We start from the raw sequence: 208,966 nt of genomic DNA, 5'->3' as shown, positions 1-208,966 counted from the left end.
CAAGCGGACGTCTGAGAATTTACTTGGAGTTGTGGGCTCAGCTAGGTGATCTCTTTCATATCTGCCCAGTGTTCTCCCCTGTTTTCCTAAATCAGTTTAATGCTGCATTCTTCCTCTTTTGAAAATACTCTTCTAATAAATTCATTCATTCAAAAAATATCTTCCAAGTTCTTAACTATGTACCTGTATGGTCCTTGATACTAGAGATACAGACCTTGCCCTCAGAAGTTTAAAGCCTAGTAGGAAGATAGACATTTGAAAAATTAAACAAGTTTGTACATGCAATTGTGATAAGCATCCCTAAGAAACAGTTGGGGATGTTTCAGAGTTTATGAAAGAGGCTAAATCTAATCAGAGATGAGGAGGGAGTCAGGAAAGGGTTCCCTGAAGAAGTGACAGCGCTAGAGCTGAGTCTAAAAGGTGAATAGGAGTTGCTAGTCAAAGAATGAAGAGTCTCAGGCAGGAGAAGAGATTGAAAGAAGCTTGGTGAGATCAAACAACAGTAGGGCAGTGTGACTGGAGCAAAGGGAACACCGTGTGAGAGGAGGTTGCAGATACAGGCAGCAACCAGATGGTACGAGGTCTTACGAGCAACTCAATGAGGATTTTGGATTGTATCCTAGATACAACAGGAACATTTGAAGGGCTGGGAGCAGAGAAAATGACAATCAGAATTTTAGTCTTTAAAAAATATATTTTTTAATTGCTGGGGAGAGGTGGGGATAATGGCGTATGTTGAGACAGAACTTAAAATTTATGGCTTAGACTAGGATTCAGGGCATGGAAATGTGGATGGAACTGAAATTGAAGAGGCAAAATTTGTTGAATGTCGGCAGCGAGGAGAGGGAAATGTAGATGATATGACGACCAGTGAAGGGAGGTACCATTCACTGCGCACTAGTTATCACTGACTGGAGGAGGAACACTTGTAAGAGGATGACTATGAGTTTAACTTTGGAAGAACTGAATTTGAGATGCCTATTAGATACTCAGGTGGAGATTCCTAGTAAGCTGTTTGACACATGGGTCTGGAGGCCAGAGAGGGTTGGGCTGTGGGAAAATAGGAGAGTCATTAGCTTATGGATAGTATTCAAAGTCACGAGAATGTAAGTCCCTTCTCCCAAAGACCAGACTCACAATCATTGAAATTATATGAAAAATATCTACCTCAAGGGGGAAAAAAATGATGTAGATGATAGAGGCTCCGTTCATCCCTCTGGCAACCAAATTAAAGTTGTGACAGAAACAAGGAGCAAAGAGCAAGGAAAAATCACCTGGGATCTAGATGAACAAGCCCTACAACTAGGGGCAAATCTAAGAAATCACCCTACAACGGCAGAAGGTAGGATGGGGCGAGGATGTGAGGCTGCCAGTCCTGAGCGGCTGAGTGGGACAGAGGCTACAGCAACAGCAGATGTTTCTTAAAGGGGCCATGCCCAGAAGCGGACTTCAACAGCGATGGACCTGCTCACTCTAAGCACCAGTGCTGGTTCGGCTGTGCACAGGGGGTGCCAGGGACTTACAGGGAGACGTTGTTGAAGTGAGGGCTGAGGGGAGACTCACTATGTACAGAAGTGCCGTTGGTATCCATTGTTCTTCTGTTGAGCCCTCCCCGCTCCCAGTGCACAGACACAGCACCACCATAGCTGTGACATCATCAAACTGGATAACAGAGGTCACTCCACCTAGAGGATTCCCTGAAACATCGCCTTCCCCACTTTGTGGCTTCACCCAAGCCACATCCTGGTGTATCCTCGGCAAGTCAGGTGCTCCTTGCTGAGCAGCAACTAGACTCACAATGGAGGCAGCTGGCCATGGTTTCTGGTGTGGCCTTTTGAGGCAACTATAAGCAGAGCATCTGTGGATTGCTTGCTAAATCTTAATAGGTGGCCCTAAATGAACAGAGGCTTGGGCTAAATTTGGCCTACAGCTGAACACTTCTCAGGACTGTGCCACTGGACGCCTACTACATAAATCCATACTAATAAGACCAGAAGACTTAGGAGGTTTGCTTAGTACATAGAAACAGACACGGAAAGGCAGCCGGAATGGGAAGACGAAGAAACAGAAACCATATGAGAGAACAGAACAGAGATCCAGAAATAATAGAGTCAAGCAATCTAACAGATGCAGAGTTTAAAACACTGGTTATAAAGATGCTCAATGAACTTTTGGGAAGTGTAGATAAATTCAGGGAGAATTTCAACAAAGAGATAAAAAACATAGAAATGGAAATGGAAATTATAGAAAGGAACCAGTCTGAAATGAAGAACACATTATCTGAGATGAGAAGTATATTAAATAGAATAAACAAAGTGAATAAAAAAGAGGATCAAATGACCTATCTAGAGGATGGAAAAGCCAAGGACACTCAATCGGAATGTCGAGAAAAAAGAAGCTAAGGCAATAATGGTAATTTAAGAAGTCAATGGGACATTATTAAAGGTAAAAATAGTCTACGGCCATGCCACCCTGCACGTGCCCAATCTCATCTGATCTCAGAAGCTAAGCAGGGTTGGGCCTGATTATCACTTGGATCAGAGACCATCTAGGAATACCAGGTGCCATAGGCTTAAAAAAAAAAAAAAAAGGTAAAAATATCCATCTCATTGGTGTACCAGAAGGAAAACAAGATGTTAAACAGCTATTTGAAGAAATAATAATGAAAAACTTTCCTAACCTGGTGAAGGAAATAGACATACAACCCTAGGAAGCTTAGAGAATCCCAAAAATCAGGAATCCAAAGAGGCCCACACTGAGACATATCACAATTAAAATGCCAAAGGTTAAATACAAAGAGAGAATCTTAAAAGCAGCAAGAGAAAAGCTGATAGATACCTATAAGGGAGCACCCATAAGACTGGCAGCTGATTCCTCAAAAGAAACTATGCAGGACAGAAAGGCTTGGTACAAAATATTCGACATGATGAAGACCCAGGGTCTACAACCAAGAATATTTTATCCAGCAAAGCTATCATTTAGAGTTGAAGGACAGATAAAGAGCTTCCCAGACAAAAGTAAGCTAAAGGAATTTATCACCGCCAAGCCAGAATTACAGGAAATGTTGGCGGGACTTCTTCAAGAAGAAAAAACACATATCAAAAACAGGAATAAAGAATAGTAACAACTACATTTCTATCAATAAGTACCTCAAACGGAAACGAATGAAGTGCTCCAACTAAAAGATAGAGTGGCTGAATGGATAAGAAAACAAGACACCTACATGCTGCCTACAAGAGACTCATTTCAGATTATAAGACAGACAAAGATGGAAAGAAAAAGGGATGGAAAAAGATATTGCCTTGATGACCTAGAAGGTATTTAAGTCAGACAGAGAAAGATAAATACCATATGATTTCAAGTATATGTGGAATCTAAGGAATAAAAAGAACAAACCAATCAAAAATAGACTCATAAATACAGTGGACGATTTGGTGACAGAGGGGAGAGGGGTTGGGGGACTGGGAGAATAGGGTGAAGGGTTTAAGAAGTACAAATTAGTAGTCAATGGATGGTCATGGAGATAGGGAGTATGGCATAGGAATGCAATTAGCATTAATATGTTGGTTAGGTGGAGGGCCAGGGGAGGGAGGGAGTAATTAGGGGGATCATTTTATGAACTATATAGATGTCTAACCAATGTACTATATACTTGAAACTAATTTAAATAAATAATTTAAATAAATATATATATATATCGTTCCTCTCATTAAAACAAACTAGGTGTCAATCTAGATGCACGGAAACAATGAGCTGGCTGAATAAAATGTGCAGTCTAGCCATGCAATGGAATACTATTCCGCCATCAAAAGGAATAAAGCACTGATCCATGCTGCAACATGAACCTTAGAACAATATGCTAAGTGAAAGCAGCCAGTCACTGTTGTAGCTGTCAGCCCCCGACAGACACACGGACCACCAGAACGCAATGAGTTATAGGAAACACACTCTTTATTCAGCCAGCTGGGTCTGCCAGGGGTATGCAGACCCCAAATTAAGCAGCTCCAAAATGTAGAGGTACAGGATTTTTAAGCCCTAAACCCCATTATTTATTCTGTCTGAACATAAAAGTCTATTTTTCTTCTATTTACTGTCAACCCACAGGTCGGCTGTGCAAGCAGGGGGTATAGAAGCAGAAAGCTTATTGTTAGAATGTTATGTTCCTATGGGTGACAGCGTATGTTCCCATGGGCGATAGCCGAGCAGTAATTTTCCAGCCAGCACATCACAAAAGGCCTTATATTGTATATTCACTTCAACTGAAATGTCCAGAAGACAAATCCAAAAGTCCACCACTGGCTGTCTGGGGCTTGTGACCTATCTGGGGGAGAGGGGAGTGAGTACTTCTTTTTGAGGTGATAAAAATGTTTGTGATGATAGTTATACGATGCTTCAAATATTCACTGATGTGACTGAAGAAGGGAGTCTGTAATAAATCTGACAAGTTCAGTGACCAAAAGTAACCTCACAGGGTGATCTGATCATAATTTCCTAACTGGGCAGGTCATGGTGGGTAGTCACGCCCCAGGCATAAAACTTCTTTAGTAAAAGGGTCATCATTGTCTCACGCCAGCCCATTGTTTCTGTGCACCTAGATTAATACACCTTTGGAATACCAGGAGGAATCTTCTCTTCAGACAGCCCCTCATCTTGTTAACAATCCTGCAATCTAATAATGAAGATTTCCATGTCTTGTTTTCGCCTACCTTCACATAATCTTCCTTAGATTCCCTCCTTAATTTCAAATGTGTGAAAGGAAACTGCAAACTACCATTCTCCTGAGCATTGTAACCACACATCAACTTTATTTCTTTAGAATGCATCTTGCTTTAATCCAAGCTGGCTTTGTTTAGCCTGATAGAACTATGACCCACATGCACTCTTTCTACCAGATCCTCCTACCTGTACCTACACTGTATGTCCACTCCTTTTAATTATTAAGCCTTCAGGACATTAGGTTCAGGTCTGTCCATTATTACCAAGATACGATAACCAAATCTCAGACCAGAATAAGGTTTTAGTCAAACTAACACCTTGACCTCACTTATGTTTCAGCTCTGGACTCATTAAAGCAAATGGCCCTGTGGACCACATTCCCTTGAAACCAGGCAGAATGACTCCATGATTACCTGCCCCCTACCTTAGACCCCACCAATCAGTAGAGTCCACGACCCCAACTCCTGTGGTAACCATGACTAATGATTTTTCCCTTATATAACCTAGCTAGCCATCTAGGAGCAAGGTTTTTGAAAGCACTAGATTGCCTGTGTCTCCAGGCTTGATGCCAATTCCTTAAATAAATCTTTACTTTCTCTGCTGCAATCTCTGTTGGGGTCTTGTTTAGCTTAGATGCATGCAAGCAAACAGACCCCTTTGAGTCTTGGAAACAGCACTGGGCTCCTGCTTCCCAGCCCGTCAGCTTGGCTCAAATAGATTTATAAACATTCTCTACAGGTTTGGACATTTATTGTCAACATTAAAAAACTTTAAATCATTGAATTGTATAGCAGTCCATGCCTAAACTACTCCAGCCACCCAACGGCGTGGAAGATACTGTGATAGCGGAAGCATAACTAGGGTGGAAAATCCCCTCAACTCTGAAGACAAAGAGAAAGAGCAGTTCAGAATCCCCAGCCTTCTCACTCAATAGCCTGAAAGATCCAGGCACCTGGTAGAAAAGAAAGATTACCCCATGGCACCACCTGCACATACAGAAGAACTCTGAGAAATTCTTCTCCACTCAGAAGCCAATGGATCTTACCTTTTCTCCCTCTCCTAGAGAACTTCAATTCACCCGCCAGCTGAGGTGGGGGGTCTGAATTGCCCCAGGTTGGCTGGTGCAGCCTTGGGGTGTGAGGTAGCCCTCACTGTATGATGCTGCCCTGGCCTCCCAGCCTTCTACGACCAAACGCCATCCGAACTCATCCCAGGAGGAGAGAATACAGGTCAGACTCTGCCCCAGGCTCCCAACAGGACGCCAACAGGGCCTATCCCACCCCTCAGCTTTAGAGCCACAAGAGACGTGGCAGGAGTGTCTGGTGGTGGAGTGTCTTTGTGCGCATGTGCGATCCCACCCAGGTACGAGGAGAGAGGAGGGAGAGAAGACCTGGGTCGGGGAGGGGGCAGAGCCTCAGCGGAATGGGAAGAAACAGAGTGGGCGTTCGCACCTGAGGACCTTAGGGTATAAGAGTAATGAGCAGCGAAGCCTCCCTGCCCTCTCCAGGGACACCCCAATTCTGTCCCTGCCACCACTGGTTTCCGGTTCTCTCTAGAGCATCTGAATCCCTGTCTACTCCTATTTACTAGCCTCTCTCCTCTCCATGTAAGTGGTCATCTATACTCTGCCAGTCGGACTAGCCTACCCTGGCCAGGCCCACGTAAGTTTCCGCAACTCTGAATTACCCTACCAGCCCTACAAGGAGCTCCCTCCCCCACATGCCAGGCCCTCCTTCCTTGCGGTAGCAGCCCAGAGACCAGGGAGCCGGGGTCATTTTGGCTGGTCCTCCCTCTCATATTCGAGCGTTACATAGCTTTCTTTACTGTAGTTCTGTGATTTGGGGCCTAACCTAAGTCCGAGTGCCTTACTATTTATTTTCCCTAGAGGGACTATTCTTGAGAAGGAATGATGGCCAGCTCAAGTGTAGGGGTCCATTCTTCCAGGATAGTTTCTGCTGGCCAAAGAAAGCTAGGGGTTCAGCAATCCCTCTGTGGTCACTGGGCACCAGAAGCAGCCGTCCCTGACGTCTTGATCTCGGCCCTGAGTGGTGGGTGCGCTGCCTTGACAAGGTGCCCCAGAGCCTACACTTGTGGGGAAAGTTCAGCCTCATCTTCACTGTCAGATATCGCTCAGGATGGTTCTCTGACCATGTCCTGGGACAAAGCCACACTCCCTTGAAGCAGCTTTTCCAGGATGAGACCAAGAGGAAGAATGAGTGAGTATGCCCAGTGGAGAGGGCTCATTGCACTTGTATTCATTACGTTTTCACTGGAATACACTTTCCCTCGAGGAGGAGGAAGGGAAGTCAGCAAATGACCACAGACATTTCCCCCCATGAGTTCAGCACACATCGATGGAGCTCTTGTGTAGTCCCAGCCACTGCGCTAGGTTCTGAGACTACAGCCATGAACAAAATAAAGTCCTGCTCTCGTGGAGCTGACACTATGATGGGAAAGAAAGCAGAAGAAAAAAATGCCAAAATAGTTTCAGAGAGTTACAGTTGCAATGAAAAGAGTAAAAGTATGACTTGATGAAACATGACTTGATGGAGTAGATGGAATGGAGCAATTCTTTAGACAGGGCGTCCAGAGAAAGCTTCTGAGAAAGTGACATTTTGAGCTGAAATCTGTCAAGAACGGGCTAGGTCATGAAAGACTTTATAAATTTTGTATATCTATAGTTGTTAAGAGACCAGAGGGATCATTGAGTCTAGTGTTTCCTAGCTCTGATTATCTTTTAAATAGACAAATGATTATAATGTTAGTTGTGGACCCTAGGCATAAGGGAGAAGGGAAGAGGAACTGAGCCATAAGAACTATTGCCTCAGAGGAAGAAGTGGTAAGGGGAGCAGATAAGTTTAACCTCCTCTTTTTACAGATAAGCAACCAGAGATCCAGAGAAGCTAAGTAACTAGTCTGAAGTCACGCAAGTAAATAGTGGCAGAGTCAGGACTAGAACGCAGATCTCCTGGCTGCTAGTCCACATTCAGAAGATATTCTGGGGTAGGAAACAGACCCAAAGTCTGAGCCCAGGCCTTGAATTCAAGCTTCTGTCTGTCCAAGTCTTGTGTTGAGATCTCTTGAAGAAGTCACTGTGGTAATCTCTGGCTTTATTCTCTCCCTACTAGTTAGGATCATGATATTCTAGTAAATAGATCTATCAGTTTACTATGCAGGACTACTATCTAGTTAAGGTTAAAGCAGATTAACCTTCCAAACAATCGGTCCTCCTTTCCCTTAAATAGTGAATTGTCACTTTAAGTAGAGGTATCTTAAGAGGTTTATATATGTAGGAATATTTATTAAGCATAGACTAAGTGCCAAGCACTGAGGATACAGTGGTGAGCCCATACAAAAACAATCTCTGTCATCTTGAAGCTTAAAGTCAGGGGTTAGAGATATATAACCCCACAAACAGCTGTAAAATTATAATAGTGACAGGTTAGTTACTCAGGGGATGGGAGTTTGATCTGGTTAGGGAGATCTGGATACACTTCCTTGAGGGAGTGACACTTGAGATGGGATCTGAAAGAGAAGTGGAGTTATGTAGGGAGAGTCGGGGAGAGAAGGGGGTTCCAGTCTGAGGCAATGGCATGGGCAACCTCCGTGTGGCACCAGGGAGCATGGCAAGTACAAGAAGGCTACAGTAGCTGGAGCACAGAGAGCAAAAGGAACTTTCAGTTTCCAAGAAAGGCAAACCAGGTATTAAGATAAACACTTTAGTTGATAAACATTTAGTTGAAAACAAAAGTGCTAGATATGTCCTGGGAATAGCCGTAAGGCGCTGACAAGACAGAAGCACAACGAGAACAAAAAGTCCTGCACCAAAGCCACTTGTATATTAAGATGCTATATTTTGGATATATTGGGTTAAGTAAAATATATTATTAAAGTGGACTTCGGCTGTGCCTGTATATATTTTTTAATGTGGCTACTTAATTTTGTTTAATTATATAAGTGGCTCACATATTTTCACAAGAGCATGCTGGCATAAATTTTAAGAATTCAATTCAGAACATATGCGATGTTCTAAGCAATAGAAGGAATTTGTCACTTTTTTTAAAAAAAAGTAAAAATTAGCTTTCAGTAGTACTGATCATTCTGTCCATAATCAGTTTCCCCAGAATGGCTGACAACCCCAACAGAATCTTCCACAGGAAGTAAGAGCAAACCAAAACCTGTGACGAAAATTTCTTCTCTTTCTTTTTAATATTACAGTTGAGAGATAAGCGTGGCTCAGGGCCAAAATTTATCTTCTGTATTTCTGCATTTGCCACCAATCTGTTGACCCCCTTGCCCATCCGTTCTCAGCATCAGTTAAGCAGCCCCTCTTCGATAAGCCTTCCACAGTTTGGGCATAGCCCGCTGTCCTTTGGGAAGGCCTTTCCATCCACCTTCTTTGGCTTCTATTAGTTGCAGCCCATTTTCTCGTCACACAGAAAAGAGTAGCCAGAAACAAATCCTGTCCCTGTGGTCCCCTTCAATCCAAATCATTCTTTAGCTCCTGGTGCATTGTACCATATCTGACTATTGACCGTTTCCAGAGCTTTTGTGAGATCCTTGTTCTAGCTCAATCTACTGACCTCTGCCTTGAATTTTTCTTCTTTTCTTTAACCATTCAGCATCATTGGTCATGGTGGATTCAGGAATGCCAGAGAATAAGAGTTTCTTGAATCTCCAACCTCATCTCTGCCGAGTGATATTCCAAGGTTTAAACCAACACCCGACATCTTCTGCCATACAAATCCCCTCCCTCCCTTGCCTGCCAACTCCCATGGAACCCACAGCCTGCGGAGGAGAGCAGTCCCATCCCTCAAAGGACCCTAAAGTGTCCAAGGGCGAGGAAAGCCCAGGACTGGAGTTTGCTGAGATCCAAGGTGGCAGGCTGCCTGGCACCCCTGCCACCTGCTCCCTTTCTCCCCAGAGGCTCCTTCTCCAAGACACCCTCCAGGATGCACAGCAGGGCGTGAAAGCTACTAAGCAATGGCAGGGCCCAAGTTGTGACGTTCCCCAGCTTTAACTGAACTTGGTCAGTCACAGGCCTGGGTAAAGACTGGCCCTTACAGACGTGATGAACCACCTGTCTTCTGAAAAGCACTCTATCTCCACAGGGGAGGAAACTCATTCTTTCCCTGTCCCAACTACTGCAATCCTTTGTAAATTGGTTCCTGGGCCAAAAAAAAAAAAAAAAAAAAAAAAAAATTAGGCCAAGGACATCTTAGAACTGAGTTTCTCAAACATGGCTGCCCATTGGAAACCCTTGGGAGCGTGCAAATTCCAGGGCCCAGGCATTAGCCCAGACCAGCTCGGAACCTCTGGAGGTAGAACTAGGCACTGTCATTTTTAATGCTCCACAGGTGATTCTGGTGAGTGGCCAGGGTTGAGAACTACTGGCTGGTGAATCCACAGATCCTAGATCATACTTGAATTTATTCTTCTCAGACATAGCTCATTTTTCTAATGTATTATTTAATTTAAAATTACATTTTGCTTCTATTCAAATCTTGTCATCAACTTTCCTTTGCCAGCAGAAAGCAGCAGAAAGAAACAGACTATATAGGAAGAGACAGATCCTGAAACATTTAAGTGTTGGAGCACTGTCCCAGTTTTCTGGGGGCGTCTGTAGAGCCCAGAAACTATGCATTTCTTTCTCTGTTGTCGTAGGTGGTTTGTGCTTGTTTTGTTTTTTAATCTAGGCCACTACAAATATTTATAAGGGAGCACAATCTAGCTAATAGTAATCAGTAAATTCAAGTTCTGAGGCCGTCCCTCATGTGCAGTTGTGGAAATGGCTCGAATCTTTCTGCAAGGCCCTCTGAGTCCTCGATAAGCCCCAGTGCACTTTTGGGCAAGAATGGTTGACATCATGAGGGAACGTGACTCTCTGAAAGAAAGTAAAGATGGCCTCATTCATTGTTTTAAAGCCTGTCAGTGATAATAACAGCTACTATTTATTGGGTGCTCCTTATATGTCAGATACCACACACCACCAGATACGTACACTATCTCATTTATTCTCAGCAGCCACGTAAAGTAGAGATGTGAAAATCGAGGCTCAGAGAGGTTTAGTGACTTGCCTGAGGTTGCAGTGACTTAATGATGGAAGCGGGATTCTTATCTCTTTGGGCTGAGGCCAAAGATCCAGTTCCACTACTCGTACTGACCCAACCCCAGGGATTTCTGTTCTTCTAGGTAGGACCCTTTGGCTTCTGGCTCCCCCACTTCCCACCTTGGCTTCATTTCTATGAAAAGCAAGATGATTCAATTGTGTGTTAATGAGTCTTCTGCAGCAGCAGAAAGTGAGAGGTGGCTGTGATAACATGTTAGAAAGTCTGTTTCCCCATTCTGGGCTGAGAGTCTAGGCCAGTACACTGAAAGGGCTGTCTGGTCAGGCCAAAGTATATCTTGATGTGGCCTCTGTGTTCCCTGGGGTGGGGACACTCTTCCTGAACCTCCTTCTCACTCCAGTTTCCAGGGAGCAGAACAGAACCCCCTCCTGGGTTGTGGCCCCCAGGACTGTTTGTTATGAGGACATAGAGTAGGTCCTCATAGCTGTGAGGGAGGAAGTGTCACCCCCAAAAGCACATTGGACTTCCCATCCCTTGAAGTCTAGTTTTTGGTGTGTGCAGTGGACCCTATGTCCACTGGGAGCTGAGCGTCTCTGAGTCTCTAGGCTTCCCCCTATCCTGGCCCAGGGCTTTCTAGGAAACACCTGATGTTGGGCCTGTGACCTGAGCCCTGTGACCTGGGCCCTGCTCCAGTGAGTTCCCAGAGAGGAGGAAACTGCCATTTCAGGAGCGCCTTCTCTCTGCTGCTCTGTGCTCACAGGGAAAGGAAGCCGGCCACCCACAACTTGTGCTGCTCTTCAAGGGGCTGCACTGTTTTTCTTAAAATGGAAATCAGTGCAAATGAGCTTAAATGAAACAGAATTAAGGCTGGCAGTTTGTTTGGCAGCTTCTGGCAAACAGATAAAGGAGATGGAAAGGCCAAGTGAACAAAGAAGATGGAGTCCAGGTATGGGGGCAGTGAGGCACCCAGGCCTCGGGGCAGGACCAGAGAAGAGAGTGAAACATCAGCCTTAGGGCGGAGGAGGCCTGAGCAGCAGCAGCTGGCACTGTAGGCTGGGCCCTGCCACCAGGGAATTTCAGCTCAATTCCATTCAAATTGAGCGCCTACCAAGCAGCACAGGCACCGAGGACACAGCAGTGAACAAGACACCTAGGCGCTGAGCTCAGGCAGCTGACGTCTAGGGGGATGGGACAACAGGGGGAGAACATAAGATTCCAGTTACCGGCGATAGCTGAGAGAGCAGCTAGAACAGGGCGATGTGCATAGGTGCGTGTGAACTCCTTAGAATGGATAGTAGGGGGGCCTCTGTGAACGAGGGGACACTGGGGATGCTCATTAAGGACCAACGCCTCCTTTCTCCCTTCCTATGGGAAGGAAATATCAGTACTGCGCTATCAGACAATAGAAAGTTCCATTTTCATCAAGTGAAACAATACTTCCGGGGCAGTAGCACAGCCTGGGGAGTCCACAACTAAACCTTACTTGCAGGTGAGGGGGTGTGGCTCACAGGGACACAACAGCAGAGGAAATTCTCTACTGTCAGCCTGGAGGAAAGGGCAAGGTCTACCATTTCCTGAGCAATTGCTGTGTTGCTCACATGTAACTTATCTTTAGAACGGTTCCCTTTGGGAATTTTTGACATCTACAGGAAAATTGTAAAGATAGAACAGAAAGCTCCTGTAGGCCTCTGCCCAGCCTCTGTGGTTAGCATCTCATGTAAACACTGCATTTGTCAAAACTAAGGAATGCACAGTGGCACAATGCTGGGAACTAAATGCTGTAGACTGAATGTGTGTCCCCCCAAATTCACCATTGAGACCTAACCCCCAAGGTGATAGTGTTAGGAGATGGGGCCTTTGGGAGATGATTAGGTCATGAGGGTGGAGCCCTCATGAATAAGATGTGTCCTTATAAAGAGACCCTAGAGAGCTCTCTTCTGCCATGTGAGGACGTACTGAAACGGCCACCTGTGAACAAGGAAATGGGCCCTCGCCAGACACAGAATCTATCGGTGCTTTGATCTTGAAATTTTCAGCCTCCAGAACTATGAGAAACATATTTGTTAAGCACCTAGTTTATGGTGTGTTTGTTCTAGCAGCTTGAACAACTAAGACACTAAACTATGGAAAGAAATTTGGATTTCACCCTACTTACCTTTTTTTAATCCTCCAATAACTCTGGCCAAACTGAAGTTCTGAGAGGTTGTGACTCAAGTAAGACAGCAGTGCAAGTAAGTGTGGCATCAATTTGTTACAATTACGGCTCACAGTTCCTACCAGTGTGACTACAGCAGCGTCTGCTCTGGGCCAGCCTCTCTTGGCTGTGACTGCATTGGCCCAGCTCTCTACATTTGCAGGGCAGTTCACGCTGCAACTTCAATTCTCTGATGGGACCAAGAAAAGAAGTTGCTTTTCAGCTTTTTTCTTGCTATGAAGATGGGAACGATGACTTTCAAACCCTTTACATGTTGGAGATGAAACTGGAAGTTGCTTTTCCCTTGGTTTTTTGTTTTTTCAAAAATGCTGTCAAGGAATGAGGGCTGAGATGGCAGAATGGCTGTGAATACCCACTTGGCCTTTCAGGAAAGTGTGCAGGGAAGCCAACTCCAAGAAGGAAGGCCCAGGGCTGAACCAATGACCCTTGCTCCTCGGAACCAGGAGTTTGCTCCTTGCCTTTGCTGCCTTATTCTAGTGTCATCTCTCATTTGGCCTGGGCTCCCTCCTTGCTCCAGACTCTACCTTACAGTCCACCTGGATCCCACCCTCATGGACCTTTCTGTAACACAGACCTAACTGTTGTCTCTCCCTGCTCAAAAACTGCCCCCTGCTCAAAAACCCTGCACCCAGAGAATAAGTACAGGTTGCTCTGTGTAGCAGTCAGATCCTCGTGGCTTACCCTAACCTGCCCTCTGCTGCCCACCTCCCCCTACTCCTGCACCATGTTGGGGTGTCAGGTATCAGCTCTCTGACCTTGGGCAAGCTACTCACTTCTCTGTGCTTCACAGTCCTCAGCTTTAAAACAGATTAATAAATAGGACTAGCTCTTAGGGAGAGAGGCCCTAGTGAAGAATGCTCAGAAAGTGCTGGTTCAGCCCGGCTTCATTCCATCCACACCCCTGGCATGGACAGGGATGTTAGCTCTGCTCCATGGAGGAGGCAGCTGAGGTGCTGAGGAAGCGATGGAGCCATCTGCTTCTTTCCCTTGCCAGCCACTGCCCAGCCCTCTCCCACACTCCTGGAGTAGCCCAGCAGAGTCCCGGCTGGAGAATGAAGGGGGCTGCATCAGACCTGGTCTGGGGTGCCTACAAGCGCCTCATTGATGGAGGTGGTGGCAGTGGCCACAGGACGTGCCGGGCATGGGGGTTGGAGTGGTGCCCCTGCCCAGGCTGAGTCAGTGGATCCTGCTTTGCTTCTGCTCATTCCATCCCCCATGCAGATGGAAAGAACTCCCTATTTTTTAGGTCTTGCTATGTGCCAGGGGAGTACAGAGCCAAGGGCTTTGATGTCACATCCATTCCCACCAACTCCAAAAGGCTGGAGTTACGCTTCTGTGTTGCAGAAGTCTGAAGCCCAGCAGACTGGCATACAGAAAGTACACCAGCCTCCTCTCCTGGGCCTCAAGTTGAGAAAGCAACACCCTTGCACTGTAATTGCAGCCTGTTCACCCCTCACTGTGGTGTGAGGCTGAATCACTGGGCGAGGTCCATTTAGGATCACAAGGACCCTCTGTTATATGTCTAAACAGTTACGTACAGCCTGAACCTTCACTCCACTCATCTCTGCTTAAATTTCTTGGCGCATGCTTAGCTTGCACAGTGTGCAGCTGTTCACAGAGGCTCTGGGAACATTCTCAGAGGAGGGATCTTCTGGGAGCAGAGCTACTGAATCCACCCCCTTGAACTCTGCGACCACAGTCTCTTTCTCCAGCATTTCAGGTGTCCTATTAACTGTTAAACAAACCAGTTTTAACTGGTTCCTAGTCTCCTCTTCTACCCTAAACCTTTGGAAAAAATGATCTACCTTGCAAGACCTCTGGCCTCTCACTCTCATTGGCCCTGGGCTTTCCTCCTGGATCCCCCTTCTCTCCTGGGCTCCCTTCCCTCACCAGTCCTTGGCACTGGGTGATCACAGGTAATCTGCCCTCAGGGCAGAATTCCCCTACTGCCCATCTTCTTACTCTCACCTCAGAAACATGGTCCTCCCTTCTCCAGCCATGACTGAGTCATTGCTTGAATCCTGCTAGCCCCAAGGCCTGGCCTACAGATCTGTTTCTGTCGCTCTCAGTGAGGCAGGATGAGGCCCCCCACCCAGAGCCTGGTGGTGGTTGGACTGCCCAGGGGTGCTGAAGCCCGGAGCGCTGAGGGTGGTAGCAGGGACCTGATGCCTTGGGCTTCTCTCTCCACTCGAGCTTCCCCTGCCCTCATCATCCCAGCTCTGCCCCAACTCCTTGCTAGCTTATAACTAAGAGAAGTGTCATCTTTTGCCTCATCCCTTACCCCTCAGCCACAGATGACAAACTGGTGGTCCGCACACATTTTGTTTGGTGAACTTGAAGAATTGCCATACCTTTTTCAAGTTTCAATTAGTTGCTATCATTTAATAATTAATTGATTTCACTTAAGAATCCAGAATTCTAGTTTCTTTTGAAAAATCAGAATATCCGGCAACACGAGGCCCCTTTCTGCACAGTGAAGACCAGCTTTGCTGCTCTCAGCTGTTCCCTTTCTGGGGCTCACACTCTGGTTTCTGCAGTTAAACCCTCCCAGTTGCCCTGGCCGCCTATGTCAGTGGCCTGACCTCTAAACCGTTATCTGCATGAGGTGGTCCAGAAGAAGGGATAAAAGCCTGCAGGTCCCAGCAGGTAAAGGAGGGCAGAGCAGGGCAAACAGAAGAGTGGAGAGGCCCCGTTGGGAGCCACATACCAGCCTCTCTCCATCACTGTTTATTGTTAACAGTGTCCCGGACACCCTGTGTGTCCTGTCCTGCCTGGTGCAAGCCTGCTCTGGCGGCCGGGCTGCTGCAAACACACGGCCTGCTGTCCGCTGCTTCATTCTACTGGAGCTGGGCCCTGGCTCTGAGGCTCTGTCCAGGGCCTGAGTAGCAGTGCAGCCTGTAGGTACTGGCTTCCTTACTGTCCGGCCAACTCAGCCAAATGTGCACCAGGGGGTGGCAGTCTTGTCGCAGTCCAACATGATGTTGAGAACAGTGCAGGGGGCCCCGCCCACAGACAGTGCTGTCCGGGAATCCACGCGGTACTTCACAGTGTTCAGGCCCCCCTCCCGGTCCACCTTGAATTGCTCCTGGGGAGACAAGGAGGAGAGAGTATGACCTCAGGGCTTTGTGGATGCCAGCTGTCCACTGATGTCCCAGGACCTTGTCATCAGAGGTCCTGTGACCCCGCTGAAGAGAGGGAGTAAAGCTCAGAGCCATGAAGGCTCTCGCCCATGGCTATGCCCCCTGTAAGCAGGGAAGCAGGTATTTTTCACTTGACTAATATGGCTCCTAGGGAAAAGGCTACCGGAGGAGTGGGGACTCCTGCGACCCAGGTCTGCCTAGAATTCCCACACTTTCAGCTGAGTCCCCCATAACCCAGTGCCCAGGTGCCCATGGCAGCCACCAAATAGGGCGGGGTATCTAAGCAGAATGCCACCGACTGAGCTGGGCCAAGCAGGGGAGGACAGAGCCATTTGGCCTCAAGGAGAACTTAGGCCTATTGGTTTCCCATGTCACCACCCAATCAGAGGACCGGCCAGTACCTGTTTTTGAGCTGCGATGCGCTTCTGGTCCCTCTTCCTCCAGGCCGGGTCATGAAGGTGGCGAAATGTCTTATACCCAGTTGTGATTCCCGAAGGGCGGAATAGCTAAGGAGAACAAACCAAGCTGGTTCAGGGTGCCCTCGTGGAGCCCTGGCCCTCACACTAGTCCCCTGGGGTCCCGCTGCCTGCCACAGGCCACAGGCAAGGGCTTGTACTCCCATTCTGCAGAAGAGGTATACTAGTGGAGTAGGGCTGGGATCAAAACCACAGTGCCATCTCCAAGCCCCAGGAACATCATCTGAGGGTAGAGAAGAGCCTCAGGGAGGCCATGATGGCGGCAGTGGGGCCCGGGGTGTTACCTGGAGCCCGGCTCCTCTGATGCGCCGGTAGAACTCGTCGTCCTCACGGCCCCAGCCCCAGAAGCGGTTGGACATCCCGTTGCACTGACACAGAGACAGGCGGCATCACTTGCCCCACCTGCCCAGGGCATTCTCTAGTCTCCCACCACTCGGAGTACCCACCCCAAGCTGGACCAGGCCCCCTGGCCTGGCAGTTAGAAACAGACACTTAGATGCTTACAGTCCCCACCCCTGCAGTACAGGGATGGTCAGCACATCCCCGTCCCTTTGCCTGTCCTAATGAGGCTGCACTTGTGTGAGATACTAGTTTTTCAAAATATCTGATCAGCAGGAGGGGACCTCTCTAGAGAGCCGCTGATGAGCGGACATGCCAGCTCTTGCTCGACTTCTGCCTCCCTACTTCCCCTGGGGTGGCTCTGCCCTGGTCTCTTCTTCTTTGCGGGAGAGTGACAGCTGGGCTCTATGGTAGACACTGATTTTTGTCACCAGGCTCAGGGCTTCATTACATAAACCTGGCTTCAGCCTTGTAAGGAACAGGAGATCCAGGTGAAGCCCCTCGGTTCTTCCCATCCCACCCTCCGCCATAGCGACTGACTCAGGGATGGGCCCGGGACCCAAGTCAGGCCAACCAAGAGCCAGTGTGATGCAGCTCGGGGATTCTTGCTGGCTGGTGGGCAAGAAACTCCCTCTGCCACTGGATGTGGACCTAGATGGACAAGGATTGCAACTATAACACCACCCTTCACCCTGAATGTCTAGAGGGAAATCCACCCTGAAGGCAGAAATGAGACATGGAAAGAGAAATGGTGTCCTGGTGACACTGTCTGAGAGGCTGGGCAAGCCACATCTGAAGCCAGACACCCCTCTCAGCTGTGCCAGACTTTCCCGCTTTGAGACCCAATGAACCCCCACTTCTCTGAAGTCAGTGTGTAGCGAGGTTTCTGTTACTGTGGCTGAATCCTCCCTGACCGACCTGTTAGTCCCCCTCCTCTCCTGTCTCCACTGCTCCTGGGTTTCCCTGCTGAGCCCCAAACCGCCATACCCCCTGCCAGTGCCCCCACCCAGCGGGGCACTCTCTGGCTCAGCGGAGCAGGCTGGCCAGGCCTCACCAGCTGGTAGTGCTGCTTGGAGAGCAGCAGGATGCCGCCAACGTAGGTCTGGTAGTGGTAGAGCGGGTGGAGCTCCGGGGAGGCCACATGGAAGGGCCCCGCCTCAGGGAAGCCGTAGTCCAGCTCCGTGTTGAGAGGGAGCAGGTCCACGTCGTGCATGGCGATGTAGTCCGTGCTGTTGCCACTCTCCAGGAAGCCCACGTTGATGAGGGCTGCCCGATTGAACCTGTGTGGGGCAGCCAAGACTGGGCAGGGTACGGGCAGCCAGCTGGCTCTCCCTCAAACTCTGCCTAAGAGCCTATCCTCACAGCACCCACCTCTGTGCCTACACTGCCCTCCAGGCCAACACTGACCTCACCATGGGGCTGCCCAGCTGCATGCCTGCTCCTATACACATCACACAAATGTTTACTCAGCACCTACTATGTGCCAGAAAGTGTTCAGAGCACAGGAGAGACAGCAGTGAGAATTCAAAGCCTGCCCTCAAGGAGCTGATGTTCTAATAAGAAGAGCCAAAAACAAACAAGTAGATCTGTAACAAGGCAGACAGTGCTAAGTGCCCTGGAGAAAAGTAAAGCAGGGTGAGGAGGTAGGCAGTTGTTCTTTTAGATAGGCAGACAGAGGGCCAGGTGACGTGTGAGCAGAAACCTGAAGGCCCAAAGGAATGAGCTGATAGAAATAGCAGGGAGGGGGCTCCAGGCAGAGGAGAGAGAGCACTTGCCAAGGCCTGAGGCAGGACAGACACCAATGTGGCCAGATAGAGGGAATGACAGGGAAGTAGGGGATGTGGTGAGAGGTGACAGATCCCTGATGGGCTTGGGCTTGGCCCTGGATGAGATGGGGAGCCACTGGAGGACTTAGAGCAGAAGCATGATGGGTTGTGACTTAGGATGTAAGGAGTGTTAAGATACTGGAGGGCCAAGGTGGAAGCAAGGAGATGAGCCGAGAGACTATTATAACAATTTAGGCAAGAGATAATGATTTAGCTCAGGGAGGTGGCAGTGGATACATTGAGAATTGGGCAGATTCTAGACAGACTCTGCTGATAGACTGGACATGTTGTGTGAGGCAGAAAGGAGGGGAGGATGACTCCAAAGCTTTTGGCCTGAGCAGCTGGAAGTGCGCAGTTGCCACTTCCTGAAATGGGGAAGGGGGCAGAGAAGCAGGTCTGGAGGGGGTAGGAATTCAGAAATTCAGTTTTGATCATGTTAAGCAAATGGAGGGCGGTGCAGGGAGCTGGACGTGCGGGTCTGGAGTTCAGGAGAGCAGGTGGGCCAGGAACACAGCCTCTGGGGCCACCAGGGCAGAGAAAGCCTTAATGCCCTGAGCCTGGACAAGATCCCCCAGGGAGCGACTGTAGCTAGCAAGGGGATGCCCAAGAAGGAGCCCCAGAGAGCACTGAGACTGAGAGAACAGGGAGATGAGGCAGAACCTGCAAAGGAGACAGGGAGGGCAGCCAGTGAAGGAGGAGGTGACCGGGAGAGTGTTGCTCAGAAGTTAGATAAAGGTGTCTGAGGAAGAAAAGGCCTACAGGACGAAAGTGATCAACAAGGTGGGCTCTTCAGTGAAGTTGCTGAGAGCTCTTTTAGTGGCATGATGTGGGTAAACACCTGCGTGGAAGAGGTTGGAGAAAGTGAGAGAAGAGAAAGTTTTGTTTAAAGGGGAGCAGAGAAATGAGGTGATAGCTGCGGGCGATGTGAGACCAAGGGGGTCTTTTTTTTCTTTTTAGATGGGAGCTACTTCAACACGTTGTATGCAGATGCAAATGCTCCAGGAGGGAAGAAAAACCTGATCATGCAAGAGAGAAAGGGACGCACAATTGGAGTGATGTAGGATGTGGGAAAGGGACCCAGTGGCTGGAAGAGCTGGCCCTGGTGGAGGTGGGACAGGGTGTCCATAGGACCCTGCACAGAAGGTGGAATGTGGATCCAGGGGGTGAGGACATGGGAAAATTCTCTTCCAGTTGGTTTTGTTTTCTCAAATAGGAAGCAAAGTCACTAGCTAAGGGAGAATGGGGAGGAGAGGGAACAGGCAGCAGCTGGAGGACTCCGAGAGCCTTCCTGGGCCAGGATTCACTGTCCTCAGCCACACGCAGCACCCCAGTACAGGTATGGAGCAGACAGTGAGGTTTCATCAAGCAGAAGTCTTGCCAGGCAGAAATGGCCAAGGGTGCTGAGGTGTATGCGGGGGAGTGATTTTAACGACGAACCATGAAATCCAAGTTAGGTCAGGAGGAAGTGAGGAGGAGGAAGGTGGGCAGAGAAAACTGGGAGCATCAGAGACTAAAGGGACTGGTGGGGTCCAAGAACTGTCAGAGTCTGTCTCCAGTGAGAGTGGGTTGGAGGGAAAGGTCGGCATGGAGCATAAGATGCTCCAACTGTGATCATGGAGAGAAGTTTTGGGGAAGGGCAAGGATTTCAGGATAATGCCAGATTGTGAACAAGTTTCGAGCCGTGGTGTTGACCCTCCCTTTCCCTAACCCGACAGCCAATCCACCAGCAAGCCCTGTCTATGCTTCCTCCAGCCCTTCTGCCATGCTAGCTGGGCCCCCTTGTCTCAAGTGCCTACAGTAACCACCCACAGTTCCTCCACGTGTCCTGGTATAATCTACTCCACATAAACAGCCATGGGGACCTTTTTAAAACAGAAATCAGAATAGGGGCTTCCCCAGGCCCAAACTCTCCCCAAAGATTCCCACTACTCCCCATGAGAAGGGTCTACTGCCTCCTAACCTCTTGTCTGAGACCCACCAGATATTGAACTGCTGCCAGGAAAGGGAGCAGGCTCCGAAGGGCCTGGGCAAGGAGAGGCCCTCAGAGAGGGACAGCTGGTCAAGTGGCCCCTACCTGAAATGGTCCACCTGGTTGAGGACATAGATGTGGTGTGGGATCTTCTTCCTGCTCAGGAAGCGATGCATGTGGGGCACAAAGACCAGGAGCTCCTCGAAGCGCTCACGGAAGGGCACCAACACTGCCAGGCGGTGGGGCCCCCACGACGGGTCTTCTTCCCAGTGCTCAGGGGGTGGCTCTGGGGGGCAGGTCCGGGGTGGGCCTGAGGTCTCTTGCCCTTGTCCCCTGGCTGCCCGAGCCATGTCACCAGAGCAGCTGAGCTGCAGCCAGAGCAGGGAGAAGAAGCCCAGTAAGAGACAGGCAACGAAGAGGTGGAAGACGGAGCATTTCCGGGGGAGGCTGCCAGGGAGCAACCTGGACCTGCGACAAGAGCAGGGACAGGTCAGAGGGACAGGACTGAGCCAGGGCTCTGTGCCGTCCCCTTCTCATGCTTCCCCACAAGTAGGACACACATGACTGTTACGCCCCAAGTGCCTGGGAATTAGTGCAGAAGCAACTTTAATGCTTTTGCTCATGCTGCTACTGTGCATCAGAATCCTGCTTACTATTCTAGGCCTGGCCCACTTCCAGGTCACAGAACTTTCTGCGTGAGTCAGACCATGAGGATAGGGACAAGGCTCCTTGTCTCTCCCACTTGTCCCTCCCCAGGACAGTGGCTCCTGTCCTGAGCTGATGGCAGGAGCCCCGCCTTAAAGATCCCACCTACTGCCTTCCACACCTGCTCCCCTGCAGGTTCACCACCAGCTGAAATGTTGGCTTTGTCCTGCTTCTCACACCAGAAAGCTCCCCAAGACCAGGACCTATGCTAGCATCAGTCCCCAGGTAAAAAAAATAAAAATTTTCATTTATTCTGTCTGGGAAGATCAAATCAGCCCCTAAACCATGGCAAGACCCAAACTGACAGTGGCAGGTCACTGAACGAGTCTCAAAGCTTCAGTTCTAAAGGCAGCACATGTGACAAGAAATGAGAGATGGACAAGGGAAAGGACAAGAGTTGGGACCAGCACCCAGGTTCATTTCAGAAACTGGGAAGACAGCTGGCTATCTTAGACATGTGGGTAGTGCTGGGAGAAACTGCCCTGAAGGTTAGAAAGTACAAAGAAACAGGTGGAATTCACTTGGTTTCTCTGTCTCTCTGAGGAAGGTAGAAGAGGAACTGAAGAATCCAAATAAGAGAAGCTTCCTCTGTACTTCCTGCCCACCCCTCCACCCCCCAAGCAATCTGCCAAGCAATCTACTTTATAACCTCTAAGAGCCACCAGCTAGCTGCCAGGCTTATAATTCTACTTCCTAAGTGCCCCTTGGCCCTTCCTCACCCACTGCCTCTCTTTTAGCTCAGGTCTCATCTGGTTCTTGCCCGGCTCAGAACCCTTCAATCTCATGAATGAGCCCATTCTGTTTATAAGATAACAGCCAAATTCCTTGGCCTGACAGTCAAACCTCCCTGTGACCTGACCCCATCTCCAGTTGCCCCCTACCAACCATGTGCTACAGTTTGGGCAACTCTGAGCTTCTCCGCTCACTATATTCCTTCCTGCTCCAGCCTTCACACAGCTTGTTGCTTCTGCCTAAAATGCTCCTTATTTATCCTTCAGGGTCAAATTCCAATGTCATGGCCATCACTGCCCACCTCCCCACATGCACACAAAATGAGATACCTGAGCCCTCTTTTGTGTTTCCATGGTATCTGGTACTGCCCTCTTTGGAAGACTCGAGTTTTGTGATCACCTGTGCTTCTGTTTGTCTTCCCTACTGGTAATCAGACTCCTATCTGTGGCCTCAGCACAGGTCACACAGCAGAGGGAGTGCTAGGTGAGTTAGAGGAAGGGTGCAAACAGTCAGGGCACACTTTAAGTCACACCGAATCCTGCCTATCTCTAGCAGCACAACAGCCAGTCTGGAAGCCAGCAGCCCTGAAGCCAGGCCCAGGTCCCAAACACGGCAGAGAGAGGGCCGGGTTGGACACCTTCTCAGAGGCCTTCTGACTTACCCCCCATTGTCCTGTGGTGGGGGTTTCCGCTGGAGAGGAGCAGAGCCCAATTCTGCCAGTTGCCTGGGGAGGCTGGAACCTCTACACATTCTCCCTCCAGAACCTTTCTGGGGGTGGGGTGGAGACCGGGGAGATAGACATGGGGAACTACCCCACCTTCAGGGGAAGAAACAGTGACCATTATCCAAGGGTATGGCATGAATTGGGCATTCCATGAACCTTCAAGTTCTGCTCCCTGTCTCACTGTTCCTTCCTACCAGGATCACATCCCATGGGCACTCATATCCTACGCTCTAAGGGCCCAAATCTGGCGTAGACAACTGAATTTAGAGTGGAGTCCCAATTCTTCAGGACAGTGGACACTGAGAATAGTTGCTCATGGTGCCACCTGGTGGCAAACTCCAGATCTGCAGTCCCAGCGGTTCCCAGGCCCAGGCCACCCTGCTGAGGGGTGGACCAGATGAGGTTTTGTCTCCATCAATCTGTGCCCAAAGCTAGAAAAGGGAAGATTCAAACCCAGCAGGCTGGCTCCAGAACCAGTACTCTTTAAAGTGCTATATTAGCCTACATTTGTTGTGTGGATCTTTGTACCCCTGTGTTAAAAGCAAGAATTAACATTAGTAACTTTTTCTAGGAACACAGTTATGTCCCAAAGGTTTATGGAAAGGAACTAGGAAATGGAGATTTTCTTCCTTTACCTTTCCTTTCTTCTCTATCAAATCTCTGTGATACAAAGTTTGAACACTCAACTGCTCTGGTTACAGCACCTCCAAACTGCAAAGATAACTGAAAGATATGTCTGTGTCAGCCACAATGTCAAGAGTTTTACATATATTATCTCCTTTAATCCTTATACAGCCCTGCAGAGTAGTTATTATGATCTCTGTTTCAGAGATGGAAAAGCCAAGGACAGAAAGATTAAGTGACTTGTTTCTGGTCACATGGCTATTAAAGAGGATTTTTGCCCAGGACTGACTCCACAGTTCAGGCTTTCTTTCTATTATATCCCTGTCTTCTTACTTCAATACCAACTCTGAAAAATCCCCAAAGGTAAAGAATTGTGCCCACTACATTCCAGAATCTTTTGACACCTGGCAAACTTCATAGATGTAAAAGGCATGAGGTGTGATTCACAGGGTAGAGACCCACTATGAGTTTTAGGTAAGAAGAGTTGGGAGGCACATCTCAAGACTGAAGTGTCCTCTCAAATGCTGGCAGCCAAATAACTCCCTCACTCCAATTCTGCTTTAGTGAGAAATATTAGCCAAGGTCTGGGCCAAGTCCACACCTAACACATGAAGAAGGCCCCATTCAGTTACAGTTATACCGGAAATGCACTAGTGTTATGCCTGAGGAGTGCCTATTAAGTGCCAGGCAGTGGCCAGACAGGCAGAAAAGACAGAGCTTCTGTCTGGTATGTTCTTTTGGGCGGCCAGCAAAGGAAAGGGAAGCACGAGGGAGGGGAGGGTCAAAGCCCACATGGATGTTACAGAGAGGCAGAGACCAGAGGAACAGAAGAAGATCCTGAGAGGGACAGACAGAAAGACAGAGATCCACTAAGAGAGGTCAACGGAGTCGGAGACCCGCACAAAGATAGAAGCCAGTGGAGAAACAGAGACCTATGAAAGACAGCGACTTGCAAAGAGAGGGACAGAAACTCACAAAGGAAGTCAACGGAGAAATAGAGATCCGCGGGTGACGGAGACCTGCGGAGTGACGGACACTGTTAGAGAAAGACACACATAGAGACACACAGCCAAATACAGCGACCGCGAGTGACCCAGTAGGAAAACCACAGACCCTCAGAGTGCCCCACAGAGGCTGAGACGCGACTGCCTCGGGCTCCTAAATTCCGGGCGGCGGCCGGAAAAGATCAGCACCCAGGAGGACCGGGCCCGGGCCAGCCGCTGCCGCTCACCTGCCGTCCTCCCAGGGCAGCTGCACCGCTTTCCTCCGGGAGGGGAACATCGCGGGGGGAGGCGGCGGCACATGGGGTTCGAGCTCCCAGCCGGGCGGGCCCGGCCTCGCCGGCCTACGCGGCGCCTCCGCCTCCTGCCCCGCCCAGGCTCATCCGCCCCGCCCCTCGGTCCTTCTGGTCCTCCGCTCCGGCCGTGACGTCTGCTCCCGGGAGCTGCGACGTCAAAGGTTCCGTGTGCCAGTAACACGTGAGCGCTACTCTTGACTAACTTTCCTTCCCGCTTAACATCCCGAGAAACTGAGGCCCCAGGGGGGTGCTCAAGTCGCTGGGCTGGGACTGAACTTAGACTCTAGATTTACAAACCCGCGCCCTGGAACAATTTGCATCTTCCTCCTCTTCCCAAGAGAAGTCAGGGAGCGTCTGGGCAGACCTGCTGTCAACCCAGGCGCATTATTCCTCCGTAACAAGCTTAGAAGAGAACAAAGCCAAGCTCAGGGCTCAGTCTTAGGTTCAACTGACACCCCAAGGGGTAGTTAGGAGCCAGGCACTAAAGACAGATTGACTGTATTCGAAAACCGACTCTGCCAATTCAGGTGTTTGGGGACAAAGTGCAATCTCTCTGCATCTATATTCACACGTGATTATAAATGGTTTCTCATCTACATGGTTGTTGTGAGGATCAAAGGAGAAAATGCACTTGGTACAACTGTAGGCCCAACAGTCAAAGCTATATAAATGACAGCTATCATCCAGGAGCTGGGTACTTTGGTGGAGTTCAGGTGAGAACTGAAAAAAGGAATACTGTAAGGAGATTGAGTTCCCATTATTTCCCCTGTCCCTGTTGGAACTGAGCCCCCGCTAGGCCAGCTTCCTACCTTGGAAAAGAGCAACAGAATTATTAGACTTGATTTCCTCTGCTCTTCCAGGCAAATTCCAAGTTTTCAAATAAATAGCTAATATCAAGTTTTTACTACATGCAGTCATTGTCCTAAATTCTTTACTGTTATCTGATTCAATTCTTGAGTATTGTGCTTATTATGCCCACTGTAAAGATGAGGGAACTGAGGCACAGAGACAATTCAGCACGTAAGACCAGGTAGTTTGGTTGCACAACCAACAGTCTCAACTATGCTGCTTCTAAGAGGACTATGGACCTATGGGCAGGAAATAAATCATTCCCAGCAGCCTCCTTTCTCCCTGAAACACAACAGCACTCAACCTGGCAGTCCCCTTCCTGCTGAACTCTCCCAGGGCACTGTACCCTATACCAGAACCTTGGCAAATCCAGCTTAGGTTTGGCTGGTAACAAAGGTGAAGCTGACCCTTTGCAAAGACCAGTTAAGGTCAATGATGGAAGCAGGGAGGTGGGACTGTGACCAGGAGGGCACAAGCCCATCTAAAGGGGACAGCTACTGTTCAGTAGAGCTGACTGTTGTTAGGATGATGGCCCACCAGCGTCAGACCCAATTTATCTCAAGAAATCAGATTTCACATAAAAATCCAAATTAACTAATTTTAAACTGATATTAAGTCATGTTTGATAATAAGTACCCTTGATATTATGGTATGAGAATGGCACATTACCTCTGTGGTCTTCCTTGCAAAAACCCAGAACCCCAGTCCAATCATAAGAAAAACAGCAAATTCCAATTGAAGGAAATTCTACAAAATACCTGACCAGTACTCCTGGAAACTGTCAAGGTAATAAAAACAATGAAAGTCTGAGAAAATGTCATGCCCAAGAGAAGCCCAAGGAGACAACTAATTGTAATGTGGTATCATAGATGGGATCCTAGAACAGAAAAAGGCATTAAGTAACGACTAAGGAAATCTGCATAAAGTACACTATTTAGTTTAAAATAATGTGTTGCTATCGGTTCATTAATATTTAACAAATGTACCATAGTAAGGCATGGCATTAATAGGGGAAACTATCATCACAATTTTCTTTTAATTCTAAGTTTATTTTTTCCTAAATGTGGAGGTCTAGGTGGTAATGAGCTCAGATTACATACCCTCAGCTGATCAAGTAGTCTCCCAAATTCTCTCCTAGTTCCTTTCTCACTCACTGTTGGACCAACCTTCCTCTAATTTATATTCAGGGGATTCTCTTACTCAAAACTTTGAACAGTGGGTAATGTACAAATCTCTTACCTGGGGCTCAAGGCCCTTTTCATTTAACCAACTTCCCTTCCCAGCCTTCTCGCAACTCCTCCCCAATTCCAGCTGAAACAATGCCCATCCATCTCCAGACTAGCTGTTTGCCTGATTTCCCCAACCACCCCTGCCCTGCTTCCTTTAATCAGAATCCTTCCTCCTTCAAGGTCCTTGCTGAAATCCCATGCTACTGGTTGAGACCATCAGTATCCTCACCCCTACCAGTCGAGGGATTTGTCCTTCCCACAACAGCATTTCTGTTCAATGCATTCTAACCTAAGCAGGCACTTCCTGGCGGCACAACAATGCTACTGAACCCACCTACTCTGGAAAGGCAGGGAGGGTACTTTATTATGAGGGAGCTGGTGCAGAGGAAATGGTGTGGATTTGAGCACCAACCCCACAATTTACTTGATAATTTTGGGCAAAACCAGCACCCCCTACCACAGGAGGTATGGAGAAGATGGAGAATGAAGGTCATAGGTGGGTACTCATTTTGGAATGTGAAGTGCTTTGCCCAGTGAAAGAACCGATATTTCCTGAAGCAGCTCAGTGTTATGTGCAGATAGAGTGACTTTACACTGGACAAGAAGTCTATTTTTTTTTTAATTGGGAAACCAACGTAAAAAGCTAGGCTTATTGAAAATGATATCAGTAACTAAGACTCTGCAGGCCACATCCCCAGGCAGCACCGAGACCTCTGTTCTGTGACCCCAGTCCTTCAAGCCCCTCAAAGGACAACCATGTGTAGAACCTGGGGTCAACCTTAGGGCCACTTTTCCACACTGCAGCCCTCCACCCCACCCTCAAATGACACACCCCCTGGATCAGCGGGCTGGGTCAAGACCCCAGCAGGGAACGGTAAGGTTCCCAAGGTGGCAGGGAATCAAAGTTACAATGTAACTGCTCAAAATCCCAAGTCAGCAAAGGAAGACAAAAGCCTGGCTTGCCCACCCGCTCCCCTCTCCCAGCCAACCCAATCAACAGCCTCGCATCCCTGATCAGTAACACTGTGATTCTGAGGTGCCAAAGGGGGTCCCAGTGGCTTCACCAGCCCCTAGGAAATTACTGCAAAGGGCTAAAGCCCAGGGGAGAGGACAGGCACTCGTCCCACCACCTGCTCAGTATTAGCCATCCAAGCTGCTGCCCTCAGCTTGTGCCTGGGGTGCCTGTGGCCCCTCTCCCCTCCAGAACATTCATGGCTGAAAACCAGTCCTCTTGCCAGAGAGAAATCAGTTCCAGGAAGCCCTTTCTCCCCCAGCCTTGGAGGAAGGATGGCTAAACCAGCTTCTTGGCTTCAAAGAAGCTCTTGAGATGTCGCATCTGCCAGACGCCGATGGCTACGAGGATGAGGGTCTGCAAAATGGACCACCACAGCACCCTCTGGTTGGTGCTCTCGCTGGTCTGACGGAAGCGCTCCTCTCGCCACTGCAGGGGAGAGAATAAAAGAAGAGCCTGAGCTGGCTGGGCCTACTTGGGACCATTAGAATCGCTGAGTTCCCTCCCAGGGCCAGCCAGCTTTGCCCCGGTTCCAGTCAAGTGCCTGCAAAGAGCCATCCAGCACAGGGACTCTCTTCATCCTCGTATGCCAGATGACATCAGGCAACCTAAGTCTGTTTGCTCATCTGTCAAGTACAGCCCTCACCTGGTCCTATGGTGGTACCTGGGGGACAGGTAAAGCAGTTGCAGTATCATCATCAGACAGAGCTGTCCTGGAGCACTCGGGAGTAGACTTGCTCTCAGCCCTCTGCCCAGGTCTCCCAAATTGTTCCTTGAAGATTGTGGCACAGGTTGCAAACTGGTGGCGTAGGGGCTAGATCTGGCCCATGCATGTATTTTGTTTGACTCATACTGTTTTGCCAACATTTAAAACCCAGAAAATTTTCACATAAAAACCTGAACCCCTAGCTCCTCTTCCAACCCAGGACTAGCTAGCATTTCTGCAAGGCTATCCTCAGCTGAAAATAGCAGCTATTCCTGTTTAAATAAGTCACTATCCTACCAATCCTTATAGTCGTAGGTCCATTCACAGTACCCGCCTGGCTCCTGGGCACAGGTGAGGTTGAAACCCCTGGTCCTGGGAGCCCCTACAGTCATGGATATAGTATTCAAGTGCTGTTATCAATTCCTGCTGTCACTTTGTATAACTGTGTGACTTAGGGCGATACCAGCCTCTTAAGAGACTGTCTCCATAATCACCAAGTAAAGTTAGTAACAGCCATCCCACCTTTTAGACTTACAAAGTAGCAAAAACAGATATGTCTTTGGGTTTCATAATGACGCTGACACACAACTCCTGGCTGAGCCAGCGGGCAGCTTCTGGGAAGAAGCCCACCGCTCCTGACCTTACCACTCACCCGCTGGTAGTTCTGCTCTTTCTGGATCTGCTCCACTTGCTCCACCAGCTGTCGCACTCGTAGCTGCAACTCACTTAACTTGTCTTTGGCAGCAATTTCTGCATAATCATTGGCATGTTCACCCACCTGGATGTCCAAATGAACTCTCTGGAAAAAGATTAGGAGTACAAAGGGAATCAGGCAGCCCTGTTCAGTCTTCCTGCCAAGGGCTGACAGCTGGTCCCCCCATTTTCCTTCATTTGTTTAGTTAGCCAACACTGATGAAGCTTCCTCAGTGTCCGGCCCTATGGGGCTCTCAGCACACAGGAAAGAATAAACCCTGGCTGATGCTCTGACCAAGGAATGTACAAAGAGCTCAGCAACCATGCCATGATGTTTACTAGAAACCCAGTCTTATTAGGAGACACAAATCCAACATATTCATCGTAAACCCACAGTACCACCAGTCCCCAGTTCTGACCAGGCACTACAGGGTAAAAGCTATGAGTCCCACATGAGTCCACTTACCAGCATGCCTCCAGCAAAGAGGGAGAACTTGGTGGAATTGGAGTGAAGACAGATCTGGTGCTCGCCAGGGGTATGGGATGTGAAAGTAAACCTGCCCTCAGAGCCATACTGTCGGGCTAGGATGACCTGGAGAAAAGGGGCTTCAGTAAGCGTTATGGTGGAGACTGGGCTAGATGGTGCTTAAGGCTCTAAGTGCCTCTAAGTTGAAAAAAAGAGCCTTGGGCATCCCACAACACTAAAAGGTCCAAAGGTACTCAGCAGCAGTTACCATCAGCTTGTCTGAGAACTATCTGGAATAGGGGTGCAGAGTCTGACATTAGGTTGGCATGTGACCACTTGTGGGGTGAGTTTTCCTTTATTCACAGCCCATGCCCTTTCCATTATTTTTGTGTAATTCTTTTTTAAAGTGAAAGGTAACAGCATATGGGTTTGGGAGGTTTTTTGGTCCTAATATCCTTATTTGTCAAAATTTAAAGCTGCCCATTCTTTTTAGAAAGCATCTTGCTCTGAAATCCTAGTCTAGATGTCACAGCTTTAAAACCGGCACAATTCTTTTATTTTCCAGCACCACAATTAACCCACCCATTACACCTATAAAATAGATGAATTTTCATTTCAAACACCAAGAAAAAAGCTCAGGGAAGGTAACTGGTTTGGCGAAGTCATGCGGCCTCAGTAATAAGTTGAGAGGAGCAGCCAACACTCCAACAGCTTAAGTTAGGCCTGGAGTGAACTCCTGGGATCTTCCCACAACACCAACTGTTTTGGGGGGGTTTTGTTTGTTTGTTTTTTAGCAATTCAACAGATGTGGAAACTAGGAGGGGAAGTACCAGCGTTTGATTGGTCTGGCGCTGAAGTCCAGAGCCGAGAGCTCAGCGGGGTTAAGGGGTCGACTCACCTTGTCTTCTGGGTCTTTCACCTCCACGAACATGCCAAGCCCGGGGGTGGCCGGCTGATACTCCTCCCGCTGCTTGTCATACAGCTGCGTCCGGTAGTTTCCTGGAGGTAAGCGAGACGAACCCAGATCAGAGGAGCGCGAGGTGCTCCGCGTTCGCGGCCGCCAAGACAGGGCGAGGCTAGCTGCTTCCGGCTCTGCAGCTTTGCTGATTCTCCCGCACCCCGCGCCCCAAGACTACGGTCTTCTTCCCAACTCTCCCCCTCCCCCCGCACCTATAACCATAGTCTCGTCCGGAATCTCCTCAATAAAGCACTTCTTCTCAGTCTCCCCGATGTGAAAGTAGAGAGCGCCTCCGCGGGCCGCAAACCACAGAAGCAGCAGAAGAGCCCGAACCAACCGATCCAGCCCCGCTCCGGACCAGGGGCCGACAACCCGTACCACCTGCTCTGCAGCCATCTTGTCCTACTAGCCCGCGCAGTCGCAGCCAACCGCGCCACGTAGCCTTGCAGCCGCCGCCGCGGGGCCTGCCGGGACAGCGAGTTCCGCTGCGGGGTGCGGGTGTGGGTACTGCAAGTGGGTACTACAAATCCCGGGATGCCCCATGGCCGTGGCGCGGCGGTGCCTGATTGGGGCGCGGCTTCAACCGGGGTCCCCAAAATTTAACAGACCTTTTGGTTGACCCTCGTTGCAGGCTGGCGACTGGTAGTAATTATAAGCTTCTTACAGATGATGAAAGTTTGTTTAAGGTCGCGGAACGATTTATGAGTAGAGACATGATTCGAACCTAGGATCCCTGACTTTCCTCGGCATAGCATCCGCCATTCTGGGTTGACTTTTGTTAAAAATTTAACTTTGAAAAAAATAAATGATAGAAACAACAGTCGAATTTATCTTCAAAATCTTTTCGAAAGAAAAAAAAGAAAAGCCATGGTCTTCCTTTACCACTTCCTTTACCACCCCCTTCCCCTCTCCTTCCCGTTGTACCCCCAGCCTATATCACGCTAAAATCTGGTGTATATGGTCCCAGGCACCCCACCGTCACCATTGCATACTCCTCCACAAGGGCTTTGCTGCAGTCTCCAGGCCGTAATGGGTCGTCGCTGGATCGGGATTTGGCGTAGGTTAACGGCTACTGGGATTCTTGGGGCGGAGGCGCCCCGTTTTGAAGAGCTTTTCACTAAGCTCTAAGTGTGAGATCAGCAGAGGTCTAGGTCTGCCGTTCATGTCCTTCCTGAATTTTACCCAAATTTCAGTGTATTTTGGCAGCTCTTCTTCAGTTAGTTTATTATTGTGCTACCTCAAGTTTTCATAGAAGTTGGAATTTTCTTTCTACTCTTGTTTCATTCGGCCCTAAGGAGAGAAGTTTAATAGGAATGTGTTCACATTTCCCATAATCAGGAAGTCTATCTCATTTTTCTGAACAGTAACAATACTCCATTATATGAATGTATCTTATTTTTTTAACCATTCCTTTGACGAAAGTGCTTACTATTTCCCCCTAATTATTTGCTCTTACAAAAAACTAGTGCAATAAAAATTCTTGTTGATAAGAGATCACAAAATCGCCTTCCCAAAAACTTTGTACCAATTTACAGTCCCACCAGCAGTGTGTTGGAGTGTTTACCACACCCTGGTGAAATGTTCCTAACCGTTTTAATCTTTGCAAAATCAGAGGATGAACATTTGTTTTTCACTATTATAATTTTTACCCCTCCTCAGAAACAGAACATCTTTTGATAGTCACTTGTTTTCTTCTATGAACTGCTGGTTGTGTTTTTCTTAGTGCTGTGATAACTACATACTATTACTGCTGATGTAACCACTATTCAGATTAACAAATGATTACAAAATTAATAAATAATAACATTTAATCATATTTCGGGTATTTTTAAATTAAACTTTTTACATTGAGAAAATTATAAGTTCACATGCAGTTGTAAGGAATAATGCAGAGAGACTCAGTTTACCCATTACTCAGTTTCCCCCAATTGTAACATCTTGCACAAGTATAATACAATATCACAACCAGGATATACATTAATATAGGCAAGATACAGAACATCACCAGGCGGATCCCTCATGTTGTCCTATTATAGTTACACCACTTCCCTACCTTCCCAGCCCCTCCATAACCCCAGACAGCCAGTAATCCGTTTCCCACTACTATAACTTTGCCATTTCAAGAATGTTACATAAATGGAATCATACAGTATGTAATCTTTTGAGATTGGCTTTTTTCACTCAGCATAATTTTCTTGAGATTTATTCAGCTTGTTGCATATTTCAGTAGTTAGTTGCCTTCCATAGTAAAAAATAACCATTATACACCACTTATAAAGATATAATTTTGTAATATCAACAACTGAAAAGGGTGAGAAAAGAGCTTTGAAAAGAGGATAATTTTTTAAAATATTTTATTGAAGTTAAACTAGTATACATTCAAATTAGAGTGTTATAATTTTAGGATGTTAGATGTAATTCCCACTGTAACTACAAAGGAAATAGCTAAAGACTTTACACAATAGGAAATGAGAAAGGAATTTAAATGTTTAAGTACAAAAAGTTAATTAAATGTAAAAGAAGACAATAAATGAAGGAGATGAGGGACAAAAAAGCTTTGAGGCAAATAGAAAACAAATAGCAAAATGACAGACGTCCCTCTTTATCAATAATCACTTTAAATGAAATGGATTAAATTCTCCAATCAAAAGACAAAGATTGGTGGAATGAATAAAAAGAAAACATGATCTAATTATATGTTGTCTACAAGAGATTTACTTTAGATCCAAAGACACAAACAGATTCGAAAGTAAAGGAATGGAAAAGGTTATTCCATGTAAAGAATAACTTACTAATATCAGAAAAAATAGACTTTAAATAAAAAATGTTACAAGAGACAAAAGATATTGTTTTCATAAAAGGTTCATATAGCAGGAAGATAAAACAATTATAAACATATACATACCCAATAACAGACATACATAAAACACTAACAAGAATACACCTTCTCCTCCAGTGCATATAGATGAAATACTAGGTATATATTTGGAAATTAATCTCATTATATTTTAAAAGATATCATACAAAGTATCTTTTCTGTCAGCAATGAGATAAAGTTAGAAATAAATAACAAAAGGAAAATTGGAAGATTCACAAATTTGTGGAAATTAAGCAATAGATGTTTTTGGCAATTAGAGCTATCCATTTATTTATTTAACCACTCTGGCTTGAGCACATACTTCATGCCAAGGCCTATGTGTGGTGTTAAAAATATGTTGGTGATTCAAAAACAGACATTCTCTAGCCACATGAAGTTAACAGTCTAGCAAAGGGGGGCTGTATGATTGTAATTACATACTTTTTTTCTTTTAAACAACATATTTTTAAACAGCAAATGGATCAAGAAGAAATCACAAGAGATCTCTAAGAAGATACTTAGAGATGAATGATGATGAAAACACAATGTACCAAAATTTATGGGACACAGAGAAAGCAGTGTCAAGGGGTAAACTTATAGCTATAAATGCTTATATTTACAAACTGGAAAGATCTCAAATCAAGAACCTCACTTTACAACATAAAGAACTAGAAAAAGAAGACAAAACAAACCCAAAGCTATTAGATAGGACAAGGGTCTTGAGGTCTGAGTAATTCTTACTAAATGCTATTAATATTAACAAACAATTTTTTCAGTGCCTTTTTCCACCCACCTATTCAACCAGACAACTCAGGACAGCCTCTACATCCCAGAGCCCACTGAAATTATTCAAACTAGCCAATCCTAAACCTGATTACCTTGCCTCACCATTCCTTTCCAGGAAAGCAACAATAAAGGCTTTTACACATGCTTTCCCCTTATTCCCTATGTCTCCTGACAGACCCTGGAGACATTCCCCATGTGCCCTTGCATGTCATGGTACAGCACTCCTCTTGGGAACTGTGAGTAACAAAAGAGTTTTTCAATGCCAATCATCTTCTGATCTGTTGGTCTCACCATACTTAAATAATAAAACCTACATTTTAAAACAGAGGGAGAGGAGAGAGGTGGGAGTTGGTGTAAGAGGACAGGAAGAAAAAAGGGGGGAAGAAGGGAGAGAAAGGGAAAATAAGTAGAGGACGTCCTTGTCACTCTCTGCATTTATCATCTTTCCCCTCTCTCCTTCCTCCACCTTGGCCTCCCCATCATGTCCTCTCCCTTGCCCTTCCCCCAAATTTTATCTTATCCTAGACAATGAATGGTCTTTGAATCTGAAGAATGAGGCCTCCCATATGCACAAAAGATGGAGAGAAAGTCTCCTTTCAGGGGCAGGAGCAGTTGCAGGTTAGGGAACTTGACAGAGAGGGCAGTGATTAACAGAGACGATCTGAGAAATCTTCACCCCATGTCCAGGTTCATCTATAAGACCCCAGGTATGAGAGGAGAGGATTTGCCCTTGGGAGCTGAGCCAAGAGAAGTGTCCAAATGTCTCTGCCAAGTCTATGCATTTCTTTACCTGTCTAGAAGAGATATTGGGAAGACACTGGAGATCTTTGAAGAGGCTGCGAACACTTACTGTGGGAAAGTGTAATGGCATTTTGGCTAGAGTAGAGCTGAGACTTAGGTGAGCTGGTATGCGGCATTTGGCCACATTGACCCTAGCTATCCTCTGAGTTCTGGAATCAATGGCTTCCTGACTCTCAGGTACTGAAGCACAACTCAACCATTTCCCTTGATTTTCCCTACCTGTGGGAACCCCCAGAGTGCAGGAAGACAGTCAGACCAAGACTTTGGTTAGGGTTCAGTCAGACACAGACCTGTAGAGTGAACTGCCCAAAGCCCAGGAGGAATGAACACAATGGGATCACTAAGAAAACGCACCAGGAGTAGGATTCTGTCAGAGGGACCAGTGTGAGCCTCGGGGATGGTGGTGCTGGTGGTGGTGGTGGTGGTAGAGAAACAGGTCGAGTAGTTGGTTCCAGGTTCAGCAAGACATTGTTTTTGATGTTTCTGTATTCAGCACATGCACCCCCTCCAGTGCCTAGATGTACTGAGACAGAGAGCACCGGGGAAAGAACTCTCATAGGAAATCTCTTAGTAGAAATGGTCACAAGGAATAGAAGGTATTTTTCCATGGGCCAAAAGGAAAATGAGTGTAGAGGCCAGTGGCCTAGAGGAAGGGACAGCGGCATGGTGGTATCCTGAGGATGGTGTGAAGGTCACCAGTAGACTGAAAGAATCCCCCCAACACCAGAGCAGAATTGCACGTAGCAGCTCTGATTTCATGTGTAGACCATTCTATCCCTGATGTGTTCCCACCCTCACCCTCCCCAGCTCATGGTGCCTAATGAGAATAATCAGGAGGGGACATCACAAGAAAAGCCAGGAATATATATGAAGATGCTGGCTGTTCCTATAATTATGACTCACCATTACTCTTCTTTCTCTCCTTCCTCCTTCATCCTTGATTTCTTCCTTCCTCTTGTCTCTCTCTCTTTTTTCCTCCATCTTCTCTTTCTTTTTCCTCTCTCTCCCCCCTTTTCCTTCCATATTCTCTTTCTTCTTTATCTCTTTCCTTCTCCTCTCTTCCTTTCTCTAACCAAACATCCATTTCACATTCATGTTGTTTCTAGTTCTTTCCTGGGCTTTGGTGAGCACAGAGATAAATATATGGCAGGAACCTGTATCTTTTTCTCTTCCAGCTATCAGCCCTTGAGTAACTTGTTTGTGAACAGACATTACAATTCAATGTGGCTAACACCATGATAGAGAGATGTACAAGGCTTCAAGGGGCCCAGGGGAGGAAACACCTAAAAGAGTTCTGCTGGTCTGGAGCCTGAAAAGAATGAGTAAGAATTAGGCAGTTGGAGGAGGGAGCAGGCATGGGTGAGGAGGGCTTCCCTTGGAAAGGGCATAGCCTTTTTCAGTCTGAGGTCTTGGGAGAAGCACAGATGAGGAAAGTAGATGTAGCTTCCCAGTGTCTCATTTGAATCTCACAGATGGTATACAAATTTAACGGTCTCAGTAGCCAGTGTGGAATGAGATTTCTGCTAAGTGGGAGGATCCCAGAATGGCGGACTTACTGCTTTCATATTCTCAGTCCTATCGTTCGTCAGAAACAGGTTGTTCTTTCATCAGCACAATACATCTGCTACTTGAGAAGCCACATCCTCCATCCTAATGTCTGGGTCTAGGCCTTGAATCTTGCTATGAAGTCACTGGTGCACTCCTCAGATGCATGTAGCTGCTGGGTGTAAGAATTTTCCACTAGTGTTTCTTTAGGGGATTTCTGTGGCAGTCTGACTACTGAGCCCCTGCCATGGAACAGTGCTACTCACAGTGGAGTCTGTGGCCAGTGCAGTCCTGGTCCATGAGTGCTTGTTATAGGTCTGCAGTGAGGTAAGTACAGAAATTAAGTGTTTAGGAACTAGAATAGAAATTTAACATTGATGTAACATCCAAGCACAGGATAACTTTTAATTTTCTACTGTATTTTACAGAAGTATCGGTTCATGAGGGATTGGAAGTTTTATTAAAAACAAAACAAAACCGGTTCTTTACTACAGGTGGTGGCACTGGCCTAGAAGGCAGTCATGTTTCAGGACCGTGGACAGCACCCCACTCTGCCTTCCAAACAAGATTATCACCTCTCTACCTCTGTCCCCAGCTCTGGCAAATGCCTCTGGTCACTCTCAAAACCAATAGATGCTTATAAGCTCTTGTCTTAACTTCTTTTTCTAAAGAGTATGACTTTTGTTAACATCTGCATCTTTCATTTTTGTTTAAAAATGATTCCCATTGAAGGAATAAAAAATGTTCCCTGGGATTATAAACAAACCACACCACTAAAATTAGGAGACACTTCCTGGTAGCTAAAACATATTATTAACCTTAAAACACTGTATTGACATTACTCTTTTGCTTTTCAATAGGCTGTCAGAGGGCAAGAGATGGGTCTTATTCATTTTCAGTCCAACATATATCATAAGGCGTGGCTCAGAGTTTGCATGAGCAAATGCCTGACACTTATCAGTTGGAGGACCTTGGGCATGTTATTACTCAACTCCTCTTTGCTGCTGTTTCCCCAGCTGTTAAATTGGAATAACATTAGAGTCTACTTGCAGGTTTTTTAAATGATTAATTCAGTTAATACACTTAAAAGTGCTTAGAACAGTGCCTGGCTCAGAATAATAAAGGGTATTATTATCATCATTAAATGCAGCTGAATTGGTTTAATGAGCATCCATTATCACCAGGAACTAGGAGGTGGAGGACTTTATCCTGTCACCTAGGTAAGGCCACAGCTTTCTATTGACATATTGGAGTCTACACTGCTCAACCCAGGGCACCAGGAGCTTTGGAAGTCTTGAGATTTGCTTCTCTTGGGTCCCCATCTTGTCATGTTGGCCCACTCTCCAACTCCTTTCAGTTGTGCACCCCCTTCCCTTTTCCAGTTGCATTCTTCACACCTTCTTGCACCCTCAGGCTCACCCGCATCTCTTCTTTTTGGTCTCTAGCGAAGAAGGAAACACACTGGATAAAGGGCCCCACCTATGCAAGTGGGCCTGGCGGGTCCTGCCCGTCAGTGTTCCAGCCCCACTTACTTCCTCCCTCCACGTTCCCCTAGTCCCTTAACTGATCTACTGTCTGTGATAAACTCCTAGGTCCCTCTACTTAAATTGTTCTTGCCCCTCCCCCCCGTGCCCATTCTCAGGGAGATTTTTAACCATCCTTCAAGGAGCAATTCAAATTCGCCTTTTCCATGAAAGCCTCCACATTTCTTCCTCCTCTTCTGGAATGATTACTTCTGCCCCTAAAACCTATAGGGCTTCTCTGCATTTCTCATTCCGTCTTACCGTGCCACCCCCATCAATTCTAAGCTTCTCCAGATTCAGGTCCAGGTCATAAACTTTCCCCCATCCCCACCCTCTCAGCACCTATCTCATGCGGCTGGCCGGCAAGTTGCAGAGAGCAAGCCCCCTTCCCTCAGTTACTCCATCAGCAAAATGGGGCTAACAGCATCCGCGCTTCCCTGGGTTCCCGCACGGATTAAGCGAGGTGAGGCGGGCAAAGCTCACCAGAGAGCTGCACTGTGAGGTGGGAGCTCGCCTAGCCCTTCGGCAGTGGCGGGGATGGGGTTGGGGGGGTGGAAGTGGAACGCTGCAGAGACTCGGCTGCGCGCGACCTGCCGGGAGTTGTAGTCCGCGCGGAGTTCTCAGTCTGCGTTGGCCCAGCGCGGAGGCCACCGGGAAGGTGGCGGGGGGCCTGGGGGCGCGGCGCAGGCCCGGGGCGGGGACCGGACCGAGCTCCGCGGCTCGGAGTAGTCCTGCCGCTGCTGCTGGGGCAGTTGCTGGCGCTGATGAACGGCGGGAGCGCGTTCTACCTCGAGGTCCTCGGGCTGGAGAAGTGCTTCATTCAGGAGATGCCCGATGGCATCGTGGTCATAGGTGCAGACACAGCCAGTCGCGCGGCCTTGCCCGCCCCACACTTGGAGTCCTGAGAGCGGGTGGGGGCGAGGTGCCGCAGCATCAGCTCAAATCCACCCCCCTCCGCCAAGGGTGGTCGTAGGTGGGAAATGGGTGGACAGGAGTCTGACCAAAGCATCCTTCCCCTTCCCATGCTGGATCTGTGGTCAGGCCCCAAACTCAGACGCCGGGATCTTCCTGAACCTCCCCCCGCCCCGCCCCCGATCCCCATGGTTTCGGGAGGTCCTGGGTGGGCCTTCGGTGGTGGTTGTGAATGGGATGCGTCCCGGCTACCTCTCCATTAAGTAATTACAAGACCAAGTTCTACGACTCCGCTACGGAAAAGTACCAGCCCTCCCCGCAGTGGATCAATTTGTTCGTGTTTGTGAAAGACCCCAAGAACAAGGTGAGGCAAGTCTTGACCCTCTTCAGTCCCCCAGCCTCCAGCGTCAATGCCTAGCCCTCCCTGGTCCTCCATTTTTCAGAGGGCCAATATCTTCACAAGAAAGCTCAGGGAGGGCTGTGCTGTTTGCCAACTGTATTGTATGTTGGCAATTCTGGAACTTTGCCCCTCAAACTGATACCATTTCCCCCACACCCTCATCTCTGGCCTGGCCTGTGGGGGCCTGGATTGGGATAGCCCCAGAGTTCCTCTCCTGGAAGCAGGTTCCTGGCCATCTGTGCTCACTAGAGACTGCTTCCTCTAGAACCTTCTGACCCATCAGCACGGCCCTCAGGGCAGCTTCACCGTCACCTCCCAGTCTCCTGAAGAGCACCGGATCTGTCTGCACCTTGACTCCACCCGCTTCTCCCTCTCCTATGATGGCAAGCTGCTGAGTGTAGCAGGCAGGTGAAAGGGGCACAGAGGGCGGTGCCAGTTTTGGAAGGCTGAGGCTTAACATAAAGTAAGCATGCAGAGAACATCTCCTGACGAGTGAGAGTGGGACCAGGAGGAAGCCTCTCTGACTGAAAATCCCCCCAGCTCCTGTCACCCCTAGGATAAAGACCAAACTTTGTACTGTAAAACTCCAAGCTATTCAGCATCCGAGGGCTCCACTGTCACCTCCCCACAACACAGAACTTCTAGGAGCTGCCTGTTTCAAACACTGGGTCACACCTGTTTCTCTGCCCATGTTGTCTTGAGCATGGAACTCCACTCAGGCAGTGTCCTGATCTGGTGATTTGGCACCCCAGTCAGTGAATACAAGAAACTGAACTGCCATTGTCAGGCCCAGACTGGGGTTTCTGTCAGGTGCATGGAGCTGAGTTCTCTGACCCCCATCCTTGGCTCCCCGGTCCCCAGGCTATTTAGGTGGACATGAAGTTGGATGAACACATCAATATTATGCAGAATTTGCAGCCAAAGACAAGCTGGCCCAGCTGCATCTGTGTGTGCAGCAGCTGGTGGAACAAGTGGAGCAGATCCAGAAGGAGCAGGAATACCAGAGGGCAAGGGGCTGGGCTGGCCCCATTGGGACAGGGGATGCATAACCTCCCAAGGAGTGGCTCTTCCAGTTCCTTCCTTGGGGTGGGGAGGATTCAATCCTAGCCAGGCACCTTCTCCATTCTCCCCACCCCACAGTGGCAAGAAGAGCGCTTCTGGCAGACCAGCAAGAACACCTCCCGGCGAGTGCTGTGGTGGTTCATTCTATAGACCATCATCCTTGTAGACACTGGCATCTGGCAGATGTGACACCTCAAGAGCTTCTTTAAAGCCAAGAAGCTGGTTTAGATGGGCCACAAAGACCAGAGACCTAGCCCCTACTCATTCCCCTGCTGCTGATGGGCAGTGACCTTGCCTGGCCTGTCTCTTGGTGCCCTTCACCCCTCCCAACCCTATAAGGCTTACTTATTACTGGCAGGAGGACAGAGGACCCCTTTGAACTGGTTTCTCAACCAGCTCTGGGGAGAGGATTGGCTTCCACCCGGAGACACTTGGGTGGGGGGAGCTGTAGTCTCCTTTATAGATTTGTGATGCTGAGCAGGAGTTGGTGAGAGTATCCCCAACCTCCATGTTAAACAGGATGCATGAACAATCTTAGGATGGAGAAATAGGGTGAATGTAAATGATCACTGCAGACTTTCTGACCGTAACATTTATTGCTTCCTACTTTGTAATTCATTCTGATGTTACATGTGTCCAGTCAAATGATAACATTTGAGGCCCTACATGCATTGGTAGGGGACAGATCCCAAACAGATGAGTTTTAGGGAGCTTGTACCCCAAAAGCCTTAGCAATATGTGGAGCCCTTTCTAGAAAAGTCCAATTTTGAACCTGAGTGCAGGTGGTGATCCTGTGCACCTGACACCTTCTCTGTCTCTCTCTCTCTCTCTCTGTCTCTCTCTCTCATCCTGGGCTCAGGTCAAGTTCATGTGCTATCTCATTCCAGTCACCTGAACTGCTGGGTTCTTCCAGAAGATTAGATGGTCACCTCTATCTTCCTGCTATTTTTTTAGTAAACCTGTATCTCTCTTTATGATGTTGGTTCATTTTTTCAGGAGATGCTTGTTCTTATAGGAACCCCAAGTCACTGTTTCCATCATCGTCAGCATCTCCTGTCACAGTCTCTGCATGTGCATGCATGTGTGTGTAGATGACCAGGCATCCATGCTCCCATTGCTTCTGCCTGATGTAGCTTATGTTTTACCAGCCCCATGCTCATTGCCCTGTTGGAGTATAATCCTTTCTCATGTGAATTTGACATTTTCTTTTATAGGGAAATTCACTGGTTGGCACTGTCAACAAAATCAAGTCTAAATTGTCAAGGCCAAGGATGTCAATAAAGGGAGACTCCGTGAGGAAGGGCAGCTGTAATGACCCTGGCTTTTGACCCCTGAAACAGATGCACACTCTCTTGGGATACTTTTGAGGGATAACTCCAAGCCTCAGGGGCACTGCTCACTTGTGGGTCTGGCCACAATTGGCCTCTGAAAGTATGAGACATACCGAAGTCTGGGGAGAAGGGAGGGACCACTGGAGCATAACCTCTGACAAGGGAATGTGACCTTAGGGTCTATTTCCCTCACCTGAAACTGGGAGTGGAGGTGCTCTGCTGCAGGGGAAGCAGAGTGACCTAGATGGGCACATTCCATCCCACAGAACCTGTAGCGTGACACCAAATGAAGCAGAACATGAACAAGATGTAAGGGTGATACATGCTTCTGAGGAGGGTGTAACTAAGGGTAACATGACAGGAGTCTTGGCCTCATTCACATGATCAGAGAAGGCTGCTTATTAGTTAGTTTGTTTGTTTGTTATTTTAATGCCTACAACACCTGGTATTCCTAGGTGGTCTCCCATCCAAGTACTAACCAAGCCCAACCTTGCTTAGCTTCTGAGATCAGTCGAAATCAGGTGCATTCAGGGTGACATGGCCATAGACAAGGCTGCTTTTTAGAACTGAGATTCATGGTAGACATTAGCTGGGGGATGAGTGTTCCGGCCAGAGGTAATATACAGATGCCATAGAGCAATAAAAAATATGGTAATTTGGGGAAACAGAAAGAAGGCCACTATGTCAAAATCTGCACTCCAGAGAGACTACCTCCAGCCAGCCTTCCAAATTATGATTTCCTGTCCAGACTTATCCCTTCCTCAGAGATTAACCCCAGAATGACCATCCTTTTCAGGGAGACACTGTCCTCTATTCACAGGGCTGGGACCTTATTCTAACACTTTGGTAGGGAAACAGGTCACAAAAGAGCAACAGTGAAGCCATGGGAGTCCCTAGCGTCAGTCTGCCCATCTATTTCCACATGGGCCCTTCACAGTCACTGTGAAGGAAAAGGCACATGACCCATTTTAGAGGCAAGCCAGTTAATATGGGGTGAGCCATTCTAAAACCTGGCCAGTTCGACTCGTTCCTTGGCGTTCTGTTATCTGCCACAGTCACATTTCCACAAACAGAGGACAGACCCCATACAAAGAATCCTGATTTTAAAGAGCTGGCAGAATAGATAAGAAGAGCAGTAGTTTCTTGTGGCTGCCATAACAACTTACCACAAACTTGGTGAATTAAAATAACAGAAATTTATTCTCTCATCATTCCGGAGGCCATAAGTACAAGATCAAGGTATCAGCAAGGCTACACTCCTTCCAAAGGCTCTTGGAGAAAATCTTTCCTTCCTTTTCCAGCTTCTGGTGGCTCCAGGCACTCCTTGTTTTGTGTCTACATCACTTGGATCTCTGCCTCCATTTTTTCCTCTTTTGTCTCTGCCTTCTGTATCTTATAAGGACACTTTTCATTTGGGTTTAAGACAAACCAGGTAATCCAGGATGATCTCATCTCCAGGTCTTTAAATTAGCTATATTGGCAAAGACCCTTTTTCCAAATAAGGGCATATTTACAGAATCTAGGGGTTATGGCATGAACATATCTTTTGGGAGGTGGGGTACCATTTAACCCACAGTAGAGAGCAAGGGTACCAAGTGACTTAACAAATAGGGTAATTATAGCTCTCAGAATTCAGGATGGGGAGAGACTCAGATGGATGGATGGATGGATGGATGGATGGATGGATGGATGGATGGATGGGAAGGAAGGAAAAAGATGTCACAGAAGACTTTATAAGGGAGATGATACTTGAGTAAAACATCGAAGGATGGGGGGGTTGAATATGAAGAATGGGAAAAATAAAGTCTGTAGAAATGCAAATGTATAAAGGATTTTAATATAATTCAACACTCATGAATTATATAACATTGGTAAGATAGAGGCTTTGAAAAAGAAAAGGATCAAGGAAAATAAGTTGTATTTTATAGGATGAAGCCAGAAGGGATGGTAGATCAAACAACGAATGGAAGTGAATATACTTACTACAAGTTGGACAACTACAAGAAAGCTATAATCAGAGGCTGCAGACTGGTGACCTGCAGTGTGTTTGTTTATCCTGCACAGTTTTAAAACAGTTTTAAATTAGTTACCAACAGTAACAGGGCCACAGTTCCTACAGTATAAATTTAAGGAAGTACTGGATAGGTAAATTGGTTGCAACGGTTGACATGAATGACAAAATGATTGTGTGCATATCCAGGAGGCATGATGAAGATTATGAGGAAGGAGTGAGTCTTTCTCCCTGTAGAATACTGTCTCAGACAATCACTCATGCGTGAGAGAGCCTTTGTGGAAGTTCAAGTTTCCAGAGAAGAAGTTCCAGCACATGATTGGAACAAAATATATATATGTGTGTGTGTGTCTGAACACATTAGTGAGGGAAAAAAGAACAGTTTGACCTGTATCATCTGTCCCCCAAGGCAGCACAGCTCAGTGCCAAGAAATCACTTTCTAGGCTTGTGATTTCTCTGGTGGGATAAAGTGAGAGCATGTAAGTGAGCGCCTGGCTTCCCTAGTAGTGTAGAATTTTGCCAAAGAGGCCCATTTTTTTTTTTTTGTCCCATCCGGAATGACTTGGGGAGAGGCTTGGAGAGCAGCAGATAGGTCTCTCAGAAGTCATCAGTGTGACATGAATCCTACTAACTATATCACAAACTTATTAAGAAGCCTGCCCATGAGCTACTGGGACACTTTGCCTGTGGATCCCCCACAGGTACCACTACTGCTCTGAGTGCCTCACCTATACACACTGCTACCCTGTGGCTAACTTCCTAATGGTAGAGAGAGAAAGTTTTGGTAGACAGTTAGTGAGCATGTGCAGAAAGCTGGCCTAAATCTGCCATCCAGGGAGAGACCATAAACTTGAGCTTTAGTTCACACTTGGAAAAGCAAAAGAGAGGCTATCAGCATCTGGCCTGGTACATTGCAGGATTGAGAGAAGGCATAAGAGCTTAAGAATTCTACTATATGATGGAGTAAGAAGTGCGGAGTAGGCATTCCATAGAAGGTCTGAGAAAGCTTCAGAACCCCTAGCAGGGCTGATGGAAGGTAATTTTTTCCTGAAGTCAAAGAGTAAAGACTAGAAGAGGTGACACTTCAAATGTGAGGACAGCAACCCAAGACTTCAAAGAACATGAAAAATAAGGAATATATGACACCACCAAAGGATCATAATAATCTGGTAACCGATGCCAAGACATGGAGATCTGTGATTTACCCAACAAAGAAGTCAAAATATTAGTTTTAAGGAATCTCAATGAGCTACAAGAAAACATAGAAAGGTCATTGAACCAAGTCAGGAAAACAATACGTAAACGAAATGAGAAGTTCAACCAAGAGAAAGAAATCATGAAAAAGAGCAAAATCAAAATTCTGGAATGAAAGAATACAATGAATGAAATGAAAAATATAATAGAGAGCATCAACATCAGAATGGATCAATCAGAAGAATCTGAATTAGATCACAGGATCTTTAAAAGTGTCCATTCAGAGGAGAACAGATTAAAAAGAATGAAAAAGAGTGAATAAAGCCTATGTGACCTATGGAATAATATCAAAAGAAATCATTGTTTATGTGCAAAAAAAAAAATCTTTTATATGAATTATTGGATTCTCAGAAGGGGAAGAGAGGAAAAGAGGATAGAAAGCTTAAGACTAAGAAAGAGTGAAAATTTAAATCAGTAATAAAAGAGAATTACAACTGATACCACAGAAATACAGAGGATCATAAGAAACTATAAAAAAAATTATATGCCCCCCAATAGATTATCTAGTAGAAATGGATAAATTCCCCAAAACAAGCAACCTAACAAGACTGAATTATGAAAAAATAGGAAATTCGAACAGACCAATAATGAGTTAGGGGATTGAATAGTAATTGAAAACTTCCCAACAAAGAAAGCCCAGAACCAGATGGTTTCCATGGTGAATTCTACCATTTAGAGAAGAATTAACATCAATTGCTCTAAAACTCTCCCAAAACTTGAGGAGGAGGAAACACTTCCAAACTTATTTTATAAGGCCAGCATCACCTTAATACAAAAGCCAGATATGGAAAAAACTACAGACCAGTATCCCTGATGAATATAGGTGCAAAAGTTCTCAATCAGATATTAACAAATTGAATTCAAAATAACATTAAAAGGAACATACACTGTGATCAAGTAGGATTTATCCCTGGAATACAAAGATGGTTCAATAATAAATGTGATGTAAATTAATAGACTTAAATATGAGACTTGTATGATCATCTCAATAGATGCAGAAAAGGCATTTGGCAAAAAAACAACATCCTTTCATGATAAAAGAGCTCAATACATTGAATATAGAAAGAATATACCTCAACATAATAAAAGCCATAGAGGACAAGCCTACAGCTAACATTATACCCAACAGTGAAAGGTTGAAAGCTTTTTCTCTAAGATTAGTAACAAGACAGGGGTACCCCCTTTTACCACTCCTATTCAACATAGTACTGGAAGTCTTAGTTGGACCTATTAGGCAAGAAAAAGAAATAAAAGGCATCCAAATTGGAAAGGAAAAAGTAAAATTGTCTGTTTGCAGATGATTTGATCTTACATATAGAAAATGCTAAAGACTCCACCAAAAAAAACTGTTAGAACTAATGAATGATTTCAGTAAAATTGCAGAATGCAAACTCTACATGCTTAAATCAGTTGTGTTTCTATACACAAACAATCCCACTCACAATCATATCAAAAACAATAAAATTCTTTGGAATAAATTTAACCAAAGAGGTAAAAGGTCTGTACACTGAAAACTATAAGACTTTTATGAAATAAACTGAGGAAGACACAAATAAATGGAAAAATATCCCAAGTTTATGGATCAAAATAGTTTTGTTAAAATATTCATATAACCTAAAGCTATCTATAGATTCAATACAATGTCTATCAAAATTCTAGTGGCATTTTTCACAGAAAAAGAAAATCCTAAAATTCACATGACACCACAAAGAACCTGTATAATCAAAACAATTCTGAGAAAAAAGAACAAAGCTGGAGGCATCACACTTCCTGATTTCAAACCGTAGTTCAAAGCTATAGTAATCAAAAAAGTGTGGTACTGGCATAGATACATAGACTAATGGAACATAATTGAGAGCCCAGATATAAATATTCACATTTAGAGTCAACTAATATTTGACAAGAGAGCCAAGAATACTTAATAGGAAAAAGATAGTTTCTTCAGTGAATGGTAATGGGAACACTGAATAATCACAACAGAAGAACGAAACTGGACCCCTATCTTTCAACATCGCAAAAATTAACTTGAATCCAATTAAAGATTTAAACATAAGACCTAAAACTATAAAAAGCCTAGGAAAAAAAATAGGGGAACAGCTCCCTGACATTGGTCTTGATGAGAGTTTTTTAGATATGATACCAAAAGCACATGCAACAAAGACAAAGGTAAATAAGTAAGACTACATTAAGTTAAAAATCTCCTGCACAGCAAAAGAAAGAATCGACAAAAATGCAAAGGCAAAATGAAAAGGAATGGGAAAAAGTAGTCACAAATCATATATCTGATAAGGGGTAAATATGCAAAAAATATAAGGAATTCATACAACTCAATAGCAAAAAAAAAAAAAAAAAACCCACAAGATGATTTAAAATTGGGTAGAGGAACTGAATAGACATTTTCCAAAGAAGACAAACAAATGTCCACAACATCACTAATCATCGGGGAAATGAAAATCAAAAGCACAATGAGATAGCACCTCACACCTGTTAAAATGGCTATTATCAGAAAGAAAAGAGATAATGAGTGTTGGAGAGGGTGTGGAGAAAAGAGATTTCTTTGTGTACTGTTGGTGGGAATGTAAATTGGTGCAGCCACTATTTAAAACAGCTTGGAGATGTCTCAGAAAATAAAAAATAGAATTGTCATATTATCCAGTAATTCCCCTTCTGAGTACATATTTGAAGAGAATGAAATTACTATCTTGAAGAGATATCTGCACCCCTGTTTTCATTGCAACATTATTTACAATTCAGGCCTATCTCATATTATTGCACTTTGCTTTACAGACTTTGTGTGATAATGATGTGTCATCGTAGGTTCATCAACTATAACAAACACACTCTGCTTTGGGATGTTGAAAATGGCCGAGGCCATGCATATGGGAGGACAAAGCATTATAGAAACTTTTTGCACTTTCTGCTCAATATTGCTGTGAACCTAAACTGTCTCTAAAAAATAAAATGTGTTTTAAAAGAACACCCTTTACAATGGTTACTAATGAAAAACAGGAAACAAGTATCAGCAAGGATGTGGAGAAATTGGAACCCCTGTGCACTGTTTGTGGACATGTAAAATGGTATGACACTATAGAAAATAGTATGGTGGTTCCTCAAAAACTATAATTATAATTACCATATGATCTGGCAATCCTATTACTAGGTCTATATCAAAAAGTACTGGAAGCAGAATCTCAAAAAGATATTTACATAATCATGTTCATGACAGCATTATTCACCTCGGCCAAGAGATGAAAGCAACCCAAGTATCCATTAAGGAATTAACAGATTAATAAAATGTGGCATCTATGTACAATGGAATATTACTCAGTATTGAAAAGGAAGGAAATCATGGCAGAAGTAGCAGCAAAGAAGGTGATGAGGGCCAAGCCTCAGCTACCCAAGGGCACTCCAGCAGGACCTCTGCTAATACAGTGGGGATGTGGCAGCAACAACAGACAGAGGAAATTGGGTACTTCTGAAGATTCTTCAAGCTTCCCAGGGTCCTATCCTGCAAACACCTACACCAAGACTGGCTAGGGTAACTGAGTGGTGAACCTGCCACAGGAAAGAGGACAATCTTGGGATGGTGAGTAGAGCTCCAAGCCAATTAAAAGGAACGTTAAAAGAGTATAACTTTTTTTCGTGTGGGAATCTAAGCTGTTCCTGTCAGCATGATGTTATCCATGTAGTACAGTGGTCCCCAACCTTTTTGGTACCAGGGACCGGTGCTCCTATGAGAATCTAATGCCCAATGATCTGAAATGAAGCTGAGGCTGTGACGCTAGCACTGGAGAGCAGCTGCAAATAAAGATGAAGCTTTGCTCACGTGCCCAGTGCTCACCCCCTGATGTGTGACCTGTGGCCTGGTGGTTGGGGACCCCTGATATAGTAGACCAGTGTGATGTCCTACAGGTCAAGGTCACTATGTACTATATTGCTGCCCAGAGCCAGGAATGGATACATCCTATGGCAGCATGAGGTCAGGTGTGAACTCCAGCCCCTAAGAGATCATTCACTCATTGTTGGCTATAGGCCTTCAAGGCTCGCTTGCTGCAAGGATGTGCCTCTTTCTTATGACCCTGAAGGTGCCCCTTCCTTCTTTTCAAGGTGAACAACGTATCTAAATTTCGTATAATACTTTGTTTGGAATAGGGGTCCTCTTCTCTTCCCTTCTGTCTTGGTAACCCAAGGATGTTTGAGACAGCATCCCTGTGGTAGCTGGCCTCCAAAATGGCTCCTAATGATCTTCCTTTACTGCTCTCCGTTGTCCCATGTGGTCCCTTCTCACACTGAACAGTGTTGACCTGTGTAACCAATAGGATGTTGCAGAAACAGCAACATATGACTTCCTAGGCTGGGTCACAGAGGCCTTGCGCTTTCACCTTGCTCTCACTTGGATCATTCACCTGAGGAAAGCCAGTTATCATGCCACCAGGGCACTCCAGCAGCCCTGCGGAGAGGCCCATGTGGTGAGGAACTGAGGCCTCCTGCCAACAGCCATGTGAGTGAGCCATCTTGGCGGGGAGCCCCTCCGGCACCATCACAGCCTTCAGATGATGCTGCCCCAGGGACATCTCGACTGCACCTCGTGAGAGACCCTGGCCAGAACCACTCAGCTAAGCTGCTCCCAAATTCTTGACCGACAGAAACTAAGATTTTAAATGTCTAATTTTGTTTTAAGCTGCTATGTTTTGGTGTGATTTCTCACTAAAACAGTCTTTCTCCCCCACCCCCTATCCCCAGTTAACTACCTTTGAGAAGCCACCTTCTTTCTTACCTTCTTCCAGACTGACCCCACCCCCCAACCCCTACCCTGGTCATGGGTACTATGGACGTGAACAGTACAGGATCCCTACGCCCCACAGATTCGGGTCACTGGGTGTGGGCTCTAGGCCCACTGGAGGTCCTATCCCTTGCTGACCACTACAGCTCTCATCCCTTGGCCCCACTTTAAGCCACGAGATATCAGTGGAACCAGGGAGTGAAGGAATGGGTGCCACTAGCAGACTCCATGTCTATATTCTGTCCTAATTTCAATGATTTCCTGAACAACTCTATCATCTCCAGAGTGTGAGTGTGACCCTTCCTAATTTCCAGTGATACAGAAGAATTTTTCCTGTTATTTCAGTTTGGCTATTTCAGTGGGAAACTGGGGAAGGGCTTAAGTCAAAAGCACAGACACGGAATGCCACTTTGGAAAGGGAAACTACTAAAACCCTGAGTTCCAACATTATCACACCTATTAGAAAAGTCACTCTCAGGCAGTGGGTGGCAGAGGGCTGGAAGGGACAAACCTGGAGTCAGAGTGTCCTGTGATGGAGCTAATATTGGCCAACAGAGGAGATGACTTCATGGTTGTGATGATGTCATCGCATTTCCAAGACAAATAGTTTATAAGCTGACTTCTGACGGGGCCCCTGCATTAGTTATGAGAACATTTCAAGATGCCCTGGTCTTTAACCCCCTCTTGGCCAGGGCATTGTTGAGGAGCTCTTGTTCACTATTGTTAACTACTGTCTTACTGATATACCACATAAACAGTTAATTAACACATTTTGTTTTATATGTATTAAATACTGTATTCTTACAATAAAGTAAGCTAGAGAAAATAAAATGTTATTAAGAAAATCATAAGACACATTTACAGAACTTATTGAAAAAAATCCACATATAATTGGACCCACATAGTACAAATCTGTGTTGTTCAAGGGTCAACTCTATACCTTTCTCTTGTTAATCTGTTCTATGTCAATTTAGTTCTCAGGTCCAGCCAGAAATCCTAAGAGGACAGAGGTAAAGTTTTGCCTCCCTGTGGTGCTAAGGTCTCAATTTACATCTCACAGTCCCAAGAGACAATGATTTTATCTTCATTTTCTAGATGATGAGACTGAGTCCCAGAGAAATCAAGGACTTTCCTAAGGCCAGAAAGGGGCAAAATTTAGATTGCAATCTAAGTCAGCCTGACTCCCAAGCCTTTCCACCACCATGCACAGATGGCTTCAAAGAAGAAGAGACCCTTGGACTGGCCCTTAAATGATCAGTACCAGTTTATTGGACCTAGGACGGGTAAGGGAGAGAATGCAAACAGTGTTGAATGCATCGAAGTTGTAAGTTGGGGCTGAAACCCAGATCAAGGGAGAGAGAGGTAGGGAAAGAGGCTGCTGCAGGCAAGGGCCAGCTCATGAAGGACCCTAAATACCAGGACTGGTAACTTGGAACTTATCCTGTAGGTGGGAGCCTCCTGGATCATCCTCAGCAGGGATGACATGGTCAGACTTGGTCTTTGAGGACAATTTGGGACAGGATGGGGCTATATTGGAGCAGAATTTCTAAACATCACCATAGATCAGAATCACCTGGGCTACTTGCAAAAAACCCACCTGGAACCCAATTTCAAAGTGTCTAATTCAGCAGGGCTGAAAAGAGGCCCAGTGATCGGCATTTTAACAAGTTTCCCAAGTGATTCTGATGCAGGTGATCATTTGAAGAAACACCAGTAATCCAGAGGGAGAGAAGCAGCAAGGAGAATAATTAGGAGACAGTTGCCAGAGACAAATGATCAGTCCTGAAGCCAATGATGGCAAAGAAAATGGAAACCGCCTAACTACTATGACAGGATAATGTTTTCATAATGTTATTCTTTGTTTTTCTTTTTTCTAGTAATTTACCCCTACCCTCTTACAAATAACTAGTTCATTCTGTGCTCATTGCCACTCAGGGGTTGGATGTGGCAGGGAAGAAAACAAAATAAGGAATATTTTGGGTATGATGTGTTGAATTTGTTTCAAATAATACACGGATTGGGGGTGGGAGTGGGTAGAGGTTATAGACGAATCAAGATTCACCGTGAGTTGATAACTAACTATGGAAGCTGAGTGATGGCTGCATGGGATTCATGACAGAATTCTTTCTACATTTGTCTGTTTTTAAGTTTTATTTAAAAAGGATTTTTAAAAAGTTTTTCTAAATTTGATTTCAAAATGGGAAAAGTAGAGAAGTCTCAGACATAACTGAAAAGTTGCAAGAAACTTCATGAGGAAGAGGAAGGATGGGGAGACTTGGCCCAGGCGAAGGGATGCCATAGGTAGGACCCTTCTGCACCTGGGAGAGAGAATAACTCGCCTGACCAGTGTATTGGGGGGAAATACAGAACATGCTCCACTTAGCTATGCCCTTTCTCCTCTTAGGATTTGCCTGTCTGCAAGGGGTACACACCTGCTGACCCCCAAACTCTGGGAGAGAGGCCCACCCAGTTAAACACTGCTGGGTGGGTTCAGTTAGCTATAAGCCCACACTGAGCAAATGCTCTGACCTGGCTTTTGTCAGTAACAAGGTAATAATCCTGCCTCTGCCTGCCTCTCCTTTGTTTCACTTTCCAGTACATTTAGAACATTAGTCAAGAAGACAGTGCTCCAGAAACCCCACAAATGAAGACTTCTGGGGTCTGGTGAAAAGGAAGGAAGGGAAGGAGGGTGGAGGGAAGTGATGAGAACACAGAGAGGAGCCCTGGAAAGAGCTAAGAATCCAAGAGAGAGGAAAACGTTGTCCTAGGGAGCAGCAAAACCTGGCCTGGAGATGGCTCCAAGATGCGTCTAGGCACAAAGGACCTTAATGATCTCAGTAAGATTCCTACAGGCCAGAGTGGCAGGAGGTGGGACGAGAGCTGTGGTCTCTAGCAGACATGTGAAAACAGTCAGGTCTCATGAGCAACCAGTGGGGACCAATGGCATCTCTGGGAATGCCTGTGTGCATGGATAACCTTGAGAACATGACCCTTACACACACACACACACACACACACACACACACACACACACAATGAGAGGCTCTGGGCCTTAAATAACCCCAGGCAAGGGGTAAAACCCTCAATTAGTTGAGATTAAGTTTCTGCCATTCCAGCAGATTGAGAATTCAAAACAGAAATTAAGTTGAGTTATAGAAAACTTTAATTATATTTCTTGCACTGGTGAATTTATGAACAGAGATTCCTTCTTGCTGGAGTAAATATTTTGGAGGTAGAATGAACAAGAGTTGGAGGTCAGATAGATGATGGGGTGGTGTGAAAGAGGAAGTTTCTCCTCCCTTTCAGAGTTCCGTTTCCCGAACACCACGGGCAAGTTCAGATTCTTCAACACTGTCTGCCAAGTTTCCATTCCTTCCCCTGATGGTCTTCTCTCATGGCCCAGTTAATTAATGATTAGGAGCAATTACCAGTTACTCTAATAAAGCAATCTACTTTACTAGCAATTTTCTATTTATTTCCCAGAAAACATAGCTGTTAAAATTGCACAGTTCAGTCTGTGGACAATGGCTGGCATAGCAGCAGTCTGCAGGGCCTGGAAGAATTCAGTCAGGCAAAGTCCAACACACTTGTCTCCAGGGTGCCTCATGTGGCTCTCCCTGTTTCATGCCTCCCATATGCCCAGGCTCCATCACCCTCATGAAAAATCCAATTCTCACCCTTGGGCTTCAAACTCTTTCACCCTGGACTCCATCTGTCCTCCTCTCCAACCTTATTTCCTCTCCTCTAAACACCTTCTCCCTCTCTGGGGAAGTGCAGAAAGTCTGCCCCAAGCTCTCTGGCCCAAAAGTGCAAGGTCATTCTCAAGTTTAGAGGGTGGAGGCTTGAAGGAAAGGGCAGCAGAATTGGTTACCTCTCTCAGAAAGTACTAAGAAAGTCTTGAGTTAGGCAAAGGCCCAACTTTAGGACACAAAGAGAGGAAGGGGCTCTGATCTGCCTTCCTCTGGTGAAGCTAGTTCTTCCCACAAACTGGTCCAGGATGAAAGTGGTGAGCAGGGTGGAGCTGCTCAGTAACTGCAGGAAGGGTGGCTGAAGCGCATGTATGTGCGGCCCCTGGGTATCCAACATTCAGCTGGGCGATTGAGAAACTATGCTGAGATAGTAACCTAGTGTGCATTGCCCTTATAATGTCTCCTTTCCTCCCCATGCAAGCAATTACAGGCATACCCCAGAGATATCGTGGGTTCCACTCCAGACCCCACAACAGAGAAAGTCATAGTCTTTTTGCTGGTGGGGGGTCTTGTCTTCAGTGTGTAAAAACCACAACATCTGTGAAGCACAATAAAACGAGGCATGCTTATAGTTAGTTCTGCACCTGTTGCTTGGGGTGGGAGTGGAAAGTATATCACAGGGTGGAAAGCAGGAGAACTGGTGAACCATCCTGGATTCTGAGTTCCAAGCCCAAGGCCTTACAGGACTGAGGGTTCAGGTCAGTGGCCTTCCAACTTTTGCTTGCATGTTCCATGAAAGCAATTTAAAAACTACACATCCTCACACGCAGCTATGGAAATTGTAGCACCCAGTCCAAAATGAACACTTGGGCCCCTTGCACAATCATTATTAAGAATTTCAAGAAGGCAATGACAGGACGTTAAACCAAACTAGAATCCTTCTGAGGGCAGAGCTCTGTGTGGCTGTGCAGGTTGCTCCTCCATGAAGCCAGCCCTGCTCTCACACATTTTTAAGTTACCATAAAAATATATATATATATAATATTTTAATGCTTATAGTTAGTTCTGCACCTGTTGCTTGGGGTGGGAGTGGAAAGTATATCACAGGGTGGAAAGCAGGAGAACTGGTGAACCATATTATATATATATAAATTCAAACAATTGCAAAAGATGCGATTTCAGTGCATCGTACATTGTATACTTGCTTTAACTGTATTTTCTTCCAGTTCTCAGAGTAGCATAGTAAGCACATTTAAGGTATGAGAAAATGTTTACCATGATCACTCATCAACATCAAATGGAAAATCAAACTGTGGTACTTCCATGAAATGGAGGACTACTCAGCAGTGAGGAGGAATGAGTTACGGCTACATGCTACAACATGGATGAATCTCCAAATATTTATGCTGAGGAAAAGAAGTCAGGTAAAACAGAGTACAGACCATAAGAAAATGCAAAATATTCTCGAAGACAGAAAGCAGATCAGTGGTGGCCTGGGAGGAGGGAAAGGAGTGTGAGGAAGGATTACGGAAAGGTAGAGCCACGTGGCTGGAATCTCATCAACAAAATGGGAGTGAAAATGACGTATAGTCATTTCTAGGCATTGCTCATAGAAACAACCCACACAACCCTCACTCTGTCTTCTTTCCCAGCTGCCAGCTGAATGAAGAGAACCTAGATGGGGACCGAACCATAAGATAGAGGGGAACTGGGTCCCTGAATGCATGCAGCAAAGTCCCTTTGACTGGCATTGGGCTGTGACATGAACAAGAACAAAACTATTATGGTATTGAAGCTGACATGTTGGGATTGTTTATTACGGTGGTTAGCCAACCTTGAGTAATACATAGTCCAATGTAATCTCCCTGCCAGAAAGAGCTGGCTGTTCTCCTCAAAGTCAGGTTCCACCCAGGGCTTGGGCTGATTCTTTAAGGCTGCAAATTTGGCTTAGCTCCTACCAGGGGAAGACCAGTTTTCTCAGAAACCATCAAGCAAGCCCTGAAGTGGCTGGGGAAGGGGACTACCTCAGAATCACAGGAAGAGCTGTACTGCCCACAAGGCTTTAAGGGGTTCTTCCGTGGGAAGTCCTTTTGATGAATATTTCTCTGGGACACAGATAACCTTATGCTCTGAAGCCATTCTGAGAAATATGTCCGCATTTGTCTTCTTCAAAGTTTCCTGTCACTAAGCCTTTATTCTGTTTTCTTCAAGCCTCTGACCAACACATTCAACCGTTATGCAACGCCTAGCATTCGGCGTGTCTTTACTTCGGGGCCTCTGGGAACACTTCCCTTTCCTAAGGCCCTTAGGCCAGGGGTCCCCAACTCCCGGGCTATGGACCAGTACCAGTCTGTAGCCTGTTATGAACGGGGCTACACAGCAGGAAGTGAGCAGCAGGCCAGCAAGCAAAGCTTCATCTGTACTTGCAGCTGCTCCCCAGCCTCAGCATCACCTCGGATCATCAAGTATTAGATTCTCACAGGAGCACCGGTCCATGATGCCAAGAAGGTTGAGGACCACTACCTTAGGCCATCTCAGAGGAAGGCTGGAACACCCCAGCAACCCACTTCTGGCTAGAGCCAGCTGTAAACCGGGCTTTAGATTTTTCTCCCTCAGTTCAACTCAATATTGAAGGCATACAATGTACTTATGCCTTAGAGCTTGCTTGGACCCAGGCTATATATGTCCTTTCCTCTTGATGATGGAGTGCTGCTGGCCACCCTGATTTTATGGCTGGGTAGATCAGTTAACATGGTACCTCAGATCACAGGGTCACCTGCTATGCCATGGTCAGGCATCCAATTTCACTAGACCCTTGCCAGGGACTGTTTCTCAAAAGGAAAACTACTTGGTGTAGGAGAACGTAACTTTGTTTGGGAAATCCAGTATAAAGGCCAAAGGCAGAATTACTTACTCCGCAGCCTGATCCAGTTAGAAAACCCTCCCTCCTTATATGGTCCACCCTAAAGTTGGCAGCTTTCAAGTGACTCAGTAACAAGTAAAAATAATAACTAAATATGGTCTATTTTACCACCCAAGTCTAAAGAAGCCCACCAAGTACTATATCTCTTTCTTAGTAGTAGAGTGTATGGTATATGGCAGCTTGTCTTTCATTTTGTAAAGACTATCTCAACCAACCCCAGACCCCTAGTTCACTGAGTAGATAGGCCCCTGTGTTTTCATGGAATCTATGATCCGCTCTCTGGCACACACATCATGGTCACCAAGTCATCTAACGTATCTGCTACTTCCTGTTCTCAAGGCCCATCAGGATGATGCCATCAGTGTCACGGATTAGCCTGATATCCATAGCAGTGGTGAGATAGTTAAAAAAAAAAAATTCCTGTAAACTAAGTATGTCCAGAGAGTGACATACCTCTGAAGCAAGACTGTGAAGTTTTCCTGCTTCCCCTGTTAGAGGAACACGAACTACTCCTGAGGTTTGGTACAGAAGACCATGGGTTAGACCTACATTGTCTATGAGAGGCCAATAACTGTGCCGATCTACTCTAAGGATGACCACTCTGAAAAGTCGGGGTCCCTACCAGAATAAGTTTATCATAATGCTCTCTCATTCTTTAAGACCATCTATCTTCTCTGTTGATGTGTGAATGGATAAAGCAAATATGGTATATACATATGTATTTATACATAAAGGAATATATATAGTATGTATGTAAATACATATAGGAATATATGTAAAGCATATATAAATATATACAACAGAATAGTATGCCTTTAAAAAAGGAAATCCTGCCATTTGTGACAACATGGATAAAACTGGAGGACATTTTGTGAAGCGAAATTAGCCAGTCACAGAAAGACAAATGTTGCATGACCTTACTCTATGTGGAATACTTAAAAAAAAAGTTGAACTCACAGTAACAGAGAGCAGAATGGTGGTTATCAGAGGCTAGAGTGTTGGGGGGAAGGAGGAGATTAAAAAAAGGAAAGTTGAATTTTATTACCAATGTCACCCTAATAAATTTAATTAAAAAAATAAAAGTAGAATGGTGGTTCCCAGGGACTTGGGTATAGGGGAGAATGGAGAATTATTATTTAATGGGTACAGAGTGCTAGTCAGTTTTGCAAGATGAAAGGAGTACTGGGGAACGATGGTGGCTATGGTTGTGCAACCATATGAATGTACTTAATACCACTTAACTGTACACTTAAAACATTTAAGATAGTAAGTTTTATGTTATGCATATTTTACAATAAAAAATATATGGAAAAAATACCATCTCTTTTTTATTCTACCAAACTGAAGAAGTAATGGTGATATAGTGGGAATCACTCTGAATCTTTCAAGTCTTTAATAGCGGCACTAATCTCTATGATGAGATGAAGTATTAATGTTTGTTTATGTTCTTGGCAGTTCTGGAGAACTCCAGGGCCTTCCATTAACCCTTCCTCTCAAAATAGCCCTTGCTCTGTGGGTTAGGCTAATGTTACCACTCAGTCCCTGTTGATGACATCAATGGCAACTCTACATATAACCACCATGTAATTTCAGGGTACCGCACTCAAAACTTTTATTTATTTATCATTTATTTAGGCGAGGCAACCCTTGGTTGACCTCACAGATTGCAAGTACCTTGTCAGTTTACAATCCCTCGTTCTTTATTTTTTATACCTACAGTACCTGGTCTTCCTATGTAGTCATCCATCCAAATACTAACCAGGCCCGACCCTGCTTAGCTTCCGAGATCAGAGCAATTCAGCTTGTTCAGGGCTGCATGTCCACAGACTAAAACTTTTAAATAAAAATTTGTACCATGTGCATGTGTTACAGGTATTGAAAAAAGAAGGGGAGAAAATCCCATTTTTAACAATTAAATGCATAATTATTACATTTTTAAAAAATGTTCCTTTGTGTACCACTCAAAACCTTCTCCAGCACAAACCACTTTTTTGGAAACACTGACCTAGTGCGTGCCCGTTATCTCATCTTTATCACACTGGATGTAACTGTTTAAGTGTCCACTTTCCCCCACCAGACGGGGTGGGGGGACAAGGAGGCGGGGGAAGAAGAGTCTGAGTCCTGCTGTCCCAAGCACCGATCCCTGTACTCCCAGGGGACCATACACTGCAAATAAAGAACTAGACGATCCCTTCGTCCCTCTCAGCTCAGGCAGTGCACAAGCCCACGAATTCTAGCTGGATGACATTGAGCAATCATTTCGCCTTTTGTAGCCTCGATTTCCTCCACTGCTAAATGGGAACGATCGTACCCAACTCTCTGTGTGGGTGCGAGGAGTCAGGTGATGGGTGTGAAAGTACTGTAGCACTAAATTAATTCACGCATCCATTTAACAGGCAGTGACTAAGCGCCCAGGTCCGTGCAGCTCAGTTACCACAGCGGATACCCTCTTCTTGCGCAGGTGGCTTGCCTCGCGTCGCGGGACCGCGAGGGCGTCTCCCCACCTGTTCTTTCTCCCACATGACTCCGGGTGGTGACCTTATTCAAAATGGCGCAGACAGCTTCGGGGGCTAGTGCGGCGGCGCGGACTCCGCGTGCCCTCTGACCTGCTGGCAGCGGCGGAGGGGGAGCCGGGCGCCGCCATATTGGCTGTTGTCCTGCGAGGGGAGCGGCGGCGGCGGTGGCGGCGGCTGAGCGAGTGGAGCGAGGGAGCGGCGCAAGCAGCAGCATGACTCGGAGGCGGAGCAGGCCGAGCGGCGGCGCGGGCCGGCGCGAGCGGGCGCGGGCCGCGGGGCCGCAGAAGCCTCAGGCGCCTGAGCCCCCGCCGCCGCCAAGCCTGGAAGCGGGAGCGGGTGCAGAGCCCCCGGAGGCGCCGGCGGAGCCAGACCGCGATGGTCCCAGGGAGGAGAATGAGTCCAAGCTGATGCCCGGCCCGCAGGTAGGAGCGAGCGAAGCGAGTCTGGTTGCTCGGGCGCTTTCGCCTTCCCAGAGCGGGGCCGGGACGGGCTTGGGGATGGACCATCTCCCCCTTCAGGGCCGGGGCAGGAGTGGTGGCTGGACCCCTCTCTCCGAAGCCGAGATTCAGGCGGTCCTGGTCTCCTGAGACCAGACTGCCTGACCCTTCCTGCCGCCTCCGGGCTAGAACATAGGCTGCACCCACACTGGGATCGGACAGTGATCCCGAGGCCACAGCTCAGACCTCTGTCCTTCAGCTTCCCCAGGCCCACCTGCTCCCCCACCCACTCACCCAGGGGCCATCTCGGGGCACTGGGGCCTGGAAGGCTGCAGCCTCTTCCCTCTCTCCCCCGGGAGCAGCTCCACCCCTTCCCCTCACTGCCTGCAGCCACTGCCCCCTCAGCAGCTGTGTCCCCAACACATGTCTCCTGGGGCCTCCCTCCTCTCCCTGCCCAGCGCAGCACTTGAAGCAGACAGCCAGGCTGCTATCTAATGGGACTCCTGCACTGAGGTGGAAACCCAGCAGAGCCTGCTCTTTCTCTCCGTTGTACCCCTGATCCACAAGGCTCCCGCCTCTTCCCTCACATCCCTGGGTTTGGCGAATCCTGGTGAGAGTGAGCAGTAGGAGGATTCACCAAAGCTTCCAGCTTGTCTCCTGGAAGGTCACTTTCTTTTGAGCAAAGGAGAAAATGGGAGGTACCCTGCCAGTGTTCGCAGAGAAGCCCGGGTGGCATGAGCCACAGTTGCTCTGGGAGGGTTCTGGCACCTGGGGCTGGGTGGCTCACCCTAAGCTTGCTCTGACAAAAGAGTTTTGAGTTGGTCTTTTGGCTGGGCCTGCCAAGGAAGGCAGGCTCCTGCAGGAGTCTTGGAGGGTCGGATGCGGCGCCGGATGAGACTGAGGCGTGGCGGAAGATGCGTTTGGCTCTGCAGACACTGCATCGGGCAGCAGGGGACTCTGGGAGGCTGGTGCAGCCAGAAGGCATGGCTCTTGACAGCCTTCTAGTAGAATCTCTGGAATTGTGCATGTGAGTGGGGATGCCATTTGGGGTACCATTCCCAGAAAGCCTTCCCTCACCTCCCCAGTTGTGTGAGGTGCCCCCTCTGTGCCCACAGCCCCCTGTGCTCCTCTCTGGTTTCACTCCCCATTCTGTGATGAAACATTCTGTTGATGTCTGTTCCCACACTGGACTGTGAACTCCACAGGGGCACAGTCTTATGTCATCTCTCTCTGGTTCTCCACGCCTAGACCTGGGCCTTGCTCACATCAAGTAGAAATAACTAGGTGAATGAGAGAGAGATGAATCTCTTGAGAACCTGTGCTTATAGTAACCCAGTTTATACTGGTCTCCTTTGTGTCTCATCACAGTAAGTTTTTAATTAATGAAAATGACACTTGTTCCCCACTTTCACTCCCACCCCCTATCCTGGGCTGAGACTGGTTCCAAAGGATTGACTCCACAGCTTGGACCCCACTCTCACCTGGTCTGACTTCTGACCCTGAAGCTACTTCCCCTTCTAGCTTTTGTTCCCTTCTCTGGGATCCCTTGGGAGTGCTGTTATCCAGAAGGGGAGAATGGGGGAGGGGACAGCCAGGGAGCTGTTGTTTTCTCCCCTTCTCATTTATAGCATACAGTACTTTAGGGTCCCCTGCCACTTAGCTAGCCTGAAATATTCATGGCCAGAAAGTTTGGATTGGTGGCTCAATCATTTAGTTTTTATTTAGGATGCATCTTTCCTAAGAGCTATAAGCCTCAGTAACACAGTGCATTCCGACCATGTCTTACCTACTCCACGGCTTGATCTGCCATTTCATTCATTTATTCATGCCAGGCACTTTCCATAACTTACCTCTAATCTTCTCCGCCACCCCTGTATTTTCAGCATTTAGCACAAATGTGATGAGTTACCTGTTGATGTCATTGTTGGTCTGCTTTGCCACATAAACTCTGAGCATGCAGGAACCACGTCAGTCAACGTTATACCCCACGCCTGGTGATTAATGTGTTAACGAATGAAGGATGTAAATACCATTACCCCATTTTTCAGATGAAGAAACAAACTGAGAACAAATAAACATTTACCCAGTAACTCCCCCACTGTAGGTCTCAGCGTGCCCCCCGCCCCCAAGACACTTTGGTGTCCTGTGGGAGATTTAACACAGCATTTTTTTTACTGTAGCCACAAAGAGGGGAAACAGATGACAAACTCTTTTGTGATTGTGCCTCAATTTTTTGCTGGGGAAAGGGGGTATGGATGCCAGAACTAGGCTTCTATGCCCTAGTGAAAAGTACCTACTGAAAGGGTCAGTCATTGCTCTGCCCACAGGGGCGCCTTTAGTGAGGCTCTCTGGCTCCCACCACCACTTACAACCCTGTTTTATGTATACAGAGTGGGTAAGTAAGGTGAAACAGTGTCCCATGCTGAGCTGAAACCAGAGACAGCAAATCGGACCATTTCCCATCCACAGACAGATCCTAATGCCTCAGTCACACATTGTTTTGTTTCTGTTTTAGTTTAGATTTGAACCAATATTTTAAATTCAAAAGGCTACCCACAAAACTGGATTTGTGCCATCTCTTAAAACTCTAAAAGTCTGGTGCTTCTGGGCCCACATCTGTGAGGCGGTAATCTGCACTCTGAGTGGTGTCTGTTCCTTTTGCATATGAAGGAACCCTGATCTGTGTCAGGCCCTGGGCTAGCTGGGGATACAGAATTGAATCATGAATTAGACATGGTCCCTTCCTACAAGGGGCCTATGGTCTAGAGAATACGTGTATAGCAATGGCAGTAAGGCTAGAAAAGCATTGCTTCCTCTGAGTTAAAGTTAACAGGCTACTCACTTTGATTCCATCAATTCCCTTTCGCTCATTTGCATAACCTGTACACGGTTAAACGTAATACTTTGAATTTAATTGGGATCCCAAAAGGCATTACTTTGGATTGTTTCAGGCCCCTAAACTACATCAGTCTACTCAAAAACCCAAATCCTCGTCTACTTTACAAGAAGACAGTTACTGCTTTATTAGCAAAGGAGAAAAAACTTAAAAAGCAGTTGAAGGAGGCAGTTGGAAATAGCGTTCAGTGTTACAGACTTGGGCTGAACTCCAAGCTCAGGCTCCTCCTAGCTTTGTGACTCTGGGTATGCTCCTCCCCTCTCTAAGCCTCTTTGGCAACTTCACAAGAGAATGTGGAGCAACCTACATAGCACATAGTATCTTGATGCTCCTCACACAAGAATAGGAGTCAGGTTGTGTGTGTGGTAGGAGGTGTGCCAGATGGCTATCCAAACCCTGAGTGTTCTCACCTGCCAGCTCTGCTGGCTGTTTTTAGATCTCCCTTGGATTGCTCAGCTTGTAATTCAGGTGCATGCCCAGTAAGCCCCCAGGAGACTTGCTAGAGTGTAAACCAGCAATTGGTGGGGGTTGAGCTGCCCTTCCCATCTCTGATCTCCCTACAGCATCCCCAGGGACTACGCCCAGCCTAGTTTAAAGGGACTCTAGAGACGTGGTTCCCCCATTGCTCAGAGTTAAACCTGCTCTCTCAAGGGACTGGAGTAGATGATCAGTCAATATCTTTGTTAAAACCATCTCATGTTTGACCCACTCAGCAAGCATTACAACCTCTGTGCCAGAGCCTTTATTCAAGGCACACAGATGAGTGAGATAGTCCCTATACTCAGAGATCTCTCCCTTTAAATCACAATCCACCTAGTCTGGGTACTTTCAGTGAAAGTAGAAGGAAATGATACTAAGGGGGATCCTTTTGGTGGATCTTCTTTATAAGCCAGTAGAGATTCACTATGTAGAAATGCCAAAAGGCCTTTGAAGAGGAGGACTTACCTGCCAAGATTTTTAAATTTTTAATTTTAAAACATCCCAGAGCTATAAACTTAATACCTGATATCAGATAGATTATTAAAGATCCTAACACCTTTACTTACTGAACCTAGAATTTGTGAGAGTGGGGTTATGTTTTAATTCATTTCCGAGGTATTTATTGCGCACGGTCTTAAGTGCTCAAAAAATGACTTGTTAAATTAAATTATAAAAGAAGTAAGTTAGGTTTGTACCACTTTGTTCTTACCTGCCCTTTCTGCTGGGCCAGGCTGATAGTCTTTCATTCATTTAGGCCCATTGCACACACCATGCCTAGTCTTCCTCTTTTCCGACCTGGGAGTTCCTTTCTTCTGCAGGCACTAATGGACACCTGATCTGTGCCAGGCCCTGGGCTAGCTGGGGATGTAGAAATAAATCAGACATGGTCCCTGCCCACAGGGGCTCATGGTCTAGAGAACACATATATAGTAATGGCAGTGAGGCTAGAAGAGCATCACTTCCTCTGAGTTAAGGTTCACACCCAGATCCTAGTACCGGTCTTTGAAAGTGTTTCAGCCCTTTTGTTTTCTCACATATAAAATGCCAGTGATGCCTGGCTCACATTAGGGTTTGGCCAGTATTGTATGTCAAGCTCTGAACACAAGTGATAGCTATGATTACAGATGCTTGGTGCTGAAGGTGCATGGATATGACAGTCTAGAAAAGGTTTTTCAGGGTGGCTTCAAGGGTGAATTGAAGTTCCTCCAGATGACAAGGTATGAGAAAGTGTCTAAACAGAGAAAACAGTATGGACAGAGACCCAGAGGCAAGATGTGCCCAACTCATGGGAGAGTGCTAAGAGGTCAGGCTGAAGAGGTTAGCAGGGTTCTTAAAAACTACAGCAAGAAGTCTGGGCTTTATCCTGTAGGCAATGAGGAACCAATGAAAGGTTTCAAGTGGGAAAGTGGATGTGATATGCTTCAATAAATTCTCTGATCCGTGGAAGGAAGTAACTCTCAGTGGGAGAGCCACTGTGATTGCTTGATTCCACTCTTCCCTCACCCCAGCCTAGCCAATCAGAAGCTCCCATGTGCTTTGCTGGACCCTGTCCCAGACCTACAGAATTGGAGCCTATTGTTCAATTGCCCCAGGTGATTCTGAGGGACTGTATGGAACTGCCAAATTGAAACTGCCATGAGAATGTTTGCCTAGGCCTAGGATATTCTTCAAAGAATGGAGCTTCCCAGAGGGAGGCTTTTCTATAACCAGGAATAGAAACAGTGCTAGTTTTAAAAAAACAAAAACAAACTTTCCCCAGGTCCCCTGTTATTGCCCTATTAATGATATTCTCCAACTGTTAATCTTCCTTTGTGTATCAGATCACTAACCTGTGCCTACCTCGTGCTGCCACCTCTGCCGAACGAAGGAGATGCAGTGAATCATGGGACATAGGCCTTACCCTTAAAAAGCTTACCATTTTGTGGAGAAGTTAGATTTCAACAACTAGTACTCAGAAGACATGTAAAGAAGTGTTAGGACATTCCAGAGCAAAGCATGGTTCACTCTGCCTGCAGACTTAGGAGAGTGAAATACCCAAACCGATCCCGAAAACGAAGGGAACAGCACGAGTGAAGGCATGAGTGCTTTATGTATTTGAGGAAAGGAAGGATTAATGGTTCTTTGTGGCAGGATGCGCAGAGCAGAAAAGTACTGAGGGGGCAGCGTACTTATATCCTAGGAAAGGCCCCACGTGTGCACCTTTCAGTTCTGTGCCCAAGCTACAGCCCCATAGGCCATCTCTCCTTTATTCCCTATGCAAGGCTCTTAGCTCTCCAGCTCCCTTTGTGGTTCTTCTCTGTTCTGAAATGAATAAATATAGAGAAACTAAGGCAGAAAGAAGGGGCTTGAGACACTGAATGTTCTTTTTAGAAAGTTGTAGCCAAAGAAGGTGGACTGGGGGGTTCAAAGGGGCCTTGAAGGTCTCCTGTCTAGTCTTCTGTCCTGTGCTTCAAGTAATAACTTTGGATTGGGCAAGTCTCACTTAGTAAGTTTCCCTGTCATTTTTTCCAGGACAGAAGAGGAAAGAAACTAACGGGTATTGAGCACCTACTGTGTGCCAGGCCCAGGCCAGGTACTTTACATAATTTATTTCCTTCTGTCCTCACAACTCTGCGAAGTATGATTTTATTCTGATTTCATAAATGAGGAAATTGAGGCTCAAAGAAACTGAGTAATAATTTAAAATATTGAAAATGGCAGAACTGGGATTTGAACTAACAACAGTCTGTCTCCAAGGTTCATACTCTTCTACCCATGAGATATCTGTGCTGGGGTTATACAGTAGTAGGTAATACAGTTTGCCTGAGGTTCTAGGTCAGTAAGCAGCAGCTTAGGCCTTCCTGTGGCTGATGACACCCAGGAAGCAGGTTAGACAGATGAGTTAGCCTTGAAGGGGTGGAAGGCCACTGGGGTCTGAGAGATTCCCTGCCCTCTCGATCAGCTTGTATAAGAGCACATTCTCCACAAACTGGCTTTATGGTATGAAACAACTGTCCTGTCTCCTGGGAGGACCTGAGCCAACAACCTGGGTGGGCGTTTGGTTGAAAGTTCCAGGGCACTGAGATGCAGTTATATCAGCCCCCTGAGAATTAACTGTAGCTCTGATTGCCAACATTAGAATAGTCTGAAATTCTTAGCACGGATGCCTTCTCTTCAGTGGCCCGAAGTGATACAGTCATGCCTTTAGCATAGCATGTCGAGAAAGGGCTGGTTCAGCTGTGTTTTCGATTCCTTTGTGTAGAGCAGCTGAGACGTCAGCCAGATGGGCTTTAAGCATTCGTTCATTTATTCAGTGAATGCCTGCTCCGTGCCAGGTGGGAGCCAAGCCTAGGTTCCTGGACACACTTAAATAATGAAGGTGCATTCCCTGCCCTCAGAGAGCACTCATTCTGCTGGGGTTGGGGACAGACAGAGACTGTGCCTATGGCACAGTGTAATAGATACAATACTAACAGAATTCATTCTACGTAGCCTGGTCCCGCAAAAGCTTTATTCCCTTTAACCAGGATCTTAGGGGTGAGGAGGAATTTGCCAAGGACTAGAGCTGAGGTGCTGTAGTTTGAAAAGGCAAGGGATATCTGAGAAACAGTTTGACTAGAGCCTGAGGTTCTCAGGTGGCAGTGGAGCACAGAGAGGTCAGTTGTAGTCAAGTCATGAATGCAAGGGGCCAGAGTGCCACAGAGGTACAGTAGTGCGCTCAACCAGAAAGGAGCCTAGAAGTCAAAGCGAGACTAAGGTAGGAAAGAGGAGCCGAAGGGAGATTATCAAACTGGCTAGGCACACGGGAGGGCACACACTGGGCTTACACTAGGCAGAGAAGCCCAGTGTCCTGATTGGTGGTTTTTCATTTCTGTACTTTGTGTATTAATTGTAATTGTGTATTATTTTAATTGGAGCTTCTGCCCGATTCTCTAAAACATGTATGAGGCATCCTGGTAGTTTTGGAACATTGATAACCCAGGGCATGAACCTGCCTGGTTTAAGGACGTGTCCTTGAGACAGGAACTTCGTATGATTGGATGTTTGTCTCAGCAGCTAGCACAATGGTTGGCACCAAGTAGGGGCTGTGAGAATGTTTGTCGAATGAGGGAATGATTGAGTGACTAGAAAGTGAGTGGTGATAACTGGGCTGATGAGTTTTTCCAGGCTGGGAACTCATTATTTCTCTGCTTCTGGAAGGGAATTTTTAGCTGCTACTATTGTTCTCTGCCTGCCTTGGTGACAGGGCGTTGGGTGCCTTGAGAGTAGAGTGCCGTGATGGACCGTTTCAGAATAGAATTTGGAAGCTATTGCAGGGCTGCTGGTTAGATACCGCATGTGTCTCCGGGGAACCCTCTACAAACATACCTAAACTCTTGGGAGTGTAAGGAATCCATGAGAGGAACAGGAGCAGGTTCAGTGCTAGAAATCAGATCTAGCTTCTGAGCAGCCCTTAACAGCTGTCTGGTCTGGTGATTTGGATTATACACCAGCAGTTCCTAAATTGTGGACAGAAAGGCTGAGGGGGGAATTTATTCATGCCCCCAAAGAGCTATCCAGATATGCTGTGGACTATATCATTGTTTATCACCATTGATTGTTGCGCACCCACTGGGTGACAGGCACCATTAGATGCTTTATATCAGCAGTTCTCAAACTATTTGGTCTTGAGGGCCCTTTTACATTCCTGAAAATTATTAAGAACCCAAAAGAGCTAGCATTGGTTATATCTATTGATATCTACCAAATTAAGTGTTAAAGCTAAGAAAGTTTAAAAACATTTAGTTACAAATTCATTTTAGAATAACAATGTTAAACCTATCACATTAATGTAATTTTTAATGAAAAATAACCATTTTTCCAAAACAAACAAAAATGAGTGAGAAGAACAGTCTTGTTTTCATTTTTGCCAATTTTTTTTTTTTTTAATGTCTGGGGTAATACAAAAAAAGCTGGATTCTTATATATGCTTCTGTAGTAAGTTTGTTATAATATCTTGTTTTGGTTGATGTATATCAAAAAATACAGCCTCACACAGATACCTAATTGGAAAAAGGAGTATTTTAGTAGCATTTCCAGATGATTGTTGATGTTCTTTGCAATATGGAATCTGAGACCGTGTCAGTTAAGTCTTTTTACTCATTTACATTGAAATCTGTTAGTCTGTCTAGCACTTAGGATTTTTAACCAATGTATGAATCTTTAACATCATGCTTTGATCATTTGGAAAATAAGCCCACCGAGTTACACAGACCCTCCAGATATTTTCCCATTTCATTTTATAATATCAAAAGATAACATTTATTGATATCACCACCAATTGCATCTGAAAAGTCTTTAAGTATTAGGAAGTTGTCAAGCTCGTGGTGGTAGATACAGGTTTTCCAAAATGCTCAGTTTCACTCAAAAGTTTAAATTTTATCATTGGCCACAAATAAATTGTTTTCCTTGAAGAACTGACAGGCTTTTTTTTTTTTTTTAATGTCTGTCAGTACCCAAGTCCAAATAATCATAGCTTGTTGGCCATTCTTTCAAGTGAAAAGTGTGTTCCATGAAAAACATAGCTTCCTCTTTCTTTGATTTTATCTCTTTTTATCCAGGAAAAACTAAAATGCCTAACATAATACTTCTGAGACAAAGACATTAAAGTCTGGGACCTGGTCAGGTGAGGGAGCAGAGATACTGGTTTTAATGGTTGCACATGCCAGCCTCCTAGGATGAGAGTGGCGACAGTCTAGGGCTCACCTGGCTCCTTGACTGCCCCGGGGATGTGTGTGCTACAGTATGGATCCCCTGTGCGAGTAACCCCATGCTCTCCAAATATTCTGGTTTTGCTCAGAGCATGAAGCAGAATTATCTTGGAGCTCGTTTGAGCAAATCCCAACTCAAGAGAACCCCTAGAACCTTTCCTTCCTCTTCCCCCGTCTTTTGCCTAAGTCTAGACCTGTATCTGGAGAGGCTCTGAAATTTAAAATGAGGTGAGAAGGAATAATTAGCTGCTGCCCAGGACTGTTGGGCTTAAGAATCAGCTCCATTCGCCTTTGTGATGAAGAAAAATGGTTTAGTCAAAAGCCTGGGTTGACTTTAGGGCATAAAGAAAGGGTCACAGTTGCCAGGAATTTGGGAAATGGCAGGAGACTGCAGTTAAAGGGAACTCTGAACCAAAAGCCTGTCTCTGCCAAAGCAAAAACGTGAAGAAACAATGGTAGTACTGACTGAATGTAATATCTCCAGGGTTTGGGATTCTCACCACTCTCTGGCATTTAGAGATGAAAATGTCAGAGAAAAAAGTCCCCAGGCTCCACCAGACATTGTACCCAGGCACAGGCACCAAGACTGAGGGTTAAGACAGCTTTGCAGGTTGCCCCCAGAACTACCTGGGCCTGGAAAGAACTCAAGTATACCAAACTCAGGACAGTGGATAAGCTAGTTGCTAGACTTATTAAGGATAGAACAACCAAAGGGCCTAGATAATAGATTGAGTGCCTACTGCATGGATCCCTTGAGCTAAGCTTTGCATCTCTAATATCACTTAATCCTCTGGGCATCCTTATGCAATGTAGGTGGTATTGTCCCCGCTTCAGTTAGGAGTTAATTAGCTTCCCAGGACCTGTGTTTCTTCCTTTAACTGGAAAGACAGCCTGTCCTGTAAATTCACTTGCACTGATGGCTAATCTCATTTATTATGTGTACCAGTTGGGCTCTAGGGAGGGTCACAGTATTTCCATGAACAGAGGCATCTCACTGTAATCTCCAAGGAATACAGCCTTCCACTCTTCCACACTTGAGATTGGAACCATTCAGGTGGAGGTCCAGGTGGGGAGATGGCCTTTCTTTGTGGGAATCAATAATTTCAGGCACTATCTCACCAACCTGCCTGCCAACTGTATTGCCATGGGGACGCTTGACAAATCTGACTTAGCCTCTATGTGTCCAGCTGAGCCTAGGCCCTGTGCTCTACACTATGAGGGAGCCAGACAAGAATCGGAGCTGGTGCTTGCCTTCTGGGAGCACATCTCATAGAAGGAAAAGAAGATATGGACAAATAGATTAAGTGGAAAGTACCAATGCTGCAATCAAGGCACAGTGTGCTGTGTGATATGGGAAGAGACGTGCAGAACAGCAGGAGTCTAGGAGAGCTTGGGTGAGGTTGGATTTAAGCTGGACCTTTAAGCCTCACCTAGCTCCTATTGGTAAACGCGGGAAGGAAGGAGGTTTTAAGCGGAAGATTCCCTTTAGCAAAGGTGTGAGATAGGAGAGTACAAAGAGTGTTTGGGGAACTCAAGGAATGACTTCATGGAGTTGAGGGCAAAGATTAAGATGCCTAACAAGTCGCCATAGATTCATTGTATGTGAGAGATTCGTGCATTCTTATAAAATACAGTGACCATATTTTCTATATTTTCTACCCTAGTCCTGATTTTAAATACTGTTTTCTATCACTCCCATCCGGTTCATACTTAGTACCATATGTTGAGCAACATATTATGGGCCTGGCCCTGGAGTAGGTGTTTTGTTACACTTAATGCTCACAAGATGATCCTACAAGATAGGACTTAATCCCGTTTTACAGACAAGGAGACAGAAGTAAAACTTGCTGGGCATCAGCTAGTACGTGATGGAGACCCAAAATTAATGCCAAGGCTGGCGTTTCCACCACACTCCAGTGCCTCCCACACGTCCTCTGACACACTGATCACACATTTAATGTATAAAAATTCTGTTTGCTTTTAAAAGAAAATAGAAAAAAACCCTTCTTATATATTGCCACATACTGTATATTATACAGTTGAATTCTTGGTTGTACCTAAAAAAACATATATGCTATACTTCATAGACAATATAAAGAATTTAAAGAGTAATTTTACTTGTATAAGATTTTCATCTTATGTAATAATTTTAGAACCTAACACCCAAATGAAATGAACATCTATTATAGTACAATTATATGTCCAGGTGTTTGCCTTAAGACTCTGGTCACCATCATTATGGGGAAATGGATGTGGGTGTTGCCCCCCCCCCCCCCCGCGCAGTTACTATGGCACCTTGTAGCTATGGAAAGTTTCCTAGGTAACTTGGCAGAAAGGCCTTCTTTGCCTTGACTTCTCTGACCATCATCCTTCCCCATTCACCTTCCACCCTTTCCATGAGAGACTCACTACCAGTGGGTTCTACTAGACTGTATCCTTTTGCAGTTAACACTGAGCAGCTGCCTTGCTCACTAAAATGTTTCCTTGGCAGAGACTATTGAGGCTTTAGTATCTCATATGAGTTCCACATGTAAGGTTTCTCTCTTTCTGATAGTCGTCCAAGGTCCTTATACTCCCCAAATGTTTCTTATGTTCTTGGTACTACTGTTTGGTTCCTTTCTTTTCCTAGAAATCAGGGACCCAGGTCAGTGTAATTGTAACATTACAGATTTAAGGATACTCTGATGCCAACTCATTGTGAGAAGGTGATTTTATTTGATAAAGATGATGGCATTTTATTGATAGAATGAGGATGATACTCATTATTCCTCTGCTTAGGCCTGCAAACACCTTTACCTAGTAGTGGGTAAGTGTGGAAGGTATACCAGTTAACTGTTGCATGTAACACACCACCTCAAAACTTAGTTGTTTAAAACAACACCGTTCATCACTTCTCACAAGTCTATGGGTTGACTGGGTTTTTCTGCCGATAGGGACCAGCTTGGTTGATCTTGGCTGGGCTCACTCATGCATCTGATCTGCCAACCAATCAGCTAGAATTAACTCTGTTTTCTCCACACGTTTCTCACGTCCCTCCAGCAGCTAGCCTGGTCATGTTTGTGGCATGACAGAGGTACAAGAGCCAGCAAGCTCAGCCATGCAAGGAAGCAATAGAAATACACACTTTTCACACTTACGACAGCAGCACATTTGCTAACATAATATGGGCCAAAGAAAGTGACATGACCAAGGCCAGTATCAAACTGAGAGGGGACTACAAAGTTGCAGAATGTAGGAAAGCTTTAGTTGGGGTCATTAAATGCAATCAGTCTCCCAATCAGTAGCCCTCAATGTGAAAGAAAACCTGTAGACTTACATTTCTAGGTCAGGTGTGTCCTAGAAGGAAAAAGCAGTCCAAGTAAGAATTGCTGTGTATTGGGACTATGCTATGGGCATGCACTGGGCTAGGCACCTTCCCTGTTTATGTGCCAAGCCTCATAACAGCTCTGCAACGTGGGTAGGAAATCAGAGCTTGGGAAGTTAAATAACTTGCTCAAGGTCATCCAGCTAATATGTGGTCAGACAGGGATTAGAGTGCAGGTCAGTACGACCCCCAAAGCCCAGGTTCTTTTCATCACACCTTTTGCCTCTCAGAAGTACCAGGGTCTGCCTTACCTTCCCTCCAGCTCAGTTTTCAGTTGAGTTGACGCCTTTTGAGTAGTAATCCAAACCCCTCCTCCAAAGCTGCTGTGATCCCAGGAGAATGAACAGCTCTTCAGGAAGCCCACACTCCTCCCACTCAGCATTAACTGAAGCGCTCTTTCCTCTCAGACAGGGATGGGTCTGTGAGCCACACAGACACCCCGAGGATTGTGGCCTCTCCGGACACATCCGAGGAGGAAGGGCCCTTTTTCTTCTCTTTAACTTTCAAGATTTGGGACCATTGGGGCATTCAGGCATTTGGGCATGAGCTTTGGAGTCAGCCTCACTGGGGTTTAAATCCTAGTTCACTCACTCACTAGCTCTGTAACCTTGGGCAACTCATTTAACTTTTAAAATCTGTTTCTTCATCTAAAAAAAATGGGAATAATCACACCTAGTTTGCAGAGCTGTTACAAGGACTAAAATTATGTATATAAAGTGCCTAACCCAGTATGTGGCATATAATAAGTGACATTACTAGTATTGTTAGTATTATCTCTAAGCAGAGCCTTCCCCTCCTGGGAAACCCCGTTTCTGTCTGTTGGACAGGTTCCCCCCACCTCCAGCCAGTCTGTGCAGACCTGTTGCCTGCTGTGTCATCGGGAACGCAAAGGCTGGGAAGAAGGTCCTTCCCAAAATGGACTGGTGTTGCAGGGTGAGAAGCTGCCCCCTGACTTCATGCCAAAGCTCGTCAAGAATCTCCTAGGCGAAATGCCTCTGTGGGTCTGCCAGAGTTGCCGAAGGAGCATGGAGGAAGATGAAAGGCAGACAGGTCGAGAGCACGCAGTGGCGGTAGGTAACCACTGGGAAGGGTCCCTGAGCACAGGTAGGTGGTCTGCCCAGAGACGTCACACTGTTGAGCTGTTCCTTCCCTGTCCTCAGGTGGCTCTCCTTGGGTGGCCCCTATTCCCAGGTGCTGAGAGACTGCTGGGCTGTACCCACACAGCGTTAGCAGCTTGGGTTCACATGTAGGGGAAGAAGAGAGGCTTCAGGCAGCCCACTGGCCCCTGAGGAGAGTTTGTGTACAGTGTGAGGGCCAGCTCGTAGATATTGGTAGATGGAGACCCTGTCCCTTCTATGTGACCGAGCTGCCTTCAGCTCTGTGGTAACTTGAAAGCCAACGAGTGTGATGTAGAGGACAGAGGTTGGTTTGAGGGTCTGCAGCATGTCTCAGAAAACCTGCAGGAGGTTAGGAACCAGCTAGTCTGCGTCTCCTGAATCACGGCAGTCACAACATCCTTGTTTCTCATCCCCTCCAGCCCCTCTTTTTCCCAGAGTCAGTTCAGCTTCAGGACTCTTGATTTAAAGACCCTTCTCTCCTCTGCAGCTCTCAGGACGCCCTACAGGCCCATAGTTGACAGGCAGTCTCACCTCCCTCCCTTCAAGACTCCCCCCACCCCCCACAGTGTCTCTCATCAGTGCCCACACACTTCACCTCACCTCAGCAGCATAGCCCTTCCCGGTAGGGGCCTGGGGAGGAAGCACTCCTGGCTAAGCTTAAGCAGCATTGGGTCAGCTCTGATGCTTGCTGTTGTGTCATAAGGCCTTTTTCTAACCCCTTCTCCAGATCTCCTTGTCACACACATCTTGCAAATCACAGTCTTGTGGGGGTGACTCTCATTCCTCTTCATCCTCCTCTTCATCGTCCTCGTCTTCGTCCTGCCATGGGAACTCAGGGGACTGGGATCCCAGCTCATTCCTGTCAGCACATAAGCTCTCGGGCCTCTGGAACTCCCCACACTCCAGCGGAGCCGTGCCGGGCAGCTCGCTCGGGAGTCCTCCTGCCATCCCCGGTGAGTCTCAGGACTCAGAGAGATCTGTGTCTATAAATGTGGACGTTGTGTTTTCCTAACCACTTTGCTCAAATAAACTGGAAGATCAGTTATTAAGTGGAAGTAGAGCTGTTCTGGCAGAAGCAGGGAGAAACCCCATTCTCCAGGACTCTGAAGTTACAAACTACTGCCATCTTTGGCTCTGGCAGCTGTTCCCACTGGATCTGGGAAAGGACCTGGTGAGTGCTGGCTAAATAGAAAGTGGAGTCTGGGAGGGCCCTTAAGGGAGTTAGGACTTAGCTCGTCTAACACTTGACCCCTCCAGCACCACAGAAGACCTTCCTAGGGTGGGTATTAAAAGGGTGCACTTCCGGAAATCCACAAGAAGTTGGCAGTGCAAGCTGTCTTGACTGTTAGCCCATTTTGCAGCTGTCTGAGCCTTCTTTAGACCCTGAGGTAACCCTTAGAGACTCGAGGAGAAATCAGGAGTTACCAGTGTAGTGTGTAAACATGGAACTTCTGTCTACTTCTGAGTGGAGGGCTGAGCGCCTCAGAGCGGTGCCGCCCCAGAACCGTGCAAGTTGAGCAGTACCTAGTTCCAATTGTTGTGATGCATAAACCCCAGAGTTGTGAAAGCCTTTTCCCACTTCTCTGAACTTCACGACCACCAGAGTCTGGCTTCCCCTAGCTGCCCCAGCCTTCTTGGCCCAGATGCAGAACCTCTTCCTGCTGTTGTGCCTGCTGCTCTGCTGGCTTCTGCAGCCCTGCCCTGGGCCTGAGGAATGCCTAAGCCAGCAGACCCTAGAGCAACCCTGACAGAATGCGTTTCCCCTCTTGTACCACTGTTGAGAGGTGTGCTCTTCCTTGGGGCTGGCATTCCTGGTACCTCCTCCCTCAGGCCTGGGCTCCTCCAGCTTGTCCAGCCAAGCCGCTGCCTGCAGAGAAACCCCTAGCCCAAGATGGCACTGCTGGACATTCCCCAAAGCTCATGGGTCCACTGCTGAGAGGCTGTGTCCAGACTGGTCTCTCTGGTCACAGAAAGCAGGAGGCAGGGGCAGCGGGCACTCAGGCCTGCTTTCCTGGAGTCTTGGCTCCCGCTCCAACACCTTATTCCCCATCTGCCCACAGGTGAGGTTTTCCCCATCTTGGAGCACCACCGGCACACAGACCTCACTGCTCCACCCAACAGCCCCACTGGCCACCACCCCCAGCCAGCATCGCTGATCCCCTCTCACCCTGGATCCTTTGGCTCAGCACCTCACCCGCACCTGTTGCCTAGCACCCCAGCAGCGCCTTTCCCTGCCCAGGCTTCGGAATGCCCTGTGGCTGCTGCCGCCGCCCCCCACTCCCCAGGGGCATGTCAGAGCTCCCACCTGCCCTCCACCAGCATGCCGCTCCTGAAGATGCCTCCACCTTTCTCGGGGTGCGGCCACCCCTGTAGTGGGCACTGCAGCGGGCCCTGTGGCGGGCCCTGCAGCGGGCCTCTGCTCCCAGCACCAAGCTCACAGCAGCTCCCGAGCACTCACAGGTAAGCTGGGGGGCGGCCTGAAGGGCAGACTGCCTGCCGACTTGGGCTTAGAGTTTTGGAATACTTTGCAAAGGATACCTTTGAGTTGGAAATTAAAGGGTAGATTCTTTATGGGTTTTTTGTTTGTTTGATTTTCAATTATAAAGACAATGTGTTTATTATTTTTTAAAAACTTGGAAAAACTTAGAAATGTGTAAAGAAAAAAATTTCCTTATACCCTAAGGATAAATTTCTAATGCTACAGTAGTTTTTCGTCCCGACATTTCTGTATGTAACATAACTAAGTCCCTGTTCTATATATTTTTTTTGTGTAGTTATTTTTTAACATTATACCAATATGATCATTTCCCCAGTTAAATTCTTCAAAAAACTTTTGATTGGCCACATAATGTCTTATTGTATAGCTCTAGCATAATTTATCATTCCTCCATTCTTAGACATTTAGGCATTTCCAGTTTTTAACCATTATTAATAAGGCTTATAAGTATCCTTGCACCCAAATCTGTTTTTGAGTTAGGAGTTATGTCTTTAGAGTCCTGAAAGTCACTCTTGGTACTGAGAAAGGTTGTATTAAAATGTATTTGAAAGATAAGAGTTCTTTGGAGAAGGTAGATATATATTTTTGTATTATAAATCAGATTTATGTTTGTTATGCATTTATATTTTTCAATCCTAAAATCCTACCACCCCGGTATCACCACTCTTAGCAGTTTTCCCTTGGTGTCTCCCTTGCACGGCGTTGGTGGCCGAGTCTCTCCCACGCAGTGCTGGTGCTATCTGTTTGGTTTTTCATTGCTTGGTCTCACTTGGCATTGTGAGGATCTTGTGTGGTCTCCTGAGCCGCGGCTTCGCAGGCTGAAGGATGCTCGCCGCAGTCCACTTTGCTCTTCTCCCCTTGTTGAACATTTAATTGTTCCAGCATTTGAACGTTATAAATAATGTGTAAAGGTGTTTTTGCCTACAGCTTTTTTCATTTGGAGGTTTTTCTCCTTGGAATAGATCTCTCAGAAAGAAAAAAGTTCTTGGTTTAAAGCAGGGCTTCCCAACTCCTAGGTACCAGTACTGGTCTGTGGCCTGTTAGGAACCAGACCACACAGCAGGAGGTGAGCAGCTGGTGAGTGGGCAAAGTTTCATCTGTATTTATTTGCAGCCGCTCCCCAGCGCTAGCGTCACCACCTAGCTCCACCTCAGATCGTCAGGCATTAGGTTCTCATGGGAGCTCCAGTGTCAAAAAGGTTGGAGGCTACTGGTTTAAAGGATGTCAGGATGTCTTTTTGTTGTTGTTGTTGTTTGTTTTGCTTTTTGAGAAAGGTTCTTAATACACATTGAAAAGTTGCTTCCCAGAGTGCTCTCCAAAATGACATAGCACCATTATTAGGGTGCTGGTCTCCATATTCTCAGGTGCACCAGCATTTTAATTTTGTTAGTGTAGTTGATGAAAGAGTGGTCAGTTTGGATTAAGCTTCTACAAGCATCACTGGGAGTGGTTCCTGCCCCACCTTTTCTGCCCTATACCCCATGCGGGACCTGCCCTGGAGCTGAGCCTCCACCCAGCCTCTTCTCCACCCTTCCACTGGGCTCCCACTGCCAAGGGACTTGGGATCCAAGCTCTGGTACTTCTGCTTCGATTCTGAGAACTTGCAGGCCTGTCTGTTCCTCACCGGGGAAAAGTCTATATTATGAGAAGCCGCCATGCTTCCTGAAGTCGTCAGAGCAGTACAGGGGGAGAGCGTGAACTCCACCCACAGACCTGGCTGAGTCCGACCACTCCTTGAGCAAAGCACTGAGTTACTCTGAGCCTGTCTCCTCCGCTGCACAGTGGCAATAGCGACACGATTTTGGAGGCCATGGGAGATGCTTAAAAATCTTTTACTGAATACAGCACCCAGCACAAACAGGAGCACTTAGAGTCTGTGTCCCACCAGGCACGTTTGCTTTCCGAACCTCAACGCCCCACAGCTAAGGCTACTCCGGACACTGGTGCAGACTCAGGCCTAGGGCCCTAGAATGAAAGGAGACTGACCCTGCTGACCTTTGGATTCTCCAAGGGAGCCATTAACCCACTAATCTGTTCAGACACCTACTTACTGAGCACCTGCTGTGCGAAAGGTGGTTATGTTCCACACTAAGACCTAAAAATAGAAGCGACATGGTACCTGCCTTTGGAGGGCTCATGGTTGCTCTGAGACAAATGGACAAACAGATCATTGCAATAAAGTGTGGTGGATAGTAGGATAGAGTTGTGCATGGTGCCCTCAGAGTCCGGGAGGATCACACGGTGTGGGCCGGGGAGGCATGGGGGACAGTGAGGATGTTGGCCCTGTCCTGTGAGAGGCCCTGATGAGGCCTGGCCCCTTAGCTCTTGTGAGATGGGGCTGCGGAAGGCCCGTGGGACGACATGGGCTGCTTCCTGGCTTGCATTGGGTCCTGCACCTGCCCTCTCTTACCTTTGGGCCTGTCTTTCTTCCTTATCAGCAGAGACTCTGGGTGCAAGGGACACAAGTTCCCACACAGTGGCCCGGCCTGCCCGCTGCCCCAGCCCTGCGAGGCAGATGAGGGTCTGGGCGAGGAAGAAGACAGCAGCTCAGAGCGCAGCTCCTGCACGTCATCCTCCGCCCACCAGAGAGATGGCAAGTTCTGTGACTGCTGCTACTGTGAGTTCTTCGGCCACAGTGCGGTGAGTGAGCCTGCGGGCAGCGAGGGCTGGGGGCCAGCCATGGGGGCCCAAGGCGCGCCCACTTGCCCCTCGCTCTAGGGACCACGCTGGGGCCCTGTGAATCCTCGCACCTGCGTCCGCTCACTTGACCCTCACAGCACACTCATGAGGTAGGGGTTTAACATTTTGCTACCTTTGCTCTTTTCATGGTTTCTCTTAAGATTGACTTTTTTTCCTTAGGCAAAAGGAAAGGAAATGGCAGAGAGAAAGCTATGATTCTGATGAGTATGTGTACGTGTGTAATCACAGAGAAGTGAACGCTTGTGCGTGATGAAGGCAGAGTGGCAGCAGAGGCTCTCGGTCCCCAGGTGTGAGAGCCAGCCAAGAGACAGGCCGGGAGCATAGATGGCAACAGGAAAGAGGCTCAGAGCAGAATACATGCTGTCTCTGGACAGGGGGAGGAAGCTGTTCAGAAAGCTCCCAAGGTGAAGAGGAAAGGGCCGCTGGCTAGGGGAGAGCAGTTGAGGATGGAAGAAATGAACATAGTTCCATTGCTGGTCACCTTTGAGCTAGGGATTATCCTCACTTTAGAGATGACTAAATTGAGGCTCACAAGACTCAGTGACCTGCCCAAGGTCATACAGCTTCTAAGTGATGAAGCCTGGCTCCCAAGCCAGTGTGCTCCCAACACTGTCACGTGCCTCCCACCCCACACCCACCACTGCCTGGGCTCCAGCCTGGCTGAGGGTGAAGCCATTTGGCCTCTGTGGCTCTGGGAGAAAGAACAGTTGTCTCGCTTCTCACCACATGTTTGGTGCTAGCGGGTGGGAATGCCACGGGCTTCCCAGGGCTGGGGAGTAATGTCAGCACCTCCCCCTCCCCCAGCCACCCGCTGCCCCGACGAGTCGGAATTATACCGAGATCCGGGAGAAGCTCCGTTCAAGGCTGACCAGGCGGAAAGAGGAGCTGCCCATGAAGGGGGGCGCCCTGGGCGGGATCCCTGGGGAGCCTGCCGTGGACCACCGAGATGTGGATGAGCTGCTGGAATTCATCAACAGCACGGAACCCAAAGTCCCCAACAGCGCCAGGGCCGCCAAACGGGCCCGGCACAAGCTGAAAAAGAAGGTGGGTGTGGGGGGGAGCCAAGCTCTACCACCTCTTCTCCCCGAGGAGTCCTTCGCTCCAACCCCAGGACTTCTGGGTCATGACTGGTGCTGGCTGCCCAAAGGCCTTGCTGTGTGGCTCACTACTCTGGGAAGGTCTCAATGAGTTTGTGAGGCATCAAGGTCAGGGAGACTGATGCTCAATGAATGGAGGACAAACGACTCCTGGCCTCAGAAGCCGCTTGCTGGATTCCTCCAAGCCCAGGATGTGAAGCTTCAGTCAGTCAGTCATTTACTCATTCAGCAAACATTTTTGCAAATACTAGGAGCCAAAGCATGTTACAGTTAAGTTCTCACCCTGGAGAAACTCGGTCCAGTAGAGACTGACCCAAACTGGATGAGCACTTTAGTGTGTGACAACTACTGGCATGAGGGAAGACCCCCATCCTGCCTGGGCGTGCAAATAACTATACCAAGAGGCTGACTCAGGAGTTGGGTCACAGGGAGTGAATACAAATTCATGATGGAGGACCCTCCCGGCAGTACTGTAGGCTGGGCTCACACAAGAGGCAGGACAGATGGTGGAGGTGATGGAGGGCCTTGTAGGCCCTGCAGGAAAGCTTTGACTTGATCCTGCAGCTAAGAGGGAGTCACTGGAGAGCTTTAATCGAAGAATGCACTTGGTCAGATCTGTATTTTGAGATTACTATGTGGCAACAGGGAGGGTAGGCTGGCAGGTGACGCTCCAGGAAAGCTGAAGGCCAGGGTAGAGATGCTTCATGGTGGGGCCACAGCAGGAGAGGTGGATTTTCAGAGGAAGGAGAGTGACAGGCATTGGTGATCTCGTTACAGGACAGGGAGATGCAGGAGTTAGGGTTGTCTCCCAGGTGTTTGCTTGGGTGACTGGCAGGATGGCGTGCCTTTCACTGAGCAAGGATGGGGTTGGCAGAAGATGGGAATTCATCTGGGACACATTGACTCAGAGGTTCTCACGAGACATCCAAGTGGAGATGGAGGTGTGGGGCAGGGAGTTGCCAGCATGGAGTTGTAATTGAAGCCATGGGAATGACCCATCCCGTCGGCTGAGGGAGCGCATCCCCGAGGGCTAAGGAGAGACTCCCGTGAGCCCTTTCCAGGCAGCCCCGATGCCAGGCTAACCCCAGAGCTTGATGGCTCGTCCCCTGCCTCCTCATTACCACTTCACCTGCCTGCCCCAAGCTGCATCTGCGCAGTGCTGCAGTCAGGAACCCAGCAGCCAATGAGATCGGGTTTGACAACCAGCTAGCTCCAGGTCCTGGGTGGTCAAACAGCCCTGGTGCTCTTGAAAGCAGCAGTGGTTCTCCATCTTTTTCCAGCCCACAGGATAACCAGGACCTTTGCCCTGCAGCAGTGAGCCAAGGGGTCCCACCGCTGCCTTCAGAAAGCAGTTGGCACTTTCTTCGTCTCATCCAATGTTGCCTTGGTGTCCGGTAGGCAGCAGCGGTTTCTTTGGCCTTTCCTGGGCTCTTGAGGCAGTTACGTCCCAGCAAGTGTGCTTTGCAGTTCCCAGGCCTGGTGTGCTTTTCATAACTCTTTCTCCTTCACCAGTAGTGCTCTCTTCCCCCCTCCTTTCCCACCCCTTTTTCCTCCTGATAATTTCCTCTGGGCTCAGCTTAGATGTCTCCTTTTTTGCAGACTTGCTCGGGTAACTTCTACCCCTACACTCCTGCTGCACCTGTTACATCTCTCTAGTCTGCCATTTTACACACTGCTCACTCATTCAGAAACCTGCTCCCCAGCTGCTGTCTGCCCAGCCCAGTCTAGAGGCCAGGATACAGTGGAAGCAGGCAGTTGCAACGTCATATGAGAGGTGATCATGGTCATCATCTGTTTCTACATCAGCCTCCTCCCATGTCCCTCAACCTGAGCTTGCAGTCTAGCTGTTCACCAAAACCCCAGCTTCCCCTGGGAGTCACACAATGGAGACTGTTGGTTCTTTCCCACCTTGGGAAACGAAAAAAAGCGAGTATCCTTATTCTGCTCCCTTATACGTTCCCAGACCATGACTCTCCCCTTCACGGGCTAACCCCTGCTGCTTTGGAACTGACTGTTGGCTCTCTCATCTGCAACCTTCTGGCCACTCTTTATCCACTGAAGACCGTCACCTTCCCCTTTCTCCTCTTCCCGGGCCAGGTGAGATCCCTTGACCATCATTTACTCACTTCTTACCAATATTCTCAATTCCATGCCCCATTGCCCTTCCGTCAACGTCTACTCAGAAAAGCTGCAGCCCTGGGTTCGATCCCAACCTGCCCCTCCCCCCAGATCCGAGGAAAGCACTGACGCTGTGGCACCAGGCCACAGGGTCACACTGCCTTGCAGGCCTCTGCAGCTCCCTAGTGTTCTTGCTCGTCACCACTTCATCACAGCCCCTTTGTCGGGCCTCTCACTTCCAGGTTTTCCCACCCCACCCCCACCTCATTTTTTGTCAAATAATCTTACTTCCTGTCCCAGCAAGACCAGTGGACAAGCACTCTCTCAACCACCCCTCCTGCAGACTTTCTTGTCATGAGGGACGAGTTACCCCATTCCTAAGGCCCACGCAGTCCTTTGCCATCTCTTCAGGCTCACACCAACTTCCTGTCCTGTGGCTGCAGCCTCTCCCCTGGGCTGTTTCTCATCAGCATTCCATTGCCTGGTACTCTCTTTTTTGAAAGCAAACTATTCCTTGAGCATACAACCCTCCATCTCACCCCCCCCCCCGTCTCTTTTCTCTCATCACAGCCAAATTCTTGAATACTGTTTTTTCCCTGCTTCACTGTCTTTACTTCTGTACACTCACTACACCACCACACCCTACCCCTACCGAGAGCCACCCGTGATTTCTTTGTTGCTAAATTCAAATCTATTCTCCTGGGCCGTCTTCTTTATCCACTAGGTGACATCTCCCATTTGTGTTTGTTCTCCTTTCTAGACATTGTGTACTTTGGTTCCTCAGCCTTCAGTCGGGCAACAGAGAAAGGACAGTGGGAGTGCTGGGGTCTGCCCATCGCTCACCTTCCTCTCTGCCCTCTTCTCTGTCTCCTTCGTGAGTACCTCTTCTTCTGCTCCCCCCTCTCCAACCCTCCCCCCAAGGACATCTCCCTGGGCAAGAGGAGCCATCTAGATACTGTTTCCTCTTGGTTGGGTATGGCTACCTGTTTCCTCCATGCACGTCACACCGACGTCCGCTACTGCCACTGGGCACCTCCTCACAACGTCCCACGGGTACTCAAATCAGCACATCCAAAACTGAGCTTGTTGTCTTTCTCCAAAGAGGCCTGCTTCTCCTCCTCCATTGTCTATCTCGTTGGATGCACCACCATCCGCCCAGTTGTCTGAACCAGAACCCAGGCATCACCCTGGGAGGAATGTGTCACGGTGATTGGGAGCAGCGGGCCTTGGACTTGGACTTCAGTTTGAAACCTGGCTCTGCCACACTTGCTGTATGACCTTGGGCCAATCACTTAACCACCAAGCCTCAGTTTCTTCATCCATAAAATGAGAATAACAGTAGAACATAACTCAGATTGTTGCGAGAATGCAATGGAGTGATGCACAGAAAGGTTCGGCAGAGTGAGTGCTCATTCCGACTGGCTGCTAGAGCAGCATAGTGGGTGTCAGGTTGTTTGTGTGACTCATCTCAATCTCTATCCCCACCCATCACCAAGAGTCCTGGCCGCCCTACCTCCCCAAATAGCTCAAACCGTCCACTTCTCTCCACCCAACAGCCACTACTTTAAAAGCCTTCAGTGGCTGCACATTGCCCTCAAGATCAAGCCCAGCCTGGAGCACGACCTGCAGAGCTCTTCAGGACCCAGCCCCTACGTAGCTCACCAGCTTCCTCTAAGTCTGTCCCTTCTGGCTTTCCTACCCACCCCACCTCCCCAAAAGAAATCTTGGCTCCTGTAGTATCTCTGAGTGGTTTGCATCCCATAAAGATATTGTGCTTTTCCATTTTCCAACCTTTCCACTTGCTCTTCCTTCTGTCTGGAAAATGCTTCTCTCTTTCACCAGGATAGTCCCCCTCAGCCGTCATACCCAGGGAGATACCGCCTCTGGGAAGCACTCCCTGGTGGCTGAGTCTGGGTTCCCAGAGCAACCCGTGCTTGCTCCTCTGTAGCTCTTGTCATTGTCACTCAGAATTAAACAGCTTGTTTGCACGTTCTCTGCCCAGCAGACGAGTCAGCAAGCAGAAACTGTGTCTCCTGCACAGCTGAGCTCTCAACACCCAGCCCAGTGCCTCAGAGTCAGTGTTCAAGAAGTGATTGTCAGACGGGATTGAAAAACATAGGAACTTCTGCAGATTACAGCTGGTGTGCTGTCCCAACTCTGCCACTTACTAGCTGTGTAACCTTGGGCCACTTCCTTTTTCTTTCTGAAGTTGAGTCCTCATCTGTAAATTAAGAATAATGATGCAGCAAGGGCAGTTGTGAGGATTAAATGAAACAAAATGTGGGAATACCAAGCTCATAATACCCGAAGAAAAGGTGTGTTTCTGTGCTTTCCCTTTTTCATTACCAAATTGTATGTGGTTCCACATCACTCCCTCTGCACCAGCAGTTTACAGACATCTTTGTATAGCAGCAGAATTCTCTTCTGCAAATGAAGTCTTCCATGGAACTCAGTTTCTAACAAAGCAATGCATTCTGATGCAGGGGAGGAATGAAGAGAAGGGCCTTCCAGTCTTTTGTGCATCCCCTCGGCCTCAGAGCTCGGCCCATGACCTTGAATTTCACAGCACACAGCTGGAAATACTGATCCAGACTGAGCTGCTCTCTCACCTGAGCACCGCAGTGCCAAGGTCTAGCCTTACTTGCGCCCAGGGAAAAGAGTCCACCTTCTCAGGTGTCCTTATAGCAACCCTATGAGGTATATAGGTAGGTCCTTTTTCTCCCAAATTTACAAATGAGGATAGTAATGTTCAGAGAATAAGTGATAAGTCCAAGGTCCTAGTCAGTTTTGGAGCCAGTGTTCAAAAAAGATGAGACTAAATTAAACACATGCCCGCTTTAAGTTGTCTCTGAGGTGGTGGCAAGTCCTCTTTTCTCTCCCCATTTTCCTTTTCCTATTTCTCTCCCTTCATCCCCAAATCAGCTAGAAGTATGTAGGGGGGCGGAAGTCATCTAGCCCCTGGCACCACACCACCTCCTTCCCATAGGCCTTTGATATCTGTCTCCTGTCTCCTCAAAAGGCCTTCTTGGCCAATTGATGCTTGAGGTTGGACAGAAGGATGGGTGACTCAGCCCACAGACTTTCCTTTTTGTCCTCTAGTTGTGGCTCTGTCCACACGGATTGGCGGGGCCCGGCCTCACATGGGCCAAGGGGCTGCTTTTACATCTTGCCCTGGGGGCCCATGTGGCTGTCATTGTATGCCGTGGGGCACAGTTTAGCCATGGCCTTGATTACTTGAGGCCAGTTGAGAAATGAGTGGCATGCCTATGGGAACTTTACCTTCTTCAGTGGCACCCATACATAGCATCGGGAGAGCACATACATTCCCAGCCACCCAGAGAAGTCTCAGCTCCATATCTTCCTTCCTAAATGGCCTGCACGATGACACGGCTTTTCCCCTGCTACCTGCAGAATTGGAGAGAAGGGCTCTGTAGCAACCATCTTTCTCACGTGCATCCTTGCTTTGGTCTTCACTCCAGTGTTGTCCCTATTTTGCAGATGAGTCCACTGCAACTCAGCAAATAGCTGGATTGGTCAAGCTCAAGCCTGGGAGGCAAGATTCAATTAGCCCTGTTCTTGCCCCTTCGAGCTCACCTTCATAGGCACTAGGACTGACACTGGGGCTCTGCACGACCATGCTGGAAAAACCTCCACCCCCAGGACATATACTTGTCTGGTTGCACTTCTTCACTCTTGCAGGGTGGGCAAGCAGGCCAGGATCCTGAGGCCCTGCCTCCAACCAGTTATGGCAAAGCTGGGCCCCACGCTGGTGTGTCAGATGTCACATCGTACCTGGCAGGTGCCAGGCCCCTGCTGAAACTGCCTCTTGTATTGCAGGAAAAGGAGAAGGCCCAGTTGGCAGCAGAAGCTCTAAAGCAGGTAAATCGCGGTGTGTCCGGAAACCGGGAGCAGAGGCCTGCCAGGGAGAAGCTTTTGGAGTGGCCGGACCAGGAGCTGGATCGGGTCAGCAGTTTCCTGAGTGGCCGTCTACGCGAGATCAAGAACACCGTCAAGGACTCCCTCCGCACTGGCTTCAGTGCACGTGAGCTCAGCACCGACGGCAACGGCTTCTCCAGCAAAGGGGCTGTTGAGCCAGAGCCCCAGAGCCTACCCCCCTTGAACCTCAATGGCCCCTCAGAGCATCGTCCTGACATCAACCTGGACCTGTCTCCTTTGACTTTGGGCTCCCCTCAGAACCACACATTACAAGCTCCAGGCGAGCCAGCCCCACCATGGGCAGAAATGCAAGGCCCCCACCCACCATGGACAGAGGCGAGGGGCCCCCCTCCTGGTATTAACCCTGAGAATGGGCTAGTGAGGAGACTCAACACTGTACCCAACCTGTCCCGGGTGATCTGGGTCAAGACACCCAAGCCAGGCAACACCAGCTCTGAGGAACCAAGCCCAAAGGAAGTCCCCAGTTGCAAGGAGGAGCTGCCTGAATCTGTGGCCTCAGGTGGGAAGCCGCGGAAAGGCAAAAGACAGGGCAGTCAGGCCAAGAAGAGTGAGGCAAGCCCAGCTCCCCGACCCTTGGCAAGCCTGGAGGCTCCTAGTGTCAAGGGCCAGACCCCCAGCCCCAAGCAACTAGCCAAGGCCCCAGAGCCTCCCAAAGTGGGCAGCTGTGCGGAGGCTGGAGAAGGGAGCCGGGGGAGTCGGCCAGGACCAGGCTGGGCTGGCAGCCCCAAAGGTGACAAGGAGAAGGGCAGCTCATGGCGAAGCTGGCCAGGTGAGGCCAAAGCACAGCCTTCAGAGCAGGAGTCTGTGCAGCACCCGGGCCCAGCAAGGCCACAGAGCTTGCCACAGGCCAAGGGCCGCAGCCGCCGCAGCCGCAACAAGCAGGAGAAGTCGGCCTCTTCCTTGGGTGAGTGCAACAGGAACAGTGGCTGACCCCTGCCCCCAGGCAGGCCATGGGGTGGAGGGCAGTCCTCGTGTGTGGGCAGCACTGACCCAGAGGCCTGGCTGTGAGCACTGAGCCCCCCTGGCTGTGTCTTCCTAGACGATGTGTTCCTGCCCAAGGACACGGATGGGGTGGAGATGGATGAGACTGACCGGGAGGTGGAGTACTTCAAGAGGTAGGTGTGGGCGCCTGTCGCCCTGTCCACACCCAGGCTCAGGACGGCCTCTCCCTCAGCCCTGCACCCTTGAAGCAAGGGCCTCTCCAGCCCCCCAGGCTCTCTCACCAGCCTGTCTGCTGGAACTTAGGGAGTCACTTGGCAGATCGGGGCATCTGGGACGGTGCAAGGGACCAGGCGAAGGAGGCATATCAGATCCCAAGAACCAGGGCTTTTTCCAGCCTCACTCACTTTGTCTATTCACTTGTACTTCATCTGCTCTGCCTGGACTGAGCTCTGGGGCAGAAGCAAACCAAACAGTCCAGATGAGGATAGAACATAAACTTCCAGTCCAGGACTATTAAGGAAGTAAGGGGTGGGCCTGGAAAAGGGACTGCAGAGCAAGCTGAAGAATGGGAGCAGCCAGGGGAGCCCTCCCAGAAGAGTTGGTAACCAGGCTGAAACTTGATTAAGAATGAGTGGTCCAGGCAAAACCAACAGAGTATTCATGACAGTGGGGTCAGCACATAGAAGGGTATAATGGTGAAAGAATTATCATTCTTGGAACAGAAGGGGGCCCAGTATAGCTAGAGGGAAATACAGGGTAAGAAGGGGGCTGAATCCCAAGACGGTGTCACTGTCTTTATACACTGGTCCCTGGGCTTGTGGGTGCTTTGGCCAGGAAGCCCCCCCAGCTAGCACAGCTCCCTTACCTGCTAGACTCCAACACCCAGGAGCCGGAGGGGTTGTGCACAGTTGCCTTGGCTTCTTTAGTGATCGGGACACATGGGTCTAAGAGAGGAGTCCAGGAAGCAGGGGGGATCTCTGATTGTGCTTCTCCTGTGTACTCCCTTCCCCAAACCTGACAGGTTCTGTTTGGATTCTGCAAAGCAAACACGTCAGAAAGTTGCTGTGAATTGGACCAATTTCAGCCTCAAGAAAACTGCTTCCAGCACAGCTCAGTGAGGTATTAGAGACCCCCAAGCGTTATGTTCATTCCCTCCCTCCTAGCTCCTGTGCTCTGAGGCATAGAGAGTTGGGTGGGCTGAGGCTTGGCAGCCCTGCCCCCTGTCACACCTCCACAGTGACAGCCCAGCAAGCTATGCTGTCCAAAGGAACAAGCCCCATCTCTTCTCTTCCTGCGACCATTTATCCCTAGGCCATTTATCTCTCCCTCTGGGCCAGGCCCTCTTCTCCCTTCCTGCATTGCCACCCCCTGGGGTATCTCCATCAGACCTCCACTTCCGCTGCCCGCTGCCTCCCCAAGTACCCAGTGGGCCCAGAGGGCTACTCCCACCCCTGACATTATCAACCTCAGAGTTGAATCTCACTTGCCGGGCCTGGCTCCTCCATGCAGGCTACCAGGGCCAGCCCCAAGGGATCAGCATGGGCAGCCAAGCTAGACCAAGGCCTTGGAGGTCACTTAGGCCTAGTGGAGTTGGGGGACACTCTCCTCAAACAGGGTAGGTTCCATGAGAAAACTAATAGTGGCGCTGCCTCCTGGAAGAAGAGGCCTGGCCACCAGCTCTGCTGTGGCCTCCCCCTTCTGGCCACGTTGCACAGGTCATGTTGTCTGAAATGTTGATCTGTCAGATGATGATCTGGACTGAGAACAGAAGAATGGAGAAGGTGATGGGCTGAAAACCATAGTATAGAGGAAGAAAGGTAGCTGGCGGACCAGCTCTGGTGCTGGGCTTGGGGCCCAATGGAGGTGCAGTACCAGATCTCAACCCTGTGTCTCTGGGGTTAGGCCTTTCTGGCAACCACATAGCTACCCTAAGGCAGGCTGGGACCGGTGAGAGGAGGAGAAGCTGAATCCATAGATACTCCAGGAGGGTGTCCTCACTGTCCCCCTCCCCCTCCCTGGGCCAGGGAGGCAGACTTCCTGGATCCTTGGCTGAGTCTCCTTGTCCCTCTTTGGGTCAGGATTCCCCACCCTTGATGCTGGCCTCAGCTCCTTAGGGGCAGCCTTCAGGGCTGGGCTGCCTGTCACCAGAGCCAGAACTCGCTTCAGACTTGCCTCAATCCATTAGTGTGAGGGACTGGGCTCCCTGATCCTTCGTCAAACTGAGATGTCCACACACCCAAGAGCTGCTGCCGGGGTCAAGGCGCCCTCCTGCCTCTCTTCTCCACCTCCACCGGAACCAGGAATGATTGGGTACCCCAAGCACTTCCATCTGCTGCCCCTTGTGAGGGAAAAAGAGGTGCACCTCCTGCAGACCCAGTGCCCCCATCATCAGCCATCTCCCACTCTTTGGCTGACCTCTTTCCCAAGACAGAACTGTTCCCTCCCCCAAGCTCCTTGACCTTCTCTACTGTCTTAAGATTAGAGCCCCAAGTATGAGAGAAAACGGATCTAGCGCAGACTTGGGACCCAGCCTGGGCTGTGTACCTGGAGCCTGAGGCAGGAGTCTGAGCACAGGGGGGCCTCTCCACAGCCTGTCACCAGGAGGACACATGCCAGAGGCTGGGCTCTTCTTCTACCCTAGCCTGGGTGAAGATGTGCTGCTTCAGGGGCCCATGAGCTTCTTAGGGATGGTCCCACATGCCTTGAGATCTAGGTTACTATTGACAGAAGAACAGGACTGAGCTGTTTCCTGGAAGTGTCTTAACTCTCATCCCCTGTTGGAGGTGATGGAGTGTTTTTGGTACAGGGAGCAAAAGTAGAAGACTGCCATTCCTGCCTCCACAGAGATGCAGGGCGACCCAGAGGCAGCCTGGGGAGGCCGTGCTCACTACATGGCCACGCTCTTGTTTTCTCAGCCGCTGCCAGGTCCAGCTTCTTCAGGATGTCCGACTGCCAGCTGAAGGTCTACAGTTTCTTCCTCCTCCACATCCCTACTCACCTGCCCAAGACCCTCCCAGCTCCCCACCATCCTAGACCGACCAAAAGCTGAGTGGATGCCATGCCGGTCTGGGGCCCCTCAGGACCGCCACAGAGCCGCCTCCTGGTGCTACGTAGCCTCCACACTCAGAGCCTGGGGGCTGGGCTGGCCTGTGGGCTGGGGGATGATGGTACTGCTGGCCCAACACTGCTTTCTGTTTGGTTTTTTGTTTCTGTTTTTGTTTTTTTAATTCTTTACTTTTGATACTGTGAAGATCTTTCCTGGGAAAGATAAAGCAACATTTGGACACAGAGTTGGTGTGTTTCCTGTGTGGGGTGGGTCAGAGCTAGGTAAGCGATGTAATTAGAAGCATGGGGTCTACCTTAGTCACCAACCTTGTTAAACACATACTGCGTATTAATAGTTTGTCATTGTTTCCTCTTAATTTTTGCACCAGTTCTATGTGAGACTCATCCCATTTTATATTTGAGGAAACTAAAGTTAAGACAGGAAAGTGATTTGAGGGAGCTGGGTCTGGCTGACTAAGGTTAGAGCACAGGCCTGGATAACTGCTACCTCTGCCCCTTCCTCTTATTGGGAGGGGAACAGCCCCTTCCCCATGCTGTGTCTCTTTCCCTTTCTGTAAGACGGATGAGTTGGAGGGATGGGACTTGGTCTCTGGGAACCTGACATGAGAAGGGGCCTGGGGAATGGTTGAGGCCTTTGTGGACTGTGCACCTGTAGCCTGGGTGTGTGGGGTTGTCAGGGGATGTGGGAGGTAAATGCAATTTTTATCAATTGGATCTCACTTTCCAATGGGAATGAGACATGTAGCTTAAGTACTTGAGAGTTAAGAGGATAACCCTTCCATAAAGTAAAGCAAACTACCTCTTCCTCCTCCCTGCTTTGCAAATTCAGATTTTAATATGATAGGTTTCTAAAAATCCCTCATACACATGTTTGGCCCAACTTCTTGACCCCAATGTTGTTTTCTCCACTAAAACCAACTCTTAACTTGAGCTCATGTAGGGAGCAATGGAGGCAATGGCCAGTCACTTAAGAGCAGGATCAGAAAACGCTCCCTCCTCCCTCCCCTCCACACCATGGGCTGGCAGTCAATGCCAGCTTCCTCTTCCAAAGTGAAATAGCATTACCCACAGGCTCATGATTCCTGGAGCTTGTCTTTCCCAGTCCCCGAGGAACTGTGGACACTCTCCTGTGGACCCTTTGTCTGTGTATTTGCCACCTGTGTTCCTCTTACCCTCCAACTCTTGCTCTAGGCAGCTGTCCTGCAGCTCAATTGGCACAGCTATCTAAAATTCTGCATCATTTGAAAATTGCAGGTCTGATTCAAGCAGCCTCTTTTTTACAGAGGACTTCTGTGAGCGGCATTCAGGGCCCTCGCTGCCTGGCCCCTGCTTCCAGCATTGACTCCAAACACACCTACAACACAGTTTCTAGCTAGGCTTGGCACCCTCAGATCTCCCGACTCCGTACTTCCCTAATTCCAGATTATGCGTCCTTCATGAATTCCTGTTTATCCTTCACATCTCAGTTAAGAGGCCACTTTTACTAAGATCAGTTAGTCCTGCCTTGTCTGTCTTTTGATACTTCTCTTTAACTTCAAGACGGGTTCTATTTCTGGCTTCTCAACTAGCCTGTAATCTCACAAGCCAGGTTTGTGTCTTGCTCATCTTTATCTACTTCAGCACTACACCGTGCGCAGCACACATATTAAACACATGAAAAAGGAAAGGATAGCACTGACCCATCACTCCTCTCTGACAAAGCTCTGCATAGTCGGCCCAATCTACTTCACCGATCCTTGCTCTGGCTACCCCCACGCCACATGGGTCAAGTGATCTCTTTATTACTTGGGAACCTGTGCACTTGCATTCCTGCAGAACCCTCTATCAAGAAGTCCTTTCCTTTCCACTCCCTGTCTAAGATTCCAGACTTTCCTGAAAGCTCAGATCCAGTGTCTCCTCGAAGCCACCCGTGGTTCCCCAGGCAGCGAGGCACTCTGAGCTCTATTACAGCGTTTACAATAACAATCGGTTACTCACATATATACAGGCCTTCAATTAAAAACCACCGTCATCAGTATTTTGTTTACCCCTCACCACTCTGAACATAGGTGTTGTCACACAGATGAGGACACCAGTCAGAGTATCAGTTCCTGAGTCATTTATTCCGCCAGCTTCACCCTTCCGTCGCGGCGAGGCGGGGCCACAGCCGGCCCTGTCCCTGAGTTTTCTGACCACCAGAGAGCGCAATGTCCGCAGGTGGGGCGCGCCGGGTTACATCATGTTGGTATCATGCTCCGGACAGCTGGCGGGATCCTCGGTCTTCATTCCGAGCGCCTGCCCTACCACCAGGCTTGGTTTGAGCCCTCAGCTTACGTTCCAAATCCTCCAGCATCCCACAATGCTTTGCCCGCCGCTTTCGCTCTTAGCCCCGGCAACAGCTGCACAACCACATGCAGCATTGAAGCCAAATCGCAGGACAGCGGCTTAGGAGGAAGTTTGTCCCTCGGCGCGATCCGGCACTCGGAGTTCGTTGCTAGGCGCCGACGCCCGCTTCTTCGCATTTGATTGGATTTCACTCAGGTGAGGCGGGGTTTTGCCGGGGCGCGCATGCGTGCATCAAAGGATGGAGGAGTCGGAACCCGAGCGCAAGGTGGGAGCGAAGTTGGGGTCTTTGCAGTTGGCAACCGCGTGAAGGCGGGGGAGTCCGGGCATGACCTGTGTGTCTCTGCAGCGGGCTCGCACTGACGAGGCGACTGCTATAGGAAGCCGCTCTGAGGCGGAGGATGAAGACGACGAGGACTACGTGCCCTACGTACCGTTGCGGCAGCGCCGACAGCTGCTGGTGAGGGCCAGGGATCGGGGAAGAAATGAGGGCGGTGGTAGGGGATTTTCAGTGGGATGGAGGGTGACCCCCGGTCTCCAGGTTGAGGCATCAGTCCACGGGAGCGTGGCTTCCAGGCACACGAGGGCCTGGCGACCTGATCTGAAAGGTAGGGCAGCTCGGCCCTTGGTGCGCAGGACCCTCTTCCAAAAGCCAGGATCCTAACGCAGCCCCTGGTTGCGATGCCCTACTCTGTGTTGGGCGTGGCTCTGAGGGGCGCTGGTGGAACCTCAGCTCCAGAAGCTGCTGCAGCGCAGGCGCAAGGGAGCTGCAGAGGAGGAGCAGCAAGACAGCGGCAGTGAGCCCCGGGGAGATGAGGATGACATCCTGCTGGGCCCTCAGTCCAACGTCAGCCTCCTGGATCAGCACCAGCACCTCAAAGAGAAGGCGGAAGGTGGGCTCAGCAGCAACAAGAGATTCAGCTCAGTACACTGCTTTGATGTCTTCGTGATATCAGCTGCTTGTTTTTCTCAGCCCGCAAGGAGTCTGCCAAGGAGAAGCAGTTGAAGGAAGAAGAGAAGATCCTGGAGAGTGTGGCGGAGGGCCGAGGTATATGGTTGTAGCCTGGACAGGGAGGAGGTGGGCTGAGACTCTCACCCCCCAGGCATGTTATTTCTCAAGGAGGCTGGCCTCTGGGAAGCGAAAGCCAACCCTGAGCCACACCTTTCTCCTCAGCCTTGATGTCAGTGAAGGAAATGGCCAAGGGAATCACATACGACGATCCAATCAAAACCAGGTACTTTTTTCCAGTCTGCGGAAAGGCAGTCACCCTTAACTTGGGATGGGATGTGACTCAGACTGGGAGAGACACCCCAAAGCCAGCTGTGCCCAGAGCCTGTCTTGACCCTGGCTACTCACAGTTGGACACCACCCTGTTACGTCCTGAACATGTCTGAAGAGCGTCATGAGCGGGTACGGAAGAAGTACCACATCCTGGTGGAAGGAGATGGTATCCCGCCACCCATCAAAAGCTTCAAGGAAATGAAATTTCCTGCAGGTACCTGGGAACTGAGAGAGGTGCCACATTTTGTTAGTCAAACATCTGCAAGGTTGTGCCTGAGCTCACCAGCCGTGGCAAGCCAGTGGGGATGGAGGAATTGAGGAAGGTTTTCTTTGGATTCCTTTTTCAGGTGTCCCAGCTGTATATATTCACTCTTTCTGTCATTAGAGACCTTCAGGGAAAAAGTGATGTTGCCCTTAGGCCTAGGTGCCTCCATGTAGCCTAGGGGACTTGAGCAAGTCTCTCTGTCTCCTTCTGGGCCTTAGTTTCATTATCTGTAACTTGGGGAGGATGGTGCCAATTTTACAGGTGTGGGGCCTGATAAAGTACCTGTGAGACACAAGGATGATGCCAGGGTTGTTTTCCACAGCCATCCTGAGAGGCCTGAAGAAGAAAGGCATCCATCACCCAACGCCAATTCAAATCCAGGGCATCCCTACCATGTAAGTGTACCTGGGGGCCCTGAGAAGGGCAGTGACAGGCAGGAGCAGTCGCTAGATGTCCTTGGAGAGAAGCAGTCCCCATATTCTACTGAACCTGACTCATGCCTGTTCTCTCCCAACAGCCTTTCTGGCCGTGACATGATAGGCATTGCTTTCACGGGTTCAGGCAAAACGCTGGTGTTCACTTTGCCGGTTATCATGTTCTGCCTGGAACAGGAGAAGAGGTTACCTTTCTCTAAGCGCGAAGGGCCCTATGGACTCATTATCTGCCCCTCGGTAAGATAGGCTGGCCTGGTTGGCAGGGCACCAATGAGACTGCTTTCTGGTACCAACCCCTGCCCCTGTACCTGCAGCGAGAGCTGGCCCGGCAAACCCACAGCATCCTGGAGTATTACTGCCGTTTGCTACAGGAGGACAGCTCGCCACTCCTGCGCTGCGCACTCTGCATTGGGGGCATGTCTGTCAAAGAGCAGATGGAGACCATCCGGCAGTGAGCATAGGCACCCCCTCCCTTGGGCCTCCCTCAAAGCCTCTAGATAAGCTGCAGGACCCTTCATTTTAGTTACTTTGCATATTTGCAGAAGCTTCCTGTAGGCCTAGCCCTTGAAGATCCCGTCTAATGGGGAGGTCGGTTGGGGTAGGACAGGGAGAGGAATGTGGTAAGGGACCGTAGGGGCACAGCAGATGGAATGGGGGCATTTGGGAGGTTAGAAGGTTAGGGCATTCCAGGCAGAAGGCACAGAGGGGGACCCAGGGTGTCTTGGAAGGCCAGGGTAATTCAGTGTGTGATCCAGCAAAGAGGCTAGGCACTAGGGCAGGACTGGGCCTGTGTCCTTGCCACACAGTGCTGTCCCCAGCAGATATCACTAGCCATCTAGGATCACAGACTAGCCTTAGCCCCTGTTTGAGAGGCGTTCTTAATCTCAGGGAAGATGCAGACATGGAACAGTTGAATTCGGCGTACCAGGAAAGTGATCCCATGAAGGCCTACAGAGTGAGCTGGGGAAGCACAGGAGGTTCAGGATAGCCCCCTCCTGGGGATAACAGGAGTGACCTGGAAGAAGGGAAGAGGGTTTGCCAGGCAGAGGTGACCGCATGGCTAGGGAGACCTCTGGAGCACTTCATCGGTCAAGATGATTCTAGCTCTCTCCAAGAGATATGTGCTATACATAGAGCAAGGTTGTGGGCATGATGAGGAGAGGACAGGTGAGGAGAATCAGGAAGGTGGCCAGAGGGTAGAACGAGGCACAGTCCCTCATTGGGCTGAGCACGTGGCCCTGATCTCAAGATCTCTCCTTGGTCCCCAGTGGTGTGCACATGATGGTTGCCACCCCTGGGCGCCTCATGGATCTGCTGCAAAAGAAGATGGTCAGCCTAGATATCTGTCGCTACCTGGCTCTGGATGAGGCTGACCGCATGATCGACATGGGCTTCGAGGGTGACATTCGCACCATCTTCTCCTACTTCAAGGTGCCCACCTGTGCCTGGCTAGGGCATTCCTGCCACCCTTTATCAACTGTGGAGGTCCCTGAGGCCCTGTGCTGCCCACTCACTGTCCCAGCCTCCCCAGTTCCCACATGCCCTCAGCCCTAGTCCTCTTCTTCTGCAGGGCCAACGGCAGACCCTGCTCTTCAGTGCCACCATGCCTAAGAAGATACAGAATTTTGCCAAGAGTGCCCTGGTAAAGCCTGTCACCATCAATGTGGGGCGCGCCGGGGCCGCCAGCCTGGATGTCATCCAGGTAGGCAAGTCCCCCTGGTGAACAGTCTCACCTGTGAGGGCTGGGTCTGGCAAGGCTCCCCTGAAGCTAATTGGAACATTGGGCTTTCATTCAAAGCTCTGGCCTTTAGCAAGAAACATTCTTAAGGTGCCCAGCTCTTGGTAGCAAAAGGCTGCTGGTCACCTCCCAGCCAGGATTAGGTGGTCTCACCTCTGTGGCAGGACCATGACTGGTGAACCTGCTCTCAGAATCACTAGATCTGGTTCCTCTGATGGCAGGAAGTGGAATATGTAAAGGAGGAGGCCAAGATGGTGTACCTGCTCGAGTGCCTGCAAAAGACGCCCCCACCCGTGAGTGCAGCCAACCAGGCTAGCCCAGACCAGGGGAGAGGGCAGTAGTGGCAGCACACTGGCGAGTGCTGGGGCCATCTGGACAGAGGCAGCCCCCATGACTAGACTTGGCCTTCCCTGACAGGTGCTCATCTTTGCAGAGAAGAAGGCAGATGTGGATGCCATCCATGAGTATCTGCTGCTCAAAGGGGTCGAGGCTGTGGCCATTCATGGTGGCAAAGGTCAGGGTGGCACATGTACAGGCATGGACCCTGCTGCCTTTGCAGCCCCTCACCTAACCCGTTTCCCTACCTGGCTGGCTTGCTACTATTCCCCAGACTCCTGCTGTCACTCTAACAGCTCCTGCCTGACCCTCCCCAGACCAGGAGGAACGGACCAAGGCCATTGAGGCGTTCCGGGAGGGGAAGAAGGATGTCCTAGTGGCCACAGATGTAGCCTCCAAGGGCCTGGACTTCCCTGCCATCCAGCATGTCATCAATTACGACATGCCTGAGGAGATCGAGAACTATGGTGGGAGTTTGGGGGGAGCTTTGGGGATCAGGGTGGGGTGCAGGCTAGGCCCCAGCCCTGGGCAGTGGGCCAGAAGCTGTTCCCTCTCTCTGCAGTGCACAGAATTGGCCGTACTGGGCGCTCAGGAAATACAGGCATCGCCACCACCTTCATCAACAAGGCCTGTGGTGAGTCTATCACCAGGGCCACCTCAGCTATCTCCCAGGTCCTCCAGGTCCTGGTCGCAGGGTCTGGGGTGGAACCTAATGGTCCCCACTGTCCTAACAGATGAGTCGGTGCTGATGGACCTCAAAGCCCTACTGTTGGAGGCCAAGCAGAAGGTGCCACCTGTGCTGCAAGTACTACATTGCGGGGACGAGTCCATGCTGGACATCGGAGGTGACTACCGAATGGGAGACACTAGTCCAGTGCGGGTCATGACAGAATACTATAAAACAAGTCCACTCTGCACATCAGTGGACCAGGGAGGCCTGATTGGGAGGCTAAGATCTGGGGTGTGGAGTCTGGCCCCGTTTCCATACTGACCCCTCTTCCCCTATGCCTCATGTCCCCAGAAGAACGTGGCTGTGCCTTCTGCGGGGGCCTGGGCCATCGGATCACCGACTGCCCCAAACTCGAGGCCATGCAGACCAAGCAGGTCAGCAACATTGGCCGCAAGGACTACCTGGCTCACAGCTCCATGGACTTCTAGCTGCCTGTTGTCCCTCCTCCTCTCCAAGAAGCCTCAGTCCTTGGGTTCTGGTTGCCTCCCACACACCATTCCCTGGACAAGAAGTCTGCATTCTCGGCCTAGCTGGCCTGGGCTGGGCCAGGCCGTGCCTGGCTGCCTGCTCCCTATGCCCCCAGAATTAATATTTTTGCTCTCCTTTACTCCAGCTGCCATTAAAGCACAAGCCTCCGTGGTCTCCACCCCAGACATGCCTCTTCATTTCACTTTGTCTGCCCCCTGCCTTCTACACCCTCATCCACTGACCTCCAGAGCCCTTCTGAGATGGGGCCTGGGCGTCTCCATCACTCAATTATAGAAGGAACAGCCTAGCTGGGGCTCCCTTTGGGCCAGTCAAATTTGTGACTGGGAGGGACTACATTGGTATACCACATTGGTCAAATTTTTGGGTTTCTGGCTGTCATAATCTCCATCCCTGCCCCAGCCCCACTCTCCCTGTCAGTTGTGTGAAGCTCGGGGCTTTTCCCAGGGCGCCTTGGGAGATGACTTCCTGCCTCACACCCCCTGCCCACTTGGCAGTCTATGCAGGCCTTCAGTAGGGAACCCTTCACTCTATTTGCTGAGAAGCAGCAGGTGCCACAAGACTGCCACTCAGGCCATAAGCACTCCCTGGCATGCTCTGTGCCCAGCTCTCTGCTGGGCAGCTCACAGGTTGAGTGGCAGAGAGAGATCAGACTTGAACATGGGCAGCAGTCATGACAGTGTTGGCAAGTAGACCAGGCTTTCAATATCTGGCAAAGGGTAGGCAGAGGACCAGGACTTATGGCGGCTTCTCTGTGCCCAGTATTTCATGTGCATGCTTTTCCCAGCAGGACGACAGTTGCTCAAGCCATGTTTGTCACTTGGTATGTGGCCTTGGGCAAGTTACTTAATGTTTCTGAGCCTCAATTTCCTCATCATTGAAATGGCAGTGAGAATGCAGAGGGCTTGGTATGTGGGGCTGGAGCTTGGGGCTGCCTGGCCATAATGGACACAACACCGGGTACAGAAGGCCCTTGGAAAAGATTTCTGCCCAAGAAACAACACACCCCATATATGACCCCCAAACTGTATTCCTCAACCCGTTTACACAATCCTTCCCAGGAGTGGCATTGAATGAATGACATGAGGCTGTCCCTAGAATTCGATCCACACACACAGCCCCAATACCTCCGGCAAGGCAAGGCACAAAAAAACAGGTTCTCAACAAGAAGCAAAGCTTAAAAAAGAGTATTAGAACTCTCCAGGGACCCAGTGGGGGCATTCCACCGGCACTCAACTTGGCCAGGGCTGCACAGTGAGGACTAGGGCACACTGCTGGGGTCTTTGTTCTCTCAGACAGCCTGGGTGGTCAGGGGAGGCCTCCCAGAGGAAAGAGCAGCCTGCGCCCAGAGGAGCACAATGGTGAGGGAGGCTCTGGAGGGGCTGGGCTGGGGAGAGGTGACCCCAGGACAAGGCACCTTGACTGCTGGGCTGAGGAGCCCAGGCTGGACTCTAGGGCAGTGGGGAGTCAGGAGACATTTAAAAAGGGGAGAGAGAGGTGGGTCCAGGTAGGGCAGTGGTTCAAAAGAGAGATGTGCAGGCTGGCAGTGGATGGAGTCGGGGAAGATAGAGCGAATGAATATCAGAAATATTCCGAGATAAGGACCAGACAACTCGCCAGGGTTCTGAATGGGAAAGCAAGAAGTTTGCAGGCCTTGCTAGAGAAGGTCCTGAGGCAGGGTTAGAGGAGGCCCCAGGGTGTACAGCTGGCCCCTGGAAGGGACAGGGGAGGGGTCAGAGCCTACTATTAGGGAGCCAGCCTGGGAGTCAGACACTCACACCCAGCTGACTCAGGCACAGGCATGGGTCATTTGTCCTCAGGTGGTCCAAGACCCCTGCCAGGCACTTTGGCCAGCAGGAGCCCTGAGGAAGAAATATCCGATGCCCCCACCCCCTATTTTAACTCCTTCACTGAAGACCGTGCACCCCTCCCCCAGCCATGTAGCTGCCTCTCTGGACAGAGGGAGGGGAAGTGGCCAGAAGGGGAAGTGTGAGTTCCCCTCAGCCTGTCACCAGTCTCCTCAGGCCCTCAGAGTGGTGGCCCTGGGGCCCACAGCAGCCATGGAACCTCTGGAGACCCCCGTCAAGGATGGCATCCTCTACCAGCAGCATGTCAAGTTCGGCAAGGTGGGGACCTGCTGCCAGGCAGCTGCCTAAGATAATCGGTGGGCCTCCGTCCCAGCCTCAGATAGCCCACCCGGACCTGGGAGAATGGGATTGGGATTGGTAGTGGGGGATCCAACCCAGATGTGGGGGTAAGACAGAGCCTTGTCCTCAGCCTGAGAGGGTGGGCTGAGCCTGAGTGGGTCTTGGCGAGACCCTGCCCCATTTACAGATGGGGGAGCCAAGAGACAGGAGGGTCTAAGAACCCACGCCTTGGGGCAGGGCAAATGTGGGAGGCTGGCTGATCCAACAGCCTTCCACCTTCCAAAGGGCCGGGGGCTGAGCCGGAGGAGCCCCCAGAGGAGGAGCCCCACCCCGCAGAAGAAGGCTCGGCTCCTCCTAGCCTGTCATGGGACATATTGTGTGTGGGGTTCACCTCTCCTCAGGCAGCAGGCCCTACACCCCCTGCAGCTCAGCTGCAGCTGCTGCCCAGGCAGATAAACGGTCTGTTTCCTTTGCTTGACACTATTTGCATGTTTCCTTCCTTGCCATCATGAAAGTGAGGTCTCCCTCCCACCCTTCCTTGTTCCGTGGCCCCAGTGACTTTTTCGGGGGGGCGAGGAAAGGGGCACCAGCATAACACCAGAGTCAGGTGGCCTGTTCCAGTCTCTCGATACTTTACAGGCATAATCCAGTAGAAGCCTCAACCTCTCCTTTTCATGGCCTTTTGTGAGACGAAGACACTAGTGTTTATGGGGGTACCAGTGAGGAAAGCATGGGGGCAGATTTGAATCCAGGGCTGACTGACCCTAAGCATAGACTCTTTCACCTGTGGGGCCAGCTGGCTGTGGCAAGGCCTCCTTCTCTGAGGCCTTGAGGACTTAGATGAGGCAGAGGGCAACCTGGGTGGCTAGGAGCATTTGCTGAGTAGCTTGTCCTGAGCTGAGCTGCAGGGAAGGTCTTCACCTCAGTCTTCATCTTCCCCAGAAATCCTGGCGGAAGGTGTGGGGTCTGCTGTATGCAGGAGGCCCATCAGGTGTGGCACGGCTGGAGAGCTGGGAGGTCCGGGATGGTGGCCTGGGACCAGCGGGTGACAGGTCTGCAGGTCCTGGCCGACGGGGAGAGCGCCGGGTCATCCGCCTGGCTGACTGTGTGTCCGTGCTGCCGGCTGATGGTGAGAGCTGCCCCAGGGACACTGGTGCCTTCCTGCTCACCACCACCGAGCGAAGCCACCTGCTGGCTGCACAGCATCGCCAGGCATGGATGGGCTCCATCTGCCAGTTGGCCTTCCCGGTAAGCACAGGGTGGGTGGGCAGGGCCTCTAGGGGCTGGCCTGGGGGGACTGTTTCACCACCACCTTATTAATTCCATGCTCATTCACATCCTGTAACTAAGCAAATACCTGCCAAGTAAACAGCACAAAAGCCACAGAACAAATCTCAGATGGCCATACATGCTATGGAGAAAATGAAAGGCTGGGGTGGGACCAGGAGTGGACCAGGGGACATTAAACAGGATGGCCCAGGAGGGCCTCTCAGGAAGGGACAGCAGGCTTTAGTCTTCAAGGACAACTCACTAGTCAAACATCTGAGGAGATAGTATTCCAGATACTAAGTTCTAAGGTGTGTCCTGAACAGAAGGAACAGCATAGGCAAAGGCCTTGAGGCAGGGGGAAGGTTGATGTGTTCAAGCTGACAGAGAGCAAACAGTGTGGCTGGAGAGCAAGGAGTGGGAGGGCCCAGGAGAGGGAGAGTTCAGTGAGAGCTAGCTGAAACCGCCTTGGGCCACTGGTGGAGTTTGGGGTTTTATTCTGAGTGAGAGGAGAAGCTTTCAGGGAGTTGAGTCAGAGACAGAGTTTTAAAGCTTCACGGGGTCTGTGATGGACCAAAAAGAAATGGGTCTGGTTCCTCAAAGCATGAAATACAGAGTTACTATATGACCCAGCAATTCCCAAGAGAATTGAAACAGATATTCAAACAAAACTTGTATGAGAATATTCAGAGCAACAGTATTCCCGGTAGCCTAAAGGTGTAATCTGTTCATAGGATGGAATATTACTTGATTACAAAAAGGAATAATGTAATGTAGCATTGACACATGCTACACTGTGATGAACCCCGAAAACATTATGCTAAGTGATGAAACCAGACACAAAATGCCACCTGTTACGTGATTCTATTTACATGAAATACTCAAGATCGGTACTCTCTATAGTGACCAGTAGCAGGCTAGTGTCCCCAGAGGGGAGCAGGGAATGGGGCTTGAGTGCCGTTTTGATGCGGAGTGATGAAAAGTTCTGGAAGTAGATAAAGGCGAAGGTTGCACAGCCTTGTGACTTTACTAAAAGCCATTGAATATACGTTAAAATGGTTAAAATTGTAAAATTTTTTATTGTGTATTTAAATGTTTTTAATTTAAAATTGTTTTAATTTTAAAAATTAAAAAGAAAAAAGAAAAGGAAATGAACAGAAGCAAGGAGATCAGTGAGGAACCCCTTGCGTTTGCCCCTGGCTGTGCTACCCTGGGCCAAGGTGGTCTTGGTGGAGGTGCTGAGTGTCAGAGCCCCAAAGATGGGAGGGGATGAGGAGTGGGAAGGGGTGAGGTGGAGTCAGAGGCCTGGGGCAGAAGTGAGTGGCCAGTTCTGTCGTCTTAACCCTGAAGTTTCGGCCCCTTCACTGCTCTAAGCTATGGCGGACACATGGGTTGATCTGGTCCCTGGCCTAGTACTAGGGCAAGGTGGCCATCCTGGTATGTGCCTCTGCTTTATGGCTCTCAGCATGCTCCAGGGGAAGCAGAGGAGATTGCAGAGGGGATACAGGCTCAGAGAGATGCCCAGGGTCACGCAGTGTTGTCAGGGACAGAGCTGGGACTAGTGCACTTGCTTGTTGCAGCATCCTGGATGATATCTTTCCCTATGAAAAGGATGCAGGAAGAAGAGCGGGGGTGACTCTAACCTTTCACCTTGGCCCATTCTTCAGGGTACAGGGGAGAGCTCCTCTGGAGCAGGGGAGGCAGAAGCTCCCAAGCGGGGCCTGGTCCCCATGGAGGAGAATTCCATCTACTCCTCCTGGCAAGAAGGTGAGTCAGGGAGGTGCAGGGGCAGCCTTAGGGCCACCACACCCAGGGCTGTGACCTCTGGGAGACCCATGGTGGCTGTGCCCTCTGCTTGCAGTGGGGGAGTTTCCGGTGGTGGCACAGAGGACCGAGGCTGCAGCCCGCTGCCAGCTGAAGGGGCCCTACGTCCTGCTGCTAGGCCAAGATGCCATCAAGCTAAGCGAGCCCGCCAGCCAACAGGCCCTCTACACCTGGCCCTACCACTTCCTGCGCAAGTTCGGCTCTGACAAGGTGAGGTGCTGGGCCTGCAGGGAGTGGGGTAGCAGGTGGCCTCTTGACTGCTGACCCACCCATGTCACCTGTGCCCAGGGTGTGTTCTCCTTCGAAGCCGGCCGCCGCTGTGACTCAGGCGAGGGCCTCTTTGCCTTCAGCAGCCCCCGAGCCCGAGACCTGTGCGGGATCGTGGCTGCTGCCATTGCCCGCCAGCGGGAACGGCTGCCTGAACTGGTGGGGCCTCGGCCCTGCCCACTTCCACGGGCCACCTCCCTTCCCTCCTTGGACCCTCCTGGGGAGCTTCGGGAGGTACCCCCAGGGCCCGAGCCACCCAGCTCCCAGAGGGCGCACCTGGTAGAGGCTGGGCCGCAGAGCCTGCCCCCTCTGCCGACCGAGTCTGGGCTGTACGCAGCTGTGTTCAAGCGGGCCAGCGGGCCCCCAGGCACTGCTGAGCACCTCTATGAGAACCTGTGTGCACTGGAGGCTGGCCACGCACCGCCCGACCTCAGGGGCCCTGTGCAGGAGGGCCCCAGCAGCCGTAGCCCGCCAGCCAGCCCCATCTACCACAACAGCGACGACCTGGCCTGGCCAAGCCCAGCCCATGACACCAGCCTGGAGGCCCAGTACCGACGGCTGCTGGAGCTGGAGCTGGGCGACAACGATGAAGAGTCTGGGGGCTCCGCCCGGCCTGGTACTCATACGGGCTTCAAGGCCAAGCTGGTGACACTTCTGAGCCGTGAGCGGAAGAAAGGCCCAGCCCCCTGCGATAGGCCCTGAGCACCTGGTGTGCCTTAGCATGGGACAGGAGGGCGGGCAAACAATGGACATCTGGGGACACACCCCTGCATCCACTCTGGCCTTCGGGGACACAGCAGGTGCCCCTCAGGAGACTTGCTGGCCCCCTAGTGTGTAGTGTATAAGTCTGCTGAGAATAAAGCCTCCAGCTCTCGTCTTGGTCCTGCCTTGTGGCCCACAGCCCGTACCTCTTCACTTCAGCTCCTGACAGTGCACTTGGGGTTCACACAGGTACACAAACCCTCCTGCACATGTGTTGCAACAAACATCAATGCCCTCTGCTGGTTCTGGGGACATGGATGACCTGGACCTGACCTCTACTACCAGTGGGCTCAAATCCACTCCAGCAGGCAGGCAAGATGCAGATAATATGGCTCCATGTGCAGCAGAAATGAGTCAGATAGTCAGGCAGAGGAAGAGTGAGGCTCATTTGTGGGAGGGGCGCCCTCTAGAAGGATGGAGTGTGAAGGGCAGGCAGGGCTGCACTGGGCCGGCAGGGAGCCCCAGAGCTTTCCAGGACAAGGGTGGTCATGGTAGTCCAGAGCCCAAGGGAAGAGTATGTACACAAAGACTCCAAAGGCTTGATGTGGAATTGGTGGCTGAATATGAGAGGACTGATGGTCCTGCAATGAGCTTGAAAGGACAATCAGACTGGGAAGGAGCAGTGCAGAGGCCAAATTTGGGGCCCAAACTACTGACTGGGGAGCCTGAGCTGGGGAGGAGGGGGGGTAGGTGGAAGGGACTTCAAAGACTTGTGCACCCAAAACCCCTGCTCCCTGCTGAGACGAATAGCTATGCAGATGCTCTGGGGAACCCTCGGTGTCAGGTTCCTCAACTATCAAGGCTAAAGATCAAATTACACACCTGGCATGCACTCATTCATTTTCTACAGCGTGTTTTATCACCTGCCTTGGGGACATGGCAAGTTCGAGGAGCCTACCTCCCAGAGGGAGATAAGCAAGTCTCATGAAGACTTTAATGCTTGCCTTACTGTCCTCCCCTCATTCTACTCTTGTCACCATCTCTGGTGCCTCCATGTACACAAACATCATGCCTATGAGGACCTAACCTCCTGGCTCCTTGGCGACAACTCTGCCTCAGCTGCCCACACCCTTGGCACATCCTGGACCTCATCTTCATGACAGTGACACTCTATTGCCTCTTCACAGTGACACAATTTTATTTCCAAGCATCTGCCTCTGGCCCCCTCCTCCTCTCCTTCCGGCCTACTTCCTCTAGCATAGCACATATGGTGCCTCCCCAGCTGCCAGAAACTACACTGACCTTTTTCTCACTGTCTGTACAACTGCTGTCCACGATTCCGTCCTTGTCTCACTTAGATTCTGCACTCTACCAATGGAGTCACCCCCCTACACACATTCCTTTCTCTTTCCATCTTATTTGTCCACCAAAGCCCTTGCTTTGAGCAGACCCAGCCCTCCTCTGTGCCTGGCAGCTGCCCATGGCCAGAGAAATTCACGTAACCAGGCGGATTGTGTTCTTTTTACTAGTACCATCTCAAACTTCACACAGGCAGGCTCTCCATGCTCCCCAGAGATCCTGCATCTCAGAGTCACTGCTTTTCTCCTCCTCAAGACCTTCACCCTTCTCTGCTCCATCCCTGCCCATCCTTACCTTGCAGAGATCCTGTCAAATAGTAACTGACAGAGAACAACCTCCACTGCCCTCCACCTCACCTGCAAGCACTCCTGTATCACCTTCTCCCTGACCTACATCGGAAGTAGTGTCTGTTCCCCAGACATTCGTGCTGACCCCAGCTCCTCTGGCCTTCTTACAGCTAGCTTGGCAAACGGAGCTGTCCCCTCTATCCCCAATCCATTAATTCCATTGTTACATCATCATTTCCAGCCAGATCAACAAACTCTGTACAGTCACATCTTTATTTTATTTATTTTATTTTTCTTACTATTATTATTTATGCCTACAGTACTACAGTACCATCCAAGTACTAACCAGGCCCACCCCTGCTTAGCTGAGATCAGACATCGGGCTTATTCAGGGTGGCATGGCCGTAGACCATGGACCGTGGTTTCGCTGGGGCACGAACCCAGGACCTTCTGCATGTAAAGCAGACATGCTAACGCTACACTATGGAACCATGTTCATAAAGTCACGTCTTTAAAAGAAATCTTCCCTTGACCTCAAATTCTCCTTCGGCACCTCCCCACTTCTCTGTTCCTCTTCACATAGAAAGTTCTCAAAAGAGTTGTTGATTACTCTCATTTCCACTTTGTCCCCTTCCATTCTCCCTTCACTAATTCCAGTCTCCCAGTCGTACTCACTATGCCATTCCATTGCTCTTATTGGGATCAGCAACCTCCCTGTTCCCCCAAACAAAAGTAACTCAGATTCCCTTTGAGCCTGGACTCTTCTGACTTCTCAGCAGCACACATCTCTCCTTGACATGACACATTATCTTTCTTGGTTTCCTGCCTCTTCTGCCTGAGTTCCATTTGGGACTCTTGGCTTCAGACACAGTATGGTTCAACCCTGGCTGCACACAGAATCACCTGGGAGCCTTTAAAAACTGCCCAGCCTGGCCCCACACCCAGGGACTGGGGCTTCAATCTAGCAGGGCCATTTCTTCAATTCCCCAGTGATTGCAGTGTGTGTCCAGGGTTGAGACTCATGGCCCTAAGTGAGCCAATCCTGTCTCCACGTCTCACAGACCAAAGGCACATCTTCAGCTCAGATCTCTCCCACAGGCTCTGGATTTAAGAGTATGACAGTGCTAGGCTCTGGGTGTCTTAGATTCATCTCCAAATATCATGTGCGAAGGGGGGTTGAGGGGAGGCAGCTCTGTACAGTGCTGTCCCAGGGTGTCTGTGGCCACGGAAGGTGAAGCCTGGAAGGAGGTTGGAGCTGCAGGGAGGCAGATTTTGGCCCCACTTATGGATGCTCCTGATGGTAGTGTCTTCCCATGTGCGATCAGGCTGCCTACCATAGAACAAGGTGAGACCAGGAGGCTCCCAGTCAGGGTTGCTGCAGCAGGGACTCCTCCACCAGCTCAGCAAGTCCCAGGTCACCCCGGAGGTTACTCAAAGAGTCAAGGATGTAGCCAGAACTAGGACCCAGAACTCTAGGTACCCAATAGGGTATACTTTCATTTATTATAAATCTAAGCCTTTTTGTTTATGGCAGTTGCTGTGAGGATCCAAATGGACTGGAAGAGTTTGGAAACTTCCAGGACTTCAGGGCAGGTGTTCCCATCCCTGGAGTCACAGACCAGTGCTGGTCTGTGGCCTGTTAGGAACCAGACCACACAACCGGAAGTGAGCGGCTGGCAAGTGAGTGAAGCTTCATCTGTATTACGGCCACTCCCCAGAGCTAGCATCACTGCCTCAGCTCCACCTCAGATCATCAGGCATTAGAGTCTCATAGGAGCACAGGTCCCTGGTGCCAAAAAGGCTGGGTGGGAAATACTTTAGGAGACTTGCCCTGGAGCGACAGTTGTCCTGGCCACTAGGAGGTACTACGTCCTAGCTTGGGGCCAGCTTCTTACCCAGGGGTTGCCTATGCAGGGAGCTCTGAGGGCTCCATCCAGGCCTGAGCCTTGCACAGACCCAAGAAACCAGACCCGGGGGTCCTCTAGGCTGGAGGACTCCCAGGACCCCAGCCTGCCCCTTCTTCCTTTGCTCATTTGCTGTTCACTCTCTCAGTCTTTCCTTCATTCCCACTGGGGAAATGGTGGACGAGACATATAAGCCCCTGATCTTATGGGACTGACATTCTAATGAGAACAAAGGATAATAAAAAAACAAAATCTTAATATAATGTCGATGGTAATAAGTGTCATGGGAAAAATAAAGCGGGATAAAAGATGCCAGTGAGGTGTCAGGGGGCTGCTGTTTTAGAAAGCATGATCAGGGAAGGTACCTCAGAGGCAACATCTGAGCAGAGACCTGAACAAAGTGAGAGAGCCTGTTGTTCACATATCTGGGGAACACTGTTTCAAGCAGGAGCCTCAAGTGCAAAGACCCTGAGGCAAGAATATGCTCACCGTGTTGGAGGAACAGTGAGGAGGCCAGAGTGGCTGGAGCGGAGTGAGAGAGGAGAGTGGTGAAAGGTGGAACCAGTTTATTAGTGTCATGTGCATCTTAAAGACTTTAGTTTTATTTTTGGTGCAGTGTGAGCCTACTGGAATGCTAAAAGCTGAGGGTGATGTGGTATAATGATTTCTGCTTTAAAAATATCACTTTGGATGCCGCGTGGAAAAGATTCTTGACTGTTAAGGTGCCCTGGCACAAGATGAGTGGCAGCAACAATGGTGACAGTAGTGGCCAGATGTGGAACATATTCCACAGGTGGAATTTTCAGAATCTGGACTATGACGGAGAAGAGAAAGGAAAGAAAATTTCATAGTTTTTACTGGACCAGGCAGATAAATGGTGCCATTTACTGAGGTGAGGAAGGAGTTAAGAAGGTGGGAAAACCCCAGGTTTAAATTGAAGCATGATTATTTGAGATATCTAGTAGACATCCAAGTAGAAGTTGGACAAGTGATTGTATATTCAAGTCTTGAGTTCTTGTGTTGGGGGTCAGGGCTGGACATATAACTTGGAAGTTCATGGTATATAGGAGTTATTGAAAGCCACAGGATAAAGAAAGAAAGCAAGAAAGCCAGCCAGCCACAAACAAGATGAGGTCTCAGAGTGAGTGTAGGGCTGAAAGAGGGCCAGGTTGGGAGCCAGATGAGGAGCCTCCCAAGGAGATGTTGAAGGAGCAGCGGTGGGACAAGAGGAGGCATGAGGCTGGGAATGAGGCTGGACCAGTGCTGTTCCTAGGCAGAGTCAGAGGAAAGCTGAGAAAGCACCATTGATGTGATAACTCAGAGGTCATTGAGACCTGATAAGAGGGAATTAATTAAGAAGACTGGAGAGGGGGGCAAGTGCTTGACTGGAGTGAGTTCAAGACAGAACCCGGAGGAAAGCAAATCGAGACAGGGCGACAGACAACTCCTTTGAGGAATTTCATTCTCAAGAGTAGAATAAAAGAGCCATAACTGGAGAGGGAGGTGGGATCGAGAGGATTTCTTTAAACAGGAGACTCTTACAGCAGTTTGTGTAGTGAGGAGAATGATGCAGAAGAGGGGGGAATGTGTCGATGGCAGACGGGGGAGAAGAGCAGCGGCCATGTCGTAGCAGCTAACCGGTGGACGCTGTTCACTCAGCCGCTTACTCCCGTTCCTGCTCAATTTCCCCCTCCGCGTGCACTAGACGCCCGGGCTGAGCAGGGGTGGGGAGCAAAGTGGGGACTCTGACACTCCCACTGGAACGGGGTACGAGGACAGAGCCCATCTCAACTGTGGGGTCAACGCTGAGCTGTGGTCGCAGGGCAGCGGCTGCTGACTGCCGAGGTCAGTGGGTGGGAACGAGTGGGTGGGAAGCTCAGGCTCGAGGCCCAGCCAAGGGCCTCCTCCACTTCCGTACTCTCCTGCCCTTATTTTCTGCCTTCTATGAGTCAGTGTTCTGCAAACCTAGCTTCGAGTTCCCCTGCCCCCTCAATTAACACTACCTCTATATGGCCCCCACCAAATCCCTCCGATTTAGAAATTCTGGAGCCGCTTACGGCTGAGCCTTACGCCAAACAATGCCTGTCTTCACAGAGGCCCTGCGAAGCGGGTACTATTGTTCCATTTCTCCGAGGAGGAAATTTAGGTTCAGAGACAATTGTTTCCGAAGGCTGTTTTCTTTTCTCTTGGAGGGAGGGAGGTGCAAAGGGCTGTGCGAACAGCGTCGCTAAACCAGGCCCGGCCCATACCCCGCCCAGGTCCCATCCAGACACCGCTCCACAGAGGGGACCCCCGGGAGGGCCATGCTTTCCAGCTCAAAGAGTGATGGAACTTCGTGATTGGGCGGGCCGGAAGGATTGGGTGGGGCTCCCACCAGTGGAGAGGCCGCTAGTGGGCGTGGCCTTGACGGGCCGTGGCCTTGGGCACCGCCCCTTTCCGCGGGCTCAAAGCGGATGGCTGCAGCGGGGGCGGGGTGAGAGTACGGCGGCTGATCCCAGCGCGGTTCTTTGGAGTCCGCCGCAAGCAGCGCCCCGGCGGGGCCGAGCAGGTACCAGCGACCGTGCGGGGGGGTCTCGGTTGGGCCAGCTGGGGACAGGGAGCTGCTGGGGACCAAAGAGGGCATTAGGGGTCGTGGCCAGCACTGAGCTTCCTCTCGCGGGCCGGGGCCCCTGCCCCTGACCCCGCCTCCGCCTCCGCCTTCCTGCGGTGAAGCCGGCTGCCGCGAGGCAGATTGGCGCCTGCGCTGCTTCCTGCCCCCGGGATTTGGCCAATACTTGGGGCCCCGACGAGGGGGGGTACCAGAGGGAAACTGAGTCACGTCTGGTTGGTAGCAGTCCTGTGAGAGAGGCACCACCCAGATTCGAATCCCCTTCTTAGCCACTCCTTGGGGTCCAACCCCCACCGATCTATTCAGGGGCCGCACCCCTGCCCAGTCCCCACCAACGTCCAGGGGTCCTGCCTTGGCTTCCGGCAGCCTCGACCCGTACCCGAATGGCTAGACCACGCTCCAGCAGCCTCCCTCCCCTCCCCCTCGAGTCCCGAGCCCCTGGGTGCTCCCTCCACTGGCTCGCTGCACAGTGTCAGCTTACACGCCTTATATAGTCCGAGCAGGCTCCAGCCGCGGCCTGCCTGCTGGGATCTGGGGGCGGGGGAGACAAGGACGGCCCCTGACTCACCCTTCTGCTGGAGACTGAAGACTGGCTTGGGGGGTGGCCGTGTCACATTAAGTCTGCCTTCTGCTCCTGGATGAAAAGAACTTCAAGCCTGGATGCGGGCTCCCCTCACCCTCCCAGTCCCTGGAAGAAGGGGATTACCCCTGTCTTTTCCAAAGTGAGATCAGCCAACCAACAGCCCAGCCAAAACTGACAAGGTACCTGCCTACCTGTGACCTGGGAGTGCTCAGCATCTGCCCCGTGCCTGCCTGGCACCAGTCCCAGGCCAGTGTACCAAGCTGCACACCCACCATACCAGCCATTCACCCTTCTCTCCTTTCATGAGCAGGCACCATGGATTCCTTCAAGGTGGTGCTGGAGGGGCCAGCACCTTGGGGCTTTCGGCTACAGGGAGGCAAGGACTTCAATGTGCCCCTCTCCATCTCCCGGGTAAGCCTAGGTTGGGGAAGGGGCTCCTCCAGGAGTCTGTGGGTGCTCAGGCCTGGGGGATGGTGAGTCTGAGCAGGAGTGAGCCAGGGCCAATAGGCCAAGAGGTATCCAGATCCAGAGGTGTGAGGGACACCTGCCTCAATGACTCTCAACTAGAAGGATACTAGGAGAGGAGTCCCAACACTTCTCTAGTACTGCTTTGTAACCGGTGCCATTTCACAAAACTCCTGGAACCACCTCAGGTCCTGGGGCTGAACTTTCTGCAAGAGGGGAACCAAGGTCTCTAGGAAGTGTCTAAGCTGCGTGTGGGAGCAATACTTGGAGCCAGCCCCAAACAGGGCACTCTGACTATAGGATTTCACTTCAACCTCATCGCCACCTGGGAAATAGCCATTATCCTATTTTTCCAGATGAGGAACCTTGGGCTGAGAGGTGGGAAGGGCTCTTTCCCAGATTCCATGGTCAAGCTAGGATTAGAATTCAGGCACTGGGATGGTTGCAGTTTTGGGGAGTAGAACTTGTGCAGGGTTTTCTCCAGCCTATGTGAGGACCTCCATCCCCATCCACTGGTCACATTCAGGGTGCAGTGGCCTTTGACCCCAAGTGGGTGTGCAATGAGGTCTAGGGCTCTGACTTCAGCTCCTGAGAGCCTGCCATCGTAGGGGCGGAGCTGGGGGCTGGCTCCTCTCTGTGGCAGGGGGATTGCCTTATAAGCCCAAAAATGCAGCCCCACACTGAGATGGCTAACTGGTGGCTGGAGTCTGCAGAGCCAAAAAAGGCTGTCCTAGGCCTAAACCCATGAACCCCATAATTGGGTACCTCACCTGGTGACCAGCAGGCCATGGCTTCAGCTGTAGGGTCAGCTGTGGGCTACAGAGAACAAACTGCCTGCCCAGAGACAGTGAAACCAGCCTTTGGGCTAGTGTCTCTGACTGTGATCTGAGGGCTAGGAGGAGATGGGGACTTCTGTCTGCACATCTGCCTGTCCAGAGAGGCCCACCCAGGTGCCTGGTGGGCAGGCAGCTATTGGCAGGAAGCCCAGGGCAAGCACAGCCAGGAGGGGCCAGAAGGTTATCCAGGCACTGCCCAGCCTGAGAGGCCCCAAGGCGGAGTCTGTCTGTGGAAGTTAGGCTTGGTAGCCAGGGCAGGGAGGCGGTCACCGTTTTTCTCAGGGACTTTTCCAAGAGGTTCCCCTGGAAACTGCCCTGCCATCAGTATAGCTAAGGACAGTGGTGCCCCCACCACACCCACCCACCCCTGCACAGTCCTCAAGCCTTGCCAGCCCTGAACACCTACCCTATCTTCCCCTCCCTGGGAAAGTGCTGGCCAGTGTGACTGGGGAGCCAAAGGTCTTGGCTAGCTTCTGAGCCTCAGGTTTTTTCATTGGAGGGGAAGGGCAACATAGTAGTAGCCTGGGGGATGGATTTTCAGATGTGGCCTCTTGGGGGCACTCTTGGTCCTCTGGTCAGCAGCCCCAGTATGTGGGTGGGGCCACCATCTGAACACAGCCCAAGAGTTGGACCTGGGCCCTAGTGGGTGGGTGGATGGGGTGGTCTTTTATGAGCTGAGTGGGCCCTCTCCCTCTCCCCTGACCCTAGCATGGAGGGAGGAAGGAGGGGCTAGGTCTGGCTGTGGGCCCAGGCCTGGGAGATGAGGTAACGTCTGGGACTAGGGGGTTGGGCTGCTCAGTGGAGCCCTCAAGCTGACTCACCCCCCCACCCCCACCCCATGTAATGTCCAGCCCCCTGGCTTTTTCCCCCTTGGTCCCTCAGGCCTCCTTGCTTCTCCTTCTAGCCACTCCCTCTTCCTGCCCTCCCATCTCCTGCTTTTCTCTACACCCCTCTGACCACTCCCCTATCCCTCCTGTGCTTCCTGTCATCCTCACTCCCACTCCTGGGAAGGGAGTAGTCCCAACTCCCCACTCCCTCTCTGGGAGCCAGCTGCTCCTACCCACCCCAAGACCCACCTCAGGCTCAGCCCCCCCTCTTCCCCTAGGAGCCACCCCTCTGGATAGGGAGTGGCTGAACCAGGTTTCCCTTCTACTGACTCAACATGGCCTTGAGTAAGTCACTTCTCAAGGGCGTCACTTCCCCATGCCCATTATAAGGAGTTGGATTGAACTAAAAGTGAGATAAGGGATCCAGGCCCCAAACCCAGCCATGGGGTCATGGGGTCTTTCCAGATAGGCTGACCTCCAAGTTGGGTCCAAACATTCAGCAGAGGTGGCCTGATGTAGTAGAGCCTTAGGGTCAGGCCCTACCTCTTGCTAGCTGGGCAGATTTCCCAGAATGTGTAAAATGGGTATAACCCCAGACTACTCTATAGGATTGTTGGAGGATTCACTGTCTGTATGTGGCAATATTAGGTGCTTGATAAATGTGAGCCATATCCTTGCTATTTAGCAGGTGAAGCACAAGCCACCCAGTGTCCAGTGTCTTACCCTTCCAACCTCCCAAGCATGAAATAGAGCCGTCTATCCCATCTCTCCCTCCTTGCCCCAGTGCTGTCATCTGCCTTTGGTCCCTCTGCCTCCCCCTCACTGCTTTCACTCAGTCTGCACACAGGCCCACCTGAGGTGCCTCCTGGGGCTGTGGGCAGCCTGTACCCCCTAAACCCCCAGCAGTTAAGTTTGAATCTTCCTTCCAACACTTCCCCACAGAAACCTGCTCAACAGGCCTTTGTCAGAGGGCCAGGCACTGGACCGGAGTGCTAGGATGGCCCAGTAGGGTTTGTCAGGGAAATGGCTATCAAGGACCTGGGAGATAACCCCGCCCCAGGCCTTCAGACTGCTAATGGCCCCTCCTAACCTCAAGGCCCAGTCCTAGTTCCTTCCCCAGCCTTCAGGCCTTCATAAACGGATTCTCTCACCCCCTGGGCAGCATGTCCCACTTCTGTCCTAAGGCCCACCACTTCCCAGAAATCATCCCTTGTGGTCTCCACTCACGCTAGTGGTGACCATTCCTTTCAATTTACTATTGCCCCTCATTTGCCACAGTAACCAGGGATCCCCAACCAGAGCCTAAAAGATTGAGGAGAGGGTGATGTGGCAGAAGAAGGCTTGGGGTGGCAGTCACTTACAGCCAAGTAGCCCCCAGCTGACACTGTGGGCCCCCTTTAAGCAGGCACTGTTCACTGGGAAGCTGGAGATGATGGAGCCTATTCCTGGCTCTCAGAGGCTCCTGGCAGATCCCTGCAGATGGCCGCAGGACAGTGAGAGCGCCCAGGGCTGTGGGGGAGGAACTTAAACACACATAAGTCAAAAGGGTATGTCTGGTGGGTGGAACACCCTGAGCAAGAGGCTAGCTGTAGTTGGAGTTGAGAAGCTTGGGGTTTAGCCTGAGGGTGGCTGCTTGTTGACATCATAGCAGTTTCTGGAATATGGGAAGGGTCATGGAGGTGACTAAATAAGCAAGGTGCTTGTGAAACTCAGGTAAGCCCCACCTCTCCCAGATGACTTTAGTACCTAGCAGCTGCCCAGAATATTGCTGAGTAAAGAGGCCTCTGGGTCCTGGAGGTGGGGCAGCTTAGGCAGGTTGACTTCTGACCTCAGTTTGGTCTGTATCCTTGCACCCCAGTGACCCTCCATCTCCCCACAGCTCACTCCTGGAGGCAAAGCTGCACAGGCTGGCCTGGCAGTGGGCGACTGGGTGCTGAGCATTGATGGTGAGAATGCAGGGGGCCTCACACATATCGAAGCCCAGAACAAGATCCGAGCCTGCGGAGAATGCCTCAGCCTGGGTCTCAGCAGGTATGTGGGCTCTGGTCCCCCCTGAGGGTCGGGGCATCCTCAGACTTGGCCCGCTGTCATTCTTTCCCCTTCTTTTCTAGGGCCCAGCTGGCTCAGAGCAAACCGCAGAAGGTAAGCAACAGCCTCCCTTCTCTCCCCACAGTGGGAAGGGTGGGATTGGACTCCCAGCTGGCCTGCCCTGTTGGGTACAGCCTCAGCACCCTGCATCCCTGGTTGGGAGTAGGGTGCCGAAGCTGGCACCAGGGAGAGTGTGGGGAACTGAGAGTTGAGTTGGAGGCTGCCGCACGGTCCAGGCACCATGCACGTCTGTGTGTTTGTCCATGCTGCCTCCTGCGCTGTGAGCTGCACTGTGGGCTGCATTCATCACTCCTAAGTGGGCCCCTTGAAACCCGAGTCACCCCTCCCCCAAGCCTCATCCAGATGTGTGGAGGCAAGGCTGAAGCGCAGCTGTCCTGTCGGAGGCACCGGCACCGTTGGGGTGCCCCTCTCCTTCCCATTCCAACTCTAGCCCAGCTCCCCTTCCTCCTACACCCTGCCCGGCTCTGTCTCCACCCAGGCCCTGGCCCCTGCCACGGACCCCCCACGGTACACCTTTGCACCCAGCGCTTCCCTCAACAAGACAGCCCGGCCCTTCGGGGCGCCCCCGCCCGCTGACAGCACCCTACAGCAGAATGGGTACGTCCTGCCCGCCCACCACCCACGCCATCTGTTTGTCCACCCGCAGCTGCTCTGCTCCGCACCAGAGTCCTGCCAGCACCGTGCGGCAGCGGCCCCTGGCGGCAGGGTCAGGGGCTGCAGGCGCAGGGCCCCTCCTAGGGTATGACTCCTGGCCAGGCACTGCCCTCTTTGGGGCTGGGACCAGGCAGCAGCCCTCCGCTCACGGCCCAGGGTTGGGGTGTGGTGTTGGGCCCACTGAGCTCCAGACACTCAGTGCAGCCTTGCCCTTGGCCACTCTGACCTCTTGCCATCTTCTTCCCCTGTGTCTGTCCCTTTGTTCTTTTATCTGTCCCATCTGTCTATTTTCTTCACAGGTGCAGACCTTTGACAAGTCAGTGAGCCCCCTCTGCCTGTCCCTCTCTTCCTTCCTGTTGGCACTCTGGGCAGTGGCTCCTCCCCACCTTGGCTTCCTCTCACCCTGGTTGCCCTCCTCCCCTCTCACCTATCTACCCATCTACCCATCCCCATCCACCCAGCCGGGTCCTGGCCTTGCGCTCCCTACTCTCCCATCACTATTGCCCACATGGACCAATTCCAGGGAGGGGCTGCCCTGCTGCCCACCCCCAGCATGAGGTTCTGAGCCACACCCTCCCCACAGACAGCCGCTCCGACCGCTGGTCCCAGATGCCAGCAAGCAGCGGCTGATGGAGGACACGGAAGACTGGCGGCCACGGCCTGGGACAGGCCAGTCCCGTTCTTTCCGCATTCTCGCCCACCTCACAGGCACCGAGTTCAGTAAGTGGCAGACGAGGGCAGGGCAGACTCTCCTCTTGGCCCCCAGCCCAGGCATGGGCTTAGCTGTAGCCCATTCGGCACCTTGTAACCCTCTGCCAGGGCTCAGGGCTGGGGTAACCTTCTGTCTTCTCTTGGTCAATGCCTGCTTCTCCCCTCTCAGTGCAAGACCCGGATGAGGAGCACCTGAAGAAGTCAAGGTAAGGGGATGGGCACCAGCCCCTTTTTTTTCTCCTGCCTCTCTCATTCCAGCTACCATCCTGTGTGTGCTCCTGGGGGTCCCCAGCCAGGGCTCTCCATTCTCCTTTGCTTCCTTCCTTCCACCCTCCCTTCCTCCCTTCCATCTCTCCTTCTTTTCACTTCTTCCTCCTTCTCTCTCTACTCCTCAGGGAAAAGTATGTCCTGGAGCTACAGAGCCCACGCTACACCCGCCTCCGGGACTGGCACCACCAGCGCTCTGCCCACGTGCTCAACGTGCAATCGTAGCGCTGCTCTCGCCGGCGGCTGCCCTCTCTGCCTCTCTCTCTCTCTCTCTCCCTGCTGCCCAGAGCGCCCCCTGGTGCCTCTAGATTCTGCCAGCCTAACTCACCCCTTTCCTGCCCCTGGACTGAGCCTCTTGCTGGCCTGGCTGCCCGCCTGGCACAGAACCTGGCTTCGTCTGCCACTGCCTTCCCTCTTTACCCTCTGATACTGCTATCTACCAGGTCTGTGCTGGCTCAAGCATGGAAATAAACACTCTCAGCCTTGCTTTCTCTGTCTCTGTTTTCTGACTTTGTGGGCCGGGTTTGTATTTTTGGTGTGGGCGTGTTAGATGGTTCAGACCCAGTGTGGGCCCTGTCAGTCGGGGTCTCAATGGGAGGGGGTACCTGGCAAAGAGGACCCTGCCATCAGAGCTGGATGTCAGGATGAGGGAGCCCCAAGAGCTGCCCCAGAAGCAAGAGCCCTGCGCCACCTTCCAGCCCTGTGGAACAGACCACTGGAACCTGGTTAGGAGAAGGTGCCTTACCCATCCCCAGTGGGACCTGGAGTCCAGCCCAGCAGCTCTCATACACCTAGGCATCTCCCACGGGGCCCAGCAGGACCAAGGTTGAGAGGGGGGGCCCAGCTGTGCAGGTCCTTGAATGGCAGATCTTACAGCCAGGTGCCCAGGACAGAAGCCCCAGTCCCAGCCTCAGCTACACCCCAGGAACCCTGGCATGGTGAGATAGTGGGCTTGGGCCTGGGGAGGGGTGGGTAGCCTCAGGGGCATGGGGGTGGTGGGTTCCTCCAAGCTGCCTTGGGCTCTACACGCTGTCCTTTTGGGCCCCTGAGTACCCCCTGGAGCCACTTTCCTTGGCCCTGGCAGGCCCTACCACCCCCAGCCCCACCAGCCGCCCACCCTGGGCTGTGGACCCTGCATTTGCCGAGCGCTATGCCCCAGACAAGACGAGCACAGTGCTGACCCGGCACAGCCAGCCCGCCACACCCACGCCTCTGCAGAACCGCACCTCCATCGTGCAGGCGGCCGCTGGAGGGGGCACAGGAGGGTGCGGTGGCAGCAATGGCAAAACTCCCGTGTGTCACCAGTGCCACAAGGTCATCCGGTGGGTGTTTCTGTTTCTTTCCTACCCCGGCCATTCCTGTCCTGACACCCGATCCTCGTGTCTTTCCAACCTCTGCTCCCCTATCTGTCTCCCCACTCATCTCAGCTGCCTCTACAGGAGGATAAGGATTCAGTTCTCAGTTGGAGTAGGGGTAGGGACCTGGCTGGATCCTCAGATTCTGAATCTTACACCCCTTCCACCTTTAGCTTTTATCAGTGTTTCCCCCGGTGAAATGGAGGAAGTGCCAATGACACATCAGAGCAGCACCTCTAGACTTGCTGCTCTTGGGCAAGGAAGGGCCTGCCTCTCCCAGCCCCTCTGTCTCTCTCCGCCCCTGCTCGCTCAGTCCTGCTCTGCTAAGCCTCTTCTCTCAGAGAAGATAAGCCAGAGGCCTGTTCTTCTCTGCACTGCTCCCTGACACCCAGCAGGGCCACACAGCCCCCAGAGTCAGTGTACCAGATTCTGGAGCCTTCCTAGTTCCCAGCCCCATCCCCGCTCTCAACTCCTTTCAGCTCTGAAGCACTGCAGAGCACCCCCGTTATCGGTGGGCCCTTCCCTAGGCCAGACGGAACAGGCAAGCAGGACAAGGTGGGCACCAGGTTTGGCTTAGGTGCTCCCTGGCCTTCAGGGCTCATGGGCACACTGGACCTCCTGCCCTCTGGGCTCCAGTTACTTGGGTTTATCTCATTAGGCCGAAGTCAGCAGCCCCACACAGTATAACCCTCCTCCTTATCCCAACACTGCCCCTATTTCCTCATCCCCTGTCACAAAGCAATGCAGCTTCATTATCTTTGTTGTGTGACCTTGGGCAAGTCACCTCCCAGGCCTATTTTCTCCCCTCTTTGGGAAATGGGAAGGATGAACTTCCTTCCAGGCTTCAGAAGAGGTGTTCATTTGGGCTCAGGCCAGGAGCTCCCACTTCATTTGTATATAGTCCTTCTCACTGCTCTTACCTCTGCCTCAGGGGCCGCTACCTGGTGGCGCTGGGCCACGCATACCACCCCGAGGAGTTTGTGTGCAGCCAGTGTGGGACGGTCCTGGAAGAGGGGGGCTTCTTTGAGGAGAAGGGTGCCATCTTCTGCCCCCCCTGCTATGACGTGCGCTACGCACCCAGCTGTGCCAAGTGCAAGAAGAAGATCACAGGCGTGAGTGGGGCTGTTGTGTGGGTGGGGAGGCAAAGTTGACCCTAGCAGCACCGAGGAGTGCGGCTGAAAAACTCCCGGGCCCAGGGCTCTTTGCCGCCTAATAAATGGACTGCTGTCTTGGCCTCACTTGGCACTAGCCAGGATCCTCTTAACCAGCAAGAATGTGTTAGCTCAAATAACTGGCAAGCACAATGTGCCCTAACTTTAGGCCCAGCTGACTGTGGGTCCCCAAGTCATCAGTACTCTTTCTACCCCTCACCTCTGTTTTCATCTGTATTGGCTTCATTTCCAGCTTGCTTTCCCTTAGAAGGCGTCAGAGGCAAGCCACCGCTGCTCCAGGTTATGTCTCCCCAGCTAAGCACCAGAGTGAACGAAATCTTCTCTTCTGGGCCAGTTGATGCATCAAGAGTCCCTGTGTTGCTGCTTATTGGCCTAACTAGTGTCACGTGCCAGGCTTGAGTGACGCTCCCCCAGAGCCTGAGTAGGGCAGCCCCACCTGAACCACAGCCTAGAGTGAGGGAAGAGTGGTTCTCTGAATTAAAACTAGCACGATGTTCCCCAAAGAAGGAAAATAAGTGCTGGTCAGGGCAAAACAAGAGGTGGCTGCTATGTCAGTGACATTGCATTCAGTTGCAATATCAGAAAACCACTGCAGAGATTTAAGCAGAGGGGTTATGCTTCAATCACAAGGATTCCAGGTCTATAACAACAGCTCAAAGGTACCTCTAGGCTTTTCCTGCCTTTTTGCTCCAAAACCCTTAGCACACAAGCCTTCATTCCCGTGCTTATCCTGTCATGGTCACCAGATAACTGCTTAAGCCCCAGGCCTTATATATTCTTGTTGCAGATAGGAAGGAAGCAGAAGGGGCAAATGGGATTCTTTTTTTTTTTTTTTTTAATGGAGATATTGGTTAATGAAATCCAATAAGTATCTAATGGGATTTTTTTTTTTTAATGAGGTTTTTGCCTTTTAACTCCGGAAGAAAAACCAAGATTATGTAGCTTTAGCTCAGTGGTGGAACTATTTACCCTCTGAGCACCTGGGCCTCAGGGCAAACCCAATATTTTGGCTATCATCCTCCGTAAGAGAAGGGGGTTAGTTGAGAAAGGCTTTTGAGAGGCTGATCCACAGCATCTATGCCCCTAATGCATGAGAAAATGGAGGCTCTGAGAGATGACTTGATATGCTGGAAAAACACAGTACTTTTGAGTGCAAAGCTAGAAATTCAGATTCAAAAACTTTGATTCAAAATCCTAATCTTCCCGCTGAGGCTACACATGCAGCATAGGTTGGCCAGGTTTCCTGTGGGGCCGAGCCAGCTCGAGACTCTGGTCATCGTTGCCTGTCATCTCTAAGAGTGACAGGCTATCTACCTTTGTTACGTGTGGGCAATGTGCCCCATGCTGGGACACTTTGTGAAGAGACAAATGTGGGTCCTGTCCCCAGAAGTTCACCTTGGGGAAGGATCATGGAGGGTGTCAGGCTGAGAGCAGAGCCAAGGAAAAGGGTGCAGAACAGGCAAGGGGTGACAGATATGGGGGTTTCTGTTGCACATACATGGAAACCGAAGCTCAGAGAGGGGCAAAACCTGCTCAAGGCTGCACAGAGTGGGATGGCTGAGCCAGGAGTAGCCTCAGGCCCTGTTGACTCCAGCTTGGGCTCTTCCTGTCACTCGTGTTGTTTATTTCTAGATCCAGAAGCAGAACTGTCAGGCATGGCCAGAGAGCCCAGTGGTGATACTGATATTAGTGAGGGTTACCTTGACTACGAGTGGTAGAAAACACAAAATGATGGCAGCTTACTTCTCACCTAAGAAAGGCCAGAGGTGGGCAGCCCAGACTGATAAGTGTATCCAGGTTCCTATATCTTTTTGCTCAGCCATTCTCAGTACGGGCTTGCTTTCCATTCATGCTGCATAGCTCTGGAGGCTCAGCCAAAATTTTCGATTCCAGCCAGCAAGAAGTTGGACGGGAGGAAGGGATGGAAGGCCATGACAGCCACCTTTAGAGAATGCTGCCACCCACCCCTCTGCTTCCATCCCATTGGCCAGAACTTGGTCATATGACCCCACTGAGCTGCAAAGGAGGCTGGCAAATACAGTCTATTTTGGGCAGCCATGTGCCCGGCAAAAAGTGAGGTTTCCATCATTAGGAGAGAATGGATATTATCAGTCTTTGTCATTATGGTGACAGTTCATGTTGTGGGGCATTTACTGTATAGACTTTCAGCTTCACAATCATACTGTGCAATCAGCTTGGTTATTCCCATCTTATAGATGAGGGAATTTTGCCCAAGATCACAGATATTTCCCTGTCAGCCTAGTCCACACCCCGTTGGACTGTTCTAGATGAATGGGCTGGATCCCAGGACCTCCCTGAGCTGGACATCTGTATTTGCTTCTTACAGATCAAGTCCCCGCTGTTCTGCCTATATTATACTTTTGTCCTGCCCCCTGCCCCAGGTCCTGAGTGGGCAGGGTTTGGCCACAGATGAGGACCTGAGGCTCACAGCACAGGTTGGCTCCTGAATCCTGGAGTAAGCTTTGATGGCAAACCCTGCTTCTGCCCTAGCCTGAGCCAGTAGTTCCACAGAATGGCCCTGAGACCTCAGTTTCCCTCTTGCAGGGATTCCAGAGCCTGACAGACCCCAGAGAGCCCCTGCCTTACCCTTGGCCAGGGGCCAGGAGGCTAACCTCCCCAACCTGCCATGGGCTCTGTGCCCTTCCCGCATCTAGTACTGAAGACTATGCCTGTTCTCAGAGTTCAGTGTGGAGCATGGAGAGAGACACAAGGTGATTAGATTGTTTCACTGGAGTTGGAGGGAAGCTCTGGGGTGGGGGGATACAATAGAAGGGACCCATCCTGGTATGGGGACCATCTGGGACCCTATGTTTTCCAGGCTCACCACTCACCACCAGCCCCCCTCACCCTAGTAATCTAACTACAGGTGCTGTTCCGTTTTGCCAATATGCTGTTCCCCCCTTACCTCAGGGCCTTTGCACAGGCTGTTCTCTACCAGGAATACTTTAGCACCCTCTCACCTCTTTCATTCTCTTCTGGAACTCAAATATCACTTCCTTAGCAACACCCTCCCTGATGTTCACCCTCTCCACCAAGCCAGCTGCCCCACAAATTACTCACTACACCCTAGTCCTATTGTTCCATTTCTTCCTCAGGTGTGAACTCCATGAGCTGGGACCAGGGCCATTTTATTCATGTTTAATACTGTGCCCATATATAGGAGGCAGTCAGTAAAGACTTGAAGGAATGAATGGAATTGTCCTCTAAGCTGACTAAAAACACAAGTAGAAATTAGCTTAGAGAAGGATCAGGGAGAGTGTTGTAAGCAGAGAGAATAGCTGTGTCACAAGGCAACACCTGGGAAGGTGTGAGTTGAGACGGAAGGGTGGGGAGGGGTTGTGTTAGGAGTTTGGAGCCGGAGGCTGGTGAAGTCAGGGATGCCGCAGCAAGCCTCGTCTGGGGCAGGGCTAGAAGCTAGAGAGGGAATTGAGGCTGCTGGGGTTGGGGCATTGGGGATGGGAAAGGCATACAGCTTTAGGAAACTAGGGGGTAAAATAGCATTGATAACTGGCTCATAGGTCCTTCTGATACTAACAGAAGCTTGCCTCCCTGCCATATCCCCACTGGACCCAGTTCTGGACCCTGCCATGCTCCTGCCCAAGCCCCTGTCCTACCAGCTGACAGCTGAGTTCCTTTACCTTGACCCTTTGATCCTTAAAAAAAGGCAACACTAGGCAGTGGGAAGAACCAGCCTTGGAGTCAGCCAGACATGGGCATAAAGGCCATTTTTGCCATCTATTGGCTGTATCACCTGGGGCAAGTCGCTTTCTCTGGGTCTCACTAAAATAGGGGTAGGGTAGCAGTAAGTTCTGGACAGGTGGTTCTGCGGTGTTTGTGAGATGTGACGTGTTGTAGAGGGCACAGGCCATTGGAGAGCTAGATGCTGCCCACACTTAATCTAGCTTGGTCCACACTGTTTCATTTTAAAATGAATAGCCAGCATTTAAAATTTAGATTTTACTTTAATACATAGATTTCAGCCTGAGCCTTTAAGAGATTCTTGAATGAACTGGTCAGCACCGCCCCGCAGGCAGAACAGGTGTCCCCCATGCCACAGTCCCCACCATGCCCGATCGTGGACATACCACCTGTCCCTGCAGGCACTGGGTCTGGGATTCCTACCTTCCTCAGCAGCCATCCTCAGCACCCCTACTAAGGCCAGGAGTAGGTTCCCAGTTCACAAAGGAAGGAACCAAGTATCAGAAAAGGTAAAGCTGTTGACCAAGTCACCCAAGCTAAAAAAGGCTGAACCCACAGATCTGACCCTGCTCAAGGCTCCACAGTGTCCTCTGCCTGCTCCAGTTCTGAATGTTGCTGTTCTGGTTAGCTGGAGGGGCCTCACCCATGAACCTCTGTGTCCTCCTTACCATGCAGCAGGTTAACTCAGCTCTTGAGCACCCTCGGGCTAGGTGCTGGTGGGATAGATCAGCTGCTAGAGCAGCTGGTTTCCTGCCCTCCTAGATTTGACCTTATATTTGAGCAGAAAGAATCAGGGAGAGGTAGAAAACAGGGAGTAGATATAAGTAAATTAACCTAATAGTGTGTTAGTGCAAGAAGTGTATGGGAAGAGGAAAGCGCAGAGTTCAATGTTTTAGGAGTGTGGTGTTGGGAAGGCAGGATGGAGTATGAACCAGTGTGGTCAGAGTAAGCCTGGTGGAGAAGGCGACATTTGAGCAGAAACTTAAAGGAGGTGAGGGTTGAGCCTTGCAGATACCGGGGGCAGAGCAATCCAGTCAGAGGGGATAGCTGGTGTGAAACCCCAAGATGGGGTTCCTGGTGCGTCAACCATGGGTGAGATGCTATGGAGGGGGAGCAGAAAGAGGCCAGACCTGCCAGCTTCAGGGCCCTTCACAGGGCTCTGGCTCTTGCTCAGAGAAGTGTGGAGCAGAGGGAAACGTAGCCTGGCTTGGGTTGAGGTCAGTCTGTAGGAGCAGAGGGAGGGGCATGGAGGCTAGTGTGTCTGCCACTTTGGAGAGGAGGGGCTGAGCTGCCAGGTGACTTGTCGCCTCCTCGCAGGAAATCATGCATGCCCTGAAGATGACCTGGCACGTGCATTGCTTCACCTGTGCGGCCTGCAAGATACCCATTCGGAACAGGGCCTTCTACATGGAAGAGGGAGCGCCCTACTGCGAGCGAGGTAAGGGGGTGTGGCCAGGTGAGAGAGGTGGGGTGAGGGCAGGAGAGAACCCAGTGCCCCCTTCCTCTCTGCCTCCTTTCCCCCAGACTATGAGAAGATGTTTGGCACAAAATGCCGAGGCTGTGACTTCAAGATCGATGCTGGGGACCGCTTCCTGGAGGCGCTGGGCTTTAGCTGGCATGACACGTGCTTCGTATGTGCAGTGAGTGCCCCTTGGGACTCGGACCCCACTCCCAGTGCCCTGTGTTCTTCACCCATCACCCCTGTACCGCCTGCCTCTGGGATTCATGAGAGATTGGGAAGGAACCTCTCCTACCGACCGCAACCCCATGTGACTAGACCTTGGCTATCCCCAGATATGTCAGATCAACCTGGAAGGAAAGACTTTCTACTCCAAGAAGGACAAGCCCCTTTGCAAGAGCCATGCCTTCTCCCACGTGTGAGCCCCTCCAGTCCACCGCTGCCTGCCCACCTAGCCAGAGGGGTCACTTTCTGAAGTCAGCACCCTGGATTTTTGGGTAGGGCGGCTGAGATCACTCCAGCCCTGACTCTTGGCCCAAGCCTGGGGCTCCCTGAGCCCTATCCCATCCCCTTCACCTCTCTTCACTCCCTTCACCACCATCGCACACCGGTGCTGGCCACACCGGCCCCTTTTCACACCCAGTCACAATAAATCTGTATCCAGCTGTGTCCCGTGTGTGTGCTCTCTGTGTGTCAGGAGTAGTGGGGTTTGAGGCACATAGCAGGGTAGAGATTAAGCTGGTTTTCCTAGGGCTGACCATCCTGGAGATCCTCATGATATAGACATGCAGGGTTCACGGTCAGCAGGAGGAGAGGAAGGGGGCTCCTGTGTGCTGTGCCCAGACGCCTTCAGAAGTGGGGGGGGAGCTGTTTTGGCCTGGTGTGGAAGTCAGAGGAGGAGTTGGGGTATATCTGCAGAGATGGGACTTGGAGGTGCCAGCTGCCATCCATCAGCTAGAGAACTGCTGCAGAAGAAGGTGGGGCCGGGGTGGGTGGCCCCCAGGTCCTGGAAGGCCACAGTGACAGTGGCAGGCTGAGGAGCTGGGCCAGGTGGGGATGGGGACATCAGGGCATAGAAGAGTTTGAAATAGTTAAGCAACCAGTTCAGACTTGTATTACAGAAAGAGGCTCAGCCAGCTGTGAACAGGGTCAATAAAGGGAAGGAGCCTGAGAGGAGGAGGAGTAGGGGCCAGGGGAAGGGAGCAGCAGAATGTGATGTGGCAGAGAGGGAACCAGGTGACAAGTCCCAGGGAGCCTAGAGTGGAGCCCCTCGGGGGGTGAGGGGTGAGGGGAAGAAGGCAGGCAAATTTGCTAGGTGTCCGACATACCAGCCATTGCTTATACTATCTCACAATCCTCCCAGCAGTCCTGTGAGGTATCTGCAGTTACTCTCATTTTATTGGTGAAAGGTTAGGATACCTGACCAAGGTCACACAGCCACTGAACCATGATCCAGGCTAGAAGCCAGGCCTGAAGTTGGGTGTACTGTGCTGGGACTGGTTGGCACTGAGCACCATTCACCAGCGAGGACCCCTTTGGAAAACTCACTTCTGCCTGGTACCTAAATGCCTGTTGACTCTGGTGTTGGCTGCATCTCTTGCTTCTTACTGGTACCCTCCACCACTCTAGGGGGACTGTCATCTCTCCCGTCTCAAGCCGTGGACTGGAGAAGGCCAGGACAACTCGGCGTGCTTGTGACTACCTGTCCTTTGGGCACCCTGGCATGAACATCTGAAGTTGTTGGCATTCTCAACAGGTTCTGGGGCCATCCTCTTTAAGGGTCTGTTGTGTCCTCTTGAGGTGCAGCGCTTCTTGTGTTTTCATGATGTCTTGCCAGAGCCTAGAATAGTGCCTGACACATAGTAGATGGCCAATAAATGTTTGTTGAGGTGCCTGTGGAACATTTAGGACACATATTCAGGGAGCAGCTGAAGATTCAAGTCTGGATTCACCCTGATTCAATTCTGGAATGAGTTTGGGACAGGCAGTCCTCATAGATGCTTGTAACTGATGCCTAAGGAGGGCTGGGGAGATGGACCAGGCAGGTTACCCAAGGAGGAAAACAGGTGGAATGTGGTTTTCTTTCAACCTAGACATCCCTAGCATATTAAACAGTATTTTTCACTTCCACAAAGAAATGTACTCTCTCCCACTTCTCTTGAACCGTGAAGCCCTCAGTCCACCCTTGGTTTCCATGGATACAAGAGAACAAGATCATAGGGGCAGATGTTGAGTGCTGCTGGGAGCCTTCTGGGGGGAGCCTCTCAGGGCAGCCACCCTCGGCCTCAAACAAGGGCTGCTGCATGGGAATGCCAAGCTGTGGCCCAATCTGCCAGTTTATCAACAGTATACAGAGATTCAGACTTTTATATGAAGTCTGTTTTTTTAATGTTGGCAACTAATTAGGTTTTTTTAAAAATCCTATTTAAAAAAATGATAAACGTGGGTCAAGTCCAGTGTCAGGGTAGCCAGGACCCCAACATAGAATAGAGATAAGAGACCAGAAAGCACCAACATCACAGTGCTGGGCTGAGAAAGCTGGCACCACCGGAGGCCGAGGACATCCAGAGAGCTGTGGGCCGGGTGGCCAGGCAGGGTAGCCAGGGCTCGGCAAGAGTGTTTTCAGAACAGTGTCAACCAGGCAGATAAGGCCAGGGAGTCCGCATGGCATTTTGCAACAAGGTAAAGTTTGCCAGATCAGTTTAGCAGAGAGCTGGGGTAGCTGCCAGGGTTAGAGGAACAAGGGGGTGGTGAGGATGTGGAAGGAGAGTGCGGACAAGAGAGTGTAGACAGCTCTCTTAGGAGGCTGGGGTGTGCTGGCCAGGAGGACTACTAGCAGCCAGCCACTCGTGGTCAGCCGAGGGCTGAGAGGGGCAGAGGGAGGAAGGTGAGAGGTGTCTGCCGAGGCAAAGTGGCTGAAGGAGAAGTTGGTTGGGGGGTGGATATGAGGGGAGGGGAAGGTAAAGAGCAGAGCTGGGGACTGAACCTTGGAAAAATGAAGCTGCTTAGGTGGAAGTAAAAACAAATATGGGGCCACTGTTCTGAACAGTCACCTCTGCCAGGACCCACAGAGCAATCACTTATGTGCCATTTAATCATTGAAAAAGATGTCATGATGAGGGACCTGAGGCTCAGAGAGAGAAAGTGACCTGTCCAGAGCCACCCAGCCGGAATAGTCCAGGTCTGCCGCTCTAAGGATCAAAGGCTGAAGGGCTCCCCACTGCACCTCCCCACTCCCCTACCTCCACCCGGAGCTGTAGGAGTCACCGTGTTCCAAACCTGGGGTGCGAGCTGTGTGGGTAGCATCCACGGTGACTGGGAAATGTCCTTCCATCAAGCCACAGAGGCCACTGGTGCCCTTGGTGAGTGCAGTCTTTCCAGCTGAGGGGGCAGAGCCCATGGCAGGGGGCTGAGTAGGCAACCGGAGAGGCAGCAGGCAAGAGGGGCCTTTTCCAGTACAAAGTAGCTGGAGCTCATTTGAAGTCAGCAGGGAGAGAGGCCATGGAGGGCGAGGAACTATTTCACCAGAGTACAGAGAACAGACACAGCAGCTGATGACTGGTGCTGCCTCCTTAGTGCTGGGGCCCGCGTGGCCTTGGAACACACACTAGGTACACACAACCCTGTGGCCCCCTGCATGTAGCCCTGCTACAGGAAGGAAGCTGAGGCTGGCCCCGCGGCACACAGGGAGCAGAAAGCCAAGCTTGGGTTCCCACCCAAGTGGGCCTGAGTCCAAAGCCGCCCCCAAGAGTGGAGGTCGGGCCCCTCCCCAACTGGGGCTTAAAGCAGGAGGTAGGGTTCCAAGGGCCCTGATGGGACAAGGAGTAGCTTGCTGGGAGCCTGGGGAGAACTCAGGGAGCCGGGGCTAGCCCTGGGAGGTCATGCAGTGGAGTCACTACAGAGCAGTCAGGGACAGCCCTAAGACCAGCCTGGGTCCCCTACTCAAGGCGTAAGGGGCTAGGTCAACTCACCTTTCACCTATTTCCCTTGCCACTGACAAAAATGACCAATACTTGGGGATGAAGTAGATCAGGAAAGATTCTTTTAGCTGTCATTCAAACTAGCTTAAGCAGAAACAAGGTGAATTTGTTTCATTTAACTAAAAAGGTTAATGACTTCAGATATGCTGGCAGGATGTTACCTTGTCATCAGGACTCTTTCTTTCTCCATCTCTCAGCACTGCTTTTCTCGGCGCTGACTTTATTTTCAGGCAAAGACACCCCTCAGCCAGCTCCAGGCCCACATCCTGCCAGTTCAGCAGCCTTTCCTTAATGATTCCAGCAAAAATCCTGGGGCCAATGACCATTAGACTGACTTGAGTCATGTGTCCACACCTGTAGCAATCACTGGTTCTGACCAACAGACCTGGATCACACGCTGCCCTCTGGAGCCTATAGTGGAAAATCAGCCTGAAGACAGTGACAGGGACTAAGGAGGAGGCTGTTCAATGACATGACAATTGCTGGATCCTCCAGCTAGATCTAGCTAGATCTGGGCCAGAACACCTACTGCTTCCTGAAAACCCCCTCAGAGACTTTCTGACCAACCCTTCTCCTATCCCCCACCTCGTGCTGGTTCCTGCTTATTGCTGGAACAGGCCATTGTCCCACCTGGGCAAGTATGTACAATGTTTTCTCCTTATCCGGGGCGATCACGCCCCAGTACCCTTATCCATCCTACCCTGTCCTATGTAATCCCTTAGTGCCTTCCACGTGGCTGGGAGGACATCCATCTTATCTTGCCACCACCCAAGATGCGCCTCTTATGTAACTTCCCTTAATAAACTCTTGATATAATGCTGGAGTTGTCAGCCTTTTTCTTCAGTCTCAGCCCCAGGAAATTTTACATAACAGGAATGCCTGACCGTGGATATCTACTGCTCTAGGCACCCTTCCTCCATGTCCAGGCCCCCTGCCCACCCCTGACTCCTCCCCTAGACCTTGCAGCTGTAGCCTGAGGAACTACTTCTGATTAAATTCCAGGGCAGGCCAGGCCCCGCATGTAGAAATAGGGGTGCTAGTAAGGATATGTGGTATGCTGAAGTGATGTGGGACAGACGGGTTCCCATTCAGACTTTGCCAATCACCAGCTGTGTGCCTCAGGGCGAGTCACTGCCCCTCTCTGAACATAGGTTTTCCCATCTGTAAAACAGTAATAGCAGCCAACATGTCAACTGCATTACTATGTGCAGTTGCCATTGTAAGCACTTTCTGTATACTGTTTTAAAATCCTCAAACAGACCCTATAAAGTAGGTATCATCATTATCATCCCCATTTTGTGGTTGGAGTGAGACAAAAAAGATCGAGCAACAAGTCTAAGGTTACACACTTAGCAAGGTCTGGGCAGCAATTGGCTTATCAGGAGCAGGGTGAAGGTGGGTGAAGTGGCTGGCCCTGTGCCAGGGCCCATACCTGTAAGGAGGGGGGACACTTTTGAAAGTGTGATTGGTAGGACCTTGCAGAGGCAGACTGAGGGCAGAAAAGGCTCCACCAACGTGCTGAAAAAGTCCCGAGGTCGACCTGTCAGCCACGAAGCCTTCCTGAGAGGTGTAGGGAGCACAGAACAGAAAGGTGGGGTGTGGGAGGGAGAAGGATGGGGCTGTGAGGAGGAAGGGAAGGGTTCTCACTTTCCAAACCTCCATCCAGTCATATTGTTATCTTCACAACATGTTAATAAAGAGGAAACTCAGAGAGAAAAGCATTTCAGTCAAGGTCACACAAGTGACCAGCTTCTACATCTGAATTCTCCCTTTTTATTGACTTTACCATTCTGGGAACCCAGAGGCCATTGGACTAGCCTCCTAGTGTGTGAGGGAAGCTCACTTTCTGGGGATGAGAGAGACCAATATGTTTATGCTTAGAGGGTGATCGGTGCTGGGGGTGGTAGACATGAAGGCCTGGTGGGAGGACCTCCAAGAAGTCACCCAGGACCTACCTACCAGGGCTGGGGGGTTCAGGGCTGAAAAAAGGACGGTTCACAGAGGAGGGGGTGATCAGTGCCCCTCCCCCCGACTCCCACAAGGTGAGGAGACTGAAGACTAGAAGGAGGCCACTGAATTTGGCAGGTTAGGGGTCACTGGTGACCATGGCCAGAGCTGTTCCAGAAACAGCAGGGACTGGAGGAGATAGATTACAGATATACAAATTATAGGATGAAGGTGATGTGGAGGGGGAAGGGATCCCAGAGGATCCTGAGTAGACTTCCTTCCAGAAGCAGCATCTAACCACAGACTCCCAGGGAAGGGTTCCTCCAGTACTGGAAGGAGTGGGCTCCAGGCAGCCAAGCAGGTAACCGTCTTGCTCCCACATATGGGGCCTCTCTGTACTATCTTTGTAGGTTTTCTGTAAATCTAAAACTGTTCTGAAATTAGAATTTCATTTAAAAATATAAAATATAAATGGCAAAGAGGTGAGAGTGGGTGTGGCCGGAGAGAATTTGTGGGTGGCTGGAAGGAGGCAGGAATTTGAGGAAGGGAGAGAAGGCATGCAGGGCTTCTGTTTGGTGGACGTGAAACTGAACGAGCAGGAGGCTGGGAAGGGGGCCAGGGAGAGGGAGGTGGGAGAAATTCTGAGCTGGGACATGTCAAAGGAAGCAGGAAGGGGCTGAGGCCTGAGATCCCCTCTACCTACTCCTCCGACACTATTTTCAGCCTTGCTGTGGGGTCTCCTCTTTCTCCAGAATCCTACCGCCTCTGCCTGGACCTTGTTCCAAGTTGGGACTGTGGAGAAACTGCCAGGGCCAGGGTCCCATGGGCATAGTGGACACAGGCAGGGGTCGGTGGGATATTTTGAATTTTAAGAGGGTCTTCCTACTCCAAAGTGCTGGGGACCACTGCTAGAGATCAATGCTCTCTTTCTTCTCTTGGCCAACTCAGAATTCAGAGGCCCAGCTGGACTAACTCCTCCTCCAGCTCCCAGATTGGACTAGGCAAAGTTTGCTCAGGTTCTGCCACCTCCCCTGGGAAGACAGAAGTGGGAGGCTTTGTACGTGGTGGGTGGGAAAGGCTTCTGAGAGCCAGGGAGGGTTTCATGGTCCCATCTCAGCAATGAGTGGAAGCCCTGGCAGTGGTGCCCACTCCCTTCCAGGGGACTCCTCTGAGGCCCTAGTACTTTCTGTGCTGAGAGCTTTGGGAAATAGATGCCAGGAGGCTGGTCCTGGAGGAACCCTTCCCTGGGAGTCTGAGGTTAGATGCAGCTTCCTAGGAGGAAGTCTGCTCAAGATCCTCTGAGAGGCCTGACACTTGTGAGAGGAGGCAAAAGATTTCCTGGGCTGGCCCCATCTGGTAAGGGAAAGGGGCTCAGCCTAGGGGTGGGGCAGGATTGTAGAAGAGGCTGGCAAGGCTGGTGTAATGAGCTTGGCCGGGAATGGTCAAGGAGGCAGGGATGTAGAGGTGTGGTTGGAAACTGGGATCAGAATGGAAACAAGCTAGGCTGGACTGAGCAAGGTGCAGCTTGGGATGGGATGTGGAGAATGGGGCTGCATGCTAAGCGTGGAGTTGGGAATGAGGCTGGATTTGGGGTTGGGACACAGATGTCAGTGACGGTGGTTAGGAATGGGCCTTTCAGAGGTGGAGATGGGCAGCAGATGAGCCAGGGGTGGCTGACCTGTGAATTGGGTTGAGGCCGAGGGCTGGAGTTGACCAGAGATGGGGGTGAGGCCAGGATAGAGATAAATTAAGCATGAAATGGGGCTGGGCGGGTTTGGAATAAAGCGGGTTTGGGATTGGGACTAGGAGCTGATAAAGGAGGAGAATGAAGCCGGGTTTAGAGGGGCTGGTGAGGAAGGGATGGGGCTGGAGAAAGAGGATGAGCGCCTAGGCTCGGGAACACGGTAGCTGTGGGTTTGGGACGCAGGTGAGGCGGGCCTCGGAAGGGAAGTGCAGGTCAGGCCAGGAGCGGGCGCAGGAGCGGTGGGTGAGGGGAGCGGGGGCGCCCGGGGCAGGCCGGGAAGGGGGGGCGGGCCTCCCCCTGGGCCCGGCCGGGGCGGCGCTAGGACCGAGCGCGGAGGGACGAGCCGGGCGGAGCCAGCGCCCCCCGCCCCCCGCCGGCCGGCTCCCCTCCCCCGGCCGCTGGCTTGCTCGGCTCGCATCGCTGCAGAGGCTCCGAGGCGGCGGCGGCGGCGACGACTCCTTCGTTCCTTCCCTCTTCCTCTGTCCGTCCGTCTGTGCGTCTGTCCGTTCGGCCTCGGTCCGGCCCTCAGCATGGCCGGCGTCAGCTTCAGCGGCCACCGCCTGGAGCTGCTGGCGGCGTACGAGGAGGTGATCCGGGAGGAGAGCGCGGCGGACTGGTAAGCCCCCGCCCCCGCCCCCCGGCCCCTTTGTCCCCGCGCCGCCGCTGCTGCTGCGCCTTTGTTTCCACTCGGCCCGCCGCCCGGCTGCCGGGAAAGGAGGGGGCGACCCCGAAATGGTGCAGGGGCCCTGGAGGGCCGGGCGGGGCTGTCTTTGTGAGCGCCGGGGGAGGGGCCGGGCGGGGCGCTGCTGGCCCCGAGAGCCCCGAGGCTGCCCCAGTCGCGCGGTGGGAGCAGCGGCCGGATGCGGACCGGAGAGACGCGGGGTCTGGACGTGTGGCCCGGGGCCGCACGGTCCTGCAGGAGCCCATCTTCTGCCCCCTCCCCCGCCCCGGGCCTGGGGGACAGGTGTGCACCGGACGGCCAAGGGCACCTTCGCTACCTTCCAGCGGGCGCGGACCGGGCAGACACAGGGCGGGGACCAGGCTAGCAGAGCCAACTCAGCCTGCCTAGCCCAGCCCAGCCGGCGGGCCAGCCACAGCACAAAGGAACACTAGGGCGGGGGAGGAGCGGAGCGGGCTAGGGGCCGGGGCGCCCCGCCCACCAGGGGGGCCTTCTAGGAGTTGGGGTGTGATGGAAAGGCGTTCATTGCCACATGGCAACCGCCCAGTGACTCCTGTTCCTCTCAGGAGTCGCAGAGGAGGCAAGGATGAAGGGGGATTGCAGGGGCTGGGCGGCTGGGCTGGGAGATGCCAAGGGGGCCGAGCTGCCTGCCTAGGGGACAAGCGGGGGACCCTGGGCTGCAGTCCTCGGGCGCTGCAGTCCTCGGGTACACAAGCATCGAGGGAGCTCCCAGAGAGGGATGAGGGGCTGAGTAGATAAACTGAGCCCCTGGCTCCAAGGCCCAGTGGCAAGGGGCTCTCAACTCCCTAATGGGGGAGGAGCTAAGCTGCTATCTTCCCCCTCCCCAGCTGTTGCCTTCTTCTGAGCTCTGGGAGGGGTGGACCACCTGCTCTGGGCTGGAGTCCCCAGGGTAGTAGGAAAGCCAAGGGGTTCCACCCTGCCCCATCCAGGAAACATTCCCCTCCAGTACTCTTCTCTTGAAGCGGGGGCCCATTTAGTTCCCAGGCCTCTTCTTTCCCTAGCAGGCAGGAAACTGAGGCACAGTGTGAGGGCAGGCCTGAAGGACTTCATTTGAGCTGGCCTCACCCTCATGCTGGGAGGGCATTGGGATAGGGACACTGACCTGGGGGCTGGAGGAGGGGACAAATGCCTAGCCATTTATGCCACGGTACTGCAGCACTGGCGGGCAGCCAGGCCTGGAGGGATGGACGCGGGAGACAAGTTCTCATGTCCTGCAGGTCACTCACAGGAGAGGCCAGCACAGGCTAAGTGGGCAAGCAGCCCACCTGCTGTCCCAGCCCTGCCCCTGGGGGCTGAGATCATGGGAGGAGTTCAGGGCAAGGGGCCTGCTTGGCCTTGCAGAGGAGCTGGCCTTGGGATATGATGGGCCCTGCCTGAAGAGGGGCATGGTCCGTCTTGGAATGCCCCCTCGCCCTCAGTCTGGGGGTACTACTGCCTACCACCACCCCATTGTCCCTAACTTCTCCAGAGCAGAGCTCTGGAGGCCCAGTGTGGGTCCACACAACCATTGTCGGGCCACATCCTGCTCAGCAGAGGCCTGGGCTCCCACCACCCAGCAGCATCCATGTGGCCAAAGCAAGTTATTCATCACTAGTGTGCGTCACCCCCCATCTGGGTTGTGTGTGGGACACACAGATGCACGCACGCACCCTCACACATGCACACATTTGTTCACTCCCAAGGGCTTAGATAGCGTTTTGTAAAAAGGGTGTGAGGATCACATCTTGCAGAGGGAGACGTGAGGGCCCGCAGCAACAAGCCAGGATACAGTGAGGTCTCAGGACTCAGGCGCAGACAATGCACTCAGAGGAGGGAGGAGGGTGTGGCAAAATTGCTACTTGGGCAAAGGGGGCTTGTCATTGCCCTCCCTTACTTGGCTTCTCAGTGTGGGGAGGGATGGGGGAAGCTCACTCCTAGGATGGCAGGGCCTCTGAAATGGAACCCTGTCCAGGTGCCAGGCAGGAGCAGAGGACCCAGGAAGTCAGAACGTGTAGTAGGAAGAGCCAGTGTTGCCCTGGATGTGACATGACTCTATTTGTGACCACACACAAGTCCCTGGTCCTCTCTGGTCCTGAAAAGAAAAGGGTATTGGGCTCAACCATATCTGGGACCTCCAGGATGTCGCAGCTCTAACATCCTGATGTGGTTGTCCTGAGGGTTCCACCTGTCCTTAGCTTCCCACCTCAACTGACCCCAGCATCTCCGTGAAGCCACAACATCCCAGCTGCCACCTCACCCCCGTCTAGTTTCTCTGGCCTAGATGATTTCTCAGAGTTTGTGTCAGCATCACAAATATCTACTGGTGCTGCTGTGTGCCGGACACTGGACCCAGAGAATGAGATGTGTCGATTGACTGAGGCAGACATCTCGCCTCCACGGAGCTTAGGTCTGACTGAGGCAGTGTTTGTCTCTAGGGGTTGGACCTTGGGAGACATGTGGATTCCTGGTTACCCTATCCTGTCTTTGTGCGGTTTCACTCACTCCCACCTGCCCAGACCACCTCTGATGTATTTGAGAAGCACTGGTTTAGTGAGACCTGGGGTGGGCCTCTTCCCATCCCTGCTGGGGTGTGGTGAGTGCTCTGGGGAGGTACAGCTCAGGGCACAGCTTCCCGGGGAGCTGGCATTGGGGCCCTGAGGGGTTTCTGCTGGGAATGGGCAGGGGGTGGAGAAACAGGTCTGGTTTTTCTGTGAAGGGAACCACACATGCAAAGGTTCAAGTGTGGGAAATATTCAGAACTGTGTCGGGCATCAGGGAGCCATCCAGTATGACCCAAGTGTGTGGTGCGGGTATGGAGGTATAGGTGGAAAAGCAGGCAGGCGGAGCTCAGGGTTGAAGGCCTGACAAAGGCTTTGAAGTTAGCTGTGGTTTCTACCAGGTGAGGGCTATGGCTGGAAAGGTAGCTAGAGGTGGGTAAGCAAGGGTAGAGGATGGAAGGGACGGGGCAGGTGTTCCTGACAGTAGCAAGGGCCCTCAAAGCCCGAGAGAGGCTGACAGTTGTCCCTGGGAGGTGTGCTGTCTAGAGCAGTGTCTGGAAACCAGAATCCTGGAGTTCTGCCTCAGTTTCTCATCTGTGGAATGGAGAGGGGCAGTCCCTGCTTCTCTGAGGGCCCTTTGTTCCTAATGGTGGATTAAGGCAGCGGACAGGTGGTGGGACAGCTGTGTTGGGAAGCAGCTGCCAGCATCGTGGCCTGGGCAACAGTTGGACCAGGAGCTCCCAGCCTCCCAGACCACCTGCGTCCCTTTCCATCCCTTTCCGTCCCTTTCTAGAGGAACCAGGAAGTGTGTGTGTGTGTGTGTGTGTGTGTGTGTGTGTGTGTGTGTCCTCCTTCCCTTCTTCCTTCTCTCCTCCCTCTCCCTTCTCTCCCTCCCTTCATTTTCTCTTCTACCTTCGCTTCTTTTTCTTGTCTTCTCTTTTTTTCCTCTTTGCCCAGTTTCTTTGACTGTTCCTCCCTTTCTTTTCTCCATCTCCCTTATGCTTTTGCTTTCCCTCCTTCCAGCCCCCAGCCTCCTGCCTTGGCAGTAGAGAAAGGGGAGCTTGAAAAGGGCCTGAGTCCTCCTGAGCCTCCTCCAGGACAAGGCCCTTCTTCCTTGCCTCAGGACTGTCCTCCCAGGGGCTCCTCAGGAGCCAAAATCTCTGTCTTTCCTTCTGTGAAATGGATGCTGAGCCACGGCTGCCTGGGGAGAAAAAGCTAGGGAGGAGGAAGAAGGAAGACGGCTGCTAGGTCAGCTCTCTGGTGATGCTAAGGTAGAAGGAAAGAGTGGCAGTCCCAAGAGGCCAGGGCCTCTGCTGGAAAAGAGGTGGCCTAGCTGCCCTTTGGAAAGCCAGGAAGACATGGGTCACCCAGGGGGTCAGAGTCTAGGCAAGAGTGACCTGGGTGACCTCATCTCCATTTCTGAGAGGCAGAGATTGAGGCCCTGGGCGTGTCCCTGGGGTCCTTTGTGTTTAGGAGATTGCAGTCAGGGTGGGCTAGTCTTGTGCCAGTTGCTGGGTTGCCATGGTTACCAGGGGATGCCCTGAGCCAGTCAGCACTAGGTTCTCCTCCCCATCCCCTGCTGTCGGGGGAGGGGCAGTGGGTACCAAAGCAGAGCCAGGTAGGTTCCTGGCAACAGCCAATGGAGGATGAGAAGCATGGTAGCCAGGGAACAGTAACCAAGGAACCGTCGCCTTGGAATCTCCATCTCACACCAGCTTGCTGGGTTGTAGGCTGCCAGGGCCAGGGCTCGGAGCTCCGAGGACATGACACATGGGCAGGGATTTCTATCTCCCTCCTATTGTTTATTTCTCACCTGACCCAGGCCCCCCTCTACCAGGTCCCAGGACCACTCCCCCACCAGTTGTCGGGCAGAGTGCTGGGCCAGAACTCCCCTCCTGTCCGGCCCCCCCTGTGTCCCCCTACCTCCTCCCTAGAGCTGTCTCCACCCAAAATTGGACGGGGGCCCTGACAGTTCTAAGAGCCACACCTCCCACTCCCCAGGGCTCTGTATACATATGAGGATGGCTCAGATGACCTCAAGCTTGCAGCGTCAGGAGGTAAGAATTCCAGCCATTCTATCCCCTTCCTCTTCCACCCTCTGTTCCGCCCCCTCCTCCGGTTGTTTTCTTCCCCACCCCACTGGCTCCAGGCCACCTCCTAGCCTGTCTGCAGCAGACTCACACTTGTCTGGCGGGTGTCCTTCCTGGTCATCCCTAAGATTCCCGGGGTGGGAAGGGAGGGAGCCTTGTTTCTTGTTTGATTGTAGGAAGATAGGCTCAGAGAGAGAAAGTGACTTGCCCAAAGTCACACAGTTGGAGGGGACGGCTCTGGCTGGGATGGCCCAGATCATCCTCACTTTCTCCAGAGCCCAAAGGCTTTATTTTACAGCACTGGGCAGTGAGACTTGATGATGTGTGAGGAAAAGCAGTTCCTCAGCCCTACCCCCAATCAGGCCCCGTAGGATTCAGAGGCAAAGCCAACACCTGCCTGCCACCTCTTACACCATCACAGAACTCAGATCTCAGGTCCCTGGGGGTGTCTGTAGATCCCAAGAGAGGAGTCTTTCCTTTAGGTTCTAGGCCCTTTGCAGGGGAAGGGTTCAGAAAACGGGAGTCCTAACACCCTCCTGATTCCCCCAGATGGGGGTTTGCAGGAGCTCTCAGGCCACTTTGAGAACCAGAAGGTGATGTACGGCTTCTGCAGTGTCAAGGACTCCCAGGCTGCTCTGCCAAAATATGTGCTCATCAACTGGGTATGCAGCTGTGGGCTGGGGAAGGGAGCTGAAGCCCCGGAGCGGTTGCCCTACACCCAGCCTCACCCACTGACACCGCTGGGAAGAGAGCTCAGGGCTTCGGGCTGCTGCCCCTCTTTTCCTTTCTAACCCCGTCTTCATTGGGGACTTTGCAGGTCGGTGAAGATGTGCCTGATGCTCGCAAATGCGCTTGTGCCAGCCACGTGGCTAAGGTGGCCGAGTTTTTCCAGGTGCGAGTGGGGCCAGGGCTCTCATAAGGGCAGGGCCAGCCACCCAGGGCAGGGTCTACATGTTTGTGGTGGTGACAGGAGAGAGCTATGCTGCCTGAACACACCTTCTTGCTGCAGGGCGTCGACGTGATCGTGAATGCCAGCAGCGTGGAAGACATAGATGCAGGCGCCATTGGGCAGCGGCTTTCCAACGGGCTGGCACGGCTCTCCAGCCCTGTGCTGCACCGACTGAGGCTGCGCGAGGATGAGAATGCTGAGCCGGTGGTCAGTGTGCCCCTGGGGACAGCTGGCCCTGCCTGGTGCTGGGCCCACCCCTGCCCTCTCAGTCCTCAGCCTTTGCCATGAGAGCTCCTGGAGCACTCAACCTGCTCTCTGCACTCACACCAGGCCATTTGACTCTGCAGGGCACCACCTATCAGAAGACTGATGCAGCTGTGGAAATGAAAAGGATTAACCGTGAGCAGTTCTGGGAGCAGGCCAAGGTGTGGCCCCCGACCCCATGGGGTAGCTTTGGGCCTCTCTCCCCAAGTTCCCCTTTCAGTAGTGTGTCCCATCCCATGCACTCCCCCAGCTGAAAGAGCAAGCCTTATGCCCGGAAGGTTCACTTTATTTCCCCAGAACCCATACCTCCTTTGCCCTGAGTTGGCAATGGGCTGGAGGGTGGGAGGTGGGAGGGGGCAGGCTTAGGGCCTACACTGCCTTGGCATGGGTGGTTGCAGAAGGAGGAAGAGCTGAGGAAGGAGGAGGAGCGGAAGAAGGCCCTGGATGAGAGACTCAGGTTTGAGCAAGAGCGGATGGAGCAGGAGCGGCAGGAGCAGGAGGAGCGAGAGCGGCGCTACAGAGAGAGGGAACAGCAGATCGAGGAGCACAGGTGTGCCCAGCCCACCCCGTGCAGGCCCTGCCCCGTGCCAGGAGGTCCTCGTGGGCCCGCCCTAAGGGGTGCATGCCTGCTTATCGTTCTAGGAGGAAACAGCAGACTTTAGAAGCTGAGGAGGCAAAGAGGCGGTTGAAGGAGCAATCTATCTTTGTAAGTTTCTAGCCAGAGCTCCCAGTTTCCTGGTCAGGGAGATGGGGATGGCCTCTGTTTTCCTGGGCCTCATGGGGAGATCAGTGTTTGCGGGACAGTGATGGGTATTCCGGGTACCCCTTCACGAAGTGTCATGGAGTTTCGGGCCTGCTGCTTGATCGCTTGGGATCTGGCCCCTGGCTGTGGAAAGACCTTGGAGAAGCTTATACCTTTAAACTGAAAGAGAGAAGTCTGTTTTGACCCTGACCCTAACTGACCAGGCTCCCCTGTCCCTTCCCAGCAAGGCCTGAGGGCCTCAGGGTGGGTTAGACATGCTTCCTGCATGTAGGGGGCTTGAGACTTGGTCCCTACAACACAACTGCTGCAGAACCACGTGAATGAATCCGGGCCGGTGCTCTGAGCATCTAATACAGTGTGTGTAGTGTCTCCTTCAGTGCAGCCCCTTGCTCCAGGGGTGCTTTCTGAACCGCCAAACATTGGGGTGGCCCATAGGGCCTGTGGATTGGCCCTTTGAAACCGCAGTGGAGTCAGATCCTCATGCTTTGAATTGAACTTTGTATTTCAAAAAGGACAGGACATGGTATAGTTCAGAACAGGAGGTGAGTGATACTCATCTGGATAGGAACTGTGATGGGCAGAGATATTGGGCCCTGAGGACTCCAAGGAGCTTCAGGGCCACACCCACAGGAGACTGGGAAGGAGGAGGCAGGACACTCTTCAGGCACAGGTATTAAATGGCTGTCAGAGGTTACTCCAACCCCATCAGCTCCTGGGCTGGTGAAGATGGGAGATGATATGGAGTTGGTAAGCTCTAGCTTTAGTGATTTATTCAGCAAACCTCTGTCACCAGCTCCATGTGCCAGGTGTTAGAAACATGATGGAGAAGAAGATGGGCAAGGCCTTTTTAAATGATTCGATGAGTTTATTGTCAGTTGTGGCAGAATATCCGTAACATGACATATATCATTTTTAAATGTATAATGTAGTGGCATTAAGTATATTCACATTTTACAAACATCATCATTGTTCATCTCCAGAATTTTTTTCATCTTCCCATACTGAAATTCTGTACTCATTAACACTAACACTCCATTCTCCCCTCCCTGCAGCCACTGCCAACTGCTGGTCTGCTTTCTGTCTGATGAATTTGACAGCTCTAGGTGTATCATGAGTGGAATCATACAGAATTTTTCCTTTGGTGACTGGCTTATTTCACTCTGCATAATGTCTCCGAAGTTTATCTATATGTTAAAATGTCCTTCCTTTTTAAAGCTAATAATATTCCATTTTATCTATATACCATATTTCATTTATTCATTCAGAGCAAAGGCTTTTTGAGAAAGTTTTTTCTGGAAAATTGCATATATACACATACATGCACATGAAGTAGAAAGAATAGTATAGTTAACCCCCTGAACTGATCACTTGTCTTCACCAGTTATCAACATTTCAAGCAAAGTCTTAAGGAACTTATTCTATTATTTTATAGTTCCATCTGGCCCTTTAGAACTATAAAATGCCTTCTATCAGTTTAAGGAGCTGTTCTGCTTTCTCTGTTCTGATAAGAATTGTCTACTTTGTCTGGGTTCCCTTTACACCAGGGCTGCCAGGGAGCTCCCATGTATCTGCAGATGCTCAGGTACAGCAATGCTGTCTACCCTTATGGTTAGTGTGTTGATCTCTCTCCCCTACCCACAGCCCTAACTTGTTTGAGTGTTTTTCACATCCTTGGTAGTTAAAGCTTTTGTAGTAAGTTGCCTCTGGTCTTTTTTTTTTTTTTTAGTGAGACAGAGGAACCGAGGAAGGTTATACTAGGTGGAGGCAGAGTATCAGCAAAGGCTGGTGGATGTACATTTACTGGAAGGCAAGGAGCCTGCCTGGAGCCCAGTGGGCTGAGGAGCAGGGGAAATTTGGGAAGAGAGAGCAAGGTCAGGAGTTTAGGTTTAATTCTGGAAGACATGAAGTTGTGGATACTTGGAAGGGCCATTCTCCTGATGCACCCTGACAGATAAGTTTAAGTTGTAGGTTGGTTATGTGCTCAAAAAACAAAGGAGCCCTTTTATTTTACCACTTTGCCTACAGCTTTTCTCTCCCCTCAGTCTCTCCTGCCCCATTTGCTAAGAGGCAGCAGGGAACACTGATTAAGAAGCTTTCGTTATAGTAGTGAGTTCAACTGAGCAAACATGAAATGGCATGGATGTTCCAGGAATGGTTACTGGGTCATACTGATGACTTTATATATGTCACAGGGTGTGTGGGCAGGTCATGGCGGGAGGGGGATGTTGGAGAGGTGATGGGCTAGGTCAGGCAGGGGGAGGGAATGTGGGCCCATATGAGGGGCCTCACCTGCCTGTACTCCTGGGGTTGCAATCTCAAAACAGCAAGTGAAATGAACATGTGAAAGGCAGTAGGGAGTGGTGGGGACTGTGGCAAAAGAATAGCAAACACCTGGTGTGAGGGTGGCTGCAGCTCTGGCCAGTGGCCGCTTGGGGCATGTGGGCCAGTGTTGCCAGGTAAGAGAAAGTGGAGATCCCGATTTCAGCATGAAACTTCCTGATTCTTAAGTGGAGGCAACTAATTAATATGTTTTAAAAACATACTGGCAAAGTGAAAGTCATGTATGGGCCATATTCAGCTAGTACTCACTATGACTCATGAGAAACCCCTGAGGGATTTTAAGCTAGGAAGCATCATGGTCTGATCTGGATTTTGGAAAAGTTCTTTGAGGATTTGTAAAGAAGAAATTAGGGGAGGAGAGCACGGAGGCAGGGGACTAATAATGGTGGTGATGCTGAGTTCTAGGAAGCAGTGATGGGCACAGTTAGCCAGGCATTGGGGTAGGTTTAAGAAAAGTTGGCTACAAAGCAGGGTGCACTCCTGGAGGCCCTGGGTGCCTGGTTGGATGTTTTTGTGAAGGAGCAGGAGGAGTTGTGTTGGGTACCTAGGCACCTGTCCAAGCTGGAGGTAAGGAGGCTGAGGGCCTTGTAGATGGACAGAAAGAACTGTGTGACTGGGTGGTGAAGGGAGGAGAGGTGCCACCCCTAAGGCTCTTCCTGCCAGATCGTGGAGGAAACAGGCTGCAAGAAGTCAAGAGCTTCTGTTGGGGGTGCCCAAGACCCTGTCCCTTTTGTTTCCAGGGTGACCAGCGGGATGAAGAGGAAGAGACCCAGATGAAGAAGTCGGAATCGGAGGTAGAGGTGAGAGCTGGTAGGACAGCAGGTGAGGCCAGCAGGGGCCTGCTTCAGCCAGGCCCAGCTTGGCCCTGACTCTTTCCTTGTGCCCCCAGGAGGCAGCAGCCATTATTGCCCAGCGGCCTGATAACCCACGGGAGTTCTTCAAGCAGCAGGAACGAGTCGCATCGGCCTCCGTGGGCAGCTGTGATGTGCCCTTGCCCTTCAACCACCGATCAGGTAGTCCCAGGTCCCACCCTTACTCGACTCTCACTCCTCAGGTTTTGGCCTTGAGCCTCTTTGGCACTCTTTCTTGGAAGGGAAGCCTTGCCCAAGGACCCTTGGAGAAGGCAAAGTTGTTCATCAGATGTACTTCCACCCACCACCTCCCAGGTGGCAGGCCTAGAAGGCTGGGAGTGGGAGGAGGTCAATGCCGGGCCTTGGCTAAGCAGTGGGCAGTGCTAGAGGCCATCTGGTCTGCCCTGGCTTGGGCTAAGGCGCCCCCTGGCTGTGGAGAGCAGCCCTGTTGGGGTTGAACCAGGCCTTGCCTGAGGGCTGTGGTGCATGTGGGGTGGGCTGGTGCCCTGGCCCTGGGGCTTTCACCCAGGTTCCCTTTTGGAATTCTTGCAGCTTCCGCCTCCCCCTGAAGCACCCTTTTGCTTCCTGTCTGCTGGTCTGACTGTTTGACCCTGCGTGTGCTTGGCCTGTGCTGGGGTTCCAGGTGTGGGGCAGGCTCTTACGGGTGTGTGCTGTGCAGAGGCTGGCTGCGTGGGGCAGGCTCCTTGCTGTGTGTGGCTGGTGCTGGTGGGAGTCCTGTGACAGCTTGAGGCTGTAGCCCAGCTTGGCTGAATGTGCACCCTGGCCAAAGGCAGCTTGGACATCCAAGGCCAGCCCTGGGGGTGGGTGAGGCCTTGGGGTGGGGGTGGGGGAGACTGACCCTCTCTTGTCCTCTGTTTCTCTCTCTCTGTCTGTCTCTCTTGGCAGGTCGTCCGTACTGCCCTTTCATAAAGGCATCGGACAGTGGGCCTTCCTCCTCCTCCTCTTCCTCCTCCTCCCCTCCACGGACTCCCTTTCCCTATATCACCTGTCACCGCACCCCAAATCTCTCTTCCTCCCTCCCATGTAGGTAGCAGCCCCAGGCCTGGGCAGGGGGGTAAGGAGGGCCCCGCTTCCCAGCAGCCTCCCGCCCTCACTCCCCCAGCCTGACCGCTGATCTCTGGTGTTTGTCCCCAGAGCAGGTACCGCCCGCCTCTTCCCTGGCCCTGAAGGGGTGCTGGCCCCCAGGGGCCTGGCTCACAGGGTCTGGCGTTGTGGTTTGGCCCCTACGGGGGCCTGGGGAGCTCCAAGCCCCAACCCAGACCAGACTCCAGAGAAGAGGTGCTGGCCAGGCCCCAAGGTGGACAGTCCTGGTCCCACCTGGCTCCCTGGCCCTCACTGACCAGCCTGGGGGCTTGTTCCACAGGCAGCCACCTGGATAGCCACCGGAGGATGGCACCCACCCCTATCCCTGCCCGGAGCCCATCTGACTCCAGCACAGCCTCCACCCCTGTCTCTGAGCAGATCGAGCGGGCCCTGGATGAGGTCACGTCCTCACAGCCTCCACCACTGCCACCACCACTCCCACCAGCTCAAGGTAAGTGAGAGGTGCTAGCTGCACTGGGTTTCTTACCAGTTCTCTTGTGCTGGAAACCCCATGTGGCCATGGTAATAACTCCCCAGGGATCTAGGCCACCCATCGCCCAGGCTGCACTGTCCTGGAAGTGGTTGTGGCCAGGAAGAGCCCTGGTGTCACAGTCACACCTGTCCTCTGAAGCTTAGTTTCTTTCCTTGGAGTGGGGGTCAGGCCTTCTTCCCAGGGCTGCTGAGTGGCTTAAAGACACTAGGTAAAGGAGCAGTGGGGCCCAGTGGGTGCTGGAGGGCAGTCTGCACAGAGCTCTTAGTGGAGACCATCTTCCAAGAGGTTGCCAACTTTTTTGGGTGGGCAGGGTAGATAGGGTGGCTGGCTGCCCATGCCCTGCATCCTTTCCTGAGGGAGCTGGTCCCATCCGTCTCCTCCATTTGTGTTGTACAGAAACCCAGGAGCCTGGTCCCAGCCCGGATAGCGAAGAGACCAGCAAGGAGTCTCGAGCCACAGCCCCTCAGGCCTGGGCTGGCCCTGTGGAGGAGCCCCCTCAGGCACTGGAGCCTCCCGGGGGGCAAGGCAGCCCCATGGAGGACTTTATGTTCATGGTGGCTCCAGAGCAGGCGGTCCTGGCTGCTCCTCTGGAGCCTGCCATAGCTGACACTGCTCCAGCCGACACCCTGACAGCTGCTGCCACTGAAACCAACATTGCTGCTGCTGATACCGCTATTGCCAACACCGTCACCTCTGCCAGCCTCATTGACCTGTGGCCTGGCAATGGGGAAGGGGCCTCTGCACCCCAGGCTGAGCCTAGGGCCCCAACACCACCCTCGGGTGCTGAGGTCACTCTGACGGAGGTGTCCCTGCTGGATGATGTGGCTCAGGAGCCACTGCCACCAGCAGGTGCAGGTTGTGCCAATCTCCTTAATTTTGATGAGCTGCCTGAGCCGCCAGCTACCTTCTGTGACCCAGAGGAGGCAGTAGAAGGGGAGCCCCTGACTGCCCCCCAGGCCCCAACTCTGCCCTCTGCTCTGGAAGAGCTGGATCAGGAACCGGAGCTGGAGCCAGAGCCCGAGCCACACCTGCTGACCAATGGCGAGACCACCCAGAAGGAGGGGACCCAGGTCAAGCAGGGCAGCCTGGTGGGAGGGGTGGGAGTAGGGAGCTGACCCAGCCATTTCTCAGGCTTGCAGCAGTACCCCTCTTTCTCTGTGACCCACATTATTGGGGAAAGCTTCATTTCATTCCCTAGGCCAGCTCTGCTTTTGTTCCCAAGGCAGGCATCTGTTTCCCTGGCAACCACGGATGGAATCACTGGTTGCCAGGGAAACGGGCTCAGGCCTGGTAGGTCAGCCTTTCTCTTTTGGGGTGGGGCCCAGTGACCTGGTGCTTTCCTCCTGCAGGCCAGCGAGGGGTACTTCAGCCAATCACAGGAGGAGGAGTTCGCCCAATCAGAAGAGCTGTGTGCAAAGGCTCCGCCTCCTGTGTTCTACAACAAGCCTCCAGGTAGTAACTGCGATGGCTGATGGGGCGGAATTAGGGGTTGTGGTTCAAGTGTGGGCAGGTAATCCCTAACCCGTAGCTGACACAGCTCCCAGTGGTTGGGAGACAACCATGGATCTGCTGGCTATCTCCTAACTCTCCTCTCTTCCCAACATCATAGAAATCGACATCACCTGTTGGGATGCGGACCCAGTGCCAGAAGAGGAGGAGGGCTTTGAGGGTGGAGATTAGCCGTGGCACCGCCCTCAGGCTGCTCTTGCCAAGGCTACCCTCGTGCGCCGCCTCTGGCCAGATGGCCGGCTGCACCTGCACTCGAAGCAGCTCTGCCTGGCACTCCAGATTCCGGCCCTGGCCGGGGACTTGGCCGCTTACCTACCCACAGGGCCTGACTTTTACAGCTTTTCTCTCCCTTTTTTAAAAAAGTTGATAGGAGACTTGTACAGTTGACTGGTTTTCCTCCCGTTGGTAGTTGAGACGCTGTTGCAAAATCCATCCCCTCCCCGCCCGGTCCAGATTGTAGCGCTTAGTCCTCCCTGCTCACTCAGCTGGCCAGGGTGGAGGCCTCACCCTGCTTGGGGCCTGGCGTGGGTGGGAGTCTGATGGGAAAATGTCCCCTCATCTTTTCCTAGTTTTGTTTCTTGGAAAAATATCACTTTGTATTCTCTGTCCAGGGCTTCAGATATTTTGCACGAATTTGAAAACATGGCAATAAATGGCTCGTGGGCTCTGGCTCCCTGGGACCCCCTCCCCACCCTTCTCTTGACCCCTTCCCACCTGGCCTAAAGGAAGTAGCAGACCCAGCTGGGGCCCCTCAGTTTCCCAGCCCTCTCCTACCCCCTCCTGCTGGGCGGGTCCCAGGCTGGAGGCCTTAGGCGCGATTCAGGTCAGGGCTATGGGTGGGGCCGGGGGCTAGGGTGGCCCCTTCCCAACTTCTTTGCTTGGGTTCCTTTTTCACATTCAGTAACTGTTTTTTGGAAAGCACAAACTTATGTAACGGGTCGTGCTCATGTCTGTTAATAAAGAAATCCAGATCCCTTTGGGCCTGCTGCTCCGGGCCTCCAGGGGTGGATCCGGGGTTGGCCGCCTGCCCTAACCCCCATTCCCAATTCTTCCCACTTTCAAAGCCGCAGGGGGTGCCCTCACCTGATCTCATGGGCAGGGAAGGTGGGGTCTGAGCCTCTGGAGGAAACCAGCCTGTGAAGCAGGCGGACAGGTTTAGTTCTGCACTTTGCAGCGGAAAAGCGCATTCATGTTTTGTCCTGCCAAGGCTCAGGCACACTTGGGCGCAAGCAGTGGGTGTCCTCTCGGTTTGTACCAAACCAGATCACACACCTTTATTATCCTCAAAATGTAACAAACGGGGTAAGAAATCCCTCCCTCCCGCTCCCCCGCAGTCCAAGGGAAGCATTTAAAAAGCCCCGCAGTCAAGCCAGGAGTCCGCGGGTGGGTTCCGGGACGCCGGGCGTCCCTCTATACGGCTGTAGTCCTCCCGAACAAGGGTATGGAGACTGGCAGACGCCAAGCTCCGTGCTCCAGCGGCTCACGACTGCTAAGCTCCGAGTCGGTCCAGCTGGGGAAGACCCGGCGCCCGCGGTCCGCCTGCAGGCAGAGGGCAGGGCAGGGCGGCGCAGGCCGCGGGGCGCTGGGCAGGTGCAGCGCTGATGTGTAGCCTCGGTCCAGGAAGAGAGGCTTGTAGCTGGGCGGCGGCTGCTCCTGTTTCTCCGCACTGTCGCGGCGGCTCAGAAAGGGTGTGACGATCTTGCGATAGAGGCCGCGTGTGTCCGTGAGCACCTCGCTGTAGGGCGGTGGCGGCTCAGCCATCAGCACTGCCTCTTCGTAGCACGGTGGCTTGGACATGTCCGATTCCGCTGCAGAGTGGGAAGTGGTCCGAGGATGTGAGGCCACCCATCCCAGCCTCCCACAGAAGTCTTGGCGAGCCGCCAACCCCAGGCCCAGCCTATTCCCTTCTAGGCACCGGGAGAGGGCGTCCTGTGGAATCCGGAGGGTAAGCCAAGACCCCGCCCGCGGCCGAGGCCCTGCCCACCCCGGTGGCCCTGGTCGCCCTCGGCGGATGTCCACACTTACCTTGGCGTGGGTAGCTCCATGGACGCGGCGGCACCGAGAGGTGCGGCGGCGGCGGGTGAGGCAGCGCGTGGTGGTGTGCGTGTGCGTGCGCGTGCGCGTGCGCGTGCGGCTGCGCGGGCCCGTGGTGCAGCAGCGGGTGCACGTGCACGTGCTGGTGCGCGTGCGCCGACGCTTCAAGGCGGCCGCGGTGCGGTGGTGGCGGCGGCGCCAGGCCTGGGGGACTCCCGGCCAGGCTGCCCTCGAGCTCAAGGGGCTCCAGCTCAAGGGCGCGCAGGTTCTGCTCACGCAGTCGCTCCTCCTGGCGCCGTTTGAGGCGGCGGCGCAGGAAGCTGCAGAAGCAGCAGAGTAGGACAATGAGCCCCCAGATGAGCCAAAAACCAGCAAAGCACGTGAGGAACGTGTAGGTGCCCTGGGACATAACCATGGCGGCGGCGAGGGCGGTGGGTCCTCGGCTGCTTCACTGGACACTGGGCTCCTCTACGTGGCCCCGGACCCGCGCCACGCTCCCAGGAGCCGCCAGCGTCACTTGTGGACCCGCGGCCGGGGGCTGCCCGCGACAGGGCTCAAGTCGTGCGCGCGCTGGTGGGGGGCAGCAGCAGTGACACTCGCTCCTTCCCATGGCGCCGGTGGGCGTGCGGGCGGGCCTCACCCGGGGCCGCGCAGGACCTGTGGGACAGACATAGGGCGCGGTGAAGGCATGCTGCAGCCCCTGATGACTTCCCAGCTCGCGCGCGTGCCCTGCGCAGTCCCGGGGAAACCACCTCTGCCGGAACCCCCGCACTCCCCAGGGGCGCGATGACGTCACCGAGGAGGGTGACGTCACGACCTGAGGTTTCCCCGGTAGGGTTTTCCCGGATCTAGGATCCGGCCGCTGCCACAGAGCCGAGAGGACTCCAGGCCGCCAGCAGGGGGCGCGCAAAGGCCAGACTCAGTCTCCGAGCAAGGGAGATTCGTTATCCGTATCCCCGCAACACAGGGTACCTCAGTTCCGAGAGGGTTTCCAAGGCCCGCGGGCAGACCCAGGACGCTGAAGAGGAGTCTCGGCATGGTTCCTTGGCGGCGGGGAAAGGGTGGCCTTCCTCCCAGTGCTTCAACCCTGTGCAAGTGCCCGGCAGCCCTGGCGCTCTAGGTCTTGTACCAGCTCTCACCCCTGGCTGCCCCAAACATGGAACATCCCAGCCCACACTGCGGCCTCCCAATCGTTGCCGCTCTTACATGGGTGCTTCGGCGGGTGGTTCTGGCTGCTACCACATGCCACCTGCCTGTCTGTGCCGAACGCCTGCCCCGTGTGGGCCATTCCCTCCCTTTCCTCTAGGCGCCTCCGCACCCCCCCCCCCCCCGCCCCATCCCAGTTCCATCGCCTCCTATCCCAGCGCAGCTCTGCTCAGTCTTAACCTTTTAGCTCCAGGACGCCGGGTCGCTTCCCTTCAGTCTATTCCCCTTTTTACAGAGGGGAGGAATAGTAGCTGTCTTTGGTACTTCCTGGTCCTGCGTCACTCCAGATAGGCATCTCATCTTCTACCTCCTCTCCATAGCCAGGGTTGAGAGGGGAAACTTGCATCCTAAGAGGTGTGTAGGAGGGAGCCCTGACTGCGGAGTGACAGGTGGCAAGCGACTGTTCACCACCCCCGAAGAACAGAAATGAGCCCTTCTTGAATGCCTCATACCCAGGGGCTTTCACATACAACCCTTTGGAGTAACGAATTATTCCTATTTTACAGATAAGGAAAGGGGGTAAGCGATTGGCTGTGTAGATGGCAGCTGGCAGTTCTGTAGTTTGAATCCAAGCCTAGCCACAACATCTTAGCCTGGGGTAGAAGATTGTTGCTTCTTGAGCTACTTCGTGGGCCTCTTCCAGGAGTTCCATGGATGCTCCTATCCTCAGCATGCCCAAGGTACACACACTCAGCTGTGGGGCCCACAATGGGCCTGAGCCCTAAGCTGGTCTGGCAGCGAGCTGGGGGGAAGCCAGGCCACAGGCTACTCCAGATGGCTCCTGTCTGACTCCACGGCTGCCTTGTGCCATGTGCCACTTGGTGCCTGTGCCAATCCCTTTCTCTTGGGCCTGCGTTCCAGAACAGACAATGGCAGGAACAATAGCTCCACCCGCCCCCTGACAACCCTGCCATGAGGCTGCCATGGCGACGCAGCCCAGATAAAAACACGATGCTGCCAGTCACTGAGAGTTAATTAAATCTGTTGTTCTCCTTTTCCTGAGCCCACAGAAATTTTCAGGAAGCTGGCACTAACTAGGGGGCCCATTAGCCTGAAGAGCAGGAACAACTCTGGGTCAGAAAAGGCACTTCTAGGGCTGGAGGTGATGGAGTTTAGCTGAATTAGAAATAGAAACAGCTGCCAAGGACTCTAATGCATGTCGGGCCTTGTTCTAGGCCCTTTCCACTCACTGCCTTATAACTGGGGGTCCATGTGATAGATGAGACCGAAAGGAAGTTCAGAGAGGAAACTGAACTTGCCTCAGGTCACACAGCTAATAAGTGGAAGAGCTAGGATTTAGCTTGTCTGAATCCAAAGTCTGTGTCAAAACACCTTACCCTACATGATGACTGAGCTATACACAAAAAGCCTAGTGCACGTGAGTACATAAGGACTTGGCAGCCACGGGAACACTGGGAAGACTGGCAGCTTATAGCCAAAATGTGCCTTCTTTTTCCTTTCTACCAAGGCCCTCAGCTCAAGCGTGGGAAAAGGCTAGAGGGTGGAGGAGAAACAGGCTGGCAGCTAGAGGGTTAACCAGGAACAAAGGACAGGGACTGGTGCCCTGAGCTCCATTGACTGGGCATTAGGGCAAACAAGGGGCAGGCCATGCCCAAGACCTACTGGATGTCACTGTGGCCCTTCATCCAAGAGGCAGGAACCACTGTTGCATTTTACAGACTAGGCCACTGTGCGTATGAGAGAGGAAGATTCACAGCTGAGCCGGCCCTCTGATCCCACATAGGCGTGAACAGCCAGTTTGAGCAGGTGGGACCTTGCCTGTGGCCTGCTTCCTTGCCCAGCGCGTCTATCTGGCTCACAGGAGTGGCTCGGTCCCTCTCATCTAACCCATAGTAGGTGCTCAATCCATCATCATCAGTACATTCGTTTAGATCTTTCCAAATGTGCTTCCTGACCAGGGCAAGCTGCTCGAAGCCTCTCCAAGGTGCTGACTCTCTGCCCCTTGGGCCTCTATCAGGTGGTCCAGACCGTTCATTGCAAATACCTGCTTCTCTCCAACTCCAGCTGTGCTAGGAGCGGTGTCTTCAGGCAGACTTATCCTTAAGTCTGCAGTTTTATAATGTTTATTTGTTTGCTTTCTCTTTTCTTTCTCTTTCCTTATAGGTTATTTGAACATTTTTTAGGATTCCACCTCAGTTTATTTGTAGAGTTTGTGAGTGTATCAGTTTGTATGGTTTTCTGAGGCCACATGCTCACTGGGAGCACAACGGGGATGAAAGTGAGGCCCACAGGGTGAGCTTCTTAAACTCCATGTTGCCTCGCTCTCCTCCTTAGTGATCAAGATTGAGCTAATCTGTGCAAAGGGCTTGGAGATGCTCAATAAACATTATCACTGAAGATGGAGGCTTCTGAACTGGGGATGCAGTGATGTGTGTGTCCCTAAGGCACTCCCTACCCAAGGGCTGGACATCACAGATGGTTCTAGCAATCATCCTGCAAACTGAGTTGGCATTCTTCCCATTTGACAGAGAACACTTGGCTTACAGAGATTAAATGACACCCAAGGTCATCTAGATCTCTCATTCTCGAGACTGGTGCATCAGTGCAAGCACCTACCATAGTGCCTCTCCATGTGAAGAACCCCATCACTGCAAACTCAGACCCCAGAGATCTGCTACTAGATCCTTTATCTCAGCAAAGGGCCCACCAGTCAGTCCATCCACCGAGTCCCATTGTTTTTACCCTCAGTGCAGTATGCCATCATCTGTGTACTTCCTTTGGTTCCTTGGCCAGGCCACCAGCATCTCTCACTTAGGTCCCTATTACCATGCTTGTCACTGCTCTACTTTCGCACCGTGCTCTTCCTGGCTTACCCATTGTCTGCATTGCCATTTCCCCCAAGTCCTTTGTCACCTGAACCCTCCAGTGACTCCCCAGTGCCTCAGGTGACAGCTCAGCTCTTAACATGGTTAGATAAGTTCACTTCAAATGAGTGAACATCAGAGCCGGTGGGGGGCTTGTTAAAACAGAGCTAGCTTCTGCTCCCAGTGTTGGAGGTCAGGGTGGAGCTTGCATTTCTAACAAATTGCTGGCTCAGGCCTAGATCTACTGGCCTAGATCATGGCTTGAGATGAGCTCCCACCAAGGCCTCTTCAGCCTCACCTCTCTCAGTGCATCATGTCCCCATCCCATGCTGCCCAGAGTTCTGCTTTCTCTCCCCCAGGGTCCTGCCATACAGCCATGCTGCTCTGCCCCAGGACTCACTCACTACTCAGTCTCACCACCTCACTCCTCAGGGTTGGACGAGAAGCTCAATAATCTTGCAGTGTTGAGTAGTAGCCTGTGTCCACCACCAGAGGCTGCGTCTGTCCTGATCACCTGGCACACAGCAGCTCGAAAAATTACTGCTAAAGGAGGGACTTGGAGTTGTCTGGTTACCTGTTTGGTCTTTTAGGAATAGGGACAAGAACACCTCAAGAGCTGGGTTTGCATCCAGTTCATTCCTGGGAAATGTCAGCCACTCATCAAAATGTCACTGAGAGAGACTCTCTCGGCCCTTGTAGGGTGGTTTATAAGCAAGCTGAGGACCACATAGCTATGTGAATAAATGGACAAGACTGCACAGGGGCATGTACCAGGGCAGAGGGAACCTCAGGAAGCTGGGGCTCTGGGTCATGAGGTTCCTTGGATGTGAGACCAGAGCTACTAGTCAAATGAAGAGACGACTCAGACAAGGGAACAGAGGAGGGAGGGAGGAGAGTATGATGTGAAGAGTGGAGTGAAATAACCTGGCTGCTAACCTGTCCTGTGTGCCCTGCACACGCCAGGCATGCTGGTAGCCTCTATACATTCATTATCTCAGTGACACCCAGGAGGTGGCTGCTGCCATCCTCATTCTATAGACAAGGAGCTGGAACTGGTTCAGGCCTACACAGCCAGGTGGCTGTGAAGCCCAGATGACAGCAAAGTCCGCTGTCCTGGCAGGAAGGACATTTCAGGGAGGTACTGTTGACATTTTTACACCTCCCACACCCAGACAGATGAACTGAGGCCAGAGAGAGTTGATGGGAATTGTCCCAGCTGCTACAGTCGGCCAGGCATGAAGCTGGCCAGAACCTCCTTTCCAGCTAGGCCAAGGCTTGGCACCCTTACCGGTAGGTGGAATCTCTATGACCCAACATGGCACTGGGCCAGGAACCCAAGGCTTGGGGAACTGCAAACAGGACAACAGAGACGTGCTCCAGGGGCTCGTGAGCACAAAGGCCTTACTTGGGTCAGTATCTGCTGTACTCAGATCTGTCCCTCTGAGGGAGATGGCCGCACCTCAGGGGTGGGGGACAGGGGGATGAGGAGCCCCTCTTCTGAGGGACAGCCCAGTGTAACATGCAGAGCATTAAAGGAGGAGCCCTGGGTTCAAGTCCTGCTTCTGCCCGGCCCTTTCCAGGCCACGTGACCCTATCCTGGCTATTCTCATGCCTGAGCTGAAGATTCTTCACCTGGAAGACATGGATGATGAGACCCGCCTGGCAGCGCAAAGGAGGAGCAAAACTGATGAGGGAGGTGAAAACGATTCAAGACCAGTGTACCCAGTTGCATGTGACAAAAAAAAAAAAAATGCCAGTGCCTTGCAGCCTCAAGAGGCTCAAAGGTGGAAACCGGCCTCTAGCGCTACATTTACACGAACCTGGGGGTGGGCCAGCAAAAAGTGCTGTCACTTTACCAGGGACCAGAGGTTTTAGCCTCATGATTCAGGCTGGACATGGTATATGGATGTGTTTTGTTGGCCCACAATCAATTTTTAAAAATATTCTGATTAGTTGCCAACATTTAAAAACCCAGAGATTTTATATAAAAGTCTGGATTTCTAACTCATCTTAAAAATTGGACAATCTGGTCATACCCGATCCACATTCTCACATGGTAACAGAGACTGCAGCCAGCCCACCTCATTCATTTCATTGCGTCCTGGGCCTGGAGGCATTTGGGTCTCCAACCCAAGCTAGATTGAGCACCTACAGGAACCAGCACCGCAAGGGCCCATCTTTGCTAAATTCCTTCTCCTATAGCCACGCTGTAAGCTGATCAGGCCACAGAGCCCACAAACAAAGGACTAGGGCCTCAAGGGTTTCCCAGGGGACTGAGGCAGCCCTTGCCACTTGGTCTTCCCCAGAGAGAGAAAATGGAGAGAGGAAAGAAGGGAGCCAGGCCGGCAGCAGCAAAGTCCTAAAGAGCATCCAAGGAGCAAGAATCTGGCTGGTTTTTCTGGAAGAAGGAAAGGTGAACCAAGGCTGGAAAGACAGCATTTGCTCACTGGAGGAATGTGAAAGGTTAAGAATACTCCTCGAGAAGGCTCTACAATTCTTTCCTGCCTGGCTCACAAGAGATGTGGAGCAGGTGGAGGGGCTGCGCCAGCAGAGAAACTGGCACTGGAAATCTAGCTCCACACTGACTAGTAGTGTGACCTTGGGCAAGTCACGACCTCCCTGAACGTTGGAGTCTTCACCTCTACAATGGGGATAATAAACTTACCGTGCACAATTGACAAATTAGGAGATAATGGATGCAGAGCCCTTACATAGAGCAGGAAGAGAATGTAAGGGGCCTGTGAATAATCCCAAAGGCATAGCTGCCTGTGGCAGGGAGACTGGGGCCTGACTTGGGCCACTACCCATCTATGGGCATCTATACCAAGGCCAAAAATGCTCGGGTTAATGGTCACCTCTGGTGCCCAGGACGCCTCCCTAAATGGGAAAAGAAAGCCAACGGTGTTTGTGGTCGAGGCCTGCGGTCGGTAGGGGCTGGCATCTGCTGAGTCAGGCCCGGGAGAGCTGGTCAGAGGGCCATTCCCCAGCAGGCTGCCCACTGAGGGGAGGTTGGGAGGGGAGCCAGAGGTCATTTCCTCAGACTCAGCCGCCATTCTCCTCCCAGAGGAGCTCTCCTGGAGGTCAGAACATCTCCATGTGGCGCTGGCCTGCCTGTCCACCAACCTGCATGCCACCCAGCACAGCCTGGGCTTTGTGCTAAGGCAAGAAAGGGACACTTGTGATGCAGACAATGGGCTGGGGTGCTCCCATCTGGTCCAGCTTCAGCTTCCCCAGGTCAGCAATGTCCTTCCCTCTGCCCCTGCCCACGCTGCTCCCACCCCTCCCTGGAGAATGGTGACTTGGAAAACGGAGCAGAGACCCACCACCGGCCCAAGCCGCGTTTGGCACATGCTCTGGCCACGAGGAGGAGGGATGCGAGCTTCTTTCCTCTTCCCTGTTAAGGAACATCACCTTCGGAGCACGCAACTCGGGTAGGGCCATTTGGCAGGCTGGTGGTGTAGACGATAGGGGTGGCAGGGCACAGACCCCAGACCCTGCCTCCATGCCACCTCCTGCTGCCCCAGGCCGGGGCGCCGCCACGTTTTCAGCCACCCCAAGAGCCCTGCTGAGACGACTGTAGCCACGTGGGAGCCAGATCGTGCCCACCGGGTTCTTGCCCCTCACCCCCACCATCGACAGGCTGTGGAGGCAGGCACACACAGATGGGCTAGAGAGGTGACGATCCCCCACGGCGAGAGGAGGAGTACCTGCAACCCCTCTCCCCCTGCACCTGGGGGGTGAAGCCCCGCGTGGGGTGGGGGAGGGGTGAGAGGGGGCGTCACCGCCCCGCAGCAGCGTTGCCGGGGAGCGCAACCCCGTTGCTGTGGCAACCGTTTCCAAGCGAACCGGTGGCTGCTCGCGCCTTGCTCCGACTCCCTCGCTCACTGGCGCCCTCCTGTTCCCTCCCTTCCTTTCTCCCTCCTTCTGGTATGGGCTGGGGGAGGGGCTGGCCGGGGTGGGGGTCTGGGGCGGCGACCCGGGGCCGGAGAGCGGAGCCGCCCGCGGGGAGGGGCCGGCCTCGGTATCTTCTTCCGCCTGCACTCCATGCCCGCCCGCTCGCCGCCACCGCCGCCGCGGTACTCACGGGCCCAGGCATCCTCCTCGAGCTGGCCTCTTGGCTCCGGGAGAGCGGCGTGGGCCCCGTGGACAGAGCTCCCGGCCCTGGGTAGGTGGCGGCGGCCCCGGGGAGCTGACTGTGGCAGCGAAGGCGGATCCGAGCGCTGGGCTGGAGCCGCGGGGCGCGCGCACGGGCGCGTACACGGCGCGTCCCGTGCCCAGCGTGCGCGCGCGCGGCTGTCAGGAGAGGGCCTCCGCCCCCAGCCCCTCGCAGCCGAGGAGGCAGTCCCTGGAGCCAAAGGCAGAGGGCTCGCATCCATCTGCCTCCCCAGGCTCGCCTTACACAGGGAATGCTTACGCCACGCCACAAACCTTCTGGCAACAGGCTGTCTGGGCAGGGCACATGCAGGTGGACCCGGTGCACACATTGGTCAAGCACACGGGAAGCTCAGCCAGCCAGGCAGGTGAGGTCCAGACCCTGAGGCACACACAGCTCAGCCGTGCACACATGTCCAGGCCCCAGCCGCATACTGACAGGCACTGCACACATGCAGTGGGGAGGGGTTGGAGCAGGCAGATACCCCCAAAGTGGCTCCAGCTCATCAATTCGTGGCCCCCTCCCAACTCACGGCCCCTCCCACTGTGTCCCCAGCAATCCTACATCACCACATGCCAACTTGGAAGTAGCAGGAGGGTTACCTAGTACAGGATCCGTACCACTGGCCCCCATAAACCCTGCTCATCTCCAGGAACAGAAGCGAGCCTCAGTGAGGGTCCCATTATCTAGGCTGTCTGAACCGAGCTGTCCACTGGCCTCTTAACTGGGGGCCTTGCTTCATCGGGGAAAAATCACTGCACCCTAGGGGATGCCATTGTGTTGGACCTGTGAACCCAAGTGTCCTGCTCCCCTGATGCACAGTGGGTAGGTTTCCAGCCTAGCTCTTCCGAATTCTTTGGGTTTGGAGTCGGGCTTAGTGATGCAAAGACACAAATGTAGCAGTATCATCTTGCTTCTGGGGTTTGTGCCCTGATGAGAATGGGGTCTGGGAGTAAGAGTGGGGAGCTATCTGGTTCTTCCTGTCTATTAGCTCCACCCACATCCTTTCTTTCTTTTTTTTTTAGCTTTTTAACTTTCAACCAAAGACCCCTGAGTCCTGAGTCCTGATTCTAGGTGTGCAAGCCTGGCCCCATCTAAACCACATGGACTGAGAGTGGGGGTTTCCCCCAAAAACTTGGGGTACTTTTGTACATGCTTGACACCCTAACACAACCAGTTAAAACCCTTCAGGGACTCTACTGCCTTACTTGGGTAGATGAGGCCCAATAGCCTTACTTGGCTTTCAAAGCCCTGTATAGTTGTGTCACCTGACCTCAGCTCCAGCCACCCCACCCCATATTCAGCCATTCTAAACCACTAGACCATCCAGCTGGCTCCTCCCAGGTACATCTGGTCCTGTGTCCTGAAAGGCAACAACTCCAGCACCTTCATTGCCAGAGGGCCTCCCCCTGCTTGGTGTTGGTCTCCACCAGCCCTGGCAGCTCTAGAATTCTCTGTCACAGTGCTGATCACACTGGTCCCACTGTTCCCATATCTGCCACCCCACCAAGCTGAACTCCAAGATAGCAGGGGCCTTGTCTCCATCGAAATCCCCAGCTCTCACTTCAGTGCTGGATGGGCAGGAGGTGACCTTAAGGAAAGCTTGTTGGGAAGTGAATTCTGGGAGTTTCCTCTGCCAAGTGTCCACTGTGAGCTCTAAGGGAAGCTGAACTCTAACCATGTAGCCACCTCGATGCCTCCCTAGCCTAAGGGGTAGCTTGGCAGGAGATATGGGCCCACTGTAGGTCATGCGCCCCCAGGGTCCTACCTAGTTACTTGGTACCCACTCATATCTGTCCAGGACTGGCTTTCAGTCTCTCCGTCCTGATACCTCTCTCCCCACAGAGCCTAGAGCAGAAGCAAATACATCCTGGGCCCCAACCTCATGCCTCATGGGCACAATCCAGCTTCATTTTCAGCTGGCTTCTTCCCTACCCTGCAATAGCCACTTACCAGTAGGAAGAGCTTGGCAAAGCCCTATCATTTCTCATGTTAATAGAAGTGGCGGCACTCTGACCATCAAGAGTGGGAATGTGGCAAGAGGCCCCTTCTGTTAAGTTGGTGTTTGAAGCCTTCTGGCTGCCCTTGAGACAGCTGTCAGCTTGGTCCCTGGCACCCACTCCCCTGGCAGGCAAGTCCTGCCACGGACCCAGGGGCTTGAGGCAGGGGGTGACTGTTTTCAGTGGATGCTCATAGCCACCCTATGAGGTGACAGATCTCACACTCACCTCTCCAGAGAAGGGCCTGTGCAGTCAGCTGGAAAGTGACAAGGCTGGGATTTAAAGCCAGAACTGACAGCAAAGCTCATGTGGCCTTTATGGAATGGGGTACCCAGCTGAGACACAATGAACAATCCCTTGTGGTGGTTACAGGGAATCCTTGGGGGGACTGGGGCCACCGGGAGATTATGGAGTGATAGGTCTGTTAAGTCTAGAACAGACTTGTAGTCAACAGGCTGCCAACCCCAAATCTTGGTGGAATGCTATGGAATGGAATACTCCTACAATCCCTCTGTCCCCAGCTGAATGTCTCCTTCAATGCCTGGCTTAATTACTATCTTCAGAGGACCCTCCCTGATGCCCACATGGCTGGTCCCTACCTGCCCCTACTATAGTCTAACTCCCAGTATCACCATTATCTTTCCTTTGCCCAAACATAGTTCCTGCTTCAAGGGCAGAAAAGCGGGTGGTTCTAACATGTGCACTTGGCCCTGGTCTGGGAACACAGCAGGGGTCTAGGTAAGGTGGACCAGGCAGCTATTCCTAATAGCTGCTACCCTACCTGGCTCCCCATGCTGCTCCAAGCCCCCAAGTGATGGCCAGGCCACCTTGGCCTTGGAGAGAACACTGCCAGCTTAGTCTGCCTCTCCTGCACAGGCAGGACCAGACCCCCTCCCCTCCCCCTGCCGCACCCCACTGTGGGGACCGTAGGCTTCTTCCCTCAGGCCTCATCCCATTTAAGCTGAGAAGCCCTAAGGCCACCAAGGCCTGGCTGCCTGGAGAGGCTGCCCCAAGATCAGCCCTGGGGGCTTCTCAGCCTTGCTGGGAGGACAGCCTCCGCCAGCCTACCTTCAACCCTTTCCCACTTCCAGCAGGGTCAGGGAAGCAGGAAGACCCCTAGAGCACCAGGAGCAAGAAAGAGGCAGGCAGGGGTAGCCGGCCAGGTTTGTGCTCTCACTGTATTCACACAGAGACACGTGGCAGCTTACACTGGACAAAATGAGTAATAAAAATTGGCTTTAAATATGGAAAAATCAGGATTCTGTAGCCCCACACTATCCCAACACTGGAACTAGGACAGTCATCAGTCTGGGAAGGGCTGGACTGGGGTCTGGGGTGCAAGCACACAGCCTCAGCCTGCCCCCCTTCATACATATGCACACTCACGCACACACAGGCACACAGGCGCACACACACACATACATACACTACAGGCACACAGGGAGGGGATGGATTATTGCTGGGCACAAGTGTCTATGGTTATGAGGAGTCTGGAATGTTTGAGGGTTGGCCAGGGACCACCCCCACCCCCGAAGCGGGATGGGGCAATTCTGCAAGAGGTGACTTCAGGACAGGGCCCAGCATGAGGGACGAGGCACCCTGGGAGCTGGAAGGCAGAGGCAGACCCATCTGGGCCAGCCTGGGCAGTGGACTGATGGGCTGTCCCAGGGTCAGCCCAATCTCTGGTCACACTTTGGCACAGGCCTAGGGGACAGTGAGGCCTCAGATCCAGCTCTGACAAATGCTGAGAAGGGACAGCATCAGGCCCCAGTGGTGGCCTGAGCCCAGGGCGGCAGGGGCAGGCACGAGTCTCACTCAGAGGTCGGCGATGGTGAGCACAGTGCTGGGGCCTCAGGGGCCTGAGGAACCTTGAGTTTGGCAGTGGCCCCTCTGCCAGCTCCAGCATGGGTCTTCAGAATGGCCTGGTCACTATTTACATTCGTACAAATACATAAATCCAGAAAGCCCCAAGCTCCATGCATGAGAGCTAAAGGGACACATCTTTGTCCTGGGAACAGCCCAGGCCTTGCCAAACTCAGCCAGACCAGGGGTTGAGGGGCTGGACACAGCTCCAGCTGTGTTCCCTAGGTCATGACTTGAGTGGACAATGGGGAGGACCACTGTGCAAAACTGTCAACAGTGCTGGGAGTAGCTGCTACCGCCAATCGCCGGTGGGGGCCTCAGACTCGGGGCTAGAGGCGGGTGGGGAGCTCTTCCTCGCTGTCGCTGCAGTTCCCACAGCAATCCTGAAGAGCAGGGAAGACACGGAGGGAGAGAGGCAGAGCAAGCGCTGTTAGCCACCAGTGTCGTCACTGGTCAGGAGCTGCCCAGGGCCATGCTCTGTGGAGGGGAGTCCAAATGAGGGGCCTGGAGCAGCAGCTCCGGCCAGAGGCTGAAGTGTGGGGGACCAGGTGGACCCCAGGCTCTGGGAGGGCAAGGCCCTGTCCAGACCCTCTTCCCTGGGGCCAGTGGAGGCGGGACATGGGGAGACAAGATGGCTAAGCAAGGCTAGCAGCTTGAAAGTGCTGGGGTGCAGGGAATGGAAGCAGGGGGGAGGGAAAGGTGGACCGGGCACCGGATTTCTTTCGCCCACATCTTGCCTCTGCCATGGAAGGGCTGCCTGTGGCTCCCCGAGACCAGGCAGCAACGCCACCCCACGGGGAGCCCACACTGCTCACCTCTGGAAAGAGAAAAGAGGCCGTGAGCCCAGCCAGGGTTGGGCGGGGGACAGGTGAGAATGAGGCCAGAGACCCTGGCACCGCTGGCAGGGCTGGAGGAGGCCTACGCACAGCCCACTCGAGCGGGCACCAGCTCGGCCTTCCACCCACCGTCCCCTGGAGCCAGCCAGGCTGGGGGCCCAGGTAGGACACTACTAGGGGTTACCTGGCGACTGAAGAGTCTCTGCAGCAGTCCCTTCTTGGGGGGTGCAGGGGGCTGGCCCTTCCAGTCCAGGTCTGGGGGAACCGAGCCGTCCATGCCGAAGACATTCAGTTCCTGGAAGCACTCGGTCTCCACCATCTGACATGGCACAGGCAGCTGTGAGAGCTACCCCTAGGGTCGCCCCCTGGAGCCCACCCCACCAGCCAGGCAGGCCCCACCTCGTTCTGCCAGGGGATGGGTACGCTGCCTGTGGCAAACTTCTGGTAGAAGTCCTGGTCGGTGGGCTCCAGCTCTACGCCCTTAACCGTGGAGAACTGTTCAATGTCCAGGACATCCTTGCAGTAAATGGCCTGGGGCTGGAGGAACAAAAGCAGCGGTCAGATAGGAGTACTACCTGCGCAAGGGACAGCTCAGCCCTGAGAACTGCTCTAGGTTTGGTTGTGTTCTAGCCCTTGCAGCTCTGGTTTGGAGTCATAAACCAGCATCCCATGCACTTCCTAAGCATGGCAGTCCCTTCCCTCTAAGGCCGTTTTCTCTCTGTAAAGTGGAGATCACTCTCCCTCACTGACCAGCCTGTGGCAGCTGACCCACTGCAGCCAGCCAGCTCCTAGTGCCTGGAGGGAACCTCAACAGGCACCCCTCCATCTGCACATGGCTGTCTGGGTGAGCAGCTGTTGAGGCGAGTACAGGCTGAAATCTCAGTAGGCCCTTTGGGCAAGGTCCCCCACATGTAGGGCCTGGGGCTGGGGTCTCTGTCCTGGGATGTTCAAGAGCTCGCTCCATCCCCTCATGCTTCACAGCCAACCAGAGGATTGGAACAGCCCACCCAACTTCAGGCCACTTTTTTTCCCCATTGCTGCATTGTTTTCTAAATTCTACTGTTAAGGATATCAACTGAAATATCACCATATAAAATGGTGCAGTTGCGTTAGAAAACTTTCCCTGAAAGTTAAACTCGGTATTACCACACCAGCCAGCAACTCTACTCCTAAGTGCATACCCAAGAGAAATGAAAACGTATGTCCCCACAAAAACTTGTATGTGCACATTCATGGCACATTTATTTATAACAGCCCTAATGCAGAAACAACTCCAATGTCCATCAACTGATAAAAACAAACAAAATGTGGCATGTTCATACAATGGAATGTTACAGTCATAAAAAAGGAAGAACTGATACATGTGACAATACCGATGAACCTTGAAAACACTGTGCAAAGTAAAAGAAGCCAATCACAAAGGACCATATAGTGTACGAGTCCATTGATCTGAAATATCCAGAATAGCCAAATATATCGTGACAGAAAGTAGATCAGTTGTTTCCAGGGAAAGGGGAGAATATGGAATGACTGCTAATGGGTACGGGGCTTTTTTGGGGGGAAAGGGCGATGAAAACATTCTAAAATTGATTGTGGTGATGGTTGTACAATTCTGTAAATTAAAAGCCACTTAATTATATATTTTAAATGAGTGAATTGTATAGTATGTGAATTTAATCCTAATAAAGCTGTTAAAAACTATACTGCTTTTCACTTGTTGCTTCTAAAAAGATAAAGTCCAAGGCGCTGATTTTCTCTCTAATTTTGAATGAAAGACTGGGGGCAGTGGGATGGTTTTAAGGTTAAATGAGATGATCTTCACAAGAAGCAGGAGTGGCAGTGCCAGCCCCAAAGTAGGCTACTGATGTCAGGCTCAATCATTCACAGCAATGCCCGCATATTGAACTGCCAGTGAGGCCTACAAGACACCATTCTTCAGAGGCCACGGTCCCCCCACAGGTCTCCCACATCCACGCATCCCCTCTATGGCCCACCCCTTCCACCTCACATTCCTGTTCAACATTCCCCAAATGCCCCATCACACTTAGAATAACACACGTCGGTCACGCTGGCCCCTTGTTGCTGTATCATCTCTTGAGGCTGGTCTCTGCCCCAGGGCCTCACTGCCTGGCTGTTCCTTCTCCCAGGAATGCTCACATCACAAATCTCGGCAGGGTTCTCTCCTTCACATATTTTAGGCTTCAGCTTAACCATCAGCTCCTCACAGACCATCCTGTCTAAAAATATTCCCACCCCCCTTCATTCCTTATCTCTTATACTGCTTTATTCTTCGCTGTTGCTCTTTCCATTGCTTAAATTTTTTCACATACTAGTGTATTTTGGTGTGTCTTCTCACCAGAATATGAAGACAGGCCTGGGTCCTACTGACCTCATTATCTCCGAGGTCTGGCACATCTGGACACTTAGGTATTTGTTGAATAAATAAACAATCATGTGTGTGGTTGACAGCTGTCAACTTGCCCTGCCCATTGCCTTTCCCCCTTCCCAGGGTTCCTGGTGACCCAGTCCTCTACACAGGGGAGAGGAGCAAGCACATGACCTAATCTTGGCCAGTCAGAACCTTCCTTGTGACTTTATACAAAAAAGCCTGAATTCAGTGGTAGGACCATTAACAGGCTGGAGTAGAGCCAACAGATGGAGTCCTGGAAAACCAGTGTTAAACCTGATATTGGCCCTACTCTGAGACTCTCTGGCCAAATGAACTGGAATCTGATGACTTGAGGATATTCCTGCTTGCAGGATGCTTGAACCACAGAGATGCTCAGTAAACAGGTGAGATCTATAAGGCGAGCTCTGCCCACAGATGAGAGGTCGGCGCTGCACCATATGGTGCGCAGCTGATGCCCTGCCAGCCGTTCCCCTGCTGCCAATGGCATCTTGGTTTTTCTTTGGGGAACTGGTCTCCCCTACTGAGAGGTTCAAAGGGGTATGAGATTTAGGTGTGGCTACTGAGAGGCCTCTGAGCAATCAAAGGCAATGAGCATCAGCCTTAGGCCTTTCCACCCCTAATCACCTTTTAGGACTTCTTTTGAAATTATTGGGCAAGAGGTGCTCTCTGTCTACTGGGGTGGCTGAGCTGGTAGGGTGTGGCCCTGAGCTGCTGGGCCCACCACTGCCACACCCTGGGGAGAGCTGCCTGCCACGAAGACTGCACAGTGACCAGTATGGTGGCAGGGAGAGAAGAGAGGTCTTATAACACAGCTGGAGCCCCAGGTGTGGTACACCAAGGCCAGACCTATTTTGCGGCTTTTCATTTTTGTAAGCCCAGAGAATTATGTTTTGTTGGCTAAGCCAACTGAGTTGGGTTTTCTGACATTTGCACTGAAGGTGTCCTGACTCCAGGAGCCTCCAATCCCCACCCTGGCTTGGCCCTGCCCTCAGCAATGGGTGGCACTCACATCAGGCTTGAAGGGTGGTTCCTGCATGCCGGCTCCCAGACGCTTGAAGTTCAGCTTCTTGAAGAGGGGGTGCTCCTTCACCTCACGGGCACCACCCCCACAACAACCCAGACGCTCAGCAGGGTCCTTGCAGAGGAGCTGTAGTGGGGAAGGGGAGGTCAGGTGGCTTAGGAGAGGTGCTTCCAGCCCCCCACCCCAGCCAGGCCTCCCAGTGGCTGCCACACCTGGGAGCAGAGTGAGCGGGCCTGTGGGGAAAAGCGATCGGAGTACTCCTCAGCCACCTCCTTTACCAGCCGCTCCACCTCCTCCCGCTTGATCTTCTTTTTCCTCTGCTGGAAGGGTGACTGGCCTGCGATCATCTCATATAAGAGGCAGCCTAGCGCCCACCAGTCGGGGCTGAATGTGTACCGTTCGTTCTTCACCACCTCTGGAGCTGGGCGGATGGCACAGGATTTAGGGGTGAGTAGGGGTTCGAGGTGCCCTGGGAATGCCCAGCTCACATCAAGGCAGGGAATGAGATATCCACAAGCAGACATGCACTGTCAGTGGCTTGGTGGGGACCATGGTAACTAGGAGAGTACATGTCCCATTAAAGGAAGGTGATATGGCCCTGCAGGAAGCCAGATCTTCTAACTTTTCTATTTTTAATGTGATGCTGTATGGCTTATTCAACGTTGGCAACCAATTCCAATTGTTTTAAAAACAATTTGATTGAAACACAACGTGGAACAAATGACGCCTCTGTGGCTACCAGTTTGCAACCTGTGGATTTAGTACCAGAGAAAGGAAAGGAAGAAAGTCATTTGCTGGATGCCTACAGTGCCAGCTAGAGCAGGGCGCCAGGTGGGTTTGACTCTTGTGCTTCTTTTCATCTTTGAAGTAACCCTGGCAGCAGGTATGATTATTGCTTTATGGTCAAGTAAAGTGAGGCTGGAGAAGTGGAGTGGCCCTGGCCCAAGGACACACAACTAGGACACACATGCACAGCAAGGGGTGTGTGTGGCATAGTTGGGGCTCTGTCTACTATGTCATGTGGTTCCTAAGGGGAACATGGAGCCTCATCTTCACCCCTCCCCAACGGGCACTCCCACTCGAGTGTAGACAGGTAGAGGAGTGAAAAGCTGGGGCCATGGACATGCATTTGAGTCTCTTCTTATCCTTTACTGGCAGTCACCTGCAGGCCCAGCCAATAAGAGCTAAGTGAGTACTCAGTGACTGAATGATGCAGGTTCACATATGTGTGGGGTCCTGGCTGAGTCCTGAGTCCCTGATCTATAAAAGAGGAACAACAGCTTTATTTCTTGAGACACAGGGGGACTCACCCATGTAGCCCACGGTGCCCACACGGCCTTTGATGGTCTGGCCCTCGGGCACATGCACAGCCAGCCCCAGGTCGGAGATGCGGATGTGACCTGAAGAGGCAAGGAGCTCATTAAGCAGGTGCGCCACACCCTACCCTACTCCACCCCATAACTGTGGCTCCCCAACCCACCATGGTCATCCAGTAGGATGTTCTCTGGCTTCAGGTCCCTGTGGGAAGAGAAGGGGAGGGTCCAATACTGCTCAGTTTGCCAGGCAGCCAGACAGGGCCACCCCCTCCCAGTTCGCTCGCCTCCTGGGATGGGATATGGAGCAAGGAGTAGGAGCCATTTGCTGCCAGGGTAACAGATAGCCCTGCCCTGACCCTGGCGACAGCACCAGCTCGTAAGTGGAAGGCAGCTCCCACCCAGGGAAGCTCCCCAGATACCACCAGTAGTCTTATTCACCCTTGGTGCTGAGAGGCTCCCCTCTGCTCCCCCACCCTTCGGTGGCTGACTCTACCTTTTCTGTCTGTCATATGGGGCTGCTCACTCAACCCCTCCTGAGGCTGTTGCAAGGTTCAAAAGAAATCGTTGCCAAGAACAGTGATAGGCAGAGACCTCTCTGCCGAGCCCTTCATGCTGGGTTACAGCATAATTTACTATAGTCTCATTCGGTCCCTAGGCAGGAATCATAGCCTCTGCTTCCAAGGAAAGGATATGGTGTCGGGAACAGGGATTGAACTAGCCCAAGAGAGGGATGACAACACTGTGACTCACACCTGTGTTAGCCAGACCCAGAGCCTGGGTTCTGAGCTTCTCAAGTCAGCCTAGCATAGGATAGTATGCAGTCCCTGGCCAGAGCCCTGTAGGGCTCGAATGGGCTTGTGGCTGCAGTGACTGCCCCAGCACACCCACATGCTTCTATCACCTCTACTCGTGCCCAGCTGCAGCCCCTGGTAGGAAGGCCGAGCCCCACACCTGTACACGATGCGCTCCCGGTGCAGGTCCTCCAGGCCACAGCAAATCTCTGCAGCATAAAAGACGGCCCGTGCCTCAGGGAAGCCAGCCTGACCCATGTGGTAGATGTGGAACTTGAGGTCACCTCCATTCATTAGCGTCAGCACCAGGCATAGCGCGTCCTTGGTCTCATAGGCATAGGCCAAGCTCACCTGTGGCCAAGGGGACCCGAGCCCTCAGGCAGGGGCTGTAGGCCACCTGGTAGTGGGGCTGGTGTCAGCTGCCCCAAAAATCCTTCTCAGTGCCACTTCTGAGAGCCCAGCCTGCTTTTCGGGCCTGGTGTCAGTACCCCAAACCCGCCCTTCCCAGGCATCTCCAAGAGTGGGAGTCAGTGCCTGGGGCAGGCAGAAGACCTTAGCTTAGTGAGTGGGGAGGGCAAGCTTCTGGCGAAGGGCCAGGGCGGGGTCTCTTGTCTGTACTTACTACAAACCTACTGTTCACTTTCTCCAGGATCTGCTTCTCATTGAGTGCCATGGCCTCCCCTTTCCGCTTTTTGATCCGTTTCTTCTCAAGCTTTTTGCAGGCATACATCTTGCCTGTTGCCCGCACCTGGCAGGCACACACCTATAGCCAGGGAAGATATGGCAAATGAGAACCAGCTTTTCCCTTGCTGGGGTATAGGAGCTCAAAGGGATGGATGGGGCTGGTCCAGGACCCACCTACCCCAGCTCCGCACTCTGCAGTGGGCTCTGGGCTGGCCACTCACCTCCCCAAAGCCACCTTTGCCCAGGACTCGGTACTGCCTGAAGGTGTTTTTGGTCACTGGCTGCCTGTGGGAAAGGGGTTGGGGAGACATGGCTGAGTAGGGGCCCAAGGCCCACGACAACCTAGCCTGGCCTGGCCCAGCCTTCAAGGAGCTCACCTTTCCAGCCACTTCCACTGCAGGAAACGGTTGAAGTAGATGCTGTCGAGGTAGTCAGCAAAGGGGGCCATACTCAGGTACTCATGGGTCAGCCTGTTGAGAAGTCCCAGCCCGCTAGTCAGCCCGACACCCCGGGTTCTCAGAGTGATGGGCCAGGCCCTCTGTTACGTGCATGCTCAAGCCGAGAGGCAGCACCCTCAGCCAACCTTCCTGCTAACCCACCTAGGATGGAGATACACACATGTACTGAAGGCTAAGGATGCTACAGTGATGGGAGGCAACCTGCCCAAGGTTACCCAGCAGGGCCAAGGCCAGGATAAGAGGCTGAGTCCTCTCGCCAGCAGCTGAGCTATTCACAGCCTTCAGGGACACAGCAGCCCTCTCCTCGGGATGCAACTCTGAGCCAGTGGGAGGGAGAGGCTTACCGGGTGAGCTCCTGGAAGAGGTCTTTGCAGGGCCCCTGCTCCAGCCGCTGGGCACAGTTAGTCACCAGTTGCCGGGGGACTTCAGGGATGAGGTCAGGACCCTGGGGATAGGCCACAGACAGGTCAGTGGAGGAGCAGAGATGGCAGGTATCTCAGGCCTGTGCTAGGGGGTGGCTGTAGGCTGGCGGTGTGCCAGCCAGCTTGGTTGTGAACTCAGTTCCTCTTGAGACAGGGAGAAGCAGAGCTGCTGGCAGGATCCCAGCCTACTCTCCTGGGCTCTGTGGCCACAGTGCTGCCTGGTGAGCCCAGGGCAGCTCCGGGGTATCTCTGCTCAGGCAGCGATCACTCCTCTCCCCATCACTGAGCTCTGCCTACTGCCATCATCCCTCCATTACTGCTCACTCACCGTGTGGCTCAAGAAATTCTGCATTAGCCGCTGCCCACATGCCTTCCGCTTCTCATCAGGGGTCACTTCATACTCAGCCTGCAGTGTGGAAGGTGGAGAAGCTTGGGATCTGGGGGAAGTGACAGGTGTGGGGCATGGGGCACATGGGGTCTGGGACTTCCACCCGCCTCAGGTGTGGGCTCGGCCTCAGGGCTAGGCTACACTCACCACCCCATCCAGGAAGGCAGTGCAGCGGGTCAGCTCAGGCCTTGTCGCACAGAACTCTCGGAACAGCAGGCGCCCGATGGGCTGCCGCTCACACAGGCTGTGGTAGTCATGTTCTGCAGGCAAAGGTGAGAGCTGCTGGGTTCCTGGACCCAGAGCCTGCTGGCAAGATACCCCTGTCCATACCACCAGGCCCTGGGCCCCAACTTCCAGTCCTGCAGTATGACATCCATTATCTCCTTTAGAACCTTCACACAACCCTGAAGTGAGCACAACTGCTCCCTTCACTACATCAAAGCTTGGGACTCTGAGGCCCAGAGAGGCTAAATGATTAATGTTCAGGTTATACAGTCAGGAGTATGGCTCCAGAGCTGGGGCCCTCACCTCCCCCCTCTGTCTCCTAGTTCACACCACTTGCATTCGTCACAGTGCTGGGGTTGGGTGTGGTCTGTGAGGTTCCGGCCAGGCCCAGGCTGGGCCTACACCTGCTGCCCGCCTGGCGAAAGTATGGGAGGAAGCTGTGGCTTCCGGCGAGCTCGAGGCTAAGCCTCCTTCCCAGGCAGTGGGAGCAGCCACAGTGTACTCCTTGCCCATGTGCTGGCTGCCAGAGGGGGCCTGTGCAACCCTGAGTGCTGTGCAGACCTGAGGCTTTAGACGAGATAAGCAGGAACTGGGGCCCTGGGTCCTTTTTCTCAAGGCTTTACTGGGCCCCAGGACTGGACCAGGTGGGCTGGGCTCAGGCCTGGGGCTCCCAACACCGACAATCTTTGGGCTGGCTCCAGCCCCCATTGTGCCCTCTGTACCCCAAGCCCTGTTCCCCTAGGCCTAGCCCTCCCTTCTTCGGCTTCTCTGATTGCTTCAGATCTGACTCTGTTCTGTTCTCCACAACCAGCCCCACCGCCCCCTGCTGTCTTGTTTGCCATCTGCCCTCCACCCATCCTGAGCCCAGGAACTGAAACTAGGTTGGGTGGTGCTGTCTTGATCTTCATGCTCCCCAGACCCCCAAACCCTCCCAGGGTGAGGTCTCAGGGGAGGTTCCTGGTACCAGCAGGTCCTCTCATCTCAGCATCCTCAGCTTCCACCCAGGCCTTACCAAGGCTGAGCCGAAGCTCTTCACACTGGCTGATGTGGGGGAACTGCAGCATCTGTCGCCATTTCTTGCTTTTGCCTTTGCGATTGCCGCCACCACCTGTGAAACCAAACAGGCACTGAGTCTGGCCACCCCGTGCCTCTCCTCCACCCTCAGTGAGGTCCAGAGGCCTAAAAAGCCTAGCCCCGGCACGGCCCATGCTGGGAGGCATCTTGGGCCTTCCTTCCACATGCTCCAACATGCCCTCACTGGGTTCCAGGACACGTATGGTCCCTTGGGCCCTCCTGCTAGGGGCTACTGAGCTAGAAGAGTCAAGAGAGCAGTAAAGCCAGGCTGCTGGGGGCGGGTAGGGTTTCTGGGCCATCTTGGCAAGCTTCAGCTGCTTCCCATCAGGTAGTTTCTCAGGTGAAGAAAGTAGAGAAGGACATGACAGTGGTAGGAACTGTGTGAGTCAAGATCCAGAAGAGAGAGGGTCTAGGACATATGGGATACAGCTAAGAGATGGCAGCCTGGGTCACTGGGCCCTGTATCAGAACTATCAGAGACTCAAACAAGATGGTAGCAGGAAGGCCAGCAGCACTCAGGATCCCCACTCCTGAACAGAAGGCTTCCTTGCCCCTAATACCTGCTTCATTTTATCTAGCTGACCCCTTGTCTATAGCTACTGAGTCCAGGGTAGCAGCCCAAATGCCTACAGAACCAGACAGGTATGGTGAATGGGAACCAGGTGGGAGACAACAGGGAGTGGTGGGGAGTGGAGTGAAATGGATGGGGCATGCCCCTTCTAACAGGGGCAGCTGCAGCATAGCTCCAGCTGTTGCTTGGTTGCTGCTAGGTAGGAATGCTTGCTCGGTGTGGCCAGCTATTATGATTTTTCAAAAGCAGCCGGGAATCTGGACTGTTACATGAAATATTGGTTCCTATTTAAAAAAAAAAAAAAAAAAAAAGCCCACTGCCAGCAAACAATAAAACATGTTAAGAGAGCCAGCCAGATGTGGCCTGTGGGACACGAGGTTGAGAACAGTGGAAGAGGCCCGAGTCTCAGAGTCACAGGCCTTTGTTGGAATTTTCAGTTCACATTTCAGGCCCATCGCTTGCTGTCTTTGAACCTAAATTTCTCCATGTGTACTTTGGGTCCAAAGCCACCTTCATAGGTGTTGAGGGTGACTGGAAGAGTCTGTGTCCGGCACCCAGAGGGCTGTGGCAAGAGGTAGGCCCCCAGCTCTAAGAACTCAACAGCAACCTCAAGCTACCACTTTTCATTGCCTGGCCTGTTTTCCCTCTGGTTTACCCAGCCTTGTTTCCATCTGGCCTAGCTGAAGGAAGGTGGTGCAGGAGGAAGGGGCTGTCTTCTAGAGCGGAAGCAGGGCTGGGTCCCTTGATGGGCTCCCTGACCTAAGTTGCCTGGAGGAGGAAGTATTGCAGGCACCCATTGGGAAACCTACTAGCGGCCCCCTCCTGCAGCCTGCACCCAACATATTCATCATTCCTCCACTGTGAGTGACCCCCATTCCCAACCTAAGCAAGGCTTCCCCGCAAGGGGAACTCCTCCCCCACCCCCACAGGTCCCTCACCAAACCCTCCATCTGCCTGCCTCCCCCAACAGTTACTTCCTCCTCCCTCTCCTCCCAGCCACATTAAGGCAGCAGCCGAGTCACATGCAAATATCCTGTCCTGGAACAGGCCACCAGAGTCAGTGGGGCTCCTCTCCACCCTAGCTTGGTTCCCTAGCTGCGCCTCTGGGCATCGAGAAAGGAAGGACTAAACAAGGGGCTCACACCCTAGGGCGGTCTCACTTCATCTTCACAGCAGTTCTGCCTGACCTGGCCCAATTTCATGAGGAAACCGAGGCCCTAGAATGAATCAATTTGTCCAAGATCACAAAACCTGGAGGTGCCAGAGGTAGGATTTGAACCCAATGCCCTGGGACCACAACCCAAACTCTTTTCCCATCTCAAATATGCCAGGCATCTACTAGGCATCAAATGAATACATACAACAAGGGTTCCCAACTGCTTAAGGCCTCAGATCACTGAAGAAGCTGGAGAAAGCCCAGCCCCAAACTGTCAGCCAGCTCATGAAGGGATTCAGATGCATGGGCCAGGGTTCAGGATTCAGTGACAATCACAATTTCCTTTAGTTTTCGCATTCCATCCCCAACCATTCCACAAAAAGATTTATTGAAGTTCAGAGAAAAGACATCTGTCTAGAGCCACACAGGTGGAGGGACAGGGCCAGGTGGGGTAAGGGTTCTCCAGTGGAGGTACTTCCCCAGTCTCACCATACTATCCTATGCCTCACCAATGGCCTTGAGGCCTGAACTGGCTACAGCCCTGGGCAGGCTCTCCTCACCCCTCCTCCCTGGCTGGCTGGCTGGATGACGAGGCAGAACAGAATCGGCAGATGCCCCCAGAGGCTGGGAGGAAGGCCCAACCCCGGACTTAGACTTGGACTCGATAAGAAACAGGAGATAAGGAAGGCTCTGGGCACTAAGGACCCAGCCTGCTATGGCCATTTCCAGGCAACACCTCTCTGGAGTCAACATGCACTGGGCAGGCAGAGGGCACCAAATGCTGTGCTAACTGGGGGCTCTTCAGGGCTTCTTACAGACTGTATTGGGGGCATCCTGTGTCCTATACTTGGGTCAACCACAGTCTCATAATGTGACCTGTGGGCTAGTCCCTGGACTGAGCCTGTTTCCCACTTGTAAAATGGGCAGAATGGTGAAGCAGATGCCTTTCAGCCTAGAAGCCTACTAAAGAGTAGAAATCCTGTCATGACCTCCCTGCCTTAGAGTTCCAAAAAGAGGTCTTGTTCACTGCTGGTCGCCAGCACCCTGGACAGGACACAGCACAGAGTGACTGTTTGGTGATTATGTTACCAAGGTAGACAATAGCAGCTAAGGGACAGACTGACCATAAGGCAGTGAGAAGCAGGTCTGGTCCTTCTGTGTCCCCCAAGATGCTCTGGAGCAGGTGCCTGCTAACATGTGGGTGGGAGCCAAGTGTGTGCTGAGCTCGGAGGAACTCAGCACACACTTGGTTCACCAGACCAGCTCTGCAAGCCCAGCATGCTCTCTTCCTTCAAAGCTGGCTCCCATTTATTTCTGTGCCCGTTGGCCCCACTAGACCATGGGCTTCTTGAGGGCAAAAATCGTGACCCATTCCTCTGTCTCTAGTGTCTGTCATAAGGCACCGAGCGAGTGGCAGTCGTGTTGGTAGCATATGTGACCAGTAGTTTCCCCTAGTCTGGCGGCCGTTCATTCAGTCTCCAAACCTTTACCTTGCACCAAGTTTGTGCCGGTCCAGGCTATACGCCGGGGTCCGGGCCCTGGGCACGTGGGAGGGGGTAGGCTGACCTTTCCCGGGGCATCTTCTCACCGCTCACCTGGGAGAGGCCTCAGAGAGACTTTCTCGGGTCTCAGGGCCTACCCTTCCCTCTTCCTTCCTCTCTCCTTCCCTCACCCGTCATCCTCCCCCCGTCGCGAGGGCGGCGGCCTGACCCCCGCCCCTTCCTGGGCCCCAGCTCCCCGGGGCAGGTGCGGAGGAGGAGGACGCCGTGCCGGAAGGGCTGGTGTCTACACCGGGTGCCTGGCCCGGAGCGCGCTGCCCTAGGGGGTCGGGCGGCTAGGGCACCCCGCCGAGCTCGGAGGCCGTGCACCCCGTGTTCTTCGCACCTCACCGCCCTCTTGGTCGCCTTACCTTCCCGGGCCTTGAGTAGCACCGTGTTCGCTACGATGTTCTCGAGCTCCATGGGCTGCGGCGCCGCCGGGCCGCGCCGCCGGCCGGGATCGCGCGCGGGAGCCGGGGCCGGATGGCGATCGGCGCGGCTCCGCTTGGCTCGCAGTGACCGCGCCGCGGCCTCCCGGGCCTCCCCGGCCGCCGCCGCCCGCCGCGCACTCTCGGTCCCCTCCCCGGGGCCACCCCGGCGCCGGCCCGCCCCGCCCCACCCTCTGTTTACTTTACTCGGCCAATAACCGGGAGGGCGCTCTCCGCGCCATCTTCCCATTAGCCAGCCTCTTCATTGTCCCCCGCCCCCCGAGCCAGGGATTCGCTTAAAGGAGTAGGGAGGCGGGAATTAATACGTCACCTCTTCCTGGTTGGTTTGAGGTGGGTAGGTTCGAATTTCTGGGCCTTCGTAGGATACCGAACTGCCAATTAAGGCCGAGCCCTCGGCTGGTCTGGGACGTCGGAGGTGTGTCCTCTGGGTCACGCCCTGAAGGCCGGATGTTCAGTCATTCTCAGCAGTGCACTCTGATTGGGCTATCAGATTGGGGGTGTGGCCCGGGCCCCTTAGGCTCGCCTTGGCTTTTCTAGGGTTTGCAAGAGATACACTTGGTATTCTGGGCCTCAGGGCTGCGAGCTGCTTTAGACCATGTGTTCGGCCGTATTCCTTTGGATCGGCACCTCCAGGAGGGCGCACGGCGGAAGCGGGGAGAGGCCCAGAGGAGGCTGGGGGCCTTCGCAGCGGCTCTCTAGCCTCGGGTTCGACTGCCGCGAGCGCCTCCGCCCCCGCAGCCGGATGTTGTGATTCCTCTCCACCCACACGGCCTCGCCCGCCCTCGGCTTCTGCTGCCTTATAAGGCAGCACTACCACCCCAAGACGTTGGGATGAGTTCACACCCATTGTACAGGTTGGGGAGCTGAGGCGCCAGAGGTCCCGTGGCTGGCCTCAGGCCGAAGTGAGAAAACAAGGCCCAAATTTCACAGCTAATCAACTTTCTGGCTAAACTTCCTACTCCCTCTACCCCTACTTCACACACCAGGACACAGAGACTTGTCCAAACTCAGCGAGTAAGACAGAACCTGGTTCAACTAGGATTCTGTTAGCTATCCATTCATTCATCCAAAACTATAGAGCATCCGCTTTGTGCCAGGCACCAAGCCAAGTGCTGGGGAACAGTGGTGTCAGCAAGATAGCCAAACTCCCTGCTTACATGCTAGGAGGGGGGTAAAGAGGATAATCCTGTAAATAAGTAGGATGGTTTCAGAGAGTGATAAGTGCTATTAAGGCTGAAAATTAATAAAGAGAAACCTCATTTAAAATGGAGTCGGGAGGCCAGAAGGGGGAGCCCTCAGGCACTACAACTGGACATTAATTAGGGACCCTAACAGGAAGTCGTCAATTAGGGAACAACAGGAAGACACACCTTTAAGTTAATAGTACTTTACTTCTGCGGGAGGAAGGAAGGTTTCCTTTCTTGCCCAGCAACCCAGCCAATGAGAAACCGTCAGCACCTTGAACTCTTCCTTTCCTGCAGTGAACTTTTATAACCACCTCTCTCAACTTCCTTCTTTTTCTCTATAAAAGAACGTTCCTCTTCTTTGCTTGTTGGACTTGCCTACAGTTTTGCTACAGCATGCTTGTCCTGAATGGCAATTCTCTGATCTTCAGCAATAAGCCCATTTTGCTGGTAAAATAACTGCCTGGTTGTTTGTTTGTTTGTTTTTTAGGACCACAAGACAAAATCAAAGGTAAAAGGAAATGGTGTAAGAGTGTGACATTTGAGCAGATCCAACCACACAAAGATCTGGGGGAGCAGAGTTCCAAGTAGAGGCAAGGGCAAGTGCAAGGGCTTTGAGCCTCTGGTAAGTTTGTTGTCTTCAAGGAACAGGAAGAAAACCTGTGTGGCTACAAGGCCCAAGGGTCTGGGATGAGATGAAGGAACATGGACACTGGTTAGGTTGTGGAAGGCTTTGTAGACTATGGTGAGGAGTTTGTTTTTCTTAAGTGAAATGTGAAACCTTTGAAAGGATGATTTGTAGGTCACTTTAGCTAGTGGACTTCAAGGAGGCCAAGACTGGAAGCAGAAAGAGCAGTTGAGAGGCTACGGAATTGCAGAATGGAGAGGATGGTGGCCTGGACCACGAAAGTGGCTGTGAAGGTGGAAAAAGCTGCGTGGATCTAAGATACATTTGGGAGTAAAGATAGTACCTTGAGAGAGGAAAACCCAGTGGCTAGGAGGACAAAGCACCGGTACCAGTGAGACCTGAGAGTTAAGTGAGAATGTGCAGGTTTCAGAGGTAATTGGAGCAGGGAGAGAAAGAGCCTTCTGACACGGGGCCAGTGCATATTCAGAGCTCTGTAGAGGAAGGCAGTGAGGACTGAGGCATTTAGCTCTTTAGGCCAGAACACTGAGCTCTAGTTTCAGGTATGCATTGGGGTGGACATGGGGGTCAAGAAACGAGGCTTGGCCTTGGAGGGGCCTGGATCAAGGAGGTCTTTGGAAGCCAGGTAAAGAGTTTAGACTTTATTTTCAGGAAAGTGGGGTGTTGTTGAAGGTATTTTAAGCCAGGAAGCAATGTGATCAAAGTTGCTTACTCTGAGCTGCTCTGTGGAGCCCTGCTAGGGGTAGGGACCAAGAGTGGGGAAAGAGGGGCTTAGGCTGACTTGTAAACACCTGTCAGTTTTAGTGCCTAGCATCTGAACACCGCTCCTCTTTAAGACGAAACCCATGAAATGCAGGCACAGACCCTGCATTCCTCTAGAGAAATCAGAGATGGGGTGAAATTTCCTCTCTGAGGTCCCTGATAGCTGGCACACATTTCCAAAGCTTCCAATTAGGAATTTGTATCCAATGCAAGTTACTAACATAAGACATAAGACATTTAAGATTCATTATGGGGGCAGTAGAAAGAGAGGAAAAGGAGGTCAAGTCAGTCCCTTCTGGGGCAGGGGGATTTAGCAAGCATCCAGGAGCATCCAATCAACTCCTTCCTTGTCTCGTTGTTTGTAGCCAAGTGTCCTGAGTAAGACAGGCGGGAGGCATTTTAGGAGGAATGATTAGAGAGAGGCAGGGCCCTGTGCCTTGGCAGTAGTCAGGGGTACCCCATACAAATGGCCAGATTGAGAGCAATGATGCAGCTGGGATAAATAGGACTTGGCGATTGATATGGAATGAAGAGGGGAGTCATGCATAACTCTTGGGTTTTAGCTTTTCAACTCATTCTCCACCTACAGCAAAGTGATCTTTTTAAAAGGAGAATTTGCCACCCATCATCTGAGATACGCAGTTCTAGGAATTTGTCCTGCAAACGGAATTGCACTCAAGCAAAACAAGGAAAGAATGTTCAAGTTTGTTTCTTGCAGCATTGTTCAAAAAGATGAACTGTACTGATTATCCTAAATAAGGACTGATTAAAATTTGGTCCTTTCTGGTTCAGGAATGCTATGTAACTGCCAAAAAAAAAAAAAGTGCAGAGGCTCTTCCTATACTGACATAAACAATCTCCAAGATATATTGTTAAATGAAAAAAGCAAAGTACAGAGCACTGTGTAAGATTTGCTACCATTTTTGTGGAAAGGGTCAGGATAGGCTAGGTTATGCTGCAGTAACGAACACTCTCTAAATTCCAGTGACTGAAACAACAGTTTCTTTCTTAGGTCCACCACACATCCAGTGCAGGTTGTTGGGAGGTTGGGAGGCTCCACTCAGAGTTGTCACTCAGGGACCCAGGATAACAGGGACTCCATCTCAACTTGTGCTTCTATGATGGCAGCTAGTGAAAAGAAATGTGGTGAATCATCCTATGGCCCTTAAAACTGGAACCTGAAAGTGATACAAGTCCCTTCTACTTACATTTCATCAGTCAAGGCAATCCACGTCCACAGCTGACTCGAAAGGGGTGGGGATACACCATGGGGGAAGATCCTATTTTCCAAACATGAGCAAAGCAATAGACTCCCATTCCATAGGTACTTTGGCAATATGACCTTGCCATCCCCACATCAAGAGGTGGACTCTAATTTTCCTGTCCGTAGTGACACTTATCAGTAGAATCTGGTGGGAGTGATGCACGACACTAGGTCAGAAAAGGCCATGCAGCCTTCTGCTCTGGCAGTGTTTGCTCTCTGGAAGCTTCTCTTGGGATAGACCCTTAGAATCAGTGGCCAGGCTGTGAGAAGCCCAAACAGATGGAAAGGCCATATGCAGATGCTCTGCTCCCATCAACAGGCCTCCTGCAGTACCATGCATGGGAGCGAGGAAGCTTCCAGGCGATTCCAGCTCCCGGCCGTTGGGATCAGCCCCAGCCATTCAAGTACCTCCAGCTAAGGGCCCTGGCATTTGTGGTGGGGAGACAAAGCCATCCTTGCTGGGTCCTGCCTCTGTTAAAGAGGACTGGGATTTGTTTGTCTGCATGTGTCCAGCCACTTGTGAGCAGAAACTTGACAGATTCATACTTCTCAGACATGAGCAGAATAAAATAGTTGTAATTTTATGCCACTAAATTGAGAGGAGTTCTTTACACAGAAATAGATTCCTGGAATAACTGCTCTAGGCCTGGAAGGATATTATTATTTGTAATATTTGGGGGACAGCACTAACAGTTATCACAGATGGATGTGCTTCAATGGCCCGCCTCTGGACGGCCAGTGCAGCCCAGGAACATTGGTTGCTTCCAGGAAGGGGGATTAAGTGGCCCAGGGCAGGGGTGGGAGGGAGGCTTTATATCATATACCCTTTTGTATTTTTAATCTTGTGTCACAAGATTTTGTTTTGTTTGTATTGTTTGTTGTAAAAACAATCAAACTGATCTTGTCACTCTCCTACTCAGAACGCTCCAGCAGCTTCCTGGGGTGGGTAGCCCCAGTGATTCCCCTTCTTGATATCACCCCCCTCGATGGGGTCCCCTTCCTTTGGGCATGGGCCAGACCCAGTGACTCACTTCTAATGAAAAGAATGCAGCAAAATGATGGAATGTCACTTCCAAGATTAGGTTACTAAGAGACTCTAGCTTCCATTTTAGGCACCTACCTTCACCCCCTTGTTGACTCACTCTGAGGGAAGTCAGTGGTCATGTTGTGAGCTGCCCCATGGAGAGGCCTACATGGCAGGAACTAAGGTCTCCGACCAGCAGCCAAGAAGGACCTGATCTGTGGCCAACAGTCTTGTGAATGAACTTGGAAGTGGATCCTATGCCAGTTGAGATGACTGCAGCCTTGTGAGAGACCCTGATCCAGAGGAAACCAGTTACACAGTGTCCAGATTCTTGACTCACAGAAACTGTGACACAGTAAATATTTGTTGTTTAGGCTGCTAAATTTGAGGGCAGTTTGTTATTTCTTATTAGCATCAATAGATAACTAATACACTTCCTATTACTCTTAAAAATAAAACCCAAACTCCAACTTATCACCCACCAAGGCCCAACTTGACTGGGCCCATGTAGCTCTCCAATCTCTCACACCCCTCTCCCTCTTGTCATACTGTGTGAAGGTTAGTCACACTGACCTTTCTGCATCCACTTGAAGCTGCACTGTCCAATACAGCAGCCATTAGCCACATGTGGCTATTTAAATTGAAATTAATTAAAATGAAATAGAATGAAATTCTGTTCCTCAGTCACACTAGTCCCATTTCAAACGTTCAACAGTCACGTGTGACTAGTGGGTACCATATGGACAACGCACATAGAGAATACTTCCACCATCACAGAATGTTGTCAGACAGCTCTGGTGTAGCGGTAGGAGTGGCTTCCATTTTTATGAAGGTTCCATGGTGACTGAGAGAAATATGGTACCACTAACTGAGGAGGGATGAAGGATGGTGGGCTGGGTACCTTCTGATCACTTATCTGATCACTTGAACAGGCAGTTCTGCCACCTCTTGAAAACTGAGCCCCAAGTCTCTGTTAGAGAGGACTGGGATTTGTCTGTCTGCATGTGCCCAGCCACTTGTGAGCAGGAACTTGACTGATTGATACTTCTCATCCCATAGACCCAACACCCAGCTGTGGAAGACAGAAGCTGGGGCAAGAAAATGGTGCCTTTCTGCTCTGGTCCAAAGCAGATGTGCAGAGAGGACTAGGGCAGGTGCGTAGAAGTTGCTGAGAAGGGGGAGTGTGTCCACATGGGGATGTTTCTTTGTAAACTCCTACAGACTGAGCCCCAAGCAAATGCCAGGCTCTGCCCTTTTACATGCATTCCCATGCAAACATCTCAACAAATCTGCCCATCCCTCCCTAAAGGACCGTGCCAATTAAGGTTCAGAAGGCTGAGGCCAGGACCATTGTCATGTTGGGGGGCAGTCAGTGGCCAAGATGGGATTTGAAGATTTCCCGATTCAAGTCCACTGTTGTTTTTTCCTTCCAGTCTTTGCTTCTGAGGTCATTATTTTCCTATTCCTTAAGCTACTGACTTACAGAGCTGATAATGAGGGGTTTTGTTTTGTTTTGTTTTAGGAACTTCCTAGTAACCATATATGAATTCTTGCATCACTTAGGACTTTTGGTTGCAACTAAAAATGGCTTAGGCAAAAAAGGAAATTTATTGGTTCAAGTAACTGAAAAGTATAGATGATAGTTCTGACTTCAAGTGTCATTGGATCCCAGGTCTCAAATGGTGTCACTTGAAATTTCCCATATTCCAACTCTTTTAAAAAAATTTTTAATTAGTTTCAAGTATACGATACACTGGTTAGACATCTATATAGCTAGTAAAATGATCCCCCTAATTGCTCCCTCCCTCCCATGACCTCCACCTAGCCAATGTATTAATTAATGCTAATTGCATTCCTTATGCCGTGCTTCCCATCCCTGTGACCATCGGTCAGCTATGAATTTGTACTTCTTTAACCCTTTACCCCATTCTCCCAGCCCCCCACCCCCTCCCTTCTGTCTGTCACCAAATCGTGCACTATGTTCGTGAGTCTGTTTTTGATTATTTTGTTCTTTTCATTCCTTAAATTCCACATATAAGTCAAATCATATAGTGTTTTTCTTTCTCTGTCTGACTTAAATACCTTCTAGGTTCATCACAGCAATATCTTTTTCCATTCCCTTCCTTTTCATATGTAGGGGTCTTGTTTTCTTATCCTTTTAGTCACTCTATCCCTTGGTTAGAGCACTTAATTCTTTTCTATTTAAGGTACTTATTGATAAGAATATAGTTGTTACCATTCTTTATTCCTGTTTTTGATACATGCTTTTTCTTCTTAAAGAAGTCCCTCCAACATTTCCTGTAATTCTGGCTTGGTGGTGATAAACTCCTTTAGTTTACTTTTGTCTGGGAAGCTTTTTATCTGTCTTTCAACTCTAAATGATAGCTCTGCTGGATAAATTATTCTTGGTTGTATATCCTGGGTCTTCATTCTGTGGAATATATTTTGCCAAGCCCTTCTGTCCTGCATAGTCTCTCTTGAGAAATCAGCTACCAGTCATATGAGTGTTCCCTTATATGTAATTATTTGCTTTTCTCTTGCTGCTTTAAATTTTTTTTTCTTTGTATTTAACCTTTGGCATTTTAATTATGATATGTCTTGGTTTGTGCCTCTTTGGATCCCTGATTTTTGGAATCCTCTGAACTTCCTGGGGTTTTATGTCCATTTCTTTCACCAGGTTAGAGAAGTTTTCCATCGTTATTTCTTCAAACGGCTGTTTAGCATATTGATTTTCTTCACCTATGCTGATCAGACGAATATTTGGAGCCTTAATAGTGTCCCATATCCTCCTTAAATCATCTGTATGTTCTTGGCCTCTTTTTTCTTGTCATTCTGTCTGAGTGTCCTGATTGGCTTTCCTGTCCTCTAGCTAGGGCATGTGATCCTCTTCTTTATTCACTTTGTTTATTCCTTTGTTTATTTCACTTAATAAACTTCTCATCTCGGATAATGTGTTCTCCATTTCAGACTGGTTCCCTGTTATAATCTCCATCTCCATTTTTATCTCCTTGTTGGAGTTCTCTACATTTCCCAAAAGTTCATTGAGCATCTTTATAAACAGTGTTTTGAACTCTGCATCAGTTAGATTATTTGAGTCCACTATATCTGGATCTCTGTTCTGTTCTGCCATGTGGTTTCTGTTTTTTTGTCTTCCTATTTTGGCTGCCTTTCCATGTCTGTTTCTATGTATTAAGCAAAGCTCCTAAGTCTCCCGGTTTTATTAGTGTGGATTTGTGAAGTTGATGTCCAGTGGCACAGTCCTTAGAGAGTTTCAGCTGCAGGCCAAACTTAGCCCAAGCCTCTACCCTTTTGAGGCCACCTGTGAAGATTCAGCAAGCAATCCACAGATGCTGTGCTTATAGATATCTCAAAAGGCCAGACCATAAACCGTGGCTGCCTCTAGTGTGAGTCTCAGCAAGGAGCACCTGATTCACCGAGGATACACCTGAATGTGGCTTGGGTGGAGCCATGAGTTGGGGGAGGCAGGGTTTCAGGGAATCCTCTGAGTAGAATGACCTCTGTTATCCAGTTTGATGACGTCACAGCTATGGTGGTGCTGTGTCGGGTGCACTGGTAGTGCAGAGGGCTCAACAAGGAACAATGGATACTGTCAACACTTCTGTACCAAGTGAGTCTCACCTAGACCCTTACTCTGAAAATGTCTCCATGGAAGTCCCTCGTGCCCCCTGTGCACAGCTGAACAGGCACTGGTGCTCAGAGTGAGCAGGTCTGTCATGCGAAAATCCACTCGCAAACGTGGCCCCTTTAAGAGACTTCTGCGGCTGCCACAGCCTCTGTCTCACTCAGCCACTCAGGACCGGGTTGCTCTGTCCTACCTTCTGCTGTTGCAGAGTGTTTTCTTGGATTTCTCCTTAGTTATATGGCTTATTCATCTAGATCCCAGGTGATTTTTCCTTGCTGCTACTCCTTGTTTCTGTCACAACTTTGATTTGATCGCCAGAGGGATGAACAGAGCCTCTATAATCTATGCCATTTTTCCTCCTCCCTGACTCTGTTTTTAATCTGTGTTGCTTTATTCTCAGGCAGGTTTTCCCTCTCAGATGTTCAAGATGGCTGCCAGCAGCTCCAAACTCACTTCTTGCCAATGTGGCAATTTATATAAAAAGAAAAGCTTCTATCTTCATAATTCCAGCAAAAATCCTGGGGGTGCCTCTCCTTGGTTTGATTTGACTCAGGTGTTCATTGAGGACAGTGGGAGGCAGCGTCCTGATTGCTTAGGTCTGGATCACATGCCCACTCCTCCCTCAGCTGAGGGATGGGTAAGCTTTATTTTATTCACATTGATGGAGGAGGGGATGAGTGCTTCCCCAAAGGAACACTGAGAGCCTAAAAGGGTTTCTGGTCCCAATTGTCAGACACCAGCAGTGTGTGGATGAACTGTGGATGAAGACCAAATAAATCTAAGAAATATATTTTGGTCATCTGGATGACTATGTATATAAACATACACATATATATTTCTTATACATCACTATATCAAAAAGCCATTACTAGAAAAAGGGAGAATGAATGCTAAATAAGTGTGGATGAGAAAGGGGGTATATCCCAAAGTAACCTAATGGGGAGATCTGATTATAGATTTCTAACTGGGAAGGTCATGGTGAATAGTCATGCCCCAGGCATATAACTTATTTAGTGAAAGGTTTATCTTTGCCTTGAGCAAACCCTGTCCATTGTTTCTGTGTATCTAGGTTAACACACTCTTGAAATGCCAGAGGTAGTTTTCTTTTTCAGACCCCTTTGGAGGTATAACCACCCTCAACATAATCTTGTTAATTATTCTGTACCTCACCTTCTCCCATCTTCATGTCATCTTCCTTATGTTCCCTCCTTAATTCCAAAGATATAAAAGAAGCTGCAAAACTGTCATTGTCCAGAGCATTTGAGATCTTGCTCCCTGGCAATGTTGTCAGTTTGGCTCAGATAAATTCATAGAAAAATTCTCTACAGGTTTGGACTTTACTTACGTTGACACAAGAGAAATGATATATGTCCACCACAAGCTCTCAAGTTCTGTTCCACCACCGTAGTCATATTGAATTTTCTGCAAGTCAAAGAAAGTGGCAATAGGAATGAAGTGAAGTGGAGTGATGGGAGAAATACTTAGGTGGTGGAATGAACAGAACTTGGAGGCTACTTAGACTTGAGGCATCAGGGAGAGAGAGAGAGTTCTTGGCTGCAAGCAACAGAAAATGACTCCAGCTACTTAAACAAAAGGGAATTTACTTTATGGGAAGTTCCTCAGGGATTCACGGCATCAATTAGAAGGTATAGGCTGGAAATAGGCAAGAATTAAGGGCCCCTAGAGGATCAGGAAGCAGGAATTACAGCAGACACTGTGGTTATCCATCTAATATGCATGTCACTCATCTTTCTTGTTTGCAGAGTCCCAATTTTGGTCCAATGTCCCCTTTACCTCACATGTCTCTGACCTAGCTCCAGGATTGATTCACGTAAGCCAATTATGAAAATTTCCTACCCTGACCACAGATTGGTTTAGGGGTGTCAGGTGACCCAGTTTTGGCCAATGAACCATGAATGGAGGTATGTGTGGGATTTCTGTCAGGATATTTTCCTCATTTCTAAGGAGGATTTACTGGAAGGGAAGGTCCCTCTTCTTCACTGGAGTTTATGTGATTCCTGGAGCTGTGGCAGCTTCTTGTGACTAGGAGAGAGTCAGTCTGAAGGTTTGCACACTGAGGACCATAGAAAATAAAAAGAAGAAAGAATTTGAGTTCTTGATAACATTGTTAAACCACTGAAGGCACTGTTCTTGGAGCCCCTCTCTCCTCTAGATCTCCTGTGATGTGAAATGATGAATTTGAATTTCCTTACTGCTTAAGCTTGGTTTTTCAAAGGCATCCTCACATGTCTTGTAGCAGGGACAATCTGGTCTGGGCACAAGTGGTGCAGTGCCAGACTTCCGACTCTTTTCACAATCCCTGTGTGGCTGCTCAGAGTCTGGGGAGAGAACACCCATTGGCCAAGTTTAGGTCTATTAAAAACAAAATTCATATAAATAAATTTGGAGATCTAATTGGCTTTATTAAATAATTCATGAATCAGGCAGCATCCCATCTAGCCAACGAGAAGAGTGCTCTGAGGGGCTGTACAAAATGGAAGGATTTTTGTAGAAAGAAGGGTGAGGCAAAGGACCTATTAGTGAAAGAAAAGGAAGGATTATTTTGGAACTTGGAAGAGAAGAGGAAGGGTTTTTATGATGGAGATTGCCTCAATTCTCTAGGGGATGGAGAGGGCCTATTAGACTTGTTAGCTTACTGGTGCTTAACCAGAAAATTCTATCCTGGTTGATTAAGATTATGTTTCTGGGAGAGGTTGAAGCTGCAATTAGATCAGGTTTAGTACAAATGACGCTATTTTGAAATTATATATATATATATATATATATATATATATATATATAGAGAGAGAGAGAGAGAGAGAGAGAGAGAGAGAGAGAGAAAGAGAGAGGGAGGGAGAGAGAGAGAGAGTGTGTGTGTTTTAAACAGGTCTCTTTGGCTATGTGATGGTAGGGAGAGGGTGATCTGGTCTATTAGGCTTCCACAGTAAGAGATGGTCACTAGAAATCACCCTTTTACCATACAGTGGTAGAATGGTGACCCCACCTTCCCCAATAGAAACTGGGAAATTAGAGGAAGAGGAAGGAGGAATAGATGTAGAACATCCAAATCCTCATGAACATCCATCCTCAGTCCCCATCTCACATTTCCTACAAAGCATCCTGTGCTCGGCACATTCTCAATCTGAAAGTGCTGCATCCATGTTTCTGTGAAGTTATATTACTCACTCTGCCTGGAAGTCCTCTTCTCCTCCTCCACAAACCCTTACTCATTGTGAAGACCTCTTGTAAAGGCCCCTTCCACTCTGAAGGAGAGTGGGCTTCTCACCAAGATGAAGGGGCAGATGTGAGACTGGCCCTGGGCCTCATCTGTACTTGGGTGGAATCAAGAACCAAGATGCTTTCACTTTAACAAGCTCATCTATATATCACCTAGTTTCACTTCTATCGCGGTCTTAAGTTATCACTTCCTGTGACCTTTGAAAACAACTGTTGAAAAGGTACCCTTACCTTTCTTGCCCTCCGCTTGTTGGGTTTCTTTCCAGGAAGTCTCCCCTGGCCTCTCTTCCAGCAGAACTGTAAAACTGCTACATTCTGTCTCTACTTCATTTCCCACAGATTAATTTGTATCAATCAGGACTCCTTAGAAAAGTGAGAGAAATCCATTCAAATTGGTTTTATTGGTTCACGTGACTGAGAATTCGTGAGGGTTCTTCTAGTTTTAGCACCCAGGTTCTCCATCAGAGTCATCAGAGATCAATCCATCTGTACTAGTTGTCAAATGCTGGGTAACAAATCACTCTAAAAATTATGGCTTAAGACAACAATCCATCATCATTCCTCACAGTTTCTGAGGTTCAAGAATTCAGTTATATGTTAACTTTACCTTAATAAAAACAAAAATTCAGGAATAGCTTAGCTGGATGGTTCTGGCTTGAGGTCTCTTATGAGCCTGCAGGCCAGATGTTGGCTGGGGCTGCAGCACCCATTTCCAAGATGGCTTTTTTACGTGGCCTTCATATTGGTGCTAGCTGTAAAATTGGTACTTTCTCTCTACACGGCCCTCTCTGCAGGGTTGCTTGAGTGTCCTCAGAGCATGGCAGCTGGCTTCCCTCAGATTGAGCGATCCAAGAGACCAAGGCAGAAACTGCAATACCTAGGCTTGGTAGTCAAACGCTATCACTTCTGCTACATTCTACTGGACACACAGAACATCTCTGACTGAGTGTGAGAAGAGACTATACACAAGGGCATGAATCATAGTGTATGAGGATCACTGGGGACCATCTCGGAGATGCCTCCCACAGTGTCTCTGATCCTTCCTTTCTTACTCGATCTGTTTTTCCTATGTGTAGGCTTCATTGTCAAGCAGCCCCTCCCAAGCAACGACAAAGATGGTCATCAACATCTTAAGACTCACATTTTTAGAGACTCCAGTGGGAAGAAAGTATATCTTTACCCAAAGTTCTGGTGAAAAAGTCCTGCAGCCGACTCTGGCCAATCTTGTGTCTGACCATTCCCTGCACCAATCGCTGTGGTCTACAGATGCCAGACTTTTATTGGTCAGATCGAGGCCACACCTCCAGCCCAAGACTGGAGTGTAGAGTCTGCGGCACTAAAGACTCATGGGAGAATAAAGGAATGATTTCTAAAAGAACAATCAAGGTGTCATTACTAAACCAAGGTTAGTGGATACTGACCAGGAAAATGACATGTGTTTACCCCATCTCCCTCCTTTGTACCCAAGGGCACATTTTAGCTCCTTTGCTCAAGCGTTTTTCCTCATGGATCATTTACTTTCTTGGTTCACTTTCTGTGGTTGGTAGAATTCTAAGATGGCCCCCAAGATTCCCACCCACTGGTGTACACTTACTTTCTCTCAGTTTTTTAATCAAACACTAATCTAGATGTTTCTGTGGAAGAATGATGCAAATGTAATTAAAGTCCCAAATCAGTTGACTTTAAGATAGGGAGACTATCTTTGGCAAGCATGACCTAATCAGGTAAGCCCTTAAAAGGGACAGGGTTCTTCCTGGCAAAGGAGATTCAGCATGCAAGAGAGTGAGTCAACATGGGGGAGACTCTCTGTGCTGGCTTGGAAGATGGAGAGGGACAAATGGCAAGAAATGCAGGCAGCCTCTAGAAGCTAAGGGTGGCCCCTGACAGACAGCCTACAAAGAAACAGGGACCTCAGTCCTACAAAAGCCAGGAACTGAATTCTGCCAACAATTTGAACAGCTTGGAAGTAAATTTTTCCCTAGAGCCTCCAGAGAACTCAGCCTTGGTTTCAGCTTTGTGATACCCTGAGCAGAAACCCCAGTCACGCACTGATGGACTTCCATCCTACTGATTTGTGAACTTATAAGTGGATATCGCTTTAAGTTGTGAAGTTTGTGGTTCATTGTGTGCAGTAATGAAAAATGAGCACACCTTCCAAAATCCATAAAATCCATACAGCAGGGAGCATCTCTGGGGTTTCCTTAACCTCCTCATCCACAATAGGACCTGGAACAAGAAGTCTCCTTTCTGTTTGCAGTCCCACTCATCTGGGAAAGAGATGGGGGAACCCAGCTCCTTATCATTCTACCCCAATGCCGAAACTCCTCCACCCTTGGGGGCCTACCAAGCAAGCTGCTTTGCTTGGCTTTCTGCAAACAACCCGGTGCCCCAGCTGCCCAGGAGGGCAGCTGGACCAATTTCCGCTCCCCAGGACTCAGAGACCTTTGGCCAACTCTATTGATCTGGACGCCTGGGCAGGTAGTTGGACCAACAGACAGACGCCATGAGGGCTCTGCTGCTTCTGGGGTCTCTGCTGGTGAGCCTGGAATCAGCACTTTTGGTGAGGGCTGTGGGAACTAAGAGGATTGTGCTGGGATGGCCCTGGGGGGTTCCTATACAGCTTTGGTCTTTACCAATGACATATTGGTCCAGGCGACAGGAAGGGCCTGTGTGGAAAGGTGAGACCAGCCCAGAAGGCCCAAGTGGAGGAGAGAGACAGTGGATATGAGGGCATGATCTGCATTTCTGGAGGACGGCAACCTTAAGGAGGGAGGAGGAAGGGGTCCAGGTTTTGTGAGGACATGTCTGCATGTGTGGGCTGTGAGAAGAACCTGGAGACTAGCGTGGAATCAGGGGCAGGCTATGACTTTCTGGGCAAGTTCCTTGCCCCTTCTCTCCTCCTGTAGATTCCACCTCGGAAAGCCCCTATGGTGTATAAGCACATGGACAGACATATGGAGGGGGACAAACACACAGTGGGTAAGTAACCTAGCTCCACCCTCTAAGATACCCCTACCCTGGGGTGGGAATGAGTATGATCAGGAGTGAGCCAATTGTCGGTCTCTTGGGTCAAGGGGCAGGACCCTGGGCATACTGTTACTCTTGTCCCCAGAGTCCTCTGGCTGGCATTCAGACCTGAGTGCCTGCTGTGTGCTAGCTCTGTGCCCATGAGCCCTGGGGGCACAGAGTGATAGTTAGCTGTGTGTTCCTTGAGGGCAGGGCTTGGGCTGTATCTGAATGTCCAGTCCAGTGCCTGCCAGTCTTCCTTAGTTTCCCCAGCCTCCCCCTTCCTTTTCCTGTCTTCAATACATCTCATAGGCATCAGTTATGCCATAGAGAGGCCAGGGCCATCAATGGACAAGGAAAGATCAACTGCAGGGCTCTAGAGCCCAAATGAATTGTTATGAGTTGGGTGACTCTGGGCAAGTGCCTCGACCTCTTCAAACCTCAATTTCCCCATCTGTAAAACCACTGATCACAGTAAACCTCTTTGGGTTGTTGGGAAGGAGAAATGAGTCATAAACCCATGTAAGGAATTCAGCCTACCACCAGGTGTATAGTAAATGCTTAAAATATATTAGCTTTTCTTATTAAGCTCCCTTTTAGGTGGGGGATGTTGGCTAGCTCTCACCACCTCAAACTCTGAGTTAGATACACATTGCCTTCATTCTTCTGGGCACTAAACATTCACTTAGACTTGTGAAGGCTCCTACCTTGATGAGCCTGGCCTGGTAGAATCTGGCCTAGCCCCTTAGCATGGCACTGAGGCCCAACACATCCGGCTCTGACTGCCTCAGTCTACTCTCAGCACCCTGCACCAAGCCAAACTGCTCTGCCCTCTTGCCTGATCCAACCTGGGTGCCCTGCCCTTGCCCAATCACCTACTCAGGATAATCCTCCTTTCTGTCCATCCTATTTGCATCTAAAAAGTCCATCTCAGACCCCTCTCTCTTCATTTATTGTCCTGCCACTGGTTCGGCCCTAAGCGAGCGCACTGTGCCTTTAACGAAAAATAATAGCTAATGCTTATTGAGCAGGTACTATGTGCCAACTTTAGTGTCTTATAGGATTATCTTATTTAAGCTTCACCATACTCCTCTAAAGTAGATACATTCAATTTTCATTATTTGTGGTAATCATGTTCTCTAAAGTCACCGTGAACACTGAATTAGCAAATATACTGAAATATAGGGTTGGGTTCCTGTGAGCCTCTGGTCACAATGTTTTCATTAACCGTCAATATACAACCTTGTTTTATGTGTGATTCTGTTTAAAGACATCTTGCTTAATATATATGTTGATTCATTAACATCGAACTCACAGCCAATGGCACTATAACTTATGCCTAGACCAAACTTATCTAAAACATGTATCTTCTCCATAAGGCACATCACAGCCCACTTGCATTTCAGAACATTTGACGGCACTTTGGCGCTATTTTGGGGGCCATTTTCGACAGTGAAATCACCTACCAAAATGTGAAAAACGTGGCACTAAATAGACCGTGAAAAGACACTTGTTTATAGTAGGAGAGCTGAAACCAGAAGCAGAGTGTCACCTAGTTTGACCTCAATTGGGAATGTGCATTTCCGGCAACTCAAATTTTTCACCATTCTGTGCATGTCTGAATGATCATGAAAGCCCCTTGAGAATTGGTTTGGGGGGTTACAAATAAATTTTAGCGAGAAGGCAGATTCACAAACACAGAATCTGTGAATAATGATGCTATTTTTAAAATACTATTTTTAAAAATTATAATAGCAACATATTTTTATTGCCAAAACTTTAGAAATTACAGAAGTGTAGAAGAGAAAAAAAAGTCATCCATAATCCATTATCTTCCAAAATCCACTCTTATAAATTTTGAGAATGTCCTTCTAGATTTCTTTTTTATGCATATGTAAATGCACTTGTACAAAAATAGGACCATACTAACATGCTGTTCTTCATTTAAAATTATGAACACCTTTCTGTACTAATATATAGATATCATCATTTTAAAATGTTTTTATTGTAAAATAGACATGATATAAAATTTATGATCTTAACCACTTTAAGTGTACAATTCAGTGACATTGAGTACACATTCATATTGTGCATCCATCACCACCACCATCTCCAGAACTTTTTATCTTGCAAAACTGACACTCTTCAACTGCATTATTATTGTCAGTTTATAGAGAAGAAACTAAAGCTCAGAGTAGTCAGGTGAATTTGACATTTAACAAGTATTTATGAAGTACCACTTTGTGGCAAAACCTCTCCTAAAGTGGGGGGCGGGCTGCAGACTTACCCAAGGTCTCACAGGTAGCAGGTGATGGAGTTGAGGTCTGCTCCAGCTATCTAACTCTGAAACCCAACTTCTTAAGCAGGACACTTGAAGGCATAATGATCTTTTTAAGGGTCTACTCTTTTCCAACTAGACTCTGAGGGTGGTGCCTGGGAGTTTGGGCATAGGGAATGTCCTCAGAGAGTGTGTTATCCCTGCAGTTCTCACTGTCACTGGGGAGCCCTGCCACTTCCCTTTCCAGTACCACCAGCAGCTATACCACAAATGCACCCCCAGGGGCCAACACGGTCCCCGGCCTTGGTAAGATGACCCAGAAGGTATTAAAGCAGGGTCCTGGGGAGATGGACTCTGCCCATCCTTCTGCCCAAGGAACCCTGCTTGGAGAGAGGGGGCTGTGACAGGGGAGGGCATGCCAGCCCCATGGGCAGAGCAGAGAGCCTTATCTTTTTCTCTAGGTGTGCTACTACTCCCAACTTTGACCAGGACCAGCGATGGGCATACTGCCTGGAGCCCAAGAAAGTGCAAGGTGCCATACACAGTCTCTGGGGTGGCCCAAGGCCCTCTCCTTCCCCCTACTTACTCTCCTGGGTATCATAAGACCCTACACATCTGGGATTCTTGGCCCACTCAGCCCCTTTTCTCCTTCCAGAGGGAGAAGTTCTGGGAGGGTGTAGCCCCATTTTGCAGGTGGGTAAACTAAAGCCTGGAAACAAGGTCATAAGACAAGCTGGTTTGGGTATGGACTTGGGTCCCATCTGTCTGACTCTTCCTCCCACTGTGGTCCATCTCTCAGACCACTGCAGCAAACACAACCCCTGCTGGCGGGGAGGGACCTGTGTGAACATGCCGAGAGGCCCACACTGCATCTGTCCAGAACACTTGACCGGGAAGCATTGCCAGAGGGGTAAAGAGATGCTGAGGGCCATGGAGGAGGGCGGGAGAACAGGAGCAGCCCCACTTATTGAAGAGGTCCTTGGAGACTTGGCATGGTCTCAGCCTCTCCAGAGACCACCACCCTACTCTGTCCCCAGAAAAGTGCTTCGAGCCTCAGCTTTTCCAGTTCTTCCATGAAAACGAAACATGGCATAAACTTAAGGCGGCTGATGTGGTCAAGTGCCAGTGCCAGGGTTCCCAAGCCCACTGCAAGCTACTGGCCAGCCGGGGTGAGTGGATCCATAGGAACTGACTACAAGCAGGGACAAGGGTCAAAGGTTGGGAGCAGCTGGCAGGAGGCCAGGTGGTATACCTGTGGAAGGCGGAGAGCTCTCTGCCAAGTCTTTGGACCCAGATGTGGCTCAGTGCGCTTCTTCCCCCAGTCTGTCCCACCAACCCGTGCCTCAACCAGGGCCGCTGCCTGGAGGCAGATGGCCATCAGCTGTGCCATTGCCCGGAGGGTTTTGCAGGTCGGAACTGCGACGTGGGTGAGTTAGGGCAATGGTCACCCTCGCCCCCCCCCCCCCCCCCCGCAGATCAATACTGGTCTGTCGCCTGTTAGGAACTGGGCAGCACAAGAGGAGGTGAGCATCAGGCTAGCAATGGAAGCTTCACCTGTATTTGCAGCCACTCCCCAGCGCTAGCAACACTGCCTCAGCTCCACCTAATATAATCAGGCATTAGATTCTTTAAGGAGCACGGGTCTCTGGTGCCAAAAAGGTTAGGGACAGCTGAGTTATGGTCTAGGGGGGAGCAGAAGCCCCGTCCACGTGGGGATGGCTTTGCAGAGAGGGATGAGAGAGATCAGGGAAAGTGGCTGAGAGGGTGGCGGAAGAGAGTACCATCTCCTGGCTGCAGGAAGTCTCTTCTCTCCCCAGACATTAAGGCGAGCTGCTACCACGGCCGTGGGCTCAGCTACCGTGGCACAGCTGACACGACGCTCTCTGGAGCACGGTGTCAGCCTTGGGCCTTGGAAGCCACCTACCGGAACCTGACTGCAGAGCAAGAACTGAACTGGGGACTCGGCCACTATGCCTTCTGCCGGTGAGCCAGGTGGGGCGGGGCAGGGCGTCCCCCTCCTCCCCAGGGCTCTCCCGGACTCCCCACGCTCTAACACTGCTTCCTTCTGTGGTTACAGTAACCCGGACAATGACACCCGGCCGTGGTGTTTCGTGCGGAGCGGCGACCGGCTAAGCTGGGAATATTGCCTTTTGTCACCGTGCCAAGCCCCAACCCGGGCAGCGCCCCGGATGCCTCAGGGGCGCCAGGACTTCCCACTGCCCTCGCTTTCTGCATTGCAGAAGCCTCAGACCACGACCCAGACCCCGCCTCAAGCCCCAGTGTTAGCTAAGGAAGGGGCGGAAAGTCGGAGCCGAGGGGACAGGGGCCGAGCTACATTGCAGCCGCTCCTGAATCTCCCTAGTCTCAGTACGGGCTTCCCCACAGCCTCGCTCGCGATGCCGGAGCAGCGGACTCCCTTGCCTAGTACGGGCCCGGCGGGCTGCGGACAGCGAGTCCGGAAACGGCTGTCCTCAATGAGCCGTGTCAGCGGGGGACTGGTGGCGCTGCCCGGCGCGCACCCCTACATCGCAGCGCTGTACTGGGGCCACAATTTCTGCGCTGGCAGCCTCATCGCCCCCTGCTGGGTGCTGACCGCAGCTCACTGCCTGCAGAACCGGCCAGTACCGCTTGCCCAGCGCCAGCCCAGGACCTGCTCCTCTCCTTTGTGCCCAGCTTCCGCGCGACACCCGAACCCGTGCCTTCCCTCCCCCCTTTCCCCTCCAGAGCTCCCCAGGAGGAAGCCGAAACCCAGAAAGGGGCTCGCGAGCAGGGAGCGGGGAGGGTGGCTCCTTTAGGCCGCGGGTGGCTGGCTCTGAGCTCGCGTCCTGCTCGCACCCTGCCCGCAGGCCGGCGCCCGAGGAGCTGACGGTGGTGCTGGGCCAGGACCGCCATAACCAGAGCTGTGCACAGTGCCAGACGCTGGCCGTGCGCACCTACCACCTGCACGAGGCCTTCTCGTCCATTACCTACCAGCACGACCTGGGTACGTGGGGGCTCCTGGCAGGGATCAGGGGAACGGTGCGGAGAGCTAGGAATCCGACTTCCCGGACTCACGATCTTCCCTGTCTGGGTTAGCGCTACTGCGCCTGCAGGAGAGCGCGGACGGCAACTGCGTGCGCCTGTCGCCTTCGGTTCAGCCCGTGTGCCTTCCGAGCAGCGCCGCCCGCCCCGCGGAATCCGAGGCCACGGTCTGCGAAGTGGCCGGCTGGGGCCACCAGTTCGAGGGTAGGCAGAATGACTGGAGGCAGGAGGGAAACCTCTGGTCTACCGGGTAGGCCAGAGAAGCCCGCAGCTTTGGTACCACCAGAGGCCGGAGGCACTGAACTGGTGGGTTATAAGGACATGCAGGGCCCTTGTCTCTGCAGCTCACTCCTGTCAGGGCCTGGGATTCACTCTCAAATTTCCTGAGGGTAAGGAAAGAAAGACACTTTCTCTTGGTTCACTCTGGGCACTGGACGGCAAGGCGAACTAGGACACCTGCCCAGTGCTCATGCAGGGTGGATAGCTGGAGAGCAAGGTTCTGAGACGCTGGCTGGGATGAGGGTGGGCTTCCAAAACAGCCCTGCCCAGCCCCGCCCATTCACATCCTGCTCCTCTCGGGCCTGTTTCTTGGTCTGGGAAATAGGGTTATCGGCAGTTCCCTCTCTCACGAGTTTGCTGTGAGGGAGGTAGGATATTAGTGGGTTTGGAAGAGCCTGGCGCAGCCAGGTGACCTAGCATTGAGAGGAGTTGGTGTGAGGAAAGCTCTCTCGGTTTGCAGGAGCGGAGGAATATTCCACCTTCCTGCAGGAGGCACAGGTGCCCCTCATCTCTCAGGAGCGCTGCTCTGCCCCTGACGTGCATGGCACTGCCTTTGCCCCTGGCATGCTCTGTGCTGGCTTCCTAGAGGGTGGCACCGATGCGTGTCAGGTGAGCCCTTGGGCAGGCTTGGCGCTCTCCCCCCGCCCAGTCGAATGCAGACCCTAGGCCAAGGGTGCTGAGCCTCGTGTCCCTGACCCAGGGTGACTCCGGGGGCCCGCTGGTGTGTGAGGATGAGGCTGCAGAACGCCAGCTCATCCTGCGAGGCATCGTCAGCTGGGGCTCAGGTTGTGGCGACCGCAACAAGCCGGGTGTGTACACTGACGTGGCCTACTACCTGAACTGGATCCAGGAGCACACCAATTCCTGACTGCCCACGAACTCTTCTTTTCTTCTTAGCCAGTTCTGGAATGAGAGGGTGGCTGGGCACGATCCTGGACAGCGAGGATTGTGTCCCAGCACCGCCAGTCCGGGGGCAGGCATGGCGTGGGCACTCAATAAAATGCTTTTGGAAATGCTTGAGGGGCACGGCTCTTCAGGGGTCCTGCTAGGAAACGCGGAGACAGTAAACAAGTGCACAGCTTCTGCACATCCCTCAGAACAGGATCTATTGAGATCTTATGCAAGATTTAGATTCGCATCCAGCTGACGTATACTGAGCCATGTGTACTGACTGAGCCTAGTGCTAGGTGACTCCATGTCTTATTCTTTGTATGAAATTTAATATTTTAAGTTTATAAGAGAAGTTCTCAATCTTGGCTATACATCAGAATCACCTGGGGAGCTTTTCGAACTTACGCCTGAGATCTACCTCAGATCAGTGAAATCAGCACATAGCTCTTAGGGATGGGGCATGCGTAGTTGTATGTTTTAAAAACGTGCAGCGGGTTTGAGAACTGTGGTTGGAAATGCTTAACCTTAAAGTAGTGGTGTGGACTCTTGAGGCTGGTGGTGGAGGTGGAAGACCTTCACTCCAGCCCGGCCCGCACTAAGGCAGTGGGTCTCAAAGTCCCATCCCTGGACCAGCAGCAGCCACTTCACCAAAGAACTTGTTTAAAATGCCTATTTTCGAGCTACACTCCATCCTACTGAATCAGAAACTCTGAGTTGGGGCCTGGGAATCTGGTTAACAGCTTTCTAGGAAATTCTAATGCTACTAACGTTTGAGAACCACGTTCTGGGGGTGGAACGATTTCCAGGTTGAAGAGGTCCCACTGTCCAGACGTGTCATCTTTTTGTTTTTAAATCCATGTGTACTGTGCTTGATGGACCATTTAAGTTGGTTTTTGAGGATTATTTTAACACGATCCCTTCAGGCTAAATTTAGAACTTCACCAGGAGTAAGATATAACTCCCACCTCCATTCTCCAGCAGTACGAAGTGGCTCTGTGAAATTGCCCCGCTCAACAGTTGCAACCCCGCCCTCACATACATCACAATGCCCTGTGTGACATAGGCGGGAGCAGCCTGGCATTCTTCCAAAGTGCAAGGTGAGGGGCATACTCTGAGCCGGGATGAGTGAGTGGAAAGGCTACATCAGTGCTGTGCTGCGGGATCAGCGTATCGACGACGTGGCGATTGTGGGCCACTCGGACAATCGCTGCGTGTGGGCGTCGCGGCCCGGGGGCCTGCTGGCGGCCATCTCACCGCAGGAGGTGGGTGTGCTCACGGGGATGGACCGGTGCACCTTCCTGCAGGCGGGCCTAAGCGTGGCAGGCCGCCGCTGCTGCGTCATCCGAGACCACCTACTGGCTGAAGGCGACGGAGTGCTGGATGCGCGCACCAAGGGGTTAGATGGGCGCGCCGTCTGCGTGGGCCACACACCGCGCGCACTTCTCGTGCTCATGGGCCGACGGGGCGTGCACGGGGGCATCCTCAACAAGACAGTGCACGAGCTGATCCGCGGGCTGCGCAATCAGGGGACCTAGCAGGACAGCTAGGCGGCAGAGGAGCCAAAATAAAGTCAGACCTGGGAGGCAGACTCATCCTTCCATGGCGTGGTGGAGAGAGGGGGAGGTGCTGACGAGGACACCATTTCCTGGAAGATCCTTGCAAGAGGGTTACCTGGTGGGGCTTGGATCCTGAGTCTAGAGGCTTCCCAGCCTCCTGTGTTTCAGACACTGCCCTCCCGTGGGTGCCCTGCAGAGGCCTCTGACCTGATTCTCCAGGCCAGAGTTTGGGGTCCTTGGTGCTTTCCCTGTGTCCTTGGGACACAGCAGTTGAGCAAGAGTCCCCAGGGAGTATCTCAGACTTTCTAGTTCAACCCTGAGCATCCTTTCGCACAAGACTTTCCTCACATCTGGGCAGGACAAACAGTAAAGGGAGTCCTCTCCCCACCCTCCACACCCCTCCTCACCCTCCCACAGCCCTCTCCAGGCTGGAGGTCAGTATAGTTCTCAGCTCCTCTATTTGGCAGGAGGAAGCACTAGCAAGGATTGTGAGTAGGTAGCTCCCCCAGCTACCAGTGTGGGGCCCGACAGCCTTCCTGCCCCCTTGAGGTCCAAAGGCTCCAGAGATGTCCCTGGACTGGAATGGAGGCTGAAACTTTGGCACCTCCCCACCCCCTTGCCTTGCCCTCTGCAGGCCGCACCTGGGACGGTGGGAGGTCATGGGGGAAGAGGAATTGGAAACTCAAGTAGGTGTAGAGGCCTGGTTTATCCCCAAAGATAGAGGACAAAGGTGGGAGGTAGGGTGACTGGTCCCCACTCCTTGTGTGTTGGGACACAGGGCATGGCCTCTCTTGCCCATCTCTCCTGGTCCCCATCTCCAGGGGCCCTGACAAGCCCTTACCTGTCACTTATTTTCTAGAGAACTGACCTTGTCCCAGAAAGGAGGGAGGGAGTCAGGGAAGCAAGAGGAGACTGTAGGCAGTCAGCCTGGTGGGCTGGGTGTGGAGGTGCAGAGAGCCCTCCTGACACTTGCTTTGGGGGTTGCCCCAGGCCCTGGGGACAGGGCTTCCTGGGAGTCTGAACTGCGGATTGGACTCATTAAGGCAGGGCCAGGTGGGTTGTTGGGGTGAGCTTGCAGGCTGGTCTTTTCAGGGCACAGTGGGCTGCCTTTGGCAGGGGGAGACAGTGCTGCTGAACCCCAAACCCTGGTCTCTCCTTCCCCCCTAGGCAAGAACAAACAGACTTCCAAATGCATGATGAGCTTAACTTTTTTTAAAATCAGTGTAAGGAAAGGGGGTCGTAGTGGTGATGCAGAAAGCAGGGTGAGGATGAGGAAGACGGTATCATGGAAGAGGAAAGGTGGCAGGGAAGGGATGAGAATTCAGCCAGTGACTCAGGCATCACATCTATACACGAGCAAACAGCTGCAAGTTACGTACTCAGCCCCACCCTTACTCCCACCCAGCCCAGTCGAAGCTGTGTGGATGCGAGGACACAAGCACAGGCCCCTCCAAACACATGTGTAAAGGACAAGAAACTCTACTCAGGTATCCTGCAGCCTGCACAGAGCCTCCACAGCTGTACCATCATATACACATATTCGGGCTGACACACAGGCTCACACACCAACTCTTGGTCACACACCCCAGACCTCTGAGGACCAGCACAATGATAGGCCCATGCTCAGAGTACACAGGCACCCCTCCACCCTTCCACCCCAGGGGCCAGGCGCAGGCCCTTTTCCACCCCAAGTGGAAGTCTGGGCCGAAGCCTAGAGGTGGGTGGCACCGTGGCGAGCAGGCAGGGCTAGGCGGGGGGAGGGCGTGGCAGGGGGCAGCTCCTCCAGGAAGACCCTGGCAGGCAGTGGGGGTGAGCGGGGCTCAGGCCTGGCACAGCACAGGGTGGCGCGGGTGATGAGGTGGTCCAGGGGCTGCAGGGAGTGCATCCAGCGGGGCAGAAAGTCCCACGTCTGCAGCCACTTGGGCAGATGCCGGGGGCTGCGACTCTGCAGGATGCTGATGAGCACCACGAAGACCAGTAGGGCCCCAAAGGGTGCTCCCACACCTACCATGGCCTGCCAGCCTGCCATGGAGATTCCAAACACCAGTGAGGGTAGCAGCAGGAAGCACAGCAGGAGGTAGAGGACAGCAAACCAGCGGTACTTGGCGGTGCATTTGCCCAGCGCTTTGGCCATGTGGATGGGCAGGCGCATGCAGGGCACTGGGTACCAAAGCAGGATGCCCGAGATGTTGAAGAAGAAGTGGCAGAGGGCAATCTGCAGGGGAGAGAGTGGAGGGGCCAAGGTGGGCTCCAGCCATCTCCCGAATCAAGCCGGCAGGAATAGATAATAGGGGCTGCCTGGTACGGGCAGCAGGAAGGTCACCACTTAGGGCTGATGTGCCTCCAGTAAAATATTGACACACTTCTGAGCCAGTTGGTAAATAACTCCTGCCCTGAGCTCTCTGTGTCCCACCCCCACCCCATGGACCCAGGAATTCCCCGGCAGATGCTGCCCAAATCCTTGTTAGTTTCTGGAGGCCTCCTGTTGGATCTGCACCCTAGCCCCAGCTCCTGGCTTGTCATTCCTTTGCCCCTAGGACAACAACCCCTCTGCCATGTGTCCCCCTACTCATCCTTGCTTCCCCAGTCTGGGCCAGGCTTCCTTTTACAGCCCCCTTTCCTAAGAGTGCACAGCCTCGCTATTCATTGGTGTGATTCTGAGTCATGTCTCCCTGGTAGATGCCAAGGTCCTGAAGGTGGTGCCAGCTCTTCGTTGCCAAATGGTTGCCAGAGAGCCTGGCACAGTGTGTGGCCCCTAACTAGGCAGTTAAAATGATTTGTTACACTGTCCCACCCTGGGGCAGCCCATGCCCCCATGCCAGCCGATCCCACCTCTGGCAGGGTTACTCTCCCAGCCGCACCTGGAAGGCACTGGACAGCTTCTCCCGTGGACTGGCCAGTGCAGCCAGGATGGCTGTGGTGGTGGTGCCGATGTTGGAGCCCAGAGTGAGGGGGTAGGCTCGTTCGATGCTGATCACACCCAAGCCTGGGGGCACAGGGAAGGAGTGGTCTCCCTGGCTCCCCCCACAGCTCTTTCCCTGCCCGCTCCCCTCCCCACAGCATGGGCACTCACCGATGAGTGGAGTGATGGCTGAGGTAAACACAGAACTACTTTGAACAATGAAGGTCATGCCGGCACCTACCACCATGGCAAAGTAGCCTGTGGCCCAGGTGAAAGGGGCTGGGAAGTCTGCAAGGAAACCCATCCCAACAAGGTCGGTGGGGTAGCGATGGGAGGGCAGCAGGGACCTTCCTTGGGAAGGAAGTCTTGGATGCCACCTTCCAATTGGGACCTTCTCAGTCCCTGCTCAACTGCAGTGGCTTCTACTGGTCTTGAATTAAAGACGCTCCTCAGCCTGGCTCCATCATTCTTTTGTCCGGGCTGTTCCTTCCACCCGGAAAGCCTTCCCACTCCTAGACATTCATTCTCAAGGCTCAGAGCAGGTATCACTGCTGCTGGAAAACTCTCCCTGGCCCCGCCCTTGGCAGACTTTGTTTCTCCCCACTCCGAGCCCCCTTCCGGCATTGTTGTACAGCCTCCACTTGTGCCAGACAGTGTACTGAAAAAGCTCAGGGAAAAAGCTTTAGACAAAAACCAGATGGTGTCACTCCCCTGCCCCCAATCCCTAAGTGCACCCATTAACCTGAACAAGGTCCAGGCTCTCAGCCATCCTGTGGCCCTGCGATCTGCTCTGCCCTGCCTCTCGCAGACTCCCTCACTGATCTCCCACTACAAACCTGTCCCCTGGTTCCTGCCTCTGAGCCTTTGCACTTACTGTCCCCTCCGCCGGGAAGGCTCTTCAGCCACATCTTGACTCCTCATTTAGGTCTCTGCTCAAGTGTCACCACCACACAGAGGCTGCTGACTGCCCTTTGAAAGCAGCCTCTTCTATACTGTTTTGTTGCCATTTTTTCTTTCTTCTTGGCAAGTTACCTTTTTCTCTAAATGTGCCCCCCGCCCGAGGGCAGGATTCATCTCTATGTGCCTCACCTCTGCATTCCCAGCAGGTACTACACCATGCTTGGTGCCCCGTTGGGGCTTGATGACTATTAATTGAATCAAACAGTGGCCTCTGAGAATCTCTTTAGAGCCACCTGCTGGAATGGGGCCACAGCCAGAGGCAGCCACAGATACCCAGCTGTCAGCACCTCAGGGGCCTAGAGATCTCCCAGTCTAACCTCTTCTTTGCTCACATGGGGAAACTGAGGCTCAGAGGTGGTAGGGCTTTATCTGGAGAGGCAGTAGCAGGACTGAGGGAGGTCTGGAAGGTCCAGCCCTGGGGCCCACCCACCCACTGCTTGAGCTCACCGGTGTTGATAACCTTCTGAATGATTTTGGCCACCTGGCCCTTGAGCAGAGAGTTGAGCATCTTGACAAGGAGGATGAGGCAGGTACACAGGAGCACCAGGGAGCCAGCCAGCAGGATGAGCCCCACGGCCAGGTCTGGCAGCCCCGTGTCCACGAAGATGTGGTTGCCTGTTGGGGATGTGTCAGGCTGCTGAGAGTTGATCCCCACCTGGCTCCCAGCGCCCCACCTTTGCCACCCTTTGGGCTCAGAGCCTAAGGCCCCACCTCAGTCTACTTAAACCTCAACATTAGGCCTGACCCAAGCCTAGGAGCTGGGCTGGTTGTCAGTCATCATTCCTGGGGCTGGTAGCAGCAGTGACAGAGTGGGCCGAGGTCCTACTTCTGCCAGGCTCTGCCCCTGTCAGGCCAGACCTCTCCCATGCTGCAGGCACTCACATTTCTCCAAGGTGGCATTTCCGAGGGTCTGGCTGGTATTGGCCTCTGCCCTGAGGGTGGACACCTAGATTAAAAGAAGAGGGATAAAGAATTTTGGAAAATGTAGCCTGTGTTTAGGGCTCTGATGGAGATTAGGGGGAGATGAGGAGGTGGGGTGATGGAGATGGGCATCCTGGCTATGTGCCCTTGGGCAGTCTGTTGCCCTCACTGAGCCTGTATCCTCTGCTAAAGAGACTGGGTGAAAATACCTACTACACAGAAACTGGCCACGGTTGGCCTCTGAACTTCTGCCCCGTTAGTCCACTCATCTTGCTTTCTTGGGGCCCACAGGGGCCTCCTGATCCGGTGGCTTCTTGTCCTTGTTTCTCCCACCTCCCCTTGTCATTGGATGCTGCTGAACATGGTTCTCTTCTCCTGAAAGACTTCCCCATCTTTTATTACCAGTCCCTCTTGGTACCCCTCTTCCACAGTGTTCTTGCCTCATCCTCTCCTCAGAGGCACCTGGCCCAAGTTTCATTTTCCTCTTGTTCCATTTCTTATCTAGAGAGAGTCAGGCCTAGGGGACTACTGGTAAACAGAGGGTCCAGGCCCCACATCTCTTCCTTCCTCTACCTACTATCAGCGAAGTGAAGGCGGTTCCTGGGGAGGCCCTCCCAATTCAGAGGGCCCAGGACCAGGCAGGGAGCCTAAGTGAAGGGCTCAGGCTGAGAGTGGACGTGGTGGAAGGAGCATGCTGGGCCTATGGGAGCAACAGCTACTCAGCACCAGGCCACTATTACCATCCAGGGAGAGAGCCCAGGATGGCCAAAGGGCCTTACCCTATAAGAGAAACCACGACTCTATAGTTTTAGGTAAATGTTGTAAATGTTCTCAATCAGTAAATGCTGGTGACCACTTTTATAGTTCAACGAAGACCGATCTAAGCTAGAGCCCCCTAATTTGTAGCCTCGTTGGGTTAAGCAGTTATGTTTTTAAATGCAACCTGGAGTGCCTTCCCTTTACCCCAGATCCCAGCAGTGGAAGGAGAAAGTGGGCTTGGCTTGGCTGAGGAGCCGCCATCTCACAGAGGGGGAACAGAAGTCACTTACTCCCAGGGGCTCTGGCAAAATGCAAGAACCACTACCTCTCCCGTGTCCCCACAAACACATTCTGCCTCTTCTGGGTTCTGATATGGGTGCTAATTCCATTCTCCTAGGAACTCTGCCTCCCATACTCCTCTGACCTCCCCTAGAGCTGAGGGTAGGGGCTCAGTTGGGTCCTGGCACTTGGGGATTACAGCTCCTTTACAGCTGGATTCTAAACTGGGTCATTTTAAAAATGTATGATAAGACATGCTTATGGCACCTGGCTTGAAATCAGAGTTTATTTTAGTAGCATGTGTTCCCTTGAATGGGGCAACATGCTGGACTATGTTCCCAGCTGGCCTTGGGGCACTCGCAAGCCTGGCCCCAATTGCAGGCCAAGAAACCAGGAAGAAACAGTCTCCGATGGGCCCAGCTGTAAAAGCCGGTGGGCCAAGTGGTAGTAACTACTATGCAGGTGAGGGACAAAGCCAGGTGTGAAGGACAGAGCCAGGTATGAGGGACAGAGCCAGGTGTGAGGGAGAGAGGCAGGTGTTTGCTGTCAGGCATATCCAAGATTCAAATCCTGCATCTTATATCAACTACTTTGGGCACGTCATGCCACTTCCCTGAGCTTATTTTCTCTAAAGCAGGACATTAAAAGAGCTGTTAAAAGGTTATAGGAGAAAACGTGTGTGAAATGCTCACCAAAGGAATTTGCTTATGATAAGTCTTTAGTAAACAGTGCCTCCAAATAAGAACAGACCTTTCCCTACCTGGGCCTATCCGGAATTACAGATTGGAAGGGTGTGTGTGTGTGTTTGTGTGCGTGTGTGTAAGATTGACTTTCTAGGTCAGGATCAATGGCTCCTGCAGATATGCTTGAGAGCCTTGGCCCTGTTGGGAGGAGCTTGATGGACCTTCATGGGGGGCCCAACCTGAAGCCCCACGAGGCAGATGACCCCCTAAGATGGGTGGCTGCCTGAACAGCCCGTGCTCTACCCTGTGCTGGGTCAGAGTTCTCTTGGGGGAGGGTGGAGGATAATGGGGGCTTTGGAGTTTCACTCTGGGATGGCAGTGCCGGGGCAGGGCAAGGGCCAGAGCTTGACCTTTCTGCCTGGGGCTGTATGGCCCTGGCTGAGCTGAGTGGGGGTGTCCAGAGACTGCAAAGGGAAGGAGGGAGAAGGTAGAAGCTCCAGCCTAGACAAAGAGCTAGCTGGCCCAGAGTCTGGGGCATACACCCCAGATGTGCCCATCCCTCCTGGGCCTGGGGGCACGGTGGGGGTGGGGCAGAGGAGTGGGAGGGGGACACGGTGGGGGTGGTGAACTCTGTGGGAAGGACAGAACGAATGCGCCTCAGACAGCTCTGGGCTCAAACCCCTGATGAGCCACTTCCAGCTGTATGACACTGCATCAAACACATAACCTCTCTGGGCCTCAATGTCCTCTGCAGCATGAGGTCCATAATGCCACTCACCTCCCCCAGGGACTAGTTATGAGGAATCTTGGAAGAGAGAGTGGGGATTTAAATGCCTGCAGAGCCACCCCAAATTAAGGAGGCACCTTTAAGGGCTAACCGAGATGATTCAGCTCACAGAGGAACCTTAGGCTCCAGGAATTCTTCCCCTGGGGAGAAACTCCTATGATGTGAGCCTGCGCAGTAGTCTCCCCTCTAGGGGAAGGGGAGCTCTGGGGTCTTTGTCTCTAGAAGCAGAGGGAGAGCACTGTGCCAGTAGCGCCATCTGGTGGTGAAGAGGAGAACGCCTTAGCGCAGCACCTACCACTCCTGGAGGGGGTCTCTGGGTGGCTATGGTCGCCTGGTGGCACTCAGGTATGATGAGCAGAATGGGAATGGACACAAATGATGGGACACCATGATGGTGTCTGGAAGAGGCAGAGAGTTGGGTATTCAGGAACACAAGCTCCAAATTCCACCGGGATTTTCGTCCTGCCTCAATCTCATGGACTCTCTCAGCCTTAGTTTCCTCATCTGTGAAATGGGATGTAATAATCCCTGCTTCCCAGGTTGTAAGTCCTCAAAAGATGCTGGTGAAACCAGGCAGGTATGGCTGACAATCCACAGCGTGACCACACAACAAGGTAACTCCCGGGACAGTGTCAGGCCCCCAGAGTGCCATTAAAACTGCCTCTTTTTTCTTTTGCCATCTGGGCAACCTCATAGTCCCAATCTTCTCCGTGGTGCTATGATTCCCTGAAGACTGCTTTGGGTGACGTTGGGTCAGTTTGGTGAAAGCTGGAGGCAATGGAGACAAGTTGGAAGGGAACACAAGGAGATTCCATGACCAAAACAAAACTCAAGTCTTCGGTGCAGGAGGAGCTGCCAACACACATCACCTCCCAAGAATGAGCGCATGGCTTCATGAGCCATGTTCCCACAGAGACTGTCCCAGAGAGAGGGTGAGAACAGGGAGCTTGGATCCCACCCATGGCTACTCTCTAGGTGAAGAAGACTGTTCATTCTTAAGGGAAGGGTCTCCCAGGACAGCTGGGATGAGAAACCCATGTTCAGGCAGGTGACAACTGGAACAGTGAGGACAGTCACAGCCTAGTGACCTTGGGCAGGTTGCTTCATGTTGCTGAGCCTCAGGTCCCTCTTGCGAAAGATGGGACGCTCGTGCCCACCTCACCAGCACTGCATGAGGATTCCATCAGGGGAGGGCATTCGGTGGTGCGCGCTACAGAGGGACCTGCTGGATGCAGGTGGGCAGCAGGTTTCAGAGCAGCAAGGAGAAGCACCGTATCCTTCCTTCCGTGGTTTGTTTTTTGTGAAGATCAAAGTGTGCAATTTCTCCCCCTCCAGGTTTTGCTATGAAGTGAGAGGATTGTGACGATATGAAGACTTGGGGAGTGCCCTGCAAGCCCGTGAGAAGGTGGAAGTTGTTAGAGAGGTCACAAAGTCAGCATAAAAGCTTCCTGTGCAGGCTTTTTTGATGTCAAACTGCCTTGACACTCAGCAGGGCTGAGCAGGAGCTGTGTGCTGCTCAGATGAGAGGGAACCTCGCAGGGCAGGTTGAAAGACTGCTCTCTGTTCACACTGGGAAAAAGGCTTGGTGACAACAAGTAGCAAGTGGAGATAATGAGGGGGGAAAGGCCTGGGCTTTAGGTTTCCGTATACATTGTTCTTAGTTACTTCTTGTATTTAATAATCAAAGGGTGGCAAGTACTCCAGATAACTATGACTTTGATGAAGCATTTTTCTATTTATGGCTGAGTGAGAAAGTGTGCCGATTGCCTGCTTCCTTGTTAGCCTGGTGTAATGGCCGGTCTATGAGCATCCAACTCATCCAAAGACGTCTTTATTCCAGGCAGTAGAAGCCAGGAAGAAGCAGAAACAGTGCAGAAGCATACGGGGACACACGCCTGTGAGTCTCCAGGGGAAGGAGCCTGATGTCGGCACAACAAGCTGTTGCGTCTCCGGTGAGGTCTCCATGTGGCCTGCTTGTCCTTATACATTCTCTCCCTGCCTCCCTCCCCACATTACTTGGAGCCCCAGACATGGCAGGGCTGAGTCATTAGTCAATTGGTACCCCAGTGAGGAAGAGAGAGCCCTAGACAGTGAAACCTGTGCTCTGGGCCCTGACACGACAGTACAAGCTCCAGCAAGTTTCCTTGCCTCTCAGAGCCCATTTCTCTACTGGTGAAACCAGAGGGTTGAGCCAGATCAGTGGTTCTTGCACTTGAGCGTGGAGCAGACTGAGAGGGCTTACTAAAACAAGGTGGCTGGACTTTCTTCCGATTTAGTAGGTGGGACTGGTACATGCTAAAGCCGGTGTGAGGCTAGGAGGAATTGGCACTGTCCGCCATAGGTGCAGACTCACAGTACCACATATTTGCCCTCTAGGCTAATGATCTCTAGGGTCTACTTGGAGCATTTTGAACACTAACAATCAGCTGACTGAAGAGGAAGTTTTCTCACCTGGGACCAGACCTAAGACTCACCTCCATGGGGTCTGGGTGGCACCAGATCCGTATGAGACTGTGGTTCCTCAGGGACTCATCACCGGTGGCAATGCTGGTAATCACGGACTTGTCCAACTGTGGGCAAGACGTGGGCGGGGGGAGTGAGAGGGGTCCTCACTGTTCCCCAGCCCCCATCCCATGCCAGCCTCACCCCCACCTGGATGATGAGCTTAGTGAAGGGCTCCGTGATGATCTTGAGCAGGTCAGGGGCATCTCGGCCACCTCGTATGTTGAAGCAGGCCACCACGAGTTGAGTGACATGGTGCAGGTACCCGGTGGCAGCCTCCAGGGGCAGCAGGACCAGAACTGACAGCCAGTTAAAGCAGTCGTGCACGGTGGCCCCCGCGAAGGCCCTGGGCAGGGAGGCCGCATTGCAGCGCAGGCCAGAGCCTGGATGCGTTCCCGTGGGGGCTCCCTCCCCCAACAAGCACAGGCCCCTCACCACTCTACCCCCTCACCGCCGGAAGTCAGTCCTGTCCCCTGCCTGCATCAGGGCCACAATGGTGTTGGTGACGGAGGTCCCGATGTTGGAACCCATGATGATGGGGATGGCAGAGCTCACCTCCAGCACTGGGAGAAGAGGAGACCTCTTAACTAACTGGGAGGAGGCCACCCAGCTCCTGGCCCCACACTTTCTGCAAGACCCACTATCCATGTCCTGGCCCCCAGCAGGCATGCCTGCCATGCTGCTGATTCTGCCCAGCCTCCGTGTCACAGGTATGTATGGGCACCCACGTGAACCAATGCACGTGCACTGCACATGTACATATGTAAACGTGTGTGGGGACGGACACATGTACATGAGGGTGTGTGTTCTACATGCAAATGCGTATCTGTGCTAATGTGTGCACACGTGTCCATAAGAGTGACGATCAGTTTCATGTGTCGGCTTGGCTAGGCTATGGTACCCAGGTATTCAATCCAACACTAATTTAGAGGTTGCTGTGAGGGTGTTCTACAGATGAGATTCGCCTCTGCAACCGTTTGACCTTAAGTAAAGGAGATCAACCTCAGTAATCTGGGTGAGGCTCATCCAGTGAGATAAAAGGCCTTCGGAGCACCACGGAGACTACCCTGGGGATGAAGCAATTCCACCTGTGCCCTGCAGTATGGGCTGCTGCCCACGAGCTCCACCTGGCCTTCCCAACGGCCTGCCCACCAGCCTTGGTGTGCCTAGCCAGACTCACAATCATGTAAGCCAGTTACTTGCAATAAACCTTGCAGGTTCAGTTTCTTTATTTCTCTGGTTCTGTTTCCCTGACTGATAGAGAGTAACCATGTGGAGGTGTGGAGGTGAGCCTTCCTGGGGCTGTGCCCCCTTTCCAGTTCCTAGGGCATCTGTCCGGGCTGAGACTCCTGGCCAGGCCTTGGAGGGCAGAATGGGAGATGCCAGAGCTCTGCCCTTTGCCCTCAGCCCCCTGTCCCCACTCCTGCTCCCTGCCCCCTAGTCCTGCCATGGCCTCCCATGCCGCCCCCACTGGGCACACCCAGCTCCCCACACTTTGCCTGGCCCCAGTGGGCCGACTCACATCCGGAGGAGACCATGCTGACAATGATGGATGTAGAGGTGCTGGAGCTCTGTACCAGCACTGTCACCAGGATGCCCACCACCAGCCCCGCCACTGGGTTGGACAGGATGGCGTTGTCCTTGAAGATGTCGCCAGCCACCTTCCCTGGAAAGCATGAGCTTACGTTGTCTGAGGCCCTTCAGGGACCCTTCCCGGTTCCCTCCCATAGCCCTACCTCCGGCCAGCTGGAAGGCTGAGCTGAGCACATCCAGGGAGCAGACGAAGAGATAGAGGAAGGCCAGCATCAGGGGCACCTTGAGGAGCGTCAGGCCAGCCCGGCGCAGCTTCTGGGCCAGCCCGGGCTCTGGAGATGGGACAGCCGTGAGTACAGCGGCCAGCGAGCTGCGGCAGTGACTGCTGATGCCCTGCCACCCCCCACCTAGGCCCACCTGGCTTCTGCTCCTCCTCCAGGGCCAACTTGGCAGGCAGTGGGTCGTGACACTCCAGAACCTCCCCGAAGGGGCAGCTGTGCTCGGCGAGGGCCACGGGGCCCAGGCTGGGGAAGGCATAGGCGGAGGTTCCTGGGATCCTGTGCAGGACTGGGGAGGGACGCTGGTCAGGGGTTCCCAGAGGCCCCAGGTCCCGGGGAGGTTAGGAGAGGTGGGTGGAGGGTGGAGGCCTCACCCGGCTGTGGGTGCCCATGGGCAGGCAGGGTCTGGGGCTGGAGGAACACTCACCCTGAGGGCTGGGCACGTAGGCAAAGGCTGCCCCGCGCATCATGTGCCCCCCACGGACTGGGATTGGGGAGACAGCAGGGCTCCCCAACCTGTCTCCATAGGTCATCATCCTGGGCACACGCTGTGGGACCTGCGGCAATACTGAGTGACAACTGCTATGTCCCAGAAACTCACACACACAAACATACACACCCACATCCACGCTCACATACTCACTGGCACAAACATTCATGGTGTATGATCCCAAACACACACCCACAGAAGGACACATTCCTCCTACACACACCCAGGGACACACACTCAGGGAGTCAGCACAGATTCAGGCATTCATTCATTCATTTGACAAGTATTGATTGAGCATCTACTCTATCCCAGGTACTGAGACAGACGCTGGGGTATAGTGGTGACTAAATACAGACACAACTGTCTCCAGGACCTCAAAGTGTGGTGGAGAGACAGATGTCCATGAAATAATCCCTCAAACAGATGGAAAATGGCAATGGGCCAAGTGTTCTAATGACAGATATGGATGCCTATGGTGAGGTGGCTCCTGGGGGAGGTTAAGAGGGTCTCAGGCTGAAGGTACTGGAGGGGAACAGTCAGCAGGAGTTGCTGGAAGGAGAAAAGGAAGGGTACATGTGCTGAGAGGAGCCTAGAATGACCTGCGGCTGGCGGGGGCCAGGAAACACGCTAGCAAAGGCTGTGGGTTGGGTTGGGGCTGGTCCTCACAGAAGGAGTGTTGTTCCTCTGGAGAGTGGAGAGCAGTCTTGGACACCTGCCCGATCATGGGACCAGCTGGGCATGCACTCAGGGGAGGGTCCACCGTCCTGGACCCCAAGCTCCTGGGTTTCCCCTCACAAGTGCAGTTTTTCCTCCATCCAACTCCACCTCTAATAATAAACAAACCCTGCCACCAATCTCCCGTGAAAGAGGTTCAAAGCAGAACAGGTTCAGGTGAGGAGGAGCCTCCACCCAGTCCCCAAGTCTGGGAAGCCCAGGCTTGCTTTAGGGTCCCCCGCTGAACTGCCCCAGGAGTTCTTGTCTGTTAAAGTGAGAGTGCCCCCAGTCTGCTTCAGCAACCCCCCATTCCCACCCCCAACATTGTCCCAAGGGTCCTTGGCTGTGGGGTGGGGGTAAGGTTGCCAAGCTGAATTCTTAGCCCTAGAAGAGTATGAGTCTTTTTTACTTTGGGGAGTGAGCCAGGCTGGGCTGGGACTGAGATGTTATGGGGGCAGGAAAAGGAGATACAGTTAGGACAGGGGTGAGGGGGCCGGGCGATGGGCCATTTCTTACTAAGAGTTGGGGATGAGTTTGGGACCAGGGTGCCCTGGGCTCACCTTGGGGTTCTGTGTTGCAGCTCCTGCTCAGTTGCTCAGGGAAGTCCTAGGGACCTGAGGAGAAGCTGGGACCCTCTGCTTTATATCCTTGGGTCAAGGGCAAAGTCCCTAGAACCCTAGCTGCCCTCCTCTGTTCCTTGATTAACCTAACCCCTGAGATTCCTTCTAGTTAATTGCTAATCCTCAGCTCTGCAGGGGGAGTCTGTAGTCAGGCTCTCCCCTCCCCCACACAGTCAGCCCAAATACCAAGCAGACCCAGGGAGGACACGGTCACATCCCCAGCCCCCAGGCAGAGACCCTGAAGCTCCTCAGGCATCTCATCCCCAGAGTTCCAAAGAGATGCCATGCACCCAGCCTCTTCCCCTCATTCTTGGCATGACCAGACTCCCCAGAGAGTGATCCAAACATCCTGTGGTCTTGCTGTACATCTGGGTATCTATAGGTCTGTGTGTCTTGGTGGATGTTTCAGGAAGACAGAGTTTGTGATGAAGGAAGCAACGGGAGACAAACCAGGAGAGACTG

The 208,966-nt window shown here is 51.4% G+C and overlaps 12 protein-coding genes, 2 long non-coding RNA genes and 2 pseudogenes across 56 annotated transcripts; 9 read left to right on the top strand and 7 right to left on the bottom strand.

Annotated features, from left to right (window-relative positions):
- Positions 1–15,351: 15,351 nt before the first annotated feature.
- On the bottom strand, positions 15,352–24,922 carry B4GALT7 (beta-1,4-galactosyltransferase 7). Of its 7 annotated transcripts, none has more exons than XM_016158408.2 (7): positions 24,766–24,915; positions 22,848–23,003; positions 20,855–21,217; positions 18,009–18,234; positions 16,900–16,983; positions 16,541–16,645; positions 15,352–16,084 (listed from the first exon to the last, which is right to left on the bottom strand). In XM_016158408.2, the coding sequence occupies exons 1-7, from the start codon at positions 24,813–24,815 to the stop codon at positions 15,929–15,931; spliced, it is 1,140 nt and encodes a 379-aa protein (XP_016013894.2). In that variant the 5' UTR covers positions 24,816–24,915; the 3' UTR covers positions 15,352–15,928. The 7 variants fall into 7 exon arrangements, with proteins under 7 accessions (XP_016013894.2, XP_016013898.2, XP_016013897.2 ...); XM_016158412.2 differs by lacking the exon at positions 22,848–23,003 and adding an exon at positions 22,516–22,665 and having other exon boundaries at positions 24,766–24,896; XM_016158411.2 differs by lacking the exon at positions 22,848–23,003 and adding an exon at positions 22,516–22,665 and having other exon boundaries at positions 20,855–21,117; positions 24,766–24,896.
- A 2,588-nt stretch (positions 24,923–27,510) lies between these two features.
- On the bottom strand, positions 27,511–31,165 carry LOC107517565 (transmembrane emp24 domain-containing protein 9). Its single transcript, XM_016158419.2, has 5 exons — positions 30,957–31,165; positions 30,685–30,785; positions 29,787–29,912; positions 29,280–29,426; positions 27,511–28,350 (listed from the first exon to the last, which is right to left on the bottom strand). Exons 1-5 carry the CDS (start codon positions 31,138–31,140, stop codon positions 28,201–28,203), a joined length of 708 nt encoding a protein of 235 aa, XP_016013905.1. The 5' UTR covers positions 31,141–31,165; the 3' UTR covers positions 27,511–28,200.
- A 7,855-nt stretch (positions 31,166–39,020) lies between these two features.
- On the top strand, positions 39,021–40,858 carry LOC107517514 (annotated as a pseudogene).
- A 1,533-nt stretch (positions 40,859–42,391) lies between these two features.
- LOC118605790 lies at positions 42,392–42,510 on the bottom strand (annotated as a pseudogene).
- Positions 42,511–59,256: 16,746 nt separating this feature from the next.
- Positions 59,257–89,763, top strand: FAM193B (family with sequence similarity 193 member B). 15 transcript variants are annotated; one of them, XM_036224307.1, is made up of 11 exons: positions 59,429–59,560; positions 65,463–65,523; positions 72,872–73,114; positions 73,890–74,115; positions 75,223–75,622; positions 78,098–78,299; positions 79,164–79,403; positions 85,412–86,435; positions 86,571–86,646; positions 87,495–87,592; positions 89,389–89,763. In XM_036224307.1, the coding sequence occupies exons 3-10, from the start codon at positions 73,001–73,003 to the stop codon at positions 87,589–87,591; spliced, it is 2,379 nt and encodes a 792-aa protein (XP_036080200.1). In that variant the 5' UTR covers positions 59,429–59,560; positions 65,463–65,523; positions 72,872–73,000; the 3' UTR covers position 87,592; positions 89,389–89,763. The 15 variants fall into 15 exon arrangements, with proteins under 15 accessions (XP_036080192.1, XP_016013824.2, XP_016013825.2 ...); XM_036224301.1 differs by having other exon boundaries at positions 59,451–59,560; positions 60,039–65,523; XM_036224306.1 differs by having other exon boundaries at positions 59,452–59,560; positions 60,424–65,523.
- Positions 89,764–92,006: 2,243 nt separating this feature from the next.
- Positions 92,007–97,297, top strand: DDX41 (DEAD-box helicase 41). The gene is made up of 17 exons (XM_016158345.2): positions 92,007–92,129; positions 92,211–92,321; positions 92,595–92,754; positions 92,835–92,909; positions 93,036–93,096; positions 93,221–93,357; positions 93,731–93,803; positions 93,926–94,079; positions 94,157–94,293; positions 95,111–95,273; positions 95,413–95,544; positions 95,802–95,873; positions 95,998–96,094; positions 96,234–96,383; positions 96,479–96,550; positions 96,651–96,761; positions 96,938–97,297. The coding sequence occupies exons 1-17, from the start codon at positions 92,103–92,105 to the stop codon at positions 97,072–97,074; spliced, it is 1,869 nt and encodes a 622-aa protein (XP_016013831.1). The 5' UTR covers positions 92,007–92,102; the 3' UTR covers positions 97,075–97,297.
- A 109-nt stretch (positions 97,298–97,406) lies between these two features.
- On the top strand, positions 97,407–105,293 carry DOK3 (docking protein 3). Of its 3 annotated transcripts, none has more exons than XM_016158346.2 (6): positions 97,407–98,493; positions 99,157–99,258; positions 100,222–100,527; positions 102,213–102,312; positions 102,407–102,579; positions 102,658–105,293. In XM_016158346.2, exons 1-6 carry the CDS (start codon positions 98,491–98,493, stop codon positions 103,336–103,338), a joined length of 1,365 nt encoding a protein of 454 aa, XP_016013832.1. In that variant the 5' UTR covers positions 97,407–98,490; the 3' UTR covers positions 103,339–105,293. The 3 variants fall into 3 exon arrangements, with proteins under 3 accessions (XP_016013832.1, XP_016013833.1, XP_036080203.1); XM_016158347.2 differs by having other exon boundaries at positions 98,381–98,493; positions 99,069–99,258; XM_036224310.1 differs by lacking the exon at positions 97,407–98,493 and having other exon boundaries at positions 98,625–99,258.
- Positions 105,294–109,298: 4,005 nt separating this feature from the next.
- PDLIM7 (PDZ and LIM domain 7) lies at positions 109,299–124,323 on the top strand. Of its 12 annotated transcripts, none has more exons than XM_016158381.2 (14): positions 109,300–109,436; positions 110,390–110,490; positions 114,087–114,238; positions 114,319–114,349; positions 114,795–114,913; positions 115,554–115,690; positions 115,851–115,887; positions 116,077–116,082; positions 116,825–116,886; positions 117,033–117,270; positions 118,235–118,415; positions 123,513–123,633; positions 123,720–123,835; positions 123,990–124,323. In XM_016158381.2, exons 2-14 carry the CDS (start codon positions 110,395–110,397, stop codon positions 124,074–124,076), a joined length of 1,383 nt encoding a protein of 460 aa, XP_016013867.2. In that variant the 5' UTR covers positions 109,300–109,436; positions 110,390–110,394; the 3' UTR covers positions 124,077–124,323. The 12 variants fall into 12 exon arrangements, with proteins under 12 accessions (XP_016013871.2, XP_016013863.2, XP_036081034.1 ...); XM_016158383.2 differs by adding an exon at positions 110,143–110,258 and having other exon boundaries at positions 109,360–109,436; positions 123,513–123,835; XM_016158388.2 differs by lacking the exons at positions 114,795–114,913; positions 116,077–116,082 and adding exons at positions 110,143–110,258; positions 115,270–115,286 and having other exon boundaries at positions 109,363–109,436.
- Positions 124,324–125,048: 725 nt separating this feature from the next.
- Positions 125,049–128,538, bottom strand: LOC118605576. Its single transcript, XR_004952212.1, has 3 exons — positions 127,626–128,538; positions 126,934–127,170; positions 125,049–125,547 (listed from the first exon to the last, which is right to left on the bottom strand). It is a non-coding gene; the product is annotated as an uncharacterized LOC118605576 (long non-coding RNA).
- Positions 128,539–131,706: 3,168 nt separating this feature from the next.
- DBN1 (drebrin 1) lies at positions 131,707–145,842 on the top strand. 3 transcript variants are annotated; one of them, XM_016158327.2, is made up of 15 exons: positions 131,707–131,941; positions 136,504–136,559; positions 137,142–137,254; positions 137,410–137,484; positions 137,602–137,748; positions 137,889–137,966; positions 138,204–138,355; positions 138,448–138,511; positions 141,649–141,708; positions 141,798–141,921; positions 142,666–142,803; positions 143,144–143,314; positions 143,753–144,426; positions 144,706–144,808; positions 144,966–145,842. In XM_016158327.2, the coding sequence occupies exons 1-15, from the start codon at positions 131,856–131,858 to the stop codon at positions 145,034–145,036; spliced, it is 2,112 nt and encodes a 703-aa protein (XP_016013813.1). In that variant the 5' UTR covers positions 131,707–131,855; the 3' UTR covers positions 145,037–145,842. The 3 variants fall into 3 exon arrangements, with proteins under 3 accessions (XP_016013813.1, XP_016013814.1, XP_016013815.1); XM_016158328.2 differs by lacking the exon at positions 142,666–142,803 and having other exon boundaries at positions 131,709–131,941; XM_016158329.2 differs by lacking the exons at positions 131,707–131,941; positions 142,666–142,803 and adding an exon at positions 132,815–133,242.
- A 260-nt stretch (positions 145,843–146,102) lies between these two features.
- Positions 146,103–158,116, bottom strand: PRR7 (proline rich 7, synaptic). 2 transcript variants are annotated; one of them, XM_016158336.2, is made up of 3 exons: positions 155,015–158,116; positions 146,891–147,556; positions 146,103–146,673 (listed from the first exon to the last, which is right to left on the bottom strand). In XM_016158336.2, exons 2-3 carry the CDS (start codon positions 147,312–147,314, stop codon positions 146,276–146,278), a joined length of 822 nt encoding a protein of 273 aa, XP_016013822.2. In that variant the 5' UTR covers positions 147,315–147,556; positions 155,015–158,116; the 3' UTR covers positions 146,103–146,275. The 2 variants fall into 2 exon arrangements, with proteins under 2 accessions (XP_016013822.2, XP_036081035.1); XM_036225142.1 differs by lacking the exon at positions 155,015–158,116 and adding an exon at positions 148,286–154,456.
- On the top strand, positions 154,272–154,702 carry LOC118605575. The gene is made up of 2 exons (XR_004952211.1): positions 154,272–154,361; positions 154,455–154,702. It is a non-coding gene; the product is annotated as an uncharacterized LOC118605575 (long non-coding RNA).
- Positions 158,117–158,292: 176 nt separating the features above from the next.
- Positions 158,293–172,404, bottom strand: GRK6 (G protein-coupled receptor kinase 6). 4 transcript variants are annotated; one of them, XM_016158332.2, is made up of 16 exons: positions 172,208–172,386; positions 168,510–168,605; positions 167,420–167,532; positions 167,213–167,290; positions 166,807–166,907; positions 166,382–166,474; positions 166,226–166,289; positions 165,943–166,083; positions 165,481–165,671; positions 164,694–164,731; positions 164,524–164,613; positions 163,426–163,634; positions 163,202–163,339; positions 160,182–160,319; positions 159,967–160,101; positions 158,293–159,329 (listed from the first exon to the last, which is right to left on the bottom strand). In XM_016158332.2, the coding sequence occupies exons 1-16, from the start codon at positions 172,257–172,259 to the stop codon at positions 159,276–159,278; spliced, it is 1,731 nt and encodes a 576-aa protein (XP_016013818.1). In that variant the 5' UTR covers positions 172,260–172,386; the 3' UTR covers positions 158,293–159,275. The 4 variants fall into 4 exon arrangements, with proteins under 4 accessions (XP_016013818.1, XP_036081033.1, XP_016013821.1 ...); XM_016158333.2 differs by having other exon boundaries at positions 158,298–159,763; positions 172,208–172,404; XM_036225140.1 differs by lacking the exon at positions 172,208–172,386 and having other exon boundaries at positions 158,293–159,331; positions 167,213–167,532; positions 168,510–168,573.
- F12 (coagulation factor XII) lies at positions 170,078–193,653 on the top strand. 3 transcript variants are annotated; one of them, XM_036225137.1, is made up of 17 exons: positions 170,078–170,408; positions 173,960–174,094; positions 177,254–178,319; positions 185,122–186,605; positions 186,952–187,024; positions 189,536–189,635; positions 189,791–189,861; positions 190,129–190,239; positions 190,367–190,498; positions 190,652–190,756; positions 191,147–191,312; positions 191,407–191,946; positions 192,176–192,312; positions 192,405–192,554; positions 192,695–192,739; positions 193,090–193,238; positions 193,330–193,642. In XM_036225137.1, exons 4-17 carry the CDS (start codon positions 186,549–186,551, stop codon positions 193,495–193,497), a joined length of 2,004 nt encoding a protein of 667 aa, XP_036081030.1. In that variant the 5' UTR covers positions 170,078–170,408; positions 173,960–174,094; positions 177,254–178,319; positions 185,122–186,548; the 3' UTR covers positions 193,498–193,642. The 3 variants fall into 3 exon arrangements, with proteins under 3 accessions (XP_036081030.1, XP_036081031.1, XP_036081032.1); XM_036225138.1 differs by lacking the exons at positions 170,078–170,408; positions 173,960–174,094; positions 177,254–178,319; positions 189,536–189,635 and having other exon boundaries at positions 186,576–186,605; positions 193,330–193,650; XM_036225139.1 differs by lacking the exons at positions 170,078–170,408; positions 173,960–174,094; positions 177,254–178,319; positions 185,122–186,605; positions 186,952–187,024 and adding an exon at positions 189,985–190,022 and having other exon boundaries at positions 189,595–189,635; positions 193,330–193,653.
- Positions 193,654–193,824: 171 nt separating this feature from the next.
- On the top strand, positions 193,825–196,374 carry PFN3 (profilin 3). Its single transcript, XM_036225143.1, has one exon. It carries the CDS (start codon positions 194,642–194,644, stop codon positions 195,053–195,055), a length of 414 nt encoding a protein of 137 aa, XP_036081036.1. The 5' UTR covers positions 193,825–194,641; the 3' UTR covers positions 195,056–196,374.
- On the bottom strand, positions 196,274–208,542 carry SLC34A1 (solute carrier family 34 member 1). Of its 2 annotated transcripts, XM_016158330.2 has the most exons (13): positions 208,445–208,542; positions 207,108–207,237; positions 206,820–206,969; positions 206,606–206,734; positions 206,392–206,535; positions 205,321–205,432; positions 205,020–205,215; positions 204,842–204,937; positions 199,821–199,884; positions 199,386–199,553; positions 198,150–198,266; positions 197,938–198,062; positions 196,274–197,291 (listed from the first exon to the last, which is right to left on the bottom strand). In XM_016158330.2, exons 2-13 carry the CDS (start codon positions 207,214–207,216, stop codon positions 196,788–196,790), a joined length of 1,914 nt encoding a protein of 637 aa, XP_016013816.1. In that variant the 5' UTR covers positions 207,217–207,237; positions 208,445–208,542; the 3' UTR covers positions 196,274–196,787. The 2 variants fall into 2 exon arrangements, with proteins under 2 accessions (XP_016013816.1, XP_016013817.1); XM_016158331.2 differs by lacking the exons at positions 196,274–197,291; positions 197,938–198,062; positions 198,150–198,266; positions 199,386–199,553; positions 199,821–199,884 and adding an exon at positions 202,520–203,754.
- Positions 208,543–208,966: the final 424 nt, after the last annotated feature.

This window comes from Rousettus aegyptiacus, unplaced genomic scaffold, assembly GCF_014176215.1.
Source record: "Rousettus aegyptiacus isolate mRouAeg1 unplaced genomic scaffold, mRouAeg1.p scaffold_m13_p_7, whole genome shotgun sequence".
Classification (NCBI taxonomy): domain Eukaryota; kingdom Metazoa; phylum Chordata; class Mammalia; order Chiroptera; family Pteropodidae; genus Rousettus; species Rousettus aegyptiacus.
Note: the sequence above shows the minus strand (reverse complement) of the source record. Positions and strands in the feature narration are given on the sequence as shown.

Coding starts and splice junctions, on each gene's coding strand:
- B4GALT7 (XM_016158408.2), bottom strand. CDS start 24,815: ATGTTCCCCTCCCGGAGGAAAGCGGTGCAGCTGCCCTGGGAGGACGGC. Junction 16,984..18,008: donor CCAAGCAGCACTACCAGCTG/GTGAGGCCTGGC, acceptor TCTCTGTGTCAG/TGCAACGGGATGTCCAACCG. Junction 16,646..16,899: donor TCAGAGGAGCCGGGCTCCAG/GTAACACCCCGG, acceptor TGTTCTCCTTAG/CTATTCCGCCCTTCGGGAAT.
- LOC107517565 (XM_016158419.2), bottom strand. CDS start 31,140: ATGGCTGCAGAGCAGGTGGTACGGGTTGTCGGCCCCTGGTCCGGAGCG. Junction 29,913..30,684: donor TGAAAGACCCAGAAGACAAG/GTGAGTCGACCC, acceptor CCTTTTCTCCAG/GTCATCCTAGCCCGACAGTA. Junction 28,351..29,279: donor AAGAGCAGAACTACCAGCGG/GTGAGTGGTAAG, acceptor TCTCCCCTGCAG/TGGCGAGAGGAGCGCTTCCG.
- FAM193B (XM_016158338.2), top strand. CDS start 59,351: ATGACTCGGAGGCGGAGCAGGCCGAGCGGCGGCGCGGGCCGGCGCGAG. Junction 73,115..73,889: donor GTCGAGAGCACGCAGTGGCG/GTAGGTAACCAC, acceptor CCCCTTCTCCAG/ATCTCCTTGTCACACACATC. Junction 78,300..79,163: donor AGTTCTTCGGCCACAGTGCG/GTGAGTGAGCCT, acceptor CCCCTCCCCCAG/CCACCCGCTGCCCCGACGAG.
- DDX41 (XM_016158345.2), top strand. CDS start 92,103: ATGGAGGAGTCGGAACCCGAGCGCAAG. Junction 92,322..92,594: donor GGCAGCGCCGACAGCTGCTG/GTGAGGGCCAGG, acceptor GTGGAACCTCAG/CTCCAGAAGCTGCTGCAGCG. Junction 92,910..93,035: donor GAGTGTGGCGGAGGGCCGAG/GTATATGGTTGT, acceptor CTTTCTCCTCAG/CCTTGATGTCAGTGAAGGAA.
- DOK3 (XM_036224310.1), top strand. CDS start 99,013: ATGCCCCCACCCCCTATTTTAACTCCTTCACTGAAGACCGTGCACCCC. Junction 99,259..100,221: donor AGCATGTCAAGTTCGGCAAG/GTGGGGACCTGC, acceptor CATCTTCCCCAG/AAATCCTGGCGGAAGGTGTG. Junction 102,313..102,406: donor CTACTCCTCCTGGCAAGAAG/GTGAGTCAGGGA, acceptor CTCTGCTTGCAG/TGGGGGAGTTTCCGGTGGTG.
- PDLIM7 (XM_016158377.2), top strand. CDS start 110,395: ATGGATTCCTTCAAGGTGGTGCTGGAGGGGCCAGCACCTTGGGGCTTT. Junction 117,271..118,234: donor CAGTGCCACAAGGTCATCCG/GTGGGTGTTTCT, acceptor CCTCTGCCTCAG/GGGCCGCTACCTGGTGGCGC. Junction 118,416..123,512: donor GCAAGAAGAAGATCACAGGC/GTGAGTGGGGCT, acceptor GCCTCCTCGCAG/GAAATCATGCATGCCCTGAA.
- DBN1 (XM_016158327.2), top strand. CDS start 131,856: ATGGCCGGCGTCAGCTTCAGCGGCCACCGCCTGGAGCTGCTGGCGGCG. Junction 137,255..137,409: donor AATATGTGCTCATCAACTGG/GTATGCAGCTGT, acceptor GGGACTTTGCAG/GTCGGTGAAGATGTGCCTGA. Junction 141,922..142,665: donor GCCCTTCAACCACCGATCAG/GTAGTCCCAGGT, acceptor CTCTCTTGGCAG/GTCGTCCGTACTGCCCTTTC.
- PRR7 (XM_016158336.2), bottom strand. CDS start 147,314: ATGGTTATGTCCCAGGGCACCTACACGTTCCTCACGTGCTTTGCTGGT. Junction 146,674..146,890: donor ATGGAGCTACCCACGCCAAG/GTAAGTGTGGAC, acceptor CCCACTCTGCAG/CGGAATCGGACATGTCCAAG.
- GRK6 (XM_016158332.2), bottom strand. CDS start 172,259: ATGGAGCTCGAGAACATCGTAGCGAACACGGTGCTACTCAAGGCCCGG. Junction 166,084..166,225: donor GCAAAGGTGGCTTTGGGGAG/GTGAGTGGCCAG, acceptor CCCTGGCTATAG/GTGTGTGCCTGCCAGGTGCG. Junction 163,635..164,523: donor GGGCACCGTGGGCTACATGG/GTGAGTCCCCCT, acceptor CCATCCGCCCAG/CTCCAGAGGTGGTGAAGAAC.
- F12 (XM_036225137.1), top strand. CDS start 186,549: ATGAGGGCTCTGCTGCTTCTGGGGTCTCTGCTGGTGAGCCTGGAATCA. Junction 189,862..190,128: donor GGAGCCCAAGAAAGTGCAAG/GTGCCATACACA, acceptor TCCATCTCTCAG/ACCACTGCAGCAAACACAAC. Junction 190,757..191,146: donor AGGTCGGAACTGCGACGTGG/GTGAGTTAGGGC, acceptor TTCTCTCCCCAG/ACATTAAGGCGAGCTGCTAC.
- PFN3 (XM_036225143.1), top strand. CDS start 194,642: ATGAGTGAGTGGAAAGGCTACATCAGTGCTGTGCTGCGGGATCAGCGT.
- SLC34A1 (XM_016158330.2), bottom strand. CDS start 207,216: ATGATGACCTATGGAGACAGGTTGGGGAGCCCTGCTGTCTCCCCAATC. Junction 206,536..206,605: donor AGCCTTCCAGCTGGCCGGAG/GTAGGGCTATGG, acceptor CATGCTTTCCAG/GGAAGGTGGCTGGCGACATC. Junction 198,267..199,385: donor TCAGAAGGTTATCAACACCG/GTGAGCTCAAGC, acceptor GTTTCCTTGCAG/ACTTCCCAGCCCCTTTCACC.